The sequence below is a fragment of the Tachysurus vachellii genome, chromosome 5 (genome assembly GCF_030014155.1).
Source record: "Tachysurus vachellii isolate PV-2020 chromosome 5, HZAU_Pvac_v1, whole genome shotgun sequence".
In the NCBI taxonomy this organism is placed as follows: Eukaryota; Metazoa; Chordata; class Actinopteri; order Siluriformes; family Bagridae; genus Tachysurus; species Tachysurus vachellii.
The window spans coordinates 18424358-18712715 of record NC_083464.1 but is presented as its reverse complement, the minus strand read 5'-3'; the positions used below and the strand labels follow the sequence as shown (position 1 = coordinate 18712715).

At 38.6% G+C, this 288358-nt stretch overlaps 5 protein-coding genes and 1 long non-coding RNA gene across 10 annotated transcripts in view; 3 read left to right on the top strand and 3 right to left on the bottom strand.

The window, feature by feature from the left end:
• Nucleotides 1–34616: 34616 nt before the first annotated feature.
• ptbp2a (polypyrimidine tract binding protein 2a) lies at nucleotides 34617–48367 on the top strand. The gene is made up of 14 exons (XM_060870160.1): nucleotides 34617–34730; nucleotides 35935–35962; nucleotides 39478–39547; nucleotides 39648–39832; nucleotides 39914–40051; nucleotides 40178–40294; nucleotides 40545–40655; nucleotides 40758–40968; nucleotides 43131–43243; nucleotides 44703–44736; nucleotides 45168–45260; nucleotides 46460–46676; nucleotides 46762–46839; nucleotides 47057–48367. Exons 1-14 carry the CDS (start codon nucleotides 34723–34725, stop codon nucleotides 47184–47186), a joined length of 1533 nt encoding a protein of 510 aa, XP_060726143.1. The 5' UTR covers nucleotides 34617–34722; the 3' UTR covers nucleotides 47187–48367.
• Nucleotides 48368–64623: 16256 nt separating this feature from the next.
• Nucleotides 64624–192487, bottom strand: dpyda.1 (dihydropyrimidine dehydrogenase a, tandem duplicate 1). The gene is made up of 23 exons (XM_060870159.1): nucleotides 192132–192487; nucleotides 177636–177746; nucleotides 169311–169393; nucleotides 155435–155522; nucleotides 153930–154091; nucleotides 149664–149860; nucleotides 149062–149143; nucleotides 148225–148312; nucleotides 141241–141348; nucleotides 140158–140327; nucleotides 138528–138738; nucleotides 133994–134178; nucleotides 130414–130629; nucleotides 118620–118784; nucleotides 113230–113298; nucleotides 108891–108974; nucleotides 95477–95597; nucleotides 95115–95234; nucleotides 80826–80968; nucleotides 76332–76511; nucleotides 67187–67333; nucleotides 66911–67051; nucleotides 64624–65874 (listed from the first exon to the last, which is right to left on the bottom strand). Exons 1-23 carry the CDS (start codon nucleotides 192168–192170, stop codon nucleotides 65704–65706), a joined length of 3081 nt encoding a protein of 1026 aa, XP_060726142.1. The 5' UTR covers nucleotides 192171–192487; the 3' UTR covers nucleotides 64624–65703.
• Nucleotides 192488–206309: 13822 nt separating this feature from the next.
• LOC132845304 (uncharacterized) lies at nucleotides 206310–211426 on the bottom strand. The gene is made up of 3 exons (XR_009648410.1): nucleotides 211087–211426; nucleotides 208757–208864; nucleotides 206310–208559 (listed from the first exon to the last, which is right to left on the bottom strand). It is a non-coding gene; the product is annotated as an uncharacterized LOC132845304 (long non-coding RNA).
• Nucleotides 211427–235620: 24194 nt separating this feature from the next.
• Nucleotides 235621–250640, top strand: snx7 (sorting nexin 7). Of its 2 annotated transcripts, XM_060870157.1 has the most exons (10): nucleotides 235621–235912; nucleotides 237357–237548; nucleotides 237662–237772; nucleotides 237878–238042; nucleotides 239376–239574; nucleotides 239670–239869; nucleotides 241297–241383; nucleotides 242910–243011; nucleotides 245804–245956; nucleotides 249638–250640. In XM_060870157.1, exons 1-10 carry the CDS (start codon nucleotides 235814–235816, stop codon nucleotides 249710–249712), a joined length of 1383 nt encoding a protein of 460 aa, XP_060726140.1. In that variant the 5' UTR covers nucleotides 235621–235813; the 3' UTR covers nucleotides 249713–250640. The 2 variants fall into 2 exon arrangements, with proteins under 2 accessions (XP_060726140.1, XP_060726141.1); XM_060870158.1 differs by lacking the exon at nucleotides 242910–243011 and having other exon boundaries at nucleotides 235622–235912.
• Nucleotides 250641–252795: 2155 nt separating this feature from the next.
• On the top strand, nucleotides 252796–259958 carry LOC132845837 (uncharacterized). Its single transcript, XM_060870151.1, has 4 exons — nucleotides 252796–252910; nucleotides 254511–254575; nucleotides 256454–257292; nucleotides 259185–259958. The coding sequence occupies exons 1-4, from the start codon at nucleotides 252876–252878 to the stop codon at nucleotides 259347–259349; spliced, it is 1104 nt and encodes a 367-aa protein (XP_060726134.1). The 5' UTR covers nucleotides 252796–252875; the 3' UTR covers nucleotides 259350–259958.
• A 268-nt stretch (nucleotides 259959–260226) lies between these two features.
• plppr5b (phospholipid phosphatase related 5b) overlaps nucleotides 260227–288358 on the bottom strand; it is a 48369-nt gene continuing 20237 nt past the window's right edge. For 2 of the 4 annotated variants that reach the window (XM_060870156.1, XM_060870154.1), the window contains 6 exons: nucleotides 282515–282647; nucleotides 274094–274344; nucleotides 269609–269785; nucleotides 264703–264822; nucleotides 262353–262401; nucleotides 260227–261996 (listed from right to left, as the gene is read on the bottom strand). In XM_060870156.1, coding sequence (XP_060726139.1) covers nucleotides 262354–262401; nucleotides 264703–264822; nucleotides 269609–269785; nucleotides 274094–274344; nucleotides 282515–282647 — 729 coding nt within the window. In that variant the 3' untranslated portion in view covers nucleotides 260227–261996; nucleotide 262353. Of the gene's footprint in view, nucleotides 261997–262352; nucleotides 262402–264354; nucleotides 264489–264702; nucleotides 264823–269608; nucleotides 269786–274093; nucleotides 274345–282514; nucleotides 282648–288358 lie in introns of all 4 variants that reach the window. The other 2 variants (XM_060870153.1, XM_060870155.1) reach the window with 2 other exon arrangements.

Genomic DNA, 288358 nt, shown 5'->3' with positions numbered 1-288358 from the left:
CTTGCAATCTGCAAAATGCATGCTTTAGCTTCATTGAAGACTTTTCTTTGAGCCAACCAGTCAGTTAGCTCAGAGGAAAGTAAGAAAAGTACTGATTTTGTATGTTTCTGCTGAAGTTCTGATCCCAGACCTTCCAGACCTCTTCAACTTTTGGGCCTCTCAAAAAATGTGGCAAAATATATAAATTCTTAAAAGAAACTGCACTTTTCCCTTCCCATTGTGAATTAAAATGCTACACATCAAATATATACTGTATAATATATAAGTTGAGTATGTCACTGATCTTCCTGTCTCCAAAGATTTCAGAGCAATTTTCAACAAACTAAACAGTGAACATATTTAAAGCTTACCAAATAAATTCCGCCATTGTGTCTGACCTCTGTTTGTCCAATGAATACAGAAAGACTGAAACAAGAACTGGGGGCACGGTGGCTTAGTGGTTAGCACGTTCGCCTCACACCTCCAGGGTCGGGGTTCGATTCCCGCCTCTGCCTTGTGTGTGTGGAGTTTGCATGTTCTCCTCGTGCCTCGGGGGTTTCCTCCGGGTACTCTGGTTTCCTCCCCTGGTCCAAAGACATGCATGGTAGGTTGATTGGCATCTCTGGAAAATTGTCCGTAGTGTGTGATTGTGTGAGTGAATGAGAGTGTGTGTGTGTGCCCTGTGATGGGTTGGCACCCCGTCCAGGGTGTATCCTGCCTTGATGCCCGATGACGCCTGAGATAGGCACAGGCTCCCTGTGACCCGAGATAGTTCGGATAAGCGGTAGAAGATGAATGAATGAATGAATGAAACAAGAACTGCCATCCAAACTAACATGATTGAATCTGAGACATTCCATGGGTTGAATATGCTCTGGTTTTAAATAATTGTTTTGGAGGGAAGCAAAAATTGGCAATACACAATCCTCCCTCACATGCATATGTTTAACGTGTGATTTCTGTGCTGTAATGTTCTTGGTGCTTAAAGTGAGTGTTTCTCCTCATATGCCACATTTGTAAATAACAGTAGTTTTCCATATAGAACACAGCCTAGAAACAGGTTCAAACAGCTAAATTAATCTAGCATAGTGTTTGATTATAAATAATCAGTACTATTTTTGCCCAAAATGATGCTAGGTCTGAGGAGAACTTTTAAGTCAGCCTGGTATTTCCTTCAAGTTAAACAATTCTTTGGGGGAAAAAAGATTCAAAATGATTGAATAATAGCAAATAAATTCTCGTTTTGGTGTATTTTCATAGCTAAGAATTTGTGCTTTGCTAATTTATATTTACTTATATATTTAATATATACAGTTTTTTTATTGGACAACCAATCACAGTCTTTAAAAGAATACCTAGCAACAGGGTCAGCCCTGCCCCCTCTGTAAGATAAAAGTTTTTGTATTGTCCTTGCTCAGAGTTGCTCTAAGCTTGGACCTGAATCAAACTTAAGCTAAGATTCCTTGTTAGAAAACTTTAAGCTGTTTACAGTCTTTGGTAATCGTGAGAAATTGAAAGTATGAGATTGTATGTGCTATGACCAGTATTGAATAGTGAATAAAAAAATTAATAAAAATCAACCTATATTACCAGTCAAACTGTACTAATTTACACCTTCTAATTTAGAGTTGTTTAAATTGAACAGAATGTTATCAGCAAAACTTTCAATTTCTTCCACTTTTTTGTGTTGATTTGCCACTTTGTTCTATCCTCCCACCGGTATGTGTTACAAGGAAAGAGTACTTTGCATCCTTCGATGTGCACTGTGCATAAAATGTATTTTTAAGCTTGTGTGCCAGTTTGTCATTTACAGCATTTGGCAGACACCCTTTTACCCAGAGCAACTAATTTTTCATCTCATTTTATACAATTGAGGGTTAAGGGCCTTGCTCAGGGACCCAACAGTGGCAGCTTGGTGGACCTGGGATCAAACTAACAACCTTCCGATTGGTAGCCCAACACCTTAACCACTAGGCTACCACACGACCAGGTAACATGATGTGAGCAGGCTCGGGCATGGCAGGCATGACCTGAGCAGGCTTTTCTTCCTCTGCAACAACAACAGTAAAAGTAAAGCCACTCAACAACAAGGCAAAATATATGTAAAGTTCTAGTGACCAGTGGGGAGTATGTGGTGTCATTAGTTGTGAAATTTTATTTGATAAGCCATAGCAAAAAATGTCCTTGAGAGCCGAGTCATTAAAATCTACCTTGGAACAGAGTTCACAAAACTTAACAAAATCCTCATTGGCCGATTCCCCTGGCGAAGGCATGAAATCTTCTCTGTTGGATTCATAGTTTGATTGGTTGTTCTGTCATGTGTGTAAAACGAAGAGGCAGAGGATCCAAATGCAAGTGAAGATTTTAATAAACAAACACAAATTTATCTTGCGCGAGGCGAAATGAGACGAGATGAGGCAATGTCGCGCAACAACCATAAATGGACAACAACCGACAAAGAACATAGCAAACAAACAGGGTTAAATACATGTGGGGAACCAATGACAAACTAGAACAAGAACACATGACTAAGAACAACTAATGAACACATGACACATAAACAAGGCAGGAGGACATGGGAGCTAGGGAAGCATTTTTTTTGGACATTGGGAAGACAACAGAAAACCCACAGGATACTCATAAAGGGCATGCCCCTTGCACCTGAGCAAACATTCAGGATCAAACCTAGTACCCTGGAGCTTTGAGGCAGCAACATACAACTGCTCTGCCCTTGGACCAAAGTTGAGCAACAAAATATGAGAAATGTTTAATGATTGTGCAAAATAATGGGAAAATGGGCCTGTTGAATGACTCATGGAGAGCGAAGGACAGCACTAATAGCAATGCCTTCTACCATCACAGACACTCAATACCCTTGAAATAGTACCTCCAAATTGAATTATATTGATACAATAATATAAAAGAAGACAAAGAACTCTTTTGGATTCATATGCTCAGTATATCTTCTTATTGGTTTCAAAGATTTGATTAATGGTTTGAGTACTTATGTAAGAGCCTGTGAGTGTGATGTTGAAAATATACTAAATTACAGGCTAAAATGCAGAACTTCAGCAGGGTTTCGTGTGAGAGATCTGTTGTGTACATACACACAGAAATGGTTTTTGAAGAACTGGGTTATCTGAATAATGGCACAGAAGAATAGCATAGATTAAGCAAAATTTCAGTAGTTATATGTATCGTTTTGTTTGTGAATGAATTCAGTATTTCAAGCTGTTTAGTGGTCCATGCAATTTTGTTGTTCCTGCTGGGTGCCTATTAAGTGTCAGTGAACAATTACCGGTATGTATGAGATCAATGCCCTGCACGAGGTAGAAAGCTTTCTTTACATATCAAATAGATCTAAACACTTACATATCAAATAGAACTGTACATTTCTGTTGGTAATGGCTTGATCATTCCACTGGCTTCTGTGTCACATCAGTAGTTTTTGTAAATTATATTTATATATTAAATTATATTACACAGGAGCTTTTTATGATTCCACCATGCCAAAAAAAACAAGACTGAAAGTCAACACCCATGAAAACTCACTAACGAAAGTGTGCTTTATGCTGAAGCTTGGAGGTCGGTATAGTGAGAAACAAGAAAGAATAGAGGAGATAGAAGATTACATGGTTTTCTTAAGGGTTTACTACAATATTACTTTTCTCATCTTGCTTAATTGGTTCTATTTGGAACCTTTTTTGATTAAGGAGTCATTAAGGGTTCACCCAGACAAACAGTTGCTATTAGTTTAGAGGGAAGGATCCTGATCAAGGAGTCAAACAGCCTCAAATAAAATATTAGTCACTCTAGGTGACCATGTCATCAGTCGTGATAGTACTAAAGATATATAGGATTTTGGAGAAATTGTTAGAAAACATTGTAAGTGATGCTTACAGTTCTCTTACTAATATAAATAAGATAATTGATCATGCAGTGTTCTTTTCTTTTTATAAATGGACCTATTTTTACTTTTGCTGTTCAATAATTGAATGAACATCCATCCCTCCATCCACCTATTCATTCATTCATTCATTCATTCATTCATTCATTCATTCATTTATTCATTCATTCAATATTTTTCACATTTACTTTACTTTACTTTACTTTGCTTTCCAATTGTTTACAATGATATAAACTAAAAAAATTAATAAAATTATTTTATATACATCATCATTTTTAGATTAAAAATGTCCTTTATGGCCATTAAAGAGATCAGGCACTAATGTTGATCAGCATTTCTGTTCATCCCAAGTGTTCAGTGGGGTTTAGGTCAGGTCTCTGTGCAGTATTGTCCAGTTCTTGCACACCAACCTTGGCAGTGTGCTATAGGACCTTGCTTTGTGCATAGGGAAAATGTCATGCTGGACCCATAGTTCCAGTGAAGGGAAACCTGTGTGCTACAGTATTCAAAGATCACATACATTTGGCCATATAGTATATGTACCTATATAAATTTACATATATACATTTCTTTGTTTCTAGTTTATAGTACACCAGTAACTCCCACATACACATTGTGAATGCTGTCTTCTCAATCAGTACAATGTGAGAAACCTGGATTGTTTGTAGAAATTTGTAGAAATCCATCAGTTAATTGATTACTCTATATGGCCAAGTGTATGTCGACACCTGACCAACAAACCCATATGTGCCCATTACAAAACTATTGCCATTGACACAGAATTGTTCTCTTTGAAGTTATTACATCCTCCACTGACCTGGGATAGAGTTCCACTAGAATGCGATTGTGCATATTTGGCCACAAGGGTATTAGTAAGATCAGGTACTGATGTCAAGTAAGGAGGCCTGGACTACAGCTGGCACTCCAGTTCATTTCAAAGATGTTCAGTGGGGTTGAAGTCAGGGCTCTGTGCAAGTGACTCAAGTTCTATAACATCATTTCTGGCAGGGAACTCTTAACATTTCAGCATGCAAAACATTATATGTATCTCTGTGCTGTTTTTTTCCCATTTCATACTCAAAATACAGCAGAGTTTTCCACATGAATGTCAAAATATGAATTATGTGTTAGAGCATTTAAGACCCTGAAACACTGCTAAAACATTTGCTGGCTAAGCCACTCAAAAAAAAAACCAAAAGATAAATGGCCTACAATGTCTAATATGTTACACATACACTTAAAGATGTATTTATATTAATACACTCAGGAGACATGCCCTTATTGTGCCATCAGTACAATCTGGGAAACAAGCACCAGCATTTTGAGTATGGGCATCTAATCCATAGTGGATATCCTTGAATTTGAATAAAATCTGTCCCTTTTTAAACAGTTATTCTGGGGTTTCAAATATTTATCAAAAGACAGCTATGAGAGTTCAATTGTGATTCATAACTTGCCCTATAAAGCTGAAGCTCACAATCCATGCCCACTCTATTGATTTTGCTTCAGTAAGAAGATAACACTCCTGACAGGAGACACTATTGGAAAAAATGGACACTACCATCACAAAGACTAGGGTTTGTTCTCAAGTCACTTTAGCGTTCCTGTGGACAGATGCACATTATCAAATCATTTCACCGTGTCTATGTAAAATATAAGCTAATTTATATGACTTCACCAGTCTTTTAAAACACTTAAAAGCAGAGAGAAGCTTAAATACAGTGACAGTATATGAATACTAATTCCCTACTCTTGTCATGTTATAGATGTTATATATGTATATAGATGTATATATGTTATATATGTATATAGATGTATATATGTATGTTTCACAAACATACTGCAATTTACATTACCTGCTTGTCATACCTGACTGCACACTTTATCGAGGACCCTCGCTTGGAGTCGACAAATTACATATTCACATTTTCATTTGAATTAAAAATAAAAGTTATCTCATGCTAGGGATTAATGAACAAAGATAAAAGAATGCAGAGCTGGTTGACACTAACAGCCTGGAAATTAAAAATATTCCATCTATAATTAATATTATTAAATTAAGCAGCCATCATACATTTCAATTATTTTCCACCTATGTCAGAAGTGAATTATTTACTTTAGTCTTCTCATTCCTTCTGAAAATTATAACAATTATGTGTTGCAATTTATTGTTCAAACTGATCATATTTTTTCTCTTTTATTATCACCTGCATGGTTTTCAACTTGGATCTATCACCCCACTAGATAAATTACACTTCTGGGTAATCTTCAAATTAAATGAAGGGTTTAAAAGGCCAATGAGGCTGGCTCGGTTGTTTTTTTTTTTTGGCTTGGCTTATCCGAATCACAGGTTTAAGTCCTTGGGGAGAGGGGAAGGAAGAATCATTGTATTCTCTCAGTTCACACTTGTTAATTTCTTTGTCGAGAGGCACAAATCTGGTCATTAGCACAGTAATGCAGTCTCTTCTTGACCCAGCTGGCCTGCTATTAACATGTCCACACCTGAGACCACCTCTAAATACCCACTACAATTCATAGTTACAATTTCTCTTTATTCAGCAGAAGCAGAAATTTCTAGTTAGTGGTACTTGTTGTTTCTTCTCTTCCACATATATATATATATATATATATACATAGTTAAAATATGCTTGTTAGCTGGGGTAGAAGAAGGGATGAGGCAGGATCCAGGAGGCTGGTGGCTCTCAGCAGACTTCATCAGTACATCATCTTCTGTATCATCAAGAAACTCTGTGAAGAAAAAGAAGTAGAACTGCACATTAGTTCACGTACAACCAAGCCACTATCTCCCGCAGGAGTGCTAAGCCACACTCTTCTCCTCTCTCTTCTCGGGGAGGGTGAAGAGGTTGTAGTGCCACTCCTATTGGCTGCCATGTTCTTGCCGCAGTTTGCCGCCCTGCCCCACAGCCATGTGCTTTGCGGTTGTCTACAACATAGGGAGTGCTGAAGTAATTCTATCCATTCAGTACTTGTGCTGTAGTGAAGAGCGGGAGGTGCAGGCCTCACAATCTTAATGCTCCCCTTAGCTTCGAGCCTAAGCATAACTCAGCTGGGCTAATCTTCCTGCTGATGTAGAGGACCGGGTGCTTCTCCTCTTCAAAGACCTGTTTCTTATGCGTTTTTTGTGTACTATGAATGGGAGGTCAAAGTCTGGATCCTTTAACTGTTGGAAAGCCTGGTCCATTGCACCTGGTTCAGGTGGCCCTTCTTGCTCAGGTTTGAAGGGGAGGGACTCCACCAGCCCTAGAAAGGCACATACCTGTTTCTTAGTGTTAGGACAGGTGTATTCTTGCATGGTCTGCCAATGCTGTACCCCAATGCTGTACCCCAGGTATGCACCTCGGTCAGGCCCAGATTTCACTTCTTCTGGTTATTTGTTAGTCTGGCTGTTCAGAGAGATCCCAGAACCTCCCTCAGGGGCACAGGTAGTCTGACCAGGTGGGGGAGTGGATGATAACATCATCCAAGTAGGCTGCCATGTAGAGATGGTGAGTGTGCAGTACAATGTTCATTAGCCTCTGGAAGCTCACAGATTTCCTGTGCAACCCAAATGAAGAACCTGATATTGCCTGTGCTTTCTGGCGGGGCTGAACACCATCTTCTCTTTTGCATCTGGGGCCAAGGTGACCTGCCAATATCCTTCAGTTAGATCTAGGGTTGACACAAATTGGGCTCATCTCAGACTCTCCACCAGTCATCCACTTTGGGGAGGGGTAGCTGTCAAATACCAAAATTAGGTTGAGCCGCTGGAAGTAGTTGCAAAACTAAAAGCTCCTGACGGGCTTTGGTACATGATGGGGCTGGACCAGGGTCTGGCAGACTCCTTGATAATACCGTCCCTCAACATTTGACCTGTATCTTCTCCTTTATGGCACAATGTCAGGCTTTGGGGAACCTGTATGGCTGATGTCTTACCACCATTCCCGAAAGGTTTTGATCTCATATTGGTCCACCACTTTCATCAGATCCTGCTGCTGGGATGAATGAGATCAAGCCCCTTCTGTACCAAGGTATGCTTCATGGGATCTGTAGGGGCGTAAACAAAAGCAGACACAACAGGAACTGCTTTTGCCCATTTTTTAAGCAATTTTATACAATACAGTAGGGTGTCTGCATGCTTAACCGGCTGCTGCGGGCAGTAGTGGACAGGTCCCACCCTCTTGAGGACTGTGTACAGGCCCTGCCACAGTACCAGAAATGTACAGGCCACATTGGGGTTGAGCAGGAGTACTGTCTCTCTGGGTTGAAACTCACATTGTTGCAGTGGGTGATTGTAAAGGTTTTGCTGTTATCCTTCTAAGTGTTCCTTTACTTTCTTTAACAGTGCCTCCAGCAGGGTGGGTATCCTGTGGCCCCCTGTTTACACAGAGGTTCATCAGAAGGCTGGTGAACATGAAGGCCCTGGAAAAAAATTCCTTCGCTTTCCCCTGCCAATCGCCAGAGTCATCGGAACACATTTGAAAAATTTCCTGTGGTGAGCTTGCCCCTTTCAGGTCTAAGGCCTTCAGTCACTCAGGTGGCAGGGAGCAGAGGAACCAGTCCATTTCTATCCATTGGTTTCCAGGAGGAGCTTAATAATCTGCTCCATAGTTGTTGGGGTATGCGGTGTAGGGGGTGCTGTGTTCAAGCCCGCATTCTTCACCAGTTGTCACACTCAACTGTGAGAGGCTGAACACAAACACACCAGAGATCAGCAGAGGTTGACTGAAGTGCAGGCTTACTGAAGTGCAAAAAAGATGAATGGTGTAATCTTTAGGCAGAAGTGTATCTAAAGGTGCTCTTTAGCGGTTAGCTTGCATGCTCAATATGGTGTGGCTTCTGCAGGGAAGAACAGATGTGGCAGGACCCAGAAGGCTGGTGGCACTCAGCAGTTTTAGGGTGTGTTGTCCTCTATATCATCAGGGAGCTTTGAGACCAAACCAGTTGTCAGTATAAAAATTTACACAGGAAATACAAAAATCATACCAAAAAATTAACAGACAGTAATAAATATGCTAGATGTAATAGACAATTTCCAGCAAAAATATGTTCTTTCAGTTCACATTCAAGTCAATAATTTGTGAATAAGATGAGACTGATTTCAGAAACATCTGTCATAATAACAACAGGTGAGGCTACTGCTGCAAGCAGTAATATGCACCTGTTCTTTTACTCTAACATTAAACTCACAGTGAAAGGTAACTCCCTCTCCTGTCTGGAAAAAAAAACTATATGAAAGATCTATATGTTGAGTATGAGGTGAGGAAGGCAGCTGTGCACTCTGAGGAGCAGGCTCATTAGAGAGGGTGGGAGAATGTGCCTGCACTGATTAACGCTTCACTCTCATACAGCTTTAATCTGCCAGCTCTCTGCCTCCAAGCCTGGGCCTGTTCACACACCGTCACCTGAAAGCCAGTCTTCTGCGCTTTCACACACATGGGTAATTAGACTGAAAGAGAGGACAGTAATGCGCTGCAAGAAAAATGGGCTTGACAGAGATGCAAGTCTTTACTCATTACCTCAAATTTCCTCTTGTGCTACAAGAAAACAAAAAAAGATTAGGTGAGATAGAGAATAATTTTGTAGATGTAGAATCGTATGTAGATAAACTGTAATATACAGTATTAGACTGGAGATTCAACATACCATATGTTGTATGCCTTAAGATATTTGTGATGTCTCATCATATTGTCCATCCTTCCTTACATTAATTGTAAAGGACTCTCATTCCTCTCATATTTCTTTTTTTAAGTACATGCCTTAGTTCTAATGCTGTTTAGTTTATTGCAGTGGTGTCGAATCTTATCCGGAAAAGGTATGGGCGTGGCACCGCCCAAATGGAATCAATAAAACACATGAATAAGAGAAGACCTGCAAGCCCGCCCTCTAATGGTCTGGCCAGGGACTTGCAGATCTCCTGACATAACCCCTTCTTAAAGGGCGAGACTCCAGAATCGCCCTGAAGTTAACAATACCAAAAAAAAGTCAAACAAATAAATGGGGGAACATGAACCTTCCATAATTGATAATGTTCATACCTGGGCAATAACCATAACAAAGTCCTTAACAGACTAAAGGTCCAGTAGCAAGGGTACATCCACAGGGGCAAGGGGAGGGGAGGGAAGAGTCCTCCACTGGACCATCGTGTTTAGCAGCGCCCTCAGCGGGCAAAGTAAGGTGGGATCACAATAGAAAGGGCAATGCTCTCCACCAACATAATGCCGTACGGAGTCCTCCACTAGACCATCATGTGTAGCGGTGTCCTCTACTGGACCAGGGGTGGAGGCATCCCTGAGGAACAAGGAGTCGACATCCTCCACCTGATCAAAAAGCAGAGCGGTGCAGACATGCCTCAAACAGATGAACAAATATATTTATTTACAAATTGGTTATATTAAGGTATGGGGTAGTTTGGGGGTTTTGCATTAGATATGATATTAATCAGGTGCATTAATGTATATGTTGAAGGAAGATCCTCACTAGGAAGTGTGTGTGTGTGTGTGTGTGTGTGTGTGTGTGTGTGTGTGTGTGTGTGTGTGTGTGTGTGTGTGCATTTTTGAGACTGAGATTTTTTACAAGAACAAACACTTAGACCTCTCCATAAGACCACTGTTCCTTTGGGAATATGATTCAATGGGTTACTTCTTATAGACATGACTGGCTTTCTGTGCTTCAGGCAATGGTGTGAATGATGAGATGGAATAACTCTGAATAAGCAAGAGGGTACAATGTTTCAACATGGCCTTTCCACGCCCCTCTCCCTGCTCTTTAATGGCACATCCTGCTTAAACAACCATCACCAGCCTCTCTCACTAGAAGATATTTGTAATTTTGTTGACTGACAGGATAATATTTGTTTATTTTCTTGTCTGGCACCCACCTGTGAGTGCTGTGGTGGGTGTAGCTATGTGCTATTGACAGTATGAATTTTTGCTTGTGAACGCATGTATGAATTTTATCGTATACTCAGGCTGACAGGCTAAAAAACAGTAAACAAAAGCTGTCAGCAAATAAAACGCAGAAGAAACTGGTTTGAATCCAGTTAGACTTCCTAGAAGGTTAATCACCGTTTAAGTGCAACAGATATTTTAGTTGTTTAAATAACTTTCACTAAGCTTTGCTCAAAACACACTCAAAAGTATGTGGACACCTGACTGTCTCACCAGTATGTGCTTTTTGAACATCCCATTATTAACATTATTAAGTGTAAACTATATTAACACTTGCATTAATACTTCATTAATAAATAGTTAAAAATAAAAAAATGTAACAAATGTTTATAAGTTAAACATGCATTGTGTGTATACACCATTAACTAACCATTTAAAAGTGATTATCATAAATGACACTTGTACATTTCTACTTCTCTTTTCCAGGTGTGCCATGACCCCCCAGTGCAAACATGAAAATTATGCTGTATGTACAGTATAGCTCCAGTGAGTGCGTGAATAAGTGCACAGTTAAACTGTTTTTCTGTATTCTTAAAGGTGTTCCTGCAAGGTTCACTGGGATAACAAAGTGAATTTTGGAAGGATTCCTGCCTCATAGAAGATTATCAATCCTTATTACAAGCTCAGTTAATTATGAGAGCACGAGCTGCTAACTTGGCCAATGTGCTATCCAGTATCACTGGCCAGTAAAGGTGTGAGAGGACAGAAACTGGTAAGAGCTCAGACTCTGCAAGTCTGACACCAGTACGTTTCTGCTTATATTATCACAGTGTTGAACTGTAGTGAACTGTAGTGAACAAAATGGGAGCATCAATCTTTTTAATTCAGATAGCTTGTAAATAGCCTGTGATGTATGCAGCACATATAAACGGTACATTGTCTTAAGTTTGTCTGCACTAGTTTTCAATTATGATAAATTAAAACTGGAGTGTAATCAATAACAATATAAAACAAGGACATGTTTTTTGCTACTTTGTTATCTGGTCAGTGATTTATTTTTATTCTTCAATTGGTTTGAGCCACTTGGACACAACAGAGCTATGTCTTATCAAGCCTGCATAATGAACCAAGTAGCTCATTCAAGAATTATTCACAATATAAGGCAAGCTTGAAAAATAATCCAACAATCTTTCTCTCAATCAGAAAAGCAATTCTGATTAAATTTAGACAAGGTATAACTAGAGTGACAAATTTAAATTCATTATATTGAGACCTCTAGTGGACTCTAGGAATATTGTGTTTATGTGAGTGCAAGAGGCTTGGGGCGCATCTAAAGGCCATGGAGTATGAAGTTGGGTTGACTGCCATAATTTGTGTTGTAATAGGTGATTAGTGTTCATGTGCCACAAACATATGCAATATCAGTTCTCATGTTTATGATCATATAGACTATGTTTTTGTGTTTTATGGGTAATCTCTTATTTGTGCACAGATTGCAATTAAAATGAAATTCCATACATGGAAAAAGCTGTGTTTTACATTTAAGGAGCACAGCATAAGTGAAAACAACAAAGCATTGTTTTAAGTTTTACTAAAGGAACCAAATTAATGTTAATTTTGTTGTCTTATACAGTATTTGTTACTGTTCAAACGAATCAATCGTTTTTTTTAATTCTACAGATATAAACTAATGCGGTGTACCAAAATGGCCCTGCTGTGATCAAAGAGGCTGATATTTGGATGGAGTGTTTGTTAGCCCACATCCTAATTAGCGCTATTCAAACCACATGAAATAATGAAGTAATGAGCGGCTGTTGGTGTGTGCTCTCCGAGAAAGTGGCATTCCTTTCCACATCGCTCCCTCTAATTCCTCCATCTTTGCTTCTGGGGATTTCTATTGGTGTGGGTGCTGAGAGAGTCTGTGAGAGAGAAATAGATGAGTGGGGAGGGGTGTGATCAGGACGCCATTGAATGAAGATTTTTTGCACCTGGATCTGAAGAGAGAATGTGTCCTTGATAAAGCCTTTGTGCCTCACAAGGTCAATTATCATACAAATCTTGACTTCAGTTGAGTGGCAACCTCACTGATGCACATGTAGCTCTTGGCACACATTCCTATCTGTTCTTCTTTGGAAACAGAAATAATGGTTGTTCTGTGGGTTTAGCTACTTTGTAAACCCTGTGCTGCAGTGCAATCTTGCCACACAAAAGGGAATCAGTCACATAGGTTATTATTGACTGCTATACACTATTTTATCTGCCTCAAACAGCCAGTATTGGACAAAGAGGAAAAAAGACTGTGCATCGTGAAAGCAGTGTCTAAGGTTGTCTTTTTAGTACTTTTTGCTGTGCTTCTCTGCTTCTTTATTGTCTGAGGTTTGTGGGTCAACTGGCTGTTTCAACTGCAAGTCAATCTTTAATAAGTCTTTAATTGTCAGTTGTAAAGGTCAGATTTACAACTCTTACTGATATGTGTCATGTGAACCAGCTGAGTAGAAATGATTAATAGCACACCTGGATATGTAGCTGGACCATTTCACCATCCATAAACTAGAATAGTCTACCATGTCATTAACTGGACTCAGATGGGCAATGTCTTAATAAAATAAATTGGTTCTGTACACTCAGTCCTGACTGGTAGAGCCCATTGTCTCTATAAACCATTGGAGGACAGGCAATGGCCTTTGATAGCAGTAGCATTTGTAGAGATAATATTATTCTGCAATTTCCTTTAACAAATGATGCCTTCATAATGATGGATTGGTGCTTGGCCAGTATGCATTGGGTGTCTATGGAAAATCAGGTGTCGATTCAGTATGGAGTGTATATTGATTAGGATGGAGCTTCATAGACACAGCTTCATGGACAAATGTTTCTGAAGTAGACAACTTAGACAACATACATCTGTGATGTTTGCATCATATCTGTGACTAACAGATTTCACTGATGAAATAATTTGGAACCAAATTCTTGCCAGAAAAAAATGGAGCAGTGCATCCATTTGACATGATGTAATCTACTTTGTGATCAGCCATAATGGATTTGGTTCTGCATTGCAGGAACAACTATATACCCAAATAATAAATCTCCTGCTAACAAACAAATCAATGTATTAAATCTTTACCGGTAGAAAATTAAATACTGGAGCGGATACATGTGAATGTGCAATATGTTGTAGCCTCAGCTTTCTTGTGGTCAGTACACACGTTGACTTTGACTTTCGGTACTACACAATATTATTAAATGCCATTCATCATTGCTGTTCACACATGTTTTAGTGAAAACAATACAGTTAAACAAAGTTATATGTCAATTGAAATTGAGCTGTGAATAATTAAACAGTTTCCATTTGTTCCCATTTATGCATGCATGCCTTAGCCCTGAGAAAAAAACATGCAGTGCATGTTTAAAATCTAGTGTCGATTGCAACAAAATGGTATCAGTGGGATCCATTAAAATACACCAGTCTGGAATGCATGACTGTCTTTGATGGCTAGCTGAAATTCACAGTATTGTGGAGCTGAGCTCACATGTCACCAAGAGTTATTTCCCTGTCTGTCACTCTCCAGTGTGTATTCAAGGCAGTGATTTATGTTCCGCTGTGTTACACTTTAATGAAAATTCATGTACCCCCTGTCTGTCAGCAGGAGGATGGCTGAAAAAAGGCAGAAATATGTACCAGTCCTGCTATTATTCCATGGATCATTATTATTTTCCTTGTGAATGACTTTTGATTTATGATTTTTTTTTTAAATGATCACACTGAAATTTTAGTATCTATGAAATTTTGTCTAAAGCTAGAGCAGCACTAAACTTCAGGCCACTGATGAGGTTTGATCAGTGAAAAAATCTACTGTGCCCCAATACTGTGCTCTTTACACTTAGTCTGTTTAAGCTGAGGTTTTAAGCTGAGGTTTTTAGCATGAATTTGGATTTTGTTGTTCTTGCTGAAGCCTCCTTAGACAGTTGGAGATTGGTGAGTGAATAATTAAAAAATTATGTGTGTGTGTGAGATGGTTAGAGAGAGAGGTGAAGAGGTATCCATTTAGCGTTGGTGCTACCAAAGTCATTTGTGGCGCCTTGCCTCTTGCCTCTCTCTTGACAAGAACACCCCCCACCCCCACCACAACCCTTTCTCCACACACACACCTTTTTTGTAATCTTTTCCGTATGTATGAATGACTGTTTGTGTATTACGGTGTGTGTGCTCAGGGCTGCACTGCTCAGGGCAAGTAAATCTCCATTAGTTTAATGTCTCTGTGCCTTTTTGGCTTTATGAGGGCTGAGCGTTTGGGATGAGTAATTGTGAGCTGCTTCATCTCCTCCTGGCGCCATCGCTATTTACTCCCTGGCACCTGCTCCTTTTTAATTAGCGCCCCAGCCCTGATCATCTCTTAATCGACTTGGAACATTAAAAAACAAAAGCTGGTCTCTGAGGGAGCCACAGTATGGGGGCCCCTCGTCCTGGCAGGGGAGCAGGGCCACCCCCTAATGAGCCAGGCCATCTCTCTGTCACACTCAGCATAGCTCTTCATCTACTGCCAAAGAATCATCTTCACAAGATGCTTCAAAACTTTGATTTGCCTTCATTGTCCCATCAGCACGCACAGCACTTTAGTCAGTGGGACAGATGGGTGGGAATTCTTCACTGAGCTTCTCTTTTGTTCATCACCACATAGCAGATAGGTTATGTGTAGAACTGTCAAACCAGCTTGAGGTTGTACTAAATATTGGTATTAGAAACACGCAAATGATATTTTTGCATTTTTAGAAGTATTAAAATGGGAATATGGATATGATCAATAGAACAATCATATTGTTTTTAAATCAGTGTTGTTTCTTTAATCTCTTTTAAGACATCTTTGATTAACCTATCACATCTGATGTATGTACTCAAGACATCAGAGGTTTAAAGTGGGCTATTAAGCAGAGGAGCTGTCTACAGAGCATAGGGTGCTGAACCTGGACAGATCAGAAAAGCCAGACACTGGGTGTGTTTGTGTGTGTGTGTGTGTGTGTGTGTGTGTGTGTGTGTGTGTGTGTGTGTGTGTGTGTGTGTGTGTGTACAGATGTATTCAAAAGCTGCAATTATTTCAAATATTCATATAACCAGGACAAGAACATTTGCAAAAGAGAACAAAAAATCTCCTTGTGGTGATTAGTTTTCGGTTCCTTGGTAAACAGAGACATCTATAATACAAAAAATGGTTCTTCAAACATTTTTAAAAATTAATTTTAATAATCAAGCTTCCTAATTCTGACAAGTAAACATTTTGTTATAGGGTTCTGTTGTATGCACCCTTTCTGTGTACTGTACAGCTGTTTATTGCTTTATATACTCGCCTAAGGATTCCCCCAAAGACACAGTTAAAGAACCCCTAATAGATTTTTCAAGATTTTCTGAGAGTGTTATTAGCCCAACTTGAAATCAAACATGAGCTATTGAAAGAATACATATCAAACAAGGTAGCCAGTCATTGTGTCAGGTGTCCCATTGGTAAACACATCCAGTAGCCAAGGTCCACTCAACCATTCCTCTATATTCCCCACTTTGCAGAGGGTTTTATAACCTCCCTTTTAAACTGGGGCCTGAATTTTTATGTTTGAAATAGGTATCACGGATGTAGATTCATGTCTATCCACTGCATAATGTCCTGGAAAAACAAATCAGCTCTGTCATAGAGAACATCCATGAAGCTAGAGAAAAGGGACTGGGTGGAGGAGGTGGGTGTAGAAGAAATGAAAGAGAAGAGTGCTTGGACTTTCTTCGCCTTCATCTTTCATACTAATCAGTAAATCCAACTGATTAAAGCGCATTGACAGTCTATTTGCTCTAATATAAGACACAATTTACAAACAAGCAAAAAAAAAAAAAAAAACATAGGTGATATAACACAATGTGATCCTATCCAATATATAAGCAAAACACACATTCTGTTGAGTTGCTATAGAGATAGCCCTTGTGTTATCTGTTCCTTTCCAAGACTGGGCCTCTCCAATTCTTTAGTGAAAAACCACAAAGCACAAAGAAGAATAGGACCCAGAATGGTGTCATAATGGTGTAATGACACTATGACAAGCAACACAGTCATTTACAAGCCCGACGAGACCCTAAATCGTCTGACCCATCACGAGGAAGCTGGGACTCATTTTTCTGCCAGCCATAAATGGACGGTCAATTCAACAGCCTACTGGTCAGTGCCTCATCTATTTCACCTCCCACTGTCATAAATTCTACTCCTTTAGTTTCATATGAGAGCACATACACATATACACCACAGATGTGCTTATTTTTTGGTCTCCAGCCATAATTACATTTCATTGCTTTCAGCTTTCATTCACTTGGTTATGCTTGAAAGATCCATTGCATTTTCCATTTTGGAGTGTGTGTGCGCCTGCACAAAAACGCCAGAGAAAATGTACCTCTTAGAGAAAAGAAGTCAGTGGCTTGTAACCTGGGGGCCATTTGTAATCAACACAACTCGCTGCCATTATTTTGCCAAACATCTGTTTACATGTGGCATGCAAGAGATATGACTGAAATGACACATTTCAGAATGACACTGAGCACTTTGCTTAGACACATTTTCCATAAAACTGGTCATAGGGAAACCTGTCCAATACATTTTAGACTTTTCCTTGTTCTACCACATCTGCGTTGAGTCAGCAAGGAGCATTTAATTAACGGATTAGGTTTGTAAGAGCTGTTAAAAAACAAAGCAAACGTTTTCCAAGCTAAAGCTTGGGAACTACTGGTTTACATTAATCTGAAATTCTCAGATGAGTGACAGACAGAAGAAATCATTTCCAATACAGAGTCCTAAATAAAGCTTGCATTCCTACTCTGTAAATTTATAAATTTAACAAGCATACAAAAAAGATAAATATGCTCCTACATTTGAAACCAACACTACATTAGCTTCTGTCAATAACTTTCTGCATGCTTTATTGAAAACATATAACTTTAGTATTTTTATTAAGCAGGCAATGCATTCATAAAAGGTAATTAATTCTAATGAATAAATAATAAGGAATAATAGCATACTTTCAAAGAAACATCATCAGTCATTACAATTACTGATTAATATGTTTGTTTAAAATATAATTAGGCCTCATTTCTTAATGTTATTCCTCAGTGTGATTCGTGCCGGGTGTGTATCTGATCATATGGTTAGACATACGGACAAGTCACACGCAGAGCTGATCGAATGCTTTACTATGGGATTAAAATAATGTACTGCAGAGTGATCAGAGCAAAGCCATATGGATTGAGGTTTATTAGATTATCTTTAATTAACAGTGCTGTCATCTGTCAGTGATTAGTGGCCAGCTGCTGCAGGAGGCCTGAGGGCACAGTGATGTTATTGTAGCAGGAGACTCGGGTACACACTGGCTTCACACTGGCATTTTAGACGAGTTGTACAGAGATTGCTAATGCCTTTTTTTTTTTATCTTTTCACAGCTGATAGACATGGACACGTCTGACATGTATGAATGTTTCCCTCCACAAGAGGGAGCTGTGGTTGTTTGTCCACAGATAGAACCACTTTTGTATTCGTGAATGTGAGCTTGTGTGTGTGTGTGTGTGTGTGTGTGTGTGTGTGTGTGTGTGTGTGTGTGTGTGTGTGTGTGTGTGTGTGTGTCCATATGTTTTAAAGGGGGTAGGGGTTCGTTTGTTTGGAAAAGGGCCAGCACTTCAGACTGATTCTACAAATAACTTTTTCTTGTCACATTCTTTTGTGTGTGTGTGTGTGTGTGTGTGTGTTTCTTCTGCCATCAACTCAGTTTCCATGACGATGATAGGCATGAGTGTGTTTCTATTTCTGTACATTTTGCGATAAGCGTGTAGATGAAGTCTCAGTTTGTTTTATGGTGCATGTCTACTGTCCTCACCCTAGCATACTGCCATTTTCTTGATTTCTCTTGCTGATCAAAACCCAGCATCTGGCTGATAACATCAGGATTTCACTTCTGTGATTTCAAAACATACACTGCACAAAATCATACATGATTTACTTCCACTTGTGCCACAACAAGATTGCCCAAGGTGGCTTTATAAACTGTGGTTTGTGTTTAAGCTGTGGAATATGAAACACTGAAACAGTGAAGAAACCAGGGACAAAAAGGAATTTTTCTAAATTTTTTTCTTCTGTAGAAAAACGTCAAATGGACTTGTCTCCTTAACAGTACAGAATGTTAGCGAGAGCTCTGTGTGTGTGTGTGTGTGTGTGTGTGTGTGTGTGTGTGTGTGTGTGTGTGTGGCACTCTTCAGTGACACACACTTGGCCGTGATCCAGCCGAGCGGGAAGCAGACAGTGACCCAGGTAATGAAGCAGCCAGAGGAGCAGAGCAAATCACTTCCACAAACTCACAGGCTCTGTCTGTCTGACTAACAAACACAGGCTCTCTGTGTGCTGTACGGCTGATTGAGGCACCATATGCTGGCTGATATATTTGTAGCAAAAGGAGAGAAATGTAGAAAGAGAGGGAAAGAGAGAGAAATGGCCAAACTTCTTCAGCAGACGCAGCAGGCAGGAACATCACAGGGTCAGCAGCACACATCCACATGGATTATCGCGCTGTCACACTCTGCCTCACGCCAACGGATAACAAGCCAGTCTGATGCTGAGGGAAGGAGGGGTACACAGAAAGAAGAACTTAGATGAAAACACACATACACAAGCATGCATTTTTACTTTGACATAAGGTTAATGACTTATACACTCATATTCAGTCACTTAAACATTCCATACTTGCACACACACACACACACACACACACTGCTGTCTCACTGCCTACATGTTAATTAAAATGTGCATGTGTATGTTTGATAATGTGCGTGTGTGTGTGTGTGCGTGTGTGTGTGTGTGTGTGTGTGTGTGCGTAAGAGAGGTTTGTTTATGCGTTTGCTTAATCTTTCATAAATACTGTATGAGTTATTAGAACAGATAATGAACATTTTTCTTAAATGTTGCTGATGTTTTCAGTTTTAAAAACCAGTCAGTCAGATAAATGCTAAACAGATAAACTGCTCTGAAAGTCTTTCCTATTAAATGACGCAAATTTATTTTCTCACAGCAAATAAACTATAATTTTATTGACTTAATGCAGCATCTGTGGTGACCTTTAAACTTTTCATTATTGTGAAATCAAATATCCATTTGCTCTGTGTGGTCATTCATCTCTTACTCTAATGTAAAGACTAGCCTAAAGCTCTTCTCCCAGTGTAGAAATGGTGCTTGGTCTTGCAGTTAGCAGAACAGATGGTGTGAATATGCAGGCCAGTAATTTTCAAATCAATAGCGCAACACATGGGACCAACTGTATGTTCGGCAGGAGAGATGCCATGACAGGCCCAAAGGAGATCTACTCAAGGCACACTGAAGAGACACACGCTATAGAGCTTTTTCATTTCTGTATCATTCTCTCTCTCTTTCTCTCTCTCACTCTCTCTGAACAAACAGGGTTTGTTTCCTAAAAATAAATTAGCAGCTCTTTATAATACACTTCCTGTCTTGTAGGAAGAGCTCTCTTTTCTGGTACTTAACATCATAACTGCTCTTAGATGATTATAATACGCGATACTACATTTTGTATTCCAAAGTGCAGAACAATTCTTTCGGGGTGCTAAGGGAGGGAGTGGTACATAGCCTGTTGAAGTTATTAGCCATCTTTCTGGGTTATGCTGATTGACAATCTGTAGAGTAGATCTGTGTGTGGTGCTCTGCTGGAGTCATACTGGGATGCAGACCCCCCCATTAGAATGTACACACACTGTCACAGCAGTTCTGAGTATGTGAGAGAGCCTTACACGATAATAAGCCCATTAGTTATACTAGCTGTTTCCAAAGCTTTCATCTTGAGCACCACATTCAATGATGCATCACAGGGGATGTACTAATTTCTGGAAAATTTGCTTGCTGTTGTAAACAATCAGCAGAATCATTCAGGGCAATGGAGGAAATGCGCTGATGTGATTCAAGGAAAGTGTGACGGAACATAATGCTATCAAATTAGGAGGGAAGGAAGGAAGCGAAAGAAAGAAAGAAAGAGCGAAAGAAAGAAAGAGCGAAAGAAAGAAAGAAAGAAAGAAAGAAAGAAAGAAAGAAAGAAAGAAAGAAAGAAAGAAAGAAAGAAAGAAAGACTAAATTCTCTCTAGGAGTGAAACAAGTAGGGAAAAAGAGATAGGAACCTACAGCCCTGGAGCTTATTTTCCTAGACAAGCTGTTGTTTAATATGACTGCAGCACAGGCACAGTAGTCCTCTTGAGTCTGCAGCAAAAAAAATCTGGAGCTCCTTTCTATGGCCATTGCACACCATAAGTCTCCAGAGAGCAGACATGACAGCCTGTTTATTCCACTATTTATAGATCATTAAATATTTGCAGTGCAGTGTATTCTCGTTGTTATTTACTGTTGTTAATGACAAATGAAACATCATGCCCCACACCCCCGTGGTTGACTCTTGTTTCCGGCTGTTCAAATAACAGTTTTTCAAAAGCAGATGCTGTTATGTTAGTGTATTAAATCATGTGGAGAGGATTATATCGCTATGGGAACAGTAGCCCTCTATTGGGTGAGTTTTGTTTGTCAGAGAAGCTGACAGGAAAAGTGCAGACAGATTTGTCATTACGTTACATTGTGAAGCTTATATCCAATCTGTGGCCTGTTAATTCAACAAAACTTCTAAATGTCGGTGCAATATAATGTGCTACAATGAGAGAGAGTCTGAATATCCAGTTCTTGCTAGCATGAGTTAAATTTAGTATTCAGTACAGAGAACTACTGTAGAATAAAACATGGAGAAAGAACCATAAAAGCCAGATTTAAGCACAGGAGGGTCAGTAAAGTCAATGGCAAGTGCACTTTGGGCCAAAACCTACAGTATTTACTTACCTAGCAGCAGCCACATTTTTTCACTACATTTGGAATCTAGGCCAAATATGGACCAAATGTGACTAAATATATGCAATGATTATGTGGTATTTATTGCGTAAATTGTGTGTTCTGGTCCATCCCATGTCTAAGATTCATATTCTCATCAGTGTTGTGCTGTAGCAAGATTTCCATGAGTTCATCGGCTTTATTCCATAGCAGTATGTGGCCAGATGTAAGTGTTACGTCTGAGCTGGCACTGGCTCATCATTCATCTGTGAAAAAAAATGTCACATCAATTGAGAAAGCTGGATCTACAGAAGACAGATAATAGCAGTTAGCAAGTACAGAAATGGTTGAACACACTACTCATACTTAAGCAACTTTTATTTTTTCAAGTACTGAAATCAGTGCTGTAATTTTCCCTAATTCCTCCTACTTGCACTGCTGATGAAGGTCTTTGTGTAAAACATCCCATATGTTGCAATCTTCAAGGCATTTTGAATTTCAGTCTTGTAACTCTTGTCATTATCGCTTTGTGAGAAGAGACAACTGACATGTCACAGATGATGACTGTAGTCATGGCTTAAATCTTCAGTATGTCAGATTTTCGAATTGTATCTTCTGTGGTAGAAACATTCTATTGCAAGTTAGTTGCAGAGTGCTGGGCTGTTCTACACTATGCAGATAAATCTCATGGCTCTAAGTCTTAAGTCAATGCACATTCATAGAGAATTCAAAGCTGCATCCAAAACTGCATAATGTACAGTACAGTAAGTAGTACATCTACAAAGCCTTAATCTTGTACTAGGTGTTACAGAAGTGTTGAATGAAATAACCTAATTTTGGACATCTTATCAGGTTAAAGAAGACCAGGTTATGGCTTTTAGTTACCATCAGCAAGTTAGCTCTTACTAACAATTCATTGATTAAGTATTTTTTTATATAGCATTTTAACAAGAGAAATTTCTGCAAAGCGGCATTACAAAAATCTTGATTTCAGTGTGGATTTATACAGATCAGCCAAAACATTAGAATCGCCTGTCTAATATTGTGTAGGTCTTCCTTTTGCTCTCAAAACAGCTCTGACTCCTGGACGTCACAAGATCTCTGAAGGTGTGCTGTGGTATCTGGTGGCGGTACATTAGCAACAGAGGTCCTGTAAGTTGTGAAATGGCACCTCCATAGATCAGACTTGTTTATCCAGCACATCCCACAGATGCTTGATTATACTGAGATTTGGGCAATTTGGAGGCCAAGACTACACCTTGAACTTATGACTCATATCATGAGTTTAAACCAGTCCTGAAGAATTTCTGCAATGTGGCATGGTGCATTATCTTGCTGAAGGAGTACACTGCTATTACGGAATAGTGTTGTCATGAAGCAGTGTATTTTGTCTGCAACAATGTTTAGGTAGGTGGTATGTGTCAAAACATCATCCACATGAATGCAAGGACCCAAGGTTTCTTAGTAGGTAATAAACACACACTTGGCTGTTCACATGATGTAAAGTAAAGCGTGATTTATCAGACCAGGCCTCCTTCTTCCATTGCTTCTGATGCTCACTTACCCATTGTAGGTATTGTCAACGGTGGCCAAGGGTCACCATGGGCACCCTGACTGGACTGTGGCTATGCAGCCGCATACACAGTAAGCTGCAATCCACTGTTTGCTCTGACACATTTCTATTATAGTCAGCATTAACTTTTTCAGTGATTTGTGATACAGTAGCTCTAATGTTGGATCAGACCAGATGGGCTGGTATTTTTTTTTCATGCACGACAATAAGTCTTGGCCACCCATAATTATATGTCAATGTAATAATATTAATTCCTTCTCTGTCAATGAATAACACAACTCACCTTTGTGTTTGTGTGCATGCCTGTGTGTGTCAGTGTGTGTGTGTGTGTGTGTATCAGTCAATTAAGTAGTGCGCATCACAGGAGACAGTGGCAGTGAGAACGGAGTTACATTCATCACAGGCTCGAGCAGCTGATTCAACCCACACAATAGACCAGGAACAGCATGGCTCTTCCCCTCCCTCCCTCACTGCTCATGGTGATTGGTGTCCTCAGCCATCATACTGATCCATTCTGATGTCAAATGTAGCACCTACTGATGCTTATTTTTAAATGTGCTGCAGACTAAAGCTGTGTGCAGGACAAGAGAGTCAGATGACTGATCAGAGCTTTAGGGAGTGAAGTGTGAAACAGAGGGTCTTAATGGCTGCTTAAGCACTGTGTAGATGTGCACTTTCACCAGGAGTCAATTAAAAAAAGTGAGCTGGAATCAAAAATATGTGTATTTTCTGGTAAAATAATTAGTTATTTTGGTGAACGCTGCATGGTTTAAAGCTCTGCAACATTTTAAGCAATTTTGGTCACATAATCTAAAATATATTAATATACTCCTGGCTGATATACAAACACATTTTTTCATCTGAAAAATCAGATTGATTCTTAAGAACTTTGCCCTGTAGTGAGAGAACCTTAGCTGCTCTTAGAATAATTAAAGCCTTGGATTCCTCTGTTGAGATTTTTTGCACTGACAAAACAGATCCCTCTCAAGTACTGTACATCTTAAGCCCTGCAGCCAACCCTCCCCTAGCTAGGTGGACAATTTGAGAATTTTTTTCATTCCTTCCATTTTTGTAACATGTGCTGTGTTCTGATACTTCATCTATTTCTTTTACAGTGAAAAATTGTGCTGTAAAACTGTGATGGCAGACTGCAGCGTGCCTCTACTACTCCCTGGAGCAATTCCCACAGCTTCTCAAACAAAGAGCGGCATTTCATGAAGAGAAGGCAAGTTTGTTGTTGCCAATGGTGCTTGTGTGTGTGTATGTGTGTGTGTGTGTGTGTATGTGTGTGTGTGTGTGTGTGTGTGTGTGTGTGTGTGTGTGTGTGTGTGTGTGTGTGTGAAAGAGAGAGAGAGAGAGAGAGAGAGAGAGAGAGAGAGAGAGAGACTTTCTTCTCTTTGATAACAGGTCAATTAACTCAGTCAGCACAATTAATAGCCTGAGAAATTCAAAAAAAGAATGCTCAGAGAGACCAAGAAAGATAGCTTTAATGAATTTGAATTTTCAAGAATAAAAATTTTCTTTTTATTTTTTATTTCACACACTAAACACAAGATTCACACACTGTTCCCTAGATTATGATATGATGATAAGTTTATTGTAGCTATTCTTATTTGGTACAGCAATGAGCAAGGAAAATATTGTCAGTTGCAAACTGCAGCCCCAGATAACACAGAGAAGAGGACTTCTAATGTAATGATCAGTTTCAGTGTTCAGCATGTGCTCTCTGTAAGAAATGGTTTATTACTACAGGCCATATCCATGCTGAGAGTGAGAATGAGTGATTGCCCTCTGCTGAATCAATGGGCAGCAAATGAGATGAACAATACCCATTTCCTTTTCCTCTGGCCCACACTCGTTTTAATCATGTAGCTGTCATTTTAAAAATATACTTTAAATGCACCTTTCGGTTTTACTATACTGACAACAGAGATATTCACAGATTTATTTGTAGAGACAACGCTGTATTTCTTTGAACTATAAAAGCATATTTCATTTTTTGAAGCCTATGGTCATGAACAATAGGAAATAATTCATCATCTTAAATGTGTCAGTCTTCTGTAACAGAGAAATGTTTTCATGTGCAGACAGCTTGTTCTTTAATCTTATAGAGTTTGGAAAAGAGGGGGACGATATCTTACCACCACAAACATAACACCATCAAAGCATTATTAGGATTCGCCAATCCCGTCTGCAGCATGATCTCCAGGAGTCGAGCATCTTTTAATGGCTGCAAAGCAGCTGGGAAAGAAAGAGGAACCCATATACATTTATGGGAGGCATAATCTAAATATGCAACAGAAGGGCTGGGGTTCAATCTGAGGGCTACAGAGACACCATAATCCATTTTATAGGCTGCCAGCCGATTTCTGTAATATGAGAAACTTTGAGTGATACCATTTCCAGTTTAATTTGGGGCCACGAAAGCAAAGCCATCCGTCATTGCGCTTTTAAAAGTCAACATGTGAGAAATGACAGGGTGCTTGAGAAGCATTGCTGGGAGCAGAAAGGCCACCGCATAACAGGGCTGTAAAAGACAACACTTCCCTATGAAACTGCGAAATCATTAAATTGAGATGTGTCTCTTTAAAAGGCCATACAGCTTACCTAACTCTTTGCTTATTTAGCTGCTTATATTGAAGCGGCTTATATTTTTTTAAACTCACAGTTAAATCTTCTTACATTTCCACACTAAACCGTACATTTACTACAGGAGCCAGAATAGTCATTGTAGTTATCGCTGTAATGATTATCACAAAGACATTGTTTTCACAGGAGTTTAAATCCAAGGTTTTTTATTTTATATAGGATTTATTTTGTGAACTTGTCGCTTTTGTGAGTAATGCTTTTACAGACATTTAAAAATGCCGTTCACATTCAGCTATAAAGATTACAAAAGAAAAGAAAAGAAAAAAATGCAGCTTTTCTTTCTTACAGCACATAACTTTGAACTTCAAGGTTTCCACTAAAAAGTGCTTCATTCATTTCATTATGTATTCTATTTCATCAAACCAGACATTATGTTTTAGTACTATTAGGGTTAATACAGCAGCAGACATCCAACAAACTTACAAAAAGGAAATATTAAAAAAAGTAATCATGTTATGGGTCTATGTGATCATAATAATATCATCAAAGCCACACGAATGGAAATAGTCAGGTGGAGGCCAAGTATAAAAAATGCTTCCACAATCTGTCCTGTTGACATATCTTGATAGTTTGTTTTGTAATTTATTGACAGATGCTTGGGATAAATAATAGATGGGTGAATGATTGACTTCATATATCACATTTTATTCAGTTGGACGAAAAGATCTGGCTGATATGTCAATACATGGTCAAGATTGTGTTGTTAACTGGTCATGTTACAATCAGATCAGGGATCATGTTGTTTTGGTTTTTTTTTTTTTACTTTTCATAATCTAGTTGGATCCAAATGGAGTGTAAACCTAATACTCAAAACGTTCTGTGGTTGGTCTTGCTGAAGAGAGAGTATAGTAGGATATGAAAAAATATCACAGGATATTCTGAAAATATTATATTGCCACTGCTGTTGTGGCACAAGCTTTTATTTTAAATGTCTACATAAACAGAAGACAAACTGAATAGCTGCCTCTTTCTGGGCTTTTTCTTTGTTTCCTCTGCAAGCTATTACATGAAATATACAACAGCAACAAAGTGCCAAAAGGCAAGCAGAAGAATCAAATGAAATTTGTAACAAGATGGACACCATTACTCTATTTTAATACCAGCTGAAAAACCATTAAGAGTCACTCCAAAGTTGGATTCTCCACAGACGATTTAAGTGATTCGTAAACCATTACAATAAAACGAAGAGGATAGAGAAGGCGCAAATGTCTCATTGATCAATGGACTGAAATGCATAAATATAGCAAAGAGCTGAGTATCTCCCACGGGGTGTGTTACACAGTTAATTATTCAATGACACAAAACCCTAAAACAAGATAAAGCAGCAAAGGCATGACACTGGTATATTTAAGGTCATAAGAAACTTTTGTTTTAAATTATTACAACTTCAGCAAAAAGTATGTTCTCTACTATAGCCTCAGTAATGTGACAATAAATTTAACACAGAAAAATAGTTGCACAGTACTAGTGTTTTGTTTGTTTCCTGTGTGTGGGGCTAAAAGCAGGAGTTGATGCTTACTGTTTCTCTTTTTTTCCAGTTCAACAGAAATGGATTAATCGCTCATCGTTTCCACCCGACAATGTATTCATTCCACACGCTTGTGTGCTTAAACATTAATAATTTGACTCTGATATGCTGAGACAGCTCCTCCAGTCACTTATGTATTGGCACCACGTGGCCAGGCAACACACTAAGAGCAACACAATGCATTTTCACTTTTCTGCCTCTTTTTTGCTCCACTTCTAATCACAAAGCAATAAAGTCACCCACTTGTAAGTTTACCAACAGTAAACATCTAATTAAATATATACCTCAATGTCTCAATTACTCAACCTCAGTCAGTGTGGAACAGAGGTCCTGGCTGTAATTTCCTGCCTTTACTAAACATGCGCCTTCCCAAACAATAGCATCATTGTGGTTTGATCTAATTAAAACTGATTAATTAATTACTTTGCTCAAATGTGGTGTTGTTTGTAATTAATGAGGCTTGACACTCAGATGGTTTTAATCAGAAGTGTCTCACTCTTAGTTGAATAGTGTTTCAAATTCAAATCTAATACAGTGTAAATCTTTTGCGATTAAATTAAAAGTATTTTCTGATTCAGTATAAAAATTGTCTCTATTTTTTGGAGGTCAAGCTTTCCAGAAGGTGGGTTGCCTATGCTAAATTGCCCCAGCCGTGAATAAGCTGTGTGCATGGTTCCCTGTGACAGCCTGACATCCCATCCAAGGGTGTATTCTCATCCAGCGTTCCCAGAATAGGCTGTGTATCCACTGTGGCCCTGAACAGGATAAGGTATTTAAATTTTAATGAATTCATTTTTTTTTTGTGGAAAGTACATATAATAATATGAATAGTGAAGATATTTTATTAAGCAAATGGATAATAAATTTCCATCTTAGGGAATTTTGTCATTAGCAGATCCAAAATAAAAGGAGCTCATCACGTAATACAACATGGCCATGAAGGCCCCATGGTCTCCTTGTCTTCTTTATTCAGGGAAAACAGCAACTTTACGCATTGTAAATTACCCAGATCAACTTTCATTCCGTGTTTTAGTAACAGATTGAACATTATGGGATTAAATTTACCAATTACTGGCAATTAGCAGGAGCGTTAATGATTTCTCTATTGGCATTCTGATATGCACCTGCATTTTAAATTGATGGAAATTGAAATGCCCCTGATTATTATTATTAATGAAATACTTGTGTTTCATGCAGGTGGCCTCACTGGCCCTGCACTATATATCCCCAAAGAAGTTAAGAATTCTTCTAACCTGATTATAAACTGCAGGCCTTGTTCTCTTTGTGGACTGCGCGTCAGCAGGGGGACAAATTAAGATTATTTTTACACTTTTGTGCCATTCATTCTTCACCTACAAAGAACCTTAGCAATTTTCTCCATTCCCTTTATAATGAGCAATAACAATCACTGTATTCTCTGTATTTTCCATTTGTCCATGGTACTTATTCTAGATATGATCTGTAGAGCCATGTTGTTCACCACTCTGCCTTAAACAGTACAACATAAACAATTTGATGAAATTTTAGGGTATTACATTTTGCCATCCATGCAATAAACGGTATATTACATTTCTATGCAATTTACGTGGGAAATATGGATTGTTTCTATAAAAATAGTATATACAAATGATAGAAATTTTCAAAGCTGATCGGTTCACAATTTGTAGGAATTGAAAACCCCCCTTAGCCACAGGAAGAGTTATTGTAACCCAGGCTGTGCTCTTATTGCTCTGTTTAGTGTGGCTTTAAGAGGTCACTGCCCCCATCTTCTCTACCTCAGTCTGTAATAGCCACACTTTGGGCCTGCTCACTCGCAGCCACACTTCACTCACAGTTCTGAACACATCCAATTTTCTCATTGGGTTGTGCCTGTCACACATTCACAGTGCAGCAATCCACTGTGCTGTCTCCATTCTGTCTTTGGGTTGCATTAGATTACTGCATGAATCCACTTTTTAACCTTCTGAACTCTACCAGGGCCTATTGTCACTGTGTCCAGGATAACTTCACAATGTCTGTGTTCCGCATTTACCTGCCCCTGCTGAGGGCAGGTTCAATACCCTAGCAACCAGAGTAACATATTTGAAAATTCCTGAAGGATACACACATTTTACATTCACCAGATTTTGCTAGATTTGTCACCATGAGTTATGATGCCAATAAGAAGCAGCATTGGATTCAGGTACTGTAACAGATATCTTTGGAGGACAACGATAGTATAATTTATCAGGCTGGATTTAGTACTCCGTATTGGTCGCTGTGTCTCTGCGATGTAGGTGATGAGCCACATTAGACTAGAGACAGCTTAAAGCTCTCTGTTTTCATCTCATTTTCATAATCATAAGGCTGTCTGAAGGTGCAGCTGTGCCAACATTATGTGGGCTACTTTGGAAGAAACATGATTATATTACTCCATAAGTGTTCAGGCCCCAAAGAGGGGTATTGAAGAATTGTAGATATTGGATCAAATTTAGAAAAATGGACCCATTCCATTTTCCCCTTCCTGCCCTAACAATCACCAGTCAAGGTTTTATAGATAAAAAGAAAGCTTCAAGGGAAAGACTTTCACTATCTCAAGTGAAAATATACATTAATAGTGTTAAATGTAAGTTAATATATGCAAATATATTGCCAAACTATTCCCAAGATAACCTAGGCACTGCATTGATATTTGTAATGGTTCCCAGCCAGATGAATTCCTCATGTGTGGACAGACACCCATGAGGTTGTCCTTCAGCTCAGTACACTCTCTAGTGCGACACCAGCATATGAATATTTGATCATAACCTTGCAATGATGCCCAATATGTCAGTATTCATAAACCTCAATTGATGCAAAACTCTATCATACAAAATAATCTAACAAACTCACCAACCGAGCAAACTGCAATAAAAGCAAATCTAAATTTCTGCCATCTGGGAGGATGCGTTATCCTTCTTTTATTTCACATTTCCTCTGTCTAGCTTTATTTTCAGTTCATCTTTACACTGGAGTATACAGTAATTTCTGCTCTGAATGTTCAGTGGGCCTACAGAGTGTTTTATTGAAGATTAGCAGAGTATCGTGTTATTAATGAGTTATAATCATATTTATGTTCATTATACAACACTACAACACTGTGTTAAGGACACAGTAAAACTCAAAATTGTTTAATATGATTAACATTAATTAATACAACTAAAAAAATTATATACTAATAAGAGTCTGATACAAGCAGTAACAGAAAGTCTTTTGAAATTATGTATAAATACATAAATTTCATGGAGCAATATACTGTACAATAAGTGAAAAAGCATTTGTTTTATGGGATATGTTGTGATTGTTTCTATCATAGAGTAAAGGAAAACATCTGCACAATATGATGAAATGCTCTGCATCTGCACAGGCAGGGTTTTGTTGTCACAAATTTGTACTCACCAGAAAGCAGCAGCAAGATAAATGTATTCAATCGAGCACTAAATTGGAACTATAGTGGGTAGCGTAACCATCAACACATCAATTCAGCTCTGTTGGGCAGTAATGGCAGGCCAGTGTTCTCAATGGCCCCTGGGATGCAGCAATATATATGCAGAAAATTGGAAATCAATGCAGGTTTATAATCATAGTAAAAGCAATACTGTTTAAGCAATTAAAGAACACAGCAGTCGTCATTTTATTAAAGGTGGAGTTGTTCAAGTGAGTGAGAAACAATGAAAGGGCGATACTCGTTGCATAATACAAGTGGGTCTGCATCGTATTGATGAGTTTTTGTCAGCGATTTTATACAAATACTGCCTGTTTTATGTCAGGTGCTGTAGGTTTATTTAAAACTGTTCCTAATCAGAAAAAAAAATTTGAGCCCAGCATTCATGTGATCTGTGTCATTACTGTGATACAGCAGATCACAGTACTTGTTGCATATTCAGTCTCGCACTGTATTTAAATGGCTTTTCTAGAAGGTGGTTGATTGAATGTAGTGAGTTCTCTATCAAATATTCTGGTAATGCATGCATTATTTTATAGAATGGCAGCATTTTAGCAAGAAATCGTTCCAATTGATGCCAGGAAAGTATAAGAACTAATGAGATTACATTCATTCAACATCTATGTACAGTACATCTAATCTGGTGGTGTCATTGACAGCATGGCAAAATCTGGCTGCTGTGGGTCACATTACAGTGACATCCCTTGTGACATTTCAGAATTAGTCAGAACATCTTTGCAATGCCTGCAAATTGACATCACTCATAAGACCTGGCAGTATAGTGTCTGCACTCGTACACCACATTCTTATCCACATAAAACCACATGCAATGGTACAAATGGTATTTTGGCTGTTTGATGGTAGAGAAATTCTGACTGGAATTTTGAAGGGTTTAATAATTAGTTGATGAGTAGAATGAACAGGGAAATAATGCAATGGAGTGTAGTGCAGCCTCCCCCAGGGCTCAGCCTGAAAACTACAGTTGTAGGCAGTGAGGGAGATCCCCTGTTGGTTATTTGTTTATTCTGGTTTGGATGAACATTTGCTAAATTGACAAGCGCTCAGGGGACCAGAACTAGGAAAGAAACTGTTACTTTAGTGCTGGTCAATAAGAATGCATTGTTTGGTAATTACTTCACCTGTTTTTTTGTATTTGTTTTGTTTTTTTTATTCATAAGTGAATTCTTCCTACACTGCCTTTAACTTTTAAAGCTTAAAGCTGTCTAAAAATAGAGTTGAGCTGTGGTATAAGGTCATATAAAGACATCATTTAATACTGTTTATCGTCCACTGGGGTAAGTGTTTTTGTCAAAAACAGACATGAAGGAATCACAATTCGGCTGATACTAGTAATTAAGTCAGCTTAGATGTGAGCTTACTCTTGTTTCCTCAGACAGGACAAGATCTGGCTCCTGCATGGCAGGCCATAAATGGTTTAAAATTGGTGAGCAGCTGACAGTTTTCTTATTTCCTATTTGCACAAAGGGATCTCGTAAGCTAATTCAGACACAGTTGTCTGGAAAGCTACATCTCTGTGTTTGGGGAAATGTCATTTTTAATTAAAATCCCAGGCCCTTAAAGATAAGCAGACATTAATTTCACCTGAGGCTTGTAGTTGCACCAAACCACAGTAACATGACAATAATATGAACTAATGACGTATATTGTAGCATGCCTCCTTTTTTTTTCGTGCTGCTGAAATAAAACTGCCATTGATCCAAAAAATATTAGTGATAGCATACTACTGCAATATTAAAGTTAATGTGTAGTTATTATTTTAATTGTTAATAAATAAAATGAAATTGCTACTAATAGGTGCCATGTGTAGCCAGCTTGTTTTATATTGTGTATGTGTCTATGTACAAAAAGAATACATCTGCTTTACTATTCAACCTCATTTAACCTCAGAAACCAATCACAGTTGCAGTGGATATGTGGCATCTGTGGAAATTCTGCAGAATTCAAGCATTGCTTAATACCAAACCTTGCAGCTGTGAGTCACCAACATGATCTAAAATGATCACAGAAGACCCCTGCGCTCGCCACTACAAAAGGGCAATATTAACCTTATATAACCTGATGAAAGTGCACTGTGACAATAGGTATAATCAGCACAGAATCCCTGCAGTGGTACACTTCTAAATAATACCAAAGAGGATGAGACACTTCATAAAGATGCCCTGGGTGTCCAACCTATCTGTAGGCCATGGTAATGATGTCCACCATGTCGGCCAGCCTCACCTAAGGCCAGTGTCTGGTCTAAATTATACCATAAACTGTTAATTCTAGGTGCAGTAAGAAACTCTCTGCAGGTGGCTAGCATTTGCTATGAATTTAGCCTCATATCTGCTGCAATGTGAGGGAAATGTTTTCTGGATAAACATATACAATATAAAAGTTTGATATATACCTAATAGATATCCATAGAGATTTCAATACAGCCTCCAGGTAATCTGGTAATAACAGGCCCATAACAAAATCTCTTGTAATATAACTATCTAATATTGTGCTGGTGCATTATCCTGTTGAAAGAGGTGAGTACTTGGTCTGCAACAATGTTTAGACTGGTGGTATGTGTCAATATAACACCCACTTGAATTCTAGGACCCAAGGTTTATCAGTAGAACATTGATCAGAGCCTCACACTGCCTCTGCTGGCTTGCCTTCTTCTTATAGTGCATTTTGGTGCCCTCGATTCCCCAAGTAAGGTACACACACTCAGCTGACCATGTGATGTTAAAAAAAAAGTATTACAGATCCTTCCATGATTCAAGTTCTTCCATGGTTCATTTCAGATGCCCACATGCCCATTATAAGCACTTTCGACAGTGGACACGGTTAGCATGGGCACTCTAACCAGTCCATGGTCCTTGTCAAAGCCGCTTTGAGAACTGACTGTTCACGTCCTGCCTCCCTTGACAGTTGCCACTGTAATGAGATAATCACTGTTATTCATTTCACCTGTCTGTGGTTTTAATGTTATGGCTGATTGGTGTAACTTCAAACAATGAAGGACATCTAAAACACACGCTGATTGTTCTCCAGTCAGTAAGATGTGTAAACAGCAAAGAAATAGAAATACAGGGCATTGTCAAATGTGTATGCATTTGTGTGTTTGGTAGTACGGTATATCACCTAAACAATCATGCCAAATACAATGCACAGTCTGAATCATATTGTAGTGCACATATTGGCCATGACAAGGTTCATTTTGCAGTGTTCTATAGGTACTAAAACCTTTCATCCATTTTAGACACATCTGCTTGAGTAGGAAGCAAGGTGTTCTGACCATCATAGATCATAATGGGTCAATTTTCTATCAGTGGAAAGGTCCAGATGCGCCTTGGCAACCCTTTCCCCAATACAGGACATTAGTCTGCAAAAGTCCTTTCATTCCATCCAGGCAGGAGTCAGATCTAATTCCACTTGTATAATCAGTGTTAAATTGTTCCCCATTCAACTATAAGGCATAACTACTAATTGGCTGGAATGAAAACCTGCCGCCACACTAGACTTTGGCAGTAAGATGAACCCCTATCCAGAACTGCAACAAGAAATAAGATCTATTCCACAATAAACGCACGAAAGTTAATTATAGCCAGGATGGGAATTCTAGATTTAATTATTAAGATTTATTTTAAATAAATTAAGAAATGTATGTATTTGCCACCTTAGTGTTTCAGTATTTACTCCATTTAAAAATAAATAAATAAATAAATAAATAAATAATCTCCTTCCTTCGTGGATTTCCGGGGTTTCCGGAAACTATTTCCGCCTCCATTTTGTTGCCTTGTATGCAGTTAGAAGAATTGTTGCTGTTGTTGTCTGGGGTGCGGAGAGAGAGTTTTCAGCGATGGACGGGTAAACTGATTAATGTCGTTCTTGTTTTTAACCGTATATTATTTTGTAAATTTGACCCGTTGGTAATTTTGTATATTACTGTAGATACGCCGCCTGCTAACACGCTAGTAAGCTAACTGAATGAATCGCTACAAAATGAGACAGAGCGTGGCGTGGAGTTAGCATCATTGTGTGTGTGTGTGTGTGTGTGTGTGTGTGCGCGCGCGCGCCCCTTCACAGATTACATAAGAACAGTATAAACGTCGGTGCGTCCGTCAGTGTATTTATCAGTAAATTAAATTAAATAACATTAAATGTAAAGAAGGCTAACTTGATTTAAATATGTTAAGCTTGAATTGGCTGTAGCTGGGATCTGTGTGTTTACTAGTTAGCTAGCACTCTGGACTAGCATTGTGGCTAAGCGTGTTTTTTTGTTTTTTTAATTTGTTGGAAAAGATTATAGTTACGTTTTTTTTTTTTAGCAGTAACGGTGGAACTCACGTGTTATACGTGTAAATATAAACAGTTACAAACCAGTGTTTGGTGCATTTATTTTCACACCATTTGAGTTTTACAGGCTGATGCTAACTAGCTAGCTAGCAATCGACACAACTAGCTAAATGTGCTAGCATGCTATCTCCCGGTTCCCGCTGCTTTATGCTACAAAGCTAATATGAGCGTTTAGGAAACGCGTGGTTAAAGCTTAAACGAACGGTAGAAAGACACACGTAGGTAGACACAATGCGACCGAATTTGTAGTAACCAGGACATACAACAACATTTAGTGGTTGAAGTAAGGTTTTAAAGGCCGCGGCATTATAATGTAGCTATTTTATATTGTTAACTTGCTAGGCCAAGTGACTGGGCCAGAGAGTGATGCGCCAACACCACTGTAGTGTTTATAACTTAAGTATCTAAGCGCTCATTATAGAGAGCATCAAACACTTATGTTACAGATATAAGTTATTTATTTATTTTGATTTTTTTAAGACCTGTGAGTTAAGCATCTGAAAGATTTTTGTTTTTATTATCCATCAAAGACAACACTGTAAAATAAAAATGTACAGAAAACAATTAACGGCTTTATTAATCCATACAAAACATCTGAAATCTGCAGCTCATTTAGTTATGATCACAGAGCTTGATTGCCACTGAAGCTCAGTTTAGATAGAATTATCCATCTATTAAAATACTCTTGTCTGATTATTTATTGTTTGGTTTTCAGCATCAGTGATGTTGCAGTTGGTGTGAAGGTAAGATTTGTCTTTATTCTCTTTTCTAAGACATTATTAACTGCATTTGTGGCATTTCTCTTTTCTAAGACATTATTTACATTTGTGGCATTTAGCAGACACCCTTATCCAGAGTGGCTTACATCTGAGCAACTGAGGTTTAAGGGCCTTGCTCAGGGGCCCAGCAGTGGCAGCTTGGTGGACCTGGGGTTCGAACCCATGAACCTTCCGATCAGTAGCCCAACACCTTAACCACTGAGCTACCACATCCACCTGTGGGGATGTGCCATTTGTTGTGGGGATGTACTATTTTAATCGGAGGGCTGTATTTTTGTTTGCTGATTATTTAAACAAATTTTACGGTGGTTAAGAGCAGTTGAGTTGCTTGTGAGCATGATTCCCAATGTCCAACAATTGTAGGTTAAAAATGTGAACATGGATTCATGTACCCAAGAAAAACATCTGAAGTGCCTGTATTTCTTGGGTACATGAATCCATGTACATATGTACATATGTTTTCACTGACTTCATGTGAAAACATGAAAAAGAGAAGCCATGTCTAGTAGTATTTTGATGCAGAAAACCCCCACTTTCATGGTGTGCACCAGGACTAAATGGCTTTTATTCTCATGTGAGAGGGAGCAGGTGGTCAAACACCAAACTCATGGTTCAAAGAGAGATAATGCACAATATGTTTCCAATAAATTTGGGACAACTCCATTAAAACTACAATAGGCACAAATTGGGTACCACTGGTTTGTAGATTAAGTGACACTGTATGTGCAGGTCACGTCTGTGCTGCATCGGTTTTCATTTTTCACCTGGTCCTGCCATTTTTCACCAGTTGTGTGTGTTTTTTTTGTTTGTTTTTTTTACCAGTTTAAGAAAAAATAATGTACATATTTCTGTATGGACTTTTAGATTATTATAAAGGTACAACACAAGTTTTTACTGTCATATTAGACAATTCTTTTTCACTCCTACGCTCTGACAATAGGAATGTTCATACAGGCTGGAATATTAATCTGGCACTCTGTAATGTTTGTTACATATTTTTGTGTATTATGTCAATCAAAAGCAGGTTCTTTGTTTAATTGCAGTGTGAAAATACTTGAATACGCAGCAATGACGTGCATTACAATTAACCACAAATAATACCAAGGTTATAGGTGAGGTTTTTTTTTGTTTGCCTGTTTTCTTTGGATCAAAAGAAGAGAGCCTAATGGCTTGGACAAACAATCTGCTCGGGTTACTGGATGGTCTGCCTCTATTTAACTGGGTGGTGTGTGCATACTTTTCAACAGTAAAAGTATGATATAAACTTGATATAGTATAACGTTTGCATACTTGCTATCATCTGTACTTAAAATTAATATGGAATTGTGAACTATATGCAATGTTGGCAGTGAAATCACTTAATTTAAATGCATCTTGATGCTTCCTTTAATGTGTCCATGCATTTAGTTTATGCCAGTCAGGGTGTTGGTTGAAATGCTCCATGTTGCTGTTACTTCACAGGTTTTAGGTCTTGGAGGCCCCCTGGGATCTCAGTTTGACACTGTGCAGTCAAATTATTATTTGCTAGCCTGATTGTACTGCTAAACCAAGAGTATACAAATGTTATTGGCCTGCATTCAACTAAATTTTTAGAGTTAGCAGGGCAGATAAATCTTGGATGTAAGTACTTGAAGTTCTTATGAGTGTCAAAGAAACTCTTCAAAATTGGAGTGTCTCACAGTTGTCCGCTGTCCCCTTTTACTGAGCCCACAGTATGCTTAATGTAGCATCAGGATCCTTTATTTAGCCGACAGGATTGGATCTGTGGTCTGTTGTCGTAGCCCAGCCATCTCAAGGTTTAACCTGTTGTTCATTCTGAGATTACTTTCTGCTCACTGTGGTTGTTGAATAGATATTCCAGTGACTGTAGTCTTCTTGTCAGCTAAAGCCAATCTGGTCATTCTTCTCTGAGCTGTCTTAATGAAGAAATACTAGAGGCAACACACAAGGCATTTTTGTAAACAAGAGGAGTTTTGCATGGAAGTGCTTGACCTGTAGCTACGTGACCAGGTAATTGTCTAAATAAGGTACAGGGAACCGTGGCTGGTAGCTATATGTATATTGTTGAAATAAATACTTTGTTTTATATAAATGTCATTACTGACATTGATTTTGCATAGGGTTGTGGCATCACTTCAGGAGTGTTGGTCACTATATAATCTGACCACAAAAATAAAAGTTATGATATAATTATTTTCACATTGTAGAATTGGAAAAACATGAAACTTTCAATACTTTATGCAATAATTCCCAATGGCATCTAAAAAGCTCTTGTGGCAATTTGTGCTTCATCTAAGAACGCTATTTGTAAGACAGCTTGCATACCCTTCTGTCAAGTGGATAATGAAATGCACAATTTTACCTGATAATGACAGAATTTACCTTTGTTTAAGAAAAGACTAAAGTTAATTTCAGACCCAGCTCTTTAAGTTCTAGCCTGACATATCTTAATATGCCTTTGTCTGGAACATTTATGTTTACAAAATTGCATTTCACTTTAATGTTTAAGGATGTATAATGTCATTGAAAACAAAGACAAATAAATCACGGGTAACTTGAGCATGGTTTTTTGGCATGAAAAAGAAAATGCCAAGGCCATTAAAATGTGTTATTTGATATTCTGTGGCTATTTGTCATTGAAGAAATAGAGAAGATTTAGAACTGTCCCCTGGATATTAGATTTAAGCCTACTTCAAGTTTCCATCTCCGGCTTTCATAATATTAGACTGGCAGTAATTGAATGGGGCCTGTTTATGTCTAAGATGGTTAGGAAAATTGTGATATTCTCCAAAATGCCTTCTGCTAGCAGATCTCTTAACTTGGTTTGTGTTCCACCAACAAAATTTTCCTCCCCAGAGAATGATATTAACCTGTTTGTGTGGAAGTAGTTATGGGAAAAACATTGATTTTAGTAGCATTTATGGCTTTGAATTTATCGCTTATTATTCCCATTTAATTATGATGGAAACTTGATTATATTCACTTAAGGCACATTTTAACATGATTTGTTCAACTAAAAAAAATTAAAATAAACAATTATTTGATAACCCTGCTTTTTAAAAGGTAAAAGGGCCATGAATTATTTTGAGCAGCACAAATAAGAAAACTCACAACTTTATTATTGTTTTCCTCATTCTCCTCCTTCTCTTCTCTATTTTAATTACAAATGCCTACCTAGAAAAATTTTGGAATTGTTTGTTGTGAGCAGCTTTGTCTAGTATCTCACTTTGAGCTACTTACCGGCTATTGCTATAAACATTTTGGGGCTTTACGGGATCTAATTGAGCTTAGGATGAGATGACTGTGTCTGACATCCCAGACAATACGAGATTAAAAAGACACCTTAGGAAAAATAAGAGCTGGTGTTTTATGTGTCCTGAATTTAAACAGTTTTCAGAGTTGTTTCATGTTCTTAACAGTAGCAAAAGGTGTCACTGGAGGACACTTGTTTATTTCACTTGCTGTTTTTCTTTATTCAGAGGGGGTCAGATGAGCTGCTGTCCAGCAGCATGTACAACAGTCCCAACTCTGGGATGAGCAGTATCAGTGGTAAGGAAGGCACCGCATTCGTTGATTCTGTCTACTGAACAAAGCAGAGTTATTACAAATCGTGTGACAAATGTGTATTTCTTCTGCATTGACTTGTTAGATGGCACATCCAATGGAAGTGACAGCAAAAAATTGAGAGTTGAAGAAAGGGTTGGAGAGGCTCCTCCATCACGCGTTCTCCATATCAGGAAACTACCCAGTGAGGTTTCAGAAACGGAGATCATCGCCTTAGGATTGCCTTTTGGAAAGGTCACTAATATCCTTACCTTGAAAGGCAAAAACCAGGTGAGTTTTTGAGCACCATTTGTAATTAATTAATAAGTGTAATAAAGGATTAAATAGGTCTTTCATTTTTGCTTTGCCCAGGCATTCCTTGAGCTTAGCACGGAAGAAGCAGCTATAACCATGGTGAACTACTATTCAGCTGTTACACCCCACATTCGAAATGTCCCAGTCTTCATTCAGTATTCAAATCACAAAGAGCTCAAGACTGAGACAAACCAGGTAACCAACCTTTTTCACAAACCCTATGAAGTATGTCAGTGCTATTATGGGATGTTAGATAAACAATGCTGGTGCCACTTAGTCTTTCATGCTGGAGTTTTGATGTCTGCTATTTTTGCTGCTTAGTCTGGAACACCCACATCAGGCTCCGGTGATGGAACGCTCTCAACACCCAGCAGTCCAGTTTTGAGGATTATCATAGACAACATGTTCTACCCTGTCACTCTAGATGTGTTGCAGCAGGTTGGCATTCTATAAATGGCAATCTCATCATATTTTTTCTTCCTCTGAATTAAAATTGTAAATCTTTTAAGCAGAGCCCTGATTTTATTTAGTTGTTTATTTTAAATTTTTGTGACAAATGACGTCTTATTTATTTATTTTTTAATTAATTTACATTATCATGTTGTCTTTGTATAATTGTTTTTTTTTGTATGCTTTCTCCCTTTTTTGTTGATAGATCTTCTCAATTCTCTCCTTTCTCTGTCAATAGATCTTCTCAAAGTTTGGCACAGTTATGAAAATCATCACATTCACAAAGAACAATCAGTTTCAGGCCTTGCTACAATACAATGATGCAACGAGTGCACAGCAAGCTAAAGTGGTGGGTGTTGGATCTGTTTGTCAAATCTCCCCTCAGTGCTCAGGTTTGTACAGTGCTGTACAACAGATTTCATATGTGAGTAATTCTTGTTCTCTTTCTTAGGCACTCGATGGTCAAAACATATACAATGCTTGCTGTACACTTCGTATAGACTACTCCAAGCTTGTCAACCTGAATGTGAAGTACAACAATGATAAGAGCAGGGATTACACTAGACCAGAGCTGCCGGCGGGTGATGGGCAGCCTGCTGTGGACCCCTCAGTGGCAGTGGCCTTTGGCAAGGACTCGAACTCACTGCTCGGTAAGATCCCAGGTATCTCCCTCTTTTTTTTTTCCTTCTCTTGATCGGCAAGACGCATAATAAAACTCGGCTACTTGCACGTTTAGGTCCCACGTGTTTATTAAATGTGGTGTAAGCCCTCAACCCTGCATTGTACAAGGAATGTAATTATAATGGAAGTAATCTTTGACCGAGAGTTTACCATTTTTTTCATCATTGAGAAAGAATAGAAATTGTGATTTTTATTTATTTTTTTTAAAGTCAGTGGGCACACATAAAAAGGTTGAGTTCAGTTTGTACGTTTCAGTTGCCATTTAGTGGAAGTTGATGAATCTGAAATATGAACTTGATTTTTGCCTTGTGCGATGATTGCTAGCAGTGAGAACGTTTACATAAATCATTTGTTCACCCCAGAGGTCCTCTGTGTTATCAGCAAAGGACCAGCATGTCTGCAGGTTTGCATTCTACCCCAACAGGAGTCACACATGATTCTAGTCTTCAAATGACTTGGGGTTGTCTCATATTTTGCTGGAACAAAGGCATGCAGCCATGTTGCCCTTTTGCAGGTAACATGGAAGAACTCTGGTTTACCTTGTAACCTGGGCTTCTGCCTTATTCAATGGATGATTGTGATGAAGTAAGGACAATAAAGGGCATACCTGGTGGTAGAGATAGCAGAGATCTGTTATTCAGTAGCAACCCTGAGGCTATATCAGCAGAAAAGCCTGGATCAGGAAAAAAAATCAGATCGGATCCTTTAATCCTCAAGTACCAGAGAATTGCTTATAGCATAACACAAAATGATATTTTGTTAACTTGACTGCAAATTATATGACTGAAAAGGTTTTAAAGGCAATTTAAATATATATTATTTATTATAAAATATAAATTGTCATTAGCAATGTAGATAAATTGTCTTCTTGGACATTATTGTGTATTTTCTAGAGGGAATGTTTGAATTATGCACAAGACAAGGTTTTTGTTTAAGAATGTAAGTACAATTGATATGATGGGGTGAATTTTATGGAACCTGCAGACAATCATTTATAACACTAAACAAAGTAATATCCTGTTGCTGCCATGTTACATTTCAAACATAATGTGACCTGAGCTGGTATTTTCTATAAATGTCTGGTCACCTGAATGCAGCAGATAGAGCATGGAACGATGGCTTGGCATCGTGTGTGGACAAAGACTAATTGATGATGGATGGAGCCATACACTTTAATTATTGTGTAGCTCAAGCGTTTCACTCTTGCCTATACTTCTCATTAGTGCTCTGTTAAGCACTATGTACAATTGTTGTGGGAAGAAAAGCATCTCAAAATGCACAGCACATTGAACCAGATAAGACTTCAACACCTTTGTGATGTGGTAGAACAAGAGATTTGCAGCATGAAAGTGCACCTGAAATATCTGTAGTGTAAATATGATGCAGTCATGCCAACATGGACTAGAATCTCACAGGAATATTTCCAATGTTCGGTGGCAGTCATGACATGAATTGAGGCTGTGTTAATAGCATGGTGTCCCTACCCAGTATCAGTAGTGTTCTTACTAAAATATTTCGTGAATTCATGTGATTTGGAAGCTTTCCGTTTTTGACCATTCAAATGACCTGCATTAGCGTGGTACACGATCAAACGAAGCTTGCCAGTAAAATGAAATTTGGCTTGGTGTGTGTATAGCTGCATTCTGCCCACTGGGTTTAAAATTATCACTTGTTATATAATGCATAATAAATAATTATTTATTGTACTGCTTCAATTGACTTACCTTTTCAACTTTCCATCATCTTGCATTTTAGCGCATGAGGAGTGAAAAATGAGAGGTGGCACGACAAGAAAAAAAGGAATGCGGGCAGCCTAACTTGGGTGTTACAATAAGTGGAATTAATAACTAAAACCCAGTAAACTTATTTCATTTCATGCTTTGCCATAAAATTTTATGATTAGGTGTTCTGCTAATTTTTGGTATTAGCAGAAGAATGGTAAAATAATACTAACACCATAAGTGTGTGTGTGTGGGTTATATATTTGTTTTCTTTATTAATATATAGTTTTCATATAGTTATTGAATCATGGTGCAAACAACATGCCATCTTTATTGTTTAATTCTTTTTGTATATTGAGCAGCTGTAATGTGGTTTTGTTGCTGTTGGCAGTTCCCCCTCTGAGCTCTTTGTGTAACTGCAGGTGCGTTGAGTCCCCTGAGTGCGGCGGCGGCAGCGGCGGCGGCAGCAGGACGAGTTGCTCTGTCTGGGCACTCGGGTACCGGAGTGCTCCTGGTTAGCAATCTCAATGACGAGGTCAGTCTTGTTTGGGTTTTTTTTTTTTTGAAGCTTCTCATTTCAAGTAGCCTCCATTACCTTTCAGTCTACATAACTGTGTTGCTTTTTAGTCATGCCATTGTTCTGTGTTCATGTATGATCAGTATAATGCACAAAGGATGAAGCAAATGCAGTAAGGCTGGTTGGAATTGCATCCGTTTGGTTGGATTTTTCATGGGACATTAGCCTTTATGCTTATTTAGTTACAATTAATAAACTTTAGCTCTAGTTTTATTATAAGATTCAAATAACCAAATCATTGTGCCTAAGACCTTTTGATTGACCCAATTGGAAATACATCAAGAACTTAAACTGCTCATTATGTGATGATAGTTCAAACACTTTCTCAAGCATTTGAGCGAACACATTTAGCTCGCATGTCTGCCTGTGACTTGTCTTTTCTGAAAGTTACTTTTCTCCCTGAAATTCTTCATGGCCCTGCCTAATCCTTAAATTTGTGCTGTTTCTCAAAATGAGTCATTTGTCTCTAACTCTGTCTATTTCTCTCTCTTTCTCTCTGTCTGCTTTATGAAACTGGTTAAATGTTTTTCATTATCTGTCTAAGTTTGTTTCACTTCTGGCTCTTTCTCATCTTGGAAACTGAAAACTTATAGAAAATATAAAAGTGGTAACTAACCTGTCTTCTCAAACATCTCCGAAATTTAATGTGGTACTTTTTCCTTTTTCCTTTTTTTTTTTTTTTAGTAATGAAAGTGTCAAGTGTGTTTGCCAGCTCAGGCTTTCTCTGTTTGTGCCATAACTCAATGGTGGTTTTCTACTCTTCAGTAGCATGGCAGTTACAGGGAATTTGGCCATATTCTAGTGCACGAAAAAAAAACTTAAACAATTTACTTGCATTCCAAATCTATCATTCTAAAGCCTCTCTTATATTTAAGTCTGTTGCATGCTTTTTTCCCTCCATGATATTATTTGTTGCCTTTTTTTAAGTAACGTATCCAACCCTAATGCAGGGTTTCTACATTGGCACAATTATTTGCTTTTGTAATCTGTAATTGCATAGAGCAACCATTTTCTGACCAAACTCCTGCATTTCCTGTGTACTGACCTGTATTGTATATTTTTTGTCCCCACTTTTTTTTTTATTCTGCATTTGTCTCCCTTTTCCCCCTCCCCAATCATTCCACATTTTCTCCTCTCTCCCCCCTCTATCTCTTTAAATCCCTCCCTCCTCATTCCTATCTGCCTCTCCCAATTCTGCCCCACCCTGGCCACACCTCACTGTTCATGCACTGTGCTTGAACAAATATGTTCCTCGGATGAACTTGCCCCCAAATTAACTGCCTTGACCCATGATCCATGACCACCTCACCATTCTGCGGGAAACCACCCTCCGTTATGGATGATCTGTTCATCTTCGCTCTTCCTCGACTCTTCTCTCTACCTGTCTCACGCTGCTTGCTCTTCTCTCCTTCTAAAGATGGTTACGCCCCAAAGTCTGTTTACCCTCTTCGGTATGTTCTTGTTAGCACTATTTTTGTTTTTTGTTGTTGTTGTTTTTTATTTATTATTCCCCCATATTTTATTTAGTCTTTTAAGTTTCTTTAATAACTTTTGTTGCTTTTTGCTGTTAGTTTTGAGTTCTTTTTTTTTCCCTCTCTGTCCCTTGGAAGTGCTTTTTGATTTTTCTTTAAAGCATGCATGTTTCTGCATGTACTATCATCTCAGAGCTTATATTTAAATGTATTTTTATTTGAGGGACCCTCTGAATCTCTTGCTTCTGTTTAAACTGTGATTAGTTTTCTTCATTAGGAAAATGTTCTGACTCTCTGTATGATGATTCTAGCTCTCCACTCTAAGTTTCACCCTGTTAAAGGCTAACTGTTCCTCCCTTTCCATCCTACTCCTCCTCCTGCTTCTCTTGCTGCTTCTTGCTATAATACAGGAGTGTATGGTGATGTGCAGCGTGTGAAGATCCTCTACAACAAAAAAGATAGTGCACTGATACAGATGGCAGATATGAATCAGGCCCAACTTGGTAAGATTAATTCCTTGATTTTGTCTAAGAACAAGACGGTTAGGAAAAGGAATCATTTCTAAAAATCTGATCACAGATTTTTCTTATTTTATTAAACTTCTCTATAGGCTTAAATCTACTGACATGTACGGAAATAGTTTAGAGTTGACTGCAGTTCTTAAAGGAGTTGCTTATTAAAGTTTAACTTGGGGTAGAATGCCATCATTATTGTTTAAAGTCTTTTCACAAGGAAAGGGAACAACTTAAACTTTTGGTCAATTGCTTGACTTGAAACGTGCAGGTTTATGTGCACTATATTTTTGAGGCCCTTGTAAATATCTAAAATTACAGTAGTAGAAGTAACACAATGCGCAATTGCTACTAGAGTGTTAATAATTTAAATGTGTACGCTATGCTTGTACAGTCTGGAAAGATAATACCTTTTAACCTTGTGTTGTCTAGCATCAGTATGGACAGAAAAGTTTTGTGTAAAGTTGCCTGAAGCCCTTAAAAGAGGGTTGCACAATCTGCTGGCACTTGTTTAAATTAGACTGTATAGGACTGTGACTCAAATTAAAACACATTTCTACGGTATGATGATGGATGTGCCCTTTTCCTAATTATCATATTCAGGTATTAAGAGTTGAACAGATATTGGGTTAACTGTTGAGAGGAGGAAAAACCTCTTTAATGTGATACAATTTCCCAATACAGCTTTCTTCCTGTCAGTGGCAGTGCTCTGTTTCAGACTGATGCAGTGCACTCTGGTATTAGTTAAAATGCAAACATTGTTCAGCTGCCACTGGGTATAAGAGTGCAAATCCCATTACCACTGTGATAGTTTGTTAATGCACGTTAATGTTGCTATATATAAGTGTAGATATTGGCACAATGTAGCTTATTTACTAAAGCAGAGCATGAATCATATATGAATGCTTCACAAGAGTAGCACCTGGTAAAAATGAAAAGCGCTGCCTACTTGTAAATGCTCAGATTACATTTGCTGAGAACCATGCATTAGAAATTAGTGAACATCTGCCAAACATATTGGTTGAAATCAGTATAGCAGATAATGACCATGTGGCATTAACATCTGTATAATTTATTTGGTGTTGGTAGAGGTTATGTAAAAGTGGTACAAAATGTCTAAATGGGACATGATTTTTCTTCACCCCAATTGTGGCATCTCATTATCTCATGGTTGTCCTGTACACCTCTAGCAATGAGTCATCTCAATGGTCAGAAGATGTATTCAAAAATCATCCGGGTGACACTGTCCAAGCATCAGACTGTGCAGTTACCAAGAGATGGCTTGGATGATCAAGGCCTTACCAAGGATTTCACCAATTCTCCTCTTCATCGTTTCAAAAAACCTGGCTCCAAAAACTTCCAGAACATCTTTCCTCCCTCTGCCACCCTTCATTTGTCAAACATCCCGTGAGTGCTTCTTTCTCACTTAGCTACGGTTAGTCTTTATTTATGATTTCAGAAATATTTACCCGTTATCTTGTCTATTGTACAGGCAAGACATAACTGAAGATGACCTCAGAGTACTGTTCAATAACTCCGGAGGCACTGTGAAAGCTTTCAAATTTTTCCAGTAAGTTCTGTTTGGGATTATTAATATATATATATATATATATATATATATATATATATATATATATATAATATATATATATATATATATATATATATATATATATATAATTATTTTTTTAGTAAAAAGGAGCTGTTTATCTAATGTAATGTCTAATGTTAACTGTGAAAGTTTTGGCTCTTATTTTTAACCATGTACTGTTTATTTTTTTGCACAGAGATCGCAAAATGGCTCTAATTCAATTATCTACAGTTGAAGAGTCCATTCAGTGCTTGATTGACCTACACAACTACAACATGGGCAACAATCACCATCTGAGGGTTTCATTCTCCAAATCAACAATTTAAAAGAAGCTGAGACAGGTTTAATGTTTTCTAATGTTACCTGTTGACTGTTTTGGTACACTGGGGACCACATTTTGACACTTTTTTTTTTTTTTTTGTGTTCTTTTACCAGTCATTCCCAATGAAAATGAGTGAAAAAAGAAACCAGATTTGTCTTGGGGAAAGAAAAGAATGCTTTACCCTATTAGCAGTCCTCCCTGTATTACCTCCCCCCAGTTCTTCATTACAGGAGGTTGAGTCTTCGTAATCCTGATTAGTTGACAAAGAATGTGCCTTACTCAACAAACTGTCATAAAGATTTTCACTTCCATAAATTGTCATAAATGCAAGACCTCCACCGCATAGCAACACAGGCTTATTTGTTGTGAATGTGTTAATGGTTTTGAAAAGTCAGTCAATTGTTTTGTTTTTCTTTCCCTTGTGTGAACTGTGTACAGTGTGTGAAATCTTGCCGCTCCAAGCTCAAGTCCATGTATTTGCTTTTTTGACCATTTTTTTTTGTTTTGTTGTTGTTCAGCTTGGATTGTGGATCTTATGGAATAATAAAAAAATAAAAAAGATCCAGTGGCGTGTATATACCAGACTATCCTAATGCTTAATGGTCACTGCAGATTTCTGTTAGCTTGTATCCACGTCATTTTCAGATGCTTATAATTTAGTATGCCAAATTTAAGTTTTTCATAGTAGGCACTGAACATGTTTAGTTTTTGGGGGTTTTTTTGTTTTGTTTTTGGACATACACCCGTTTTCTCTGCATGCCTAGATAAGTTCTGAGAATCTTTGTTTAGAGAACAGCTGTTGCATGAATTAAAAGATAAACATGAGCCTGAAGTTTGACATGAACAGTATGTAGAATAAGGACAACCTGGTGGGACCAAAGTTTGTGCCTTTAGTCTTAATTTCCTGAGCATTCAGATTTTTAGAAAGTTCCCTGTTTTGTACTTCCCAGAAGCAAATCCTATAAGCAAACTGATATTTATCCGGTTTGGAAAAATGTAACCATTACCAAGAGATATAAACCCATTTGCCACCAACGCTCCATGGTTGTATTTCACATGACTGGACTGTACATTTTTAAGACGGTGGTTAAATTCTGTATAGTTTTTTTTTTTTAATATACATGTTTAGAAACATAAAATTGCAGTTTGGATGTGGCACAATTAAAAAGATTGTTTTTTTTCTAACACTGTTGAGAAGGATTGTCTTGGTTGTGTTTGTGGTTGGTTTTTTGCTCCTCTATCCCTCTTGTACTCTGCTTTTACCGCTGTAGCATGCTCAATAAATACTTCTGTAGCTCTGTATTCACTCACTCTCTCTCACTCTCTCCTGTCTTTCTGTCTCTGCTCTGCCTTTACTGTTCTCTCCTCAGTGAAGAATAGGATACACATTACTACTTGGGGTTATGAGCACAATTATTGTTGAATTTTTAACTAGTCATAAGCAGGGTTGTAAATAATGGCCAGTGCTCTGTTAAAATCATTAGTGCACTCATGAGAAATTCTGTTTTCCTGATCCATTCAGACTGTGTTTATATGGTAACGCACCACCTATGTAGAACAGCTCTTCTTCCATACTGTGTTCATTCTGACAGACTGAATCATAACCACTACCATGCACCCTTTGCATCTCTTAAAGGGCCAGGTGCTTGATTGACATGTAGTCTTATATAATCATTATGTATGTGTCGCCAAACCTCCCCTTTTCTTTTTGTCCTGGGTGCCATGACATCTAATTCAGCTCAGACTTCCTGATAATGGCACTATTGATTTGGACTGTGTTCCTTTCAGAGCAGCCATCCTCATGTCTCTTTATGCTGAGGCTGATTCACACTGAGGTCGTCCTTCACTTGGCCCAGCGTGGCAGTGTGTTTTGGTATTGTCATGGTGATTGCTGTCACCACAGTGGTGGGATGGGGGCTGAGAAATCCGAGCATGTGACTGGCTTCTGCTCGCCTTCCCGCTTGCCCTGGAGCAAGGCTTGTGAAGTCAGTGGGAATTGGAGGGTTGCAGATGAGATTACGCAGGCAAAGCGAGCTTTCCAGAAATGCTTTCCTTGCTACATTGATCGAGCAAAGTATTAACGCGCAGTGTGAGACCATCTCTCTTATGAAGAGAACGGCCTGGGTTTCCATGCTTTTACACAACGTAATGACTTCATGCATGATAAGACGCATCAAGCTTATTGAATACTTCTCAGTTTGCCTGGTCATTTATGCTGCTTTTTCATTTTAACTTTCATTTAGGACTCTTAGTGCAAGGCATGACAGAAAAGAGTTGCTTGGCTAAATATGCATGAAGGCCTATTGTAGAACACAATGGTACAGGTTTGCAATAAATACACACTATGTCCAGAATGTTATTACAGGACCATTTGATGTCTAGAAAACTATTTAATATACAGTTGTTATAATGACGATCAATGTAACACAAGCATTTGCCTGCTATTTTTTTATAAGCACCATCATGAACATCCATCATGATCATTGTGACTGTGATTAACTCTGTACTGAATGGCTTGAATCTCACACCCACATGTATTAAACCTCCAATCAGATAGAAGTCTTCCATTTGTCCTCCTTCTGAGCAGGTAGAATCGGACTGAATAATCAGGCAGCTTCTTTCTCTCAGTGAGGTCCTTGAAGTTCTCACCACTCCACGCCACGTAGGATGAGTGTGAGGTTGCGCATGCTAATACTGACAGCAGGCCTCAGCAACTGGGAACAGCAAGTTCATCCTTTTCTCCCTTTCCCTTCTCCATCAGACTATCCCTTCTGTCTCTCCACCCGTGAGCGGATGGCAGTCTTTCTGTGGTCAGGGAAGCAGCTCTGGTTCTGGGCAGAGAGGTCAGAGCACTAATGAGATGCCTAGGGAGAGAATGACAGAAGTGTGCATGCGTAAATAATCTATTAATTACAGGGGAGGTGCAGCATGAATCGAAAACCTTTCTCTGTGATATCTTCATCCCTTCCCTGAATACCATCCACTCCCCCCGACCCCTTCACCACCCATCACACACACACACACAGTGACTCACCTCCCCAGCACACCCTTCTGCAGGTTCAAGAAGAACCACGATGACACGTTTATTCAGAGATTAAAGCCAGATCTTCTAGATTGCCACCTAAAAAGGTAATTTACAATATTAAACTGACTTATCTATATGCAAATGACTCTCTTCCTACGCTTATTTAAATAATTTATGTGAAGGTACAAAAGTGAGAAGGGGGTTATACTTACAGTAAGAGTTAACCTGGTTAGGCTGTGGTGAAAACTATTATTTTTTTTCCCCCCCATGCTGAGTTTATTTATTTCAATTATACCAATAGTTCCCTCATGGGCTGAGCTATGGGACGCAACATGAGGCTTATTGCACTGCTTCACAGTGAATATTTTGCCTCAGGGCTTTCCCTGAATAATGTCAATATCAGGGCTTGTGTTCATTCCTCAAGTTCCCCTCTAGCCGCTTGTCACATATTGTGATGCCTCTGACATGGATAATTTCATCTTGTGTTGAGGTGTTAGTGTGGGAACATGGACTTTTAGCAGATGTGACGTTCTGTCTCTAATGCTGCCCAAGGCATCACTTTCCAGTGATTTGGGACAGCAAGAGTAGGATGAGGAAATGCGGCGTATAAAGTTAGCCTCTAATAGACGCTAATTGATTGCAGCAGCAGAGTGAAAATTAAGAGAAAATAAGCTAGAATTGTCGACCTCACAAGGAGACACGAGTTGGAGAAAACTGCAGTATGTTCCAGAAAGTAAGTTTAAGTGTACACAAGTTGTTTTATTGATATTTTAAAGTATGTTAGGTACTTTTGTAAGATTACACAAATGGGATAGTGATTATAAAAACTTACAGAAAATAGAGAAGCTTAATGTCTGCTTAGTTGTACTGCTGCTTTCGGATGCTCCCAAAACAAAACTAATTCTTAATCTTAAAAACCCTTCTTCTCTGTAGTTTTCCTTTTACTATCGTCTGCAGGAGCTGGGATTAGTTGACTCAACGAGAGCAAGAGTAAAGTAGAACCCCACTGCATGTTATTACTTGTGAGAAATGATGGAGAGCTCACATTACCCAACACTCAGACACCTCTACAGTACCGTAACCAACGCTGCAGTGACCTTCTCAGAGTTGTAGCTTTACATCTCCGTTTTTGTTTCACTTCAGAGACAGGCATTTCCAGAATGTTCAAGTGTTGTTCTCTGCAGGTGAAAATGAGCCCTCGTACATGACATAGTTTTATATAGCCCTTGTGCTCTGGTGAGACCACATAAATGAGGATTTTAGCACATCGTTGTCTCTGCTGTTCTTATATCTTGTGCACCAAACCATAGTGCGTACTTGCCATCTGTCAGTGTTTACTTGAGAGGCTGGCATTTTTTTTATTCCACCAGAGTCTCCACTGTAATCTGAAACATTTACATGTTTTGCATCATTTGGGGGTGTACATTATTCCTTCTTTTTTACTGTTGGAAATGATCTGTTTCCCTCATTTTCTTTTTTCGGTGTGTGACACTATATATTTCCTTAATAAATGCCATTGTTATCTTGATCACGAAATCTAGATGCAGTGATATCAAAAGGTTAGAAGGCGGCACATCTCCAGCACTGGATAATTGGTGATTATGTTCATGATTTTAACAAACTGATTGATTTAATGAGCAGATTATTGGCACAATGAGATACGACCGATGGCCTATCTTTTCTCTGAGGACCATGCTGTCGTTGTGAATGACATCAGTGCGTGAGGTGAACTCACCATTAGTGATCTAATCTCCCCCAAGGACACATTACAGAGCAAAAACCGGCTTCATCTCCCTCCCCCAGCACAGAGCGTCCTGATATGGTGACGACAAAAAGCTTTAGACTGAAATGGATTTGCAGATTTGATCAAATCTTGCAAAACATTAACTTTTTTTCAGCTAATGATTTCATAAAGTCTCTTTTTGGGCAGAATTATGTAAAAATGAAATTCACAAAGACCAATGTTACAGTAAGTTGCAGAAATACTGTAAACAAGGGATTGAGATATTTTGTTCCGGTTCCATGTTGGCAGTTATTTACCTCCTATTCTTTGCATTTTGCGCTAACTTCCCTTTTCAATTCTTTTGCATTACTGTTCTCCATTACTACTTCTCAATTTTTTTTTTATAAAATAGAGAGACGTGACCCGAGAGAACAAAGCAAACCAAACCCACCCCATTGCCTTGCAAGTCGTTTGCATGTTGTTGTTCTGCTTGGTTAATATGCACAATTTACTGACAGTCACTCATTGTCACTATTAAAGTCTCAAATATGACTCATCATATGACTCACTGGCACAATATATTATCATGCTTAATATTTGTTTATTTATTTTTATATATATATATATCTAAGAAGAAAACTAATGTCCAAATGAAAACCATATAGAGACAATTTATTTGTATAGCATTTTTAACAATGGACATTGTCTCAAAGCAGCTTTACAGAAGCATAGAATAGAATAAAAATTGTAAAGTTTATTTGGGATGTGGTAGCTCAGTGGTTAAGGTGTTCGACTACTGATCGGAAGGTCATTGGTTCGAATCCCAGATCCACCAAGCTGCCACTGCTGGGCCCTTGAGCAAGGGCCTTAACCATCAATTGCTCAGATGTATAAACCGAAATAAAAAAATGTAAGTCACTCTGGATAAGAGTGTCTGCTAAATGCTGTAAATGTAAAATTATATTACTATTTATGCCTAGCATCTATCCCTAACGAGCAAACCTGAGGCAACGGTGACAAGGAAAACCTCCCTGAGATGATCTGAGGAAACCTTCAGAGGAACCAGACTCAGAAGGGAGATACCATCAGAGGAACCAACCTCCTTTGGGAAACACTGGACAGTAAATAATGTAAATGTAAATAACACTAGTTTTCTACACCAGGTTGTAGTCGAGTGTAACTAAAAACACATGGGAATAAAAGGGACCGTGGGACCTAACCTTTTCCTCCATGTGTATCTGCAAATGTGATACACAATCATGCTATATTTATAGACTCCAATAAAAAAAGATTGCTGCATATAGAAAGCATGATTGTGTGATTTTTACCCTTCGTTTATACATGCAAGTGAAATGTTTTCCAAATTGGTCCAGTGTAAATTGGCCTTAATAATTCTCACAGTCTACAGTCTAGAGTGCTTTTAGCATCACACAGAGGTTCCATCACCGAGTACTACTGATTGCATCAACTCACTTAATATGAACAAAGGGACCTTTCAGTCAGTGCATTTTATCTAGATTAAATATCTAAAGTAAATATTCAATGCAAAAATATAGGAAAGTTTCAGAGAAATTTCAAAAACAAAACAAAAAACATTCTAAAGGATACGGACCAAAATAAAGTCAGGACATTTATAATTGGTATTCTTTAATTAGCTGATTAATTTAACTGACTCACAGGTCTGTTAAAATTAGTGGATATTTAGTGATGGCACATCTGAGGTAAGCTTAGGTCTCTGGGGTGCTTGTCTGTGGAAATAAATACACCAGAGAAGAGTGGCATGGTAACTGAGGGAAATGTCAAGCCTGTTAAAGCACACATCAGTGAGAATTTGTAGAGCAGACTACAACTGATATTTGTGCTGTATCAAATATCTAAGACGAGATACACAGAAGCGTGCAAAATCAGTAAAATATATCTGTAAAACAAGGAGGCTTTCAAAAATAAAAACACTATAAATTAGAGTAAACAGTACCAGTCAAAAGCAATATTCAGTGTGACCAGATATTACCTTTAAAATGGCATCAGTTCTCATAGTTACGTTGTTGTGTTATTTTATAAGGAAATCAGCAGGTAGGATGTTTCAAGCAGTTTGGTGCATCTGAAATGTTCAAACAGAAAGATTTGTGACATTCAGGTTACATACTAATAATAAAAAAAGGACTAAACATTTAACTCAGATATTTAATGCAAAAACCTTGCACAGTAATTCCATCCATTCATTTTCTGTAGCACTTATCCTACACATGGTCATGGGGTCACGGGGCCAGGAGCCAAAGGTGCCAACACATCCCAGGGTACAATCGCACAAACACCACTTACACACCTATGCACACACTCCGTGCAATGTAGAGATGCCAATCAGCCTACACGGCATGTCTTCGGATTCGTGGAGGAAACCCCTGAAGCACAGGGAGAACTGATAAGTTCTTTAAAAAAAAATTCAGTGTTTTATTTGTGAGCTGCTGCAGTCTTCTGTGCCACTGCATTGTCTACTAACATTTTAATCACAACATGGTGTATATTTACTAGACATTAATCTATGAAACCTTGAGTCACAGTGTTTCTTCACTGAGAGTGATGTAAGAGTGAGTGAATAAGTGACAGAGAGAGAAGAAGAGAGAGACACAGAGTAGTTTGTAATGGGCTCTGAGGAGATCTGTGGTACTCCTGCACCCCGGGATCTCTCAGCTAAGTGACTTTGGGCTCAGAGGCTGTTTGAGTATCGGGCAGGGAGGATAATCCCTGGGGAATTTTTCATCCCCTACAGAGTGAAGATACATTTCTCAGCATGAAGAACTTCTTCCTCTCACTCAGTACACAGTAATGTAGCTGGGATGGAAAAGCAGAACTCTTGCTTCTTCCTCCTGGTTCCTCTTTCTCAGGGTCATTGAATGCACAGTGGAAGCTTTCTCGGGTTGCCTGTACATCATTCCACACAACATTACGTCTCTTCTCTTGGCAAGCATGGTTGGGGTCTGTGATGACACACAGCTTCTCATACAGCTTTTATAGGGAATTGTGGCTTATGTTTCTTTTTGCGGTGTAGAGAAACCATTTCCTGTGTAAGAGTGTCAAAATATGGTTCTGTGTATAAAAATCCCACTTTCCAGCCACCATGTAATTGATTTTCTGATCATGAAGCTTGTACTTATTGTATTTTCCAAGTCCTGCTAAATCTAACATCACTTTACAGTCCTTAGAGAGGAGGATGCAACATCAATTATGTATTTGCTAAATTAGCCATAACCATGATTCTACATTCTGTATTAGTAAAACTAGAGATGCTGTATAATGCAAAGTTAGCATAAACATTTTTTTTCTGCATCTCATTTTATTTGTAACAACAATAAAAAGAATAAAAGTCTTGTATGGAATAAACCCTCCTTTTCCCATTATAATATAATATTCAGTTGTTAGTTACCTTAATTTCCCCCTCTCTCCTCACATTTAATGGGAATCTCTGCCTCTCCAACCTTGAAGCCTTACACTTAAATTTAAGCCCTTGCTGTTTTTGAGTGAGTGTTTAGAGAGCTGTTTGCCAACTGCACCTGAGGTGAACAACAGGGTACAATTCTGGTCTCCCCCACCATCCCTATTGCCGCCCCCGTGGGCTTGTGCCTGGCCCTGCCAATTCTCTGTGGCAGAGAGGTCCATTTGCTTTCTGAGGTAATCACTTCCATTAGCATTTATCACTGTGTCAGTCCAGGGACCACTTTAGGAACATCTGCTTTCTGCTGCACTCTAAAAGGCAGAGCTTTCCACCCCGCAGGCCTGCGCTGCCTTGCTAGAGCAGACAGAAGTGAGCTTTAGACAACCATTTATTGATAGCTTTTAGGACAAACTGAAGCATTAGTGGCTAAAACACCTACCGACCATCTCCTGAAAACAATTCAGGGCTATTTATTTATTTATTTACTTACTTATTTTTGCTGTTTTATCCTCACTCAGTTCATTTGAAGGGTTTCCCTGAGGTTTGGCAGGAGATATATGTAGCATGGCTCTCTACCACACTCTCTATACATACCCATATAACCTCTCATGGCTGTCATTTTCTCGAATCTTGGCTAAACTAGGGAAAATTCCAGAAGGTTTTAATGATGCATGATGCTGCAGCCCTGCCAAATGTTTGACAGGGAAGTCTGATGCCAGTTCTTATGAGGCCTGGTGGCACTGGGCAGGATTCTGAACAGGGCCCAGTGGCAGACTGGTAGAATTAAGCAGCTGAACATGTGGCTGTCACAGAAATCCTCTTTCCGCTCAGCTTTTTCTGGCAACCGAGCAAAGAGAAAGTGAAATTTAAATGAAAGCAGTGGCAAAAATTTTGTAGTCAAATAATATTTAAAATTAATAAAATAATCACCTGCCAATATACAGTATCAGTGATTACAATAAAAAGTTTTATATTCTGGTCTTTATATCTTAAACCTCTTCTATCTGTGGATGCACTTGCACAAAATAATAAATAAATAAATAAATAAATAAATAAATAAATAAATAAATGGGTTTCCTGAAAAACACTGAAATAAGATGGATCAATACTCGTATACAGCAGCACATGCTTCTGTTGCCTCTGGCTGCCCAGTCCACACAATTGTGCTGTGACACAACACAACATTAATGAAAGTAAAAAAAAAATTATCCATTACTGGAAAATTATCAAGATTTGTTTCCACTATATACCCTGTGTGTGTGTGTGTGTCTGTGTCTGTGTGTGTCTGTGTGTGTGTGTGTGTGTGTGTGTGTGTGTGTGTGTGTCTGTGTCTGTGTGTGTGTGTGTGTGTGTGTGTGTGTGTGTCTGTGTGTGTGTGTGTGTGTGTGTGTGTGTGTGTGTCTGTGTCTGTGTGTGTGTGTGTGTGTGTGTGTGTGTGTGTAATAATTTCTAAATACACAAATCTGTATTTCACTTATATTTTTATCCATTAATACATAAACTGGAGGGTGTAAGCTGGAATCTACATGTAGCCAACACACAGTGTGAACCAGATACTTTAAGGGGGATTAACACAGTGGCAAAGTTAACAAAAAACACTGAACTGAACACACACAGACAGATAAAAGCAAAAAAAGAAGATCATTTACAACCATTTCACATTTTAGCCATAACAGTCTTCATGTCTCCAGCAAAGTTGCAGAAGACTTTTCATGGCTTTAAAAGAGATATTGGACCAAAGACCAGTTTTGATCAAAACGTTTCAGCTCAAGAATAACGAACACACACATACACACACTGTGTGGAGGTAATTCCCAGCTGCACTATTTCTTCAAAGAGACAAGCCTTGGTCGGAAGGATGTTGGAGTTGGAGTCTTTGTGAGATAACAGAAGGGACCAACCTTTTTCTGGGCTGAAAATAACTTCCAGCGCTCAAGACAATTACACAGATGGACAGAGTGGTGCCACCCCCTAACCTCCACCTTTAGTCCTCTCATGTGAGAAGCAGAGGAACAGCGACGACAAAAAAAGAAAAAAAATTTCATAGTGGAGAATAGCTGCAAAACCACTTACAGTACATGCATAATAATCAACGTTATCTTATCAAAAATCTCCTTGGCTCCTCCACAAGCCCTTCATAACAAACTGACGTAAAGTTCTCACTCACTCTCACTCACTCATTTTCCACCGCTTATCCGAACTACCTCGGGTCACGGGGAGCCTGTGCCTATCTCAGGCGTCATCGGGCATCAAGGCAGGATACACCCTGGATGGAGTGCCAACCCATCGCAGGGCACACACACACACACACACACACACACACACTCTCATTCACTCACGCAATCACACACTATGGACAATTTTTCCAGAGATGCCAATCAACCTACCATGCATGTCTTTGGACCGGGGGAGGAAACCTGAGTACCCAGAGGAAACCCCAGAGGCACGGAGAGAACATGCAAACTCCACACACACAAGGAGGGGGCGGGAATCGAACCCCCAACCCTGGAGGTGTTGAGGTTGAGGTGAACCCCCCCCATCTAAAACCATCTAAAAATGCTTATTGCTGTGGGCCTCAGCTGACATCTGTCTTTCTTAATGGTGACATAATATCACTGTCAAGTGTCAAATGTTTGTTAACCTAAAATATAATAGATGTTTTATGATTGAGCTGCGTGGACTGAAGCACATTGAATAACTTTGAATAACCTTGTGACTTTGTAGCTCCTTGTATGTGAAGAATGTAACAGTGTTCATTGAAATAACTGAACAAATGTGATCAGTTTCAACAGTGGAGGCTCTGAGGTGTCTCCGTACCTCAGTGAAGATTTTACCTTGGCACTTCGACATTTTAATCAATATTTATGAAAACCTCTTTATGAATTTCCATGGCGTCTATCTTAATGAATTACAATTTTTCTGAGACTAAATTATGACCATGCTATTGCTATTGACCTACTCTACTAGATGTACACCGAGCAACAAGGTCAATTTCCATGACACGTATGTATCATATGTTGGCTTGGAAAATATTATAAATGTTATCCTTTTGAAAAACGTGTCGCTTGTCCTTAATGTCAGCTTGACATCAAAAGCAGTCTTTATGATAACTGAAAACTAATAGAATAAGCCTATAAAATGTATGTAGGTTTATGTCTCTTTACCATTAAGGGTTTATTCAGGTGCACTGCAGCTCAAGAAATTTTGCTAAAATTTTGAAATCATGTAGGTACATTCTAGTATTCAAAAATAAAATATTCCTTATAATTCTAATATCAAAACTAAACTAATAATAATATATGAATATAAAATAACACATTTCAGATGTCTATACTCTTTAATCAACACACTACACTTTTTTTCAGACTGACTGTGTGATATAAAGAATATTGGGTGTAATCAGTACACAGTATAGCGAGGTACCATAAATAAACTTCAAATATACAATGGACACATGAGCTGGTGAGATTTGATTGCACAGGGATTGCCATCCCTTCAGGACATGTGATGTGGCACGATTGAAATTCCTGCCACAGACTCAGAATGCAAATACGTACAGTAATGTAATAGATAGCATCACACATCGTTGACTGGTGGAGCAGAGAACAAGGGAAAATATAAATTATTCTGGCCCAACTTGTGTTGCTGCACTAGAATTTGCATGTTATCAGAGACAGAATATCTCAATCAAAATGTCACCCACTGCCTGCAGTCCATATACAGGCTTTGATAGCTCAAAGGGCATTTTCTACAGAATAGGCCTTCGATGCAAGGGTTTTGTCTCTCAGAATTCACTAATCAGAGGAAGCATAAAAAAAGAAAAGCAGAGGGAACAAGAGAGATGTGTTATTCTGAGCTCGGGATTTAAAGCAGTGCCACTATCTTTTCTCCAAATATCCATATCTGTGTATGTGTTTGGACTTAATACCCTAATATCATCTCAGGGAGGTTTTCCTTGCTACTGTTGCCTCTGGCTTGCTCATTAGAGCTAAATATAGATTTAAAATATTATAATTTATATACTGAATTTTTATAGTCATGTAAAGCTGCTTTTGCAAAAATGTATAAAAGTAAAAGAACTATACAAATGAAATTGAATTGAACTGAATTAAATTAAATTAAAGAATGGGAGAGGGGTAAATCTCAGGGGTTTTCCTTGTTGGTATAAATGTTTTAAGTTAATCAGTAAAAATGGCAGCACTACACACGTGCTCTAATTCATAATCTGTTCTAAGTAAGGATGTGTGCAAGACAGGTTAGAATCTCATTTATGACATTTTTTATTTATTATAATTTATTTCCCAAAATGTAAAGAATAGTGGACCAAACCACCAGTCTAAACCACTGTGATCCCAGTGCTGATGCACAGCTCTCAATTAAAAAACGAAAATATAATTTTCATTGCAAGTAATTCCAGGTATCTAAATTCAGTTCCATCCCTGTTCTCTATTCTGCACTGTCCGAAACATCTGCTCTTGTGTGTTCTTGACATGACGCACATCTGCCTAATCTCATAAACCATAAGCCAGTTTTTTCAAGCAGAAACACAGAATATCTTTTTTTAGCCTTTTTTTAAAAAATTATCTGAACGCTTTGAGCGATTAATCACAAGAGTTACACCTTACTATCTTTTTAGTAAAGAATAAACCAACAAAATATTTCACATTTCACACATGCAGCTCATAGTTAACACCCTGCTCACACAGCTTCAGCCTCTTTCACTACCACACAGTGGGAAAACCTTTGTGCTAGAATGAAGTTAGACATCTGATGTATGGATGATGTTCTCTTGCTGGGCTTTAATAGTAGTGTGGTGTCCATCAGACGCACTAATTGTTTGAATACGATTAAGGGGAAGGTTTGTTTTCTGACACTCTCTCTGAGTGGATAAATGCAGCGCCCTCTGTTGGAGAAGTGCAGCATGATATTTACAGGGGTGAATGTGACAGACACTCGGGCTGATTAGAGAGCAGCAGCAGCTCAGTTCTTAATCAGCAGGACCAAATACCAACCTGTCCTGGCATCTTAGGCTCTGCCTGCTGGTGTGTCCGCTTGCTTTAAATGACCTTTACCTAGTATGCACTGGTACATGGAAACACATAAGCACAAAACCCTTTACAAATGCATGTTACTGTTGCAAATCTAATACTTACGTACATGCATACATACATACTCACTCTATCTATCTATCTATCTATCTATCTATCTATCTATCTATCTATCTATCTATCTATCTATCTATCTATCTATCCAAACACACATGTTTACAAATATATGTATATGTAACACATATACACATAGATCATATATCTTATACTGTATATATGATCAACATTTTTCAACATCTACAATAAAAATAAAAAATAAAATAGAAAATACTGGTATAAAATAAAAATGATGTATTGTTCTTCTTGAAAATAGGCTAGATATTTTCATTATTAATATTAAAATTGTCTTGTTTTAATTACAAACAAAATTTGTTCCATTTAAAAGGCTACTGTCCTTTTTTTAAGCTGCATGGCAGAATGCCGGTGTGTCTAATAACATTCATGAATAATTTAATTCTACACAGTTGGCTAAAATCCAACTTCCTAATTTACTAATTGTAATTAGGGACGATCAGGGAGTGTTTCTGTGGCATGTCCCAGGAGGCTAGATAGTCGCTTTCACTTCTCTGCTTGCACATCTTATCACCTATATTAACCAACTGCCTTAAATTGGGCTTATTGCTGTTTGAGTCTGAATCGTTTTGAATGTGGCTTCAATCTCGTAAACCTACATCATGTAGTAAAGCATAAAAATAGCACATACATGAAAGAAAATAATTTGAATCCCAGTTTTCTTTGTGTGAATTGGAGCAGGAACTAGGAAGTAACCTTGAACTAGAGAACTAGAATAAAAAGGCTTGAACAATGCAGGCAGCTCAACTTTTAAATTCCTGTCTGCTTTGGCCACACTTGCTCTCTCGCTCTCTCTCTCTCTCGACAGGGAAAAGAGATGACTTCTGTTCACATTGGCAAAAGAAATCAAATTGATTATTACATAGATGAGTGGGTCTTCTATTTCTAAACATTTCAGGCAGGGTGTCTTTTTGAAACATCACTAAAATTGCATTCTCTCGCTGGTATGTCGGCCTTCGTTTTCACTTGAAAGGCAAGGCAAAGCACCACAAAGCAGGTTCACAATGCATGTCAACTCCCATTTTGAATGTGCAATACAAACATTGCATAGCAGCAACCTGGCTCTGTAAAACAAGCTGTTATGCTAAACTTTACTATCAAGTGGCAGGCAGCAGTAGGAAAAATAATCTTTCAGAATCTGAGCACTTACATCTGCCCTCTCTCATTCCAGACCAGATTGCTGGGTAGTCCTTATAATCAGCTAACACACAGTAACAAGAACCTGCTTTGAAAACGAGACAATGCGAAGGAGGTAAAAAAAAAAAAAAAGGAACAGAAATAGACTGCAGCCTTTTGACTCAGCCCATTAATGTCAAGGTGTTGAAGATAGTGTCTCACTCATCCGTCACTCCAGGCCAGAAGTTCCAAATGTCAGACACAACAATTCTTCAGCAGCTTCGCCTCCTGCTCCACACAGACAGAGGCCAGATATTGTATCGAACGGGGGTGGCTGGTGGCTGAGAACAAATACCAAGCATTGAGCTAATGCTTCTGTTCATTACAGCTGTCCTGATGAATGGCTCTATGGTACTTGTTCCCAAAGTTTCAACAGTTCACCTGGGAAACTGAAGAAGCTTTCAGTCCAGCAAAAGCAATAGATAGATAGATAGATAGATAGATATAGAGAGAGAGAGAGAGAGAGAGAGAGAGAGAGAGAGAGAGAGAGAGGATTTAAACTGTAAAGGGTTTGTTGCTATGGTGACTGAGCAGCAGTAATAAGATGAAGGTCTAAAATGAAATTCAATAAGAGTGAGTTTAAAAGCACAACATATTTAGTTGCGTTTGACTGCATGGTTCTGTATTACTCACATCTCTTTCACTGAACTAATGCATACGGACCATCGAGTGACTGAAACAATGCACAGCAGAAATTTTGCATGCGTCAAGAAATTTAGCATGTGCACATTGTGTACAAAAAATACAGTTAAAAAGTAGAAGCATTTCATTTGCCTCTCATTTTCATTTCTGAGAGTAGAGCAGCTTGTGAGGCAAGCAATCATTTAAATTCAGCTTGCTTTGAATCTTGGCAGAATTCCAGGATCTGGATAATGGATCCAGACTAAAGGCAGCAGCTAATGAGAAATGTACATGACAAAAACCTTATGGTTCCTCATGTTTAAGTGGCGCCCCTCATGCACCACCAAATGGGCACATCTGTAACTTAAGTGACCTTGATCGAGAGTATCATGTTAGTACACAAAAAAGCAAGTGTAGATGGACTTGCAATGCGAGGGCTTTAACACTCATACTGTATTCATATTGGCCTTTAACAATGGAAATAAACTTTTTTTTGTATGGTGAAGCAGTTCTTTCTAATACAGATATAACTAGCAGTCATAAGTTCTCGATAAGCTTCTGTCAGTAACTCAAGAGATGCTTTGATTTACTCTGTCCTCTTCATTAGGGGTGAGTGTAATTGTGTGTATTCTAACAAGCGCAAGATGTGACCTACACAGAAGCGCTTGGCTGGCAGGGAGAGCTGTCCTGAGGTCAGAGCTCCACACATTATCAGAGAGGGTCTGCTACAACACACCCCCACAGCACCACTGCCACTTAACGCACCAGTGATGATCAGTTACTCTGGCCTCAAGTTCACACCGCTGGCCTGAGATTGATGCCATGTTGATTTTTAATGATGTGCCACAGGATGCAGGCAGAGGCGGAGTGTGGCTGCAGATCCTACACCGCTTCTGTGCTAAATGTCATCCTAATTATCTCACCGGCCAGCCAATGAGGAAGTAAACATTTACACTAACCCGTGGCCCCCAAAGCGAACACCAAGCCTTAGACGTCTCCTCTAGTCCCACAGCCACAGTGTTCACGTGCCTCATCTTGTGCCTCTGATCCTCTTTGCACCCAAACAAACCAGGCTGGAGTGAGAACATGCACCTCATGTGTACACTGCCTTTTTCCCAGCAGGAAGCTATGAAGTATGTGCAAAAGCAACAGGAATTCTTACAGTTGTACACATACAATGATTAGCAAATAAGAGCATACAATTAAAAAAATCAGTTGTTCAGTAAATAAGAATTATTATTATTATTATTTTTATATAAAAAACTAAACTACTAAAAGGAATTAAAAGCTTACTTTTCCTTACATACTGCACTGAATTAATTCATGTAAATATGTGGCCAAATCCCAGTGTACAGTTTACTTATTTTACTCTGTTAGAATGACTATTATTTTGTGCTCATAAAACTAGAAAAAAAAGAAAGTAATGTATAGCTGTAGATAGTAACTGATTACACATTTATGTGGGATGTGGCCTTTGAACTCAATTAATATATGCAAATATCAGGAATTCATATCTGATTGAGTTTTGAGCATTTTTTATATTTTTTGGTTTGTGTTGGCTTCAAGGTCTACAATTATTGTATTATGAAATCTTTTGGAATTATTTCGGTAACGTTTACCGTTCTCCCTCATTTTATTTCTCAGTTAGAATGTTTTCTTAGAGCCAAGAAGCCGCCAGTTGGTTGCTGTGTTCTGATAGTTAAGTTGTTATAAAGGCTGATGTAAGGGCCATTAACCCCTTCGGAGTTGAGCTTTGGGTTCACAGCACTTAAGAATTCATTGTGATGAATGATTTGTAAAATTGATTGACCTGTTTAATTGGTACAAATGTTAACCATTGAATTCAATTGTGAGTAAAATATATTATAAACAAACAAAAAAAAAAATTGGAGTGAATTTGACTTAGGAATGTATTATAAAGAAACACAACTAGTTTAATTTTCTTACATTTTTAATGAGAATAATCCTTGAAAACATACCTAAAATGTGCTTAGTTCAATTTACTATGTCTTTAGATGTGGAAATTGTTCGAAAATCGACACATCGAAACTTATTCCTAAGTCAATTTTACTCCAATTTTTTACGTGTTCTTATAACAAATCCAAGGTTTATTCTCTCGAGAGTTCTTTGATTGCTCTGTATTTGATGCAGATTAGCTGGATATAATCGTTAACCTTCATTAATCTCTGTTAAACACGGTGCTGGTGGTGATTTCCTAAATCAAAAATAATCCAAAAGAAATAAATATGAAAGCACAAAAACATCCATCCAGAAACATCAGCATCATGTATGTGATTTTTTTTTATTAGTGCTAAATACAGATAAACATGGGATGACAAATTTTATTTAATTAGTAGTCAAATTTCATTCATCACATTCCATTTACCCTCTTCTGGAATACAGAGATCATGTAAAATACTTTGTCACTGCGTGCAACAGGATAAATAAATGAAATAACTTTCACAGCCATTCCTTGTGACAGCTCAGTGACACATCCTGTTCCTGTGCAGTAACATTTTGTATTGCTGACATGGAGCAGTTGCATGAAGGCACACAACCCGGAGCAGTGTGGATTTATTGAGATAGAAGTGGTCAGAGCTGACCTTTAGGGTCTAGAATGAATCACAGCTAGTCTTCATATCTAATGATCTGGAACCAGTCAACGGTGACCTTTCTACACGGCGTTCGCAGTATAACACGAGCAGGCTGGTTCTCAGAATAACCACTTACTAATCAAAGCTTCAAAAGGAGCTGCGCTTGTTTGAACATACGTACATGGAGGTGAAAAACTGTAAACATGAGGATAACCAAACATGTTATATATGTTAGAAATGTTTACAAATCATATTAATCAATATTTCTCAGTCGTTATGACAACCACCTGTATATCTGATTATTTCCTGTTTTAAATAATAGCTTACAGGATGCACTATCACTATGTCTTGCTGGAGGACACAGCATGCAGTGGTGGCATGGGCTCCCTGCATCATCATGAACATCTATTATTTGAATCCTCCTTCTTCATTCTCATTAGCACAGCCCTGACAAAGAGGAGCGAATGAACTCCACGACAACACGTTGCCCCGCTATTGTTTTGAAATAACGCAAGTATTTTTTAGCTGTGCGATTATTTCTGGATAATTGGCTTCAGAATATAAAGCAATTATTTCTCAAGACTAATTATTTGCTCCCCCCTCCTTTACAACAAAGGTCATTTTTCACCCTGCAATTATGTACTGAAATCAATGCTCTGATGTAGACATTTGGTGATTTTTTTCATTATTCATTCTCAATCTCTCTCTCTCTCTCTCTCTCTCTCTCTCTCTCTCTCTCTCTCATTCCTGTCTCCTTCTCTTCTTTCATTCAGCATACAGGCATGATGGCTTGAGGGAGGCCTCTCTTTGGCACATAGGGCGTTGTCCTGGTAACCATTTGGATGCAGTCGATGATGGGACAGACGCTGAAGCAGAGAGTGCAGCCGGTGCAGCTGTCCTGAACTACAGGCAAATGGGTCTCAGGGTCAAATGTAATGGCCTGCCAGAGATAAAGGGGAGGACACACACGATTAGATTAGAATCATTATACCCCCAGCATGGGGTGCAGTGGAGTAACCAATGGACATTTAGCAACACATGCACTTCCATATGTTCAACACAGCCGGACAGAACTATTACCCTTCATATCCTTGATGTATTGTGTCACATTACGGGATCTTCATGAAATCTAGTACACATGATTTCTAAAACATTGTATGGAATGACTTTTCAATGATTAAGGTATTTTCTGTAGAAAACAGTCATTGGTTAAGTGTGATATTTTTGCACTTAATGCTGGGCCACCTATTTGATCATGGCACATTGTGCTGATAAACGCCCCTCTTTATTAGAAACCATTAATAACATGTAATCCCTCTCAGAGATCCATTCACCGACAATGAGTGTCACGATGAACAATTACTGCATTGATAAAACTGGCTCACTACTTCATCAATACCCTTATGATAAATTGTAGGAGACATTTATTTAGCAACAGAAAGAAGGAGAAAGCGGAGACAAATACTTTAATAAAACTGTCACAGCTGTCCCATCCGATGATCCTCTATGAGTCAAGGCAGAGATGCTCATATGCATCAGTGGCTTTGCTTAGAAAACAAGGCTAGATAATGAGGTGCTTTTAGGCTCTGGTGAGTGGGCCTGAGAAACTCATCACCCACTTTTTAATTGTTTGTTTCAGCATCAAGCTGAATGTAAAATGCAAAATTTTGAGCTGGCCAGAATCATCTCCATACCGGCTGCTGAAATGCAGGAGCAGAAGCAGGGTAATGATCTCTCTGTCTGCAGCTAGCGGCTATGTAGCGGTGGTGGGGGGAAAAACAACAACAAAAAAAACCTGAAAGCTCAAGCCAGGGTGAGAAGGGAAAAGGTTATGGCCAGATGCTCTGGGCTGTGGGTTTGTGTTGGTACAGTCATTCAGGCGGTGTGTGTTTTTGTGAGAGTGAGTACAAGTGTGTGTGTGTGTCTGTGTGTGTGTGTGTGTGTGTGTGTGTGTGTGTGTAGATGGATGCAAGCACCTGGTATCCAGAGTCATTGCAGGCCATGTAACACTTTCCACAGTTGATGCACATCTCTTCATCTATAAGAGCCTGCACTTGCTCCTGGTTGTTCAGCTCCTGGTATGCTCCAATATACTTCAGAGCTCGGGCTATCACATCCTGACCACAGAGGACAAATAAGTGCAATCCAATACATAAGCCCAAAATAAAACCTTCAGATTTACACAGTAATGCCTTGTCATTCAACAGCAATACCAAGAGATCATGCCTTGAGAGGTGTAAATAAACTCTTACTTGAACAGTTGGCACAGGTGTCTTAGGGGCGTTAATTCTTGAGCCACCGGAAGGAGGTGTGCTGTCTTTAAGATCGGTAAGCTTCTTTTTGTAGTCTGCTATGACCAGCTTCTTTTCCTCAAGATATGGACCAAAATTTGGCAATTTCTGGGAAGGCAAAATATATTTTAAAACCCAGGATCCATAAATCCATAAAAACAATCCAATTTTATTTAGTGTTCTTTGTTGGCAAACTCCTCATCACAGTACTTTTTAGTTTCTGCTCTACATTTGGTATCTTATTTAAATATCTCTCTTACTTTAATAAAGGGTGTCTGTAAAGTCATTGGGCTTTAGATATCAAATGAACGAACGCATCAATGTCGCTTCCCTCATTAGTGCATCAGAGAAAAATAAACACTGGATAGAAGCAAATAAAAGCTCAAAGCCGACTGTCCTGAATACATTAAAGCCCTGGCACCCCTTTTTTCTGAGGAGCGTCTACAGATTTTCATCACTAAAAATCAAAAAGATCCTATGGTCAATATAATCATTTAAAGACCTAGCAACCTGAGGCATTACTCATTTCTGCATGTAGTGATGAGTCAAAAAAAGGCTTGTATACTTTTACACAAAGAATACATTTAAATGCTGAATAAAACCTAAAATGTTACATCAAATATTATCTCTGTTATCAAACCGGTTGTGCATAAAAAGGGAAATTAATATTCTTAGTGGTCATGCCAGGTAATTTCCTCAGTTTAGTGCGTTTCTATCTTTGGGAAGCCCTGTACTGTAAAATCATGCAATATATTTGCAAAAATATTCATTTGCCATTCAAAGTAAAGACATTTCCGACCTGAGAAGAGAAGGGATTCCCTGCCCATGCTAAGTGGTGTCTGCAGGCTATTGCACTCCATGTTATTCCAAAGAGGTGATCTGATAAACACTGCAACTATATGCACTTATCATACTCTCCTTATACAGGTGTTCATTATCATGCAGAGCTGCAGAAAAGAATCATTTTCACCTGAGAGCCAGTACTGCACAAAGTACATACAGCAAAACTGTCTTTTTGTTCAAGTACTAGGTGTCTAATAGTCATGGGAGCCTCTATCCTCAGACAAAATAACACATTTATTTGTGAGAAGAGAGAAAGCAGAAGAGTGAGATTCAGTTTTATCCTACATCAGTGTATGCTCAATGCCATGCCACTCCCCACAACCTACAAGACTGATCACAGCACTGCTGCCTCATGCCTAATAAGATCAACAGTAATGGAATCCATGCAAATGTGAAATTAATGCCTTCTCTTTCAATCTGGCTTTTCCCTCATCCAATTCTCTCCTCCCTAACTCCCTCTATAGCCCCTCTTCCCGATCCACTCTCTATCTTGTGCGATTCATGGTGAGGTAATTTGACGTGAGTTTCACCCAGTCACCCCATTATCGTCACACACAGCTGCTCATCGGCAGGAACCCAGCGCTGAAGAGCAGCCGACAGATTTCACTGCAGCACTGCATCTTTCAGTGCGTGCTTACGTGCAGATATACCTGCTCTTCGCAATTCCCCCAGATTACCATATATTCATGACTGTTTCCACATGCTGCTGCCCAGGACAGAGGCAAGAGAAATTACGGGTCGACTGGCTGGCAGTTTGTCTTCAGCCTGCTGAGGAGGGGGTTGGTCTAAGCTTCCTGAAAGTAGTGGGTGTAAGGCGCAAGCAGCCGTGGCAGCAGGAACGTGGTGCTGTGCTTGTGTAAAAAACGCAATCACGCACCAGGCCGAGCACTTCTATTTCATTTCATCCTGCCTGGTGGGAGGGCACAGCAGGACAGGCCAACTAGTTGAAACACATGTGGTTATGAATGCTGGTTGTTTTTTCTGCATTTGCAGATGCTTCTTTGTTGTAAAATCCTCTAAAACTGCGATCCAGAAAGCCACCACTAGATCAGCAATAAAGCAAACGAGTCATCATAAGCCTGGACAAATACAGAGTTGGCACAGTGAGTTACTACAGCTCCTAATGAGAGCATTAACTGAAGCCACACAGCTGAAATGGCCCTTTTCTACTTGCAAAAAAACAACAACAAAGGCTGTTTCAATGTCAGTATTATTTAAATATTTAATTGGCAGAAATCCTGAATGCATTGTTAGATTAGTCATGCTCTTTAAATGTTTTAGATTTAAGCTCCTTTTAGTATAGAGAAGCATGGGAACATTTCAGCAGGCATGAAAGAGGCTACATAATGAAATAAAATCTCAGTTTAGAGTCAGAGACCCTTTAGCTTTACACTGTCAAAAGGAACATTACTGAACACCAGATGTTAGATTTCAATGCAATAATTTCTTACCAAATATCTCTTGGTGTTTTGGTAGAACAACAAATCACATTACATCCATTTTAGAATGAAAAAAATCCTAATCCATTGTGACATTTTCCTATGCACTAGTACGTCACACCGAATTACACACTGTACATGCCTTTATCCTTGTGAGGTTGCTGTGATAGAAGTTGCAAAACTGTACATTAAATATCCAGTCATAAGTATAAGAAAGAGAATTCTGAACAACCCTAATCATGTCCGAGTATAACAACAATTAATGATGAAACTAGGATATAGATTTCTGTCGTTGTTAATTCAACCAAACAACACAAATTCCACATTTACCCACAATACAGTTCCTTCTCCTTCACCTTTCTGCTGCCTGCAACCATTACAGGACATGAAAAAGTATATAAAGGTGAAAGGCCTAGAGACAGAGAGAGAGAGAGAGAGAGAGAGAGAGAGAGAGAGAGAGAGAGAGAGAGAGAGAGGAATTCCCAGTGAGACATCAGACTAGTCAAACTCAGTAGTAGGCATGGCACAAAGTAGGAAGACACTTACTTTGGCTCATTAAGACACAGCAGCTTCTCCCTGCTTTCCTCATGTTCTGCATGATAGCCCCTATTTGTTGTGTAATAATTCAGCAGCCTCTGTTTAAAAGTTGCCTGAGCCGGTGAGCTGTGTCTGCTTTAATGAAAGGTACTGGGTGGTGTGGAATACCCTGTCTGCCAAGCCCATGCTTTCAGCTAGCACGCAGACTCTCCTAATTGGATGCCATGTTTTCCCAACATGCACATGCACAGACACTCACACTGTCATCAGTTTGAATTGTCTTTGTGTTTTTTCTTTGCACTTCTCTCCTCCCAAACAAACTTGCAAATCTAGGGTGTGAGGTAGTGAAGACAACAAATAACCCATTGGGTGCATCTGTGATAATAAATGAGAGAGGTTTGCTGCTTGACATGAATAACTGTCAGTGCAAAGTGCCATTTAGCGGACAGGAAATTAGTACTGGAGGAGAAGTGGGGCAACCTGTTTCACCTCTCAAATCCACTGCATTATACAAACCCACTATTAAGTTACAATTCAATTCAGCTGTGACTTAATAATCTCCCTTAAACTGTTCTAATAGTCATCATTTGTAGCCCTACAATCCAGCAAAACACACGTTGGCCTTATGAATGAGGCCAAATGAATGGAAGGAAAATAAACAGTCAGCTTTAAGTTATAATCAAGGTTATAATCAAAATTTTATTTTAGTTTTTGTAATATAGCATGCAGTGCACCATTAGCTATTCTCTATACAGGTTGATACGCTTACACTAGTCTGTTCTTATCCAGCTCAGCACCAACTGCCTTGTCTCTGGGGCCTGATATGTGCAGGCAAATCCCATCCAGCAGGTTCACACTGATGACAATAACTGTATATCTTCACTGTGGCCAGGCTAATAGGACAGAGGCTTGCTGACTCTTCTCCCATCTCATTTGCACTAAAGCAATTTTCTAAACAGTTTTCCTTTCCTCCCTTGCCTACTCACAGCTTCACATGCTAATGATTCCATACATCACATAAAATAATCTTAATTGGGCTTTTGGATTAAAAGATGGGACGTGGGATTATGGGTTTGAAAGCTGTGTCTCTGCTTTATGGCCCATAATGATATAACAAATGTGGGTCCTTAGATGAAAAGAGATGTTGCTGTTAATGCAATACAGGATAAAAAAGCCATATATTCTTCTGACAATATTTATGATAAATTCATTCAAATAGTAAATACTCTTTGGATGTATTCAATATTCAAAAGTTATGCCTATATTTATGCAAGGAAAGCGTTACAGATTCAGAACCATGCTATATACAGTAGATGCTCAAACTGAATTTCTAAACAGCCAAGGATGCTGAAATGACCTGTGCGCAGTTCATGCCTTTATGCTCGCACATTGGTTTCTTGTTTTTTTATAAACTGTGGGAAGAGTGTCACCATATTTGTGCTCCTCTCTAAAGAAATGCTAACTTATTTGCTATGGTTACAGCTCCCTTAATAAGCGTAGTTCATAATTTTATTGTAATAATTAATGTGCCATAAAAAAATCTTTTCTAGAGAGGTATTCTCACCTCTGAGCTTCTGTGAGCACACAGATAAAATACAGATATTACTGTGTGCTCCCAGAGGCTTCAAAGGTTAATTATTTCGTTACATTATATTTACATGTTTTATATTGCCCTCTAAAAGTATATTTCAGCTGTATTTGCTGCCCAAAGCCTTACCATTACTGAGATACTGTGGTTATATCAGTGGCACTTGACTTACTGCTCTTCATGCAGGAAGATAATGTGCGAGAAAAACGTATTTATACTGTGAAGTATAAATACTGTTGGAACCAAATTCTTATTCTACCATCTGTGTGTCTCAACAGCAATCAAGATTCGTCAAACCTAGCTAAGTCTTTCCAGTCGACTGTCCAGAGATGTTTTGGTGTATGTTTTCTATTAGACAAATATTCGTATTTATCCAGTTTGTTACATTTTCCAAAAGGTACAACAGAAGTAGAACTCTATGCTGACTTTTTCTGTTGTAGCTCATCCAACTCAAGGTTTAACATGCTGCGCATTCTGAGATGCTTTTCTGCACAACACAATGGTAAAGAGTGATTATCTGAGTTACTGTAGCCTTTCAGTCAGCTGGCCAGTCTCTATTGATCGCTCTCATCAGCAAGGTGTTTCCATCTGCAGAACTACCACTCACTGGATGTTCTTTCTTTATTGTCTCTTTTTACTCTAGAGAGTGTTGTGTGTAAAAATCCCAGGAGATCAGCAGTTATAGAAATACTCAAACCAGCCTGTCTGGCATCAACAATCATCCCCCGGTCAAAATCACTGAGATAATTTTTTCCCCCTATCCTGATGGTTGATATAAACATAACCCAAAGTTGCTGGCCTGTATCTGCATGATTTTATGCATTGCATTGCTGCCTCATGATTGCCTGATCAGATAATTGCATGAATAAATACAGCAGGTGTGCGAGTGTTCCTAATAAAGTGTTTGGTGAGTGTAGATTGTGCTCCTTTGTCACAAGTCTGTAGAAAAAATAATACTTAAATTTTGGACATAAAAAGTTAATATGACGTATAGAATTGATATTTTACATACATGCACTTATTATTCTTTATCACTTATTAAACAAAATGAGTATTTGAACTGAGGAAATGTTAGGAGGCTGAAATAAACCTCAATGAGACGTTTCTTGTGGCCATCTACCAGTTTCTGACATCAACTTAAAGAAAGTTTCCTCCACTCCTCAATGCAAAATTCTTACAGCTATGTGATATTTGAGGGGTTTCTTGCATGCACAGTCAGTTTCACATCACCCACAGGATCTCAATAGGATTTAGATCTAGGCTTTGACTTGACCATTTCAGAATTCTCCATTTGTTACTTTTCTAATACAACCTTCTGAAACAATGTAGAATTCATAGTGGATTGATGGTGGTGCTGGACAGATCCCCAAACTATAACACTTCCACCTCCATGTTTCACAGTTGGTATGAGGTTCTCTTACTACAATGCTGTATTTGGTTTACATCAAACATTCCCTTTGTTATGGTGTCCAAATAATTACATTTAAGACTCATCTGTCCAAAGCACATTATCTTGGCCTTTGTCTCTGTGGCCTTTTACAAACTTCAGTCTTGCCCTCATGTTTTTCTTAGACAGTATCCTGTTTCCATGTTTCCTCCTTTCACACCGCCCATGATAATTAAAGTTGTCAATGTCTCTTTCTCACTGTAGATTCATGCACTTTGACATCAACTGTAGCAAGAGCTTGCAGTAGGTCACGTGATGATATTTTAGGTTAACAATGTTCTAATAATGTGATTACACCTGTAGGTAATTTTATACATTTCAAGTACAAATAAATGTGGTGGTTTCCTTTTACCCCTTATATTTTTTTAAATTAAGTGAATCTTCCAATATTGTTAAAATGAAGATCATGGGGTGTCCTAAATTATATAACATAACTATATATATATTTTATATATATATAAAATGTACATAAACACAGTAACCAGCTTCTTTTATTTGAGTCTCACATTTACACATATTACTAAATATACATAACTTTGGACACACAATCACAATCTCACACACACACACACACACACACACACACACACACACACACACACACCATCTGCTCCAGCTACTCCATTCCTAACAAAGCATGAGGGCCAAGCTGTGGCTGCTGACTGAGGCAGGGAAAGCAGCCTGGCTGAAGGCTTCATTACCACCACATGCCTGCCAGGCAGCATGGCACCTCACAGCCAGCCAAACTGCTATTAAAGAGCCTCCATGCCCCCACCTGCTGGCTGCCTCTCAGCACGCCCATTCTCCCATCCTGTATTTGGAGCGTTTGGAACCCTGGGGTTGGGTATAGTTGCAGGCAGGACTTTGGGGTAATGTCGGTTCCTCCATGTTCTCATACACTTGTGAGCTGTGGTGCTCCTTTAAAGCCAGTGAAATCCTACCTTCCTGGCCTCCCAGTCTTTAGGAGATGGCAGTACTCGAGCAACGGCCACGTGCCTCATGTCGGAACAAGAATGTAGCCTGCAGTTCATACTGCATGAACCCTTTTGCTACACATAGAATACAGTGAGCTCAAATCTGCTGCTTTTTATTGGACATGCTGCATTACTGCTGGCCCACTGTGTGTGAAAACCCCAAATGGAATAGCTTACTTATACATCAAAGATATTCTGCTCATCCCTTGAGCTAGCAGCAGCGTTCACCACAGAGTCTGCCCGCTTGAGACAGCACTCTGACTGCCTACATTAAACAAAGAGAGAGAAAATATGTCTTTAGCTGAGCTCTGCTTTAGGCTCCCCTTTATCAACTGCCATTCCTGTGAATTGCCATGACAGTGACATGCACTCAGCCTCTCGTTCTCTCGTTTCATAGTTTGAGTTATAGAGCTATCAGACTGCCTTTTCCTGCTAGCCTGCCTCATATTCTCTCGCCGGCTCACTTATTCTCCAGCTCCTTTCCTCCACCATGTGCACTTAAAGTGGAAATGTCCTTCCCGCCCTCTCAACTTCTAGCTTTTGTTTGACACAGTCAATTTTTTTTGTCTTTCCTGTCTGGTGCTGTAGATGAAGTATGTCTGTGCAGATACTTTCCTCTCTCACTCCGTGCAAACTTTCACACAGGTGAGCTGTCAATCACAGCCACATTCAGGGCTTCAACAGTAGCTGATAGAGGACAGGAGCCGACAGGCAATATCTCAAGCCCCTCAGCCTATTTCACAACATCTGCTCTATATAATCTGGACTTAAAGACAACCTCATGTATGTGTCCGTTTTTTATCCCAAACAAAAAAGAAGCAACTGGAATAATGAAAAATGGCGTCTTAAAGGCCAATGACATGTCCCAGGTGGCAGTTCTCTTGCTATAGTTTATAATAGCAGAGGAATATTGCGGTGCTATAGGGACTTACTGGCATACCAAGCAAAGATCACACATAAAGTATGCCTATGGCCTGACTCTGTGAGGGTCTGAGTGGCTTTTCCCTCCTGTGTACAGCTGTTCTCCAAGGCATATGAGTGGATTCAGTCATCTGCTGCCTGAAGCTGTGTTTGTGCTGATGTTTCTACAAGCTGCCACAATCTGAAACGCCACTCCCTCTGCACACACAGTACCACATCACTATTGTTGTCAGTGTGCCAACAACTCTGGCAAAAATGCCCCATTTGGCATGAAAATGACTTAGACTTATCACTCCTCTGATGTTGCCTGCTTCCTGCTCATTTATTTCCTCATTCTCTGCCACTCGTCTGGCATTAGCATTTAAACTATTGCATGTCGCCTTGGTGAGATGTCCTGCCGTCAGAGACTGTGAAGGCGCTACTGGTGCATTTGAAAGCATGCAGGCTTCAAAGCTGTCCCTGTGCTGGTATATTAGCAGGAATGCTGTGATCTGATAAAGGCCCCTAATGTGCTGTTTTCAAAAGAGTTTACTGAAGTTTTCCTCATTTCCATTTTGCCTAGTATTTCTTGGTCGGCAAATAATAAGGCAGATTACCCAAGGTAGAATGAACATGCAAAATACAAACCAATGGATGTGCAGAAAAGGTGCTTTTGTCCAATCTCATTTTCAGATACTCATTTATTGTGATGCTATTGTTATGTAAATGTTGAGTTAAAAGGGAAAAAAGTAGAGGGGGCACTTGCATCCTTAAAAGTAAACCAATTATTTTTCCTGCAACTCAAAGAAAACTCTTTTTCGTATTTCAGATTTTAGATTAGATCTCATAGCAAACTGTGCCCCTTCCCAATAGCTCTTGACATTTGTGGTTCTTCACTGCTATTATTGCTTTTATTAGCTGACAAGCTGTGACCTGCGCTTCATTAGTTTAAGATTATGGTAATTTTCCCTGAAAGGCTTCCTTCTTTTTTTTCCCTCAGATGTACTGTAATACAGCACCATAAAAACTGACCTCTGCTCTCCATCAATTCCCTAACTCCTCTGCTGCTAAATAAAATATCTTTACCATGGAAGTGGCCACTTTGTGCTTTGGACAGCACTGCAATTATGCGAATTTCTGCCCTGTAATAACAAAGTAACATAAATGGATAGATGCAAGTCCAAAGCTATAATGCCAATGCTGCATTAATGAGTACCTAGACTGTCTGCTCTGGAATTACTGGTGTTACTACTAATGGCCAGTCAAAGGCCTATAATAAAAAAGAATAATGCAGAGAGAATGGTAAAACAGGTGTAAAGGCTAGAGTGGGGATAATGGGCTGGATCAGAGGGTTTTAAAATGGCCATTAGTCACTTACCTTACCCAGCAGCTCTTGCATAGTGGGCACAGGTTTCCCTTTCTGGTGGCAGACAGTGGGGGGAGACTGACCATCCCAGTCCCTCAGCTCCTCAATGCTCTTCAGATAGAGCAGAGCTTTCAGTCCAACACAGTAGTCCTCTATCACTGTGAAATCCTGATTCTGTACAGCACTGCAGACCTACACACACACACAGACACACACATACACACACCTTACTATTCTTACTACTTATTCCATTGACATAATTATAAATGCACTCAAACAAACAAAGATTTTCAAGTGGGATCAAGGTAATAAACTGTCAGATATTTCAATCCCCTGTGTTGATATATGCTCTCAATCAAGATATGAAAACACACAGACTCACATGAACACATGCAGTCACACAGACACATAAGTTAAGACTGATGAAATATAAATAACGAAAAAGAAATCGGAAAAATCCTGAGATTCTACAGATTAGCATTAGAGAAACCTATTAAACGCTTCCCTTATACTTGTGTGAAAAGGTAAGTCTGATAAAACTCAGCTTAAGAAACTAATCAGGTATACGATTGCTCATTTTCAGCCACTTTCAATTGGCTCTTATATTCTGGGCTTAGTGAAATTAATTTGCATGAAGGAGTAGGACCTGGGCCTTTGTGTACATGTCTGTGCCACTTCAGATGGCAGCCACAGGAAGTGGTAAAGCAACAGATAACACATGCTTATCTCCCTGAATCATCACCGATCTGACATCGGCTTGTGAAGGCTAAGCGCTACCTTTCACAGGATTAACTCACAGCTACACAAAAAATCTTCACAACTGACTCCTGACTTATACACCTCTCTGACTCCTCCCTCCTATTTCTTATCTGAGATTTCCCAAATCCTCCCAGATTCTTTGGAATGTAACCATGGTGGTGCAGGGTGAACAGTGTATTTAAAAATTAAATCTCAGTCAGAATAGCACATGCTGAGATAATGGAGCCATTTATTCCAGCTGCCCATGTATGGCTTGAGGATACAAGATTTTTGTGTTAGGATTCTGATTTGCATAAAACTCTGGTCTGCTACATCAACTGTGTTTTTCACAACACATCACAAAACAACCAACAGAGCACAGCACAACACACACAACACAATACAACACAAAGCAACACACACCAACACAGCACTACACACCAACAGAGCACAGCACAAACACAGCACAACACACACAACACAGCACAACACACACCAACATAGCACACAAAAACCCAACAGAAAACAGCAAAAAAAGAAGAACACAGCACAAGACAAGCCTACATAGAACAGCAAAACAAAGCACAACACACAACACAAGAGAGCACAGCACAACACAGCATAGTACAACACAACCCTACACAGCACAGCACAACATAACACAAGAGAGCAGAACACACTGAAAGAAAATTCTAATAAAACACCCATAAACAATGAAATCTGATAGCATTTCACTGCCATTTAATGCAAACAAATACAATATCAAATATATAATTTCACCATGCCTATACTGTAATTACAACAGAAATGAACGAGTCACACTCTTCAAAGGTGCAGCTGGCAAAAGAGGGGTTTCCAACACTGCAAATGACTTTTGACTGATTACAATAGCTTGAATGTGATAATATTTCCAAAAGATATTTTTGGTAAAAGTTTTAATATTTAAAACACAACTATAGCACAAAAATAGTCTGTTAAAAGCACTGCAACCTCATTGAAAGAACTGTGCATAAAAATGCACGAATTAGTGCAAACGAATTTAATTATGACAAACAGCACAGTTTGTGATCTTCCCAAGGCTAGACCTGAAAACTCTGAGCCTTGTTCAACTGAGTGCAAAAATATGTCCATTAGTGCTCCTCATTTGGTTGAGAACATCAAAGATCTGATGCCCTGCTACAGAGCATTTAATCCTAATGCAGCTGACTCCTGAAATAAATCAAAGTGAGAATTTCTAAGAGGTTTCCAAGCAAGTGAGGCAGCAGGTCCTTTTTATCCACTCTGAAAACTATGGCTGGGCATTGATTTCAACTCCTTCTGAGATCTCAGATGCTTTTAGATCCCGCCACATGCTCTCTCTTTGTCAGCTCTTTTATTTCCAGTGATAAAATTCTGGCATTTAGCAGAACACCGTCTTCCCAAAAGAGACAGAGATTAATTCAGTTTGGCATCCAAATGTTAAAATGACTACGCATGAAGCTCTTGTCCTTTTGATTAGACCATTATGTCCAATATGCCAGAGGATATTAGCCACTGTTATTTTATATTGCTTCACAGGTAAAAGATGCTGGCTGTGTGGTGACACAATTGGACATCAGAAGTGAACAGATATGAATACATTTGAAATGTTAGCGAAGGCAGAACTTTCTTTACTTTCTTTTGTCACTAAAATCTAGTAAGACCCCCCACCCCCACCGACATTACCTAGATTTTGTGAATTGAAGGGAGAGCGTAACCTTTTCCCTTTGTTTTCCTCTACAGAAACACTGCTTGTAGTGCTTCTTCAATCAATATCTTAACCGTGGAACATGCTGCTTGTTAAAAGCTTGCTTTGTCCTCTCTGATCTTTTCTTCTCTAGAGACACTTAGCCATTTCAAACTGAATTAAAAAATGAATGTTTTCTGGGCCACAAGTCATTTTTGCTACCTGATGATGGCTCCTTTTATTGCAACTCACAGCTGTTTACATGCACTGAAATGGTGAGATATTGCAGTGTGGATCATTAAGATTAAACTGATTCAGTCATTAGTGAAACACTGCTCCACTGGCCCAAAAGGCTTGCCAGCAACTACGCTGACATTTTTCTCTCACTGCTGCCTTCAATCTCATTAAGACAGGAGAACATATCAAAATGGACCGCTATTATTAAAGAAGAATATAAGAATAGCCTTTACAATAGTTTTGCGACATCCGGTACTTGCTTCTTCATTGCAAAAAAAAAAAAAAAAATGAATATATAATAGAAAGACAGCACAAAAACAGACACTTTATGTCAAAATTCCTCTATAGAATTCAATACAGGCTAATGGCAGTGTTTTAGATAAAGAATCAAGTAAAGATTATTGATTGAAAGGTGCCTAACATTTGTTCTTCCTGCATGCAGGAGTCGCTAAAACATCTTGTGTGCAATGGAAGAGAAGGATGATCAGAGTCTTGGTGAACAGCTGGCTCAGATGTATGACCAGAGAGCTGGTCTTCAATAAACAGTGCGGGGGAAAAAACCCTTTTTTTGATCTTGGGAGAAATCAATACAGGATATGAATTGACTTCATTATATTGTTTGTTCTAAGAAGAATAAGCTTGATGCAGCGTAGTGTCAATCATTACTTACAGACAAGAGCAGAGTGTCTCTAAAGATTGCCTCTAACATTGAAACAGACAGTAAACAGTGAGTATTTACTGTACAAAAAACAAAAAAAACAAACACTGATTCTCCCATTCAAGCCTCCTATGTTCCTTCAATACAGATTACAAGACTTCCTGATTGTATCATATACAATTACACTGTATTCATGTACTGCTATTTTTCAATAAATGTCTTACTTACTATTTATATAATATTCCAGAGGCATGTGGAGGAAATAATATCATTTTCTGAAAGATTCCTCTAAGATAAAACACTGCAGTGAACCAAGAAAGTATGCTATTTTACCATCAAAAGTAATGCTTTAGTCTTTGGCTATGATAAAAGGCTACTGCTGTCTGTGTTGGTTATTTTGCAGTAGCAATTTCACAAAGCCGTGGGCCTTTGAGGCATCGCTGAATGAGTGCCACATCTTCTAAACAAACTGCAGACTTCCAAGTTACATCCTAATCCAACCCAGAATTCACATCACTAATCCCCAGTCTAAAAACTTAAGCAAGAATATATTTGCTTTCATCACTGACAAACAAAAATCGGTCAAAAAAGGAAGAAAGCTATATTTTGCAAGATGAAATACAAATTAAAGCTTTTCATGGCAGTGAATTTGCAACTGAAGGCATTATGATTCGATCAAGAGCCCGTTTTTTTATTCTTTAATTAAATTTTCTTATTAATTCAAAAGACGAGTCTCTGGATGAATTGCAAAAAAGCCTCTCAGATCCCAAGTGTTGAGACTTAACAGGTTGGTGACAGAGAAGCATTACTAAAACATTAAATCATATTTTAAAAATAGTGCATGCATTTATTCACATTGATTCAATTTGCATGCAGATTCTCTAATTGATTACTCCCTAGACACAACCCACCGAGGATAAGGAGAGTTTGAAAACACTTTCCAATCTCCTTTTGACATTTAATGTTAAAAGATAGTCATTTAACTCCAAATTTTCCAATGAAATCTTTGTTTGCATAAAAGAAATACATTTCCAAAATATTCTTAGCTAGATAATAATAAAACAGCAGTGTAGTCCTTAATTAACATGTAAATTGTATTTAAAATCCTTGTGTTTTTTTAACTGGATTTGAACAAATTTTTTTTGAAAAATATGGAAAGCAAGATTACCTGCAGTACTGAGGCGCCTGCTTGGAGGAACTGTAGGCCAGACTCAGCAGAGTCAATGCCCCCAGTGGCCAAGATGGGAAAACCAGGGAGTGCCCGGGCTATAGCCGATACCGCACGCAGGACAATCGGACGAATGGCATTGCCTAAATGCATTTGAATGAAAAAAATAAAAAAATAAAAAAAAGAAAGAAAAAAAGACAACATATAAACAAATTCATATTTCATTCAGAAAACTGAATTATCTGATTAAGCGTCTAACTTGGATGAAATGGTCATGCAGTAGCATACCTCATCTAGGAACAAAATGATCTTTCTGATTAACATTAATCATAATCAAGTCTGTCACCCTCTCCTTTTTTTCTCTTTCACAAACCCCTACACGGATATTTCATATCAGTGTAAAAGCTCTGGGGAGTGCTGCACCGTCTAATGTTACAACCTTTATTTATTTACTTGGGTCTCGGTGTCCTGAATGAATTAAAACTGGTGACAGATGGAGTCGTTTATCACATTAGATTTAACCACAGTTAGCTGGCAGGCCTTTCCTTCATTGATCAGTGGGAGACATTGTCTCCCCTCATTTAGCTCCAGTGTCACTAAAGTCTAGTGTGAAGGCACACATGCAAAGCCCAGCTTTCTCCTTCATGTTAAATGACCCTTACTAAATCACACTGAGAACATAATATGATCCTCAGCAGTATAGATAACGTATTTATTACAAGAAGAAGGTAGAAAATCACAAGCTACCAAAAAAATATTGGTTCAGTAGTTTTGGCTTCAGTTGATCTCCTTATTTCAGGTGAGTAGTGTAATCTTTAAAAGATACTTAATGCTCAACATGCTTTGTAAAGAAATCATCACTCACACTGCAGAAATAAAAAGAAGTTAAAAAAAAACTGGCCAATACTCAGCAATGAGACGCACAAGCGCTATCGATTGCCATGACAGACACCTGCCTGGTTTCAGAGCTGAGGCATCCTCTCACCTTCATTGAGTGATGAGTTTATCTCCTCCAACACCATTCTGCACACTCGTCCAATGAAACATGCAATCGTTGACACCTAGGGCCATGTAATCTACTGACATGAATTACAGTCAACTTAGTCAGGGGACACTTAACAATTCCGGTAGCTGACACTCAAACGTAAGCCTAGGGATTTGAGTGCGAGTGTCGGTCACATTCACTGCCCCCCCGAAGCACTGCAGAGAAACTACTGAGGCTTCTAATTGCATTAGGAACGGATGAGCAATGCTCGATGACACCAGCTCCTCCCGTAGTGCATCCCATACACTATTTCTGTGTGAATAATCAGTTCAAAAGCTGAAAAGCCCTGAGACCATGCTTGACAGAGTAGTATTAGTAGTAATAATAACAACAATAATAATAATAATAGTTTTATATTCTCAACACCTACAGACAAAGCAATAGGACTGCCAGGCTGTGACTCTGTCCTGATCTCAGGTCAGTAGTTGGGGTCTGTTTCTAGTTGGGCTGTTACTAAGTCTAGTTCTGTTCTGCGTCATGAAGATTTCGTACGGTGACCTACGGTGAAAAGAGGCCAACCCTATGAGGATCCTGAGGCATTAAGAGATATACCAGCTACAGTTGGTTTCTGCTTCATGAATTCATGAAGCTTCATTATTCGGGCATTCAAAGAGAAGATGCCAACTACATGTGGTCTTAGAGGACAACAACCTACTAATCAGTACCCAACTGTCTGACTGTATATGACTATAGAAAGGACATTATTCATAATAACATACTCTGGTGTTTATAAAAATGTATAATCACACCCTCCAGTGTCACCCAAATGAGGATGGGTTCCCCTTTTAGTCTGGTTCCTCTCAAGCTTTCATCCTCTTCCATCTAGTTTCAGTCATTTCAGTCTTCCTCATTATTGATAAACATAAAAACATTTAAATATAAGTCTTATATCAATCATGAACTTATTGTTAACTTTTTACATTATATTTCTTATAATCTGTAAAGCTGCCTTAAGGCAATGTCCATTGTTAAGAGTGCTATACAAATAAAATTGAATAGAATTATATTGAAGTCAGCTGTTAGGTTATGACTACATCTGATCTCAGATCACTTGTTTGGCTGTGGCTGTTTTTTAATAGCAAGTCAGTAGCTGAGTTGTGGCTGGTCCCTAATCAGTAGTAATAGGGGTTGATCTGCTACTGTTTCTGCATCTCAGCACAGCAGCTGTCTGTTTTTATTTCACATCGCTGCAGTCTGTCAGTTATTTGGCTGCGACATCAAGTAGTTAGCTGTGTCATGTTACCTGACCATTTATAGAGAACTCTGTCTGTTGATCATTAAGCAGGTACTGTGCCATGATTTAATCAGTGGTAAATTCAGTTCACTAGTTAGCTACAACAGTATCTTTGGCTTAGTACAGACAGTTGGTTCCGTTGGTATGAGACACTAATGTAAGACATGCACGTAGCACATGCTTTTTGATGAATAATTCTGAGCACAGTGAGATGTACACAGAAATCAAATAGGACATGGTGAGTTTGGAAAAATCAGATAAACATGAGAAACAGAGAAAGCATGTACAAAGAAAGACAATTAGGAAAATCCACCTAGACATGACCTGTAGGATCATAATGAACATCCCTACCCACTGTATGCTGCCTGTTACTGAATAGAAACAGCAGTGAGTCAAGAAACATGTTGATATGGATACATGACAATAGACAAAACAAGCTAGAAGAAGAAGAAGAAGACGAAGAAGAAGAAGAATCATTTTGATCAGCTGTGAATGCATTTGGGTTTACATTTGGAAAATGCCATCAGTTTATCTTTTAAATTTGATGATGTAATTTCTTTAAACTGGACAAATCAATGTAATCTTCAGTTATTAAAACCATAAAAGACTAGATATAATTATATTTTTTCCGCTATAAAAAACAGGTCTTTTACTGATATGCTATCTACCATTCAATTTATAAGGAGAGTTGCTAATCCAGGGCTCTCAAGTGTCACTTATTTCGGTCTTTTGTCACGCTCTCCCGCCACACATTGCATTTTTCACGCAGAAAAATGTACTATTTATCATATACTTAATATGCCGCAACGCCCAAAATGTATCAGTCCGCACCGCTGTCTCTATGGAACCGGGCAGGAATCAAGCGCGTCTCCCCTGGAGTTCTTAGTCGAGCCTGCCACTTATCAGCCAATCAAAAAAAGAGGCTGCACAATAGCCAATCAGAAAATAGCACTATTGGATCTGGGTAAGATTTAACTCAACAACCAATGAAAAAAAAGCATATCCTGGAATTGTTCACATCTTGTTTGCATGTAGCCTAGTGGTTAAGGTGTTGGTCTACCAATCGGAAGGTTGTGAGTTCAATCCCAGGTCCACCAAGCTGCCAATGTTGGGCCTCTGAGCAAGGCCTTTAACCCTCAATTGTATAAAAATGCGATAATGTAAGTCACTCTGGATAACAGTGTCGGCTAAATACTGTAAATGTAAATGTTTGACACAAACAATGACATTTTGACTGCTGTTAGAGATGTTTCCCAGATAATCAACATCAGTTTTTCATGAGTGTCTGTAACTTAGCCAACAGTTTTACAGCCTGTTCACTGGCAACACCTGCCCAGAACAAGTAGTCTAGGCCAGTGGTTATTGTCTAGGCCAATATTAACATATTTAAAATATGTCACTCTTGCCTGTCTTCAAAACCTCTGATTCAAATCTTGTGATTCAGAAGTAACTGTCCTTTTCACTGGGGCTCTCTCAAGAATGTGGTCTTTTCTCTTTAGTGGGCAAACAAAGCTTCACTCTCTGTTATAAACAATCTGGTGGACTGGGAAAGATGCATAATGCAGCATGCTAGCTATTCAAAATCTGCAAAGGCCATGTTGCTCTGTGTGTACTTAGCACATAGTGACTGTGAACATCTCTGTAGTCAACTCCTCTCTGTTAACCCTGTTTTTATTCCCTGTACACAAATAGCAGCTCCAGACTCTTCCATTTGCATGTAATATACAAAAACAGGTCACACTTTTGGGAATTGGGAAGATGAAGATGTATAACTACAGTAAGAAATTGCACTGGACTATATAATGTCCAGTTATAGAAATTTATAATCACACTCTCTGATGTCAAGCAGATGAGGATTTTCCCTTTTGAGTCTGATTCTTCTCAATATTTCTTCCTATTATTATCTTAGCAAGTTTTTCCTTCAATTGCTAATTAGGGATCAACACAAATGTAGATTTTTAGACTTTTTATATTTCTGTAAAGCTGCTTTGTGACAGTGTTCATTGTTAAAAGCACTATACTGTACAAATAACATTGAACTGAATTGTCTATGGGTATCAAAGTCTGAGAGGAACAATTTAAACTGGCACCATGAATAACAAAATTTAAGCAAAATAATAGCCGTTGTTGGAAGAAAGTGAGAAAACTATGCTTTAAGCATTAAAATCCTCTTATAGAAAATGGCCAAGTTGATTTCTTAGCCTTTCACCACAGGCTCACAAAGGGCCTTCAATTTCCCCCTGCCTGCGTGCTATACAGAAAAAATGTGGGGGCACATGAAGATGCTGCAAGGCTGTATTGCATCAATAAATTATGGCTCATGTGCTTACATTGGTGTGCAGTGCATTGTAAAAGAAATGTTATAGTAGAATAAGCATGAAATATAAAATATGGGTTAGCTGTGATGGCAATGAATTTTTTTAGATATCCGAGTGGGCCCTGACCCACACACTGCCTTTAGCTCTCAATGCTTGTTTGCCAATGACATTGATTTTTAGATTGTTTTTATATTTATCTTTTCTGTGATTTGTGGAGAATGAAATCAGACAAACTAGCTGTATGACTGAGGTGAGGTAAAAAGCAAAAAAGCTACGTACAATACATGGCCAAAAGCATTTGGAAACCTGAATATCACATCAATATGGTTGTTTTCCCAAAACTATTTCCACAAAGTTGAAAGCACATAAGTGTATAAGATGTCTTCTGTAGCATTGCAATTTACATACACTGGAATTAAGGTGCTCAAACATGTTCTAGATTCACAATGCTGCTGTGCACAAAGCAAGCTTTATGAAGACATGGTGTGCCAATATTAGAGTGGAAATCGATACCTGACTTAAACCCCAAATCCCCACAGCCACACTCCAAAATCTACTGGAAAGCCTTCCCATAATTATAACAGCAAAGACAAACTAAATCTGGAAAAGGGATGTTCAAAAAGCACCTGTGATTATTATGATACTGTGTCCACAAAATTTTGACCTTACTGTGCATTTTATTCTGACAGGTAATTGCTTTAAAAGGTCTTGCATTGTGACCTTTAATGACTAGTTTATGACTATTACAAAACAGACACAGAGAAAAACCAGGTTAATAAATCCAATTCCAATGATGCCAATTTTTCTTTTATTTATATGTAATATGATTATAATGCAGATTATAATGCAGCTCTCTGTTATTAATGTTCATGTGTCAACTGACAAATGTCCACATTTAAATGATATTCATTAAAGCACCAAGAGCAGTATGGACAGTAATGCTGAAATACAATTTATTTCATTAACAGTTCAACAAAATTAATAATTTATTAATTTCTCTTCAGTAATCACTTTATCCTGGTCAGGATCACAGCAGATTTCTAACATATCTTAGGAATACAGCATAGACAGGACTCTATTCCACCACAAGGGAAAAGAAAAAGCCTTTGTCACATGTACAATACAGCATGGAGAAATTCCTTTATTTGTATATATTAGAGATAGTTAGGAATTTCAATTCAGAGAGCAGGGTCAGCCATGATAGGGCACCAGTGAAGCAGAGAGGGTTAAGGACCTTGCTCAAAGGCCAAACAGTGGCAGCTGGGGTTGAACCCCTGACCTAGTGATCAGTAGCCCAGAAGTTGACAAGTAGAAGCAACAACCCTGCCCATATTAAGTATGTCTTACAGACTAACTGCCACTCCAGCCATGTCTGTGTGGCATTTTTGGATAATTTATTCATGCAAGCTCTAGGAAAAGGTTTAGAAGATTAAGTGTTTGGTTCATTTCCTTGGTAACAAAAACTAACTGGTCTAGACTTAAGCACACCTTATGACTGTATAGTTAAAAAACCTAACAATGGTCTATAAGAAAACTTAATAGAGAAAAGATAATAAAACACTGATTGCAAGAGAGGTGTTAAGGTTTAATTCTTCTGTTAAATATTTGTAGCACTCCCCTTCCGACACTGTTAAGCATTGGCTAAGGTGCATTGGGAGCTGTCCTGTCCCAACAGCAGAACTGCAGCGAAGATTTTCCCTTGTGGATTTATGTCAAGGAAGCTGACATCAATGTAGGGAAACTATGAAGTTGGGAAGAAAGAGAAGCTACTCTAGCCCTGGAGGAAGGAAGCCTTTTGTTGTTTGTATACAGTATATCATATACATCTAAAATAATAAGAAATGCCCAGAGCATAAGTTCTGCCCAAGTCAAGAGGACAAAATTCATTGCTTGGTTCATCTTTTCAATTTTGTACAAACCAAAATTGAAGAATTCCCAGACAGCATAGTCTCCAAAGCTATATGAATCACCACACCCACCTTCTTTCTCACTCTATTCTTCTGGGAACTGGAAATACAGAAAGCCACCTCCAAAATCCCAGGGACATTAACCTCTGCCTTCCCAGAAGACAACTTACTGTACTTTTTCAAACACAGACTCAATTTTCCTCCTGAGTATTATATTTCACCATCCTTTCATGATTTACTTTCAGGAGAGTAGAAGTTGGTCCAGTGTATGAAAACAGAATGCCTCACCAAGTTATTATGTACTCATAGCTAGATTTCTTACTGTGTACATTAATCTAATCTTTACATTAGTCTCTGTGAATTATGCTGAAAATTTTCAAAGCCTATTTTATATCCTTATTAGTCTTTTATATCATATATTTAGCCTAAACTCTACTGTTGTTCTACTGTTAGGAAAAATATATCAGGTGATAATAGAAAAGATCACAGGCTAATGTTAAAGTTTATGGTGTACATATGGTGTTTTTAATCCCCAGTGTGAAATTACATGATACATGAAATGATACATGAATTATTCTTAACTGTTTCTTTTTCATGCATTCAGTACTGATTTCAGAACAAAATAAAGCATTAGAACAGAAGAAAGAAGAGATGATGAATTATCAGCTTCATGAATTAGAAAAGATGTTCATACTAATATTAGCTTCATGGATAAAATCTTGGATGGCAAAGGGCTTCTGCTTGACTAATAATGAACAAGGATGAAAGTTCATGTTATACTGTACTGTAATTCAGTTTTTTTTATCAATATGCATGTCTCAAAATCAATGGTCAGATATTATTTGCATTTTTTTACAGTAATAAAATAAACTGATCCCGTTATAAGGATATTACTAATAATAATAAGGGTTCCGAACCAAAAGTGTTTCTTCTTATTCTGATTCTTTGCTTCACACTGATCAGGTGCAGAGGAGCAAATCATTGAGACATGAAAACCTGATCAAACCTGGGTTTCTTTCTCCTAGTACTGAGTAAAGTGAGACTGTGAGACTGGTCTAATGGTAGCATGAGCATGCAGTGTAAATTATTTTGGCCCATATATTTGCACATATATAAGTTCTACAGACAGTTTTTTTCCCCCTCTGATTCCTTGGATAATTGCAAACCAATTTGCAAGTTGGAGCTTTTTGTTCTACTCTGAGATTTTATGCAATATGTAAAACCTTCTTTTGCAAACTAATCCTAGGTTTTTACGTCTATCTATCCTTAGGTCTAAGACAAATTTGGTCTAAACACACTCAGTGGAGGCTAAAACTGGGTAAAACAAACATGTTGATATGTTTTGATAAATCAATCCTAGCACAGTGTATTCTGGTCGACTCAAACAGCTATCAGCCAATCAGCCTTCAGCAAGTACAGTATATGAAAGTGTTAACAATAAGCTTCCATCATTTAAAAAATATTTTAATATTAACAGTATTGAAAAATATTATTAATATACTGATTATAGAATGTATGTCATGCCATACGAGATAAACTGAAGTCTGAATGACTTAAACATAATATGTATAATATGCAAAATGTACAATCAGTGATTTTTGGCATATCTTTATAAAATTAAAAATGTGCCATTAAATTAAGGTCATAAAACACTCCACAAACTGGTAAGCAGTGTTCAGTAACATTTTCTGCTGCCTAAAATCGTGTGCCCATAAAAGTCTGTGAAAACAGCACAGGCTTAATTGTCTCAAATTATAATCTTGTTTCATTCTAATTTACTGTGTTTCATCCAACACCCATTATGGCATACAGACAAACTGTGTCTTACCCATAAAGCTGGAAAAACTAAACGTAACACTTTTACAGCAAATGGTATAGAGATAATTAAAAGAACAGGTTACTGTACATGGACTATGTGCCAAAGGTTATATTTGCCTACATGAATGAATTATTTATCTTGACTGATCTGAAGAATGCTAGAGAATTTGTTGTGATCCCTTCAACAAACACAGAAAACCCAGCAAGTCCTACTGTAGACTTCATGTTTGTTTCATTTGATCTGGCTGATCTCTTGGCAAAAATAATGAATGCAGTCATGAAACCTGGAATGAAATGATGTCCAAGATGTCACATTGATGTCACCAGTAACCCTGCAAAGGGTATCTTGAGAAGACACCAACATTCTTGACACATAGGTTTGTCACCATTAAAGATCACCATATATTAAACCAAACAAACTAAATATTTTGGTGAGAGGAATTTGCCAAGAGCAAAACTCTATATCTATTTGTTTGTATTTGTGTAACGTCATTTATACGTTTTTGTATAACTTCATTTTCTTTTTATAATGATGCCAGCCCAGGCAAAATGTCTGGTCCCAAGCTGCTTGTCAACAATCTCCAAAATGTGATTTTATTCCTAATTTAGCAATGTTGCTATACTTGCCTGTATATCCACTATATAGTGCAGAGGTATGTGGACACCTGATCATCACACATATATGAAAACGAAGTTGGAAGCACACAATTTTCTAGGATGTCTTTGTCTTTAAAGCATGACAATACCTCTTTGAACAAAGTAAGCTCCTTGAAGACATAATTGGCCAATGCTGGAGTGGACAATCTGCACAGAACCCTGATCACAACCCCATTAAACACCTATGGGATAAACTGGAAAGATGACTGGGGCAGATCTAGTTTTCCTTAAACACTGGAAACTCGTGAATGTTCAGATGCATTCACACAAAACTATGAAGCAATACTTGGGATGATATTTTGAGGTGAGCTCAACAATCAATGGGTCACAAACATTATAACTTTGAGCAGGGCTTACTGAACATGGCAAGACATTCTAATACTTTTTGTGGAAAAACTTTATAGCGTCGGATTGCAACTTGAAGAGCAAATAAAGGAACAGACAGACACAGAGAAAGAGTGAGAGATAAAAAGACATACAAAGATGAAGGGAAAAAAAATGCAACAATATTATTCTTTTTTCTGATTTATCTTTCAGTGTTTTGTCTCATCTGCCTTGTCCCTGGAGAGTGCAGTGATTGATAGCCTAATCCTATGGCTGTGCTTCAAGAACCTCATCTCATTCTGTGTTCTTATCATTAGAAGTTAGCCTGTGCTTATGTTCACAGCTCACTGCCTGCTATTGGCCCATGAGATTTAAGGGTCTGGCCTTTAGAATATATTTAACACAAAATTGAAATCTTGACAGTGCTTAGAAGTCTGTCCTCAGTGATGCAGCTTTAATTAATCATTTAATTAAAATAAAAGGCCTACTGTACCATGGTCTGTCTAACACACAGACCGCTGTGCTGATTATTCAAACATGCAGCTCTAATTTATACAGCCATAGTCTCTTGCATCACAGACTCCAGATAAACATCTACAAATTTTTCCAACAGCCATCAGAGATTCAAATAACAAGAGGGGAAGAGGCTGCCCTAGGTTAGAAATGTAATGCTAAGACGAAAGAAAAACTTGCTTTCTTTTTATTTTTGACAGGAGAATGCTGTCAACAAAGAGCATGATGATTTCAAGACTTGTATCCTGCCAGACCAGCATCTCAGCACTTCTTTCTTCTATGAATGTAGAAGTGTATCATGCTCATGCAGTCTGGATACATGTTGAATACATCTGGAGAGGTTTTGGCAAAAGAGGCAGAAAGCTGCATGAGCATTCAGATGATGCTGAAGCTTTTCTTTACTTTTCCCTTTGTTATAGAGCTGATCCTAAAACAGCAGGACAACAAACACTGGCTCATATGCACATATCATCCCATTATCAAATTAAAGGAGAAAAAATAACATCAGCCCTGAAGTCCCTGTACTTTGCTCTGTGTTTGCCGAAATAGAGACAGTAGAAGAAGATAGATAGATGATTATTCTGATCAGTGAATAAAAAAGTCACACAAAAATTAGGCACACAATAAAATGATTCATTTTCTCAAATGATTAAACAGCAACATACATGAAAACATCCTGTATCTTAGGCCTATGACTTACAAGTGGGATATATATATATATATATCCCACTTGTAAGTCATAGGGCTAAGATAAAGGATGTTACTTACTTTCCGCTTGTATATTCCAGTCTCTTTATATATATATATATATATATATATATATATATATATATATATATATAGATATAGATATAGATATAGATATAGATATAGACTGGAATATACAAGCGGAAAGTAAGAGTCTGCTTAATAAAGAAGCATTTTTCCTTTAATACAGCATTTCCAGTTTTACATAATACTATTTTCAGGTTTTTCCATCAACATTTCGATCTCACTTTAGCTCTTAGGATTAAACAGGATGGTTTGTTATTGTTTGTTTTGTTAAGACTCATCTGAAAAAGTGGAATAGATAATGCACTTTGGCATGTTCTAAAGTCATAGTTATTATTAGTTTGTTGTTATTTAATTGTAATTTTGACAAATGAGTAGGTTTGCTAATCTAATTAAATGTAGCTAACCATGCTCACAAAGTAGACGAACTAGCCTAAAGTAAGTTTATAATACACAGCACATAGCCAGCTTTCACCTGTGATAAGTCAGTTCAACTTGAAATATACAGTAATCGTACTTACAGTGTTCATTTATGCACAATTTAACTGACAGAGACACAACACTCACTCAAAATAGCTTCTACAATGGGTAGCCATGTATTTTTTGCATTTCCTCATTTGCCTAATTTTCAATATTATATGTCACTCCCAGTCCAGTGATTGGTTATGCAGAATTGCACTAATCAAGGTAATTTCAATGGTTAGGCTGAGCTCATGCTGGCAGTCACAGGAATATCTTGGCCTTACACAAGACCCCCATCAGCAGTTTTTAACATGACTGGTTGTTTCCACTTTCCTTCCTTAATTGTTTTTATCACATAAGATTTCATATTTACAGTTAGATATTTGTCCTGTTCACTACAACTTGCCTAAGGAATGATAATATTGGTAAATACAAGCAGTATTTTTATCAATGTGCTTAAAACGCAGACACGTCTTTATTTCCCACAAATCCTTAAATCCTTTGAAGCTTTGTTTGTTTCTATGTGTATAGGTACACATATTTGTTTTTATATAGTAAACTGAACTCTTTTTATTTATAAAAAAGTCAGAACCACTTTGATGTTTTTGTGAGAATCCAAACTACATTTCATCTTTATTGCTTTTATAGTTCGCATCAAATATTTCAGACAACAAATGTATGTATATTCCTGCATTCTGTTTCATAAAAGGAGGCCTGACACCCTGGTTCTTGACACTGTAGTGTGGAGATGCAGCAAACTTGAGATTTGAGTGTATGAGCTAGAGCATGCTGAAGAAGCCTGGCAGAGGAGACCTTGCCCAGCTTTGATCTAAGAGACATACAAAATGTATCAGCTATGAAAAACACACACACATATGTGCACACACGCCGAGGTGGAGGGGCTTGAGGCGGTCTTTTAGTAGCCAACAGACAGGAGGAGAATATTTTCTCTAACAGGAGGCTGTATGTGTTTTCCACTGACCTGTTACACATAGGAATTGAATAACCACAGTGCAGTGAACTTAGGTGAAGATAAGAAATCCTTCATCATTTCTGAAATGATGTGCAAGTAGTAGCGCTTTACCCTACAGCCAGAGTTAAGAAAAAAACAAACTCTTACTGCCCTATTACCCTGTTCTCTCTATTTTCTGCATAGCTGCTATGGATATGATGAAAGTAAGCAAGGCATATTTCAGGTTACTTACGTGTGGATGAAATTATATGCGGATTTGTGAAGATTCAAAGCAAAATAAAGCCGTAAACAGACACAGATTTTGCAGAATGCCATTAAAAATTGAGCTCACAAGCATGTGATAAGCTGGAAATCATAGCTTTATCATTTAATCAAATCTCATACATCATGGCTATGGTGAATTATGTCCCCTGGAAGAGTGGCACAGGTTTGTAGGATGGAGGATGAATGCCAGACAGCAGTGCAGCAACTCCTGATACAGTAGGCTCAACTCCTGTGGGATATCAGAGCCCAGCAGGCAAATCTTAAATAGGGAAAAGATGACACTAAGTAGTTTTGCTTACATGAAATACTGCCACAATAGTCTATCCATTAATTTTTAATGCCTCATTTTTTGTTGTGCCAGGTGCTGGGCTGCCTTCTGTCTTTACCTCCTTTCTCCAATCCTAGACATTCTGGACCAGCAGAGGGTAAAGGAGAGGGCACCTGATAGCAGAGGAATGGGCCTGCAAATGTATGCCATTCATATGCCATGCCAACAGTCAAACTATCCACCAACATGGACATGGACTAAAATACACAATAAAAAGAAGTCCTGATTCACAAATAGCAGTAACTATGCAGAGAGCAGCCATCCAGCCACGATCGAGAGCAGAAGGAGGGGGAGCAACAGCATGCACATAAATTATTGAGCAAAAGGCTGGAGCACACCACTGACTGGACAGCAGCTCATGCTGCCCTCTGATGAAGCGCAATGGCTCCAACACAGAGAAGGTGAGAGCAGACAATCAGACTTCTTACACTCCAGCAAACAGATTTTAGAAAAAGAAAGAAAAAAAAACCCACTATCCATACCAGAATAACTCACAGTGAACAGGTGATCTAACAACAGCTTCTTCAGTAGTAGTGTCTTTACTGTAATCTAACACATTTCAAATAAGGAAGCCATAGAAGCATATGAAATACACATAAAACACATAAGCTGCACTCCCTGCAGTGCAGCAAAGGGAAAACTACACTCTTTTGAAAATACGTCAGTCTAATGTCTTCATGAACTGCTATGCTGCCGCAGACAATGTTAACATCCCATAGCAACCAGAGTACCTTTGTTTTACAGCCTGCCATTGAAGCACAGCGCTGTGGCTGGAAATGGCACTATTTTCTCTTCAAAAGCCCTTACTGCACACTTACAGGAGACAATATTCAAATGACACACTTGAGAAGATGATACTATCCGTGAATATTTTCAAGAACTACAATACCTGAGAAATTAGATACTTGCAGTATTGTTTCCTTCTGAATGTACTTTTAAATTGCCAAGTGGCCAATGCTGGACGAATACTGTAGCTTAAGCAATTACAGCTAAATTTGGAAGAAAAGTCAACATTTACATCTCAAGGAAAATATATGTGATGTCTGGTTCCTAATTACAGAGGTAAATGCTTCCCTTTAAAACAAAAGTCTTCCAAAATGTATGGTGTTTTATTTGAGAGAAACTGTCTGAAAGTGTTTCTCAGCATAACCATAATTCAATACGCTATATAATAATTGCTGTACCAGATGTGTTGCTGTGTGAGCTTGTTGTGAGAGCACGAGCTCTCTATAAAAATGGATTTTACACCATTAAAATTACATCCTTCAAATCATTCTGGCATTATTTGTTTTCTAAATGGTTTGTATTCTTAATTAATTAATGTGCATTTAGCCAAACTTTCAGCCTCGCTTGACTCCATCTGTCACTACTACAGGCACTGACCAGCAGTCATGCACAGCAATACACACTCACACGCACACACTTACACACATTACAGCAGAGACATTGCATTTATCCCAAAGCAAGCTCCGTTCTAACACAGCAGTGACACAAACATGATTTCCAATTGAGCAGAGAACAAACAAGTGTTTCCACAAAACAACACAAGCCCACAACACTCCTGCATGCACAGAGAGGCAAATAAAAGAGTAACACACAATTGCACTCACCAGCGATCTGGCGGTGCTGTCCCTAAGGAAAAGGGAATGGATCCAGTGAGCTGGGTGACACTTACCAGACACGCCACCATATGTGGTGCGCTTGTCTCGGCCGATGCCAGGCCAGGGAGAGCCGTCTGCCTTCAGTCCCATCAGGCCTGAGACTGTGTTGGTGGCAGTGACGCCATCTGCACCACCTACACCCACGGGGTTCAGAAATTAGCCACGTAGAGGGAGGAGGAGAAAGAGGTGAAATCTATTTTATAAAAAATCTGCATGCCGTTTAATAATATAAGGTTTGTACTGATCTCCATGCTGCCAAGTCATAATAACAAACAACTGATATCTGATCACTACTAATCAACATGCTAATGTGAAATCTGTTACATTTATTGATCAGTGCTCTGGTTGACAAAATGGGGATGGAAAAACAGGCTACCTGCTTGTGCAGCCGTGGCAATATCCACAATGTTGGTGACATTAGGGGTCAGCTTGGCAAAGACGGGGATCGTGACAGCTTGTCGTACCCAGCGGCAGATGTTCCGCACCAGCTCTGGATCCTTTTCAAATTTAGTTGGGGAAACAAACAAACAACAACAACAAGAGATTCACACAGCTGAACTAAATGTGCAAAACACAAAAACAGGGCAACTTAATGTTGGCAGTCTGTTATGGGGGTGTGTATGTGAGACAGAATGAGAGACAGGGAGTGAGAAATCCTCAGCACAGCCATAGAGGGATTATATAAGTATGAACTGCTGCTCCAGGAGGATTCATGCTTTATTAGACATCTCCTGGCCTGTCAGTCTGGCTGTTTAGAGAAAGGAGAGGCTTCTCAGCGCCTGACGTGTTCAAGCTCAGCGCAGTTCTGCAGCCTGCTCAAGCATAAGACCACGTCTAAATCAACGACATCCAAACCCCCAAACCAACAGCAACACAGGCATTGCTGCTACGCAATCAATCACTCAAACATATCTGTGCATCTCTCCCAACACAGGATCAACAGCATTTCTCTTGAACACGAAATAAGCTATTATCAGTTTTAGGAAAGAACTGCATATTCAAATAGTTTTTTGATGCAGAAATAAATTTAAACATTGGTCAAATTTCAGTAAGAATTAATTTAAGACAATGCAAAATATAATGCTGGGGTTCTTAATAATCAAACATCACTGATGGGTTGAGAAACAGTCCATCAAAAAAAAAATCCAAACAACTGATAATTATGAATCTATAGATGATTGTTAATATAATGTTAATAGTAATCTTGGACACCTACTAAGTGCATTTAGTGTAAAAAAAAATACAAAGAGAAAAGTCCCACCCCATTAACAATATCTGTCACTGGTACCTCTATGGTGGTCCCTTGGCATTAATGAACATAATAAAGGAAAACGATGCATATCTACTAATAGGCAAATCTCAGTAATTATATAACTACATGGTGAAGCACCTTATAAAATCTTCTGATGTTTAATTTTTAATTTGATGTTACACCAGATAGCAGACATTATGGTTACTCATGATGGAAATCAAGCTACTGTATAAAGGATATTCTGGGACAATATGTAAAAATGTTATACACCATTTCACAGATCAGTATATACAGTATGTTAAACTGTAAAAGTCTTTGTATAGAAGCATCAGAATTCGAATATGGTTATAACCGTACCTAGAACCAACAACCACCTCAACAGAAACACCTGTACACCAGCCAATCATGTGGCCACAGCACAATGTAAACAATCAGACAGTATTATGTATTATATATTAGATATGTTACAGAGACCTTACTGGATACTTATTTTACACCAAGGCTTAGGCTTAAACATGACTAAATATCCTCTCAGACTGAAAGAAACAATTTATCAGATGTTAATACACTTCAGCAGAATTTTGCCATATTGACTACATTATAGTCGTACCAGGCGCACTAGTCCCACATCCCCATGGTGCTTAGGTTTTAAAGCAAGAAACCTTTCCCATAAATACAATACATCCTCCATTATAGAAGACTTTCTTTTGTCTTACATGATCAGACTGACCTGAAGCATTTTGGTCTTGCACACAATTTTCCATATAAGTTATTATAAAGAGTACTACCTTTTTTATGTAAAAAGAAACATTGCTTCAGGGTCTAGTTATGAAATCTGTCAACTGTATAATGAGTGAGGTACAGTGACGTAACTGAGATGCGTCATTTGTTAATATGTAAAAAAAAGGAGTAAGAACACAAATCTTTAGCATTTTTCTTCGAAATAACCTGTACTATGTCTGTAGTGATAAAAGTTCTGTTCATGCTGAGATTTTTTTGCATAACTTTCTTCAAAATGTCACTTGATATCCTAGAGTTTGTGCTGACCTTTTCCTTTCATTATCTTAAACTTATATAATACAGACTTCGCTGTTTTCTTTCTATCTTTATTTCTCTACATAGAACACACACACACTTCAAGCAGAACTCTCATTCACAATGCAAAACTCTCTCTCTATCATTCTCTCTCTCTGGTATGTCCTTCAGCAAGCTCTATTATTTGTGCATGTAAAGAAAAAAGCCTTCTTCTTTTTTGCCAAGTCCAACAGTTAACACATCTCCTTAAGCAATGGGTTCTGTCTTTTTGTACAGTTTACCAGGTCTATGCACAAAATGAACGCTTAGGTCAGTTTCCGGCAGAGAGGAAAGGTTAATGTTTGAATTTTAAAAGCATTACCCAGGACTGATTTTGAGAACGGGGTACCTAATAAAACCTACATGTCCCTGAGACTATTTCATTTCTATTTCCATGACATGTTAGGTAATTCGGTGCCATTTCCTCCTGAGAGATTCAGAATTTGTGTGTTTGTGGTTGAGCGTTCTCCTTCAGAGAAATGGACAGAGGGATGGTATTTGCACCTGAAGATATGCCATACACATTCTAAAGGCTCTAGATGGAGGACAGGAAAGGTTACTCTCTTGTAGATAAAAATTCATATATGTTTTTTTTTTTTCAGAAGATATTGGATTTATGCACTTGTGTCTCTAGCAAGTGTCATCCATAGCAATTTGTCTTGATTTATTCAAGACTTAAACAGGGTATAAACAAGGTTGGAGTGCTGAATTCAACTAGTCTGCTCCGAGCCATCTGCCAGTGAAGGAGCTGTAATATCTGGTCTCCTGAGAGATGGTTAATCGCACTACTTGCATCTTGGGGAGATTCATTGGTTGATGCATCAGATCTTGAACTCTGGGCAACAAAACCAGATGTTACTACAGTGTTATAGGAAAGTGTGCCTTCTGTTTAATGACAAACCCGTAGATATGTTAGCCTTTATAAATAAAACTCTAGAAACAAACCTAATATCAGTGTAGAAGCAAAGACTGCATGAAAAAAAATTATATCAGTTTAGACTTTGTTACACTTCAATAACACTTCATAAGAAGGCTGGACCAAAAAAAAAATCAGTTTAGTAGATCTGCAAAAATGAAATGAACATACTGTGTATCATACACAAATACTGCAATACATTATATAAATCAAAATTAAGTTTGTATATGTATAATTATCTAAACATATACATAACTATACAATAGTGTTCTACGTGTTCTATTAATATATAGAAGTATTCAGCCACAGGAACATTCAACCTTTTGCAGTGTTATAACCTGAAACTAAAAAGAGCTTAATCAGGAATGCATATAAAAATAAATTGCATAAATATTCAATCCCATTGCTGTGCACGCTCTAAATTAGTTTTTTTGGAAAAAGAAATTTAGCTTGCTAGTAAATAATTACCTTTACTGTAGCTACGTGCATTTTTCTTTTTTTCTTTCCAGCAGATTAACAAAAATGCTCTCCCTTTGGATTCCGTTCTGCTCCAAAGGATATATCTTTGACACCCCTGGTCAAAATACACTGAGGTGTTTCTACATTTTACGTGGCTATAGCTGTGTGGCAAGGTTTGTGGCAAGCACATGTCTGGTGCTGGTGCGCTCTAGTATAGCATCCTGAGGGCATGACTTTTTATGAGCAGAATGGTGTTAGTCTTTAAGAAGGACAACACGAACACAGCCGCACCGAAAGCATAGCTGGCCTTCCTCCCAGAGGGGTCATGGGGAAATTGCATTAGGCCTGTTCCAGCAAGAGAGACAGGGTCGTGGCCTGCAGCCAGGCACCAGCCACCAAACAGATGCTGCTTGTAAGAACTGTGCTCTCACAGTGGGCATGTGCTCCCTCTGAAGCCTGTCTGTGACAGCTTATTACAGGCCAGATGGGGGTGAGAGTACGAGTCTGTAGGCCAGGATGTGTCCCTGTCCTCCATGCAGTCCTCTACACAGTGTTACATGCATGGCTGGACTGCCCCAACACCTGTGCGTCAGACTTGCTTTTTTGGCAGAGTGACTGGGGAAAATTCAGCAGAGCCTGCTACTAATGGACTGGGAGAGATGCACACCTGCGGCAGGAGAAAACACAAAATCAGGAACATGGTCAAAAGCCGGAGTGCCTTGTGGGCACATGATCAGACATGGAGACCTTACAGTCGGACTCAAGAGCATTCAGCAAAGGAAATCGACTGGTGGGCAGCAATAAGGGCTGAGTGAATTGCATACTTACACCGGCAGCACTGTTCAGGAGGAATGGCTGCGTGGAGGAGGGGAGGTCTAGTATGAAATTAAAGGAGGGGCATGGCGTCTCCATGGAGAATTCTTTATTTATTTTCTCTCTCCCCCGTGCTGTCACCGCAGGGCAGGTGGAGCCCGGCGTGGGATTCATTTCAGCACAACGGGGGGTGAGAGTAGCGAGGGAACAAGGAGAGTAAAGAGAGAGAGAGAGAGAGAGAGAGCATAGAGAGGGTCTTTAGCACCCTCAGGCAAAAAGACAGGAGGGGCTGAGGTTTGAACAGAGATGGGTGGAAAAGGGATAGTGGCTTTGCACCTGAAATTTTAATTTTGCCATGCAAGGTCACGGCAGGTGGGTGCTCTCGTTAAGAGCCAGTAGCCAGCAAGTCTCGTAGGAGGGATGATAGAAGTGGTATGCCACTAAGACCTGTTTGGTTGGCTGAAAATAGTTGTGGGAGCCTGTGCCGCTTTTAATTTGTGAATTCGAGGAGCTGCATTGAAGGCTGGGAAAAATATGAGCTCCCAATGGACGCTGAGTCAAACCTGAGCAAGAGCAAAGAAAAAGACTCCTTATACCTGGAAGACCTTAATCTGTCACAAATACTGAGGTGTCTTACATGCCCCCTCAACCTGCTATTTTAATATCTGTGCTTATGTCAAATGAGTGGGCCAGGAACTGCAGAAAGAAAAACCACATGGTCATACTAAGTAGTATACAAGAAAAATAGTGATAATGCACACGGCTACATTCTAACAGGAAGCCTCGTCGAGGTGATGCTCAAAAGATTCTGTTGCTTCTACACAAAACAGGAAGTGTAATGGTTCCTGAGTGAAGTGTTGAAACAGCAATCAGTAAACAAGTTAATGATATCAGTTCATGTATTTATGCTTATCATAAGTAAACAAAAATCATCTCTAATGGTGGCTAGATTTTAAACAGCTTCGAGAGAAGAATGAACATTATACTGTGAAAGCTAACCACAGTCACTGGGGGGAAATTGCATATTAATATCCCATTAAAATCAAATTCTGCCTCTCTTTTGATGTAGTCAGAAATAATGTTTTTCCCCAGCTAGTAGAGGAAGTGCCAAACGGTGTGATTAAATGATATTGCCTCTCTTTAGTTCACATGGAGGTTACCTGCCTGCGGCCCGGCAGCTTTGATTAGCTTTTTGTCTTAGAGCAGAAAATCTACAGCAAACGGATATAACTCTTCAAATTTACGAGCGCTGCAGTGGAAAATAGCTCCATCTCTGTTAGGATAGGAAACCTGTTTTATTTCCTGTAGTATAACACATAATCAGAGAAGCAAGAAAAAAAAAACTACACGTGTTTCAATCATCAGCCTTTGCTGAATCAGGACTTAAAGGAATTGTAATATTAAATGAGGTATGCTTGTCTTTTAGATGCTATCATTACTTACACCAAAGGTTTATTTTAATCATCAGGGTTAAAGAACCCTATTGGCTATCAGAGCAGATCTGTTAAGCCGCAGTTAAACTGCGTATATATGCAGTGTATCCACATTAAGTGCATTTTGTTTTTAATGTAGAGAACTGTCCATACATAAAACAACATAAATTGAAGACACTGTCCTAAGGTGGTGCAGCTATAATTACAAATGTAACACACACATGTAACAAAGGTCGCCTAAAAATGTCATTAAACAGTGCAACAGTGACTAAAAGATTTGTTCATTTGACTCTTGCTAAAAAAAGAGAGATGTGTATATATATATATATATATATATATATATATATATATATATATATATATATATATATATCGCTCTAGCTCTCTCTTTCTCTCTATCTCACTCTCTCTCTCTGACTGTATTTTATATATATATATATATATATATATATATATATATATATATATATATATATATATATATATATATATATATATATATATATATATATATATATATACACACATATATATATATATATATATATGTGTATATATATATATATATATATATATACTGATGGACACCCTTATGCTTGAACATGGTGTTCGTTATGGACAAACTATGACTAGCACAGAAGTCCAATAACAGAACACCACTCGAGTTCAGGTCGGGGGGGCCGTTCCTCCCAATCACGCCCCTCCAGGTGTCACTGTCCCCCAGTAGAACGACTGAGTCCCCCGTCGGAGCACTTTCCAGCACCCCTCCCAGAGACGCCAAGAAGGTCGGGTACTCTACACTGTCATTTGGCCCGTAAGCACAAATAACAGTGAGAGACCTCTCCCCAAACCGAAGGCGCAGGGAAACGACCCTCTCGTTCACCGGGGTAAACTCCAACACATGGCTGCTGAGCTGGGGGGCTACGAGCCCACACCAGCCCGCCGCCTCTCACCGTGGGCAACTCCAGAGTAGTAGAGAGCCCAGCCTCTCTCTCGAGGAGTTGGGTTCCAGAGCCCAAGCCGTGCGTGGAGGCGAGCCCAACTATATCTAGTCGGTATCTCTCAACCTCCCGCACCAGCTCAGGCTCCTTCCCCCCAGCGAGGTGACATTCCATGTCCCTAGAGCCAGATTCCGTGTCCAGGGATTGGGTCGCCTAGGCTCCCGCCTTCGACTGCCACCCAATCCACATTGCACCAGCCCCTTACGGTTTCTCCTGCAGGTGGTGGGCCCACAGGAGATCGGCCCCACGTCGCTCCTTCGGGCTGAGCCCAGCCGGGCCCCGTGGGGTAAGACCCGGCCACCAGGCGCTCGCATGCGAGCCCCAACCCCGGGCCTGGCTCCAGGGTGAGGCCCCGGTTGCGCCATACCGGGCGACGTCACGGACCTTGCTGTATTTTTCTTCATAAGGGGTAATAAACCGCTCTTTGTCTGGCCTGTCACCCAGGACCTGTTTGCCTTGGGAGACCCTACCAGGGGCAGAAAGCCCCAGACAACATAGCTCCTAGGATCATTCAGGCATGCAAACCCCTCCACCACAATAAGGTGGCGGTTCAAGGAGGGGTAGACCCAAACGTACTGTGAGGGTCCGCTGGGAACGTTTGGCAGAGTCTCCGGTCAGAGAGATCTTCAACTCCCACCTCCGGCAGAGCTTCAACCAGATCCCGAGGGAGGTTGGAGACATTGAGTCCGAGTGGACCATGTTCTCCACCTCTATTGTCGACGCGGCTGCGCGGAGCTGTGGCCGTAAGGTCTCCGGTGCCTGTCGCGGCGGCAATCCCCGAACCCGGTGGTGGACCCCGGAAGTAAGGGATGCCGTCAAGCTGAAGAAGGAGTCCTATCGAGCCTGTTTGGCTTGGGGGACTCCGGAGGCAGCTGATAGGTACCGGAGGGCCAAGCGAGCTTCAGCCCGGGTGGTTGCAGAGGCAAAAACTCGGGTCTGGGAGGAGTTCGGTGAGGCCATGGAGAAGGACTATCGGTTGGCCTCGAAGAAATTCTGGCAAACCGTCCGGCGCCTCAGGAGGGGGAAGCAGTGCCCTGCTCACACTGTTTACAGTGGGAGTGGGAATCTGCTGACTTCGACTGGGGACATTCTTGGACGGTGGAAGGAGTACTTTGAGGATCTCCTCAACCCCACCGACATGTCTTCCACTGAGGAAGCAGAGGCAGATGGCTCGGTTGAGGACTCGTCGATCCCCCAAGCTGAGGTCACTGAGGTGGTTGAGAAGCTCCTCAGTGGCAAGGCACCGGGGGTGGATGAGATCCGCCCTGAGTACCTCAAGTCTCTGGATGTTGTGGGGCTGTCTTGGTTGACACGCCTCTGCAACATCGCGTGGCGGTTGGGGACAGTGCCTCTGGACTGGCAGACTGGGGTGGTGGTCCCTCTGTTTAAGAAGGGGGACCGGAGGGTGTGTTCCAACTACAGGGGGATCACACTCCTCAGCCTCCCCGGAAAAGTCTATGCCAGGGTACTGGAGAGGAGAATTCGGCCGATAGTCGAACCTCGGATTCAGGAGGAACAATGCGGGTTCGTGGAACACTGGACCATCTCTATACCCTCACCAGGTTGCTGGAGGGTTCATGGGAGTTTGCCCAACCAGTCCACATGTGCTTTGTGGATCTGGAGAAGGCATTCGACTGTGTCCCTCGTGGTGATCTGTGGGGGGTGCTCTGGGAGTATGGGGTCCGGGGCCCTCTGCTAAGGGCTGTCCGGTCCCTATATGACCGGAGCAGGAGTTTGGTTCGCATTGCCGGCAGTAAGTCAGACTTGTTCCCGGTGCATGTTGGACTCCGGCAGGGCTGCCCTTTGTCACCGGTCCTGTTCATTATTTATATGGACAGGATTTCTAGGCGCAGTCGGGGGCCGGAGGGAGTCCAGTTTGGGGACCACGGGATTTCGTCTCTGCTTTTTGCAGATGATGTTGTCCTGTTGGCTTCTTCAAATCAGGACCTTCAGCGTGCACTGGGACAGTTTGCAGCCGAGTGTGAAGCGGCGGGGATGAGAATCAGCACCTCCAAGTCCGAGGCCATGGTTCTCAGCCGGAAAAGGGTGGCTTGCCCCCTTCAGGTTGGTGGAAAGCTCCTGCCTCAAGTGGAGGAGTTTAAGTATCTTGGGGTCTTGTTCACGAGTGAGGGAAGGATGGAGCGGGAGATTGACAGGCGGATCGGTGTATCTTCTGCAGTGATGCGGTCGATATACCGGTCTGTTGTGGTAAAGAAAGAGCTGAGCCGCAAGGCGAAGCTCTCTATTTACCAGTCGATCTACGTTCCTACCCTCTCGGCTGGCCTGGGAACGCCTCGGTACTCCCCCGGAGGAGCTGGAGGAAGTGTCTGGGGAGAGGGAAGTCTGGGTGTCCCTGCTCAGACTGCTGCCCCCGCGACCCGGCCCCGGATAAGCGGTAGAAGATGGATATATATATATATATATATACTGTATATCATGTGAAAAAAAAAGGACACCCATGAAAGCCCGTGTAAAATTCAAGTAACATAACTAAACAAATACAACCATTTTTCCTCAGTTCAAATACTCATTTTGTTGATATCTTTTGTTTAATAAGTGGACTTTTTTTTTTCAAGCAATTACATAACATTCATCTACAGGTAGAAAGTATATATATATATATATATATATATATATATATATATATATATATATATATATATATATATATATATATAAAATACAGTCAGAGACAGAGAGAGAGAGAGAGAGAGAGAGAGAGAGAGAGAGATGCTTTTTTATGGACTGTAGTTATTCAACAGGATGTGAACAGCAGATTTGTGGTATTTGTCTGACACAGATTCTAGAAAGGAAATATGCAAACAGTGAGAAAACTCTGGCTGTGTGATGGAAGCTTCTCATGATGGAAAGGCCAACTCTGGTGCATCAAACAGCCCTTTTATCCTTTTTTCATCCTTTTTCTGCTTTGCATTTAATGATTTTGTTTTGTTTCAGCTTTCTGACATCTCTGTTGATGCCAGGATGGGGTTTCATGTCATTTCCTTGACCACTACCGACTTGGTGACAAGCTGTGTCAAAAGCGGCAAGAAGCAGAAAGCACAATTTTCTATGCTTAAACAACCCAATAACCAAACACTCATATTTATTGTTTTATAACTGTGCAGAAGCAATCCAAAAATGGCATGTGATATTCCATCTTCATACAAATTCATAAGAACAAACAAATTGTACTACACCAACCACTAAAATTTTATATATATATATATATATATATATATATATATATATATATATATATATATATATATATATATATATACGAATGTCTGACAAGTACTGATTACGTTCTGCTTTTGACAACAATCTCTCATATTCTTCACCTAAACCATATAGGAAAAATGTGTTACGGTCTATATCCATCTATATCTATAACTCCAAAAGGTATGTACGAATAATATAAAGAACATTATAATTCTATTATTCCTAAAAAAAATGTTAAGTGCTAAAAAAGCCCATTACCAAAAGAACAACAGAAGTGCAGCATGGTGGTGGCAGCATCGTGCTTTAGGGCTGCAAGAAAAGGAGCATTTATCAAGGTAGAAAGAATGACTATGTACCACAGGCAGCGCCAGAGAGAGGGTAAGCAGACGCTTCAGCATCCCCAAGAAAGAACAAAGCTCCCCACAGCACCCCCAAACATTAATTTTTCTTAAAGCAATAATATAACAACAGTGTTCTAATTAATAATTTAGAACAAAATGAAATAAAGTAAAAACATTTACTTATTAGGCATGAATAACGTAACATCATGAAACATGAGTTGCAACTACGTTGGCATAGGCATAATATCATTACATTTTATTTTAAAAATGGAGCGGATTCTTGTACCAAATAAGTGAACTGGTAATTCTAATTCAGATTTTGCTTCTAGAGAAAATGACAACATAAACATACCTCAGCTTGAGGTACAGAATGGCTCAGATGTTGATTGCTCAGCTTGTTGGATTGTTGCGCGAAACTGCGAGTTAGATATGGATGCTGAATGCATCATTGATAAATTTGCTGTCAATCACATGTCCTTATTTGAGACTTCAAATGGTAAGTGGTGTTATTTGGTAACTACCTGGTGCTATAGGTGTTTTAATGTATATAAGCAAAATTGTTAAAAAGATTGTTTAATTTTGTTATTTGAGTACCTCTTCAATTTTATAAAATGATGAAAAAATTTAAGCTGCACTTTCCTGGTGGTTCGAGACCCAAATCGTAACTGGTAACTATTATTAATTAGTATCTGGTAAATATAACCTCAGTGCTATAGGTGTTTATTGTATTGCCATTGCCTGAAATTCTGAAGTGTTCACTTTAATGTCTATGTAAAATCATTTCATTTTGTAATCTGAGTGCTTCTTTAATTTCATAAAATAAAAAAAAATAAAATAAAAAATACATTAAAAAAAAGCCCAAGTCCTATTTTGCAAATATTATTTATAATGGCTCAGCTCCCTCTGTAAATAAAATGGTGTGCCTTCAGCACCTGCGTTTAAAATTCTCTGGCGCTGCCCCTGATAATAGCTACCGATACCATAGGTGTTTAGTAATTATATATACAATTCAACAAATGAATGCCTTAATCAAAAGAAGAGTGTTTATGTAGAGCAAGACCTGAGTTCAATAAAAAAATTAAAAAATGCAGGCTGTGCCCTTGTAATCTGAAGGACTGAGAATGTTTTAGTATTGCCAAGTAAAAAGGACCCATGCTGATAGACTCCCCCAAAAAGACTGAGTGATGGAATAAACTCGAAAGCTGCTTTAATTAGGTATTAGTTTTGGGTTATGCGCATTTATAGTGGATGTAAAAAGTCTACACAACCCTGTTAAAATGGCAGTTTTGTGTTGTGTAAAAAATGAAACAAAGATAAATCATGTCAGAGCCTTTTCCAAACTTTACGTGAAATTGTAACCAATAAATTAAAGTGTTAAACAATAAGAATCATTTTAGGTGGAAATGAACAATAAAAAATGTACAGTAACCTGGTTGCATAAGTGTACACACCATTGTATAATTAGAAATCTGGCAGTATTCAAAATCAATATTCAACATTGAAACTCGTGTTAAATAATAATTAGTATATAGTCAGTTAAATTGACTCAATTGAATCAGTTAATAAACTCAAATAATGTACAGCTGTTCCTATAGAACATTTCTGACATCTTTTTGGTAACATCCGACTGAAAAGGCCACAAAGAGCTTAAAATGCAGGCATGGGATCTCATTGTTGAAAAATATCAATTAGGAGAGCATTACAAAAAACATACCACTCATTGAATATAACAAGGAAAGTGTAAAGACAATAATCAATGGAGAAATGGAGAAAATACGGCACAACAGTGACATCGCTAAGAATGGGTCATCCCCCTAAACCTGATGAGAAGACCAGAAGAACACTGGTCAGGGAGGCTGCCAAGGGGACTACAGCAACAGAAAAAGAATTGCAATAATTTCTAGCGAGTACTGGTTGCTCTCTGTGACATGTATTCTTTATATGTCTGGGCTACATTCAAGGATGGCAATGCCAAAGCCATTTTAAACCAAAAAACCCACCCAAGCCTGGCTAAAGTTAGCAAAATAAAAGATTTCCAATCTCCCAAAACCATGTGGAATAATGTGTTGTGGTCTGATGAAACCAAGTTAAACGTTTTGCAATTGAAAACACAGCACATCATTAAAAGAACACCATCCCCACATTGAACCATGGAGGTGGCAGCATCATGCTTTAAGGCTGCCCAAAAATTTTTTATGCTGTGCTAAAATCTAAAGGTGCATCAACTAAGTACTAGTTTTTCTGGTGTGTGCATTATGCAACCAGCTGATCTTTTTATCTTTTTTCCCCCTAAAATGATTCTTATTGTTTTTCAGTTCTAAAAATGGAAAAGGATTCGAACATGATTTATCTTGATCTAATTCCATTTCCATATAGATAAATAGATAAATATACAGATAAATAATTACATACAAAAAAAGACAAACATAAAATACAGCTAAGGCTGTAATTGATTTTATAAACAGTGGTGTTTTGGTGCTTTGTAATATTCATAATGTCACTGCAAAAAAAAAGATGTTCTCAATCTTCTAAGAATAAACGCTACATTAATCCTAGTGCATGGAAATTTGAGTCTGAAGGAAAAACTATTTACAAACAGCTAAAGGAATCATTTATGGATTATTAATTTCTGTTAATGCTTCAATTGAATGCAATGTTATAGAAAAGGTACATCATTAAGACCTTCATGCAAAACCCTTCTCAGAAGTGAAGACCCATTAGTAGGTGTTTGTGGTTGCTCTATTTATCATACTTGTCTTCATACATTCCCAACACAATAAAGTTTGATTTCATGAAGTGGAGTGCCCAGAGAGAATCATTTACCTCAGGCATGACTACACCTCCTCCGTGACTGCATTACTAAACGAGTGACAATGATTATTACACTGATATTCAGAATTTTTACAAGATCCTTGAGGATCGACATATTCCCGTTTCCATCAATAAGAAATACTTTTTTCTATATTTAATGAAATATGGTAATTCTCTAGAAGAGGAAAGTAGTTGGCCAGGGCAGGTATGGTAATCACTAATTCACCATGTAATAATGTAGAGACATCCACCTCATTCAATCATGCTGTACATATGTTTTTTCAGCAGCTAAGCTAAGCTTTTTTATCGTTAAGCCTAAATATTCAAGCGTAGTGTATACACAAGTAGCTTAGTAGTCTCTCAGCACACACATTAACTGACAAGTCATGTTCTTAGTCAGAGAGCGTTAGCTCCTTCAGCTTGAGTCTCAGTATGTATGAGGTGCAAAGTGAGGAGTGTTGGTCGTACCTGCCCGCAGGCGAGTCCCATACCCCTCTCTCCCATTCCATGAGGGCAGGATAAATTCAGCTCCAGGGCATCAGCTCCAGAAGCCTGTTCAAGGGTCATATTTATGCAAACGTTACTGCAATATAGTCAATGAATTCATGTTTTTCCATATGCAAGTCTCACCAGTGTAATATGAATCATGCAAACCACTAAAAAAACAACACTGTAGTGATTCAGTTTATTAATCATGTCCAAAAAAGCTTCTTCTTCAGAGGAGGTGTATTCCAATGAGAGATACAAAACAACAGTGACTGAAGCATTAGGACTAAAATAGATCAGACAAGTGATAACTGTTCCACAAGGATGTGCAGGGGATGCTGTTCTCTATGTAGACTAGTGGAGTGGGGCATAGAAAGTGGCTGAGCAGGAAAGGCGTTTGACAGGCAATTACATATCCGTAGGGGCTTTAAACCACATCACATGCGGGATTTAAACAATTACAAAAGCTCCACAAACCTGCCAGAGTGATTCCGGCTGTAGATTTATGATTTTCCGCAGACTGACAGCCATTAGAGGGAGAAAAGAAGAATAAGTATTTTAGCCTTATAAAGTGCAGAGGAGCAAGTGGCAGGATGAAGCCATTTATCATAGTCAGTTGGAGAGAGGAGGAAGCATGGCAGCCCTGGATTAGGCTCCAGATTTCATGGTCAATTAGGGCCAAATGCAGGTACAAAATGGACACAATGCACCGTGATCCCAAAGCCAATTATCAATAATGTTTAATTTCACCCAGCTTCCTTTAAGCCCTTTATAGACAGGGAAAGCGACAGGAGGTGGCTGCCTCCCATTCCCGTTTTCTAACACAACAAAAGGCCAATATACACAATGAATTAAGCACACTATCATCGCTGATCACAATAAGCAGCTTTAATAGGGAAGAGCGTAGGAAAACTGTTTGTCATTGCCAGTTTAAAAGAAAATGACAGTGGAAAGGTGTTCAAAATGAAGCTAAACAATACAGAGAGTCTGAGCTGAGCTGGCAAGTTTGGGGAGTTTCTGTCCTTTATATACTTCATTCTCATAAACATTCCTTAGGGAGAACAAAACAGGAAAGATAGAAACACAGAAATAGACAATGATAGAGACAGAAAGGAGATGAAGGGGCATACAAAGAGTATGAAAAGATCAAGAGGCTTAGTGCCATAGCTCCACACCTCTTATCCTAATCCCAAACAGACACAGAATTACACACACACACACACACACACACACACACACACACACTCCACTGTCACCCACATTTTAGCACAAACATCCTCTATGATTATGATCTATACCATCTTCCTGCTGACTATAAGTTCATACAACATACATACAAAAGCAGCTTTTTTTTTCTCTGCATGAATAGAACAAGAAAAATGAAAGACAGGTTGAAAGAATAGATGCATTTAAACCATGCACATGATATAAATACCCTGTAATGATCATTTTAAAATCCAGGATGCAAGCACTAAATGAAAAACTCATACAGTACATACATGTAGACTATTCTTTCAAAACTGGTATTCGACACATTAATCTGGGATGTATTTCAAATCATATTGTGTTTTTTCCAGAATGAGTGAACATGACACTTAAGAGGGAACTTCATGCAGGTCCTAATATTGTAAAACCTCTCAAACAGCAGTGACATGTCTGGTGCAAAAGACCATCAGTTGTTTATTCTCTTGTTCACAGTCATTTTAAACAAGAGAGCAATCCAAAGTATACACTCCACAGAAGAGCTATGGGTTCACAGCAGTTACTTATCTGCACTGACACTGCTTTTGACTTGCGCTCTCAGCTCCCAACTTGATAAGACAGGATCACCTATCCCTGTCATACACTTTAGATCATGATGGTTGGTTTGATCTGGGATATCAGGGGTACAACAGCAAAAGGGAATGGGCATACACACACTTACTCCAACATGGAGAAGTTATGTCATACGAGATACTAGATATGTTCGAACAACAGCAGAAAAGTCAGCTATGACTGAAAGACAGTCTCGATCAAAGTCAAGCCTGTAGCGTAAGATTTTGAGTGACAGCATTTCAACTATTCTGAACTCACCTTTTCACCATGTTCTGGCTTTTCACACACATTCTCTACTCAGTAGGTTGTAACCTGGCAGAGTATTTCAGGAAAAAAAGACCTGTTCATATTTACTAGATTTCTATCTATGAATTAGCCTCTTTTCTGCTGTGGTTGATCACATGCATTTATGTAAAGCATCTGAAGGCAGCTCATCAGTGTAGAGTCTGATGTGTAGAGTCTGGTGTGTAGAGTCTGATGTGTAGAGTCTGGTGTGTAGAGTTTGATGTGTAGAGTCTGATGTATAGAGTCTGGTGTGTAGAGTCTGGTGTGTAGAGTTTGATGTGTAGAGTCTGATGTATAGAGTCTGATGTATAGAGTCTGGTGTGTAGAGTTTGGTGTGTAGAGTCTGATGTGTAGAGTCTGGCATGTAGATTCCAGCAATGTTGTTAAAATAGTAACCCAAAGCACCAGCAGTAAGGCAAAAAAGAAAATACAACCACATCAAACTGTAGGGTTTACAGCCCTGCACTAAATATTAATGATTTAAGAATTAAAAGGTAATGCTGTTTGCTATACAGTCATGTTGGGTCCTTATCAACAACACTGTAATCAGGGAATTTTATGCAACTGGACTGTTCCAAGTTTTAGTTGAATACATCTGCACTAGTTGATTATCAGCATTACTGTTTGACACACACCCCAGATGAAATGTCATATTCCTATTTTGGTTCACAACTTTAAAATAAAAATAAAGTACGAACAGGTTATGGAGAGACTGTGACATCTAGGAATTACAGCTTCTAGCTCATGGTTATGATGCAATATTTCTCTATCAGGCAGAAATTTGTGTGGAGGGAGCAGTAATGGGGGGCAGTTGAAAGTAGAAAATGATTTACTTTACTCTGACACGTTGGTGAAGGGAAAGAAAGGGGAAAAGGAGAACAAAAAACTTTTAAGTAGTATCCTTGGGCAAGCCACAGTATTAAGTGTTCCCTTCCAGAATTTTCAAAGTGAAAATTAATGGTTGAATCTCCTTGAGAATGGCGTTACCATGGAAACCGGGCTTTTATTTCATATTTGCCGGCAGAGGTAACTAAACAGTCTGCTATAGATGTGATGAAAACAATGAATTCAGTTCAGAAGACACACTACAAGCAACAAAAAAGAAAGCACCAAAGACATATTCCGTTCTTTTTTCCTCACGTCCCCTATTTTATAAAGTGGCACTGCCAACCTGCTTTTCCACTTAGCTATATTCCAGAGTGGTAGAAAGACGGTCTCTAGGACACGTGGAGCTAGGTTGGGATTAGGGCTAGGATTAAGTTAAGGAATAGGAAGCTTGGCTACTCTAAACTAATACAATGAACTCGGACAAGCTTAGATCAGTGGACTGCCAGGTTTATGAATGTCCGATATGCAAAAGGTACCTGACAGCAATGCGGAGAGGAGTAGAGGAGGAGGGAGACAGCACTAACCAGATGTCCATCTTTCCTGACTGGAAGGGGGGGTGGGGGTGGGGGGATGGGGGTGGGGGGTTGGATGAGCTTGACAGGTCTGGTTTAATGAGGTCCAACAGAGAGCGAGAGCGTCAATGAAATCAATACCAAAATTAACACATTGACATGTGGGCCTGTTTACTTTCTGACATTTTCTGTGCACAATTAAGCACCAAAGATATGTAAGTCAACACTGATTAATTCGAGGGGCCACTGGACTGCCTCTATCTATTTCCATTCAAAATATCAGCTACAGGTTTACTTGTGAGTTTCAATGTGTGTGTCTGTGTGTGCTCCGTTGTGCATGTGTGTGTGTGTGTGTGTGTGTGTCTGCTGAGGGTTCCCTTTGACTGACACCAGGAAAGGACACAGGCTAAAAAGCTCCTGCTCACAGATGGAAGAGCCGGAAAAGCCTGGCCTGAAGATGCCCTGCTTTCCTGCCCAGCTTTCTTCCTCTCTCTCCTCCTTCAGCACCTCCTCTTTCTCTGGCATCTGTCTCAGCCTCTTGGCAGAGACAAACCAGTTGGGTCTTATAAACATTTGCCTAAATGTAGCATGCTTCAGATCCAAGATTAATTGCCAGTGATTCAATATTTGGGGTGTTTATGCAATAACCGTGAATGTTGCTTTTGCAGTTTGGAAAGGTGTGGTACATCACACTTTTCTCCTCTCTTCCCAAGCAATAGTTATGCAGTGGCAGTGTTATCAAAAGAGGCAAATTATCAGCAGGGAAGGGGGTATAATTTCACAACTGTGTGCATTGGTAAATTATCATAACAAAGACTCACCTCTGCCATTTTGGCAAGCTCAGTCCAATCATCTTTGTTGTAGCTGCACATTATGCTGGAAATGATAATCTATGGCAGAGAGAGAGAAAGAGAGAGAGAGAGAGAGAGAGAGAGAGAGATTAGAGTGACATACAGTCTTACAATTTGCAGCTCCATTTTATTGTTGCTGACTGGCTCCATTGTTATGTGTATACACGTTTATTCTTCTCGGTTTGTTTCAACACATTTTAAACTGCGGCTGAAACACGCCACTCGATCGTCCTTTTTTCCCTACAAAGTCTCAAAATCAATATTTATAATTTACAATATTTGTTATCAGAACAAATCGACAGGCATGCTGGCATTATTAAAACAATAAAAACATCATAGAGAGGGTATTAACTAAGAGCCTCTATGCTACGGCTGGATTAGCCTGTGCCATTTTCATTTCTCTTTCCCCTGACACACTATAAGCCAAACATAAAAACATGTAGTGGGGGACCAGCTTCTTAATATTGCTTCCCGGGTTTAAGTAATCACAGCTGGAAAAAAAGCTTTCACTTAATTTACAAACACTCACATAACACACAATTCATGCTGTATGTCTCGTCCACAGGACACCATTCTCTCGGCAAAAAGAAGACACTGTGCGACAGTGTTAAATAATATATAGCTGTGTTTCAGTATCTATGTAAATCTGCTGGAAGTCTTGTACGATATTATTTAATTAGATCTTAAATCCATTCTCATCAACTGACCATGACTTAGCAGTGATGAGGAGAAGATGCCAAAAGGACAAAAAGTGTGGCACTAACAAAAGATATATCCATGGATACCAAGAGAGAGAAAACAGATTTCAAAGGAGGATATTAAACTCTGAGGATTTGCTCTCCCCTAGGACAAATTTCCGCTAGATATAAATCTCTGGGGCATTAGGCGCCCCCAAAAGCACTGCACAGTTAGGAACTAAGTATAGCCCACCTACACGAGCAGAAAATATTGGCAAGTTTTCGAGGGCAAATAAAGTTAAGCAGCCTGACATTTACTGCTCAGATTTACCAAACAACCTTGACATATAAGCGATATTTGATACACCCTCAAATATTCTTTGGTAATATTAATGTAAAGCCCAGGAAAGCAGGGAGATACAGAAGTGTTGCTGGAGATGATGGAGATTACGAGTGAGTTTCATTTTGGGTGCCATGCAGGCAACACTGTATTCTGTTTTGATTTAAGCCTGACCTTTGACCACTTTAACTTCACATTATGGGAAAGAGGTCCTTGAAATGGCAGCGAGGCATCCTTTTTTCCGGTTTATTAAAGACAATCGGGGCTAAAAGTGCCGTCAGACAGGCAGAGCGAGTTAAAGGCAGCAGGAAGTGTGGAGGCTGTGAGAGGAGCAGGATTACCTTGTTATCAGCTCAATAACCCTGTGCCTAGCTCTTGCCTCAGAACGCACGGCACACTGTAACAAAGCGTCTCCATGGAGATCAGTCACCTCAAGCCTGTCACTCGGCCAGCACATAAGAACGTTTCAGAGCATTTTTGCCCCTCCTTCACACCATGCAGCAGCCATTCCCCTCGTAATGGGTGGAAAATTTGAAGCATTGATGATGACAATCACAGCAATTTGTCCATAAGCTCTGACCTGCAAGGGCTGAAGCTGCAGTTTAGACAAGGTTTGAAGGCAGGCTGTGGAATGAAAAAAGCCTTGGTTATGTTTGTGAGTGTTGTGAGCATGTGTGTGTGGGTGCGTGTGCGTGTGTGTTTGCGCACAGAAGCTCCAGGGGCAGGGCAGCCTGAATAACCTTTTCTGCTCGCAAATGGAAATCATCCAAATATGATTTTCTTTCAAATACATGTGTTTCACCATGTTCCCATAAACAAATCTCATTCAGCCATCCATTCACACACACATTCACACTCTTTTGTAGCAAATATGATTCTATTCATGCTGCAGGAAAGATGTACAGTATTGTGGATCCTTGTAACAAAGAGCTGAGGAGAGCTACTGTCTGTTCTCTCCTTACACACATTTCAGATTTTTATTTCATCTTCCTCACAAAAGCTGCAGGACTGAATGCCGGACCTTACTTCTGATAGTACTCGCTCTGATTGCAGCCAGAAAGTCTCCAGCAAATCAATTAATCCTTTGATATTTCTTGAGAAGAGGAAAATAAAACCGGGTTTAGAAATGAACAATTGAGTTGTCATTTTTGTAATTTCAGCCAACATATGCTGCTCCGTCTGTACAAATATGAAATGGAGGCGAAAAGCTGAGATATGGACTCGCTCCACACCATAAACATTTGTGTTTCATTAACAAACATGAGCATTCCGTTGCTGTGAATAATAAAAGTGACGATGAGGAATTAATACGGAAATAATATTCAAATAGTATGATTTAAAATGAACTAAATCACAGACTGAACACAATCACAATCAGTCTCTCATGTGAGAACATCAGGAAACGAAGAACAACATAAAGAATAGCTCAGGTTTGGAAAAGGTTAGGACAGTTTCATATCTACTGTATTTTACACTGCCTGGCCATAAAAAATCTCACTGTTTGGATTTAAATAAGCAAACACTTATGGAGTCAGTGACTGAATCATTACTACAGTGATTAATATGTTTGATCTCCAGCAATTCTTTTAAACCTACTGATGCAGTGTGTAGCTTCTCATTTCTTAACCCTCTTTTACACTGAATTTGCACTGTACAAGCAGTGTTCTGATGTTGGGTTGCTTCAGTTTGTCAGGTTGAGGCTCAGCAACATTATGTGGCAATAAAAAAAAAGTCAGCTGAGAGCCTGAATGCACCGAATGACCCGGCTTTTCCATGAATGCTCTTTTCTTCACAGATGGCACAGGCATGAATAAGGGCGTCTAGCAAATGACATATTAAAAGATGACAATGCCAGGATTCATAAAGAGTGTTTCTTGGTGCATAAGACATCATCTTCACACATAGGTTAGAGTCCAGACTTTAACCCCATTGAAAGTCTTAGGGATGTGTTTGAGAAGACATTACAGTTTATTTTGACTCACCCATTCTCAAACTCTGACGTAAATAAACATCATGATGTTGCGTAAGGTTGTCAAACGAGGCCACGACAAATGTGTGCTGTAATCAAAGTTAAAGGTGGTGTAATACCAAACGAGAATGTGCAAATTATTTATTTATTGTTTTTAGGGCAAGGCAGTGTATTTACACTAACAGCACTTATAAACCTCACTTCCTTTCAAGAGCGGTTTACCTAACCAACAAGAAAAGCACGTTATAATGTGATCAGGCCTGAACAGAACGTCATACGATTGTAAAGCTGTTAGAGGCAGCAGAAGAGCTGTGTGGATTTTCAGATGATCTAATACTGTTAGAAATTAAAAAAAAAAAACAGGCTAATTTTATTCACATCATATATGCTTCTTGCTCCGATAACAATAATCTGAACAGAGTTGTCAGACAAAATGTGGAAAAAAAAAGTTCAATAAAATTTTTTGCCAAGTTCATGTAAAAAATGAATGTGAACTGCTAAAGAAATCTCTCTCTCACACACACACACACACACACACACACACACACACACACACACACACATCACAGACAGAACTTTGAAAGACAGAAGAAAAGAGATGAGTCAAAAAAGAGAAATCCTTAAAACACTGACAGTTTCACTCAGAAAAGTAAAACATTTTTGAGAGTGCTATTGTAATAGTAAAATGTGCAGCAATTTCATATTTTAATAAGGTTAATTAAGTTTACTTGATTAATTTCACCATGTTACAATTAATGATAAATGCAAATGTATTATTGTAATTATTATAAGAAACCGTTAAGTTGCTCACCAAATTTCTGTTTTATATTACTGATAAAAATGTCAAATGATATTATTAATAACTATTCTAATAAAATTATGATAACTCTTCTAATTGATAAGCCTCGTTTAAGCAGATGAACCCTTTTTACCAGTAAGTAATAGACTTATCAGTAATTTTCAATCAGTAAAAACAAATGAATTATTTTACTGTACACTGTTGGCTTTCAGTGTTAGTGTTAAAAAAAAAAGAACTAACCCTAGTAGGCTATTTAAAACCAACAAACACTATGAAGTGAAAAGAAAATCCGTGCTGAACATGGACATGAGGAAACTGAATTAATCAATTAAATTTCAATTCACTTGGATAACTGTCGGTTTTTCACAGTACTGAGCAAGTTACTCTGGCATTTGGAGAATCTTTCCCGAAGTAAGTCAAATGCTCCAGCTATAGCTGAAGGTGTTGTTTTAGAGGCACATCATCAGGGAGTTTAAAGACAAGAACAACGATATGATCAAAAGCCACAACCATTAAATTATGTAAAATCATAGCAAGTTCCAGGCTGGCTATTTCAGCAGCTCCCTCCTGGGGGGTTACAAGCAGCACTCAAATGTTAGTGCGACAGTTTAAACGGATAATGCATAAATCTAAATGGTTCAGTTCTTTAGTTGACCTTTGAAAGCTGTGGGCACCAGGGAAGTTCGAAAGGTTGAACAGAGTTCTATGCTAATGGAAAGGTAAAAATTGAGAGAGATATTTGAGAGAAGATGCCTACAGGAAAGCTTCCCTGTTCTGGTTTTAACGCAGGTGCCTCGCAGCACATGGGGTGCAGAACTCGATGGAATAAAAAAAAGCTGAAATATCAGCACCAAAGATCCTGCCAAGATGATCGTTTGAACTCACTAATGATCCAAGCTGTAATTTCCATGAGAATGAATACAGAGAGATAACAGGAGCAATAGTGCTAATAACAGCATTCACTAAGCCGTATAAATCATCCGACCAAAAACAAGCAATTCCTTTATCGGTCTCAGTGAACCTGGGAAAAAATGATGCCAGAAAATAAGAACTGTGATAAATCAATAAATAAATAAAATACACAGGAGTTAAATGTGCTAATGTTTCATTATTCCAGTCTGCTCTATGATTTCTTCAAGCTTCACCACGGACTCTGGAGAAAACAAAAATACCAGATGTAGAAGCATAAAAAATGTGTCAACCATTGTTTGTTTTGTTTTTTTTTACCATTTTTGCTTCCTGGCTTCTTAGAAGTTGTGAATTTCTACAGGACTTGAAGAAAAATGCTGTTCATAACTGTTAGACTGTTTATATCTTACAACTTCCTAACTGTCTTCCATTTATTAACACTAGATTTGAAATGAAATTGATCCAGCCATAATTGTTTTCCTGTTGTCAGAATAGCACCTAAAATCCCGTGTTGAATAAACACAGTGCAACAGTGCTCCTGTCCATCCAACTTGATACAAATGAAAGCTGCAAGAATTCCACTTGGGTATATGTGACATCGTGGCTTATCTGTGTCTGCAGTAGCGTCTGTTTCATTAGATTTCCTGTAGTGAAAGGGTTGCTTACGTTGTGAGGGAAGTCTGCCTTAAGCTCGGACACACTCTGGCACCAGTAGGCTGCAGTTTTCTCGCTGATTAACTCGATGTTGAGGAAGGAACCCTGGCCTGGGCCAAATATCGGACCCGATGTGGTTCCGCGCACGATTCGTGGAGACACGTTGGTCACCAGGTCCTGAACAGAGCACAAAGAGCAGAGCACTGAGACATTTCAGAAACAACAGATTTAAGACTTTGTGATCTAATCTTTAAAAACATGAAATCTTCCACCTCATTACTGCACTATGATCCTGAATACAGGAAGCTCCATCTCCTGCGAGAAATTTATTTACCCTATATAAATAGATATTTAACAATAGATTGTATATTACTGTGATTTTTTATTATTATTCATTTATTTATTTATTTTGTTATTTTTTTGTAGATTTTTCATTGGATTTGTTTTTTAAAAAAATATTTGAATTGTTATTTTTTAATTGTTTTAATTGTCTTTTGCAGCCTTCTCGGTCTGGTCACTCTTGTAAAAGTAACGTAATCTCAATGAGTTTGTTTTTTACTTTGGTTAAATAAAGTTTAGCCATGTACAGAAGCAAAATCAAATGAAAAAGTCCAGAAATAATAAAAAAAAAATAAACTAGCAAGGAAGGAAAAGCAGGAGCACTGAATCATAGCACATCAGCTGGTTTGAGAGATGATTACAATCTATTTACCGGACTCTCCGCTGACGTAATTGATTACAGCACAAACGCAACAACATGTCTAAAAAAAACAACATAAGCCTTCAGAATGTTCAACTTTTATGTGGTGGAAAAGCTTGTGTGCAGTCTTCTCCGGTAGATGGACCATAATCAGTCCACTTAGGGCTTTAGAGCTGAGTGAAAGCAGTTTCAACCTGCTAATGGCTTGAACAGATCACAAAATGGCACCGTCCACCTCTCTAACTGAAAGGTCACAATGTAAAGCCAACAGGACTGTCAATAGAGCTATAAAATGGATTGGATTTAGGTTTTTACAATGACAGTGACTTCAGCATACTGAAGAAATTGTATGGTAGAAATCTGGATGTCCACCACATGCAAAACTGACACATAAAAGGATACTGTGTCCTAAAAGACAGAAATGATCTTGCTTTCAGTTTCCTCCAGTATTCTGTAATATGAATCGATAAAGCAAGACTACCTGTAGTAGAAGTGACAGCTTAATTCTCCCACCTCGGATAAGCTGTCCATCACAATTTAGTAGTGTAAGAGAACAATTTTGCATAGATCAGTTAGAGCTTACCCTTACAGACAATTAAGATAATTGTGCGCTAACTTAATTTAACGACATTTAGACTGATTTCCAGCTACACTGACAAGAAAATGTAATTGCTGCTAATTAGATCAAATTAGCATAAGTTTGATTAAATGCAGTAGAACTGGTTTCTCTTTTTTTTTTTTTTTTTTTATCAGATGAAAGGATTTTTTTTTTCCTTGAATAGATACCACGTACGTATGTACTGATGTAAGTTTATAATTCTGGGTATTTTCTCAAACTCTCACCACCAACTCTTTATAAGAAATCCAAGTTTGTTTTTCAGTCTGATATGAAGGCGTGCATGAGACTGGGACACGTTTACAGAGGCAGGTACGAACAACAAGTGCCACAATAACACTAAATTCAGGGAGGACCTGTTTTGTGTAAAAATGAACCAAAACCATATTCTTTGCTTACAGAGACATCTCACTGTGAATATTCAATCAAGAGATACAATTACAAGGGCACTTCTTTTAGAAACTGGAAATGAAGTGCTGTTTTTGGTGTAAAATTGATGGGGGATGAGTAACAGTTTGGGATGTGGCCCATGGTTGTGAATGAAGACATAACCCAATTTTAATGAAAGTATGATGTGTGTCTACTGAAGGCACTATGGAAATTGAGACAGTCATCCCAAGGTTCCTGGAAAAAAAATCTGTATTTAATGAAGCTGTGACCAGGGAACATTTGGCTCCCGGCACTTCGTACTATCAGGCCAAGGTGGAACAAGAGTTTTAATATTAAGCAAGTGAAAACCATGAAAATTGCCCAAAGGGAGAAAACTGGCACACTGTAGAAGGAAGGCACCACACTGTGTAAGATAAGGGGCACACACACACACACACACACACACACACACACACAGACACACACACACACACACATACTGTACAGCCACCATAGTGTCTAGAAAAAATCTGAATTCTCAAAGATAGCTTTGGTTAGATGTGACACACAATTCAAAGCACACCTCTGTGTGCTCCTGTGTATCTGCCAACAGTGACTTACACACCAACAAGAAACATAGGCACGATGTGTTTCTTTACAGTTTCTTCGACTGTAACAATACACTGCATGAGTGTATTGTTTCAATGCCTGCCTTTAGCATGCTGTGACCCATGTGGAAGATGATGTGTACTTTCTGCCTTGCTCCCCACGCTGCGTCTTGTTAATGACCAAGGCTGTGTTTTGGAGCTAACCAGGTTTTTATCACAGCAGAACAGACCCCTAATCCATACACAGCAAACAGCCTTTCAGACTCAAACACATACAAGAAGTACTAATCAAACACAATGGACCACACATCACTGTGCACACACGTGTATACACACACACACACAAATCTCATTAATTTTACAGTTTATGAAATTGGTCAAAACATATGGGAGGTGCATATGTACATATGTGGGGATATATTGTGTACTATATAGATATAAAACATAAAGACCTCTGACAGGTAAACTGAAATCATTGATTATTTTATTCCTGTCAATGGGTGGGTTGTATTAGGCACGTCACTTCTTGAAGTTGTTGTTTGATGTGTTGGATGCAATAAAAATGGGCAAGTATAAAGCTTTGACAAGGGCCAAATTGTGAGAACTAGGTCTGAAACCATTCTATCAATTCCTTGAAGAGTCGAAGCAGGATTGGTGGCTTATGAGAGATCTACACAATATTAGACAGGTGATTATAAAGTTCTGGCTAATTAGTACAGAGTTGGACTCTTGGCCTTGGCATAGAAATTACAAATCTCTGCAAAAGCACATGATATATGACCAAAACAATTTCAAATTTGAAAATCTGGACTGAGAAAGCCATATCATACGACATACATTATGTTCATAGTCCGTGAGCCTCTGAGGATGAGGTCATTGTCATCCCGAAAGCCACCACTCCCATCACAATAGAAATGTTTCCTCATAGAATAAAGGTGATCATTCATATCTATATCCTTGAGGGACTATACAACTGATGATAATCTCACACATTAAACCACATGCTAGAACTAATAGTATATGAAATAATTTCCTATACCGAGGCTGAATGTTACATTTCCCCCTAACAATGTAGTTTCAGGGGATTCAATTCTGAATTCTGCATAAAATGTAAGCAGTTTTGCTTTTCATCTATTTGAATGATAATAATAAAGGAGAAATATACACTAGCACAATGTTCAAACTGAATATTCGCTCAGGAGCTGCATGCCCAAACCATGACCAATTCTGTTCTGAGAGACAGAATTGGCTGAAGATGGAGCTGCATTACACAAATATGTATCATTAAAACACTTGAGAGAAATTAAAAGCCTATACTGCATTCCACAATAGTGCAGGTCTATAATAACAATTACTCATTTCTATCTTTTATGCTATTCAATTATTTTTATTCCAAATTAAAGGGAAATTATGCATATTAAAGTAATATACATGCATGGCAGGATGAAACTTTTTATAACCTGCAGTCATCTGACAAATTGCTTTCCTTTCAGGGCTGCCATTCACAATGAACATGGACAATTAAAACAATAACTTCTTCAAGATACATTTCAAATACAAAAAAGATAAATCACTATTTATCCATCTGACAAAATAAAAATTCTGTCAGGTTATGAAGCTCTGTGCATTCCAGCTGTGAGCATGCAGATGTACAGATGTCCTGCCATTACACTATGTGTGTGTGTGTGTGTGTATATATATTTTGCTGGATGTCTGTAGCTCCACAGCTGAAATAACATACATTTCGATATTTATTATTACATTACATAATTTTTAGATATTATAATATTATGTAAATTAATCCGGGAAAGTGGAAACTGTGTTTAGGAACTCTGTTCAAGAGCCAAAATGAAGACTTATGGCAATATCTGAGAATTCTGTTGTGATGGGCAGAAAGCAGACATGTTAAAAAAAAAAACATAATAATCTGGAAAGGCCATAATTACATAGAGTGGCCCCAAGTGCAGGCATTAATCATTATAAGCAGTTGTGACAGAAAAATCAAAGCATAGCTGGTACGGTTCTCACCAGCACTCTGGCCAGTCACCACAATCTGGGACTTCATAAAGCAGAGACAGGAGAGAAGAGCGAGAGAAGAGAAGGAGCAAAAGAGGTTGAAGAAAAGATCAAGAGAAACATGAGTGGTGTTACTATGCTTCTGAACATCATAACACCTCCTGCAGTTTTTCTGTGCTCATTTCTCAGGGAGTGTTGAGATGACATTCTTCAACTCCTGCATGGATTAATACTGTCTGACTCTAGGAAGCTTGCTTAATAACCTTGACCTGCTACCCAGCCGCTGAGACAAAGCAACAAGCACAAAAACACACAAAAAACCAAATGTGACTGAATCTATCCGTGTTGTCCTCTCTTATTCTCCATGCTCAACAGATGGTAGCTGAAGACATTGTGATTTCAAGGCTAATTTTCCACTGCACAGAAATCATTCAGTGTTGTGTTATACGAGCACAACACAGCATGTTCGAGGCTATTTGTGTGTGTATACAGGTGAGCAAATGTCACTTACCCATGTCTCTTGAGATTGATCTTGAGATTGTAAGAAAGATCATCACTGCAGTCCTAATCCCCTCTCTTTGCTTGTCACGTATAAATCTAAGCAACCTTGGATGTGTGATAGCATCTCAGCTACACATCTGCACCCTTGGAAACTTGATAAAACACATAATGACTTTCTATCTAACAGTGAAATGATTTTGACAGACCGAATATATCGCTTTCCACTAACCTGTGACGAGAAAGAGTATTTTATGATTCCCTGAGCAGAATTGTGTCTAAAAAGTCTTTAACCGTCTTTAGTCTTTAGGCACAAAAACAAGGACGAGTACCATAACCAGCATGTCAATAAGCTGTTTTCTAAAGAATGAAGGTTGGCATCCATAAACAATTTTATCACTAGGCCCAGATTATTTAACACACACTTAATAGCCAGAGGTTTTGATTTAACACCAACGTTCCGAGTAAGGTTCTGACTGATTACGTTCAGTACAATCAACAGGAAGCATCAAAGCATGGACAGTAACCATCTCACAAAAGGGTGAGTCTATGTGTACCATGTGTACGTGTGTATGTGTGCGAGTGTGTGTGGGGGTGCTCCTGAAACGTGATGGCAATTCTGAACAAGATCAGCCTGCCTGTGAGGGACTTAATAAATTAATGTCAAAGCAAAGGATATTAACCCTGTGTGATAAATGAAGAGGGATATTGTCTGTCAGCTTGGTCATTAGTCCTTTTCACCATTTACTTCACTAGGAAAAAGGGAATTGGAAAGAAGCATCCTTCTTTTATAAACAACAAGGGATAAAAACAGACCATGCCAGCATCTGGTATCCACTGTGCAAAACTCACATGCAACAACATTATTTGTATGCTGCTTATCACATGGTGTTATTGTCCACCTTTAGTTTATGATGATGATGATGATGATGATGATGATGATGATGAAGAAGATGCTGATGAACTATGCAACAAATCTATACAGATCCCCAGAAAGAGTAATCAAGTAATCTTTAAAATACAACTAAATAAATCCTATTTCACTGGAGCCAAAATACCATTTGTGTGTTAAATCCAGTACATAAACACAACTTTGTTATAACATCTTTAAAGAACAGGGTCATGTGTTGAAGAGTTATTAATCCCATCTACTGACCAATCCTTCAGTAATGTCTGTGCCATGAGAATGAAATGATCAGGCTAAACATGTGCACTGGCACCATTACAGCAAGTGAGCGTGATGTAAGTAGATGTCTACAGAAATATCACAATAATAATCACAATAATACAGATGTAAATTATTAATTATTGTAACAATAATACTGTAATATAATATAATATAATATAATATAATAATAATTCTGACATGATGCTAGAAGCAACTTCTTAGATGTTTAATTTGTTGACTATACAGGCAACTGCAGACAAATATTTATGAAATCTTTAACATTAAGCATTTTTTTTTTAAAATCATCAAACGTACTTGTTAAAAAACATTTAATAATACCCCTAGTTGTTTAGTTTATATAGATCTACATTGTACAGCTTTATTATAAAGCATGGTAGCTTTCTTCAAATTTTGAAAATGTATGAAAGATACAGACGAACAGAACATAGCTTTTTCTTTTAAAGCCTCAACACTGAGCTGTTCTATATAGATCTTTAAGCTAATTAGCTTTCATTCTGATTCAGATGTGAGGCATAAGGAGATGCGATGTAATATTCATCTACATCAATGTAATGTATAACGGGAGTAAAGCAACTTAATGTGGGCTGATTCTGGACAAATCAGGGGACTAAAGAAGCATAGCTTATCTGCCCTTTCAGCCATAAAAGAGGTAGTCACTACCGCCTTGATCTCCCAATTAAATGGGTATATTTATAAATGGTAAACATGTAGCTGAAGCTAATGAGCCTGAGCTGTTTGATTCTTTTTTTTTTCAGGCCTGGATCTGCTTCACTAGTGCTAATTTGCTTGTTAAATAAATACAAAGCACTGAACTGTGACTGGTGCTCTATGTGCCAAATCTGTTGTGCTACTGTCCTTTTTTTTGTCTTGGACTTGCAGAGCAAGTGGTAAATAAACAAGGTCTGTTAAAATGAAGAACACACGACGCAACCCGAATTCTGAGACTAAAATATGTCCCACTTATCAAATAGATAAACTATTCTCATCTATATCGCAGCGCTTCACTGTTTAAGGTTCCCAAGACGTTTTATTTCTATCACAGTAAAAACCTACACATCAACTGAAATGTCTCTCACCTAGGAAACCGAGGAAATGTTATTCTTTGTCCATTAGCTGCAGGGCTAATGGGATGGCAGAGGTGTTAAAGAACTCCCAGTATAGTCTTTTTCTAAAGGTTCAGAATTCACCTTTGACATTTTCTGCATTGATCTGATGGGAGTCTTTCTTTCTCGCCTGGCTTGAAGAGCAGCGTGGTGATGATTGAGCAGTGGCTATATCCCTATCTGCCTCTGTATTGATTGGGTGACAAGACAGATTGAGAGAACTGCCTTGTCGTGTGTCATGTCTCTACATTTCTGGCACCTCTTATCAGTAACTCACACAAAATGCCAGCAACAATCCAGCCCAGTTTACATTCTATCAGATATCTGATCAGTATTATTTCGTACTCTGCGTGAAAACACTTTTCCTTCGGAAGCAGGCGGAAAACCGTAGACTTAACATGTCACTTGTGCTTTATCTTTTTGATGTGGCACTCTTTCTTTGTTACTCGTGTAACTGCTGGACATCAAATCACAAACAAGTGGTGTGTTCCAAGAAGAAAAAAAGTGCTACAGTATCATACAGACTCTGTGGCTGGCACATATTCAATGCAAAGGTGACACCAAGAGAGGGTTTGTGACTGCGGGGTTAGTTGTGTGCACAGCTGTCATGGCACGGTGAGTACGAGAGGGCCAAAGCCATCACATGAGACATGCACCGCTGTTTGCTGCACATCCTGATTCTGTCAGTCTCTGCTTCTGCCACCTCCCTGTGTCATGTTAAGCACCAGTCACTGCCACCGTGCCAATTACACAGCCTGCTGCCTGGGCACATGGCACAGCCTCTCTCTAGAAAAAAAAAAAAAAAAAAAAAAGAAAAAAAAGAGAGAGACTTCCACAAGACTGCTGTGCAAGCTTACCCTAATTAACCATCAGCTTAATTAGACAATTTACTGTGTAATTAGAAAGCAATTAGTCAACACCTCTCAGATCGTACTGACTGCTTTGACAGGCCTGTTTTCCTATGCTGATCCCAGAGTCTAAATTCACCTAGGGTGTTTATTTTCTCCTCCCCTCCGTTCCGATGTCCCTAATGTGCCACAACTACATCTAAGCACGGAGTAATCACTGCTGATGGGGCAGCTTTGGAGGAGGATGCATGTGAGTTAAATAGGAGGTGTGAGCTGGGGGCAGCATGTCCCTTGATGTGAGAGACAGACGCTCTTGCTTTAGCAGCCTCCAGCTCTGATGCGGTCCCTGCGGAGAGAGCCAGCGGAAAATCGCCTCGCTGAACAATGATCAAGAAGTAGGCGTATGGACTTTAATGACACATTTTACAAGCCAATTATGAAATTCTGCAAGGAAAAAAATAAATAAAACCTTTCTACAAACAGTTTTACAGCAACTTCTTTAACAGGAACTCTTACAGTTACTGAGAGGCAGAGGTGGGAAACTTAAAGCCTCAATAAAAGCCAGAGTGGATTTGCTAATACAGATTATAAAAAAATTATGAACTGAGCACTGAGGAAAGGAGCAGGCGTGTACTTCTTTTCTCCTTCTTAGAGCCTGTCCATCTCCTTTCCTGTCACATAGTCAGGTAGTCTTTCCTATAACGCACGTCTGACAGTGTGAAATGGAAATAAATAAACCCCCAAGAGTGTCAAGAACTACTGCAAACCAAAAAGTTCCTACTTAGCTTTTACAACTGTCTGCTGTAACACAATCAGAAATGCATACATATCTGACAGAAAATATAAAAAGCTATTGAACCAGAGCAGAGAAGGAGCTGATGGTGGCTGTGCTCATTACAGACATGCAGGAGCTGGAGCCTTTAGCACATGAATACAGAACTCATTTACAGACCACTGCTATCTATTATTGGCTCAGACCATCAGAGACAAAGAGACGGTGTGGGTAAGATGTTTGTGCAGCACTGGAGGTATATGACCTCTAACCTTTTGGTTCCTTATAAAAAGGCTGATTAATCCTGGTTGGGAATTAGAGAAAAGGGAGATACAGCTAACATCAGGATGTACTGAGGGAGAAACAATGGTGTGCAGGAGTTGGGCAAGGAGATGTGTGACATATCATCTGTGTTACCATGGTGCTTCACATTTCTCATTAAATCTCCTTCATCTAAAGCATACATTGTGTGTCTGTGTGTGTGTGTGTGTGTGTGTGTGTGTGTGTGTGTGTGTGTGTGTGTGTATGTGTGTATGTCTGGGCTGCCTCCTCTGCATGATTGTTGTAATTGCGGTGGAAAAGTTGAGGTACAGCAATGTTTTAGAAATCTTCCAGTTACTGCATTAGTTATTGTCTGAAGATTCATTTAAATTTGCCCACTAAATCCTCCCACACAAAGACAAGAAGGCAAGTGCACAGATAGACTGATTTGCTTTAAAAGTTTCAGGGAAAACAGAAGTGTGAAATCCATGCAGAATTTGTGCGGCCCAAAAAGATTCCTCCTGAAGTACTAAAAGGTCACGTTTATATATAGTCTTTATACGTTTACACCTGCCGTCGCAGGGTGAATCAGCTGACCTCAGGCCACAATGCACTGGTCTAAATCTTTGAAGGAAAAAACATATGGCTAAACTATATGAAAAGCAGACCTTTTATAAGGCCAAGACAGATACAAAGTTCTATTCAGTGGTTAATCAGCTTAACACCAATTACAGGTGTGATTTAGCTTGGTCTGACCAGTCACCGGGTTAATTGGACCCAGTGTTCTCACACTGTACCACACATGCGCTCATTCTTTAATTAGCTAGAAACATACCAAAAGAACCAATCACGGCTCCAGCGGCAACAGCTCTGACGCAGGATTAAATGTCCACGTTTCTTGAAGGGGAAAATAAAAATCCGACAGGAGACGGACTCGGCTCGCCCCTCCCCCCAGCCACATCTAACTGTTCACCAAAGAAGAGAAGAAAATGACACATTTTTATATTCAATACAGTTCATTAATTCTAATTAACGGTCACGCAGCTCGCCCACCCTAGCTTTGTTAGCTGCCTCTCTACTGGCCCTGCGAGTTAATTAGCAATTCCGAGCACGCCCGCTCTTAGACAAGACCCACAAGCGTGAAGCCTCTCATATCCACAGACAATCCACTGAGCATCTCCAATACTATCAATACCACGGCAGGCTAATGTTGATCGGAGCGGCCTAACCAAAAGCACAGGATATTAAAAAAAGAAATCCCCAGTGTTTAAGTAGAACGATAGCAGAGTGCCGACTGCTCATTCACACTGACATTAAGAACTTCTTTATCTCTTTTCCCCAAAGGAAAAAAACTTACAATCTCTCCCACTGGGCACACAATAAAGAATAATACGATTTCTGTTTACCCAGATATCAGCTGGTATTTCAGCATACACTGACAGCCAATAGCTGCAACAGTATATTAGAGTCCAATCTGGCATCTACAAATGTCATGGGAATAGGAGTGTAGTAGGAAGAATCAGGAGCAGTCTGCAATGCTCACGTGTGAAATTCCACTAAAGATGCTAAACTTCACCTAAAAATATTAGGCGTGGGATTCGCACAATATGAAGCTGTCAATCTTTAAGCAGCAGATGAGAAGGAGGATCTCTGAACAGCATGTTTAATACAATCTTAAAAACATGTCCAGACTCTCTGCATATAAACCCGTGGCACAAACTGCTTGCCGCAAACTCTCCCATTCATGTTCATTTATTTATATATGTTCCTCTCTCTAGTAAAGAAAAAAAATACATCTCTATTAAATGCATCCAGAAAGTCTATGAACTAATTGCAGACAGCTTGAAAGCAGGCACAATGCCATCACTCATGCACACACACAAAACCAACCCACACACACACACACACACACACACACACACACTAGACCTGCAAAAATAGTATTATCACTCTAGGCATGGCTCTCTCGGTGGTTAGAAATTAACTGCATGGAGAGGACAGCAGGTCAGGATAAACAAATGATTTCACTACATTTCTCGTACTTTTCCCCTGTTAGCAGCATATGTACGTCCTCAGAGTTGCTATAGAGATGTCTGTCACAAGACGCTCGCATCGCCATCCGTCTGCTTCTTTCTTTTTTTTATCGTTCATTTAATTTCTATCGCTAAAATCACTAACTGCTAATAAAATGATAGCACTTACTGTAGCACAGAACAAACACATGTCACTGATTAACATCCACAGCACCAGTCATAGGGCATGATATGGGGTTATGAGGAAGATATGTAACATATAATAAAGCAGTTTTATTATAAATCTTTAATAAATCTTTTTATTTATACCTTTTGAGTGTTTTACTGAAATATACTGGTTAATGTGTGATGTACAATTCCTGTGTAATTAGCATTATAAGATATTTTAGAACAAAAGATCCATCATTTCTGAAGTGCACTTTTATTCAAGCTTTATAAGGCAAAGTTAGATACAATTAGAGTTTATAAAAAAAGTTTAATGGGAATCATTATTTCTCCCTTTTACTTGTTTGTTTGTTTTTTTAATTTAATAATGATTTATGAATAAGCAGTGTATTTAAACATTTATTTTGTGCATTTATGTGAGGACTGTTGGCTGATGATTATACTGATTTTTGCAGGATGATAGTAAAACTGACAAATGTAAAACTACTCATTATAGAATATTATGAATATTCATAACATCATCTGGATGCAATTAAACTCAAGCCTAAATGCGTTCTGAATCTGAAACTGTCTTTTGTTCTTTTCCAAACAGAATCAAGGTTTAAATTTCGGGCACTAAGATGTTTACCTTGTCAAGAGAGAAGGTCTTGGTGAGGGCAAATCCCCAGCCTTGCTCAAAGGCTCTGCGTATCATCGGTGTGCTGGTGGTGGGTGGAGCACTGGCCAGACCAAATGGGTTTGGAAATTTGATCCCACACATTTCCACGCTGATGTCCACAGTGTCGATGGGTGAGTAGAAGAGAGGCAGTTGTGGCTCACTGCTAACCGTCTGCCCGTGAATGGCCTACAAAGACAAACATCCATGTTTTAGGGTTTGCATCTATTCAGTTTCTCTTCAATGTAGACTTGATTTTCACTCATTTTTTCTTGTGAATAAAGCTTGAAATCCCACAAGGATGCGCACTATCTGTGCGGATGCAGATTGCTGAAGGTTAATGTACTTTACATTCTAGCGCACAGTCAAACATACGCATGTAGAGCAACAATAGGCCAGCAGATCGGGTGGAGGAGATTGCAGGCCGCTTTGGGGTGCATTGTTTATCGAGGCCCTCTGTGGCATAAAGGAAGCAAACCACAGTTAGACATCAGATCTTGCTTTAATTAGCCTCGCGTTTATCAAGCACTTTAACGTTGCTTTTGTAATGCTGTCGTGGTTGTATAATGAACAAGGGGGTGTCATGCGGAAAGAGAAGGAGCATGCAAACATGACAGCACTCCATACTCCACCGAGGCCACATCAAACACGCAACAAATACGGAACGGATGAGTCTAGTCTCCATAGTTCCCCTAACACATCAAGAGGGGAAAAAAAACACAAAAACTGACAAGTGACTGCAGATGTCAAGCAGTGGTGTAGATAACTTTTATGTTCTGAATAGATCTTTGGCAGAAAATCACTCTAATTGCTAAGATTTGTTTTTTTTAAAGATATCACAATAATTAGTTGTTAATATTAATGTGAAAAAGCTTTAATTAAATAAATATACAATATATCGATAAAAAATACATCATTTATTCAAACAATTACCTAATGAATGTAATTAAAATAACTATAGTTCATATATTTAATTAAAATGAATAGAATTCATAACAAATACATAACGAGTTAATATTTTGCTGCCAGTTTAAAAAAAAAAAAAAAAAAAAAAAACATATAAAAGTTTCCTCTTTTAGACTTATTTGTTGGTTTGTTTATTAATAAACGAAAACTCCGAAGCAGCCGACCTCAGCCCAAGTTTTCGGGAGCCATTGCAGTACACATTTTGCTGCCCTCTGCTCTCAAGCTCTCCCCAAAATCTTGATAATGAGCTGAAGAGCCCTTTGTGAGCTGGATCAGGTGTGATTGGAGCAAAGGAAAACTTGTATTTTTGCAAGGTAGTGAATCCCTTGGACTGGAGTCGATCATCTCTGTCAGCCTTTCAGATATTTCTTTTCAATCCGCTACACAGTTACTGTACTTACTAATGCCTGCTAACATGTTATCAACAAATTAAAAGCAATCTTATGTTATTAGACTGTATAGTACTTGCCTATAAATAGTAGCAAACCTTAAATGAAGGTGTTACTGAACATCTTATATAGGATGAATGGGGAAAAAAAGGCTTGTCTCGGCACTGTTTTTACTCTGGGTTGCTGCTAAGAGAGTACATATATCACTGCTCACTGACAGTAGAAATTCCTGTTAAAAAAAAAAGCAGCAGTTCAGAGAGTTCAGCTGATCTGAGAGTATTTCTAACATTAATCTGTGCACCTTCCCACAAAGTGCTCAGTTCATTTCTTCTACCTCTAGTCCATTACTATAAAAAAAAATAAAAAGGAAAAAAGGGGGAGGGGGGGCAATCTTGCTGTCTTTCCCTTCCTGCTACAAGTGGTAATTTCATCCACAAATAAACAGTTATCTCTGCCTTGCTCTGACCAAAGCAGCATTCGGACAATTAACCCCTGAATGAACCGTGCTAATGGGGCGAGAGGTGCACTTCAGTTTTGCCAAATGGAGGCATGAGGAGAGGTTCAGAGACCTGCAGGAGACAAACCTGCCGACTGGCCATCCAACCCCCACATCTAAGAGGTTACAGGGGACATTAGGTTGTGTTTCCCAGTTTTATCCATGGATGAGATCTGTGCTAGGAGAGAAGCAGATAAGTGCAGGCTATTTGCATTTAGCATGCTGCACTTTACCGCTTGCGACTTGAGAGTTGCAAAGTCTTTTTTTAGTTAGAAGATTATTTATATTTACATATATTCACTGAGCACCGTGACAAAAACACCTGCATGCCTGCTCGGCCATGCAATTAACCAATTCTTCAGCAGCAGTATTATGCATAAAGTCATGCAGATACAGGTCAAGAGCTCTAGTTAATACTCACATCAAATATCAGAACAGGGAAAAATGTGTAATCGCAATTACTTTGACCGAGGCGTAGCTGTTTGTGCCAGATTTGAGTATTTCAGAAGAATGCAAATCTCCAGTGATTTTACACACATCAGTCTGAAGAGTTTTGAATATTGTGGGGGGAAAACATCCAGTTAGAGGCAGTTCTATGGATAAAGGTCTGAGGTCCGGCCAGAGTGATTTTTTTTACAACCGTGGTGAGCAGAAAAGCATCTCAAAATGCACAGCTCAATGAACAGTGAGGCAGACGAGCTACAACAGCAGAAGATCACATCAGACCTTTAGTGACCACATTGCATTTATAGTCTATAAATTATAGTGGGGACAAATTCAACAAAAACTGGACATCTGATGACTAGAAAACCCTTGCCTGTTATATATCAGTATACTAGCTGTATGTATAAAATGTCCAATTCTCTATATAGCAGTATAGCAACATATTACTGATTAGTAAAATCCTGTCTTTGTGCTTTAATTTAAGACTTTGATTCTTTGTGAGGGTGAGAGCTGAGTTAGAGTGTATTGATGCTTTGCGGGGGGGTTTCACGCTTTTCAGTATTTGGATGTGAGCCAGAAAATAGTGGCTAGAGGGGGCATACGGGCTCCAGTAAGACTCTCTGAAGGGCCTAGCCTTAGACGACACAGCTAAGACAAAGCTAAGTGCTCTCTCACCCTCTCTCTCTCTGCTTGCTATTAATCCAAATATGCTTCTAATGCCAAAGCCTCAAAGGTGTGGTTTAAGAAAATAATAATGCATGGATCGGTAATTCCCATGTCGAGAAAAGCACATTGAGTTAAGCTACAGAAATACCATTGTGCTGCCTTTCACAATAGTGAAAATGAATGTTTCAGTACAATACATCTATTATGTCTGATTAGTCATAAAAATAATCATGTTGAGAGACTCATGTAGTATTCAGAAGCACCGCAGCTCCCGCACAGAGCACGCAGAAATCCCTCGTCTTCATAATTAATCAGCTCTCCAAATCCTTCTTCTTCTTTGGCTTTTGATTTCAACTGGATGTTAATAAGGAGAACATCTGCTTGGGTCTTATCACAAGTGTTAGGATGGGTGTGTATGGTTACGTGTGTGTTTTGTAGTAATGAATATATGCCTGTATCTGCATGCCTGTACTATAGTAACAGTAGCACGAGATATGAATGTGAGTGTGTGTGTGTGTGTGTGTGTGTGTGTGTGTGTGTGTGTGTGTGCGGGCGTGCGTGTGCGTGTGCGTGTGTGTGTGGTGCAGGGCACCTGTAAGTATTTGTGGATGTGCCAGGAGGCCTGCTTGCCATCGTTGACTGACTCCACAGAGGTGTTGGCGAGGCCGGCTACATCGCCCCCAGCAAACACCCATGGCTCACTGCACTGCATGCTCTCCAGGCTCAGCTCAGGAAGCCCCCATCTGTTTAACCTGATGGGAGCCATGGCCTCTTTCACTGGAAAGAAAGGAACGATACCAAAGTAATGCACATTCATGAGAGGAAAACCAGGTGGAGTGAAACAATGAAAAAGAAAAAAGAAAATGAAAAACAGAGAATAGGAGAGGTAGAGGCCCAGCAGAAGCAGAGCTTGATAGACTGGAAACCACAGTGAGACTAATATGAAGTCTCTGACAAGACAAATGACAAGCAGGGTTCGTTTTTTTCATCTGCTGCGCACCTTTCTTTTGGCTAGGTTAATGTAACATCTCCTGATGCATTTCATTCACCGCTAGCAACATTCACAAGGAGATACTCTGTCAAACTGCTCTACATTATAAAATGACCCCCGCTCTTGCAACACATACCTACACAATTCATCTTGTGGAGTCAATGCTTTTCAGCATAGATGATAGTCCGCATACATCAGTGAGGACACTTTTAAATATAGATCTATGCATTGAACAAGATTTATTGCACATGATTATTTCAAATATTTAAAAAAAATCGCAATTAACAGACAGTTAAAAAGTGTGTCCTTACATCCACAAAGAAGCCTGGCACTAAATAGACCATTTTAACCAAAGACTTGATTGATACTTCAGCTGGACCAGTCAGGACAAACACTTCACCTTTAAAGGGTGAAATAATGCCCCTAATCCTGAAGCTACCTATTTTTCTCCATTTATTTCTTTATCTGAAGATTATCTAGACACACAAACACAGTAGCTTGTATACAAACACACACACACACACACATTCTAGTGTTTTAAATGAAAGCTCCAAAAAGCAACTTTCTTCATAGCAAATAATGCAAATAAATGTCCCCACAAGGACAAAACTGTCAGATATTCCTTGTGGGGACATTTTGTTCCACCCCACCCCACCATACACACACAGACATACACAGACACACACACACCACAGGGAGTTTGTTTTTCTTTCTCTCTTATCCTCAGTGGTCTGTTCTGAGGGAGAGGAGTGGTGTGTCAGGCGTCTCATACTATTAAAAGGGGCTTAAGTAAGGTGGTTTTATCTCTCTCGCTCTCTCTCTCTTCCAGACACACAGACCCACACATACATACTGTATGAGCACACACACACACACACACACACACACACACACACACACGCACCCCATGGACATACTCCTCAGTGGCAGATGCAGACTGCCAGGCCCCATTAACCAGAATGATCAATGCTGGATGGAATAGAAGGAGATGCTGGGTAAACAGCTCTAAATAGGAGGACAAAGCAACCTAGAAGGGATAAACCTATATGTTCTCCAAGTCAGAGCTAAAACCATTCAACTTTTTTCTGGACATTCTGTAATGGGAACTTTGTCCAAAATGCAAATACAGCCTACAGTACCATGTACATACAGTGGACTTGCCAAACAAAGCACTGTCAGACCCTAACTACACAGGAAGCAGGGTGATGAGAAAGCAGGAACAGGGTCTGCTCTTAAAGTGTGGTGATTAATGGAAAGCCTGTATGCAGATACTTTCTGGGCTGTCTGTGTGGAGGTGGTGCCTTAGCTGGAGTGACATATCCCTGGTAAGAGTTACTCCATCATAATCCAACCCCCATTCTTTCCTCCGGAAAAAAGTTAAATGTGGCCAGGGATCTAATCATCTGCTCACCCCAGTGGGCCAACCCAGCAGATTACAAGCTAGTTTTTCCAGCCGTGTCAGCTATTCCGGCAGCGACTCTCTGCCGTGCCTCCCATACCCATCCGACGAGATACTTGAGTGGGTAAGTAATTCATATTTTTTAAAGGAAAGAACACAGACTGCTGAGAGAGAAAAAAGATAACCTCTCAGCATTTTTGGGCAGCTCGACCTGGCAGATAAGGCCAGGCGATGGAACTCAGGGTATATTTGGTGTAATACTCTGTATGGACTAAACACAAAATGGAATGGATGCAATTTCAACACATATTACCTCATAAATGACTCCTGTTTAAAAAAAAATACCCTGTTTATAAATTTCTATCTCCTTCTCTAGGGATATGCACTGGTCTGATTTGTTATAAAGAGTTTGCATTAGTCAAAAACTCAAAAGAAACATATTGAAAATGCGGAAAAATTACATCATAGTTTGTTAGCAGTGAAATACCAGGGGCCAAAAATAACAGGGTATTCTGGGGAACAATTGGCTGTTAAAATAAATCACACAATAAAAATGTCTGTGAATGTATATCTTCTGAGAATCACACTGTAGGCTTTACTTGCTGTAGAAAAAAAAAAAACTTGCAATAGTCTGGACAAATGTTTAAGGAAGAAAGAAGCAAGAATTAAATTTTGCCAGCCATGTGGCTGACTAGTCATGGAGAAAAGAGCAGAAGGAGTATACACTGCTCTATAGACCTTTTTCATTGGTACCCATTGCTATTCATTACTTTATGATGATCTGGCTGAATAAATATGTATTTCTCAGCCATGGCTAATTATAAAATCATGTAAAGCATGCACAGTTTATGCTTACTTAAGTAGCAGAGATATGCATAAGCATATTTGTGCTGCTTTAGAAAGCGAGGTAATGGCTTTGCTGGCTAACCGGTTGTGTAAAGCCTGGGCTTCTCTGTGTAGGATGAATCTCATTACTGAGACATGTCATCTCCGGTCAGCTCTGGACAGCGCTATCCCCCTGTGGCATTACTCCCTGTTTATTTTGTGTGACCCTAATTGAAAATCATAGCAGGTGTGCCCTTTATCGGTGTAATCTCATTAGCAAACTTCACAAATGTGTCAGGAAGGAAGTTCTGCACGGTCGGTGGTGGAGAACATGTTGTACACAACAGCACACAGATGATCATAAAAGTTGCTGCTTACTGAAGTGGGAACTCATCAAATGATAATGTTAATAAAAATTCTCCCTGGTTATGATGAAGGTGCATTTGTGTTACAGAACATTTCATTATCACTGGGATTTTGATAGAAAAGACAGGATGACGGTGAAATATTGCAAAGACCTGGTTAAGCTGATATGCTTATTCATAGAATTAATAAATAATACTAACTGCAACATTGGTACACAGGTTAAAGCTGTGTTCTATAGCATAAAAGAAAGCTCTGTTAAAACCTGGTAAAACGACATAATGAAGACACACACCAGTGTTCTCTTATACTGATGGAAATGTCGTTGCCTGTCTGTGTGATCACGTTAGTGAGGTCCTCCATGAATAATTCCAGGTGTAAATGCCCTATAATGGCTTGTGTTTGCTCCTGGAGGGCTGTCTGCATGTGCATCAATGCTAATCCCTTCTTCACACTGTGTTTTAAGCAGTTCTCCATTTACCAGCATATAAAACTCATTCAGGGCCATCCATCACTACACTGCCATCAGCAAAGCAAGAAGAAAAGTCTGAAAACTTGTGCCAAATAAACGTAGAATGTCCTGGGCACTGTCTAGTTGTAACTTTAGTAAAATCTTGAAACATAAAACACCAAAGAAAAAAAAAAAAATAATAACTACAATATAAAAAAGCAAGGGAAAAGCTGGCATTCTGGCACCTCGATTTCAGTTTAAACTCCTGAGTCCTGCTTTTTAGCTTCGCTAATTTCCATGAGCACAAACATGTTATTGGTGACAGTGGGACACCTGTTTATATGTACGCTTGCCCATTCCATCATTTAATCAGAGAACACAGGCACAGCCAAACTCATTGAGTCTAATTCAGATGAATAGAGCAGTAAAACAACATTGGCAATGTTGTCTCCATTTAAAAATAGCAGACACTTATGAAGCTGATGGGTTTATTTCAGTTCTAACGAGGCCCCTAAAGGCATCATGGAATATACAAATGACCACAAAGTAAGAACTCTGAAGGTGTCAGAGTTACACTTATCATGTTAACAAAACAGTTGCTGCTTTCTGATTGGCTGGAAGGTGTGCAATAATTCTTTACATTGACACTGTCTGAAGTAGATCGAGAGAAAACTGCAACCACAATTAATCATACCAGAGTGGATATACAAAGTTTGCACACCCCTGTTAAAATTGCAGGTTTTTTGTAGTATCAAAATAAAACCAAGATTAAATGAGATAATATTTCTACCTTTAATTTGACATTGCAGCAAAACAAAGTGAAACAAAAGAAAGGAAAAGAAATGATGTGTATCGATGTGCATTGCTATCTCTCATGACTTGGGTGTTTATTGGAAAAAATTTGATGAAGTGCTGTTTTTCCAGTACAATATATGCAAAACCAAGCATGTACAGTATGGAATAGAAAGCTGCAACGTGCTGCTCCAGTAACACAACCAGCCATATTATGTGTGTAATGTGCCAGGAGGATAGTATGTGCCTACTCACATATGACAGTAATCTTATCGATTGGATAATACTGTAACAAGGCATCCTACCTTTAGAGTCATTCAGCACTGAGCCGAAAGCACTGATGATGAAGTCTGCTTTGAGGCGTATGATCTGCTCGTGGTCCTCAACCCATTCGCCTGTCTCGGTTTGCTCTGTGCGGCAGAACTCCATGGCGTGCACAAGACCCTTCTTCAGTATAACCTCCCTTGGTGACAGGAAAGGCAGGAACTCGCATTTCTCTTCCTTAGCCAGTTCCATCTGCATACACAGCAGAGCAGACTCAGCACTTAACGACTGCACCGTGCTACCTTTAATGTATTGTACTAAAGACAACGTTAATTTTGGACATTGGGAAAAGAGATGCAAATGTGGCGATACAGAGAACAGCTTGGGAATCGTGTGTGCCTGTGGCCCAGTTGGCAAATTCGTTCTAACTAAACCCTTTTTTATGCCAGAGAAATATCTGATTATTCTGTTCATGAGAAAATAAAGAGGATTTCTATAAACAAGGCATAAAATGTAGGAAAACAAAATAAATTATTGACTTTAACAGCCTGAGATTTGGGTTTATATTTATGGAAACCAACTAACAAAAAGGGTCTCTGGAATTAGAGTTGCACCTAATTTGAGTCTAAAAAGAAGTAGGCATGCAGAGATGTCTGTCTTTTCCATTCAACAATATTTATTTTTTGCATAAATTACCTTACCTCACATCAACACATAATTGACATAACTCCAAGTGGTTTTTTTCTTTCTTTTCACTTACACCTACAAGCCAATATACCCTATAAACAAGCTTAATTAGTTCAGGGTGATGGAAGCAGCATAGCTGAGCATAGCTGCAGCTGGCTGAAAACAGATGTGAATAATTACCTTACATTTTTTTCTGTCTTCACGCTATTTCTATCAGTTTCATGGCAGCATGAGGTAGGCGGTGAGAATGCAACACAACGCGTGACAAAAGTAAACTCCGGAGAGTTAAGAATAGACATCTTCAATTAACATATTACCTTTATCATTACCGCTACATCATCTTCTATTGGCTTGTACTTTTCTAACTTTGCCACGTACTTGCAAAGATGAAATATTAGAATTCAGTGACACGAAAATAACTTTTCATTTAATGCTGTCTGTCAAAGTACTGAGAACTAAGTTCATTGTTTCTAATAGAGAAAAGAAGTGTCATAGTGCACCTTCACTTCTACTCCATAAGCAAAGCAAATTATAATTGTAAAAAAAAAAACTGGTATGCTTTTCACTTTTTTCCTCTGCGACACTTCTCTCAAAGCCGACCCTAAATAAAGATGGTAATGCCGTCCATTAGCAACTGACAGCATTTCCAAAGGAAGCAGTATAGAGCAAAATCTGCCTCATTCAGTGCAAAGGAAGATTCTGACACTAATCTCCATGTAAAATCAAACAGGAGTATCTGCAATAAATGAGGAAAGAGAGACATAAGAGAGGTGTAAGTGGGCCAGACAGAAGGGGTGAGGACATTCTCACGAATGTCTTAATAAACCCCCTGTGTGAGGCTCCTTTCACAAGACCAAATATTAATAAGCTCCTGCCTGCTGTTGACTTTTCCTCATTTTTTCTACCAGTCTTTCTGCATCCTGCCATCTCTCCCTCTCCCACTCTCTCTCTCTCTCTCTCTCTTTCGTCTACTTATCTCCTCACCTCTTCCGGGACTGCGCGGATATTGGTGAAGCCACGTCTGAACACCACATAGACCCTGCGTGCGCCGCAGCGCAGGGCAGAAGTAGCACAGTCAAAGGCAGTGTCTCCAGCGCCCAGGACAATCACAGAGCCATGGACCTGAGGCAGCGCTGAACGGCAGCTGCACATCCCTAAACCCCAGAAAGGACAAGAAAATGAGAGGAAACAAGCTGAGGAGTGAGTAAAGGGAGAAAACGTGATTTCTGTCTCTGAACCGTTCCCACTTAACTGTTCAAAATTGCATCTTGAAGTCCTCAGACACAGTATGTCCCTATCAAATTATTCTGCTGCAATGACAGGCAGGTCTCTTTTCCTGGAAATGTCCTTATATCTGTAATTTTATAGCCAGCACTTTTTTCCCGCCTATCTTTGATAGAGATGACTAGCCATTCTTCTGAATGCAGCTGATTTCAACATGTGATAATGCACACTATTGAAACAGTGATCTGTTCAGGTCTTTCCGCATTCGCAAAAAAAGATGTAAAAGGATCCTGAAAGCACTGGCTAGGAATGTATCACTTAGTCAATCATATAAATGCATGCAATATCTTTTTCTTTTTTAGGCTGCTGGTGCATATACAGTACATACAGTATATCATTACGTCTCTATTCCCAGAACATACACGTATAGTTTTATCAGTCCATCATGTACAGGCGAATATTTATGTTGAACATCACTTGAAATATGCCTTTTATTTGAACAAGCATGTCTTAGAATGATTACATATTTATAAACAGAAATGTCAGTGAGGCTGTCCATGGCCATGGCAATTCACTCAGAGTAAGCATGAATAGTCTTGTATAGCAGCTCATGGTTGGCATTTTTTTACTCTGTATCTTGGACCTTTTCAAGAACGCTTTATACGACACGTTTTCACTGATCCAGGCATTATATCATGGTACAGAATTTATAAAGGTTTTTCGAAAAATTTCAAGGACATGCAGCACAGAAGAAGAAAAAAAAAAAAAACACAGAACAACAGAAAGAAAAACAGAATTTTGGAGGTAATAGGTAAAAGTTTTGAGCAAACCATTTTTCTGTACCTGGTTTGCTGGCCTTGGCAACTAGTGGGAGAAAATCCTTGGAGGTATAAAATCCCTGCTCCATAGAGAGGCCTTCAAAGATTTTGTGCCTGTTAGCTTGCGGTAGACCTGTTATTTAATGAAAACAAGCAGAATAAAATGATTCACTTATTAAATGATTCAACTGTCCACACTACAAAAATAACATTCTATACTAAAAAACATATACTGTACGTGTATACAGAGTAATGTAAAAGGCCAGGCAGAGGTTGCTGTAGAGAATGTATGCTCCTCGTTTTTCACTCATGAAAACACCCTTCATTTTCTAACTTTACACGTTTTCTCACTATACACCTCCCCTATATTCCAGCCCCTGGATCTGTGCACTCTCCACTGTTCACAGAGAAAGCAGGTTGCCTTCCTCTTCGCCACTCTGTCACTCAGAAAATCCCACTGTGTATCAGAAATCCCTGTGCCACACTTTCTACTCTGCCCTGTATTCTGTCATTAACCTCACCACACTACCTTATCATTATCCTTGTGGTCTAGGAGTAAGCAATATTTAAATACAAGCTTCCGAAATGTCTAACAAAGCTTCTGATTTGTCAAAACCTGTCATTATCACTTCCATTCAAAAGAACCAGATGTTAATAAGGCGCACTGAAGATTTATTTAAGAGGTGTTTAAAAGCACCAAATACACATTATTACGTAATACAAATTCATTGCAAATGCGATTACAAAGGCTTTTGAAAGGAATCAAAATTTTCTAGCGTAGAAAGATGAGAACGGCACAAGATGCATTTTTGTCTGGAGAAAAAGCAGGAGCTCGACACGTTGAGCTGTTAAGTGATTGAGAGAGGGAAGAGTGAAATGTCTCCTGTCAAAAGCAATTAGCTTTATTTTCTGCATACACAGTGTTAATGTGATCTCAAGAAAAAGCCCTGGCAAAGTTCTGCATTACAACATGCTTTAATGGATTTTATTGTCTCAAATTCTCCACTCAGACACTTTTTGCCCAATTTGTGCACGTCATGGACACACATTGCACGTTAGCATGATGAATCCTCCCTCACGCTGATCTTGTTAGGTTCACGTTCCTAATTTAGCCGTTTTTTTTTTTTTTTTTGGCTTGAAGAACATGGCCATGATGTTTTTTTTGAGATTAATGCATACCCCATGATTAAGAAAGTTACACTCATTATGCATGAAACTAGTCATTAAATCATACAGTAATTAGGTAGCTACATTTCATCAAGACAAAATCACACCTTTGCCATCATCAATAACACAGTAATTAGCAAGTGTTTCGAAGTTAGTCAAACCAAAAAAAACCTGCATTCCTGTTCCCGAGGAGTATCACTTATCAACCACCTAATCAGCCTGCCAACCCTGTTAGAGGTGATGTATACTGGACAACTTCCATATTAAATATCTAAGCGAGAATCTACACCATGCTGGGGAAATAAACTGTGGATATAAAAAAAATGCTACATTGAGCTATAAACTAATGACCTGCTAATAAGCCAGAAACGTACACCTCCGTTCAAAAGTTTGTCAAATGTCCTTGATTTCCAGTTGTGCATCTTACTTCTTTTTCTGTTCTGGTTAGATCCAGTTTGAGCTGCTCTATTACGGGAGTTGTTCGCAGTATGGTTAGATAAGTACTTGCCATGTAAAGAAAGAAAATTTCAGCTGTGTGAGCACAATTGCAAAAAGGCTTTCTAATAATCAATAAGCCTTATAAAATGATGATTAGCAAACATAAGATGAGATTGAAACAGAGGACTGATGGATGCTGATAATGGGCCTCTGGGCGACTCTGAAATTCGTCTGATTAATTTTAATTTGAAATGGATTTTCAAGTAAATTTCCAAGTGATCCCACACTTTTGAACGGTAGTATGTACGAATATGGAAAAACACTAAGTTAGAATAATTGTAAAATTATTTATGTTATTTATAATCTCACTATCCAGTGTCACCCTGATGAGGATGGGTTCCCTTTAGAGTCTGGCTCCTCTTTAGGTTTCTTCCTAAACTCATCCCAGGAGGTTTTACCTCACCACCGTTGTCTCTGATTTGCTCATTAGAGATAAACATATCTTTGTATATATTTCTGTAAAGCTGCTTTGTGACAATGGCCATTGTTAAAAGCACTACACGTATAAAACTGAACTGAAATGAATCGAACACACTACAGGACATAACCGTCGTAGCTTAAACGGTTTATTTGTTGAGGGTAAGTAAATTTCTAACAGTTAGGATGAACAAAGAATGCTGTTAAATTAGACTAATGAAACAAATGTATTAAAACGCAAATCTCACACACCTGTCAGTGATTTAGAACAGTTCTAACTATAAAGCCATATTGATAGCACTCTAAAGAGAAGCATGCTTATAGACAATAATCCTTCAGGTGTGCAAAATTCTCCCTTTACACGTTGTGCTTACTTGATAGCACACATCCACTGAAAGAAGCTGTGAAGCAAACTTCTAATACATTCTCATACATATAAAATGGCCAGCGGCGCATGAGTAACATGAACAAACAAAAGCATCTGCAACTTCATCATGGCTGACTTCCTCTGAGCGTACGCTTTATGTTAGTGTGAAAGAATCCAGATGTTATGGCACATTAACCTTTCCAGTCATTTCATCCTGTGCTGACAGGAAGGATACTGCATACTGCTATCCATTAGCGTTCCCTTCCAGGTACAGAAAAAAAAAAAAAGACATATTCAAGGGACAAAATAAATAAATAAATAACAACAGAGGGAACCTAGGCAGCAGCCTTGACAAAGCAGATTTGAACAAAAGTGTGCCAGTGTCTGACAGCTCTTTTTGAACGTATTGTGTCTCCATTTGTCCTGAGCCGCATGGTGTTCCGCTGTGTGCCGAGCTCCTGCACGGTGCCACGCTGCAGCAGCCATGCGCCACGGCCTCTTTCTTTATAAAAAATCAAAAACAATAAATCCTCTGTTGAGAATGCTTCACTACTGTGCAGGCCCTCTCTCGTTAATCATGCATTATCAGTGAGCATCAGCGAGAGGGAGATGGAGCAGGTTGATCTCAGCTACCTTCATCCGCTGAGCAGTCCCTGACCCCTCTCACCCTTATGAATTGCACAGAGACGAACAAGCGAGCAAGGCCACTGTGTCAAATAATGCAAAGTCACACTAAGTGCATTAAGATTGAACATAAATAAAGACCTCACAGGCAATAAATGCCCTCTTTCTGACGTATTCATTAACCTTGTCTTTGGTAAAGAAGGGCATTCCCAAAGAGTGTCCAAAAATGTCCTTTTCCTCGCTTTTGTACAGAAGTTAATCAATGTCACACGATTTGTGCTTTTTGATAAACACAGAAATGACTGTAGCTCTCGACTCTCTCCTTTGACAAAAGATTTCAAAGACTTTCAAGTTTGAGGCAAAAACGGCAAAGCCTTGTGAAATGTGTGTAACGTGTTTAATATAATATCTATTGACTAATTTTAAAGAGTTGGTAATAACCATGGAAAGCACTAAGCAACTATTGATTGTCTTGCTTTTTAAGTAACCAAGCTTTCATGACTATAATACCTGAACATCTGAAACCCTGACATACTCAATATAACCTTGTTTTTCATGTGTCTTTGTGTATCGATCGACTCATCTCCCTGTTGCGCTTTCCACTCCACAATGGTTTTCAAATTTTGGCTTTACTTCTCATATTTCATTTATATATTATATTTCATTCACTGTATAAATAAAATAGCACATATTCTCCATGAGCATGTGCACAATCCCTGCTAGGTTTTATTATGCATGCAAATGCCAGAAATATTGTATATGCTAGTAACCCTGTGCTCCTGATTTTCTCTTCCACAGCTCTTCCCACAACCGCACCAAACTGCCCCATGTAACAGGCTGCTTATAGATCTATATCCTACTTAAACAAAAGAATAAATACATATTGGCACAATTTTATATTGGCACTAGTTCATTTTGTATGTGTTAAAAATGACATGTATTGTCCCGAGAATACAAATAAAGGACAGGGTTAAAAAAAAGCAAATTCAGTCCTTTTAAATGGCATCTTTGGCAACTCATTTTACTTTCTTCATGTCCTGCCAAGAAAATTCACTTTAGAACTGGTTGCTTCAAGTCCAGTAAGTTGGGCACAGACCATTATGTTCAAATCCACACATATAAAACTTCATTACAGTTTACAGTGCAGAACAGAGGCTAATTCCATCTTTTAAGCGACTCAACCTCTGATTCAGCCTCTTAAGCCTATAGCCCAGAAACAATTCTCTTATCGGTGTCCCTCAAACCACCTCCCAGTTTAGACTACTGCCAGGAAGAAATTTGCATGGCAGCCATGTATGAGAATAACATTTATAAAGCCTGTAAAAAAACGCTATGAATTCGCACAAATTAATTGCAAACACCCTGCACTTTTATTTTCTCTACCAATTCAAGTTCTTTGCATTCTTTTAAACTAAATAAAAATTAATTAATTAATTAAAAATAATCCAAATATGGTTGACATGAATATCCCTATATCCCTATATTTAGGATATCAGTATTGAAGTTGCTGAAGGAATTTTCAGAATTTTTGTTGAGAATTAAAGATAATTTCTAGATAAAAATTCAAACAGAGAATTAAAGAGTAATGACGCCTGGCATCATTACACCTCACACTAACCTTGACTTGAATTAGTTCTTTTTAACACTACTTGTCAAAAGAAAGTTTAAATTATGTATGTTATGTCTTAACATATATTTAAATATATAATATAGATTTTTGAGGGGGCACGGTGGCTTAGTGTTTAGCACGTTCGCCTCACACCTCCAGGGTCGGGGTTCGATTCCCGCCTCTACCTTGTGTGTGTGGAGTTTGCATGTTCTCCCCGTGCCTCTTGGGTTTCCTCCGGGTGCTCCGGTTTCCTCCCCCGGTCCAAAGACATGCATGGTAGGTTGATTGGCATGTCTGGAAAATTGTCCCTAGTGTGTGAGTGCGTGAGCGAATGAGATTGTGTGTGTGTGTGTGCCCTGCGATGGGTTGGCACTCTGTCCAGGGTGTATCCTGCCTTGATGCCCAATGAGATAGGCACAGGCTCCCCGTGACCCGAGGTAGTTCGGATAAGCGGTAGAAAATGAATGAATGAATGAATGAATATAGATTTTTGCTCTATATGTGTTGCACCTAAAGCAAAAAAAAAAAGACAAATTAAGGTTAGGATTAATGTTAAAGTGAATGCTGTGAAACTGCTGAGGATCTATGGTGAAATGTAGTAGCTGTCGAAATATGACATTTATTCCATGAGCATTCACACTTTCAGAATACAGCTGCTTTTAAAAACTGATGCCGTGGGCATTTTATAAGTCACCGACCCACAGTGAAGTAAACATGCGCCGCATCACCAAAGTTGAAGACCACCTGTCTACATTTATTACTTTAAAAATGTATTTAGTTTAAATGTTAGAATTTGAAATGCATAAAGAACTTCACATTTATGTAATTGAAAAAGATGTAGACCCTATACAAGAGACTCCAGTAGAAAAACAAAATTGATTCAGTAGAAAAGATATAAACTAAACTCTGGACTTGTATGGTAATCAGAAATTGATTCAGAATGCCAGAGGTTATATATTATGTAACGTGCTATTTTGAGGTCAGAACAAATCATAAGAGATACAGAGATATACTCTTATTACAAATTACAAACCTGAAATATTGAGTGTACTGCAAAGACTCTATTTTATTTCTTTATCAAAAAAAAATACAATTTCACAACCTCACCACAGTGACTCTTACAGAGTAAGCAGCAAAGTAGGGTTTTGTTGCAATATTGTTTTTTCCCATACAAATCAACATCATTACTAGGTTTAGAAACAGCAAGCCAACTAAAAATGTGCTTATCCAAGTAATGTGTCCAGTAAAAACACACTACGCCACTGCAGAGTCAGAGTGTCGGCTGTGGTGGGAATGGTTCTGTCAGACGGCAGAGACAGATGCAGTTGCAGGTGTTTGCTTTATGTTAAACACGGAGAGACAAATCCAAAACATAATACACAAACATGGTAAAAGCCAGGTGCAAGGTCAGGCGATCAGCAAACGAACTTAATGGGGCATAAACCAGAATCACAAAAGCAAAGGACAGAAAGGAGATCATGATCCAGAGAAATGTGACTGATAAAAAAGGCTTAGTATGTCAGGCAAGTAAACACTGGACAATGCTTCAGGGTGACTGCACATTCTGAAAGTCCTTTAATTGTGTGTGTGTGTGTGTGTGTGTGTCTGTGTGAGGCAGAGATGAATCCATGTATGAGGAATCAGTAATTGTATAAGCTCAAGCGTGACAGGGAGTATGTGGTCTGGGTGTTGTAGTTCTCTGCAGCCATATCTGTAGGCCGCAATGTTCTCTGGGAAGGTGAGTCTGACTCTAATTCCAGCATTGACATGACAGATTTACATTAGTCTGAGGTGGTCATTAAGCAGTTCATGGATATATAGAATACAATTAGGTAAGCACGTATTAATTTCCTCGTTTACAGACAATAGTTTACACTAAAAGATCAAAAGATGTTCAGCTGTTGGCCTGCTGTATCTTCGCTCCTTCCTGTATGTGCAGACAGTGCAGTGAAGATTGTTATTACTGAGCTCTGTTAATGAAGCCTGATGCCTTATGTCTTTGGGACAACAAGGGAGAGCAGTGAATAGCTCAGTGGGGGGCAGACAAGAGGGACCTGACAGGCGAGCGAAAAGCAGTGGGTGAACCCAGTATGTGCTGTTAGGTTAGCCCGGCTGGACAATGAGGAGTGAATGGAGTTCCCAGCAGAGTCGAAGCTCTGAGGGGGAGCCATTGGGAGCAAATCATCTGCAGGCATTCGCACAAGAATGAGCCACCTGGTCTGTAAACTGCTTTCAGCACACTCATTTATTCTCACTTTGTGTGTATGTGTGTGTGGGCAGACAGAAATTCAAGAAGAGAAGTAGTGCAAAAAATGTGATAAACTGACCAATTCCAATGAAGACAGCTTTATATCCCTGCTCTTTCAGTGACTGGAGTGTCATTCCTTGTTGGCCTAGTCCTTTCTCGCAGACGATCTGACGGAGAAAGGAGTCAGTGAACAGCAAATATTGAGAATAAAAATTGGGTCTTTTTAGGTTAGACAGAGGCTAATAATGCTAGTAATATATTTGGTCACTTCTGTCTGTCTGGAATGAGAGGGTGTCAGTATGACTATGAGACAAGCCTGAAGCACAGACGCTCTGTTTCTCCCTCCCCTTGACTTTTTACTGGAACGGCAAGCATGCAAATTTGTTATCTGGCTGCCCTGTCCCGGCTCGCCTGCCTTTGAGCAACTCGGAGAAAAACGTTTCCTGTGCGAGATGAATGCTGAGCAGGTGTGCAGGAGGAAGAGGACTATCGATTGCCCTTTCTCACCACAGTGGCATTCAGGGAACAGACAGACAAGCAACCCAGCGCCCAGACCTGCACACACTGCCGCCTGCCTTCCTAATGCAGCTTTTAATTGTTCTTTATTAATGCGGCTGACATTTGGGCTGCTGATCCTCCCTGAGACCTGTCACCTTCCGTAGCCTCTGATGTGAGCAGGAGAGAGGGGAGGAAGGGAGAGAAGAAAGAGAAGATAGAGAAAGTGGTGAAGAGAGAGAAAGAAAGGAAATGGGAGGAAAGAAGGACACGAAAGTGTGTGTTAAAGTGTAAGAGAGAGAACGAGTGTGTGTGTGTGTGTGTGTATGTGTGTGTGTGTGTGTGAATGAGAGAGAGAAAAAGGGAAAAGAGAGAGACAAGATATTCAAAGGTGTGTAAGAGGTGAGATGCCGCTCATTACCTTCACTCCCAGGTCTTTCATCAGGTCCAGCTCAAACTGCACCACCTCATAGGGCAGGCGGAACTGAGGGATTTCTGAAGAGCTGGAGAAAAATGAGAAAGCCAAAAAAAAAAATAAGATGGGAAAGGAAACGGAGAATGAAAAAGGGGAGTAGCAAAAGGAAATCTCGAGAGAAAAAGAATGTTAGTGGTAGAAGATTAAAAAATAGAGAGCGCACACACAAAAAAAAAAAGAAATCCCTTTCAGCACACAGGACATTTTCCTCTGTTATTCCATTTGATGTTTCAGAGCTCTGGAATCTCATATTGCTGTCAAACTTCAGACCCTCATTGTAATTCCCAGCAGCTACTGAACCTCTAAATCTGAGACAGACATTCGCAGGACTCCCACTAACTATCAACAGGATGGTTGGGGTAAGAACATGAGAGTAATTGATAATCCTGTTCCTTCTCAGCATTTAAAAGATGAATATTCCCAATTACGAAGGTGGCTCGTTATTTATTCTGACCTTATGCACATTCTCCATATCGATCACGGTGAGTCTGTGCCACATCAGTAACAGACTACAAATGCGGAATTTCACTTCAGAGTTTTTTACCCACCTCAGTCCACCGACATACTTCTCCTTCTCAAAAATGGTGATGTCGCTGTATCCAAGACGGGCGAGGAACGTGGCGCAGCTGATGCTGGCAGGGCCGCAGCCGATCAGTGCGATCTTCGAGTGGTAGCTCTCAGGCATTTGCTCAGGAGGAGGAAGGTCAGGCTTCCTCACCTGAGGAATCCCCATCTTACTGAACACCTGCAAACATAAGCACAAAGCCACAAAAGTTTGGACACCCCGCTTCGATTTTTCCTATTGTCTACTATTTTAGAATAAAAACGAAGACGTTAAGAAACAGAATTACTCAGTGACCAAGAAACGTGTTAAATCAATAAGATTTCATTTTTTAAATTCTTGAGTATTAATGATTAAGCTTTGCACACACATCGACTTAACCAGCTTCACGAGAGAGGCTTTTTAATAATGAATCCATCTAGATTCAGAAATAAATTTATACATGGCCATTAACTCCCATATTTATATTGGCCTTAGCAACAAATTCCAACTATAATCCTTTATCAAAATGTCAATAAGACGACTAAAAAAATACATTTCATTTCTAGAGTACATTCTCCCATATTTTACCATAGCATATACAACCTAATATATAATAACACCGTTATTCTGGTTTGTTTTGTTTTTCTTTTCTAATTATGCATAAAATAGGATTCAGGAAACAGCATGACTGAGGCATCCAGGAAACAAAAGCGTGATGATGTCTGAACGTTTGCCTGTGTGGTGTTTTGCTCTCAAAAGAAAAGTACTTAGAGTCAGCATGACATTCATGCATTTCACTTTGCTGCTGTCTCACTATATGAGCAGAACTATAGAGGAAAAAAAAAAAAACTCGTTTATTCCACGAGTAACCATATGAAGACATCAAATGATGATAGCTAAGGAGATACAGAAAGAATATGGCAAGTTATCCAAACAGGCCTTAATGAGAAGCCTGTAGCGCTATACCCATTAACAATTGTAAAATGAGAAGGCTAGCACTTTGTCTTCTTAATAAGATTATCAAGATCCATACATAGAGGCTTGCATTGTTAATACAATATTATGCCTGAGCTGGCAGCATTATAGGTGATATTAATTTAGTTATTCATGAATCTCATGAACTGTGAAGCCCCAAATTGCTGCATGACAATGCATTTCTAATAATCCCTGAGAGCGGTTTAGAGGCCCTTCCTGTTATTGCTGCTGCTATGAAACCAACAATACATCAATTCGAAACACAATCTCAGTTTTATAATTCTTCTCATCATCTAATTGAAACAATGGACTGCAAACAGCACCTGACAAGCCGTGTGGAATAGGCTCAAGGGCTCTGAGTACAAGCAGAGCTGATAGTAATGACTTCCTCAGATCTATGTACTTCACTAAGTATGTTTCCTCAGTAAGAAATAGGAGGAATATCCTCATCCTCAGCTTCATCTCTTCAAGTTCAGGCACACCCAGCTCTTACTACACACCTACAGGAGTACTGACAAACACTGACAGATGAGAGGGATTTCTGGACAGACAGACAGAGAGAATCTGACCACAACAGACACTCCAAGATAGACAAACAACCAGGCCGGCAGACAGACCGAGACAGACAGAGAGACGGGCAGACAAAAACCACACACACCATATCAGACCAAGACAGACCAAGACAGATACACCCAGGCAGACAACCAGACAGGCAGGTGGGCAGAGACAGACAGAAAAGAGAGACAAGAGATAGCTCAAGAGAGACAGACAGGGACAGAGACAAAACAGACACAGACAAAATAGACACAGACAAAACGGTCACCGACAGACAGAGAGAACACAACATATGGACCAGGACAGACAGATAGAGACAGACAAGGATAGACAGACAGACCAAGACAGAGAGGGGCAGATAGCAACAGGCAGACAGAAACAGACCAATACATAAAAAAGACAGACAGACACAACCTGACTAAAATAGACAAACAGATCAGAAGAGCGAAGCAGAATAAGACATACAAAGAAAGACAAAAACAAATAGGCAAACAGACCAGGACAGACATGCAAACAGCCAGAGACATACCAGGAGTGACAGACAGACCAAGACAGATCGAGATGGATAGACAAAAACATACACCATGATAGACAGAAACAGATAAACCCAAACCAAACAGAAAGGTAGACAGACCTTTCCTAAAACTCACATTTTGCACTAAAATGTCAAACATTTCCTGACATTGTATTTTTGTCTGAATTTATGGAGGCCAATCTGATGTTAAAAACCAGTAGAAACCTGTGTTAAGAGCTTCTGTGAACAGTCGTGACTACATCATTCAAGACACAGAAGAGAGATGAAGAGAGGACGCCTCAAAGCCATCTATTGCCCTCGGCCACTTGCACGCAGAAAAGTTGTATACTGCCCACAACTGAAAGGATGCACTGACTTTATCTTTGACTGCAGTCATGCTAGAGGAACTACAGTTGAATAGAGCTGGGCAGTGATAGCCTCTCTTCCTGGCGTTATCTAATTATCAGCTTGATAACCAGTCTGACCTCTCACATTTAAGGAGAGAGGAGCTGCCACCTAGAAAGAGATGTCTAATAAGTCATGGCAGGGGTGGGTGGCAGGAGAGAGGCCGTTTTAGTAATTGTGCCTTTTAATCTTTAGGTAGTAATAAAACTGTACAGGCGAAAGTCTCTTTTTATAATCAGCTCAAACGGTGCCTGAAAGGTGGGAGTGTGAGTTCATGAAGGTTGGGGCATGCCGAACTGCCAGACTAACTAATCAACTTATTAAACGTTTGTTATAAGTGTGAACAACTGTCTACTAAACTGTAGCTCTACATAAAAAGAGTTTAGTCCGTTCATATATTTTCTATATTTTCTCTTTGCTAGTGTGCAAGTAATTATATTTCTATGTTTTTTTTTTTTTTATTGTAACCAATTATTGTAACCACAAAATTATTCTAGGTTTATGACAAGGACAATTAAAAAGCATGCATTTTACTGCATGTTGTACTGTGTATGGATACTCTGCTTACTTTGAAGACCAAGCGTTCAAATGGGGAAACAGTGTGAATGAGTCCTACAATTACACAACAAGATGAAAAAGAAAAAGCAGACAAAGTACATTTTAGATTTCTCCAACAGGTAAAAAAAAATACACTGTAGATTTCATGCCTTAATGTATATAATTCATAATCAAATCATTTTCACAAACATAATGATCATGCCAAATTGTCGGTCTTACTGAAGTCTTTTGAGTTGGTCAACTACTTCTATAGAAAAGAGGGCATTCGTTAGGAGCAGGTAAAGCCTCCTTAGCAGCAACCCTACAGGATGGTGGGTCAAAGACAGCAATTCAAACCCACACACAGTATCGCTGACATTTTCATTTAATTAGCAGTTACCATGGAACTAAATAAAGCCCACTATGACAATGACAAGAACAGATACCCTGATTATCTCAGAGCTGCATCATGGTAGAGGACACCTGTAGTTCCAATCGTTATTCCGTGGGAGAAAACAAGGCGACAGATGATCAAACAAATTCTACATACAGCAGTTTAAAAACCTCAAGGTTTACAATAAAAGCTGTCATTGCTGATAACAGTCACGGCACACAAGGAACAGCCAATGACAGTAAGCAAATCTCTGTGGAAATCTATTTACGGCAGACCAAAGCATCTCAGCTGTGCTGCTTTAAAGTGATGCCCCCCTCCCGTCCCTTCCCGTCCCCTCCCCTCCTTGATGTTTATCACAGAAGAGGACTCAGCTGCTAAGGAAAGGCACAGGAAAAATTATGACTGTTATGGTAGATGGTGACAGTCACCGTGCACCCGAGCTTCTGTTGCGGCCATAACAAAGGGCTGAGAGGCCCCATTAATACAGCATGCGTAGATCATGCTGTCACTCCATCATGGCTTATGTGAGCTAAACAGAGCGTGGAGAACTTACTGCTTGTCCAACACTGAGCTACTGCAAAAGCCAGCTGTAAAATACACTCTAAAACAGAAAACAGGAACATAACTGATATCCATACACAGAAGAATCCGTACACAGAAATATCATTCTTGTGCTGCTGCTTAGGCTCTTAGCGTACACGAAAATATCGTTTCTCATAATGGAAAAAAATAAATAAATATCATGTTCAGTTAGTTAAAATGCCAAGCTCTGGCCTGTGTATAGGGAACTGTGAGCAGTTAGGAATATGAAATGCACTTCATTGATTTTCGAAGGTATTACGTGTATAGTTAGAATTTTTTCATGCTGCTTAAAGATTTTTTTGCCATACCTCAACAGCAAACTGCTGCAGTCCTCCGATGTTGATAGGCCCTTCCTCGGAGGCATAGAGGTTGCAGCCACCCACACACAGGTCTGAGGTGGGACACACCATCCCACATGTCAGGCCCAGCGGGTTGTCCGACAGGATCGTCCTCGCTGCCCCGTAATAGTTCTATAGAATGACAGATGAACACTCAAACACAACGACCCAAGTCTTTGAAACAGTGCCTCATGCAAAGCGTGCTATAAAAAACATCAATAATGCTGCATTGTCAGTAGGTCCTTCTCTTCTCTTTACTTATGCGTTTTTGCTAAGAGGCTGTGAGCGCGGAACAGCAACAAAAGTTTTCTCTGATAGTCAAACATATTAAAAAGTAGCAGAACGGAGAAATAGCACTGCTTTTAGATAACCTTGAATCGAAGCTGCCAAAAAATGTTTTTTGTAAATTTGATAAAATGCATTGAATGGCACAAGCCTTGACTGTATAACGGTGGGTTCCAGGTGGCATTTAGAGAGAACATTTTTCAAAAAGCTGTTTCATGTTCATTATATAAGTTGGTCTTAAGCTTTAATGGTTGACTGATGGCTAAATGTGCAGTGTGAAGCCAGTGAAAGTCCTGAAACACTACAGCTCTGAAAAGATTTTGAAGGTCAAGTGTGCAAATGACAACCTATTTTGTTCAAAGCATCTCAAAGAAAAAAAAAAAAAAAACTTTATTGAAACCTACTGCTGAACATCAGGGATTGTCTGCTTTCTGTCAATATTCTAAATGTCAAATTTCACTCTTTGACAGAACAAAAATATTTATCAATCTAATAATAAAAGAGCTCAACAAAGAAAAAGAGAGTGTCCATGTATTTCTATACCATTGAAATCATCAAGGTTAGATGAAAAAATAGGATCAAATATCTTCATACCTTTCAGTTTCTTTTAAATAATGAAATAAAAGACATGAAAAAAAAAAAAATAGAAAAGGCAGACTTTATTCTTTTTTTGGTATTCAACATAAATTCTCTGAGATATTTGAGATTTAATATGACGGTTAAAATAAAAAGTAGAAACACTTCATTGATGTTATGTTAAATTAGTAGATTTCACGGTTTTGTAAAACTTTTTGTCGATTTCAGGAAACTCTTCTGACACTTGAAAAGTGAAGTGAGACAGAGGTGTGTGTAAGATATATGTGTAAGATAGAGAGAGAGAGAGAGAGAGAGAGAGAGAGAGAGACAGAGAGAGAAAGAGAGAGAGAGAGAGAGAGAGATTTTATTCCAATCGCACGAACTACCAGAGTTATTTTATTTTTGTTTCTACCCACTCATAACATTTCCCAAAATATATACAAATCAGGATAAAGCTGTCAGTGATGATGAATGAATAAACAGTGTAAGCGAGCTGCTACATCCAGTACACAGCCATGCAAATAAATGTGGCCTCAGTTCCGCTGAGGAGTGATGTGGAGAAACAGCAGGTAATTAGTTATTAGTAGAATATAAAATATAAAAACAGTGATTACCTTGTTACAGATGCTGGTGATAAAAGCCTTTATGTCGAGATTAGTGGGGCAGCTCTTCTGACAAGGTGCATCTGCACACTTTAGGCATCTGTTAGCACACAGAAAACAGAAAGCATATATGGTGTGACTATTCTGTGTGCTATTCATTAAAATAGCTCTATTTAGTGTAAAAAAAAATAAAAATGCTGGTCCACTTGGACTACAGATAGGTCACTAGGTTAGCACCGTGAGGTGATACTGGCAAGTTGGAGCCTCTTAATGTTTCCGGCTGGCCGTTACTTTAATTTACAACCACACTGCTTGTGAAAAGAAAATGTCCAGCTCCACCTCCTGGGGAATGATCCTCCAGCGAATGTACTGCAGCTCAACATCGCCATATTGGTGACAATGACAAACAGGTTTGCGATGATAAATACAATAATTTGGAGAGGGATAATTAAATATTCATGGCCAATCAGAATGGATGTTTTGCTTGTGGTGGTGAGTGTGTGTGACAGGAGGCGTGTGGCAGGGAGGGCCCCGTTCCTGCTGCTGGCATGCACTCATTAGTTTACACATTTAAAAACACACACAGCTGTTTAACTCACCACACTAATGATTTCAGATGATGTAGCACCAGTTTGGAACAGAGCGTTCTCCTTTAAGGGAGAGACAGGAGAGAAAGAGAAAGAGAAAGAGAGAGAGAGAGAGAGAGAGAGAGAGAGAGAGAGAGAGAGAGAGAGAGAGAGAGAGAGAAAGAAGACATCATGAAGAAATGACTTACAGGCTGTTACAGTGTTAGAGATAGAGAGAGAGAGAGAGAGAGAGAGAGAGAGAGAGAGTGAGGCTGGCAGGGGGTCAGCATAAAGCATAAGGAGAAAGCATATAGCATATGCATAAAAAGAGGAGGAGCAAAACCTGTTCCATCAGATTGTGGACCCCATACACACATGCACACACACACACACAGCAACACAAAAGCATACACTACAGCTGGCTGGGTGTAATAATCTCCCAATGCTGGGAGCTCAGTGCGGGTTAAAGTGCACAAGGCTGCCATTAATACCACTTATCACAGTGACAGCAGGGTAATTACCACAGTGCTGTGGCCAGGTAGAGAGAAGTGGAGACAGGAGACGCCGGCACACAGCATCGCGCACCACCATCGCTATGTTTTATTAAACCTGGGTGGTTGATCATCAAGTGACATTAGTGTTGATCCATTTTCCTTATTTGACAATAAATTATCCTTGGCCTCTGGCATAATGGATATTGCAGCAGTGTTTGCCTGAGAGAAAGCACGAGCCACGCTGAGTCTCTGCCGAGGAGCACACATGCTGTTAAAGTAAGAAAGCTAGGCTCGGAGGACGCTGGCTAGTGTCAGGCCTCTTATCTCCTCCAGCATGATTAATACGGAGAGTACACACCGAGAAGCTTGGGGAAGATATAGAGCCATAACTGCATAAATATTTCTCTCCCTCTCTCTCTCTCTCTCTCTCTCTCTCCCCCGCCTCTCTCCCTCCCTCCCTCCCTCCAACAGTCAGTTATAAGGTTGTCTCATGTTGAACAAGTGCATTATTCAAAGTTTGCTAGAACTGGACTACTGTAGTATATCATGAATAATATTGATGACCTTAAAATGAAATTTTGTTTCATTCAGACCCGGAGTGTGTGAAGCCATTCTCAAGCAGGTCAATGGTACAAAAACATTCATAAAGATGAGATCTCAGAGATTGAAGTAAAAATAAGTGTGAGGGCACCTTCAGTTGATTTGTGAGCTTTTTTGCTCTTTTCTTTAAAAAATGAAAAAATAAATAAATAAGTAAATAAATAAATAAATAAAAAAATAAAAAAAAAAGCCTGGAATAAACAAAGAAAAAAAAAAAGGCAAGAGACAACAAAATATTCCACACTGTTCAGAGTAGACTTCCATTCCTACTGGTTCTCTTATTCGTTTTCTCAAGGTAACATTCAAGACACTGGGTACAGACACATTTCAGGTCCTTACCTATCTCCCATGGCCAGTAGCCCAAGTGCTTAGCAAAATGTCAACAGAAAATAATGCGCACACAAAGGCAATCTTATTTGTTCAAGAATTGCTCTAGGTCACAGCAATTGAAGCTGGCACGACAAGCCGCACTCCAGAAAAGAGTGGCTCGCTGCGGAGTGCATTAGCTAGAGCACCAGTGCTTTGTGCTGCAAAATGCAATCAAATAGCTCGATGTACACATGCTTTTTCAATGTATCCAAACAATCGTGCAATAAGCATTGCTGAATATGAAGGAGCTGTTGATTAGCGGAGCACTACAAACTGATTTGTTCCGCTGCCCTTCTTTCCGTCTCTCTTCTCCCTCTTTTCATATTTTGGATTGACTAATAATCAAAGCCTTTGATTGCTTTGTGTGATGAGTGGAGGTAGTACAGGCGCTCAGTGTGTGCAGGTAGCTAATTTGTGATTCACTAATTCTATTAAGTCAAAGGTGTTTGCAATTGAAAGCAGAATCAACAAAATCCGGCCGAAGAGACGCTGCAATTGTAATGATTGCTCTTTTTTTTAAAAAAATCTTCTGTCTCAAAAAGCAGTCGGAAATATAGTCTTCTGTCGAGAAGCGAATTATTTGATTCATAATCTTTGGAAAATGGCCTTATACGTCAAAGAAATTCAGTTTCTACAGGATGAAAAAAGGAGTGTCCTATCTAGAAGCATGCTTTAAGGAACAATCACACATATTGTAATTATGTAATGATTAATAATGCTGCTTGAAAGAAACTTAAATAATTCTTGCCCTTGTTATACCATCACTGACTTGATAACACTGACTAGAATTCGGTCAATGTGGAATAAAATCTAGTTACAGTAAATATACATTATAACATTCCGACTGAAACAACTGTATAATACAAGTTTCTTTTACTAATGATATTTTGTGTCACTAAAATGTAATCGAATATTGATTAAAATGTTAAGGTCACATAAGGGTTTCTTTTTTTTAGATGCTAAAATGCTTTAAGAACTATATATATATATATATATATATATATATATATATATATATATATATATATATATATATATATAAGGCTTATAAATGCTATTTGAATATCACACTATTACCATAATAACCAATTTTCTGTATTTTTCTTTACTGCATTACAAATACTGCAAATAAATTATTTAAAGCGTCTGCACACTTTGCTACACCCACACATTTTTTTCTTCCTGATTCTTATACTAAATGGCTGTTGCAAACCACCCTGATGAGTACTTTATTTAGTTGGGTGGGAAATGTTTCGATCTTTTTAACCTCATAAGTTTTGAAAGATTTTCTCCAATTTCCAAAAACCCCTAGGAAATAAAATGAGCTAATATAGGATGTACATAATTATGAGCTGCAGTTTGTTTTTTCCAGAAGTGGGGATATAAGGGTTGAATTAGGTTTAAGGTTTAGCTAGCTAGCTAGACACTTTATTGATAACAATGGAAACTGCAGCATTACAGTAGTGGCAAAAGACAACATTCACAGGTAAACATAAATACAATAAAATAATACAATGAGAAAAAAACAGAAGTCTATTAAGGAGGGGAGGGACATTAAGGCACATTATACATTAGGGCACCTACATATTGTACAACTGTGCAAGAACGTGAGAAGGAAGCAGTTATAATGTGCCATGAGGTAGTTCTACTAATACTATTACTACTAATAATAATCATAACAATAGCAAACAGCAGTGATACAGGTTCAGATAATATTGCTAACATAATATATAATGTTATAATATATATATATATAATGCTAACATAAAATAATAATGATGCAAATATGCTCTAGCCCTTGCGGTTTGAGGGTTAAAGAGGTAAAGTAAAATAATTAAATATGAATGCTTAATAAATAGTCAGCATAGACACAAACCATTCTGCTGACTCCTGATCCAATCTACCTGCCTGTTAACAACTGACTGATGAGGATTAGTGTATAATCCATACACACTGTACAGACATGTTCTTTTTTTCTTTCAGCTTATTTTTTTGGTTTTGGTTGCTGATGTTTATTAGATAATCTGTATATCATCAACTTCACCCTTTTGCTTTATTTGGATTGTCTAGTCTGTAACATGTGATGTAGATCACACGTAGATCGCAGAGTCTGATGAGAGTTCTATCGCAGATTTAGTTGCATGGTTTAGTTGCATGGCAAAAAGTAAAACATATTTTGGCATGTTGTTCAGAATGAGTTGACTTTCTTCTTCATGATTGTGTATAGAGTGTCTACAACAGACTGTACAAATAAAGTATTACTTAACTAATCTTAGCTAAAGGATGTTATCATGGAGAAAACTGTGATAAAGTTAGCTCTTCTAGGCAAAATATTTAACAGAATATGGTTCCCAGTAAAATCAGTACATTTCCTGATTACTCGCCTCTAGTCAGGCATAATTATTTTAATTTGTATCTTTTAGCCCCACCCTTAAACAAAACATACGAATCATCATAATTTACAATGTGATTGTTACTTTTATATATTTTCTTGAATCTTGTCTGAGCTCATTTATAATCTAAGCCTGACTAAAATTATTAGATGAATTCACACAATAGCAAATGAGTTCATTACAAAAGAAATGAGACTATTTCACGTGCTATTTATTTATATAAATAAAACAATGACATCTGCATTATAACATCATTGCATCTTACATTATAACATCATTGCATTGTACTTCACACAGATGCCACATATACTGTAGTGTATAGTGCTTCTAGTGCCGGTGGTAGACGCAGCTGTGGGCCCGTGTGTAATGATGTGAGTGCAGCTCAGGGGAAGACGGCCAAGGTGAGATTACAGCATGCTCTTGGGGTTAGAACAGCACCCGTCACAGCTGTCACTGTCTTACTGACCCTCATTGACCATATGACAGAACCAACAGCTGCACACACCAAAGAGAAAGATACTGATAGAGACCTGTAGAGTGTTTAAGAAGTGTGTGTGTGTATGCATTCATTCGGCCAGAATGAATATGTGTGTACTATACAAATTATACATCAGCCAGTCTATATTAATAGTTCAATAAGTAATACAGACCAACATTTTATCTAATGGGAAGAAAAACAACTAGAAACAAATACCGAGCAGCACTGCACCAGGATTTGTTACCACTATCAAATCAAACAATAATACAAACTAATCTGAACTAATCCATACGAAATAAAACTACTGTTAATGCTCACTATGATCAGTTACTACTACGAAGTAAAATTGTAAGAAACGTTGTAAGAGTAATAAATTGTTGTTAGCATGTGGGAGAAAAGCACAGCCGAGACTTATGGTGGAAACACACGTGCACATATGTGGTGCAAATATGTTGGGAAATATAATTATATCGATAAGTCATCCACAGACATGGTGTTGAGTGAAGTTGTTTCATAGAAAAATTTTCTACATTTGTAATTTTCTACAATCAAGTAAAAATACTAAAAAACGCAGCCTTATCTTGAATATTCTACTTGTCGCCTTCTCTAAATTCCAGTTCTTTTCCAAAAATTACGAAGTGGTGTCAAATCAATATAGCCACTCACACCATGAACTGTGTAAAGTCCCTATTCTCTATTTTTGGCTTTAGTTCGGTTAATATACCCACACAGTACTTGTTTAAATCTATAAAACTGATCATACGAATCTCTGTTCTGAGAAGGTAATCATCAAGATTAGAGTCATCACTAACATTATAGGCCTAGCTTGTCACTAGGCTACTCACTATTGTCCACTGGCTAGTTTGTTGCTAGGCTACTTGCTCTTGTCCAGTGTTGTTGCTGTGCTGTAATTTCAGTCCAAAAATGTTGCATGAAGGCTTGAAGTTTGGTATAGTGCAGTACCAACATTCTCTCAGACCTGTAACTATAAAAGTGTGGTTAAAGAAACATTTATGAGCTTTATGTGTGGGAAGAGGTGGTAGAGTGGAAAGGCTAGTTGTAAACATGACTAGCTGAGTTACTGGAATGATGCTCTAGCACAGTCTCTAGATATTAACTCAAACAAAAACAAATCCTCATAAACCATTAAATTATGCTTATTTGTACTTTTTGGTTATTTGTGAAAGTTTTGTTCACTGTTCTAACACAAAGTTGACTGTGAAGATGTGTGACATGCATTCAGCACACGACTGTGGTAACTTTCATTGAGCTTGATAGGGACACTATAACATTTATTTAACTGGAGCTCTGAAACAGTGAATCCAATCACGTTGAATTTTCTATGCTACTTTCACATAGTATTTTGTAATGGATTTGCTTGGATTTTTAAGTAATTAGGTAAAATACAGCAGAAATATGACAGGATTCGCTGGTCAGTTGCCTTGAAACTCAAATTAAATTTAAATGATCATTACCATCGTTCCACCTATCCTCAAGTGTCCTATACAACATAACATGATTTGGGTGCTGCACCGGAACGGAAAAAAAAAAATGTACAGATTACATATTTCTCAACAAAACATGATTTCAATGCTTATATAAACTTTATTTAATAAACAGGTTTCTAATTACTAGAACGAACGATGTAGAGCGTGTGAGTGTGATCGATTCACATAGCATTAACGTAAACCAATTACATTGTGACAGCTAACGAGGCTGTTGGAACTGATGGAAACTATAGTATTATAGTATTATTCAGTAAAGTAATACAACATTCATAGTAGAATAGCACAGTGATAATGTGTCTGCTGCTCCAAACCAGCATTGTGGGTTCGATTCTCAGCTCAGGCATAAAGCTCAGTGTTTGGTTTTATTCAGGGCTTTTAAAAAAACTGTGATCAAATCATGTTGGATGTACAAAAACGTTAACTCAATAAAATGTTACTCATTTCAAACATTTAAATTAAGAAATGTTTTTTAGTGACGCCAAATACTAAGCCTAACAAAGGTTATCAAATGCATTTTCCATATCTATTACTTATTGTCAGTCAGACTAGGTCTTTACAAAGGAGCTGGGACTTTTACTTCACCATAAACAAATCCATGTAAATGTCTTAAAATAGCATCCAGCAGCAGTGAGCAGACAGAGAGCAGCATGTGCCGAGCGGACTTATGGCATGAGCAAAGATTCAGGAAAGCTTTGCCCTCGGCAATATAGTTCAGTTTCAGCCGAGCAATCAGGGGACAATTTGGGGATTTTACTGCAGCACCACTGCTTTTGTCAGCTTTTATGCTTTGAAAAAGAGAATATAAGATTAATGGAATTTAACTGAGTTAAATAAAGATTGACTGATCATTTTATCGGGGCTGAAATGAATAAGCGTGAAGATGAAGCCCCCTTAAATGGAATAGTCTTATGATATTAAGCATTTACACCGTTCATGCTGACATTAACCTAGTCAAGGATATCACTTCAAATTCACTCCTTCTGCCAAAACTCAGAGGCTCACAGCTGCAATATTGTAATAAAAAATAACCTTTGCAAAAATCCTAATTTACATCCAGAATTCCATTTAATACTATTTCCCACATATTGAGCACACATCTTCACCCGATAGTTTAGGATAGAACTTTATATAATCATGAACATTACACAATCTATGTGTTAAAAACTCTGTCACATCCAAAACAGAAAGCACAAGACTCTATTCTTTACAAACTTTTTGTAATTGAGTGTATATACTTTCCAAAATATAATTCTTATCTCAATGTAGATGTTATGATTTCTGATTTAGACTCTAAAACTCTAAAAAGTGCAATGGCCCAAAATTTCCAGTTCCATCCAGAGGAGAATTTAATTTGGTAAGCCTCTGCTGAGTGAAAATGTAATTAAATTTGAGTGTGTGTGTGTGTGTGTGTGTGTGTGTGTGGTAGAATACGAGCAAAATTGTTTGGTAAATGCTTAATCAGTACATTTTGTGGGTTGCACATTAAAGACCAAATGTCACTTCCTTAAAGCTGGAATTGCCTACACCGATAATCCTGAAAATATCCTTCTTCTACCACCTTTAAAGACCTAATTATAACAAATAAAATGGCCTGCTAAAGAGGAAATAATAAAGATCTTGAGAACACATTCAATGAGTTTTTCAAGCCTGAAAAGTTAAATGAAATTAAATACAATGCTGCCATGGTAACATGTGGAGAAGGCTTTAGGACATGTCAAATTCGACAGGTGAGGTTAAAGGAACATACCCACCTCACAGGTTCACCTGTCATTTTAATTGCTTCACCAGTCATGCTTTTAACCAATTAAAGTCAATTCCTAAGACTTCCCACAGCACCAAGGGAAAACAGACATTTTTTTTTACCAGCAGTTCTCAAATGTCATTTATTTGCCCTGTAAATACAGCAGACTTGTTGAGCTTATCTCATGCCAGAGATTGCATGTTCTGCAAAACTTAATCCTACGAGATAAAAAGATACTTAAATCTGCAAAACATCTAACAAATATGTTACAAATCTCAAATGCAGTGATTAAACAAGTTAAACCCAGCTAGTGATCATTTCAAGTAAAAAAGAAAGCACTATTAAGAACGGCCTATTAATAGCTTCTTTATTGTAACTGCCTATTGATGAGCTTTTTATGGCAACTGAGCGAACAGTGTCCGGTGCAGTGATTGTAATCATGTCTTAACTGCAGAGGACAGCAGAGAGCAGTATGTGAGCTCACAAGCCTCATCAGCGGTAATCTGGCCCAATCTGGCCATTAGTGGCTCTGGTCTGACCTGAGATCAGTACTGGCACACAGATAATGAGGGGAGGCAAATACCGAGGTGAGCGTCTTGACCCGGACACACAGCAGTGAGAGCTTGAGGACTTCACACCTTCTCCCACCCTGCATGCCAGACCATGGCCACCTTCTACACACACACACCCAACCCACACACACACACACAGATACACACACACCCTAAAACGCTAATTATTAGTTGTGAAATACTAAGCAGACGAGCAAATAGAGAACAGAGAATGCCTCCTACTGTGGATAAGCTCAATAAGCAAATAGAGAATAACATCCGCCTTTCAAACAATCAAATAGGTACCAACATTACAATACTATAGAAACACGCATTTCATTCACGAGTACCATATCAAATGGCATTGGATATTATAATACTCTCTGCTGAGGCTAGAATACTGAACAGAAACCTGGACCACAAAAATAAATAGCATCATCCTTGGGCCTTTTATATGAATAAAAAAATAAAAAATGACATGACTAATATGCGTACAACTTTATAAGTAATATTAAAAAGAGCGAGAGATAGAAAGAGAGAGAGAGAGAGAGAGAGAGAGAGAGAGAGAATCTCAAATGATTTTGAATGCAAGGTTTTAGCCTTGATTTCTGTGTAGGGGTTGAGAATAAATATGACTGATCACCAACAATGGTACACAGACAAAGGTCACAAAAATTGCCCTAAAGGTCCTGGCTTTTTTGAAATTCAATTGAAATTTTTTGATGTCTGTTGAATGTGGTGTGGGGAGGCTTTAAGGGCACAGTATTCCCCTGGTGAGTCCATCGCACACCGAGCTGTGGCACCGAGGTTAACGATGGCCGCCACCCGGCCCATTGTACAATCAGAGTGAATCAAAGCACAGACACATGACGGTGGCTACACACGTACGTGCATCATGAGCTTTCATTTAGGGAGAGCTGACCAACCTTCAGTGACAAATTGTAACTGCAGCCAATGCAACGCTCAGAGAGAAAGCGAGAGTACTGTATGCAACACTGCAGGGTTCAGAGCAGAGGAACATGGCATAGAATCTATTACACTGCAAAAACACTTAGTAAGTAAAAATACCTTGAATTTAGTCCAATTCATCAGATTACACTTAACCAAATATATGATTATTAGCCCTTTTTTATTTTTCAATTGTCTTCATCTTTAGACAAATAAACAATAGCTTATAGAACAAAACTCTTTTAATTTTGCTTGAAATTAAGTTCTAGATTAAAGATGTATAGAACTACGTTTTAGTAATGCTATATTTAGTGATTTTAATAGATAAGGCTTGGTGCATTTGTCTATGAGAAATTATCTGTTGTTTTTGTTTGTTTGTTTTTTTGTTTGTTTGTTTGTCTGCGGTGTTGCCCCATCCCTAAAATCATTTTATAGTTCATTTTATTTTCCTGAATGATTCTTAACAACAACAAAAAATGCCTATCTAGTAAAACCCGAATGGCAAATAGTATAAGAATGAAAAAATAAGAAAAGAAGAAACACAAAGTCTTGTCCTTGGATTTCAATAAAGAAAAAATTTCAAATTCAGAGCTGTGTCCACTGACTGATGGACTCACAAACGCTGCGAGTTTGATGTGACGCGGGATAGAATATTGGAAAGAAATTCAGTAATATATAAGAGAAGAATAGAAGATGAGTGTGTGTCATGTTAAACCCCGAGGCATATAGACTGTAGACTGGCATGTCACTGCCAAAGCTTCTTTCAGGGAACCCCTTTGTTTCTGTGACGCTTTCTGTGTCCTAGCACTGATGCAGGAAAGACACGGCTTTACTTCACACGGTCTGGTGGTCTTCAAGCAGACCCCTGTGAGCAGCACCATCTCTTCCTAATTCCTTAATAATGCTATGGATCCTCTGTGTTTTTAAACTTGGTGATGCAGGGGAGCGTCCGTTCAACCTTCTGCTAAACCTCCTGTTATTCTGCTTTTATTCTGAAAATACTCTAAATTCTCAAATACACAGACTTGCAGTGGAAACATATTCTACAAAATCTACATATCCCAGTTTATGATTTGAAAATGACCATGTGGTGAGATTTGTAAACAATGCAACTGAAAGGAATTCCTGCCTGGGTCTGAATCATTGTTTTTACATATTACTACTACTACCAATAATAATAATAATAATAATAATAATAATAATAATAATAATAATAATAATAATAATAATTTGTAATAAGTTTTTGTTAGTATTATTTAATAGTTATTGAAATAGTGCATTTCTTTGTATTCTCAGGGAAACACCAATGACACGAGAGAAACAGAGAGAGAAGCAACACTGTTTTTTTCCTCTGTAATCAGCAGATAATTAAAGCAATTGGCCACATTTATTCTCCACCATGTGCCTTTGGGTGAAAGTTTACGGATATTCATTCTGAATGTGCAGGATATGAGTGTAGTATGAAATTGGCGAAGTGTAGCTAACCTTGTTAACTCTGGCAATTAAAGTCATGTCACAGACTCATATCCGCACAGTTACAGGCGGAACAACCTGAAACAAATACAAATGAGTAGACTAACCTTCTCCATCTCTGCCAATCTCCTCTACCTCCCAGTCTGAACAGGACACACAGCCCTGCCATAACAACAGCACATTACATGCTTCATCACAGGCTAGTTGCCACCACACATACTCTCTTTCTTGTCTCTTTCTGTGTTAATCACCACACATTAACTGGAACATACAAATCATGGATATAAATAAATCGTTAGACCTCCTGCTGAGCAGAAGTGTGAACAAGATGACTGGTGTTCAAAACATTGCATTCCACATAGTGCAACTCTCAATATTCTCAGTTGTGTATTTCAGACTGAATGACATAAATAAGGCTGCGCGCTGAACCTGCAGTGTTGTATCACTGTATATACAGTATATAGATAGATAGATAGATAGATAGATAGATAGATAGATAGATAGATAGATAGATAGATAGATAGATAGAGAGGGAACGAGATAGATAGATAGAGAGAGAGAGAGAGAGAGAGAGAGAGAGAGAGAGAGAGAGAGAGAGAGGGAACGATATAGATAGCTAGATAGATAGATAGATAGATAGATAGATAGATAGATAGATAGATAGATAGAGATAGACAGAGAGAGAGAGAGATAGTTATGAAAAAAAATGCTCAACAAATGAACATCTATTAAATAGAAGATACATATATTTCTATGTACATATTTTATATACATATACATTTCTAAATTCATTATGTATTACTTTAGTATTATATTAGAATTATTCTACTGGTATTTATTGGTAAGTACTTTTGTTTATATATATTTTTATCTGACTATGTTTTTCTTTGCCACTATTTTTGATAAACAGGAGGCTGTTACAGATCACAGTGATTCTTAATCATGGTGGTTCATCAATATAAGACTCCTGGCTGAAATGCTTGATTTTCATCTCGTTGGTGTTAAAACATTGGCTGACAGATGAGACTGAGACCGGGCACTTTATGCTAGTACACGTTGTTAAAGGATAACATATTTTATGTGGAAAATATAAATATAAATATTTAAAAAGGTTTGACAAGGTTGATATTTGGGTTGCAGTACTTGTTAAAAAAAGGAAAATCACAAAATAATGCTAAATTTATTTCTATGGAATCTATGTACAGTTGCTGTGGCACTACAACTATTACATCAAGCAATAAGCTTTCAAATGTGTTCTCTGGGATATGAATATGAGCGTAACCTTTTTAACAGCAGTTAAAAATGCAGGCACAGCTGTAACACATTAACAACACTGATAAAGAGAAAATATGCTGATACAAGCTACAATACAGCTCCACAAAAAGGGCTGCTCAATCAATTCTTTACAAAACTCATCACACTTCGCCGAAAAGATATCAAAGATTTCCTATGTACACATGAATATCACTCAAAAACATCTGAAATAAGAATGTTTCAGGTGGGGTTTTGTTGAACAAGTTTCAATCAAATGTCAGGTTTATTACATTTATTTCTATTATAACGTTTCATTTTTAAGAAGTTACTTTACATTTAAACCCCCCCCCCCACACACACACACACAGACACACACAAATGACATATGTACAGTCAATACCACCTTGGTCCACTGGGGGGACAAGAGCCAGAGGTCAAAATTCCCATATTTTATATATATATAAATTTATACCATATAAATACATAAACGAATACATTATTTTTACTGTCGTATTTTTGTGTATTTTTTTGTTTTGTTTGCATTGTAAAAAACAAATATCAAAGTATCTTTTTGAACAATGGCAACAAAAATGTTTTCCTTTTTGTGAACTGCATTTAAATTTAGGGTTAGTATAAATTTAGTCAATTATCTCAGACTAGCCTGTTCTTCCTAAACACACATCTTCATGAAAAAAATTCAATTAGTTGATATTTTGAAGCTGTTTGTGCCTCCCTGATGATGTATTTATCTCTGAGCTGTTTAAATTTCACTAGGAATTATGCTCATTTACATGCAGTTCTCTGTAATCCTCCTCTATCTTTTCTTAATGAAGTTAAGGAGATTAAAGCAGATTTTGCGACAGCCACCGCACACTAAGGATTCTTGGTCATCTTCCCTAACGCACTCCATAATTCCATTTGTGATGCAGATCAATGAGATGAAAGCAGATGAAAATTCACATTTAACACACTACTTGGTTTGAAAAGATGCAATACTAATAGTTTCTCTATTAACAACAAGCTTGACAAAGCATGGGAAACCTTCAAAACAAGGAAATTTGTAAGAAATTTATAAGATTTCCCTTCATTGCATGAGGTTAGGGACAAAGTTTTACTACTTAAAGCTCCAAGCGCAAACAAATCCTCTTGTATGTTAGAACTGCTCTGTGCAATAGTACCAAGATGGTTATCAAGCAAAACGTAACAAAATGTACAGGGCGACCGAAATGTGCACCGCAGTGTGATAACTGGTCCGTGAGTATATAAGGCCCATTTGAAGTGATTACTTAGTGGTAGAATGCAACTCACCACAGGTAGCCATGACGCTGACACACAGCCCTAAGGGAAGACTCCTCCCCTCAAGTATAAATATCTTAAAAATGGCGGCCAAATGGCAGCAATAAACTCATTTGTTCCTGCAGTAATGAAGAATGACTAGCCTCCGCACCGTACACACTCATGCTCTTCCTCTTTGCCACATCTGTGATTGTTTCCATGGCGACCTGTGTCTTACCTCATGGCTTCCCAAAGTGCTCCGCGCTCGCTCAGTGTCGTGTGTTTGATGTCATCAAAATTGTTCTCCAGCTTCAGGCAGCTCTGAGTGTGAGAGAGGGGGTGAGAGAGATGGACAGGAAGAACGAGAGAGAGAGAAAGAAACAAGGATGATATTATGAGTAGAGGAAGTAGTGCTGCTTGTTTGGTTGTTTGTGTCTGATGCGTTTCATTGATCGGGGCTATTACACACGCGCTGAACATAATCCACTCCAGTATTGCGACCAAGATTCCTTTTCCCCTGACAATCCCTTTAAACCATATGCAAATCAGGGCATTACTTCCACAGGCTGGCCTTCACATTTCATTAAATGTGACACTATCAACTTGTGCCACAGTCAAAAATGTCGCGGTTTGAGGGGCTGGCATGCTGTTGTCATGGCGATCGGCCTCTCCAGCCCCTGACCCTGAAGGTAAGTGCAGGGCTGGAACGAGGCCTGCTGGGATTGACATGCGAGTGATTAGTGAGAGGAGGCTTTTACCTCTCAGCTCCACTGATAAACACTGTGTCCCTCTCTCACAGAGAACACACACTCCCACATGCACACACCCTGATCCCCCTCTCACACTCAAGAGCAGGAGTCATTATCTCTGATAACCCTCACTGACAAACAGTCAACAGCTCCTATTGCACTCTCTTGCTCACTAAGCACACAACTGCACTGCACAGTGGTAAAGCGCTGACCAAAAGACGCACTACAGCATCCGGTAATACTTGTATGGATTTGAATTTACAGGTTCTTTGGGAAATGTATTGCTGTGAAACTGTGCATTTTGTACAGTACAGCAGCCTTGGTTGTGGCTCAAGTCACTTTAAATTTTGCTTTATGACCGCATCAACCATGACAAATTCAGAGCTTTATATTGATATATGAAAGCCACGGCTTGACAGAGTGACTTAATACGAATATAAATTTCGGCCGAGCAATGTTGCTGACTACATTGAATGTGTAGTGTTAATTCAGGAGAAAGCTAACTCAGTTTTCTCCACTCCAAAAAAGGCCAATGGCAGGTTGCATTTATACAACACATTTATACATTTATATTCCAACAACAGAATGCTCAGCATTTCATATTGATATCTAATCTGCATGATTCCAAGCACTCTGCGAGTAAGTGATTCTCCCCCAGCATCCTCCTCCAATGTCTTTATCTAATCGAGTGGAATTAACAAATGTATTTGCTTCTAGTTGTTCAAATATTAAAAACACAATGATGGGGAAAAAGATAATTATTGCACTGTTAAGCCTCGTGGGTGACATAATAATACTGCATCCAGAAGCTGAGAGCTATACTTTCTATACGGAATATGTTGTGTGGGCGGTTCACAATCAGATGCTCTTTGAAAACTACAATTGATTGCAATTCTTCCAAAAATATTATTTATACATTCTTGACGCGCGACGTGGAAAATAAAACCTTTAGATTCACTGTGTATGTCATGTGGAGCATAAATCAAAAAAGTCAACTGTAACAAAATATTTTGTAAATAGAAAAGAAATGACCTGCAGTTATCTTTATAGCAAATAAATAGAAGCAAACAGACAAGAAGGTACAGCACATTATTTCTAGTCAAAGTCACGGCTAAGTGAAGACAGATCGGACCGTCTGAAGACAAACGCTCCTTTTAAAATTCAGGTTCGGCTTAAATTGCACTAATTAAGAGAACCATGTGACGCATGCGATGTGCCTTTTTAAAAGAGGATTTCCGTCATCATGTTGTATTTTTCCCCCTGACTTTTATGCAGCAAATAACAAAAGTGCATTCAATTCACCATGGCTTCTATATCTGTGACTTGAGGAAATGTCTTTAATGAAAGCTCATGACAGAATCAAATCAGCCATTATGAGTAAAAGCCACTCAGATTATTTTTCGCCTACCAGTACTTTGCACAGCCAGCTGAGCGAGGCACAAAAAACCCTTTGTGTATTCCTCTGTACATTAAGAAGCATGGAAATGTGCTGAGAGGAAAAAAAGACTTATTAGGGGTTTCTATTAACATCAAACCTCAACATTATTCATGTAATCTCCCTCCCCTCTACCAGGATGGCTTACACAGGGAAGCATTGCTAGTCTAATCCTTCGAGCTGTTGCTAAATCCTATGAGAGGGGAGTAGAGAGAGGAAAGCTCTGGGATTATGAGTGAGGGGTGAGGGCTATCTGTGTGTTCCAGCTGATAAAACCCATCGATCACTAGCCCAACAACACCTCCTTATTACATCCCCTGCCAAGCTGAACACCCTCTTTCCTCCTCTGCATCCTGTGCAGGAGCAGCAGGCTGGCATTGGATCAGGCAAAAGCAATCAATGGCCAGGTTGATCAAGTGGCATGTAATGGTGCCAGGGTGTTAGAGATAAGTAACAGCCACTGCACTTACACTGTCTTTCACTTACTAATTTAACTCTGCTACGACGAAAAGCTATTTGCTGCCGTGAGCGTCGCCCCCTGTTGGCCACAGCGTAAGGGAGAGAGGCTAAGAGCAGGGGTAGCTGGTGCATGTCTTAATGTGATGTCACTATAAAATCATTACACTGATTTGACAAGCACTCTTACAGTTGTCATAATGAATAAAGTGAGACAAAGTTCTTTTGGACGCCTTAATATATTCCAAAGAAGAGAAAAAAATTCATCACCTCCTTTTTATAACATTCAGATGGTTTAATGAGCAATCTGTCTTCCTGGACTATTAGCGGCATGATCCATTTACTTTTATCTGAGAGTGATGGAGTGGTGCATTTATTCTTCATTTTACTCAATATATTTCCCTTCAACAGTGGCACATAAACCTGGCAACGGTGCTGATGCAGCCTCATTCATAATGCTCTACGCGAGAAGAAATGATTCCGCATGCAGAGATTAGAGTGCAGCGACTGGATCTATTGCTGTGCATCTCTTCCCTTCAAATAAAAGCAACAAAGGAAACATTGCAGCGTTCAGGCACAGACTACTGAAAAGCTGTGCTAAAACTGTATCGAGATCAAAATGTACAAAAGTATTAGATGAGATTTTATACTTCTCTTATGCAATATAATAACTGTTAAATCTAGATGAAAACACATGACTGCCATGCGAAGTTGATTATTTTTCCAATACCAGCATGTCCTGAAGTGTTTGAGTGTTTGAGTTCTCTTACAGTGCAAAATATGACAACTCAGCAAGTTAAAATATCCCAAATGTAGTCAGATTGATCTAGAATTTCCCAATGAAAAGAATTACGGTAAATAAGAACCGGTACTCGGTTCCCAACCCTACTGATACTTGAGCACCGATACTGGAGACTCCTTCCAAAAATGATTTAATAAGCATCCTCTAACAAAAGGTGTCCTATAAACCTTATCAACAATTACACTTAAAAAAAGAAACTGTTTACAAGGCCCCGGGGTTGATTAAACCTGATTAATGAAATGAATTAACACCTTCTGACCAAACAGAAAGAGTGTTTTAAACTTTAGACTGTTATCCTCTGTCTTTCTGTCTGTATAGTTATAGTTATGTGTTCTTGCCTGCTGTAGCTATGAGAACACACAGTAAAACAGAGATTATTGCTGGTGGAGTGTTATATTTCATGCTATACATTTCTCAGTGTCGATTGCCCAATCCACCCAGTAAGTCCTTTATCAGAATGCTGACTCTATGGAGCCGGTGACGATAATACAGTTTTCCAGTATTGATTGAGGTGAAGCAGATTTATCCTCTTCGTAAAGAAAAAGCAATGACTGTTTTATTGATCCTTAAAATAAGTTTTGTTGGGCCCAGAAGCGTCGTCATAATTGTTCCGTGGAATCTCCCGAATGCTGGAGGGGCTGTAAACTTTATTTTATAGGGAATCTATGAACAGTGACTGTCCATAGATTCCAAATGTGTTTGGGAGAAATATGGTGGCTATAGCCAGCTGTTATCTTCGTCTGTCAGGACTCAGGTGCTTAGGATTTTTCACTCCCCTCCTCTGGGCTTGGGGGCATGTCGTCAGCAAGGTAATTTTGAAACATTTCCCCACAGGCATCATCCCTTACAGAGCCCACTTTGAGTTGAAGCTATTAGCTGACCAGAGGCTTCTCAATATTTGTCTTTCTGCTCCAATAGCACAGGTTGGAGTCAGAGATAATCTACCAAACACAAACAGGTACAAGTTCTGCAGCAGGTGCTGAGATGGGGGATGCAGACACACTTGATGTGCCTTTGTTTTTGAATATATTACGGCACTGTTTACTGACGGGATGGTTTTATTAATCTGCCTGTATGGTCTAATCCAATTTAACGAGGCTCCAGATTGCATTATGAGAGGCTTACCCTGAGCACAGAGTGAAGGGAAGGTATGTTTGTGAGATGCAGGAGCTGGTGTTTTTTTCTTCCTGCTCATGGACAAAAAGAGGAAGGCGAGGAAGAAATGAGTATGGCTTCTCTGTCTTTAACAGTACACTCTTAAATCTCTCCCAGAAACATCCCTCAGCGTGCTAGTGTTAGATACCTCCTGATAGAAAAGCCATCTATACAGGCCAGAGGATAAGTGTGTCACTTCCACAGCCACAGTGAGTTACTGTCTCTCTCTTTCTGTGTGTGTGTGTGTGTGCGCACTCTTCATGCCCTTCCTCCTAATAGTCATCGCTGTTTTCTGTCCGGTGCCGAGGTTCTGCTACTAGAAGCTGCTTTTGGGAGTATTTCATCCAAATACCTAATTCTGTTCATCAACTTAGGACCGAAAGATAGGCAAAGTCTATTGATAAATATACTAAATATATATATATATATATATATATATACATATGTATATATATATATACATATGTATATATATATATATATATATATATATACTAAAAAAATTAACTTCAGAAAAAAAACCTTCAGTAGAATTTACAGCACACATCATTCTCCTCTAATTAAATCAATTTATCAGTCATGTTTATTATTTATTAAGTGAATACGGCCAAATCAGAATAAATCGGGTGCAATTTATTTTATTTGAGTACGTCTCTATCTGATGAGTGCCGAACAAAGCTAATTCCTTGCATTTCAGGAACGATGATCTATTGTAAATTCATTTATAAAACAACACTGTTGAATTCTCAAATCTGATCATACGGTGGTCAGAATGTGGTGATGCATTTTTTTCATAACTGTAGATTTGACAGTAGAGTCAACTTTAATTCATAGCACAGGTTTATATTCATGCCTTCATGCTACGACTTTTATAGTAACTCCAGTTTCCTCCCCCGGTCCAAAGACATGCATGGTAGGTTGATTGGCATCTCTGGAAAATTGTCCCTAGTGTGTGATTGCGTGAGTGAATGAGAGTGTGTGTGTGTGTGTGTGTGTGTGTGTGTGTGTGTGTGTGTGTGTGCCCTGCGATGGGTTGGCACTCCGTCCAGGGTGTATCCTGCCTTGATGCCCGATGACGCCTGAGATAGGCACAGGCTCCCCGTGACCCGAGGTAGTTCGGATAAGCGGTAGAAAATGAATGAATGAATGAATGAATGAATATTTATTTTTTATTTAAATATAAGAAGCTGGATTCTTAGATTTCTCAGACAGCTTTCTGCCTTCATGACATAAATGTTCACATTTCTTGGTTTCTCAGTAAGCTGTTTTAATTTCTTTTTTTTTGTTTTGTTTGAATGTCTTTAAGAGTTAAAAAGAAGTTGATCTCGCTGAAGGAATGACTGCTTGTAGCTGCTACAACATAAGTGATAACAGGACTGTCTGTAAAGGCTCACCATGTGTTGGAATTAAAATGAATTGAAGCGTTTTATTGCTAATTGTTTTGGTACACACTGAAGAACATGACATCTTAGCACGTGAAACTATATTAAATCTAGTCAGATTTATCAACAATTTCTCATTATAAGATTGCAACGAACCAAATATATGATTACTAATGCTATTTTGAGCCATATTTACTAGGTTTAATCTATTCTAGGATTTGCTTGTAATGTTTTACTGTTTTACTGTGTGTTCTCATTGCTACAGCAGGCAAGAACACATAACTATAACTATACAGACAGAAAGACAGAGGATAACAGTCTAAAGTTTAAAACACTCTTTCTGTTTGGTCAGAAGGTGTTAATTCATTTCATTAATCAGGTTTAATCAACCCCGGGGCCTTGTAAACAGTTTCTTTTTTTAAGTGTAATTGTTGATAAGGTTTATAGGACACCTTTTGTTAGAGGATGCTTATTAAATCATTTTTGGAAGGAGTCTCCAGTATCGGTGCTCAAGTATCAGTAGGGTTGGGAACCGAGTACCGGTTCTTATTCAGAACCGCTTCTGTTTTTTAACAGGAACCGGAACCGCGTGAAATTTTTTAGTTTCGGTTCCAAACGCGGTTCCGATGAGATGACGGGCGTCTGTGAGCGGTCACTTTAAATAGCCATGTCTTACCTCATGAATATTAATTGTTTTACAGTCACGCAACCAAATTAACGCAGCTTACCACAGAAATCAGTCACTCGCGCTGCTGTGCTGAGGTACGCTTTGTGTTAAACATGTCTAAAAAAAGTCTAAAGTGTGGATTAATTTCCAAAGCTACGACAAGGAAGCAAATCTACCCCATCATAAAAAAAAAAAAAAATTAAAAAAAACACACATTTTCCAAAAATAAATGTTGTAGTACAGCTATCAGAACATCAGTGATGTGTGATCTGAATTTGGTGACAGTACAGTGTATTACAGTAAAGCTATTGATTTTTTTATATTATGAAAAATCATAAAAAATAAACAAAAACACATTTCCTGAAAATAAATGTTGTAGTACATCTATCAGGACATCAGAGATGTGTGTTCTGAGTTTGGTGACAGTACAGTGTATTACAGTAAAGTTATTGACTGTTTTTTGTATTCGCTTTTCGGGTTTTGCACTTTGCTGACGGTCCCTTGGAATCTGTCTCTTAGGTGTTCACACATAGAGACTTATGTATTTTGTCCAACGCAGAGGAAAGCTGATATTGAGGAAACTTGGGTTGTAGCTGCCTCTCTACATTACTATAAAAAAGAGGCGTTATTTGTGTAATAAGAGTGTTTAGGTCAGGAGCTATTGACTCGGGAAATTCGAATCTGTGAATATGGAGCCAACGTTACTTAAGTCCCTCTGAGAGGGTTTTCTCCACAGCTGGAGATACAATAAGCCAGGAAAGGTCTCGTCTTCTCCCAGAGAAAGCAGACATGTTAATTTTTCTTCAGGAAAATTGCTAACTGTTTTGCTAAGTTGTAATTCTGAATGTTAGATTTGATGTTGGATTTATTTAAATTGATATGAATTGAAATGCTCTGTTTAAAATATTTAAAGAGTGATTAATAAACACAAATGGAATTGTTTAAGTATTGTGCATTATTTTTCACATTTCTTTTATTATGGAATCGGAATCAGAACCGGGAATCGTAAGGCAGAAATGGAACTGGAATCGGAACCGGAAAATTCCTTTTGATACCCAACCCTAAGTATCAGTGATTTCATCTACCCGTATATTCCTATAACAAGACGTCTGCTGTTTTATTCCTCACACACCGCAGACGATTATAAAAGTGCAGGAGCTCAGTCTCAGAATACGTGCACGGACACTAGTTTAGCATTTCAATATATAGGTACATAATGAATGATATCAAATTTTGATCTATTCCCATCTGATTATAATGATAAATGAGAAAGTTTTACTTAGCAACAGTAGAGGGTGTAGGTAGATAATCTCTCAAACAAAATAACTCCATCTTGTTTTGTGTCTACATTAAACAAGCTGAAGTCTCAGTTGTCTTGAAAGACAGACGAGCACCATGGCCACCTGCCAAAAACCCAAACACTGGTCTTGAGAGATATTCCTGAGACTTTGACAGCATGTGCCTGGAATTCTAAGATAATTTTGTTTGACAGACCTTTTTTTGTGAGTGTGTGTGAGTGAGTGTGTGTGTGTGTGTGTGTGTGTGTGAACCGTGTTCTTATTATTCCCTTTTTCCCTTTTAATCGCTGCTGTTAACAAGGACATGCGTTTAAATCGTTCATCTATGGTTCTGACTATAAATTTTAAACATACAAATTTGTGTGTGTGTAATTTCTGTTTATTGACGTGGTCATGTAGAACACAGCAGAGGTCCTTGCTAGGACCTGGTTTTGAATGCGTCACATCACATAACCCTCACCAGACGAGGTCATTTTCCTAGAAGACGGACTGTCTGAATATAGATGCGGTCCAAAGTGTGTACAACTTCGGGCTGGTTGGTAAATGTTTGCGCAGTGGTTGCAACATCAGTGGTTTCAGCAGAGAGTCAAAGGTTAAAGGTAAAAAGTGAGACACTTACATCACAGCTTTTCTCTGTATTCCTCTTCCAGTGCTTTTTCTCAGCTTTCTTGGCTGCAGTGGAGTGGAGCACAGCATGGCTCTTCACCCTCGGATTGAGGGCAAGGATATTCTACACACACAAAGAGACGGGGGAGGCTGTTAGGGAAGGTTTGCAACATAGCAACCATTTTACATCTCTGGCATTTATGCAAAAGTGGATTAAATGAATAGTGGCATTAACTTGCAAATAAATATTTTTTTATGGCTAAAGCTAAATTCTACACTCAGAGCTTTACATGTACAGGAGTCACACAGGTCAAGGCCGTACAGTGCTGTAAAGCTAAATCCAAATGTTTCGTTCAAAAACTCATTTCACTCCAGGCAGAAGTGAAAGAATTGACCTTCACAATGACCTTCACATATTCACAGATCCAAAATATTACACAAAATATGGCCCGCAGGTGCTCCAGCTTCATTAATCACAGTCCTTTCCCTCATAATGCACTAAGCAATTTCCTATCCTTTTACGCATACAGTCACCATCCACTTTATTAAAATCACCTGTACATCTTTACATTTGTGCAATTATGCAATAAGCAGCACAGTGCACAAAACAAAAAAGTTTCTGTAAGAGGCAACAGGAAAAGTTTTGGTGATGGAGCAGGAGAACAAACAGAACCATTAGTTGTGACATGAAGGCTACTGTAACTCTAATACATCTACAGCATTTGGCACATTTAATCTCACTGTAAACAACTGAGCTGAGGGTTAAGAGCCTTGCTCAAGGGCCCAGCAGTGGACACTTGCAGTTGAACTCACAACCTTCCAATCTTTGGTCCATCACCTTAACCACCACGCTACCACATCCACACTTTAATAATTACTCTGTATAACTGTGGTGAGTAGAACAGCATCTCAGAGGAACCCCACACATCAGACCTTAAGGTGGACATCGTACAACAGCAAAAGACCACATCGGGTTCCACTCTTAGACAAGAACATGAATAAACTTCCACCTGGTTACTTTTCCATTCTTGCTCAGCCCGGTTTCAGTGAGTCTATTATTATAATAACTAAATTCTAGCGTTTCTATTTTAACAGATGCTTTTGTTTCTTTTTCACTTTTTCAACAAAAGACAAATCCTTCACTAAGACACAATATTACGTTCTAATGGTGTTCCAAATCCTTGACACTACATGTAATGAGTGAAAGCAATGCATTATTTAGCAGGAGGGAAATATTCAGTTGACTGAGTGCTTATTGTAAATCCCTCTATCAGCCCTCAGGTTCTAATGAACCTCTTTACTTGGTTGGAGTGTACCTCCTGCAACCCCCCTACCAAACTACCAGACCTGTCTCCGGCCCATGCCCAATGAGACACCCTGTTATCATCATGCACGTTCCATCGCCTTCACAGCAAACAGCCCAGACACGTACCCCTCCATTACAATCAGCCGTGCCCCCCACTCACAGTCCAGACCAAGTGCTCATAGACATGAATCTATAATCATGTCACTTGGAACTGTACTGTATTAACTGCACACAAATACAAATTGCAGTACAAAGACAGGCAATCACACAGGAGAGCAGATAAGAACACAAAACAGATAAAAGAGATGCTTTACACAGCAGCATACATGTCCACTGAGAACATTTGTTTTGTAAGTGCAAGTATATACATGGGACATGTGCCTACAGCTTACAGATGCTGTGGATTTTCTAAAATACTATTTAGGCAGGTTTAAATATATTAGGCACCAGAAACTGCCGAGGCAATTGAGATTTTTTTTGCAGTTCTGCAATTCCGACATAGCGCTCTACCTATTCAGGAGTTTAACCTGCATATTCCTACTGATGTTCACTGTATCGAAATAAATCCACTGTTCCCCCTGAGCACCCAGCAAAGCTATACATTATCTTTTAGATTCGGTTTTTCCATCTTTTCGTTCGATTTTACCCCCTGCCTAAGCCGGCCACCAGCAATCCACCTCAATTAGTGTCCCGCAGGCAATGTGACAACACATAAACCTTTGTCTTTTCATATTTTCACAGTAGGCTGGATGAAAGCCCATTTCGAATGGAGGTATGAGGCGTTGAAAAGGGCAGGTAGATGTTCTATAACCTGCCTCTCTCCAGCAGAGCACCGGCCACCTACATCTCATGCTAAATGAAATGTCCCGCTTTACGCAATGGCAGACATCATCCTATTAATTCTTTAATTTCACACCTAATAAAATGTAGTTAAGGCGCTGCATGAACTACATATTGAAACAATAAAAATACAGGCTTTATTGCGTGTTATGGACTACATTACCTATCCATTTTCATATAATGCAGTGTGGATAAGCCAATATATTCTTTGGGCAGATCCTTTAGATAAACTGGAGGAGGTAATGGCATGGTTGCATAGAAAAGTGGAATAAGACACTCTTGGGTTCCGCTGACTATAATCAGTCTACAGCTGCAGGAGACCACATAAAAAATAAAAACACATAAAATAGACAATATTATATAAACTAGCTCATACACCTGCTTTTATCAAAGTTGAAAGATGATTTAACTCACCAGTGTTGTTAAATTAAATAGTTCATGATAGTAGTATTAGGACTGGCAACACAAACTGTTCTGAAAATATTCTTCTAGTTTATTTTTGTAAAAACTCAATAATGAGTAAAAAAAAGAGAGCTTTATTTACATGGCACTGCTTTGCCCACATACTGTCTCTCTTCCAGTTTTCGGTAACAAACTAATAAATAAGCTAAATATCATTATACATATTTTGTAGGTTGCAAATATCTTTAACTATCTATACTTACAGGTCTGGTCACTCATTATAGCATTTGTTGTGCGGTGAAAGGTCATGTCTATTTAGTGTGTACCAGTTCTTACTGTCGGAAATTCATGTTACAGTACACTCTCACTAGATGAGTTTTGAGAGAGAAATTGACCAAATATAGATTTTAACTGGCTAGCTGTGAGGTCCAGTATACAAGACCTCATAATCCTGATCACCAGCTAATGGATTTCTATTGATCACATAAAACATATAGTCTGAGAACAAAAGAAAATGTTTTCTGTTACAAAAACACCCCACTCGCTTTCATTTAGACAGAAGCTACTTATTTCCCTCGTCCTCAAAATGGAAACTTCAACAGATGGAATTATTGGTCCTAACAACCTTACTCTAAAAATCCAAAACCTGATCCAATGTATGGGTGTGCAAAGTCTTCATTTAACGATACATTTAATCACCTTCAGGAGCTGTTTTGTGCTGGTCTGGGTCATGCTTGCTCCAGAAACTATACCAGGAACATTATCCTTGATGAAGGCCTTATTTCTTTGTCACATATATATATAATATTTCAGCACATTGAAATGATTTTCATTACATATCCCAGCTTGTTAAGCAGTTGTGGTCAGAGTGAAGTGTTAGCCTTGATATAACAGAGACAGTTACAAGCCTTGCTCAAGGGCCCAATAGCTTGGCAGTGCTTAGTGAGCCTTGGCCTTCCTATAAACAACCCAGAGCCTTAACATTTTGAGCCGCCGCTGCCAACGATGCTGAAACACCCTGGATCTGACACCATGTATGTGCTCGTTCACACCTAAAGACAACTTAGTAACGCCAGTACACCTACTGAGAAGTGGGACAAACCTACTGTTTGTCAAAAGTGGAGAATCCTAAGGAAACCAACACGGACACAGAGAAGCAGAGAACATGCAAAACTCCAGGAGCATGTAGCTGTGAGGCATCAAGGATACCTGCTGTGCCACCATGCTGCACTGTCTATTTATTCACATTGTACTTCCCTTTGGAAAATTGTACCATTCCATTTTGGTATTTAATCATGATATGACTTTTAATTGAAAAAAATAATAAATCTATGCACACTGCAGTCACACTAATCAAAAGTCCTGCAATGTCTTTCAGGCCAAAACTGTACACTACATGTACATTAGCCAGTGCAGAATCATCCTTCAACACAAAATGTAGATAAGTATTACTTTTCTCATCATTTATGAGGCCTTTATTACTAATTCATACTCTGCTTCATGTTTGTTTTCAGCTGTGTGACTTACACACGGAATAGTGCAAAACAACTCCACTTTAATATTCTGTTCACATTGCAAACAAAAAGCCAACAGATGCTGACCTGGCTGCTACGAGATATTAAGCATGTGTTTCTCTAAATGTTTTCTGTAAATCCTGTGCACTGCAGAGGATTTAATGTGAAAACATTTTTGCGGAAGGACCTTTGTTTTTCTGGCTCCACGAGAGCCTTGTATTCAGCCCGATATTGACCCACTCTCCTCAAGTGGAAAATGTACAAGAGAAACAGATTCATGTTGCAGCCAGGTTAAAGGAAGCACTAATGATGTTTGACAGAGCTTAATCTGTCTCTGCTACAGCATGGTTTAAATCAACAGAAGAATAAGACACCCTAATGTCACACTTCTTCAAATAGTCCTTTAGAAAAGGTGCTAAATAGAAGAGTTAGGTAAATCTAAGTGTGCCGAGATCTTGAGAATGTGATGAATACGATAATCTAGTTTAAAATGTGCTACTAAGAATATGAAGGTATACGGCTTATTTAACGAGCATGTTGTGCTTTCGAGCGTTATGCACGATCAGCGATGAGATCAATATGTCACACAAGACAGGGCGTATATCCATGCGCTTTAATCAATACTGCATGTACTGCAGGGTGTTAGTGTTATTTCACTGACTGTGCACCTGAACAGGAAACAACGCTAGTAGTAAAAAATCGTAAGGCACACGCTCGTTGCACTCGCTGCTCTCTGTGTTGGCCTTTCTCTTACACAAACATGCAGACTTTCCTTTCCCCAGGTGCTCTCTGCTGCATGGCAGTTAATAAATGTCAGAAACATGCACTATCTAAAAACAAGCATAGATTTTTTTTTTCCCTCCAGTTATTGAGAAGTCTTCGACGATTCCTAGCGGAGGCCGTGTGTGTGATCAAACATTATTTAAAACACAAAACAGCCCGATCTCCCTGCTGTTTGTGTGACCTTTTCTGGTCGGACTAGGCCTCAGCAGCTCTTGGGGATGCGGGTGCTTTGCACAGGGCCCATCTGTGTGTGCTGGATGGTTCCATGGGGAGCGGAAGGGTCTTGCTCTATCACTCTTCGGTGATCATCCAGGCCTGAGCAGATGGGAGATCAATAAGCGCCCAGGCCCTAGCCAAGGCATGCAAACCCCAGCCCCTTTGAGGAAAGCAGATAGGGAGGAAGTGTGTGATGGACAGAAGGAAATGGCAAATCAAATTTAACTGTGAGCGGTAATTGATGGCTGGACGAAAGCGAGGGCAGGGTCCTGATGCATGAATCACCGAGCTACATTGTTTAAAATGGTCAGTATTGTTTGAGTTTGCACTCACGCATTATCGGTGTAATCTCTGTAGATAAAGCTGTAACGCACATAACAAACCAATCAAGCAACATGCAGATAACTCTAATATCAAGTTAATATCAACAATCCGGTGCTGACACTGAATGAAACATCCTCTCTATATTCTAGCCAGTATTTGAGATAAGAACACAATCCTGAAACTTTCAAATGGCTATTAGCAAAGCAGTTGGGCTTGCCCTTTCTCTGTCTAATCAATAGCAGCACCATATTGTGCAATAAATTACCTTGACCTTCGTCATCCCTTCAACCAGACAGACCCTCCACAACTTGGTATGCACAAGACATCCCTGCACTTAGCATGCAGAAGGAGTGCAAAGCTAAAACTTAACTCCTTCCTGCGTTAATCCCCTGCTTAAAAAGGAAATTATTTACGGCTCAGAGGTGAGGAATAGTTAAACGTGTGCTGGCAATCCGTGCGCTCCATCTTCTGCAGGGATCAATAGAGGAATTTCCACATATTGATCGTCTGTTAGTGAAATAAAGTGCTGGCTCGCAGGTCAGCGATATTAAATATAGGCCCTGAATATCAGTCAGTCGCTTTATGATTAGAAACTCAAACTCACGATACACGACACACACGTAACTATTAGGCTCCTGATAGAATATAATCTGACCGTATATCACATCAGAGCTCTACATGCTATATGGCTAAAGCTTTGTATGATATTACCACATGCTTGTCGGTATTAAAGTTCAGCTCAAGGTAAACTTAAACTTCTCAACAAAACAACAACGCAACAGCAAAAGCATAAACACCACAACACACTTGCCAAAGCAAAAGCAGACTCTGCATCACATCACTATTAACTCAGTCTTATGCTCGCCGCCGACTGACTACAGAGTGCATCAGTCTGTGAGAGACAGCAAAGCTGGAGGAGGTTTACATTAAGAGAAAATATGGGCCTAAAGGCATCTACTGAGGCTTTTATTCATGCTTAGTATTATTAAGGGCATTCATAGGATGTTATCTGCAATATCAGCTTTGCATGGCATTACTAGGAGATGCTGAAAACTCACCTGGTTACTCAGAACAAAGAACTACGAGTCACTAATGACGTCATTTTGATTTAACTCTTTTTCTTTTCGTTTTTTTGCTAAATAGTTACCAAACTGAGAAAGTGAACGTGATGTTCGGTAAGGATTATTGAGTTTCTGACTTTTTTTTGCTTAGTGTATTTGTACTTACAGCCCACAATATCTTACAGAACATGTCTTGGGTTACTCGTTTGAGTCTAAAGAAATATTCTTTACACACACAGTACAATGTCTAAACTAAAGAACTGAACAGTACTCAGATTTATTTTTTCAGATGATACGTCTACAACACAATAAATGAGCAAAAACACAATATCAATATTGTGAAGAGGTTCACACCTCGGGCTGTTGAGCTCAGTCACTTGCTGTCATATCATTCACTTGGGTTGGTTCACTACTAATCATTAGCACTATCAAAAATAAACAAGAAAAACATGTACACTTCAAGAATCTCAAAACAATGTGATGTGCAGTTTGTAGTCATGCTCACACTCTGGCACTAGACAAAAATTACAAAAATCTCAATAAAGTAAAAACAATTTGAAGACAGTCAAATTCTCGTCATAGGATTAAAATAAAAGCATTAATAATCAATAAGACATTAATCAACTTTTACTAAAAAAACTGTCTTTCAAACATTCATTATATTCATTATTGCTTCTTCCAAACACTTCCAACACTTAAGCAAAACTTTGGTATCTGCCAATATTTCCTTCTTGACATTTCCATCATGAAATTATTATTTTTAATTCGACTCTCAATGATCTTATATTTGATTAGGCGTAATCTCGTAATAAGAACTATTTAATCTTTTCAGCTCCATTCAAGATACTGATATAATCTTGTGTATCCTTTCATGATTTATTCAATGCTATGTCAATACTAGATGTAGAGATACACATCGTATCAGTATTATACAGGAAGCAGTGCATAAACTGGTCACAATTTCCATGCCGCTAAATCGATCTAATTAAGTACTAATTAAGTACTTGTAGTTCTTCTGATTCGTAATGTTAACGATCGCATATGAGGATACACAGGATCACAGGAGAAGCATATCACTGCTTTCATTAAAATGTTGAGTTTTCAAACTAATCTATACATAAAGGTAACATGTATTATTTAAAAGGTCCTAAAATAAACAGCTCTCATATAATGTCCATTTTTATATCCGCTATATGCCCTGAACTACACGACCACTTAACGCTCACACATAAAATGGTACACATGACTAAGCATACATTCTCTAAACCTTCTGATTTCCTCATAAACCACAAGTTCTATTAATCAGTAAACTAATCCTGACCTTGCGCCATCCATGTGCAGGAAGACTACAGACTACATTTTCCCTTTTAATCAGTTCAGTTAACATATAAGATAACTAAAGTCATATAAATGACATATGGCACAATATGAGATAGACGGACAATAATTAACGTGGGTGTTTCTACTAAAACCCGGAAATATCCGCATAATGTGTGAAAATCAATTTCTTATGGCAAAATCGTCAGTGTTGTCTCTAGTGGTACCATAAAATGAAGTGTTAACATGAAAGGGTTAACAAAAAAAAAACCCTCAAACCATCTGCTGTTCCTCCTTAGAGCTATGTAGAGGGAGTTGAGAAAACCTAGTTGCATCATATGCATCAGTTGCAATCCATTTCCTGCTATCAGTGAGCTCAAGAGACAGTATTTTGACTAGAATTCCAGTCTGTAAGACTGTGACCCCTCCCCTCTGCCAGCAGCCACTCACGGACGAGCGCCGAGACAAATCAGACATTCTGTAAGCCAGTTTGATTTGGTCCTGGCCAATGTGCCGAAGCCTCATTATTTGGCCTTTGAAATGGTCCCTGGCCATGTTGAGCCTTGAAAAACAATTAGCACAGAAGCAGAAGGTAAATGAACTGTAAAGAAAGCATGGCTTGATGACCAAGGCTTTATTTGCTCTCCATGGAGCAGAGGGAGAGAGAGAGCGAGAGAGTGAGAGAGACAGAGAGAGAGAGAGGGAGAGAGAAAGAGAGAGAGAGAAAGAGAGAGAAACACAAACAGGCTCAATTTGCAAGACATGCCATGGGTGTGTAACCAAGCAGACTGAAGTGAAGTTCCCTAGGCTATGAAATCCATTGACTGAGTTTGCCAATAGAGTCTGCCGAAAGCAAAGGAGTCGTGTGATCAGTTGAGTGTACGCTAGTTCCTGTGAGATTGGATGATGACTAGGCAATACACTGTGCAGTAGACTAGTAACCAGTGAGTCTGCAATGGATCCATGACCCTGTCTCCTCTCATGCTTTTGTTTATCAGCAAACACGACTCGGTGACAGGCCACAGGCTCATCTCAGCAGCTCTGAATGATTAAAAGAGTAATCTGACTCAACTCAGCAAGGGGTGCAATTACTCTTCTACCACCCTTTTGTGTCATGTCATGTGCTGCTCTGTACACCAGTAGCAGGGTGGGACAGTCTAGCACCGTGTCCAGTTCCGTGTCAGATAGACTTAGTGAACATCATCCGAAACTCATCAGGACATGCGTTAATTACGTACTTTATATCAAATCCAGTCTATCCTAAAACTTTTTTTATACTGTGTAATCACAACAGTCTTTTAAGAATGTGCGGTAATGTTTGTGTCAGATAATATGATAAAGATCCTCTAATAGTGGACCTGCAGTTAAAGAAGACGGCTACGTTCTACAGGCATCATCATTTAGTATGTTCTGTGCAGAAATCATTGCCTCATAAACAAAAACATCCATATCCGTTTTTAAAAAAAGGGAAGGAAGAAGAGTCATTCCAAAAATGACTGCGTAAAAGAGAACAGCATGAAAAACATCATTCTTCAAAGTGAGCTAATCATCATGTTTTTCTATCCTCTGCCACGGATTAACATAGTACATTGATGTCTGCGTATGTCATTATATAAAGCAGTAACTGGTGAAAATACACATACTGTATGTAGCACTTTGTATAGAATTTTAGTCAGCGGGCGTTAATTTATATGTGCTTTATAAATAAAAACTGACTTACATACAATACAGCCTTTAATATTTGTTAATTAATTAAAACTTATGACTCAACATCAACACTACTGTATTTACAGGTCCCTGTGAGTTTCATATCATCCTACTCCAACGTCCTATTGGCATGTAACAGCAGAGGATTGTAGTATAAGCATTCAGACAGTGGCAAAACTTTGAAGACAACTCTAGCAATGTCAATAAATGGCACATTACACTCTCTAAGAAAGCTAATCTCAATTCATGAATATTGTCAATGTCAAGTGTCAATAAAACTGGGCCAAAAAACAGTTGAACTCTAAAGCTACATGGATATGATGATAGAACTGCAGTTTGCGAACCCTGTGTGAGAGATAAACAACATTACAGGTATACTTGGTGAGTACCGATCACATACTGAGTGCATAAACATTTTCACAATATTTCATTCAATCTTATTCCAAAGCAAACTGCTGTCACTGTTCTAGACATCTTCTGTGAAAGCAGTGTGGAGTGTGGCACCGAGGTCTGCCAGAAGAGTCATATCTCTTTGTTTAAATGCTGTATTGCTGTGGGTTTTTTAATGAACTATAATGGCGATCCAGGAGGATTTTAATTAATCTACACGCACACATGCAAACACACACACACACACACAAAAGGGCCCCACATTTAGCGCTTTCAGGAGAGCGGGTGGATATTAAAATAAGACATCTGACAGGACTGTAGAAAAATGGAGGCTTTAATTGCTCCAGAGATGGCAATTATTATGAGATTTAGAAAGCCATTTTCAACAGCAGACAGGAGTCATTTAGTCCCGGTCTTAAGTGCAGTGGGGAGCCGAAGGTCACGTCACTATTGTCATTACTCCCTGAATAAAGATGCTAATGAAAGGCTTGACTTACTTCCCTCTGCTCTCTATAAAGGTTGCATTAGAGCCCCCCAGCACGAAGCTGGGGCCATCTTTACTCATATTAACCTGCAGAAAGACTTGTGATGCAGGGAAGTGATAAACATCTCCCACTTTCTGCAGTGTAACCAACACCATTACACTTCCTAATGAACCTAACTGTAAAGGTGAAAGACCATGTGCAAATGGTTTAAATGGCACACATATAATTGCATTTATAAGGGCAGAGTTTCTCTGTAAGCTGTTTAAGAAGGTGCTACGGCTCCTTTTTACAGCTTAGAAAATTGTAGGGGTTTTGAAATGAAAAGCAATGTTAAATACTTACATTCATTTATTTCCAACAATAATGCCTAAAGAAGATTCTGAAATAAATGTAATATTAAGCATAATGATTTCTGCCTTTAGGTTGGCAGAGCACACTCCTGTCTTTATCATAATGCATTCTTTCTGGGTCTTATCTGCCATGATAATTCACAGAAAGAAAAACATCTATAGATCCATATGACCAAGTGCTATATTTACAGCCTTACTCGTATGAAAGTATGAAAGGTTATGAAAAGCCAGTGATGCCCGGCCTACTATTACTGACCTGAGCGACAGAAAGCAGCATAATTAGCACCAGTTTTGTGCAGCTTCACACATTTAAAACAATATATCAATTGTTTCAAATATCCCAGATAAGACAAGATTCTTGCTATTATACAATAATTACATGTACTCTGTAGTCTAATTAATGTAGTTATATGTAGAATCCATTGTTTCTCTTAGCCCTAAAACAACACACTATTAAAAGCATCACCAAATATTGTTCAATAATTTTAAATGATGTACTTACTTCAAAATAAACAATAAAAATACAATAGTAATATCGCTAAAATCCATATTCCCTCCTGAACAAATACATTTTAAAAGGAAATAAAAGGAAAAAGAGGTGTCTGCTAGGCATATTTCTGGAAGATCATTTCAGACATATGGCGTAGCAACACAGAACATGACCTCAAAGTACATAATTTAGACCTGGGAACATGAAATTAAGACACACCACCAGATTTAAGACTATGGCTAGTGGTCAATGTATATAAAGCCCTGCAGTTAAGTGCTTCATCATCAATACACTTAAACGTCAAAAGAAGAATTTTAAAATCAATTCAATGGCTAGAATAATAGGCCAATAATGACCTCATACAAGTGGTGTGACCTTGCGTTCTTGCTTCTTTCAAAATTGCAGGGGTATTTTCTAAGTGCAGTTTCTAAATATTGCTGGCATAAATCCCCAACAATAGCCTCATAGATTAAAATACAGGTCTATGCCCTAAAATGGAAAAATGAGATTACTTCTTGTTCTTGAGCCCAGCAATATTTAACTGACGATGTTCTGTTTAGTCACAGAAAAAAAAAATATATTGTGTGTATATATATATATATATATATATATATATATATATATAGATAGATAGATAGATAGATAGATAGATAGATAGATAGATAGATAGATAGATAGATTATTATTATTATTTTATTTATTTATTTATTGGGGGGTGTAAAATTTAAATCATTTTTCTCTTCCTGTCTGTTAAGCGATGTTTGACTATCTTTGTCGACCTTTTCCTGGTCCCTAAGGGAGCTTCTATTTCCACGTTGCATGCTGTCCAAACACTAGACCAGTGGCTACATTCTGCTAACATGCGTTTTATTCATTTTATTTATATATTTTTTCATTTTATTTAGAATTTTTAAAAATCTCCTTGAACACTCCTCCAGTATCCACTACATAAAGTTTTGTCTTCTGAGTGACTAATGAGCCATGATGCAGAATTCACAAAGTCCAAGCCCCCTGAAAGCCAAAGACACACACTAGCTATGTATTCACGGCATTGACCATCTTAAAAACCTTTGCTGCCAGACACATATAAATCAACCCTGGGAAACATGCTGTGTGTTCCAGGGTCATTCTTTGGGCTTGCAGCCAAAGAAACCCTGGTGAGTAGAGTGCAGGTTTCAGAAACTAGAAACCAGCACAATCAAATGCACCAGCTATGTAATAGCCTTCTGTCTAGCTTGTGCAAGCTCTAAATGGACACAATCATGCTCTCAGGTCACAAGGTTAACTCATGGGTCATGATCCACCCACCCCATCACCACAACTTCTACTTCTACTACTAAAAAGTCCTATAGAGCTGTATGAAGTAAAGTACAGCTTGTTGGCAGGTTATTTTAGAGCCAAAAACAAAGGACAGTGCCTAAATAAACCCAATATTGCCCAAATAAGCAGCCACATGTCAGTGGAACTATATGATGCACATTTTTAAACCCCCATTAAAAAGGGCCCCAGAACACAGATGTAGGTTTTGATACACATTCTACTTTCCAATCATTCCCTACTGCTTCTCTCTTTCAACATGAATGTGTATCAGATGCAAGCATGATGGCCAGAGGCATAAAGACCCTGCTGCTGCACTCACTATGTGTAGGACCACCTATTGCGAAATATTCCAAGAGTGTTAACTGTTGATGCAGCATCAGTCTCTGTAGCCTGTTGCAATTAAGACCCTGAATAAGATAAACAGAGAAGCAATCTACACTTCAGTGAGAGCAGCACAAGCGCTAACTCATTGTAGGCATCAGGCTGAGGAGTGTGAAGGCAAAGGTCACCGAATACATGAGCACACACACAAAATAAGTTATCCAGGTAATTGTCACTACCCCTAGTGGGGTTCTCAGGTGTTCACAGAAGGACAGTTAGGACTGGCACATTCAATTTATTATTATTATTATTATTCAATTTATTATTATAATAACACATTATATAATCTATATATAATATATGTGGATATATTATATATAGATTATATAATGTGTTATTATAATAATAATAATAACACATTATATATAGGTTATATAATGTGTTATTATTATTATAATAACACATTATATAACCTATATATAATATATCCACATATATATTCATATATTATTATTTTATGTTGATGGATAAAACAAATCTAAAAACTGTTTTCTTACACACACACGCACACACACGCACACACACACGCACACACATGCACACACACGCACACACACGCACACACACATATACATATATATACACCAGTATCCTTTTTTTAACACCGGACAAGTTGATAAAAAAAATTCACTCAAGGTCCACTACCACTGTCTGGTAAATATGATGCAAAACCTTCAGTGCTTCTTCATTAAAAAATTATTTTCATAAAACATGACAGGCCATCCAAAAAGAAAAAAAACGGCCACAGAACCATTCACTTATCGCTCGGAAGTCCTACCTTGGTCTCATTAGTTAATCATAAACTTCTCAGCAACAGTTGCTGCCACAGACCTTACAGTGACATGCATTGCACTATTGGCTTGAATTCAGTCCAAGTTATACTCATCAAATCACATTTTGATGCCAAAGTATTGCTGTGAAGCAGAATGGTGTGTGTGCTGAGTTACAATGATAGGCTGCATCTTTCAACACTTACTCCTGAAGGTCTCTGTGGACAAAGCAAGGAGCACGTGACTCACATGAATGGAGAAAAGTAAACAGTAAACACAGTAAACAAAGCACTTTAGGAAACTGGAACAACTCGCAATACTATTAATTTCTTTATATTTTTAATAGCTTTTGTTGTTGTTGTTTTTTTTTTTTTTAGAAAATGAATGGTTCAGAGCTTCATGAAAAATATGAGTAAGCCACTTAAAAATGAGCAAAAATATATGTCTTCATTAAAAGATGAGTAAACTGTCTGAGAAAAGCCAAAGTAAGGAATAATTACAGTGGTGTTATTATGGGTTTTATAGTAAACAAAGCTGTTGCTTCACATCTCTCCTTGTCTACAGAAACACATGCATGACTCTGAGAAGGGAAGAAATACAGATCATGTGAGACAGGTCATTATTCTGTGCTAAGCAACTTTTAGCAAACTTCATTTGACTTTTAAACGCTAAATATAAGGCATGAAAGCATTAGATATGAAACCATTAAGACAGAGCTGCAGGCTTTAGAACATATAGAAATATCCCGCTAACTAAAGCAGCGTGTTTATATATTTTCTATCAGCTGTGCAGAAAATAAACAAACATGGCGATGCGTAAACAAGCAGACAGCAGTGCAGTGTGTCTACAGTACCTCGATATCCGGCAGGTCCTTGCTCAGCATTCTAGCCATATTTGTTTCGAGGAATCAAAACCGCTCAGAAAATATCAAAAATTAAAAAACGAAGGGTTTTAAAAAGGCAGTGTTGAAATCCAGCGAGCTCTGTGGCGCGGTTAAAGCTGGAGTATGGAGCAGACTCCAGTACACACACACACACAGCGTCTTTTCTTCTTATTTCAGGAAGCCGTCCTTTCGTAGATCGGAGAGTCTGGAAATGAGCCAAAACTTGCACGACTTTACTGTTAAAGCCTTCAACTATCGGTTATAAGAAGCAAGAGTGGGGGAAAGGTCTAGTAATCTCAAGTGGGACTAGAGAAAGTTCAGGAGTAAACTTTGGACTGTTGATACACAGGGCGGTGGTTTGTTTGTGTGTGTGTGCGCGCGTGAGTGTGAGTACTGACAGCGCCAGAGGCTCAACATGACAATGACCATCATTGTGAGGATCATTTACAGAGAGGAAAGAAAAAAAAAACCACACAAAACCATAGTGAAATAGTGCACCAAAGTGTACACTGTACCAGATACACAGACTGTTCACACTACCTGTTAACCCCTCTAACCTGTTTAAACCCTCTAACCTGTTAACCCCTCTAACCTGTTTAAACCCTCTAACCTGTTTAAACCCTCTAACCTGTTAATCCCTCTAACCTGTTTAAACCTTCTAACCTATTAACCTCTCTAACCTGTTTAAACCTTCTAACCTGCTAACCCCTCTAACCTGTTAACCCCTCTAACCTGTTTAAACCCTCTAACCTGTTTAAACCCTCTAAACTGTTAAACCCTCTAACCTGTTTAAACCCTCTAAACTGTTAACCCCTCTAACCTGTTTAAACCCTCTAAACTGTTAAACCCTCTAACCTGTTAATCCCTCTAACCTGTTTAAACCTTCTAACCTGTTAAAACCTCAAAAATATTTCAATATTAGGTTTGAAGTATAATTGAATTTCCTCCGGGATCAAAAAGCATGTATGTATGTATATATGTATGTATGTATGTATGTATGTATGTATGTATGTATGTATGTATGTATGCATCTGTCTGTCTGTCTGTCTATCTATCTATCTATCTATCTATCTATCTATCTATCTATCTGTCTGTCTGTCTGTCTGTCTGTCTGTCTGTCTGTCTGTCTGTCTGTCTATCTGTCTGTCTGTCTGTCTGTCTGTCTGTCTGTCTGTCTGTCTGTCTAATTGAATACAAAGAGCCTTGGCGGTTACCTGTGACTATAGATCTTCAGCCAGTGTCAGTTCTGTGAATTCATTTAACTTATTTTCCAGTTCACTTCAGTTTTACAGGGCAAGGAGGCTTAGTGGTTAACCTCACATCTCCAGGGTTGGAGAATCTATTACTGTTCTACATGCACAGAGTTTACATGTTCTCCCCAAGCTTATGTGGGGTCCTTTGGGTATTTCAGTTTGTTCCTCAAGACATGAGTTGCAGGCTGATTAGCTTGTCTAAATTGTCTGTTGTGTGTGTGTGTGTGTGTGTGTGTGTGTGTGATTGTCCCCTTCAATGGATTGACACCCATGTCGCCTGGTATAGGCTCCAGGTTCCCTGCGACCCTGTGTAATATAAGTAGTACAGAAGATGGAGGGAATTTATATTTATTTTTATAGAGGTGTATTTACACAATGACAACAGCAGTGTATATTTATACAATAGTAACAATATATTAACACAGAGGTGATAATGACAATTTGATCTAAGATGATATAAGGAAGAAACCCTGAGAGAGGAACCCATTCCATTCTAGATGAAACCAGATTATGGGATTATAAATCATCACACTATTCTTCCACAGTAGTACATGGATATATTATATATTACTTACTATTATTATTACTAATAACTACTAAAAACAAAAACACAGCTTTTATTATATTTTCATTTACACAAAAATCGCATACATGAATTTAATAAAATAGAATAAAGTACACCTTTTAATTATCTAGTACTGAGTGTTCAGTGTGATCATCATGCCCTTTATTCCATTACAAATTTAAATGTACAAGTCTACAGTGACAGTAACATTTCCAGTTTAGGCGAAATGATAAATAGTTTAACTAATAAGGATGACTTCACTCATACTTTACTTAGCAAGGGGCAGCATGGTGACACAACAGATATTATTGCAGTCTCCTGGGTCTCTAATTCAATCCCAAGCTCAGGTTGCTCTCTGCAGCGTGGAGTGTCTGTGCATGTTCTCCCTGTGTTTGTGTGGGTTTCCTCTCACCTCCAAAAGGACATGCTATTGCATTGTCTATGATCTACCGTACTAGGTATGAATGATGCACTGGTGTCCCCTCCGTTGTGAGTTCCCACTTCACACTCCTGTGTTCCTGGGATAGAAGCCTGATCATTCTACTGAAGATGAAATATATAAAGTTCAGCCAAAAATATTCAATGCAGGCTGCAGATGTTAACAGCTACCCATAATCTAAAATTGGATGTACAGAGATAACAGATGCGACTCATATTCGGAATTCATAAAAGTTTGCAAATGATTCATTCACTGAACAAAATCAGAGATGAGATTCAGGTAGATTTCCTTACAGTTATAGCTCACACATTCCCATATGCCCATAATTCACCCGTCGTGAGCGTTGGTCTAGGATTTCACAATTAAGCTGCATCGGCCCTTGAGATAACAGAAGCTGTGTGACTGTTTGAGCAGCCAGACCCAGTTAGCTGTTAAATTCTCATGCTCTGTCTAACGTTTCTATCTTGTAAGATGCCACTGCTATTCACCTGCTATTTCAGATTCTTGCCAAGTCTTTTTTCTTCTTTATCTCCGTTTTTTTTCTGTTTTTTTTTTTTTTTTTTTTTTTTTTTTTTGGAAGGTTAATTTGGAAGTATTACTGAAGAACTTACTGTCAACTACCCAGATATGTACACTTTACAGTAGTTCTATTGATTCAACATAAAGGTAGCCCATGAGGTATGTAAATAGGCGTGTGGCCTAGAGGTGTGAACTGCGTGCCATTATGAGCCATGATGCTTACTGCCTGATATCACTCGTGATACATTTGTTGTTCAGAAAATTTCCCTAATAAATCTAGGTCACGTTTCCAACCACTACACAAAGTTAGCAATGGCCTCAGTCAATATTCTGTTATCTCCTTTTTTATATATAAAATATTATAAATCTAATAAATATGTAGCCTGTATTTCTGACCTCAGAAACATGACTGCTAGCGTAATCACCCTGCTTATAATATTCAACAGGCTCTTAAAAATGCCACTGAATCCTTTTAGGAGCGTTTTACTGTGCAGTATTAAAATTTTTGCCATTTACACGTGTGAGACTCTGTGGTTTTTTTTTGTAGCTGCATGCAATACATCTTTGCTAATTTACTGGATACATTATAAATTCATAACAAAATCTGTTTGTGATTCTATTTGTAGCTAGAAATTTTAAACATATGAATAACACAAGAGTCCATACAGTGTAACATTTACTGATATAGGTAGCACTGTTATCAGCAATGATCATGATTTCTTTATGGTAGTAAATAAACTCCTGTAAATGATAGAAACATATAAATAGAGGTGGGTAGAGTAGCCAAAAATTGTACTCAAGTAAAAGTACTGTTACTTCAGAATAATATGACTCAAGTAAAAGTAAAAAGTAGACATCCAAATAATTACTTGAATAAGAGTAAAAAAGTACTTGGTGAAAAAACTACTCAAGTACTGAGTAACTGTTGAGTAACGTCTGATTTATTTTTTTAACACAACAACAATCAGACAGACAAAAATACAAAATAATCTTTAGGCAAATTATGGCTCATCCAATCAATAAAATAAATGTAAATTATCTAATTACAAAATAGCTTAAATTAAAATCATTCAGGTAAATTCAAGTACTTAATAAATAAAATAATAATAAATAAAAAATAAATATGCACAAGTAACACAAATTTCCAAACCTTTATACTTTTTTACCAGGCAGAACTAGAAATCCCATAGCCGGAAATAGCTATCCCATAGCTAGAAATTTTTAGTCCATAAATTCTCATAAACTGTGTGTGTCTCCAGTGACAGAACAACAGAAGGAAACACACACACACACACACACTTCATTTCTTTTGTGTTGTGATTGTTGCACATTCGATACCTTGATGAAAGGGCAATAATAATGAAATACATCTCTACTCCTTTAATTAATTTCAGGAAGCCTCTAGTACTTTCCTTAGTTTCAGGTAAGCTAAAGCTTCTGGTTGCAAAGCTGTTTTTGTTTCTCAAAATATCTTCCTTCATGTTCATCAGAACAAAGAAATTTATACAGGTTTGTAACAACATGAGAGTGAGTAAATGATGACAGAATTTTCATTTTGAGTGAACTATCCCTTTAAATATGTGTGTTCGGCGCTGCAAGAAACGACACGTCTGACGTCATCTGTTTGTCGGTTCTTGCGGCGCTGAGTAAAGTTGAGCGCATAAAAAAACTCGAAACAGCTGAACGCGACAAAACTGCTGTGTTACTAACTAACGCGTCCCGCCGCTGAGATTGAGTATGTTAACGTGACGAGACTGTACAACTACGTTTGATTGGTGAAACACAGTCACGTGGTAGAGCCTTAGTGGAAGTTTCTCTATCTGTCAAAATAAAACATTAAAATTGATGCGTAGAATACCAAAGAGGTAACAAGAAAAGTAACGAGATCATTGTAGCCTAATGTAGCGGAGTAAGAGTACAGTTTCTTCTTCACAAATCTACTCAAGTAAAAGTAAAAAGTATAGTGATTTAAAACTACTCCTAGTAGTACAATTTTTTCAAAAACTTACTCAAGTAAATGTAACGGAGTAAATGTAACGCGTTACTACCCACCTCTGCATATAAACATTAGAAAATAATTTGTTTGATTTGTTATGCTTTATTGCAGTATACAAATGTCAGGATTAGTGTCTGAAATCATGTGATGGTACAATATTGCATTTAAAACAATTAATTGTAAAGATACATTATACCTGATCAGATCCCATTCCTCACGAACCTTTTCCCATGTTCAGAGCATTCTCCAGCTTAATGTGATCATTCCCTCTTTAAGATTGCACTTCACTGAGTCAGTGAAGTTGTCTGCATATTTTTAAATAATTTCTCATTATTTCTTGGAAATGGGAACATTTATAATCAGGTCATACAAATTTTATTACATTGCACATTTCATGACTTCATCAAACTAATTGAGTCCTTTAATTCCTTTTCTAATAATCATGCATGATAAAACCTGCCCCTGATTTTGGCCTGTACAGGAAGTACCCATCTATCTTCTTTCGAGCAGAATCTTCACCCGGTTGAAAATGAAGACTGTACCATTAGATTTAAACTTCTGGAGTAGAAAAATAAATTAGGAAGAATTGGCAATTTTTTTTCTCCCCATCATCTGACTTTTAAATTCAGCAGTATTTCAGCATTGAGAAATCCATCTCAGCCCTCAGCTAACTGCTTATTCTGAGTGATTGCTGGGTGTTTATGGGACCATTTAAACACTGTTAACTATCATTAGTTTAGCTCAGAAAACAGGCACAAATAATGTTTGAACAGTTTGCTGTTAGATTTTTTGTTGTATATTTTTATTTACCTTATACAGTTTTTTAAAACTGTAAAATGAACAAAATTGTTATAAATTGGACGGCCTGATGACAACCAAAGAGTAGGATATAAACAACATTTAGACTTTACAATTTAATGAATCCCTCTGCTCGATATTGATATTTATCTAATATTTTTTGATGAGCGAGTTTTCAGCTATGATTGGATGTAGTTACACACTGCTGTGAACAATGGTGTCGATGCAGTGCTGTGTCTCTAAACCACAAAATAATGAGCAGAACCAGCACAGACTCTGCTGCATACAACCTCGAACACTGACTTCTTTACAGAGACCACTGACTAAAGATGAACTCTTTTTCCGTGTAGTTCTACAGCTACTTCATATGCCTGGTCTCTATTTCATAATGTACAAATGCTGAACTAACTAATTTAAAATTAAGCTGTGCTCTAGAAAGGCTGTGTCATCTTTTATGTGTGAAGATTCCTCCCAGATGTGTCCATTTTAAAACTAATAAGCCTGAACATTTTTCCTATCAATAATGGATGACATTTACGGGTAGGCTTTGGGCGGAAAATCGCCCTGGGACGTGGCTGCTTCCCCTCACTTTATTTGGCTGTGTGACAGGATCCATAACCCACCCTGAGTCCCATCAAATGATGGCGGATGAAGTGTCATCTTCCCTCTCGATGCCTTTGAGAAGTTTCACCTCTGCAGGGAACTGTCATCAACCTCCCCTCCTTCTCTCCTTCTCTCTCTCTCTCTCTCTCTCTCTCTCTCTCTCTCTCTCTCTCTCTCTCTCTCTCTCTCTCTCCTTCACTAACTCCCACCATCAAGTTACTGATACAATCACAGGCTGGTTGAGCTGGCATATCATCAGCAGGTGAGCTGGTTCCCTTTGTGTCCCTGTACATTTAAGTCCTCTATGTCCTGCTCACCTGGGCAGCATCTTCTCTGTGTTTTCTTCTGAGTGTGGGTGTAAGCACGTTCCGTTTATTTGTTGCTTTTCCCCCGCAAAAACAGTGCAATTTGTTTCACAAAGAATATGACATTTGAAATAATGTATTTAAAAATAAATATAAATTAGTGTAATAAAGAAATAACCTTTCAGCATTATTACATTCTCATCTGAGCCTGTCTAGGGCAGAAATTCCATTCTGTCTTAATCTGGATGAACTATGGAGAGCTTTAATGGCACTGACAACAATTAGGATATTTAATATAGAAAATCATTGAAATCAATTTAGGTGTTATATATTTGTGCGCTGTGTTTATTTATACCAGAGTAAAAATATGTATACACAATAATAATTTATGATGATGTCCTTTACATTTATTAGTCATGACCTAAGTGACATGTCATACAACATCCAACACTTACATGCAAAGCTTAAAATATATTAACACTTATTTGTAAAGCAATTATTATTTTGTCCTTTGTTATCAATTCCACTTTCTGTGATAATTGAGCTGTAATCTAATTGGTCCAGTGACCCTTTACATAATTAAATGTTATCAAAGTGATCTGTCTGCGAGCGGCAGCAAACAGATGTTGTGTTTCAGCAGAGTAATCAGTCATCGATTGCTGGCTTTCGGTCCATCACAATTACCTTGATTTGCGCAGTTCAGAGTGTGTGTCCCATCGTCCTGAGTGAGTCTGTGGCCCCCACCGATCAATACTCACCTCCAGCAGCCCTCTGCTCTCTTCTGACTCATCTGTGTATTATCTCAGATGCTCTGGGAGAGCATTTGCTCAGGTACACAGGCTGTTCAGTGCCCACAGGCCACAAAACACATCTTTAGGGTTCGTCTTGCTCATGAGAAAGATGCATGGGCGAACCCAGAGGTGTATTTCTATTACTGTTGTTCTGTAGAAGCCTTTCTTTCTTCATGAGTGTCTCGCAAATCCCTTGACTGTCATAAATGCTTTATCCTTCAAGTTCAATGGCTTTCCATTTTGCGCTCTGGACAATAGACGCTCACTGCTAAAGAAATCAATAAGAGACAATGAAGAATTCATGCTAGCTGATATGATGTAATCTCTCATTGTTACCTGGATAATATCTAAAGGCTACGTGACTTCATCGCCCAGTACTTCTTTTTACTGTCTTTCTGTCTGGCAGTTTCTGTCTGTCAGCGAGTCAGCAAGGCTGTATGGTGAGACAGAACACGGTTCATCTGCTCTTTCTCATTGGTTTCGTCAGCGGAGCCTTGCAAGTGAAATAATTAGATCAAACAATAGGATTAGAGCTTATTGCAATATAAGAGGCTCCTGCAGCTGTGTCTGAGTTGCGCTACTGAGGAGTTGATCTCTCCGGATGACAGAATGGCACTTCATCAGTAATTTTGGTCAGAGCTCTATCTGCCCTCAGCAGGACGCGCAAGGAACAAAAGGTGCAGGCGGGCTCAAATCTTTGTGATGAAAGTATGCGTGTATCTGCTGTAATAACTGAGCATGCCAGATAATAACAGAATTGGTTTGAACTGATTATAGTATTGAATTTTTCAAACATAACAAGAAGACTAATAAGGATAAAGTAAGCAATATTTTAACGTTAACAGAGATTTTTTTTTTTTTTTTTTACACAAAAACAAGAAGCATCTCCATGGCCTTGTGGCTGCAATACACACCAATAAGGTCAGACAGGATTTAACTGTTGGCTTAAATGTTTTATTTATAGACTCAAATATCATTACAGCAGTCCATCAGGGAGCCCACAGGCTGCTGGCAATAAAAATGGCATCTAATTAACAAAGAGCACAGTAATGGAAGCCTGTATTCAACACTCACAGCACATTTATATTTCACAAATTCACTCCAGGCTATTTACTTTTCTTGCACTTTTCCAGAATTCATGAATTTCTTATCATTGAACAGCAACAAAATGGTCATTGTTAACTTTAGGACAATCAGCTTCTTTGTGTGTTTCTGTTCAACATATAGTAATACAACAGATACATACAAGACTTACTGTAGGATTGTGACACCAACGTGTCTAAATATCTCAATCAGTCGATTTTAAATAATTATTTATAATTTGTTTTGCAATAGGCATAATATCGCTTGTTAGTAAGATTTTTAAACAAATACAGTACCTTAAATAAGTTCCACACAAACTGACACAAAGTGATTTTCTCTCTTTAACACACACACACACACGCACACACTGTTCAATTCCAGTACACAGCAGCTTAAAAACTCCAGTGTTTGGAGTTGCAGGACATTCCTGCCAAGCAACCAGCGCTCTGGTGCAGAACAACAGATTAGCAGAGAGTAGAGAATCCTGGCTGCAACCATGATGAAACTTCATGGAAATAACCCGCAACATTTGCACTTTGGGTGGAGAAAATGCTTGCCCTTCCCTTCATCTAGCCACCTCTTCAGCTCTCTTACTGCATTGTTGGATAAAGAAAACAGAGAGCATTTTCACCCAATCCTCCAGTCACACTGTGTCCTCATACGAACCCCACACACTGTGTATAAGAAATATTTTAGCTATTGCCAATATTTCTGGGAACAGCATCCCTCTGTCCATTCTTAGCTTCCTCGGATTTCCACCTTATTCTTACTATACCACAGAGACTGAATAAACATTAATTATAAATTAGCCAGCTTGGGCTGTTGCCAATAAGATGGACAGCTCTTGCAAATACTCCAAAATGAAGTGTTATTCTTAACTGCAGGTCAGTGTGAAACTCATGTGTCAGCTGCCATAACTGCTAATTAATTCTGCACACAAACTAAGCTGTCGACAGTCTCCATCTGCCAGTGTTTAACCTGGGAAAGAGCGATGGGTCATTTTGTCATGCTCTCATTATGACAAAGTGCTCACCTGTAATTACGACTTTAAAACAGAACAAGCGAAGACAAAGTAATTTTTTTATACCTCTGTGTTTAGTTCCTTTTTTATTCCTTTTGAATTTGATTAAGAAAGGCAAAGGGCTCGATTTTGGCGTTCGAATAGTTTCGACAGTGATGTATTGAATAATATAATGCATGCACAAATCAGAACTAGCGAGTAATTCAACAATTATTGAAAAGAAATTTGTATCAGTGATCCGTTTTTGTTTGCTTGTTTTCCAGAGGTTTTTATTTTATCTTGATCATGTTCAACAGCAAAAGCGTCAATGTGTGAAGGCTGGCCCAGTAACTCATTCACACCCAGTGAGTGAAGATGATGATGATGATGATGATGATGATGATGATGATGATGATGATGGTGATGGTGATCGTGGTGATGGTGATGGTGTTGGTGTTGGAGATGTTGGTATCAGCACCCAACATCAAGATTAACCACTGTAACATCTTGGCCTGAGAGAACATCATACTCATGTATCATCCATAATGCAATACTAAATAAGCGAGTTCCAAATGGCTGCCTTCTGTCTATGGACTGGATCAAGGCCGGCTGCATACTGGATGGATAGAGAGAGAGAGAGAGAGAGAGAGAGAGAGAGAGAGAGAGAGAGAGAGAGAGAGTCCCCTTGGAGTATTGTCATTGTACCACTCTCCATTCAGGAAGCTGACTGAGGAGCTCCACTTCCTCTCTACAGTATGCCACATCACTACATAGACACGAATAGCTAGCTGAAAAAAGTGGCTACACTTGTTTAATATCAAATGCGCATAGTTAGACAAAATATGTACCTGAGTTGTCGATGAAAATTTAATAGAGGTTGAAACCATATCTAGAAATTCTAACCCCCCTCAAGCTCATATTGCATTTCATTTACATTAAATATATTCTGAAATTCTTCTGGATTTTTCAGGAGGTCCCTATATTTCCTGGCATTCCTGCTTATGATCTATAATAATGCAACAATAACTATATTATCAGTGTTCATATTTGAGAAATAGGTAGGATCGCATGCAGAATTATATTGTTGAGGCAACTAAAGATCATGCTAGCTGTCTGCACACCAGCATGTCTCTAATGTAATATTAGAATTTGAATATACAATCGCCTTTTCTTTCTCACCGGCGCTTTCTTTTACCCTCAAAGGAGTCCTCATGGTGCTACAATGGCAAGCAAATTCTTCTGTTGCTCTTTGCACATGGTAAAGCTATTCACACATCAGCAAGCTTCTCCTCAGTGTCTTGAGACTCAGTAGATAACAGGAGACTGGGGCAAGCGTGTGGATGGCCCTGCTTTGCATTTGAATGACACACCAGAAAACATCGCTGTATTTTCACTGTAGCCAACAAAGTGGAACAACCAGGAGACCGTACACAACAATCTTACTCTAATGTGATAAACAAATCCATTTCCAACTACTCTGAGTGAGAGTGCTTTCTAGAGATTAAGATGAATTAGAAATTTTTCTTAAACGCAATCAAGTATAATTAACTGTGTTTGCTGCTTAATATTTTCTTATTTAAGAGCAAAATGTCCCATTCATTGTTGTGCGGTTAGATTTTAACACTTTGTACTGAATAAAATGACAAATGACATATATTAGGAATAAAAAGCACATAACGTTTTTACCATAATGACTAATTTAAGCTATTATAGAAGTGTGGGTAGTATATTTTATCTCACTATATCGTATAAAATATTATGCATGAGAGCAACAAAGTTTTCCCAACTAATGAACATTTCTGCATTAAAATGCGATCAAGGACATACATCCTATTTCATCACAACGAGCCTCATTTAGGGATGAAGTGAATTGGCAATAAAAGTGACCTGACTGTGCAATAAGATCTCTCTAAGCCCAGAGGCAGACCTGGAACGATCTTATGCTGGTACTGATTATTCCCGATCAGTAATGCTGAGACAGAGAGCGCGAGGAGGGGGTCTTGTAGCTTCCACTTGTCCTGCAAATGTACATTTATTTCTTGTCCCCCATCTTGACAATGATGCTCTGCAATAAGATTGAGTATGAGCGTTTATGAGAGAGATATACTTAAGAGCCTCAGTCTGAAGTGTGAGGGAGGGGCCCTAGGGGGCATCGAGCATTAAGGTGATCTGATTAATCATCCTGATTAATCTCTCTCTCTTTCTCTCTCTTGCGCTCTCTCTCTCTTGCGCTCTCTCTCTCTCTTGCTCTCTCTCTCTCTCTCTCTCTCTCTCTCTCTCTTTAGGAGGTGTTAGCTCAGGAGGCCAGGCCCTCATTAAGAGCATGCATCCTTGGAGAGACCATGGTTTACACAGCAGTGTGAGCAGAGCAGATGAATGAAGAGCCTCATTCATGAATTATCACCTTCATTCACCTCAAACTAGTCTTCAATGCTGCACACACTCTCACACATGAACTCACAGTTTCAAGCATGTCCATAAAAGTGCATCTCCTGTTAGAGCTAACGGTGTAGAAATTGCGAAAACAAATACACGTGTCTGATGGAATGACTTTGCTTTTTTTTGGGTTGTGTATTTTATTTATTTAATTATTTATTACAGTAAAAAGTTTCAGTTCAGCATTAAGCATCCTTCAACTCATTCCAGTCACTTCTCTCGAGACTGCTGGGGATTTTCCAAGCTGAAATGGTTTTTACTCAAACTCCTGGTGGAGAAATATTAGTCACAAGAGTTTGTGAAGTGGGGTGAGATAAAAGAGTGAAGAGAGAAAGAGAGAGAGAGAGAGAGAGAGAGAGAGAGAGCAATCGCACCAGAATGAGATGAGTGGTGTCCATGGAGAGTTTAGAAGCAGTGGATCTGACTCCTCCATTCAATCTGTGCAATCTCCAATCCTAGGTAAATAAATTGCTTTTTAAATATATTGCTTTGGTACTATCTCTGAAGCACTGATGTGGATACATTTCATACACTGCTATTTAAATGAACCTTAGCTCCAGCAGGCGGAACGCTCTTAGTAAAAACACCTCTGGGTTGGACCGGCCAAACTAACATGAAATAAATCGATAAAGTACACAAGGTCCTCTTATATAAACCTGGTTAAACACATGCAAGCACATAAGCTAAAAATAGGTAGCATGCACATAATTAATGTAATGGACTTTAATGTGTGGTATCAGCTTTTAGAATCAGTATAATGATGATGTGCGCCCGTTCTAAGAGTCAATAAGCCCGAGGATATGAACTTAATGTCTGCCTGTGCCTTTGTGTTCTGCTGAGGGGAGGCAGCCGTCGGAAATGCAGCTCGCTAATGCAGCACATTTCCAATTGATTAATGCTGCAGATCTTATTTGCAGAAACCACATTATGTTCCTGAAGGAAGTCGAGGGAAGATAGGGAATCATTAGAGCTGTACACATGGCTATATACTAGAACTCCCATAATATAATGTACTTAAAGGTGTTTAGGTTCTCCCCTTGTATGAGCTGAAAACATAATGATCGAGCTGAAGAGTCCTCAAATGGATTCTTATTAGTAAACACTGTGACTGGATGATTCATGCTGTATGTAGGTGAAAAATAAAAATAAAAAATGAGGACATATGAATAGGTAGGAGGTGATATGAAGCATTCAGGAAGCTCCAGAGGATATGGGGATAGTGGTGTGGAGGGTAAGCAGAGGAGAGGACAATTCATGAAGATGCACGCTACTGTCCCATAATCATTTCCTCTGATTGATCTGTTGTGTGTGCTCTAAAACCCCATTAGTCTAATAGCATCTTAAATAATTAAGGATGCATAGTTTAATTTACAAAAGGTTCTGGAAAAAAAATGACTTTATGACCTAATAACCTAATTTCGCACTGTTATAGTAGTGTTTAGAAATTTTACGGCCTTTCATGAATTGTCTAAAATCTTCAGAATATCCACTTGATCCATCCCAAGGAAAAACAAAACATTTTTAAGCTCTGCACTAGACTAATTTTTTGGCGTATTTATTTACATTTTTTTAAAAATAAAATAGCTCATATAATTATATGGAATAATTTGACATTTTTTAAATTATATTCATTTCAAATCAGGATTGAATAGCAGACAGTTTTAAACATCATTCCTTGTTGATTTTGGCAAATGAACCTGGCTCTTAAACTGACTGACCAGTCTTAGCTTATGTGTGAAAGATGAGCACAGATAGGGTTTGACAGAGAATATATATTCATGTAAATGTGCTTCTCCTAGCATGTGTTAGGCCAGAGCAGGCAAGCTAGAGTAGGTGTTGGCTAGTGAGCTACGCTCTGGAGTGTAAATGGATTAGTGCAGATGAAGCAGGCAGAAGAGCTTAGGCCACAGTTAGAATAAACAGGATAAACAGTGATAATCTGCCCAACTGTGATAAGAACATCGAAATCGTTATGTACGTATAATCATAAAATTTATCTAAAAAAATCTCACCGGATTCAAAAACATAAAGAGCCGATTTGCGTTTTGGGAAAAATTAGCCGTTAATGTTTTATTTGTTAGAAATGTATTTATTAGGAATTTGCTTCTCAGGTAATTTATAACATATTTTTAAATTATATTTAATTTGTGAACATAAAATTAAAAATTTAGAAATTAATAGAATAAAATACTAAAACTAATGTATTTATTATTATTATTATTATTATTATTATTATTATTATTATTATTATTATTATTATTATTATTATTATTATCACTAATACTACTACAGCAAGTCTCTGATTCTTTAAATTAAAAAACAGCGTCCTTCACATGAGACAAAATATCCAAATGCATAAATTTCACTTGAATACAGCTTTATTTATAACAGGAGGAAAATAGAAACATGTAAATATAAAAGGCATTAAAGTACATTGTGTTCGAGGTTCCTTGCGGTATATAAACACAGTATTCTCCAAAGTGCAATCAGACAGAGGTCATTTGAATTATGCCAACAGAAGAGGCCAAGTGATATCGTTCCACTCATTGAGGTTATTTATCAACAGTATTAAATCAAATCTGAATTCATAACAAGAAAAAACTGTCCTATTAAAACATTTTAATCAATGTAAATGACATCATCGTTGTAGGATGTATTTTTTTTTTACTAGAATATGTTTCAGTGGAGAACATTGTGATGAATGTAATGAATATGACATAATGGCCAAATTATAAAGCATATAATCAGTAGCAGGGATAATCAATAAAAAACAGATATCTTGGTGTTTTAGGGGGATGGGAATCTCAGCTCAGTGATTTTTTTTTGTCTGTGATTGCAGCATGCATGCTGTTTTATCTTTTTTAATTTGGATGATTTAGAATATTGAGAATTATTTTCTAGTGTTATGTATTAAACTCTGCATGCCCAGGGTATTTATAGTGTGGTTCAAAAGAGCTAGGATACATCAATGTGTTATTTCCTTTTGCTGCTACGATCACAGTGATTATTAAATATATGTCTGATCAATTTCACCTTGAATTACTTATATAAATAAGTAGGAGTAATAAAAATAAGCACATAATGAAACATTGTGGTGCTTTTTTTTTTTTTTAAATCTCTTGTTTAGTTAAATAAGTCTTTTTACAATTAATTAAAATGGTTCTCTTAAAGCAAACCTATACTTATGCCAGGAAGCAGAAAATATAGTGAATCAGACATATAATTTTTCAGTTGTGTGGGTACCCTAGTGGTAAAAGGCCATAACATGTACTTACAAGCTTCTTCCACTCTGTTCATTAAAGCACAGCCAAAAGAATGATAATTACAGGGTGATCAAGAGGAGAGCCACTGAATTGTTTTCTTTAGTCTGTCTGAAATGCTAATGTGTCATTTCAATGTGCTTAATGATAATTAACAGTAAATTGGACTGTTTGCTGATTTTTATAAAAAAAAAATCCTCCCTGTTAATATATCCACATTTTATTCCTCTTGGAATAACATTGTTTCTTTATTCTTATGTGGGATTTAAAAATAAGAAAAAATACGTTCCTGCCAAAAAAAAACCCCTCATGTATATTTATAAGATTTAGCATGTCAAGTAGATCAAGTAGATCCTATTATGCTGCTTAAATGGATTTTCATGGGTGTTAGACTTTAGAATGCACCATCATATGCGCTGACTGATACATATTCATGATATGTGTGCGGCTACATAGAAAGCAGAGCTGTAGTCAATCTAAGGCTGTGGTAATTGTTTATCTGCTGTGTGTTCTCTTCCACTAACTCTTCTTTCGAGCGCATAAATTGAGCTGTCGTTGGCTTGGTGGACATTTTTTTGTCAGCCCTCGTGGTGCGGTAGGCTTGCATGTGGGAACCCCACACGATAAATGTCATTTCTAAATCAATTTGCATGAAAAAAGCTGGAGTGGGAAGTGAACAGTGTGTGGTCCTAAGGACAGATAATAAATGCCGTAGAATATGGGCAACGCTATCCCTTTTACCAATACACACAAGGATAAGAACCTAAAATTGAAACAAAAAAAAATAATGTAGTCTATGAGCTTATGTACTGATAGAAATGCTGGGCAGAATAATCACGGGTGCAGATGGTGATTGAAAATCATTTTAGTTTTTTTTTTTTTTTACATCAAACAGATTTTCATTTTGTCGAGGTATAAGGCTACATGGTGAACAAGCCCTGTCTGGAGATACTCAACAACACATATATCACTCACAGAAACATAAGATCTGTCTGCTTGCTTAAATGACCTGAGTGTGAGCTTTGGTAGTGTGTATGTGTGTGGTTGTGGGTGTGTGTGTGGGTGGGTGTGTGTGGTGGGCAGGTGGGCTCTCTGGCCTCTGTGCTCTCTCTAGTCTCCTGCCGTCACCGCCGACATGACTCTCCTCGACTACGCGTATTCTTAAGCAATAACAACGTGATCCGTATTATCCACCCAAGAATACCCGTCACCGAAGAGAGTCTTTCTAAGGAGAAAGCAATAGCGGAATCGCAAGCATTGTCCTCAGCCGTTTGGCAAACGCCAAGGCCTTTCAAAACAACTGATTGAAGATGATTTGCGGCACAAGGCAAGGCCCCATCAATGGTCTTTCTGCAAACAGAAATCGACAAGTGCATTTTTCAATCCATGCTTGAGAGTACATGTGTGGCAATAGCTTTGTCTTACAACAGTGCGTGCCTGTCAGATGAAGAGTGTGTATTATATAGCAGCATTAGAGTCGGGGGGGGCGGTGTGTTGGGGAGGTGATGGATTGCGCCGCCCCTCACCTATCTCTGTACAGCACTTACCTGGACCGCAGAGGATTTAAGCACCCGGCTCATGCTGTGTTCTTTCAGCACCAATACATGAGCTGCTCTCCAGCTCTATGCCATACGCAAAATCCCACTGAATCCGTCCTGCTGGAAAATAGACAGAAGGAGGTTAGGGTTCAGTGGAGAGATTGTGACCTTTCAAGCCTCCCTACACATTACTGTGTCCAGCCCTTTACACATGTGCCATCTATCTAAAACTCCGAGAGACAAAAGCCAAAGACAAAATGTTCAATGAGACCATGAGAAGAATTCTATATGGTAAAAGGTATTGTAATGAAGCTCTCTCTCTCTCTCTCTCTCTCTCTCTCTCTCTCTCTCTCTCTCTCTCTCCTCTCTCTTTTTCACACACACACACACACACACACACACACACACACACACACACACACACACACACACACACACACAAAGTATATTTTTGTGAAATTTCGTTCTATTTTTCATTTTATTAAACAAATGACTTTATAAAATAAAATAATTTAGGCTTTAGGCTACAGATAAAGCAAGACAAAGATAATGTGTATAGTGGTGTAAACAGCATGTGTGGGCTTTAACAAATACTTAAAAAAAATACTTTGGACATTTTTGTGTAAATTGTAGTGTTAATTTGGTTCAAGTGAAATTCTCCCATGTTAACTGTAATAGTTTAAAACTTAAAGTTCAAAGACAAACATGATTAATAATGTCCAGTATTTAAAGCTGTGAATGAAAAAAAATTTTTTCCACATGAATATAAATGACTTAATCTATTGAACTGATCTACGGTTTTAATTGATATTACTGATTAAGTATTCAGGCAATGCTGCCTACATTTCAATCATTATTCTTTTTGTTTATTTGCTGACAGCTACTGAAAGCAGGATTCGATTTATTTTCAGCATCAAATAAATATGAAAATGTTCTTTAAATATTTGGACTCAACAGAAAAAAAAAGAGAAAATGGCAGATTCCGTGTAAATTTAAATTTTACATGTAAAATGATTTTTTAAACAATAAATAAATAAGGGTGCATTTTTAAGTTTAAAATAATTAATTTAAATATCAAATTCTGACCACATTAAAAAAATTGCAATGAAATTATATATTCTACCACCTTATTCTTCCAAAAGGAATAATGTTCACAATATTGATACAATCAATAAAATATTATTACAGCATTTTAACTGACGAAAGCTAACACCAAATGCAGAAACCCAACAAGACAGCGGTAAGACAGCAAACTTACCCTTACTACATACCAGTAAAGGAAGATAAAAGAAAGGTTGAGGAGATGGATGGCGAAGGAGAGAGAGAGAGAGAGAGAGAGAGAGAGAGAGAGAGAGAGAGAGAGAGAGAGAGAGAGAGATGAACTGAAACACTGAACAAAACAAAAGCAGCTCTAGAGCATCACGGATGCTGTAGCAGGCTTCTGCTCTCTTATCCCAGTCTCAAAGACCCCCAGCCCGCTAAACAACGGACGGACCTCTCAAACACACACACACACATATACACAAACACAAATATAAAGCTGCCCTGATGCAGGGTAACGCTCACCCAGCATTCCAGCCCCAGGGCTCTCTCTCTCTCTTGTCCTCTCCATCTCTGAGACATCACACACTCTCTAACTCAACACAGCAGTCAGGGATTCTCCTCCCATCACCAACTGTGAGAATTAATCAATGCCCCTCCATGCAGATCTATTTCTGTTTATCTTCAAAGTTCCTCTGGGTGCACGCAAATCTTTCCTCCCAACCAATGCTTTCTTTTTTTCTCCTCCATTATTTTGTTGAATCCTTACCCTCCTCTCTATGTAACTACAACTCTGTATGTTTATAATGGAACTACACAGTAGCCTGACTGCAGGGGGAAAAAAAAGAAAAAAGAGAGATATTTTTCAGTCTAGCATTGAACATCGCTGAATGAATCTGTATTCTCTGCCTCACCTCCACTTCACTGCCTCTCTCCATGAGAGCTCCGTGGTGCCCTATTCCACCCCACATAAAAAAAAAAAACACTTCTGGCTGGACCCTTTACTGATTGCGATTTAATTGCAAAGAGCCCATGAATATGGTAATATGGCACAATACTCTTGACAGGAGCGCTCTAGATGGGGCATTGCACAAATAAGGATCACGACTACACACAAAATAAAAGACACAAAACAAAAATAGGAGGTGAAATCAATGGAAATAAAAAGAATCCTTTTTTTGTGCCAAAGCTGCAAACACAAATATTAAAAGCTAGAAATTTCAGGATGCTTTTTTTTTTTTTTTTTTGGACCTAAAAGTGATGCGATGGAGATGTCCACATGTGTGGAAGTCACTTACCCTCCCAGCCCTCAGGTCCAGTGTCTGTTTCCTGCAGAGCGTCTGCTGCGTGAGATTTCTGCCTGTGATATGGTCAGTATAGCAGAGCACCAGCTCTCCGCAGTGCCTCCGATACAGTTAGAGAGCCACAGCGAGAGAGAGAGAGGCGATGAGGCAGCAAGGCAGTCCCAGGGTGTACAGGTGGATGCGGATGCTGCATCCTCACCGGGATGCTCGATAAAGAGGATCAAAAGCCCACTTCTCACTCCTGAGCCAGTTGTTGCTTGACACAGCGAATGAACTTACACGCACAGAAGAGAGCAAGGTAGAGAGGGAGCGCAAGAAAGAGAGAGAGAGAGAGAGTGAGAGACCATGACAGAGAAAGGAGAGTGTGTGCGTGTTTGTCGTGTGTGAGAGAGGGAGATAGAGAGGGGAGTGAGGGAGACAGAAAAGGGGGGGAGAGACAGAGAGTGAAAGAGAGAGAGAGAGAGCGAGAGAGAGAGGAGGGTCTGAGTGAGTGACTGATGGGAGGAGAGGGAACGAGAGAAAAAAATCCATCCAGTGTCGGTCCACAGCCTTGTAGCTTTTTTTTTTTTTAAATACTGCCATTTCTCTCTCTCTCTCTCTCTCTCTCTCTCTCTCTCTCTCTCTCTCTCTCACCCCTCCTACCTCAGAGGAAAGGAGAAAATAATTAGATTTGAGCCACACACGCTTCCCAAGCTCACTGACTTGTGGATTCGAGACTTCTAATGGTGGATTAATTGAGGGAGATCTGGCATGCTACATGCTCCACAGGCTCCCTGTCCTGACTTCCCAAACGGAGCATGACCCCAGCCCCACTCCACAGCATCACTGTTAATACACAATCAAAAACAACAACAACAAAAAACCACCATTGGGAAAATGACTGCACTCACACACTCCTCCCACACTTCTCCCAGCTGCATGTGTTAAGTGACACTGCATAGCTGGTCATGAAAAAGGGAAATGTAACACATTATGCAGTCTGATCCTGTCTTCTTATAGGAAAAATAACACTCATGCTCATGTCAACAGCAGGCATATGGAGTGGCTGTAAGTCTTTCAGACTGACAGCATTAAAAGACTAAAATGGAAAGAAATCCTTTGTGAAAAGGGAGAAAAGGAAGAACGAGAGACTTTCCCTGAACTGAAGAAAAAGGAAAACCCCATTCAAATGCACCTAATTTCATTCAGAATGATGTAAGGTTGCCTTAATGCCAACAAGCCTTTTAACTTCCCACAATGGGACTGACTTTTGAAGCTGACATTTCCGATTACGGAAGCCTAAAATGATTTGAAAGGGAGCTGTTTTCTCTCTCTCTCTTCCTCTCTCTTCCATGTAAGTAACAGAGTATTGTGAAAATGTTAACACCACACACACACATACACACACAGCAGGTCTCTTTTCCCCCTTGTGCAGCACAATGTCTTCTGCGTTTGACACTACACAGATTAATCTCTATTAAAATGCTATCAAACAGGTACATGGTTGAAATGCTGCAGAGCCTGGATGAAGAACAGCAAGTGGTGTGTTCAGCCACAAAAATGAATACAACTCTCCATCGTTTAAAAAAAAAGAAATAAATCTGATAGCCCCAATGTGCACTCATTTATTTGTAAATGCAATTTTTCCCCCAATGGTGAATACATACAAATCATATCTATATTCAGGATAAATGAAAAGAAAACTGCTCTAACTGGTTATTGGATTATAATACAAAGCAGACAAAGAAATCAGACATAGTGAATTTCATGCCAAAGACAGCCATCTACTGCCCCCTGTTGACCAGTTGATTGACTGAGCAGCAGGGCCTTTATTGTTCCAGGCAACCAATCCTTATTGAGAAGGCGCACGCAGCAATTACAGGGGAACAGCCCATAATTCTTTATCAAGAGCTAATCATGCCAAGTGACAAACAGCAAAGCCGAAGACTTAAAATGAAGTGAAGCAAAAGCAAGGCAGGGAGCTCTCTGCAGGCTGCTCTAACAATGAAGAGAAATGCAGGTGTGATAGGGAGAGAGGCAGAGAGAAGACGAAGAACAGACAGAAGACAAGTGTTTATGTTGTTGCACTCTCTCTCTCTCTCTCTCTCTCTCTCTCTCTCGAAGGAGAAGTGAAGTTCTCTCACAAACGCCCAACTGCTTTGGTTGTCATTCCTCCAAGGCCATCACTCAGCAAGCCACAAAGGCTTACACATAATCAAAAGTACGCTTACCTTCCTCTCATTTCTCGTCTTTTCTCGTCCTCTCGACTATCAGTTTTGTCTCTTTTCTTTATCTTTTTTATTTTGGGACACAAAGTAGCAATTAAGGTTAGAGTGTGTGACTGTGCTAGGGCAGAGAAGGAGATAGTCCTGACTCATCCCTTTGTTAGCTCATACCAAATGAATTGAAATTGACTTTCAGAAAAGGGAAGAATGCATTAATTGGTCAATGATGAAAGTCCAGCGTGTCTTCTCTTTTCTTTTTGTATTTCTTTCTTTCTTTTTTTAGAACAGGAACCTCAGGTATGTTTGCAGTCTTTCAATTGCTTTTGGAGGGACCCAGGCCTATTTCAATCAATAGTATGTAATAAAAGCCCTGTTCCAGGTTCAGAAAGCTAAACAAAAATAAAGGAAGCAAGGAAATGAGATGAAAGAAATGAATACCTGCTTCACATGGCACTGTTTTTCACTACCAAAGCGGCACATGAGCGCTGCTGATCAGACACCAAGGCACCAGCTCTACATCACCTCTAACACATATGTGAGTGGATTATAATGATCTGCCATTAGTGCTGGTATATTTATGTTGCTCATCGTGCTAGCTCAAACGCATTACTTCATTAGCAGCTGCTTGCTGCTGTAACTATTCCCTCTTTGTGCATGGGGGCATTTTCACTCTATAGAGAGAGATGGTTTATTCAAATTTGATGCACTCAATTTATTCACCTCGTGGCACATGGTAGTTGCAAAAAAGAATGTTCACCTACTCGTGCAACACTGCTGTGCCAAAAGGCTGGGCAATATTCCAGTTCAATACACACACACAGACACACACACACACATAAACACACACACAAGATGCTTCACTTGCATAGACTTAACAAACACAAACTAGACCAGACACACACACACAAACACACGCACACACACACACACACACACACGTCCAGTAAATACAATTTCTTCAAATAAACGTGGGCTGAAACACACTCTGGGGATAGAGAGGATATGGGTAGGCAGTAAAGGCCATACTCAGTGATGCCTGTAACCAAATGGTATTCTCTCTCAATGTGGGCATTGTAAGAATGCATTATTAAAGAATGCATCGCCCTAGGCTAGAGCTGAGGAACAGGCCAACAATAAACAGAAAAAGGGTAATATTTTACTGAAAGACATAAGTGGGCTCCGTGTAATTTTTGCCTATCTTCTCAAAGTGGTTATGCATGTGTTCTCAATGTTTCCTCATTTCATTTCCTCTCCATGTGCATGTGTGTGTGTATATATGTGTGTTTGTGTGGCTTTACTGTATATGTAGTGTTGATAGAGGGAACGTGCACATACAGTACATAGCACTTAATTCATAGTGTGTATAATAATGAAATATATACAGCCAGTCAAAATTTATTGAACACCTGGAGCTTCTTCTGTTTTTATTACAGTTTAATCACTATTATAGCCACACAACAAACAAAATAATGTACAACAGCAATTCAATGAAAAAACCTAAATCTTTGTCTCTAGTTATTAACTGCTTGTTCTCCATTCCTAATGGGACTCTAAATGAGTGCTTTATTAAAGACAGGCGCCCTTGGACCTGTTAAGTCTATAGATAAAAAGACGGCGCTAGAATAAACTGTAAAATGATATGAATATGTGCTGTGCTACATGTGCCTCATTAAAGAGATAAAGATTTTGGCCTTTTCCAATAATATAAAATCTTTTCTAATATATCTCAATTCTCTAAATGTTTAATCATTATTACAGATTTATAGTATTAAGAATGCAAATACAAAATACTAGCAAATTTGTTGTTTAAAAAACTGTGATTTGCAGAGTTTATATATAACCCAGAAGGTGTGTGATCTGATCTGAAGCTCTGTGCTGACTGTGCTGTAGTGCTGCTCTGGTAATACCACCCTGAGTCCACCCTGCTGTACCTGGATTATCAGACAGAGCACTGGAGACCCCTGGCTGCCGAATGATACTGTGCACCACCACAAGACAGGTGCTGTACAAAGTGACCACTGGCACGCTGGAGGCCAAGCAAGACTGTTTACACACACACACACTCACATCCAAGCTGGTGATACAGAGACATACGTAGCATGCAGTGTGTGAGTTTTGGTCAGTGCAGAGTCAGTAAACTGATGAGATGCTGACAGGAGAAAGAATGAGAAAGAGAGAACAGCTCAATCATGGGAGATTCCAACTAGTTCACTATAAAAAAATAGTAATAGACAAAAATTGTAGACTCTGTTTCTGTGTAGATTGATCAGTGGAATATAAAATGATGATGGAAGAAATTTGTAATTTTTACTTATTTAAACAAAGCAAAGTTTTTTTCATTAAATTATTATTATTGTTGTTTACACTTAGAGCATTTGGCAGATGCCTTTATCCACAGACACTTACATTTATCTCAGTCATACAGCTAAACAATTGTGGGTTAATGGCCTTGCTCAGGAGCCCAGGAGTGACAGCTTGGTGGCCCAGGGATTCAAACTCACAACTTTCCAATCAGTAGTCCAACACCTTAACCACAGATGTTGTTGTTGTTGGTGGTAAATAATAATAATAATAATAATAATAATAATAATAATAATAATAATAATAATAATAATAATAATAATATTATTCTTATTATTCTTATTATTCTTATTATTATTATTACATGTCTAGAAACACTGGTGAAAACTGTGTATTTCAATTAATATCTTTAAGCACTCAGAAAGAAAAAATCTTAACATTAATAAAAGTTATAACAAAGCCAACATATGGGAGCAGCATATGGCACTCTAGCAGGCCGGATACTGAGAATAAACTCCACACACGTACTGAATCTGTGCTACTGAACTTTTGCTCTAGGATAATCCACGTTGCCCCTTCAAAAAAGCAGACTTTTACATCCTAATCACCAGTTTTCTTAATATTCAGACTATTTTAGATGATTAACAAGTAGAAATAATGAGCTATGTTGGTCTGGCTGTGAATTATTAAGAGTATGCGGCACTGTGCCCCTGCAGTCTCCGACACAATTACTAACTTTCTTATTCCATAATTAAAAACAACGGATTGAATCAATTTGATGTATATTATATTTTCAATCTGTACACGTTTAGTTAAAACTTTGTATTTTGCTATTTTAACGTACAGTACCTCAATTTAAACACTATACATTTTTCAGGAATAGATATGTAACTTAAGAACTAAATGTAACTTTTCGAACTAAATCTAATTATTTGAATAATCTATAATAAAATGTATTTGAATAATCTTAGAAATGTATTTTAGTGCGTCCATTTAGACAGTTGTAGCACACCACATATTCAGATTGTACAGTTTAATACTAGCACGGTTTATGAGTCTTTTATCTGTAAATTTACCCAATTTATTCTCCAAATGCACCTGACTTTAATAAGGCACTTATTTTGAGCTCCATTAGAGTCTGAGAGCGAGCAGTTAATAACGTACACGATGATTTAGGTTTCTTTATTTAATTGCTATTCTGTAGCATTTTTGTTTGTTCTGTGGCTCTAATAGTGATTAAACAGTAATAAACCATAAGAAATAACAGGTGTAAATATAACCTGTGACTGTGTATATATCCACATTCATACTGTCATATGCGTCTACAAATATCTAGCAAATTATACAGCACTGTAAACTGTGCACATTGCAAATGTCATTGTTGTTTAAAATGTAATGGTATCTGATTGAGGAACATGTCATGAAAAATGGTAGTGTATCTATATTTAGTTGAGGTACTGTGTAAGTTGCAAATACATATAGTTAGGGGCGGGACTGTATATACAGAAATGTATTTATACACTATAAAAATATAAACATGCACATTTGAGCGTGCATGTATATATACAGTACTTGTGTTTAAGAATTCAGTGCATACTACAGCTAGGTATGCAAATTTCATTCTCTCTCATGCAAATTATTTGCTAGTTATTAAAATAGGAGAGCTTGTTTGGAAAAGCTGCCACCCCAGTGGGTTTTAGTGTTTCAATGGACACTGAACACAAGTGCCTCTAATGCACCCTACGCACATGGAACAAAAAGCTGATTAAAAGTTTTTTAGAGCAACTTATTTGAGTCAGGGGGGAAAAAATAAGCCCAAAAAGCATGACGTGTGGCAGCGCATATAAAAAGCCTGGCTATATTAAGCTCCAGATCTCAGTGGACACATGAGATATATCTTTCTCCCCTGGAAAGCTCTCTGTGTTGCTGTCACCTATCAATTGTGGCTGGCTGGCTGTCGTCCAGAGACTCGTCGAGGGCCAATCTCATCCTGCCATCCGTCTGTCAATACCGACAAAGCAAAATTATTGCACGCCACCAGATATTTATGAGCAGTGAGCTTAAACCTGACAGGATAGTTCCATACTATTTGAGTGCTGAGCCCATAAATTGGCCCAGAGATTGACCTCTGCTGCAAGTCATGACTCAGGGGAGTGCTATGAAATCATAGTCCTAAAACATGGGGCACACTCTGGCTCCCAATGTGCCCTGCTCTGCCCCCAGAACAGCCTCATTATCCAATTAACACCACTCTCAGAGGGGATGTATGTGTGTCTCTGTGTCTATGTGTGTGTATCTTGCAAGCACTCCGTCAGCACTTGGATCTGCTCCACAGGAGAAAAGCCTGCTCGACTGTCAGCACTCAGCGTGAGCCATGTAGAGAGGCTTTGTGTAAACATAGCTGGGTTGTTGTTTGCATGCGTGTGTGTGTGAGCCTGTGTGTGCATGGTGCTAAATTATACCGCAATGTGTGTTTTTGTATATGTGTGGGCGAGTGTGGGCGAGTAGAAGTTTCAAACGTGACAAAATCCTAAATGCCACAATCTCAAGAGCTGAACTAGTTTTCGAAATTAGATACCACCACCACCACCACAACAAAAATATCATGCACAATGGTGAATAATGAAAATCGTCGGCTTTTGAATCCCCACAGAGTATTGGACCGTTTTTGCCCTCTCCTTGTGTTGTGATTTGATAATTTCATAAGACATGGCACATCAAAACATGAGCGAGAACAAGGTTGGACAAATAGGCAGCTCTTAAAGTGAACTCTCCCCTGCGCTGCTTCCACTGTGCAACCTGGACCACCGCAGAACAGATTTGCATGAATACAAATGCGCACAAGTTCCAAGAAGTCATCTGCGGAAAAAGGTGCTGCATAATGTTAACATATTTGGCTTGAAACCCTTCCGGAAAAGAAGTTCATTACCAGCCAGTTTGCTTGTCTGTTTATATTTTCAGGATGTTTACTTCGTTCTTTCTGCATCACTTGCTTGCATGTGATTATTTTTGGCACATTTACTCAAGTTTACCCTTGAATGATCAGATATTTGTGAGGTTCAGGGAGACTGAGTTGAAGCGTAGCCAGTTCAATGACACATGAAGTGTTCTGCTGGTTTCCGTGACACATGACACTGGACAAGTGGGCTGAGAGTGACAGAATCACACTCATACAGACTTCTGCAAGACTGCCATCTGCTTTCAGCACTGCACTACAATCACACAAACACACACATCCCCAGGATTATACTGTAGTTCAATTACATAGTCACATATCGATATTTGACACATGCCTTCCATCCTTGAAGTGGAAAAATGATCAATTCATTAGTGAACGTACTGTGCAAGAAAATCCAATGGGCTAGTCCCATGCTTTGATTTGCAGTAAAGCAAAATGACGAGATAGCTACCGTAATGCAATTATGCATATTGAGCTAGTTAAATGCATTAATATAGACTAAAAAAAAAAAAAAAAAGCAAACCTGTTTTTTTCTCATTTCAAAACATCATATTTGCATCCTGAGAAAGCAATCAGCCAGCCACCGGCTAACGTTTTTTGCTGTGCGCTATGATCCATTGAGAGAACATCTGTCCTCTTATCCAGCATATAAAAGTTATTATCTTTGCATGATAAGCATCTTTATTCTCACTTGATTTTTTAACTATGTGTTGTAAACAGGAATGTTATATTACAGTTTCGTTAACAATTCCACACACCTGTGATTGATTAAAGATCTTCTGTCACCTGTACATGCTAATTAGTCCATGCGTCAGCCGGATTGTGTCGTTGTGTGGATTGCAGCAGGCAGTGGGATTCAGAATGATTATAGTGTGCTATAGTTAGAGGTGTTGCATCTCGAAACATAGCTACATAATGATTGAACATTTCTGTCTGTAAGTCAACAAGCAAGTGTTTTTTTTTTCTGGTTGTTGAATCTACCTTTTTTTTTCAAACAGCCAACAACAATTAAGAAATGGTACTCTGCTTGATCCACACATTGGGCTGATGATTTGTCCATTAGCTTATGTGTAGGTTTTGACTTGGGGTTAAAAATTTTCTTATCTGCTACACTGGCCTCACTTACTGTTGTAGTGATGTTTGTGCTGTGGTTTTTCCAGGGTTACAGGAGGGTGATTAGGGTTTATGTGTAGGAAGTTAATTGATGCTGAGAAGCAGTGTGGTGAGAGCTGTATGACGGCTCTTACCAGAAGCCAGCCGTGAATCACTCAGGCGAGTGGTGGCAGAAACATGGCACTCAGGAGATTTACACACAGATCACCATCACTTACAGGAGCCTCAGTGACGAACCACGCTGATCTGTCTGCTATCTCTCCCACTCTTTCTCCATGTCTCACTCTTCCTCTCATTGCAATTACTCATGATTCCTCTATCTAGGTGTACAGTATCTTTGTTTAATACACTTTTAAGCCATTTGAAAGCTAAGGCAATGTTCAACACATTAAAGGAGTGCAATGACTTCACTGACTCGGTTCTTTAACAGATTTTCTCCTTGAGCAGACTGCTTATGGAACTTCTGCTTATTTTCGTTGCTCAGCTAGGAGTGATTCAGATGTTTCTGAATAGATTGGATTTCCTTGTTCTTTTTGCAGGGCCTGAACGACTAGTTCATGCACCCAACGGATTCAGCTTTTCACCACAGCCCATTGAACAGCGATGGACACAGGGCAACTGCAGGGCTAAGGGTGGTAACCCTTTCGACTGTGGGGGAAATAGACTTGTTCAGGTTGAGGATTACAACATCATTTTTTGCACAGCTTCAGGGTGAGTTTCATACGGAGCTAGTTGGCCAGTCACAAAAGCGTTTTTATGATTTCTTCCTTACTCTTAAAGAGATGGGTGTTTCTGTGGTGGGTTTTTATTGTACTCTTCTTAAAGACCATTCACCATTACCTTACTTTACTATCTCTTATTATTGAATTTGGAGGTGTCTCACTTGCTTAAAGTGTGAGATTGATAATAATCTTTTTCCGCTGTTTCTAATGTTTCAAGTCTTCAAGGCTTTGCAATTCCACAGTTCTATTTTTAATTTTCTACAGTTTCTATTTTTAAATTTAATGATGTAGGTATATTTACAAGGCAATTAATACATGGGTTTATTTTTCTAAAATCAAAATACACTTTATGTTGACAATTGTATCTGCTTTTACATTATTTAAGTTCAAAACCATATTTAGCTCATACATTTAGCCCGGACTAGACAATCACCACTGTTTAAAACTAAAAAACTAAAAAGTTTGATCATGCAATATTGTTAACTTAGTCAGTAATCTCAGATATTAGCAACAGGCATCTATTCTTGCTGTGATTATATTTTGGACAAAATAGTTAGGCATTTCTCTCTCTCTCTCTCTCTCTCTCTCTCTCTCTCTCTCTCTCTCTCTTTCTCTCTCTCTCTCTTTCTCTCTCCCTCTCATTCTTACACCCATAAGCTGTTACAGGAGCTGCCACACCATAGAACGGATTGCACTGAAAATGTTTTTCAAAACCACAGTGCACAACAGCATGCTGTGCAAGCCAGCGCTTGCTGATTTTACTCTTGACTTTATCACCCATTTGGTTGTACTTGCCACATAGAGTGCAGAAAGCCCACTCCTAATAATTATTATGTATTCTGTCTATCTTCATAAGAGCTTTTCAGTAAACATCTCAAAGCTGGACATTCCTGTCCTCTCTTCTATTGCACAGCATATGGCACTATTTCTAGGGACCAGCCCAACTGCCGCTGATGGAGTCGACTGCAGATCTTCACTTGCAGGCCCTGATCACTGCCAGTGATTGATCCCCTTGTTTTTATCAGCTCTAATTAAACATTTAGAGCCACAGGCTCCCTGTTGCTCAATGTAATTTCCTCTGAATTCAAAAGTCTTGCAGCCCGAGAAATCTTTATTATTGGCAATGAACCCAGAGCGATAATGAGCAAATAGGATGAAACACCCGGTTTAGCAGCCCCCTGTCTCCATTTTTGGAGAGGAGGGGGAAATGTGGAGAAAGAGCAGGAGGAGTTGGGGGAAGGCGGGGACACATCAACGGCAGTAGCTCATTACCCAAAGATAAGGACATGTCCACAATCATGCCTGCATTCAAAGGGAATGGGGCAATTTACACCCAGCAGTACAAATGAGAGAGAAGAATAGTATTTTGCTGATTAGAAACTGGACAACACAGTGACACACATAGACACTAAATCTTTTAAAGATAAAATTTTACATGCCTGCATCTGTAACTGATAAGTAAAGTGGATAATATATATATGTCTTATGAAAGCTATAATTTATGATGTTATTATATCAATATACTACAGAGATACAGATACAGATAAGTGACTACTGAAAACAGCAATGTTAATTGACTTAATAAGGTGTTGGGACAATGACTAGATTTTAGTCTAGTCTAATCTGCAGGGAAAAGCACCTTTCTGTCAAAAAAATATTTCCTCCATCACTAGGATTGGGTAAAAATTGTCCAAAATCTGGTGACTGTGAAGGCCATAGGACATGATTTACATATTGCATTCATGCCCTGTGGATGGGGACATCATTATAACAGAAGAGGCTACTTACATTACTGCTGAGTCATCAGGATTTCATTTTAGGGCTAGGTGATCAGGAGATCAGTCAGAATAACTTTCTATTGATTTGCATTGACCTTTACCTTTAACACAGATTTAGCAATGACCATCCAGGTTGTCGTTATAAAACACCCATGCAGAATTGAATTACTTTTCTTGCCTAGGGACCACGTGAACCAATTCAGGACATACAGGTAAAGCTAAAAATAGTGTTATATGCTGTTTTTAAACAGCAATTTAATGTCAGATGAAAAAAAGTATCTCTGGTAAAATTTTCTTGTCACTATTTCATTAAAAGTTCACCATGTTCTTGCTAGGACAAATCCTACAGGGCCTCCTATTCAATGGGTATACTTGTATGCAGCCTAGTAGTAGAAGAAATAGTAAAAATGGCAGAAATGTAAAACATTTTTTTTTTCTTTTTTAAATCTCTCCTCTGTGTACATTTGTTAAAAAACATGGCTCATCCACTCTTGAGTAGATATTTCTAAAGAAATTCAGGTAAGTAAAAAAAGCACATTTTAACCAAAATGTGTGTGTGTGTTTTTTGTTTTTTTTTGTTTGTTTGTTTGTTTGTTTTTCATAATTTTTTTAACAAGTTTTATGGGCCCCCGTGACCCGAGGTAGTTCGGATAAGCGGTAGAAAATTAATAAATGAATGAATGAAGTTTTATGGGCAAAACCTGAAATTTGGGACATTGTGTATACTACGTGTCGACATCGTGAAGAACTTGTGCATGCACCTTTCTTTTTGTGGAAATAACTGCAACCTGCTGTATGATTGTAATTTCAGTATAATATTTATCTTAGTATGCTTTGGGCAATATCCTGGCACTTCAGCAGTTGCTGATTCTCTACTCTAGTCTCAAGAGCAAGTAGTACTACAGCAGCAGCAGCCTCCCCCAGGTCCTAGCACCCTACATACTGAAATTATACATTTGGAGATATGATGGCATGGATGAATAAGAAGAATGAATGAGCTAAAGCTATTGACGATTTAATCTAATAAAGTATATTTAAGGGGTGGGGCTTGAGGTGGCCTAGAAACAACCCATATATATTAATATCCACAAATCATAGGTGAACCTGCCATGTCCCCTTCATACTTATGTATTAACAACATTAAAACCAATCTGATGTTTCAGTGCATTGAAAGCATTACTCTTTTAAGAAGCACATGGCACTATCTGTCTCTATCTCACTCAGTGTGGGGCCTAATGGCTCTGATTGTTCTCCAAATTGAATTTAGACAGGATATTACCGTTACATGAGCTCTCCTTAACAATGCCATTTCCCTTGCTTACACAGAACATTACCCAGCAAGGCTTGGTTGTTCAATGCTAAAACCAAAAAAATGTCTCTGCAATCTTACAGCTCCGTGAACAATGGTGACATGATTGGTGATTTCAAACTGTATTTAACAGACTTAATTGAAATCCTTCTGCAGAGCATGCTGGATGTATTTGGCTATAAGCTGCCCCACTTTCAGTGTAGCACACGGAATGAAATCAATCAGGGAAACAATTGCATCGCACGATTGGTGATGATCATCTCACACATGGACTCTCACACACACACACTCACTCCCACACACTCTCACACACACACACACACACACACACACACACACACACACACACACTCATAAACACAAACAGCTCTGCACCAATCATATCAGCATGTTCTTTCCTGTCACCATTAAGATGTAAACCCATAGGTAAATATTGTCATCTCTCGAGTCAAATGAATATAACGGTTAATGAACAGAGATGATATTTGTCAGCAGTCTTGTTCCCTGTGATGTTGTGTGAATAAGCTTTCTCATAATGGTCACAGTGCATTGTGTGGTCCAGGCTGGGGAAGTTTCATAGGCCAGTCCGGCTGATTATTTTAACAAATAGCATTGCTATTCAAGTCAACAGAAAGGTTTCCAGTGACAGCTCACATGACAAAAGGTCAGAGGCAGGCTGCTTGGCGTTAATTAAGTAAAATTGGTGAATGTCAGAACTACAAAGGTCAGTGCTAATCCCCTGATATTGTCTGGTCTCCACCACTTCCATGCCAAGAGAGAGTGTGAGGTGAGGTGGGGTGGGGTGTTGTGGGGTGTGGGGGCTTTGCTGAAAAGATTATGCAGCCTATAGTCATTCAGCACTATTTCAAGATTAATGCAGCAACATGCTGCCAACTGTACCACCAGAAACATGCACAGTGGAGACACCTATAAATATAATGAAAAAAATGAAATGCACCTTATACGTTTTTTTAAGTTTGAATAAGACATTTCCACAGCAGACATAATTTCCACAGCAGATGATACTGGTACTAAACCATCGTTTAGAATATAGAGATTGAACACCTCTGTGAATGCATTCTCTAGCATTCTACAGCAAATGTCCCAATTAGTAACACAGAGAGAAGTTTGCTGTGTGGTTTGGACGCACATCCGCTCCTTCTTTGATTATTGGCAATCTCTAGGGAGGCTGTGACACAAAACAGCCCTGACTCATTTATAATGAGCAATATCTCAACTCTCCTATGTGTCCTGCATTGATTATTGTTACCCTTTTGCACTCACCATAATGCCTTATATAATTGCTCTACCCACATGCTGGTATTCAGTACAATAAGTAATCTTAAGTAGTAGGTAAGACAGCAGTGTAGGGCAACACTGAATTAATCACTGCAATACAGCCCTGTAACAACAGGGGTAATTAATCAGGTACTGAGTAAAAAGATGCTTGTACTTGGCCCAGAGTCCAATATGTTTGCAGTCACAAGGAAAGGGACAGAAACAGAGAGACAGGCAGACAGACAGACAGAGATTGTGTCAGTGTCAAAAGTAGTGGAGTAGTGTCAGAATGCTTAGTTGCACTCTATCAGTTTGTATGGCTGTATTGGGGCTCTGAAGGCATTGTTGGCTGCTGCAGCTCATCACAGGCTCCCGCTCAGAAGAGACCGCGCATTAACTCGTCAGGAGATCTGACAGTAGCACAATGCCACCGTACCAGCTCCTCGTGTGCACAAATCTCATTTCCATTACAATTAAAGCCTTGCCAATGGATTCAGAATGATGTTTTCTCTGCAGGGGACTAATATGCCTTTCCTAACAGTCTGATATTGTAGTGATCCAGGTGGCTACATTTTCCCCCACCTACCCATCCTCCTACACACACACACACACACACACACACATACACACACACACACTTCTGTGCCAGAACGTATCTCACCAAATGCTTTAACTTTTCCAGAAGGTCTGTATGTGTATGTTTTCCCTGAGGTCAACCTGTGGAAATTAAGCTTGGGAACTACTGTACTAGCTTAGAGATCATGCATTGTATAACTGATTTTCCCGCTCAAGCATGTCTTATCTCATTCTACATCACTCTACATATCCATACTCAGAATAAAACCCATCTACAGATTTGATTTGAACCTTATTTTATTCAACAAGTCTTAACCACATAGAGTTCCAGTAATCTGCTGAAGGTAGGCGCAGATACAATTTCCAGCTTTAGTGTATGATATTTATTCCCTGAGACCATTAGAAAAAATATTTGTATAGATCTGACCTCAAGATGGAAGTATTAGTAGAGCAAAATAAGAAGAATCCGTGAGTGTAGAAAATCATGCATAGAGGAGAGAGCTTAAGAGTTTTTTCTAATCCTAATGCTCGTTTTACACAATGCAGAGTTAAACTTGATGATTCCACATTGCCATTGTTGCTGCATATGTGAGGCTGGTGATGAGGACTGATTTAGACTTTGTTTGTGGTGGAGATGGAAGAGGACAACAGGAAAGACACAGCAGGAGTGCAGTTATTTGCAATTACACCAGGGACTCTGCAGAGCGCGAAGAGAATGCACTCTGCACAAAACAGGACATCCCAGTAATTTTGAAAAATATTTTTTCCCTCTTCCCCTCATACTCAACATTCGGCCTGAATTATTTATGCAGGTGCCTCAATGTATTTTTAATCATGAGACAAATTGAACAGTGAACAGCACTGCCGTCATTATTATCTGTCGGCCATGAGAGTATATCCTTTACTCCAGCGTGCATTTTAACCCAAACCGTAATTGCTCATTTTTCAGGAAATGATTAGCATAAAAGGGTTGCATTACAGCAGGAATGTGAAAAGAAAATAATTAGTGTTCCAGTGCAAATCTAATTTGGAGGAACATGGTAGCCTTTTAGCGAGAGAGCGCCTGCATTGATGATTAGGCTGGATGACATGTGAGGTGACGAGGCCTCTGCTCTAGAACGTTATGAATCTCTAGGTCCTTGGAAGAAAGGGCTTATTCCCAGGACCGCTTTCATCCTACCCCCCAGGTGTTAGGTTATCTACTGTAAGCCTCTCTTAAAGGTGTGGAATCATTACTGCTTTTTATATGCTCCAGTGATTTGTCTAAGCCAGGAATACAGATATGTGTAAGAGAAGAGATGAAGACATTTCATGGAAGGAGAGAGTGCAAGAGTGAGAAACTACATAAAAAAAAAAATCCAACTTCAAGTCTTTGAATTTCTGTTCTTGCATTTCATTTTTCTTTTTTTTTTTAGAACGCAAGTATAGCTGGGAATCAGACATAGTGTTACTGGACCAACATCCCCAGAGACAGAAGGGTCCTATCACAGACAGTAGCTAATAGAAAAGTGATGAGACTGATGATATAGAAGGAAATGTCTGCAGTTACAAAGATGGGCTATAAATGGTTTAGTCAGAGTAGATAAAAAGCAAGAGAGGAGATATTAGACTGCCATGGACCTTATGGTTTGTCTTTTATGGACAGATTTTTTACTTTCTTTCTTTTTTTTTTTTTTTGCCCAAATGATGCAACCTTTTTGTCTTCTAAAAAGAATCAGGAATGTACAGATTTAGTTTCTGATGATGTTTTATCTGGGCTATAAAGCAGTTTGTTAGACTCTAGTTAGTTGAAATGAAATGATATATCACAGCCGAGATGACATCTTTTTACGCCCCACTGACCTGAAAATGATTCAATACACTATGATCTCAAGCCTTAAGAGACACAGTGACCCAAGCATTACCTCACATGGCATGGTACGACAACTCACCGGGTTCATTACACCTCATCAGTGCATTATGAGGCAAGTAAATGTGAGCAGAGACATATTGAGCTTTTATATGGCGCATACAATAAACTAATACATGGGCCAACATGACCTAATGATCTCATATTCCTGTGAATGTAGTGGCGATTCCTTGGGTTACCGATATACTGTAGTGAAATGGAGCAAGGCGAGTTTTTTTTATACTGTGGTCAGGAGCATTTAGAAGTCCAAGGGGAGATGTCAGGAGAAAAGTGTTCACGTTGGATGGCGTGGTTAGGCGATGCTCTCAAAGGACCTGCTGAACAGTCTTCTACATCCTCCTCCTCACAGCTCCCCAACACTGCCTCATACATAATGCACACAGGGCTCAACTCATTTCCACACAAGACAGCACCAGTGTTATGAAATGCAAGTTAATGGGTAAACTAATTGCAATAAACAGGAGTGGTGTTTAGTGTGTACAAGCTCTTTAATAAGGAAAACAGACCTAATTAGGGAGTGGTGGTGATGTGACAGCGGGTGCAGAGCAGACTTTTCCATTCATCACTGGGGGAGGGGGGTCATGCCAGTGCTCTGATCATCATCAGTATGACTGGACCTGCGAGTGCTTCTTAAAGCGAGCCGCTTCTGCTATTGATCTACTGCACTATGTGCCACCAGCAGCCTGAACGAGACCTTCCAGTCCTTGTCATCAAAGCACGGTTGATGTTTTATCACCTTCAAACACACACACACACACACACACACACACACACACACACACACACACACATGCATATACATACATACACAGACGTGAGGACACAAACATATGTACAAACTCATGGATCTAGAGCTACTCAATCGCAGTCTGCACTTGATCACACACATTCACTCAAAACCTCACACTCTGAACCAGCCGAGGCACACACACACACACGTATTTGTGCACAAACAAATGCCCAATAATGATGTTGGATCCACTCTCATTGCTTTTTGATGAGAGGGAATTGAAAGAGCAGGCTGCTATGATGTGGTCTAACAATGCTGGCCCTTATTTGCATTAAGAGCAACCAGGTAGTCTGGGTAATGGCTTTGTGGCTTTGCAACGGATGTCTTTGAAGCTGCTGAATCAATGTGCCACTTCAAAACTTCATATCCTTCCACATAACACTCCTCAGGCTACTCAGACACTACCAAGAGACCAAAGCAAAACAGGAAGAGCCGAAATGGCCTCGGGCATTTTACCTTTTCTCCCAATTCCAGTATAACAAATATCCCCTGGTGGGTGTCAGACCCAGTAGATATCCAAGAGTATGAAAGTGAATAGGTGTGGACATATCATCTTCTGGTCACTCATCCCTATTTATTTTATCTATGTCTATGTATTTTTTTGCAATAGCTTTAGATTAGGAATATCTTTACAAACATAGACCTTAAAGTTTAAGCACATGATGAAATAAAAAAATTATTGTTATTATTATTATTATTATTATTATTATTATTATTATTATTATTATTATTATTATTATTACATACTTATATATGTATGTATGTATGTATGTATGTATGTATGTATGTATGTATGTATGTATGTATGTATGTATGTATGCATGTATGTATGCATGTATGTATGTATTTTTTCAACCCCATACAATATATTAAATGTAATAAAGGAGTGATAAAAGTGTAATAAGCCATGTTCATACATATACAAGGTTTTTTACATTCCACTGTAGATCAATTGTATTAGGAATGTGTTAAGAGAAAGGAAGAGCCAGTACCACTATTGGATGTGACTGTGGAGATAATGTGAAGAATGGAAGGTGATGGTTAGTCATTACAGCCATCAATGTGGGTCCTAGAAAATGAAGCCTGACAGGCCCAGCTTCTTCCTAGAGACATCCTGTCACCCAGCACCAAAGCAAAGGGTAAGCTGATTAAATGGGACCTTTTCCAGTATGCTTGTTTATTTAGCTCCCATAAAAACAGCTCTCCCCCATTATGAGATAGTGACTGAGGAGCAGAACAGCAGGCAAGCAGCTCAAACGGATAGTGTAATTGGGAAGCAGATAGTATCCTTAGCAATGGATGACCTGTATGGAGGTCCCAATGGATGCGTCAGGATCATACTATCCACGCAGATTAACATAACTAAAATGACATGCCAACTTTGGTATGTTCCAAGGGACACTAATTACGGAGCCAGAGTTTAAATCAATACCTCAGAGGAAACACAGATACCAAGAAAAGAGAGGAAAGGAAAATCCAAATTACAATTGGCTATTTTTTTCTACAAACACCTCATTAGAGAGAGACAGTGTTATCATTGTACTGCTGAAGCTTCTGTCTCTGTGTCTAATGCCAGCCAATTTGCTCTGTTTGCTCAAAAGGCTCCGCTGTGGTTAGTGCCTATGCATCGCTTTAAATTTTAATGTTTCAAGTTCACACTAGAGGCTTCTGGGGGCCCATCAAGGCAGGGACAGGAGCCAGTTGTCCATCTCTCCTCTAGAAGGATGTGGAAGTATTACATTAGATGGTAAATCAACACCAGGCTTGTTAATTATTTAGCAAAACAAAGTGCTGCAGTCATAGATACTCTGCTGTGTGCCTGTGCAATGTTTAATCTATATAATGTATCTGGAGGCAGAGAGTTGATGAAAGAAATGGGAGGGTAGACACTGGAGAGGGTGAGAGGTGTGAAGTATTGAGGCAGACAGAGAAAAGCACACATAAGGAAAGATTGAAGGACAGGGGTGAGACATTGAGTGATATTGAAATAGACAATAAACATATGCAAGATAAATTGTCATAAAAGTAAGTAAAAGTAAAAAAAAAAAAAGCCCACAGTTGAAACATTTGTAAAAGTAATAAATTATTAGCAAGATGTGTTTTTTGTTGTTTTGCTTCTCTAAACCTTGAATTCATGTCACTCTTACCTATAACTCTATCTTCATTTAGTTTAATGAACACAGGCAATTATGAATGCAAGTAAAAGCACACTGACAAATGAGTTCCTTCTTTTTAAAACACCAGCATATAGCAAATAATTCCAGTACACACAATTATAGTGATGGTCCTGACATTCCAAGAAGCACCACTGCTGTTATTAATAAAACATACTGAGCTGAAATAGAGTGAGAGATGAGTCGTTAGAGGAGGAGGTGCCGGCATAAGGTCTCGGAATTGATGCTGTAGCAGCCACAAGCCTAATTATTGAAACGAGCCAGCTGTGCTTTGTGTCTGGGCTACATTCATCCGGCACTGTCCTCCTTCTGTTGCCCACCAGCCTGTCCCACTCTCTTCCTGAACCCAGCCTTCTGTCAGCCATGCAAGTTTGGAGAGTAAACTAGAGAACTCAGCAGCCTAATGAGTGAGCTCTATATTCTCTGTGAAAAAAATCTAGGGTTGTTTTGTATGGATTTGTGTGCTTATTCTTAATTTGAATGACTTATAAAGAAAACATCAGGAAATGACTTAGATCCATGTATAGATTTTTAGTAAGCCTCATTCCCACAGAATAATTGTTTGTAGAACAGGGAAGAGATGGACAGTTAAAGGGGTGATGGGTAGAACTGATGTGCCAGTGGTCAGAAAGTAAATTTCAATAACATTTGCACAGTTTTTACCTTTAATTCATTTCCCAACTTGTCGATCTTATCTAATACATGCAAACATTCACACAACTCCAGTTTGTGAAATCTTTAAAGAATATATGGGCAAAACACAAAAAACACAATACATCCCAAAGGTGTTGTTGTATATGTAAGCTAACTTATCTAGCAAGATACTAGGTACAGTACAGTATATTCAGCCTTTTTTTTTCCTTCTTGCCACTTGCTTTATTTACGTTGCTGCCTCAAGGTCTCCAAAGTTAGACTGCTGTAGTATGTAGTTATTATCAGGTGGACACCTGGAAATAAATGTGAACACCCCTTTAACTGTCCAAGTTGTAAAGGCATTACATTTTAATTGTAACACTTATTTCCATTAGTGTAGTCCAAAAGAAGCTCCAATATTTACCATCATTTCTTTTCTCCTAGTGTTATTATGGATAATTGTCGATAGTAAGTGATGCCGGTGTCAAGCGCTGAATTCGACCATGATATTTCTGCATAAAGACTACTGATTGTATGCCTATAACAAGACGTGGAGAACCATGGTGTCTAGCATGAACCTCCATTTTCCCTTGTGATACACTCAGTCACTTAACTTAACTCACACATACTGTACTGCCAAAACCAAGAAGCCAACTAAAAATATTGAAATATTAGAAAATGTGGGAAATAGATAATAGGAATTACACTTTAGATTTTCTGAAAAATTGACAACTAGCAACACTCTAGCAGGAGGACAAGAGGGTCAGTAATTTGTGTGTGGCATGTAGAACTTGTATGTATGTGATAATGACTTTCTATTGAAAATTCTAGTCGTACAGTGAAAATAAATTAAAAAAGTGATAAATAACAATAAGCAAACAAACAAATTAGTAATGAACAATGAATTCAAATAGCCATGGCCACACCCGATGCTAAGCATGCATGCAACACGGTGATTTGGAATTCCACTAAACGCACTTGCACATGTTCTCCCCTTTCCTTATCTCCCCAGCTCAGCCTACAATCACTCGCGTCTCTATTCCAATTTATCTTATTTCTGGGTGATTGATTAGTAATGCTTTTTTATTTGTTTGTGGAGGAGACTTAATTAGATTTCACAGGTTAGAGGTCTACATACTGAAAGTTCAAGATAATCACTATTATTCTAATTAGAGGATGCCATTAAAGCCGGTTGTTGTGGGACATTTGGGAGCAGAGGAGGGCAGCCGTGTGTGGCACTGAATTCAGCATCATTATGTCTTGTTGTAGACTCTAGAGACAAGTGTGCATTGAGACAATATGATTCTTCTGAGAAGCATGAAATATTCAATCCACAATAAGCTGAAGTCATATTTGTCTTAAAGAGAAGGATATATTCTTGAAAAAAGCAGTGCAGACAAATGTCAACATCATTTAAGATATATCTCATTAATAGCTACATTTCAGTCAACATGCCTTTTACTGTAGAGAACCAAAGATTCGTTTGGTGACTAAAAAAATTGCAATGAAGTTCTCAGAAGCCCATTAGACATTTTGACCTTTTTAGCATCATGCAGGAGAATAAGAGCAGATCTTTCATTACTATTTCAGTCCCATCTTTGCACATCAGTGGCAATGAGCAGATGACTTGATAAGAGTCTAGGTTATTAGTAAATGTTCAGAGGCCACTGTAAAGTAATGGCAGAAGTAGCCTAAGTGGTGGGAGCTGCTAAGATTTTGTAAGGGATATTATAAAATATTTTGGATATAAATGACCATTCAGCAGAAGCAGGCATTGCCGGAATAAAAGGGGGGGAGAGAAAAGCAGAAAGCAGCAGAAGTGATTCTTAATTTGACATGTGCATGTCTCTAATGAGAGTGATAATCAAGCCACAGTTGTTATATTGGACACCTGGTAGGAATTCAGTATCAGTCACATTTAAAATTCATTTAGGTGCATGATTACATCCGTAGAAAATCCTATATAATGTTCCCATCTGAAATCTCTACATCTCAAGAAGCAAGAATAATGAAAAATCATTAAAATAAAGGCAATAACTGGAACACATGTCTGGGGGAAGAAGATAAATAAATGTGCACTTTGCAACTGTGGATCCGCCAGTGTTGAGAGGAGATTGTCTGCATGTGGTTTTAATTAGAAAGCAAAGCTTTTTTGACAGCAAATTGATTTTTAATTGTTCACTCCTGCTCTCACTCCAGGTGGCTCCAAATCTTCTTCATTTGCTGTTTTATGTGCTTTATGTGCAGGGTACAAAATCCCACTGCATTACAAGATGCCGTAGATCTGCCAGCAAATTTGCCAAATAACACAGACTCCACATTTCAGAGATATTTGGGCATGCTTAGATATAATTGTCTGTAAAGCATCCTGCTCTATCCAAGTGTCTGCACTCCGAAAGAGCAACAATAAGGGATTTTCTGAAGATGGTCTGGTCTGCCTCTCTAATGGCTCAGACAGGAAGCAAATGTAATTTGAAAGCGGCAGATCTATGTATGCCATTGTTGTAGCATATTGCTGATCTAATTATTAACTATCACTGATGGAAGGACAGCACTGTGTGGTTTTTTTTTTCAGTGGAGATTTGGGATGATGCCATGGATCACTTCCTGGTGCCAGGCTACACTGGACCTCCTACTCAGCAGAGAGTGGTCCAAGAGTATGCACCTGTCTCTCTGCCCCTCCCTCATAAAACACACACTGAATATAATATTTAGCAAGTATTGAAACCTAATTGAGATGTGCTTTTTATATTATCATGGATTTCCTACACACAGAAAAACACAGCTTTCATTTTCTGCTCTGTGAACACATGAAATCCAATCCTGAAATCAAAGCACAGCATTCTTTGCACATGCAGAATGGCCCAGTGGGCAATGGTGGGGCAAAAATGACCTAGGATAGGGATGAGGCAGTGAAGTGAATCGGAATATTGCCTGAGTTAGAACCTGCACTATGTGAATTTGTGTGCATTTTCTGATTTGTTGTTTAGAATGATTTATTATTTGACAACATATTTTACTCTTACTTCATTAATTGTGCTGAGTGAAATTTCTTGATTTGAATAAGGAACTGAGTAATCAGTTCACAACCTTGTTGGAGAAACAGACATTTCTTTCAACGAGGTGCCGTTTATCAATCACATTTGGTACAATTAAGGGACAGTTAATGCCCTGAATTAAACAGCACTTGCTCATGGTGGTACTCCATAAAAGCTCAGCACTCTAAGCTCTTGCTTATCAAGAACATATATCTGGAGAGCAGTAACATATCTGGAATGTTTAGCTGTTATATATATATATAAAATAAAATAAAATAAAATAAAAAAAACAATCTAATATGATTGTGGTCCATGACCTTTTCTGCATTCGCTGCTCTACCAGTTTCAGGTGAATGCAGTAAAGGACTGACCTTTGTAGAATTATTCTAATACTGCCTAATCTGAACAGTTGAATGATATGGTCCTAAAGCTGTGTGCAAAAGGTTATTCAATCCATGTGCTAGTGGCAACCTGCCCAGAAACGCATTATATACCAAGATACCGCAGGTCTGCTGTACAGTATATCCTCATTAATATCCCCTTGATTATTTTCTTTTTATATTCATTACATTGAAATCAAAAGTTACAGAATGCAATAGCAGCTCATACAACAACTCGTATAATACAGTGTTGTGACAGTGTCACTTTCTACTGTATTCTATAACATCAGATGGTGATTCTGATTGAATTTGTGTGAAGAGCTCAGATTACTGATAATAAAAGTTTCGTTATAAAGCACTTTACATTAATGTGGAGTAGCATCACTCTTTAATATATTGTATTTCATGACGAATAAAATAGCCTCCGTTCTCCTTGACTTTTGCTAGCAAGCAGTTTACGCTTCTATATACAGACATAAAGAAAATGTGCTATTTGAATAGTGCTATTTGAAAAAAGGATATATTTATATTCAGAAAAACACTTCAGTATATTCTTTGAATTGTTTCTCTCAATGAGCTTTGAAAAGTTTTATGGAGATTTAAAACAGATGGTTTACCTTCTATAGCTTCTAAGCTATAACCATGTCTACAAAAGAAATCTTTTTCTTCTGGGAGTGTATACATGAAGGTGGATATTGATTATTGGCCCTGTTTGGCCTTTGACTGTGCTACAGTGACATCTTTTGGTGGTGTGGATTATCTACAAGCTATCACTATACACTGGGACAAAACAAGTCAAGTAACCAGGCAGAATAAAGCATGCAGAAGTTGTTAGATCTGCAATAAAAACATGTTTAAAAATGTCACCACACACACACACACACACACACAGCACCTGCAGTAAGAAAGCCTCACTCACTCCTAAGACCTTCCTACAATAAAAATAAAAGGCATTAAAAATCAAGTCAAACTTTAAACCTGATCTCCAAAGAGATCTTGTGCTTTTTAAAACTAAATATATTTTTGCATATGTTGAAATCTATGTGTTGTTAGAGTAAGCTGTGTATTTTTTTTTTTATGGTCCATATTCAGATGCATCCATTAATCAGTTTGGTCTGTTGTTCCAGTCATTTTCACACAAGGTGGATAAGAAACAGGTGATTTGAGACAATACATTTGGACAAAAGGTTTCTGAGAAGCTTGGAGAAGTCATGTGTAAAAAGTGTTGTCTCTCAGCTCAGATCATCTGTACATATCTTCACATCATGTAGTCTAATGATCACGTGCTCAAACAGCACACTAGCCTACTTAATAGTACTTTGTGCAGACTTTAGTGCGCACTACTTCACATACTATTTAGTAAGCTAGTGTACTGAGTACAACAACAAACCCTGCTCTTCTTTCCTGATCACAGGGTTTCCGTTTCCGCACAGAGAAAAGCGTTTCTGATTTTGTCAGCGACTTTCACCTCTGTCCTTTTTCTTTCCTTTTCACGCCAAACTGAAACTCATGACATTCAGTTTGAGAGAAAGAAAGTGAGCAGTGATTTGAGCGAGTATGAGCGACACTGGTGTCGAAACTGGTTCGATACCGGAAGAAAACTCAGGCCAAATGTTGGAGCTGGACGAGGACGAAGACTTGGAAGTTTTCAGTAAGGTAAATAAAAAAGTAAATAAATAAAACCAGTGAAAAGATGAAGTTGAATAGAGGACGACGGTTTATCTCTGTGAGCTGAGAGCGAATGAGTGAAGTGTCGGTTGGTTTTGGTGAGTCGGTTCGTTTTGGTGTGTCAGTGACACGTTAGCGAATCTGTAGCAACTTTTATTCTGTGTTGAGATTTCATTCAACGACATGCTACATATAAATGATTTAAAACTTGAAAAATTATGCAAAGAAAGAAAGAAAAAGGTGTAAGGAAGTGTAAGGGGAAAAAAATGTATTATTATTTTTTTGCCTGAACTTTTTGTTGTCATTTTTTTTTCCTCTCAGAGTTTCAGAGGTCAAATATAAAATAGTTCAGGTCATGAAGATGACAAATGTAGAGTCATTTTTTTGCTGAGCAATTTGTCTCCTTTCCTTGTGAAAGCCTGTACAGCACAGTAACGTTTTAAAACGACAGAAATGTTTTAGTAACGTGGGTTGTTTTGTAGCACGATGTGAGATTTGTGCTGACTACAGTGCAGTTTGCTGGCACTGGTTTGCTCCATAGAGGTTCAGTCCTCTCATTAATCAGCTCTCAGGCTTCTGGGAAAAGCTGAAATATTCGTCTGTCACTAAATAAATCATGTTGTAGTGAATGTATACACTTTTCTGAAGAAAAAAGAGAGAAATTTCAGCCAGCTCATTTGAATAGAATACACAGGCAAAAGACAGAAGTGTTGAAAACAGACCAGCATAACTGGTTACAGGTATAACCAGCATAATGGCTATGCATTTGTACACCAGCATAAACATTACTGTGATGTACACAGCAACGTCAGGCTCGGATATACAGATCGTTACGGACTTCTTCGTAGGTTTATTATGGTGTCAAAAACACTTTAACCCTCCAGGACAGATTAACACCACTGACTCTGACACCTCCTGCCTTGGGCTGATACTTGTATCGAATAGTTCATAAGTCAGTGATTCAGTGAAAAATTGACATTGTGACAAAGCACTTTAAAAGAAATTGAAACGCATGTATAAATTTTAGATTTAGGTATAAAAGTATCCATTTGTCTCTAATGAGCAAGCTAAATATGATGGTGACAAGTAAAAATTCCCTGAGATGATATACGGAAGAAAACTTGAAAGGAAACACTCAAAAATATGATTAAAAGTAGTTTCCCTTTTATTACTGTGTGCGATTATGTATCCAGGAAATAACATGAAATCTATTTTGTTACCTTATCTGTTCTCTGAGTGCAGAACTGTTGCAAATGCAGTCCTAAGCCATGTTCATGGACTCTAAGCGGTACCATGCACGGTAATCTCACGGTCATCTTCACCAACAGCAAGTGCTTTCCAAGTGGATCGTTTTAGTTGAGCTGTTTTATTAAGATTTGGGTAACACTTAAGTAAAAAGTAGACATTTTTAATGCTTGTTCTTTTTTTTCAGGATGCAACCTTTACAGATGGAAGCTCCTTCAGTGTCTCTATGCAGACGTCCCCTGGATCTATGGTCAATCAGTACAGATTTGAGGACGATGAAGCGGTACCTGGCACTAAGGACATATTCATCACAGTTGACAATCCTGAGAGTCATGTGACAGCCATTGAGACATTTATTACATACAGGGTTTTGACCAAGGTATGGCCAGAACCACAGGTTTATGATTATGAAAAGGATTTGTGAGCTAAATATTACCTTACCGTCTTTTTAATGATTATTTTCCTTATTCTTCGCTATCTTTCTGATGTCAGACGACACGTAGTGAGTTTGACTCAAGCGAGTATGAAGTCCGCAGGCGCTACCAGGACTTCTTTTGGTTAAAAAGCAAACTGGAGGAGGCTCATCCAACTCTTATTGTCCATGTAGGTGAACTGAAATAGTTAAATGAGTGAAATTATGCTCAGTTATTATATGGTGTTTTATTAAATCTAGTTTTACACTGTTTTACCTTGACTGTTTTGCTATAGCCCCTACCAGAAAAATTTGTTATGAAGGGGATGGTGGAAAGGTTCACTAATGACTTCATTGAGACCCGGAAAAAAGCATTACACCGGTTTCTCAACAGAATAGCTGACCATCCCATTCTCTCCAGCAGTGAGGATTTTAAGATCTTCATTACAGCACCAGCCTGGGTAAGACACACAGAGTTAGAGTTACAAACTGTGGCTACATGATATTAATTTAAATAAGAGTCATGATTTTTGGGCATAAAAAAAGAATCTGGCTGTGGTTTAAAAAAAAAATGCCACAGAGGACTGAATTGAAAATTTTATTGAAGTAACAAATACATATAAACAAGCTGAATTTGGTGTTATATTAAAGTCGTTTTATTTCTAACAATATTTTCTTGATGAATGAATATTTTCATCCATTAAATGTTATATGCATTTTAAAATTTTACCTGCATGTTTGGACTTCCACATCTTGAGCAGCACAATGAGTCCTCCCAAAGTTTAAAGGAAGCCTGTGCCAATCAATCCTGGCAGCATTAATGACTAGTTAAATAATTTTTTAAATAATTATTTAAATAATTAAATAATTTGTCAGGGCAGGGATTGTGGTCTTCTGCTGACAGACATTCATTAGCCACTTGTTGATAAAAATGTTTTTCTTTTTTTTAGGTCTAAAGCTCAATGCTTCATTAACATGTTAGGAGCGAGACCATGAGTTCGGCCATGACTCACTCGCCCGGCACATACACTTAATCATTGTTTAGTAATTGGGAATTTATTATTTAGTACACCATATTAAATATTTGTTTAACTGGACTGGACAAGTTTGGTTCTTTTCACTGCAAGAAGGTACTTGGTTTGTTTTTAATCAATTCACATATTATCTGTCCAACGTTGTTTTCTCCCTTTCCTTCTGTAGACTTCTAGCTCACTTGCAGGAAAAAAGGGGAAAATGGTGGAGCTTCAAATGCTGCAGAATTAACGTTTAACTGGAATCGATTTGCAATGTAAAAGCAAACATCTCTCTGAAGTGTAGCCAAAAATGTCAGGAACAAACATGAAGATGGCTGGAATTTTTAGTTTTAGGATGATACGGAACAAAATGTCTGAGTCATTCTAATCTGAATATTCATTCATTCATTCATTCATTCATCTTCTACCGCTTATCCGAACTACCTCGGGTCACGGGGAGCCTGTGCCTTAATCTGAATATTAATGGCCCAAATATTTGTATTCTCCTATGTACTGTCTATTTTAAATAGGATGTAGGGAATACCTGAGGGCTCTGTTGGGATTAGGTTATCATAAAATGCAAAGCGTGTATCCTGGTAGACTACTGTTAGCAGTACAGTAGTACAAAGGCTAAGGTAATTGTTGAGTCTCTGGTCTAAGAATATTATTGAAATTTCTGGTCATAAAATGTTATTGGGCTTCTGAGGTTGCATTTAAAGATGTAGGTGTAGTTTTTAAAGCCACAGTATTTGTGCTATCAATGTTAACTCTGCATGTACAGGAGCTAGCGTCTCATAAGAAGCAAGGTCCAGGATTCTTAAGCAGGATGGGTGAGACGGTGCGAGCCGTGGCTGCTACGGTCCGTAGGGTCAAAAATCGGCCAGAGGAGTTCAGTGCCATTCAGGACTATGTGGACAACTTCAGTCTGAAGCTGACCTCGCTGGACAAAGTCACCCAGCGGATCATCAAAGAAAAACAAGGTACTGCCTTCAGACTCCAAAACTACCAACCACAGGCCACTCGCTTGTGCTGCGTTGTTGGTTGTGTCACACAAAATAAACTGCTGCTGTTCCAGAGTACCTGGATGACGTAAAGGAGTATGGCCCAGCTTACACCCTGTGGTCTGGCTCAGAAGAGGAACTGGTGGAGCCTTTGAAGCTCATGGCGAGCTGCTTGGACAGGTGCTCCAAGGAGACCGAGGAGCAGCTTGAGCACCTCAATAACAGCCTCCTCCCAACACTGCACGAGTATGTGCTCTGTGCAGACAACCTCAAGGTACTTTATTCTAATATGAATTATAATTTCCTTGTGCACAACATGTATGCTACCAAGATGTTGTTGGATGGCATAAAGGATGGAAAAGTAATTTCACATATATTCCAGTTCAGCAGGAGTTAAGTAACAAACACATGCACATATGACTTGTGTGTGACTGTTGTACTGTGGCTTTCATGAGGACAATGAGGACTCGAGAGGCAGGCATGACCGAGAGCACAGGACTGTTTATTTAGGGTTTTTACTTTCCGTGCAGCCTTGTACACTAAAGAACATTACTTGTAATCTAAAGCAAAACTTCCACTGCACACACACAACCTTGACAAGACTCTGCCAGATCAGGTCGCTCTGCTTGGCAGCAACAGCTCTCTCTACTTTTTTCTCTACAAAACACCCAGTGTATAAAAAGAGTATTGTTAATCACACACAGATGTACATTGATTCATGACATTGACTGCTTCTCCATTATTCATCCTTCCATTCACAAGCAGCACTTAATCACGGCCCTGTTGCCACAGTGACTTCGATATCTTACTAGACATTTAGCTAATTTGTTAGTCAGTGAAGAAAATATTATTACGCTACAGTGAAACTATATCCATCTGTCAATTAGTGTTGCCTTTTAAATTCATTACGTAGTATTAATGTTTGTTGCATAACATGCCTCTTCACAGAAGAGCTACTTATGTATTTTATTTTTCAGTATTGTACAGATATTCAGAAATAATGTAAAAAGCAGCAGTAGCTTGTAGATCAATGCTATTGTGCGAGTACGTTACATTTCAGACGATGGACAAACGTGACAAAAGTATGCGCAAAATATCGTAGCAATAATCACCCAGTGCTACGCTGCCAAAACCTCTTGACATTCTGTTAGTTTGTATGTCGGCAAGTTTGTACAGTTGTTCATTTTGATTCATCCCAGTGACTCGAATCATTCTAATGAACAGAATCAAAATAATCATGTCGGTGGAATCTAACCCATTTGAGATGAAAATTATTACATGATTTAACATTAAATGTGACAAAAGGGTCACTGAACGAATTGTTGAACAAAAAAATGAGTCAGTAAATGGAAGTGAGCAAGAACAATTCATTCACTTAAATGACCTGTGTGCTGCAGTTCAAGGAAGCACATAAATGCCTTCTTGCATTTCGTTTGCTGACTGTTTGACCTTGAATTGAAACAAGAAAGAGTCGTTAGGCTTTATAGTGTTACCTCTGAAACTACCATTTAAAACAGTGTACTATTCTAGTTTTATCAGTGCTTGTGTGCCATCATATTTGTGCTGCAACCTGATTTGTATGACTTGGTTTAGTTATCTGATCGATATATGGAGCGTTATGTTTTACCGAGGCTTATCAGGTGTTTCATCTAGTTGCACGTTTAATCAAGATGTATTGATCATGGTATTTGTTATACACAGGCAGTACTGCGGAGGCGAGACAACATCCAAGCAGAGTTTGAGGCTAAGAATGAAGCTCTTGCCGCTAAGAGGACGGAAAGGGAAACAGTGAGTGCAATCTGACTCTTTCTTTTTTTTTCTGACATTTAATTCACCCCATGCTCTCTTGCAATTTCCCAGAGATTATTAGTAATAAAGCCTTGCCTCAGCAGCGGTGTCTGCTTTCATATGAAAGCGATCCATTTTAAGCCTAAAGAGAAATGTGGTGAGATTATATAAATATGTAAGTTCCTCTGAGCCTGAATGCGCTTCAGTTAGAACACAGTAAATATGGTTTAATAAAGCCTCTGCTAATCATGTCATACTTTAGTCTCTTGGGCTTTTGACTTTCTACATCAATTCCATCAAATGTCATGGGTGTGAGAAAGATCCTTCTGTGGAGAAGGGAAAGACTTTATATAAGGTTGTGTTCTTTTGCAGAAGTGTTTGAAGGTTGGAGACGCCCCTTTCTCAGCTTAGCAATAACCTTTCTCCAGTGAATTTAATTACAGCCAGTGAGCACAGTTCCACTTGGCGTTCACTATGCTGCATGGGTCTCATCATAGGATTCTTTTTTACAATGCAGTGCTCCATGCATTCTGTCTATAAACAAACCATTTGGAACAATTAGTATTTCAAAGCTATTAATTCTCACAGTAATTAAGATGCTGCCCTCTAAAATGATTTCCAACCTTCGCAAACATGGTTATGTAAAATAAACATCACAATCATCTTAATTCAACTTTTCCCCTTCCAACAGTATAAAAAGGTGAAAGGTGCGTGTGTGTGTGTGTGTGTATATATATATATATATATATATATATATATATAAAAATAAAAAAGTAATACATACATACATACGTACATAAAAAATTATACTTCTTTATATAATAGACTTTCTCTCAGGAATACAAGTAAGAATGTAAGTCGGAGACCAGCATTTTGTTTTCAGTCAGATGGCCACTCAGTACTTACTGTTAAATATTTGATGGTGAACAGTAACGATGGGAAAATGTACAGTACATTAATTCCGTTTACAGCCACACAGCCATATAGTACTCACGCAGGTCGATATTACAAATGAAATATTTACGGATTTCAGACTGATTTAACTGTTGATGTCTTTGGTATGATTTTTATGATCGTTGTTAATTCCTGTTATTGTTTATCAATTAACTGAATGTTTGCAGTCAGAAAAACAGTGACCAAATTGGACACAAATAATGAATAGAATTTTTTAATTTTTGCATTGTTACTATTAACTATGATTTATAGAATATATTATATATAAATATTTTTTTTTATATAGAAACGTTTGGGCATTTTTTGAAGAAGGGTGCCAATAATTTTAAAGGCCACCGGACAAGTGGTGATCATGATGTATCTACAGAATTTGAATGCAACCCTATGCAAATATTGTTATCTATGCTGAATATAACCACACCATAGTGTGTAACTATAAAAAGGGAAGTAACTGAAATCTCGGCTTCGATCTCATATTCAAGCCAACATTTTGTGATAGCACAGAAAACATTAGTACACCATGCTTTTTTTTCCATCTGATGTGTGCCCCTGTATTGATTGTGTCTATGAAGGACTCTAAGGTGCTGAGTTTAGCATGGGACAGCCTGGTGGGCAAAGACCCAGAGGAGGTCAAACAGCAGAAACAGCAGAAGCTTAAAGGCGAGATTAAAGAGGTACTGGTTTTCTAACAGCAGTGGGGAATCCTTTCCTAATGTCTTTGTCTGCTTCTGCATCATTGGTTTGAGCTGGTAACATTTTAAACACTGGAATTTCAAGTGATTACACCCTGATGTATGTGGGTGCTACTAAATGTGTACTGATATGTTACCGACTCATCAGTGAGCATGGTTTCAGCTTAGGCATGTTCTGACATCTTCAGCCCTGCTTTAGCTGTGTGTTACTTGAAACTTTAACTGTGGCTTGGCAAATGTGTTCTAACTAACTACTACTGTCAGTTAGTACCTTTCCTTTCACTGTGTGTGTGTGTCTATGTGTGTTGGAAGTGGTGGTTCTAAATTTTGCCTCAAACTATATATATGTGCTCTTCCAGCCTGGGTTCAGGCCATTCCACAGCACCAAAACTGCTCTTGTTAATGAACGATCACCTTCGGGCTGCAGATTCAGGGGCTGTTAGTACTGTTTTGCTTCCTAATTGGAGCGCTGCTTTTGATACACGACACACTTCTTGCACACCTTTCATCTGTTGACGTTGCTGGTACAACTCTTTCTGGGTTTAATTCATATTCCACAAATAAAAAACATTTTATTATAGCTGGGAATTACGAGTTGTCTGCTGGTGTTTTTCAAGGTGTCTCTAAAGGCTCTGCTGTTGGTCCACTCCTTTTTCTAAGATGAGATAAACGTTATTGATCCCGCAGTGGGGAAATTCACTCATCACAGCAGCTTCCGCTCAGTCATCTTATTCAGCGTCATAGCGTTAGCCTTCCCTGACAGACAGATGACGCAGCTTTCTATTACCCCCACTGTATGTTCAACCTTTCCTCTACCTTCCTCCACATCAAGGAGCAGATGCATAGTAATTACCTCAAACTCAACAAACAGTCCTTCTATTTGCTCCTAATGGTTTAGTCGCCACACACTCAAATCTATTCTTTATCATTCACTCACTGATTTAACTCCCTGTTTGTTAATAAGTAGATTTATAATTCAAACTTATTCAAAGGGGATGAATAAGTAGATTGATCCCCTTTATTTAACACTTTCCAACCTTTCTGTAATTTTTTTTTTTTTTCCTGATTAGTTAAAATTTTATTTGCATTACTTAAGATTTATGTACGGGGGCACGGTGGCTTAGTGGTTAGCACGTTCGCCTCATACCTCCAGGGTCGGGGTTCGATTGCCGCCTCCGCCTTGTGTGTGTGGAGTTTGCATGTTCTCCCCGTGCCTCGGGGGTTTCCTCCGGGTACTCTGGTTTCCTCCCCCGGTCCAAAGATATGCATGGTAAATTGATTGGCATCTCTGGAAAAATTGTCCCTAGTGTGTGATTGCGTGAGTGAATGAGAGTGTGTGTGTGCCCTGCGATGGGTTGGCACTCCGTCCAGGGTGTAACCTGCCTTGATGCCCAATGACGCCTGAGATAGGCACAGGCTCCCCGTGACCCGAGGTAGTTCGGATAAGTGGTAGAAAATGAATGAATGAAAGATTTATGTACAGTAACTATGGAAGTAAAACTTATTTTATCTTAAAATATGATATGCAATGTCAAATAAAATGAGTTTAACAACATTGTTATTTGCAAGTACATTTAATTGATTTCTCAGTGGCCTTTTGAGCTCAGTGTGATATAACTTACTTTCCTGTAGATGGCAGTAAAGGTAAATGGGTAAATGGAAAAAATATGGAAACCCTTCATTACATTCACACATGATTTACTTTTAAGTTTCAATTAATTAAAGACTGTTTTATTATATCAAATTCTACTTTCTATTTATATCTAGCTTTGCATCCTCATATGTGTGTGTGTGTGTGGTGCATTAATTATTATTAAGGTGCTTGTTCCTTTTGTACTGACAGTGAAGGCAGATCAGCGTGACTAATGATTTGTCCTGCACGTCACAGGGGAGACGCAGCACCAGACACTTACTTACTGATTATGCCAGCTCTTTCTCCCTCCCTCTGTGTAACAACCCCATTCACCTAAAGCATCTCCTGTTCCATTGCCTAACCTAATCAGAGCGTGTACTAACACACCACCCAGAAGGGACCTGGGCAGAAGCAACGGCAAACACACAATGTTTGACCTTCATCAGCTCAGCTGTCAATAAGTGTCTGATTTTTCTAAAGCTTTACACTGCATCACAGCTTGCTAATTTGACACACAGTCATCCCCAAGGGCCTTAAGCAGCCCAGCCGTCGATTAATGTGTTTACCAATCTTTCTCTTTGTGCTCCAGTAATACTTCTTATGTGGTATTGGAAGCCAATTGGACCCATGAGAGCATTAGCTAAGATTCCAAGCTGTTAGGAACTACTCTGACAAAGTGGTCTGATCAATGTAATGCAGCAATAATAGGACCATTGTACTATTGTCTACCGAAGGGTGGGTTGTTGATTGTAATAAGAACACTTAAGAACTCTACACAGGTAGAGATGTAGTCCATTGTGCAGTGGGCCGTAGTGCTTCATGGCATGGAAAGAGTTTGAAAGCTTGAAAAACTTGAAGCCTGGATTTGTCATTGGAAGAGTGACAGAACCTGCCTTATATGTGCCAAAAAAATAATGATCATAATTACAGTGCGATATTATGTGTTGGCCATGTTTATCGTTGCAAATGAGTATCGATCAAAATGCACACTCAGTAATGAAAGCCAGAACATTTCTACATTTTCAGTGCCACATGAACACATGAATGTGGATGAACAAGTCTTCTGAAGTTTTGTGAAGCTATTTACTAGGAATTGTGGGTGCGTGCTGCTATCTGATGGTGTTTTTGTGTTCATGTGCAGATAAAAGAGGACATCGATAAGCTAGAAGACAAACTGGAATATGCCAATAACGCGCTGAAAGGAGACTGGAGCCGCTGGCAGAAGAGCATGAGGTCTGACCTGAGAGCCGTCTTTACACAAACAGCAGAGAAGAATGTGGAATACTATGAAAAGGTGAGCAATGACCCGTCCCAAAGGTGCTCTTTGAAAGAGCTTGTGTCCAAGACAGTCATGAAGACGGAGGAGGAAGTAGGCTATTAAACCATAGGTTTACAGATTTACAGTCCCTTTATGGGGAAGAGAGGCAGCAATTTTTAGAACGCTCTATTGTAAAGTCATTTGGAATGTATCCATATGTACAATATTTGTAAAGCTTTATTTTATCCAAATTATCCTTTTTTTTTTTTTTTCTTTAACCAGACTAAAGATTTAAATTTATAACTAAGAGTATTTGATGGATATGTGTGGCTGTAAGCCTGGAGTCATTTGCATCCCTGCTTTGGGCATTTGCCAGTAGAGGGTAGTAGCATTTCATTTTTATACCACTCACTCTGCTTGCTATAAGTAATGAGCCTCCAAGGCCATAAAGAAAGGCTAATATTTCCAGCCAAAAAGCTTTAGAGAGTTGAGATATTGTGACGGATGTTATCAGACGTGTACTCTTCCTTTTTATTTGCGTCCCACAGCACCACACTTGACTTTGTCAGAAATCAAATCAGAAATTGGGACCCAAACATTGATGTATTGATGGGAACATTTGGTGAGATTTGGGGACTTTGTGAGCAAGTCTGTGGTAATAGATAATAATGTGATAATAGATTTTTATTTTCAATTATTTTTGTTGAATCTTTTTATTGGTAGACAGCAATGTGCTATAGGCTGCCAAATTGTGCACAGCAAGGAAGTGCACAAATTGTGCAAGGTCTTTTGACTCAACGAAAGGCCATATCAGTTTGTGCTGATAAAATAAGACTTCAGAGTTGGTATGCAGGGGATGAGGGGGATAGTTGGAAGCATGTGGCATTCCTGAACTCTTTGAATCATTAATGTGCACTAGAATGGCCTCAATAAGCTGAGGCAAGAGGATGAAACTCGGTAGAATAGGAGATGAGCGTGTGGGTACTAATTGTGTCCACAACATGCCCTTATGGAAAGGAATTTTACCCTGCCTCAGTAACAGTATGTAGGAAAGGATATTACCAGATAATAGCATATGTACAAAAAGTAAAGCAGGTCTTGGAGATTTAGGAAACAGGAGATGAAAGTGAACAGGGTGTGTGATGGAAAATTTGCAGGCAAGAAGATGAAAAGAGTCAGGAGGAAGTAATGCACGAGAAGAAGCGTTAAGTTGAGTAGCAACTAAATGGGAAGAGAGGTGGAAAATGGAAAAGCGTTGTCCATTTAAATTAATTATTAGTATAAAAAGATCAATCGTTTTCATTTTAAAATCTTAATTTTACAATATTATATTTTGGCTCTATGAACAACATGAGAGGAAGATGGTTGGAGAAGGAGATGGTTTCGTCACTTAGATTTGACATGTATGTCTATACAATATGAAACAAGAACTCCAGGAAATTCTCCACATAACACTTGAAACTGATTCTTATACCATTATAATGATTATAGAATATGAATCTGAGAAAAATATAATTAAACTTGTCTTACTATGTGGGTTGATATCGTACATTTTAGAGCAATTTGCATTGTAGCCTGTGCAACACTGTGGGCACAGCAACCGCACACTATAAGATGGCAAGTTCATAGGATTGCCATGGAGACACCATAGCAACAAGGATGTTGCTCAGAGATGGGGAAGACAAAGATCCTGTCATTAAGTGTTCGACTTAATTTTAAACAGTACAGGGTATTTTTGAGGGTTTTAAACACTGCATCTTGTGGGACATGGGGCACAGAAGGGTTTGCTCTTAAGCCTTTTAATTATTCATTGTATTCGGGATTTATGCTAGACATCTAAAATCAACACTCCGTGTTTTTCAGTAGCAGTGTGTAGAGGTTATTCTGTCTCCTGTTTATGCAGTCTGAACTTTAGCGTCACGTGAATTGTGTGTGAGGCATGCAACTGCATATGTATTCGTGTTTATGTACAGGACTGGCTGATCAATTCTCTCTTCACTGCCTGTATTTTTCCACGATTAATTCTGTTTACCTGCGCTTTCCCTAGCAGCTGTGGATGAAGCAGGTCAGAGGCCTTGGGCTGCTTTATGAGTCTCTATACTCAGCTAAGACTCCACATACACCATACTGTGTGTCTGATACAGATTCTACATCAGAGCGCATGAACATTTTCCGTCATTGGAAATGAGCTGCGACCAATTTCACCGCTGCAGATACATGCATACAAAAACATGCCATTTGTCCTAGCATCTGAGCACTAAGCACAAGTACTTATTCTTGTTTTAGGGTTAGGGTTAATTGCAGACCCTTTGCACAAACATTTAAAAGCTGATGTGATCAAGATATTCCAGGTTATTTTTCTTTTCATTTCATTTTCAGTGCTTCTAGAATTCACTCTTTTGCCTCTATCTGATTTTTTTTTTTTCTTCAGTCCAGCTTCTTTTTTTTCCCTCCCCAGTTCCCCTCATGAGATCTTAGTAAAGTTTTTCTTTTTGATGTGTGCCCATGTCACACAGCAAAGCATAACAATGCTCAGCTCCACTTGGCAGCTCATCATCTCCATCAGCTGTCAGTTTGATCATCTCCAGCCTTGAGGATGTCCGTGACCTATTGCCCAAAGTAAGACTCAGAAGTGAGTCAAAGCAGCCACTTCTCAGCTCCAGTGTATGTATTTGCCCTTAAGATGGTGAATCACACTTTGACCAGAGTCTTCTCAGTCTTTTTATGTGTACAGTGTGAATTTTGGTTCTGACAAGCAAAATCTTCCTTGGTTGAAGTAACTGAAGTAATTTTTTTGATTTTGTTTTAATTTTCCCATTTTTCACAGTTAGATGATAGAAGGCAAAAATCAGGCACTGATTGGCAGCTCTCACATGTATTGCGTTTCTATTACATCTTATAAAGATCAGAAACCTTGTTGACTTGCGCATTCACTGTGTGAAGTTTGATGTGGAATGGTAGTGAGTGAATTGGAGCAGTCAACCAACATGCTGGCTTTATGCTGTCATTTTTCTCAGGACAGATGAACATTTATTGTCATACATCTCTCACGCACACATACATGGAAAAGAGCAAAGAAAAGCTTGTTGTTATTCTACTTTCCCACACACTCTTTGCCATTCGCTCGTTGTCGCTGGTTTGTCACATTATTTAACACTAACACTTTGGTTTTCACTATTTGTTAAAATTTATTGGCTTTTATTGTTGAGACAGGCATAAAAGGATTGGTCTTGTATTTAATTGAATTTATATGCATGTCAAATTGAAAACATAAGTCCCCTCATTTCGCAGTTTTTTGGCCACTGCTTTTAATCTCTCATCTGAAGTGCTTTAAAAAGGTCAGAGCTCATCTGCCTCCTTTGGTACGGTGCAACCCTGATTAAGTGTTTTGACAGGCAGGCAGTCACAATGGACGGTTATTCTGAATCGGCAGGAAAGTTTGTGGGCTCTGGGGAAGGAGAGAGGGTTTGTGATGTCGGAAGGACATTAATCTCAAGCCTGGACAGTGACACATAAATGACGCAGAGGGCTGCAGCCGGCCACGGCCTGGGAATGAATTCGGGTGCTAAATTGGAAGTCGCCGTGTGTCAGCCCTTGTGACAGCCTTCAAATAGCTTCTCATTACTCTGCAGTTGCAGGGCTACCCAGACAAAAAAACAGTGGCATAGGTGCACAGGCTCGATGCTAATGCCATTATAAATGTGTGTTCTGTTGCAGTGTCTGGCAGTGTGGGAGACATTCCTGCTGTCTCAGAGACCTGAGGCCAAGGAAGTGGGCAGAGATGACTCCTAATCCCCGGAAGCTTTTATCTAAACAGTGAAGACCAAAGACAAGTTTTTTACCTTACAATCCTAGTGCTTGAATTGTACAGCAAAATACCATTGCTGCAGATGTCTCACTATAAACATAACCGTGCCTTATACCAGCCAAGCCAAGGACAGGGGGATCTGAAGTGCACTCATTATTTCCTTCAAGAGATGACAAGGCTGTCTCAAAGATGTGTGTAGGATAGGACAAATACTTTCACCATTTTTGCCAACAGTCTTGTGAAAAAAGAAAGAGATAATAAAGGAATTTAATTAAATTCAGTAGCAATGGTTTATGGCTTTATTATATTTGGATGCCATTAGTCACTGAATTTAGTTCTGTAATTATTTGGTACATTTGCCTTTATCCAAATCATTGTGTAGGCATCTTTGAAAGAAGCCATCTTTAATCACCTGCTCACAACCAATGAGAAATTCAATTGTTTAGCCCTAAACAAGCTTTTCTGGCATAACCTTGCACCATGGATTTTTTTTTTTTAAATGATTTTAATACTTTTTCATCTTTCATTTTTATTATGTTTACAACACACTAATTTTTGTTTTTTTGCAACTGTGGAACCATCTGAAGTTCTTTTATATACATGAAAATGTGTAAATAATTTCTAAGCAATTTCTTTATACTATGCATCAGTTATCAAGTGCACATATTTGCATATTGTGTAAATTGTGACATAAGGCATGTCTGATTTTAGGTCCATGGTGATAAACTGTAATGGAAGAAAATCATTTATTGCGGCTAAATACGGCCTGTTGTTTTCTTTGTCATCTGATTTTTTTGTTGTTGGTTTTTATCTACTTCTGAATGAACAGACCTTCAGTGCTCTGTGATCCTAAAGTAGGTTAATCGCTTGGTCTAATCACATATTAAACATATAACTTCTCTCTTCAAATAACACTGTGCCCTAAAATCATTGCCTTGATCAGCAATTTAACTTGTACATGTATAGGAGAGTGACTGCGTCTCTCTATGGTTTGAGGCAGGCAGGATTATGCCCCATGCTGTCTAAACACTCATTTTAATTTATAAGGTAAGGCACCAGGCACAGACAGTCTAGACTAGAAGACTAGAACATTAATGGTACATGGAATATTAATAGAACATTAATATGCTGTCATTGTATACTCCAGAGAAACCAGAATTTTGTTCACTGAACTGCTTTGTCATGTAAAAAAAATGTCCTGTCACTTCAATTTCTGTTCTTGAATAGGTGAATGGCTTCTACAGCAACAGCGGTGCACGGAAAACCAGACGGAGAACAGCTTTTACTGCATGTCTGTGCCATGTGAGGATGAACTGAGCAAAAATGTGCACTGCGTCTGATGACCGCTTTAAGAAACCACTGTTCCACTGAACTTCATTATGAACTTCATAATTCAAAACCATTTCACTCCTCAGCACACTATAAAATACTTAAGAAAATTGTTCAAATCGGGGGATGTCTTTTGAGACCAAACGTGCAAAACTCTGCTACTGGCAGCCCAATTTACCTTCATAAACTATGCCTAGAATCAAACACTGCATGTTTGTGCATTGCAGTTCTCCTCACTGTGAGACTTTTAGCTCAGATTGGGAAACAGATTCATCACCAGTCACAGTATGAGATGATATCAGAAAGAGTAATACAGAAGAAAATCAAATAAAGATGGCATAGGGTATTACTAACAGGGTGTATGGAAGCTTTTAATGGAAAACACTATTGGTTGTGCTGACAGTGAAAAGTTATGATGTATGGATTCCCACCTTTATCTGATAATTCTATAGCCATGAGCCTCAGAGGAAGTGTTTATCCAGTAGAAAACCTTTCAAAAAAAATAACTCACTGATATAAATTAGAGTTTTAAAACTTTCTCAACTAGATTTAAATGCCACTTTTGAATAATTCCTCTTGCATTACAGAGAATGAATGTTCAGTAGAGGTTTTTTTTTTTTTTTTTAACCTTTTCAATTACAGAACCAATGTATTGGACTTTATGCTACATAATTACACGTATGCTGACCTTTTGCTCTCTATAACTCTACTGTTAGGGAGATAATTACAGTTCTGCACAACACTTTCCTGTGCTTAATCACTGTTCAATAAAAGTCCACTAGAAAGTGCATGAGATGAATTAGAGGAGGAATGCGGTCATCCACATTCAATCCTACTTTGGTTAAATACAGTTTTTGCAATTTTGCATTGTACACACTGTAGTATTTGCTGACTCAATGTGGAATAAGTCACAGGAAAGGAAACAGGACGCAAAGTTCATTTGCATGCTGTCATTAACACCGTCTGCTTCTAGGCTAAAGAACTGGAGCTTACTGCTGAGGAGGTATTAAGTAAAATACACATTTCAGGTAAAAGCTTTTACCCTTACAAGCAAACTTTCATTCTGATGCTGGGAGCTTGACGATGATATCTCTGAATTGCTCATGCAATGTTCTTGTTCTTGGTACAGCTTTATACTGTATCAAGCTGTACGAAAATAGAGAGATGGATGTGAATACTAGGATTTGTTTATCAAGCTAAATCCATTTAGCTTGATAAACAAATCTACAAATTATAATTTACAAATTATATTTGTAAATTGTTTGCACAAGAAATGCGGTATCTGTTAAAACTGGATAAATTCAAGAGCTCCTGAGTTTCTGTATAACTTCATATAAGACGACTCACTAATGTAAAGATTTCACTTACAGTTACTGTAATGTTTTCATTCTGACTCCACCGAAAAGTTTAATTTACTTCGTTTTTCAAATCTAAGAAAAAAAATGTATACAAGTAATTTTTTTTAGTTTGCTTTGCTTTTTTTTTTTTTTTTTTTTAAAGAGAGAGGCATAGACAGACACATTGCAGGCGTATTTTAAAACCATCGTATGAGCTTATAAAAATATTAAAGCTTTGCATGACTCAGACATCAAGGTTTAAATAAAGCTTTAAACTACAGCACAAAAACACACCTTTGTAGTTTCTGTTTACAAGCAGAACCTGTTTCTCAGACTTCTTGCTGCTCTCCTCATGCATTTAATGAAGTGTTACCAATTACCTTCTTCCTGTTGTATGTCTTAGTATTCTGTGCATTTGGAAGTCAATGTGCTCTCATGTCAAGTTCTCCAAGTATTATAAATCCTCGACGTGGGACTAAATATGATTTCTGCTGAAAGTAAATCAAGAAAGAAAAGGTATGTTGCTTGTTATGTTTGATCAGCAGTATGATTTTTGGCTATATATATATATATATATATATATATATATATATATATATATATATATATATATATATATATATATATAAATCAAACAGAGCCAAGATGACACCAGTGATTTAGTAGTTTCTGTATATTACACTGCATATTTCTGTTTGTTGCATAATTCCTTCACTGGACTGTAAAAACAGCATCATGAGGACAAATAGCTATCAAAAGAAGTCTATCAAATTAAGTTTTGGAAAAATAGCAATAAATGTAATATAAAATCATTAGTAAAATATGGAAAGAATGTGGCACATACATACTTAGAGGAGGCCATTAATTAAAATAAAAATGTTATATATACATAATGTATGTATGTATGTATATGTATGTATATGCGCTTCACAATGGGGCTGGTGGTCTCACAGTTACAATGAGTTTCTACTGAGTTTTGTGCCAAAAATGAAGCTTTTATACTCAATCTGAATCTTATCAGTAATTTTATATCAAATATCTAAAATAGCATTCACAATGTTTGGCAGTTTTGTTTTTTGGTATATTTTGTTGCATGTTTAATTCCTCCACTTGACTGTAAAGACGTTGATTCTTAGCTCAGCTTATAAGAAGGAATTAAAAGGCAGCGTCTCAGGCAGGCTGGAGGCTGATCTCTGACCTGAGAAAATAAAGGGTAATGAATAGGTCTCATCATGCAGCAGTATATCTTTTTTCTCTCTTCTCTCTGAGCTCTCGGATGCTCTGAAAAGCCATCCATGAGTTCACTGAGTGTCTGCCTTCATTTTCTCTCAGTGGTTCTACCTCAAAGCTATCAGAGAATAAAGGACTGCAAAAACCCCACTGGGACAAGCCGTGATGACAGAATTTCAGTAATACAGAGAAACCAAAGTAGAGTTGAGAAGGAATAATCAGAATGCTTGAGGACAGGTTTGTTAGTGTAGCAAATAAAGCAATTTCGTGTAATTCTGCTACATGTGAACATGGACCTGTGTACAAGAATAATCTGATTAGTGGAAAAGGGTTGTTTTCCACCAGAATGATTACGGCGATTTCAGGACTCAGTGGCCAGGCTGCAGCGTGAGAGGTTTCATGAGCTGGACAACAAATGGACATTGATTTGCTCATAGAAATCTGTGTTTGGTTCATTTCACAGCTTACCAGCATGGTTCCTGGTCTGTTATGCCATTGTGTGGTTAAATGCCTTTCTTTTTTGTGGCTGTTACCAAAACAACTTTATCCATCAGACACTCCGCTGAATAGAATGGAGTTGGTTAAGCCCCTTTTCTCAAAGATGGCACAATACATCATTTGTATTTACTGTTAATGAACAAATCGCACCCCCAGACATGTCTCAATGAAGTCATATTTTTCTCACTTTGAAAGTGGATAATATGCAACTAATGAAACTTAGTAAGTCTTAGAGCTTTTTTTTACTGCACAAGATATTACCTTACAGTCTGAGATTTGTTTTTGATGTAAAGTCTTACACAGCACTTTGAAAAGGCTTGAAGCACCCTAATGAATGCATTCACAACATGTCTTTCACTTGACGTGGTTGCTGCTGATGTGTCAACAGGAAAGATGAAAAGAGAGAGCTGTACAGCGGCTGGGAGAGCTCTGATGCAGACAATGCACTGAATGGTAAGCAATCAAACCCATTCAGTCAGACCGATTCAACACATGTAACAGTTAATGTGCTAAAAGCAAAATACCACAAAATAATGAGCATCTAAAGGGAATAATACAGAAGCAAAGTTAAATCAATGTGCTCACAAATACATAAACCCTAATGCTTGCTCAAAGTCGTAAATAAGTCTATGAGTGTAGAAGACTGAGTACTTCCTCCATTCTTCTCTTAAATATGATTTAACAGGATGTGTAACACAGGTCCTGAATTATTGGCACCTTTGTAAAGATAGGTTAGATAATGTAATGATGTACACTCATGTATATCATGATGCATAATGATATGTAATGAAGGATTCACCCCCTTGAATTTTTTCAAACCGGAAGTGTTACAAACCGGAAGATAAATGGACCTAATTTGTATTATATATCATGAATCTACACAAAATGTAGGAAAAAAAAAATGTTTGCATAAGTATTCACCCTACTGCTGATGCTGAATTAGTTCTGATGCAGCCAGTTGCTATCAGAAGTCACGTAATTTGTTGAATGGATTACATGTGTAGTAAGGGTTACATGAGCTCTGCATAGCTGTTCCTGGAAGGCCCCAGAGTTGGTTAGAGTGTATTGCTACACAAACAGCATCATTTTGACAAAGAGCTATCAAAGCAAGCCTAGGAATCCTGGAAACATAGAAAATATCCCAAAACTTTGAAAATCATTATTGAATCATTAGTAAAATATGGGAAGAATATGGCACATCCATGACCATTCATTAAAATGTTTATAAAAGGATAAGGAGGGCATTAGCCTTCACAATACTTTTTTTTTTTTTTTTACTTTTTTTCAGCTAGCATGACATTTTCTCTTCAGACACATGCATTACATGACATACAGCCTGAATTAAGTCTGAATTATTCATTCATTCATTCATTCATTCATTCGCCTTCTACCGCTTATCCGAACTGCCTCGGGTCACGGGGAGCCTGTGCCTATCTCAGGCGCCATCGGGCATCAAGGCAGGATACACCCTGGACGGAGTGCCAACCCATCGCAGGGCACACACACACTCTCTCATTCACTCACGCAATCACACACTACGGACAATTTTCCAGAGATGCCAATCAACCTACCATGCATGTCTTTGGACCGGGGGAGGAAACCGGAGTACCCGGAGGAAACCCCCGAGGCACGGGGAGAACATGCAAACTCCACACACACAAGGTGGAGGCGGGAATCGAACCCCGACCCTGGAGGTGTGAGACGAACGTGCTAACCACTAAGCCACCGTGCCCCCCCTAGTCTGAATTATCATAAAGCAAAATTTTGCCCCATCTCCCTGTGGTTAAGTGACATTTGGGAGTAACAAGTGGTGTCCTGTCCCTCTGTGTCACACAAGGCTAACACTGCAGAAGAGAGCCAGAGAATAAGTCATCGATCAGAGCCGGTCCACGGCAGCTTTATCTCTGACATTTATAGTGGGAGCTTGTGATTAATCATCAGCTTAACAAGGCCAGGGACTCTCAGCATCCCTAATGTAGTTGCTTGAACACACTCACACCACACACAAACAAGCTGGCCATGAGGGAAATAGAGAGAGGGCAGTGTGACAATTTTTTTTTCCCCCAAATGCAGATTTTTTGGTTTTTCAAATTAGATACACAAGAGCAGCATAGCTGATTAGGATGAGTTTAGACAAACTGCAAAACTTTTAATTGTTGACAACAAGCATCACTGCCTACTTGCTGATCACATAATTATTCACTGAATGCCTTAAGTGTCAATAGTCATGCTTGGGATTCAATTCAGGTGTAAACCTGCCACTGGGGACAGACAAAAGATTTCTTAATTCCTTCTGCGCTCAGTTAACATGAGCAAATTCTCTCATTGCAGACGATAATGCAATTCATGTCTGGCAGAAGTCAAAACAGCAAGAGAAATGCAGATATTTGGATGAAAGGAACATTGTATTATCTTTAACTGTTACATCCTGGTTCTCTGGCTCAGAGGGGAATGATGTGGCAGAAACATTATTCCCAAGATGTGACACATCTCAAGATAATGCTCCCTCTACTAAATCTCCTGTAGCACTCCAAGCTCGGCCCAACAATTTGAGCCAAAGCACTTCAGACATGGACTCTTTCCAGATAAACTCCATGTCTACTCATTCAATGACCCATAAACAAAATATCATTCATAGCCCCAGTCCAAGCATCTCGGAGCTAAAGCAGAATCAGACGTTAATACTAGGGGCTTCTGCCACTCATGAGCAGACATCTGAGGAATCACTGACCTGGCGATGTAAAGGATTTGCTCCAATGAATCGTGAAGCAAAACCAGCTGAACCTCTGCCTCTCTGCAAATGGCCAGATGCCAAGAGACTGGAATGGTGCCAGAAGAGCTTGGCTGGACTGGCACATCTGGGGGTGCATTCACCCAAAAATCTGCTGCCTGCTTGCAGACACAGGCCAGTGATACAGAGGCCAGTTGTGGGTCATACAGAAGAGCAGGTGCATAACCGACATGTGCAGAAAAGCTTCTTCTGGACAGCAGCATCCAAAAGCCTGCTGAATGAAGATGGCACAAGGCCAGCTACACTAGTAGACCCATGTAACCAAGACGTGTATAGCTATTTGTGGAGTGCAGTGCAAGCAGAAACAGAAGGCTGTGGCAAGAAACTGGAACAAGACAGTGGACACAAGTTACACAGAAACAGTGTGAGCTGCTTGTCGGTAAGAAACTACTTTCTCCTTTTATCCTCCCTCCTTTATCACACCAAAAAATAGCATGGCTCTTGCCACTGTATTAGTCAGATGTTTTGCTTTTTTTTTCTCAGTACAAGCATCAGTTCTAAACACCTTAGTGAGGGGAAAAAAACGTGTCAAACATTGGCTTTGTAATAGGGTTCGGCAATATGGCTAAATTCATCACAGAAATAGAAGCTTTTCACGATGCCCAAACACCACATGCATCACAATATTTAGATGTGCTAACAAAGTGTCAGCAAAACAGTAACACCACACTTTAAAAAAATCTCTGGGCTTACAGCTCTAAAAATAAATTAATATGGAGATAAATATAATAGACATTAAATAGATCTTAGTGACGCACTCAGTCACTAATGTGCTGACCATACACGCAATCCCTCAAAAATCTACCGGGTCATTGAGTGTGATCATGAATATCATTATTGGATAATACAGAAATACATGTACTGGCTACAAAGGGTGTATGTAGCCTTTTGCTCCAAAGAAAAAGGGAGCCATGTGTTACAGTATGTATTATTCATGTTTCCTATTTTTAGACTTTCTGGAGATAATGGTTAATGAACAATTAGCACCAATGGCAACTGTGTGTGTGTCACAGTAGGAAACAATGCTATTGTTGCGAAGTGCACCTCAGAATAAGGAAACACAATGACCTAAGCTTCAGATTCTGTTTAACGTATGTGAGTAGCTTCAAGAAGACAATGGTCCTTATACAGTTGCGTAGAAACAAGATTTGCACTGGAATAACATACAAACAAATCTGCACCTGTTTCATTTCAGGGAAGAGTGTCTCAGGTGCTTTTGTCTGTGGTTGCCGTAAATAAAGATATGTGTGGGGATGTGTGAGATTTTATTCTAAAACCATTTAAAACCATATCTAGCTAGAAACCTGAATCATTTCTAATCTCAGCAATAGATAGCTATGAAAAGTTTTTTTAATGGCTGGGCTTTTATTCATTTTAGAAATAAGTAGGTCAGCTGTGTGTGGCTGTGTGTGTGTTTATTAATGAATAGATAAAATAAGGCTTAATTATAGACGTTATTCAAGATTCAGGTTTCCTTCTTAAATAAACACGCGAGTCGTTATTTCTAATCAACAAAACGTTGACAGAAATGAATTAAGCTCTGAAATGACTATCAAAATGAATAAATTCTTACCATGCATGTATTGATATTACAAAAACTCAACTGCAGGACTAATGAGCTAATAAAGTTACAAGTCTGTACGTGTGTAAAGGTCCTAAATTAGCAAAATGACACTCAACACAACATTTTAGGTATGAAGTTCTCATGAATACAGTTGAGATTCTTCGATAATATTTTGATATTTTTATTTATATTACTCCAATGACTATAGACCAAGTGCTTTATTTATTAATGATACTGATATTAATTGAATTGCAGTGCAAATAATTTTACACATCTTCAGCCAGACATGAATCTGATTGTATAAATAGACATATATACTGTATGTGTACTATATTATATGGTATAGGTGATATATATTACGAATATAATATGTTTAACAGCATGAGAACTACATGTGCTGTGAGCTTTTCACTGCTACATACACTTCCATACTTGCTTTATATTATGACAGTGGCTCCTGACAAACCTTGTTTAGTCAGACAGACTTGAGTGACAGGCGACAACTTCTTCTGTTTCTGAGAGGTATGCGGTTATTCTGATAGAGTAGGAGGAGATCTCACTGTTCTGTCTGAAAACAACATAAGAGAAATGAGTGCATGTGGAACAGAAGCATTGTGGTGAAGGGCAAGAGATGAGATAAAGGTTACTGAATGACAGATATAAACACGAGGCTACTGATGCACTTCATCTCTGTGTTTGCATTTCAGGACATGCTGTGCCCGTCAGGATGCCATGGGAACGGCACGTCCTCCACCATTTCACATGATATCACTTTATTCCACATTCTCCAAGTACTACAGAGCAAACCAGCACATTTCCCCCAGGTCAGAGGACAGAGACGCCTCGAGACACTTCCTACTCTGAATGCCTGAATGCATCCTTGAGAACAATGTAATATTTTTCCACATTCTCAACATGTCACTCTGGCAAACAGCAGCCAAACAAGGTCAGAATATATTTTATTCAAAGACATTTCCTCTACAGTGTAAAAGGTCATGGTTTGATGAGACACAATATTTTTAATGAAGCTGTGAGCTGGAACTGATTAAAATTCAGAAGATGCCGACCTGCAACATTCATACAAAAACCAACAGCTACACAAATGGGAAAGTCACAGGTGAACGGCGAAAGAAACGAATCATTAAAAAAGTCCAGAAGGTTGTAAGCACGCACTTTTACAACCAAAGATTCTGTAGAAACTTGTAAAGAAATAGAAAATCGCAGTCATGATTATAATATGCAAAATAGAAATGTTATAAACAAATCAGGGATTTAAATGAGAAATTAATTCCAGTCATTGGAACAGTAATTCAACAAGTTATATCACCAATTCTCAGGACTTTTTTCTGTTTTTTTTTGATGAATCACACATGGAACAATAAATACTTTTTGTTATTTTATAAGACACATAACATGTACTGTACAAACTTGAGAAAATAAACAGTAAGAAAAATCTGAGAAACTATACTGTATGTGCATTTTCACTCTTCAGGTCTTATTTATTCATTCGACTTTAATACTGTCTACAAGCACTGCAGTAACTTTAGACCACATTCATTAGTTTAGTAGATCGTGATTAACACTATAAGTGCTTATGTAAATATTTTATATCATTAAATATTTTAAATCATCTTCTAGTTTTCAGGTGACATTTCTGTAGTTTTAAAGTGCTGGAATTCTGATAGAAAAATAGACCATCATTTAGAGAAACTGCCAAAAGGATCCATGAAAGTGGGAAAGCTTGAAATGTTATTGCTCTTCCATGAACTGGTCACATGAGCAAGCAGCGGGCGACTGGAACTGGCAACGCAACTGGATGCTAATCTTCCAGTGGCTACTGTAGTGGTGTCACTATTTGACAGCTCAGATATTCTACTGCAATTCAATTCTGCTGCTTCCACTTTGTATTTTAGATTAGATTGATAAAGATTTAAACATCTGGTCATTTAATTAATTGCATCTGAGGTATCTCGGTTTGATTTTCATGTTACAGGTGTCATCTATGGCATCTCTCCAGACGTAACTGAACTATTACATGCCAATTACTGAAATTAGAAAAAAAAAAAGAAAACAAGAAACAAAAATAAGAGTTTAAAAATAACACAGGCCTGAGAGAAAGAGAATCAGCTTTCAGCATAATGGTCTTACCTAAACGACTGGTTCAAGTATTGTTATGTGTTAAGTGACGAACACTCATCGGCCACTTTAATAGTAGCAACTATACACCTGCTCTTTCATTCAATTATCCAGTCTGCCATCATTAGAATGGGGGAAATGTGATCCAGGTTACCTGATCTTGGGATTTTCACACAAGAGAATATAAAATATCATTCAGTTCTGGAGTTGGAAACTTGCTGATGAAAGAGGACCAGTTCATGGTTTGATGTATGGTGTTTTCTGAAATGCTTTTCTTCTCAGCTTTGTTGTAAAGAGTGCTTATTTCAGTTACCAGAGCCTTCCTGTCAGCTCAAACCAGTCTGTCTATTCTTCTCTCAACTGCTTTTATTTTCCTCATTTTTTATTTTATTTTATTTATTTATTTATTTTTGCTTTTTTCAATCATTCTTTGCAACTATTGAAACTGTTGTGCGTGGATATCCCAGGGTCAGGATCCTAGATCACCCTGCCACTGTGATGTCTGAACTGAATCAACTGTTTCTAAAATTCTCAAACATGCCCCTCTGGCACAAACACTGAGATTACGTTTTCCCCAATCTGATGTTTAATGTGAACATTGACTCAAGCTCTGCACTTATGTAAAACTTTGATTTAGTAAATTTTCCAGGAAGGCTTCTAAAAGAGCAGTGGTGATTGTCTACACAACTGATCCATTCTTCACACAGCAGAATGAAGGACAGGAGGATGCACATCAGCCCAGGAGCTCGTACCAGGCTCCATAAGACTTCAACACGGACTTATGTTGCGACTGTATCAGCAGAATCTGAGGTTCATAACCTCTGTTTTGGTGCCATGTCATGAGATTCCTTGAATTTACTAATTAAAGTGCACTTCTTAAACAGATTTAGGCATGGGCAACTTTTAACTGAAAGAATTAAATGTTATGTCACATATATATTGACAAACATTATAGCACAATGTATTATACATATGATACAGTGTGAAAAATAAGAAGAAAATATACACATCAACAGCAATAAGTTCATATCTTCTTAAATCTCATAAGTAGCAAATTCTGGTTGTCTTACACAGGTGCAGTCTCTCCAGCTACACACAGTGACTCCTGGGTTGAACCGAGTTCCAGTTGTCATGGCTCACTATCAAACAACACGAACCAGAAGGGGAATGGGTGTGGTAGTAAGGGGGTACCTTGTGCAAACAGCAGTACATATATATAAGTTGTTGGGGAGTGTGATCCAAAACACCACCACTGAGGATATGACTTGCGCGGGTAGTGTGCACCATGACTATGACGACTGCACGGTAAAGAGTGTGGATGTCCAATGCGTCTGCCACACTGCTGACTCAAGGTCATGTGACTTCATCGAAGGCGATGTGATTCTGTGAGAGACAGACGAGATAGCACTTTAGAATACGTTTGGCATCCATGTAGAATGAATGACTGCTAGTGTTTCTTTAGTGTCTTGATCCAGAAATAACTAGAATTATCCCTCATGCACATACAGACAGTGTAATATGTTAGAATCAAAACTTCTTGCAGTCTGGGATGTGATTAGTCTTTGATCTTCAGGCAGCTGTGTGGAGCTGGTTTGCTGGTAAATAGAGGAGAGTGGGATTTGTTTTGAGCAGCCATTCTAGATTTGTGCCACTTAGAAACTGATGCGGTGTTAAGGAGAAGCACACCATAAAGCCAGGGATGCAGCCATGCAGTGCAGCCACTAGTGGCCTTGTGCTACCTTAATAATGTTGTTCAGCTGCCATATAACCCCTGTCTGCAGGCCAAATCTGAAAGCAAATGAGTCTGTATGAGAGGAACAAATTTTGTTGTGAAGGAGAACTGTCAGCCATCAGGATAAACAAATTTCAATAAGGAAGCACAGCTTTTTTGTATTCTGCACTTACATGTACTATACAGAATTAGACCACGGCTCTAAAAGTCCTAATCATACGTAGACACACGAGAATAGGCATTTCTACTGGATGTTGATATATCCTACACATTCTGAACTGTTCTGCCTGTGCAAAGCACACTCTTCTGCATGAAGAAATGCCCCAAATCTACATATATGGTAAACAACTTCCCTATAAAAAGCCAAGTCAGTCAATTTCATTTGAGCTGTGCAGTATTAGTTGATCAGACACTCAACACTCAGTCTTCAACACCCTCTGCAAAGCTGTGTGTGCTGAAACATTGACGCAACGTATGAACTTTTTGACTTTCATCTTTGTCACCTGTCTGCAGTAATTGCTCAACTATGCTCATATGACAATATTTCCATGCTATTACACTTTCTATGCATAGATATAAAAACATATCTGCCTATAGTTCAGATTTCTATGGACAGAACTTTGCACATCCATGGTCACATGTGACCTCTGGACTTGGTGGACAGTTGAATGTTATCACAATCAAACTTGACACACAATCACAAAAAAAAAGTTAGTTACAGTTATTTCACTGTTTTTCATTTGAAAAATGTCTAACACAATGTAATTATAATTCACTCCCAGAGGTGCAGATACTTATCCTATAGAGTGGACAAATCTAATCTGGTCATCAGTGATATTTGTTTGGAGTCAAAATGCTTCTGCAAACCAGAGCAATACAACAGCATGCTACATTCAGTCTGCTAACTCTCCTTTATGAGAAAACATTTCATCTCTGTTATTGGTTGTGACAGCAGCCTTAGCTAAGGGATGTTTTCGTCAACAGCCGAGCGGAATAGGGTATGTCGCCGTCCTCTCTAATATGCTATTCATCTATATGTGCTTTGTCACCAAAGACAAATATCACTGATAAGCGTCTCTTGAGCCTGAAAAGAACCTTGGGGAAAAAAAAAGCCATGGGATTTTTTTTGGCCTCTGTATCACTCATTTTACACAATCCACCCCATGCATCTCAACAACAAAACAAAGCTACAAATTATACATGTTATTAAAAAAAATTCTAATTAAAAAAAAAAACAAAAAAAAAAACAGCAATCTGGGATTAAAACAGCGAGTTGTTGGCTTGCACATGTTCTTCCTGTAACTATTGTAAATTTTGTTTAAAGGTCCACACTTATGCTGTAATTAGCCTGTAACTGGGACTTCAGTAGTAACACTGCAGAATGTGGTTTAATTGATGGTTAAACACTTGGGCTAAATCAGTACATAGATCAGCAGTGGAGGACAGCTGTGCCTGGGGAGTTAAATTCAGACTAAGCTATATGGAGAACTGGGATATTTTGAAATGTATTATATCAACTTCTGCTTGGCCCTGGCAGGGTGAATCATAGGGTCTAATAAAGTTTCACTGGAAACAAAGAATTATTACCAGCTCTGCCCATTAAGAGATGATAAATTCTTTTGCTCGCATGGCAAAAAAAATCTTTTGGTCAATCAACATCTATTAGCTGATTCTGACTCAAATGATGCTCTCAAAAGTATTGGACCAATTGATTCAGCTTTGTAGCTACACTCATGTGAATGAACAGCGATGTTCTAATCCAAGGTCAAGGCAGACAATAAAATGCCAATCTGTCTGCATCAACTTAAAGGAGTTACAGTGAAAAACACTCTATATAGGAAAGGATGAATCAGCTAGCCGGGCCAAACGCTCTGGATACAGGCTGAGTATAAACAGATCATTGTTTTTTTTCCATGCTTAATGCATGTGGTCAGGTTTAAACAAGGATTTTATAATAATGAGCTGTATTCCAGAGGCTTGGCATGCGGCACTCACACAGGTGTTCCTACGTTTATTATTGCCTTGTGCTCTGCAGGTGGTTGAAGTGGTTTCTTTTGCCTGCGATCCATTCAAAGAAGCTTAGGAGGCGTGTTTTCAGAGAGCGGGGTGTCAGCGCCTCCTCTTCCGCTCTTAGCTCAGCCATCTGAGGGACGGCCGTGTGCGCAACACACACAAACACATACACACAGAGACGACCAGCGCACAAGGCGGATATTGAGATTATCTTAAATATCTTGATTGTCCGATGTTTCATATTCAACAGTGTGACACCGTGACTATATTTTGAGGGCCAAACATTCATGTCAGCATAAATGAGAGCACTTGTGTGATTGAATGTAAATGCAGCCGTGTTGTACCTGCGAGGCGATGTATTTTTCAAGGGGACTCTCCACCCTGGGCGAGCCCATCATGTCCTCCTGCTGGGGGTCTTCACTTAACATCTGGCTTCCTTTGAAATTATGGACCACACACACAACCTGAAACAGTGTAAACCAGCCATGTGTCACTTGTCGTATTTTTTTTCTAAAATACCTATATTTGGTAAGGAAGTGGCAGCATATAATTTAGAACTAAAGGAAGTAGGGAGGGCGCAGCCTTCCATGGAAGAACAAGTGAACATTCTCTTAAAGTGAATCGGTGCAAAGCAAAGGCTGTACCTCTTACCAGATAGAAGATGAGACAGAGGCAGTGCACACACACTGTGAATCTAAATTCATACAAATCATAGACAGACAGAATTTCTGGTGATGTCGCTCTAAAAATAAGGCTGAAATTTGGGCCATTTTTAGCTGCCTTGTCAAATCCATACATTCCAGTGGTTCTGTATAGACGTACCCCAAGCACGCAACAGCCTAACACAAATTATTTCTAATTGGGAATGCTGGAATGTGAAGCACTATTCAATCAGCACGATGTGGAATTGCCGTTATACATTTAGTCTTTGCCTTTATGAGAGCGCTGTCTCAAATTGACATTATGAGCAAGTTAATAAAATGGAGCTTATCTGTGTTTCGTAAGAGATGCTTTACCATTCCTCTATTCATTTTGCTAACAGACAGCTGCCCAGCAGTCCTAAAAGAAATTCATGAATATGCACTGTATTAGTTCACCCGCCTATGTCTCACTCACTCTCACTCACTCACTCACTCACTCACTCACTCACTCACTCACAGCTTGTGCATTATAACAAAGCAAAGTGGGTCACGTTTATGGTTATTGGCTTACTCAGCCATATTTATACATCACCGATGCAAATTCCTGTAGCAGATTACACATTAATCCAGAACAGATCTACAGTTACTACAACAGTGTGTCTTCATGTGTAAATGAGAACATAATGAATAGACCTGCAGCTGGTGCAGTGAAATTAAAAGTATAGCAGAGGTGCCAACATTACTAACATACAGTAGAAATCCAGAAGGAAATAATAAAAAAAAAAAAATTTTTTTTTACCACTAAATTTTACCACAAAAACACTAGCATACATCGGTAAACATGATGACTTTATGCTACCACCAACTTTGATAAAACATGTATTAGCTGAATTGATGTTTGTATATTGGTAAATATATTTACAAAGAAAGATAAGGACGTCCATATAAAACTATTAGTTCAATGGCAATACACGGTACACTGAATAGCTTGACTGTTAATGCAGAAATGCACAAAATACAATACACACAGTCCACCCTTTGAAAAATTCGTTACTACAATTCAATCAAATGTTTTTGTTGCTGTTGCTTTGCACACAACAACAGCATGCTTATTTTGCAGAGAATGCAGGAGTCATGCTAGCTAGTTAATTAAACAGAAAGTAAAGGCCAAGGCTCATGCATTCACAGGTCAGAATTTGCATAGATAAAGTCAGAGAGAAGTGAAAGGTACCAGAAACAAATGCATGTCTTTCACGTCTCAGCTGGGTGGATTTTAATCATGTTTGATCTGAACTATGCTTTAGCTGTGTTCCTTATTGCCATAGCAAAGTGGTCAAAAATCATAAAGGTATACCGCAGAGCTAACCCAGATTCACAATGCATTTTAGGGACAACTGTAATAATGTATAACATTATAACCTCTATAACATTAATGATCAGAGGTTACTGAAGATCCATCAAGTAGCATCTAATTTTTGCAGACTAATTGATGATGCCTTAGAATAAGAGATCTTTATTTTTATAGAGTTTATGTAACCGTCACTGAGATGCCACTAAAAGAAAAGCACTCCTACTCTCTGATCAGTTCTGACACAATCTGACCTCTGATAAACTAATTACTGTCAATCAAATGAATAGAGGATTTCTGAGTTTGGCAAGCCTTTAAAATACACACAGGCTTTGGACAATTTCACAGATTCCATCTCTTATGAAAATCGGTGAAAATCACTAGCACAATGAAAGGCATGTGCGAACGATTTATATAATCTCCGCTCCAAATGATACCATCTTGAGTTCTTGAGTTCCCTAAAGGCCCTGCAATAAATTGATGGGTGCCAGGGTGACTAAGCAGCTCCTCCACACTGTCACTGTGTATCTCTATGATCTCTTGGCTCTCTTACTTCTTTACAGTCTGTTCAGTTAAGCTCGGTTTTTCACTGGTGCAAGTCTCTTCATCCCTCAACATGCAGATTTACTCGCACAAACCTGTGCAGGTTAATCAATCATATACAGTTTGCAGTATATCAGCACACACTGATGTGCAACTCTGATGGAGCAAAACATGACATTAGAAGAAGGTGATGAGACAGAAGCAGTACAAAGACACCTGGAAATGATTTCTGACATGATATTGAGCACAATATATAGGATCACTAACAAACTACCAGCAAAACATTAGTGTTTGATATAAAAAAAAAAATGATGTTTAACATGATCATTTTATTTAATTTCTAAAATAAATCAAATTTATATTTTACAATTTTAAAGACTCAAAGCATACTAAATCAGCTATGTTCAGTGTTCAAGTTAATTAAGAATTAAGTTTTAAAGTGGCATGATATTGATATTATATTGTGACACTGCCCAGCCTGACATGTCATTATCCCATTATCTTAGATTAGTGCCTTCACATGAAACATAAAAAAAAGTTTGGATAAATCTGCATGCCTGAGGTAACGAGGCCAAAATATTAAGTGTGAATATGTTATGAATCTCTGAAATGGAGAAGCTGACTGCTTCTAGAACAGTGATAATCTGCCCAAATCACTGTCTTATATAAATTATCCTGTTCTCCAGCACATGTAGAACCTACAGCCAGAGTGTCCAGTCTTATCTGGGAAGGATTTATGTGGTTGCAGGTTTTTATTCCAACCATACAGAAGCCAAACCTCAATGTCTGTTGAAAGACCAAATCAGCTGATTAGAATGAAAATCTGCATCCACACCAGCCCTCCTCCTGGATATTACCAGACAAGACTGGACACCACTCACCCACAGCAACAGCCTCATGAACGGAATTCATATACATCCCACACAGTGGTGTATGAGGCTCATAAAGACGTTCTGAAATCCTGTAGGCGCTACGTAGGCTAAATGTGGATTGGTCATCGCCTCACATTTGCATCTATGCTCCAAAGTCGTCATATACTGACTGGTCCTATAGTGAAGATTAAATGCAACATTCATCCTGGCCAAACATACATCTATTTATTAAGGCTGACAATGAAATATCTATATACAGACAGATGAATATACTAAACAGGCTAAAGGTTTAACCAGAGTGCATGTTATAAGCGTGTACATACATGTACCAGGCACAGGCTTGGAAAAGTCTTCAGTTCAGTCATAAATAGTAAGTAGAGGATACAGTGTTCACAGCGAGGGTTAACTTAGTTCCCTGCTGCTCAGAGCACAAGTGACATACACAGAGAGAACACAGTAGAAGCTGTTCTTGCATTCATCTCCCACAGTAACACGCTATGAGAGCTTGGAAAGAGCTCTAACAAGCTGGATTTCAACTCAACAATAACACATCTACAGTACATCCTGATGCTGGAAGTTGAGAAAAATAATCCATCTTCCTGTGTCTGCTACATCCAAAATTCATTCAATTCAATTTTATTTGTATAGGATTTTTAACCATGGACATTTGTCCCACTGCAGCTGTAAAGAAATATATATATATTCAGGGCATACATTTTAAATGTGTAAACAGGAGTGTGGATTGTTTGACTAGAGAGAGCTGCTTGGACACAGGAACAGTGGATGAAACAGCTTGACTTTCTATTAGCCAGAATGACACATTCGTCCAGTGTGTTTACTGAGTGTGCTGCATTTGTTGTGTGTGAATGTTCCTACATACTATATATAACAAAGTATAAAAATTATAGTATTACTGTACTGGACATCCACTGGCACATACTGCAATAGAAATGGAGAAAATACCACTGAGGATTTCACACACTGCAGTCCAAAGATGTTCAGTTTTGTCAGCAATTTTGTCAGTTCACCTACATGTATATTTTTAAATAGTGGGAGAAAACTGGACAACCCTGAGGAAACCCAGACAAACAGAGGGAGAATGTGCAGAAGTCCACTTTTTCCCCAAGCTTAGGATTAATCTGGGGCTCCTGGAGCTGTAAGGTGGTAACGTTAGCAGCTGCACTGTTTTTACTTTAAAATATTTTGGATACATATTTAGATTATTTCAATTTCGATCGTCGAGTAATGTCCCTGGTTGTCGCTCCCCACTAACATGTTGGACCTGCTCATTGATTGGTAGTGCTATTCTTACACAAACTTTCTTTTGAATGAATGAATTTCAAGGTGAGATGTTTAGCAGAACAGAGAGACAGTGATGAAATAACAGCAGATTCTATTTTGAGCTATTTGGCTGATTTATTTTTAAACAGCTGGCATATCATTTCTCTTCAAGCACAGAATTAGCTCATCAGTGCACAGATCTAATCCACCACTACTGACAGATTTAAAAAGTGACATTAAGAAAGAAAAAATTATAGTGATTTTAAAACCTTTTAAATAGGCCATTTTAAAACAAATACAAAATAAAAATGAACTATAAAAGTATTACTGTGAAACTAAAATCATGGAGTCATATTTCATAATAATGAGATGAAGTAATCATTGATTTCCTGCATTTATTTATGTTAGTATTTAGGATGATTATTTATTCATAACAGTTATTTGGAATTTCACGAAAGTCAGTCGGGTGACTGACACTTTCCTAATGACTTTCCACTTACCATCAAGCTCACTAGGATGGCGTACAGCACAAAAATCATGAGACAAATGTAGCACAGCTCTTTACCAGAAAGGTGGCAATGGCCACTCCGATGATAAAGCCAGCGATTACATCAGACCAGTGGTTGCGGTATTCTGCCACCCTGTTGATCCCGGTCAGGAAGGCCAGACACATCAGCCCCAGAGACATAACTGGCTTAGCCAACCTAGTCCCATTGGCTTTCACTGAGCAAGTGATGTACATCTGCAAAGAGAGGAAAGGAGAATCCAGGTTCACATCAGCTCAACTCTTCATCTCAAGTGGATTATCAATTGTTGTGTATAGCATTTAAACATGGATTAGTTCAGCTTTAGTACCTTGACAGAGGAAACACTGTGTTGTATCGGTCAGAGGAAAAATATCACGACTGAGAGCTACAAACCTACAAGCCGTGTTTTGCTCTGACTGCTGACAACACGCATTAGAAAATCTGTAATCCTGCCAGGCCTGTAAATGCCAGACGGTCTATGTGAAATATTATGAAAGTGTTGTGGTTGTGTATGTATGTTAAGAAATACAAAATAAGAGTGATTTTTGTTCATGTAAAAGATAAAGATTCAGGAGTGTGTGCACATGTACACACATGACCTGAATTATGTGCAAGCAGTGTGCAGCTGCTGAATATTCTGAGCTAAATCAGGCTGACTGAGTGAGAGAGGAGAGCCAGACACAGAGCCCGAGGCATGACTGTCTGCCGGCCAGCTGATACACTGCACAAAGATAGCACTTAAATAAAAAATTATCTTTATACATTGTCCAATTCTAGAGGAATCACTGTACTGAAGCTGTCTTCATACTTCACTCATTCTTATGGAATCAGCAAGTGTAATCCCTTAAATACGTTCATAGCAAGTATAATTTACTGCATCGCAAAAAAAGAAAAATATATATATATATATACAATAAACAAACGTGTTTAACAGGCACTGCCAAATGTTTACACATGCATGGAGTGGATTGTGTACTGCATGTATGCTAATCTGCCTGACCCACTTTATAAACTCTCTCTAGTGTCAGTTCTGATGCAGCATCATGTCTCTTGTTTTACTGGTTGTGACACAAATGTTATGCTGCTATGACAGAGATGTATCCTAGCACCAAGAGAGAACTCTATTTTATGTTATACAGCAGCTTTTCCATATAGTGCTCTTTAGAATTATTGGCACCCCTCAGAAAATGAGTAAACCCCCCCCCCCCCCCCAATAATAATATATTTTTATCTTAAACATACAGATGCTGTATAGCTGTAAACACTTTGTATATATATTTCAACACGAAATATAATGTATATTCTTTATACACCCACTGGATACTTTAATTGAAACATCTATAAGCCAGCACATTCATGGTATTATCCAAATCAGCAGCATAATGTATAAAATCATGCACATACAGGAAAAGAGCTTCAGTTATTATTCACATCACACACCTGTATTGGAAAAAGTGTCTCAGTGACTTTGACCTTGGTGGAAAAACAGCACTTTTTCCGATCTCCATCTGTTTTTGGGTGACAGGAGTGGAACCTGATGAGCTCGTATGCTGCTGTATCTAATCGACATCAAGTATTGCTGTGTTGTGGTTTCTGAGATGCTCACCATGGATATAAAGAGTGCTTGAATGACTCACCACAGCGGTTCTGTTGTCTTAAACTGATCTGGAGATTTTCCTCTGACTTCTTTCATAAAAAAGACATTTCCTCCCTCAGTACTGTAGCCCACTGGATTTTTTTCCCCCACACTATAGAGAATGTTACTGATAACTGATGTGCACATTTATATAACTCTCCTGTATCTGATTGGTTGTATGCACTGTATCACTGCTAGATGATTCATTGATTGGATAATTACATGAAAGTGTGTTTATCTGGTATTAATCAGTATTTATAATATCACCTGCCTTCATAACAACTTCTGAACCGCCAACATCAAAACAACCCCAGAGTGGTAATGACTATGCAGTCCATAGGGGGGGCGTTTCCTTGTATGCAGTCCCCCTTTTCCTATACATCTCTAGTATTGCCATAAAAAAGTGTAAAAAGTTTGATTTTGGTCTGATTTGGCCATAGCACATAGTACCAGATGTAGTCCCAGTGACAGTTGGTAAAGTGTTACGTTACTGGTTTCTCTTACAAAGAGCTTGTTTTTTGGAATGCTTTCAAAATGCTTGTTGTTATGTAGGTGGTGTTTAACACTGTTTAAACAACCTCAAAAATTCTCTAGGTTTATTGTGTATAATCTTTATTTTATCCAGTTTTTCTTTTGCTCATGTTACATGTTAATAAAAAGAGGGACAGTAAATATGTGTGTTTGTACGTGTGTGTGTGTGTGTGTGTGTGTGTGTGTGTGTTGATAGAGAAAAGGTCTGAGATTTTGTTTTTTCTATGTCTGTTCCCTGATAAAATAAGAAATTATTTTGACCTACAAAAATGACGAAAAAGGTCTAAAAGAACATGCTAATACAAAGGTTGCGTCTAATTTGAATCACAAAATTAGGTATAACCTTTGCACAAGTTGCCCTCAGAGGGATAAATAGACACACACACTTTTCTTCCCTTTGTAAACATCCTGTACTACACTTCAAACTTTAACCCACAAACTGGCTGCTGCCTGGAACTGCCGGAAAGGTCCCGGTATATTAAATGAACACAGTTTTCCTTGTTTTCCTCTGGATATATATATATATCCCTGTGACTGTGCAGCACTAATACTATCAGATCAAGGCCAGTGCTTTTGGCCCAACTGGAGGCTTAAATATTTAAGTTGTCAAAGTTACGATACACCAGCTCTTCCTCCTATATTCATGACCTTCCTGACTAGAGAATTAGCCTGTCATTGTCAGCATTACATCACATAATGACATAAAATAGTGTTTATTTCATTTAACCATGTTTTAAGTTTTTATCTGGACCTGTGATCATTTACACTCTCACTTCATCAGCATTTCAATGGCTTGGGATTTTATTATGTTTTTTTTTTAATTCTTGTAAACATTTGTCATTGCTTTGAAACGTTGTTTTTTTTTTCAACACCCTTCAGCTGTGAATATACATTTTACATTTCATTTCTAATGCTGTTGTTCTTTTGCCCTACAACGAGGATTGAAATCGATCAAATATCCCCTTGTATACAAGTCATGCATGTTTTATGCCTAATTTGTGGTGACAGTGTGGCCAGAACATGCAGGACTATCCTCCTACACAACAGGGTGCACTTGTACTTGGTCCAACTATCTGCTTCATAATCACAGTATCTAAAACAGTAGATTTTCTGCAGAACCAGAAACTTTACCCTACCTGGCTTACACTGTACCCAATATGATATAATATGATGAGATGTAATGGCCCATGCAAATAGGCCAAATAAAGCTTACAATTTCCCCTCTTTTGCCTCCCACACTAACCTCCTAGGATATTAGCATTTTTCTGAAGGCAAGCCATCAGCCCTCATCCCCCAGCTCTGGTCTAGAGTACAAGCAAAGAATGAAAAGCCCTCTCCCTGTGGAGATGAAGATGTGGGCCCACACAAGCACACACCTGGAGCTGCGGGAGAAATGAGATGGGACCCAAATGAAACAGATGCTCATTAACTAAGCATTTTGAATCCTCTCTCTCCTTCGCTTTTCATTTATGAGTGCAGGGTGTCTCTAATCATGGCTTTTCATTACAGAGTTGGAGTGTAAATCAAGAAATGAATTGGCACTATAAGAGTGGACGCATTTTTAAACCACAGGCAAAGTGAGAGAGATGGAAACAAATGAAGCATGATAAGGCCATAGCTCCTCCAATAGAAATGAATATGAGTGGCACTTGCCAAAAGATAATACCTTTGTTAATACACTTTAAATGTCTTTTTTTTTAAAAAAAAAACAAAAAAAACAAAAAACGCTATAGTCTTCAGTAATCATTTGGAGGAAATTATGTATATTTCTAATATCTATCTACATCTTATTTTACATTAGCAATGCATCATAAAAGAAAGGAGAGATGGCAAACTCAGAGTTCCCTCTTCTATCAAACATCACAGCTGTCATCACGGCATATTATATACCACCTTCCATCATAATATTTCTCATACTGATGAACAGAATGCAAGTCTGTCGCTTGGAAATCCACATCTGCATTTCAAAAGCAGCCAGCAGTAGTGTTGTCTGCACTGCTTCAAGATACATTAGAGCCCTGCATGAAGATTGGACTGACACCGAGAGATACACTTTAACGCTTTTGTCCACAACAAAACACAGCAGCAATATAGCTACAACTGAAAAATAACACCCTTCTACCAAAATGTGTGCTGCCTGAAGCATGAATGAACATGTGTGTTGTGTGTGTGTGTCTACACTTCACACAGAAGTCAGATCCTTCCTAAAAGCATGAACAGTAGTTATAAAGAACACTGTTTTTTGAGACATTATGATCAAGACTAATTACTCTGTCCAAGATGCACAACTGACCTTCGGGGATCAGTGGAGAAAAAAACAAAAGGAACCATTTGTGGAAGTTAAGATGATACTCACAGCCAGATAAAGTGCGGCGTAAATGCTGAGTGCTGCCTCTTTGGAGGGAAAGGTTTTGCGGGCATGCAGGATGTCCTCCCCGTTGCCGGTGCAGGCCTCCTGGTGGCTGATGTAGCGTAAGGCCTGCTGGCAGCCCAGTGCTGTGTAGTTGGGTTTACACACAGTCAGGAAGTGAGGGGCCAGGTTTCCTGTCACCACCTGACCCGCGTTCACAAAGATGTCGGTAGCGAAGAGGCCAAACATGTATACACCTGCAGGGAAAACAGGGGAAAACAGAACAAATGTGATGGATTATTGTATTGTTGAATGTACATGAAAGTATAGCATAAATCATTTATATTATAAGGTACTGTAACCTCAGCTTTATGAAATATGAAATATATATTGTCAAATCTATGAAGATGTAAGGAATTTGATTTTAAACCTTGTAAATTACTAAAACCAAATAAAGGTGGATATAAAGATAACTGCAGTTTTATTATAATAGCAGCAATATTTAATATTTTTATATTTTATATATTGCGTGGGGGGCACGGTGGCTTAGTGGTTAGCACTTTCGCCTCACACCTCCAGGGTCGGGGTTCGATTCCCGCCTCCGCCTTGTGTGTGTGGAGTTTGCATGTTCTCCCCGTGCCTCGGGGGTTTCCTCCGGGTACTCCGGTTTCCTCCCCCGGTCCAAAGACATGCATGATAGGTTGACTGGCATCTCTGGAAAATTGTCCGTAGTATAAGAGTGTGTGTGTGTGTGTGTGTGTGTGTGTGCCCTGCGATGGGTTGGCACTCCGTCCAGGGTGTATCCTGCCTTGATGCCCTATGATGCCTGAGATAGGCACAGGCTCCCCGTGACCCGAGGTAGTTCGGATAAGTGGTAGAAGATGAATATATTGTGTGATATATTAAATGCCTCTTAATTTCATTGAACGCAGTATTCATTAAAAGCAGTATTCTTTCTTTTAGGAGGTAACCGTATTTGAAAATGCTAGACCTTTATTGTGATTGAGACCTTTATTGTGATTTGTACAGTACGTGCAACACTCTATATTTCTGTACTAGAAACACTGGAAACTCTTGGAATTACTGTGACATCACCTCTTTTACAGTAAATCCATTTATAAGAGCGAAAAGAGCTCAGAGAAAGTTATGATTACAAACAAAGAGCACAAAGCTGGACAGAGGCTCCATACAGACTTCCTGCCTGTCATCAGCTTTTGTCTCTGCATCCTAACAAAGCTTTTTTCTGATGTGAAAAGCATTCTGAAAAGAATTCCGCTGTCAGACCATTAACTAAATGAAGCCTTTATCTTCGTCACTGGAGGATGCCTTGTTTCTTTCTTCTGCTCTGAAATGCCACATACTTGTTGCCAGGTCTCCACTTCTCTACATCAAACGTACTCAAAAAGCCAAAATCACACAGCCAGTATTACATCAAAGATGTTATTCTATCCTCCAGATGTAACGTCTCCTTTCAAGAGCACATACTGTATGTAAACGACGTTATTAAACCCCTAATTAACACACTACTGAAAAGAATTACCAAAAATAAATAAAATAAAATAAAAAATACAGCATATAATCCAAAGGTCAATTTGCATAACTTTGGGAAAAATAAAAAAGCCAGAAGTAAAATTATAAAAAATATTGTAAAATCCATCCAATCAGCAAATGCAGTTAATAATAACCACAGCACTGGGCAAAATGAAATATTCACACTTCAAATATATATTTTAGTTTGCCTCATTATTTCTCCCAGTAAAACCAATTGTATATAAAATGTCAAAGTATATGAGAACAATCCTGGATTTAAAGAATAATACATATAAGGTCAGAATTAATATATCACCTAAATCACTTCAAATGTACAGTTTTACTTCCAATCCACATGTAAACCAAGCTATGTGTGGAATGGGATTCCAGCTTCAGAGTGGCTTCCAATACTGTCATTAGCTGGACAGTTGAAGATAAGAAAAATTATATATATATATATATATATATATATATATATATATATATATATATATATATATATATATATATATATATATTTTTTTTTTTTTTTTTTTTTTAGAATTTAGCTGTCCAGTTTGGGTGAGTCTGTGTTCTTGATAGCCTCAGATTCCTGTTCTTGGCTAACTGAAGTGAAACCTGTTGTCCTTTGCTGATTGAGGTGCTATGCATTCTGAGATGCTCTTTTGCTTACCACGGTTATAAAGAGTGATTATCTGAGTTTGTTCATTCTCCTCTGACGTTTCTGACCAAAAAAGATGTTTCAGCCTCGAGATCTTCCATAATCAGAATGTGATTTCTCTGCGTAAACTCTGAGACTGTTGTGTGTGAAATTTCCAGTAGTAGTTTCTGAAACACTCAAATCAAACCATGTGGCACCAACAACCTTGCCATGATAAAAGTCACAAAGATCACACTTTTCCCCCATTCTGATATTTGATCTGAACATTAACCGAATCTCTTGACAGACATCTGCATTATTTTATACACCGTGCTGCTGCAACATGACTGGCTGACTAGATAACTCCATAGATGAGCAGGTCTTTATGTGATCTTAATAAAGTGACTGGTGTATGTACAGTATATGAATTCCTATTCAGATTTCTGAAAAAGCTGCCTGTAGGTGAAGTCCATCACAGGGCACCTCTCAGACCCACCCGGACACCAAGGGGCCATTTGCAATGTTCCAGACAGACAGTAACTCAAGCTCAGGAGGAAACTTTGGACCATGGCACTATGAGGCAGTAACTCTGTCCACTCTGCTACAGTAGCACACTTATTAAAATATACTTTTGCTGACCAGCCAAATGCAACAACTGGGAAGTTAAAACTTTGTAGTCAGCATCACATTGATCTTTTGGCTATAACGTAGGCAGTGCTGTTAAAAGCTGGGCAGTCTTGATAGCTTTGATGCTGACTGGGCTTCACTGCAGCACTGAGTGCACACTGCACATCAAAGATGCAGGTGCTAAACACAACTAACTAAGAAAGAGCCATAAGCCGAATATTTATACACATTCTCACTCTGTCAAATAGATTTAAAATAAAGCATTGAAGATTTGATTGAAATGTAGAATTTCAGCTTTAATTCATGGGTTTAAACAAAAATATATATCACTTTGGGATGCATCAAAGGTTTTGCTAGGGGAAGAGGATTTTAATTGACTCTATTTCAGTTTTTTTGCATATGCATGTGTGTGCCTCTGAGAAAAAAGTCCCTGTCATCTGTCTCCAACAGATTACAGAATAATTAGATTATAATTAGAGAATAAATCATTTTGTACATGAATAAGATTTCCAAAATTAACTCAAGACACTATAGGCGGAAAGGACAATTTTGATCACATCAATCAATTTTTCAGATTTTTAGATAAACTGCATATCTCTTAAACTGTAGTAAATTATCAAAACGCAACAAAAAGGGTTTAGGATTCCAGTTTTGTCTGTTTAAGGCTACCACAGTATCTGAGACTCCGTCTTTCGGCTTTAAAGAATGCTTAAGCTCCACCCATTTGGCAGAATCACATATCAGTATCTCCCTGAAAAGCTTCATTCTAATAAAAGATTGTGTGTCATGACACACAATTACAAGCTACTTACAAGCTCATTAACTTCATAGGACTTACTGTATAAAACGCACTAACCGAAGTAGAAATGCAAATAATACCGTTGTATTTTAACATTCTTTCTATATACAGCACCAGAAAATCTGTTTATAACAATCATGTTCATTCGTGTGCTTCATTAGAAGAATATGAATGTACATTTTTTTATACATAAAATGGTATCATATATAACAATGCATGATGTTTTCTCAATAAGTATAAACTCAGTGATATTCCAACAACAAGACTTTTCTGCAAGTCTTTCTCTTGAATTGTCTTCACAATACTCAACAATGACAAAAGACGTTGCTATTGTTTATTATGTAAATTATGTTTTTGGTTTAATCAAGTGTGGTAATTTATGCCTATTTTATGGAAACCCTCATATGCATAACATGTCCCAAACAAAAAAAAACTTGTGGACTGACTGTGATCTAAATTTTTCTAGTCACATGTAGTCTTAATTTAAAAAAAAAAACAACACTAAAGAATATAAAAATTAATGTTTATATATTAACTATGTGCAGGGCTTCTTAAGTCTTCCCTGTAGTATAGGGTTTGAGGAATAAGAAAAAGTCTGAATAATGCATTGGCTCACAAACCTTCTTTGAAGCATTTGTCAAATGCTCATTCTTTCCTTCGTTCTCTTTTTTCTCTCCTGAATATAAACTTACAAGGAACCTCTCCCTGTCAGACTTGACAGGAGAACGGAGGAGGATAAACAGTGAAGGTACAGGCAGAGTTGGCTATGAACATGTCATGACCTAGAGCCATTTTCTAAATTTAATTTATTCTTGAAAACAGGAGCATGTGAGTCATTATGCAAATATGATGTGTGACTTTAGGTCATACATCATCTTAAAAGAGCTGAAATTGCCACTGCCACAATTCACCATAGATTTACCACCTGCACCGAGGTATAATTAAATCCAAATATATCAACACATAAAATATTAAAGCACAAAGTATAAAAGAAAAAAAAACAAACTTCTCTATAGAGGAACAGTAGACAAATAGTTACCATTGATAAAATCTTGCCGAAAGCAAGCAGGCATTAAACTAAGGAATCTAACAGGATACTCCGTATACTCTAAAGCAGGCTTAGACAAACTCACTTTATCAGATGCAAGTCAGATAAAGCCTTCAGACCCTCTTATCTACTGTCAGATTTTGACTACCCTTCCTGATTTTTTTTCTTTTGCATTTTTGTCACACTTATCACACAAATATTAGTCAAAGATAACACGAGTAAACACAACGTTCAGTTTTTAAATTAAGGTTTTTATTATTAAAGGAAAACAAAATCCAAACCTACATAGTTCTGTGTGAAAAAGTGCTTGCCCTACATGGGTCTGTGTGAAAAATTCCTTGCAATGAGGAATTTTGGTCCACTCATCTTTGCAGAATTGTTGTAATTCAGCCACACTGGAGGGTTTTCGGGCATGAACCGTCTTTTTAAGGTCATTCCACAGCACCTCAATAGGATTAAGGTCAGGCCACTCCAAAGTCTTCATTTTGTTTTTCTTCAGCCATTCAGAGGTGGACTTGCTGGTGTGTTTTGGATCATTGTCCTGCTGCACAACCCAAGTTTGCTTCACCTTGAGGTCACAAACAGATGGCCGCACATTGTCCTTCAGGATTTTTTGGTAGACAGCAGAATTCATGGTTCCATTTATCACAGCCAGTCTTCCAGGTCCTGAAGCAGCAAAACAGCCCCAGAACATCACACTACCACCACCATATTTTACTGTTGGTATGATGTTCTTTTTCTGAAATGCAGTGTTACTTTTACACCAGATGTAAAGGGACACACACCTTCCAAAAAGTTCAACTTTTGTCTCATCAGTCCACAGAGTATTTTCCCAAAAGTCTTGGGGATAATCAAGATTCATTTCGGTTTCCATCTTAAAACTCTGCCATGCAGGCCATTTTTGCCCAGTCTCTTTCTTATGGTGGAGTCATGAACACTGACCTGAAGGCAAGTGAGGCCTGCAGATCTTTGGATGTTGTTGTAGGGTCTTTTGTGGCATCTTGGATGAGTTGTCGCTGTGTTCTTGGGGTAAAATTAACCCTCCAATGTGGCTGACTTACAACAATTCTGCAATTCTTTGAGTGGACCAAAATTCCTCATTGCAAGTTATCGGGCAAACACTTTTTCACACAGAGCCATGTGGGTTTGGATTTTGTTTTCCCTTCATAAAAACCTTCATTTAAAAACTGAACGTTGTGTTTACTCGTGTTATCTTTGACTAATATTTAAATGTGTTTGATGATCCGAAACATTAAAGTGTGACAAACATGCAAAAGAAAAAGAAAAATCAGGAAGGGGGCCAAGACTTTTTCACACCACTGTAGATGCCACCACAGAAAGCACACCGTGTACAGGTTGGACTTAAGAGTTTAACAGTGCAGGTGGCTTGTTTTCAGAATTCAGTTTTGATCATTTAGTTAGACTTTACAGCCAAAATGACACATTACTATTCAGCCCTGAGACCTAACTCCAAACTTAATTTTATTCAGAAGTTATGTTAGAGTGGCACAGACATGGCAAAGTTTTACTAAAACAGAGACAAGTTTCACTTCTGTCCTGTTTTGCCTTGAGTATGAGCCTTGAACATTTTTCAGCTGAAACAAGGAGTAGTATCAAATACACCACTACTGTTGGAAATGTAACCACAATGTTGTACTGAAATTCGCTGAAATTGAGTTCTTGGTGGAAATACACTTAAAAGAACTATGGAATGCCATTCATGCCTCAACATTACATATTAGTGATGCGCGGATCGTGGTTATATCCGTGGGTGCTGCGGATAATCCGTGGGTCGGGTGGGTCGAGTAATAAAAACTGTAATTTTGATTCATTTCAGGTGGGTTGTGGGTGGATGAGATAGGCACAAGTCATTAATGATGCAAATATTAACTACATACTCTAAATACCAGATGAAAATTTGCTTTCATTCTGGCAGAAACAAGATCGATTCTTATGGCTGCAGCGGCTTGTTAGAGAATTTTGTGCATTCCTGCACCAAGCGCTGCAAGCGAACGATCTTTTAGTGCAACAGACCGTGTTTTAGAGACACAGCTTAATCGTCTCAATGCAGGTGTTCCAGATGTTGATGCTATTCTGTTTTTCAAATAAAATAAGGCTATTAACATAGTTGCAGTTTAGGCTAAATTAAAAAAACATTTTTGTTGTAGGGCTATAAATATATGGTGTGTTCTGTAGCCTATAAGCAACGAGTTATTGGGGGGGGGGGGGGATATTTTTTAGTTATTTTTTTTTTTAATTGTTACTTTATGTATTTTGGAAATTTGCAGTACAACTTTCTGAATTGTATTTTGAAAAAATGGGGCTAATAGCAGATATCCAGTCATTGCTCAGGCTGAGCGAATTTTATTTGTGTTCGTATATGTGCGTTCGCCTGTTGGGGAAGGGAGTAAAGCCTGTGTTTATGCTATTAATAAAATGTAGCTTAATCTGGCTAAAAAAAGAACATTTTGTTTCATAAATAAATAAATAAATAAATAAATAAATAAATAAATGTTTATTTAAAAGCAGCATCCGTCTAGCATATTAGGTTATTATGTTATATTATCGGGTGCAGATATATTAATCATATAAAAGTATGGTGCGGTGGGTGGCGGGTGGATGATTCAGGTGAGGTTTGATCTGATCCGCACATCTCTATTACATTCATAAATATGACAGTGTTACTTAAATAATATCATCTTTTTAAAGTCAACAGAACTTCTTTTGCACACCAAAGGATATAGAATACCACAGTATTACAACAGGAAAATTGGGAACAATTGAGAAACATGTTCACATTCACAAATAATGTTATTATTTTATTGTTTAATATTTCAAACAACTCAAAATAGCTGATTATAAGTATAATAAATGTTTTCAAAAAGATTTAAATGCAAAGATGTAAATTCATAACCTTGCATCCCATGAGGTTTTGCCCATAAGTAACCAATAAAAAAATAAGTCAATTAAAATAATGGATCAAGTGCTATTTTATAAGCTGGAAGCCATATTATTAAATGAAACTTAAGAATAATGTAATGATTCAAACTAGGACAATTCATGTAGCATTTATACTGGCAACATATTTGTCTTATTAGACTTATTTTATTTTAGACTTAACGCTCACCAATCAGCATTAGTCATTTATTTTTCACTCTGAAAATTTCTCTTGCGTTTATGTTACATCGTATTGCATGTTACAGCAAAGAAAAAAAACACAATTTCCTTCTTCAGACTGCATTTTCTATCCCTGCTTTATTTTGGCTTACAGACAAATGCTTGTGTTTAAAGGCAGTGGTCTGGATTCTTTTGGGGAAAAACTTCATCTCTGATGCTTTGACTCAAGAAAGCTCTGGCAAACCAAGACATGCAAATGATCTGCATTTTTTGAATGATCAGAAAATGAACTAAAGTATTTGTGTAATCATACTCTGAATATCTGCAGATTTTCTAAGATTAATACTGATGCAAAATTTGCTGACTTAATCCACCAACTCCGAATTACGACTCTGTAATTCAGATCATTAAGATTTCTATAAATGCTTCTATGAACAAAATCCAAATTGTTTCACAAGCAATTCAGTGGTGGATGTGAAGTTATTTGGAAAGTAACATGGATGAGTGCAGATGGGAGCCTGTTTGTGTAATGAAACATTTTGAAGCAGAACAAGTCCTTCCTTTCACTACTTTAATCCTTTTCATTTAAACGTGAATAATAAGATAAAAGCATGAAAGAGAGTAATACTGTATGTGTCCTGCACGTTCTCTGGTTAACTCACATACCCAAAAAGCGACAAGTCCTGCGCACCAGTGGGTTGAGGTAACAGCAGTCCCCAGTTGCAATGGTCTTCTTTCGACTATCCAGATCTTTTGATGTATATTGCATCAGGAACAGCACAGCTTCTGTCACTGTTATCTGAAACAGCATGACATCACAGAGAGAGGACAAAAAACAAGGGAGTGGGAGATTAAAAAAAAGGAAGATTAACAACACATTCATTGCTAATGACTATAAAATGAAGCTAAAGTTTCACAGTCTAAAGTCGGCATACGCAGCTCCTGTCTCACAGCATCATAATTCATCAGGAAGTAAAGCCCAGCCACCTAAACAAGCTCCATCTGCAAGCCACCTGCTGAATACAGCGATCATATTGAGAGAGATGATCTCATCTTATGCAGTCAGTTTACATCACTGAGAAATTAGGAGAAAACACAAATATGTCCACTTCTGGCAGATGAGAGGCCAGTGTTTATTTTGCTCATGCAGTCAGTTGTCTGGAGGGCTTCCAGAGCACAAGCAGCTGGGGTGTACAATGTTAAATACAGTGGTCACCAGTGTGTGAAATGCTATAATTCACTAAAAGTGTTTGCAGTTGCTAGTGGAAACCAGGAATGAAAAAAAGAACAGAATACAGTTTCAAACAGACCATGTGATGAAGATTTCATAGATGGCTCCAATTTAAAGCTGAACCGTGTTTGCAGTCGGGCATAGAAACATCCACTACTGGACTTCTGCAAATTATACAAATGCCATTATGCCATTGCCCATAAAAGTATTTGTACGACATAAAATGTTATTGTTTGCTTAGCCCACAATTTGTTTTGTATCATTAGTAAAAGGCCACTGAAGTCTAATGGGCATCTAAAGCATACTTTCCCCAGAATGAGACATAAAGTTGAAATATGGTATAAGCTTGAAGGTGCCATTATTGATCACAGGTACGTGATGTCATCTACGCCCCAACTAGAATCAATATCATTGGGCTTGTCCTAAGAGTAGCAATCCATGGTCTAATGAACCGAAGCTCTGCATAATAAATTCAGTCATTTGTCTTGAATAACAGCTTTATCATGGTCAGGGTTGTAGTAAATCTAAAAGCTATCATAGGAATAATAGGCACGAGGCAGGAATGCACTCACCACACAAACATCAGAGTAGCCACTATGCCTCCTGACCGGGTTTTGGGAGGAAACCAAAGAACCATAAGGAAACTGAAACAAACAAGACATTTGAAACTCAGGAGCGAACCAGGGACCCTGAAGCTTTGAAGCAGCAATGCTACCCACCACCAAATTCACATCAAATCTGACAAATATGACATTTATTAATTCTAATCAACTATGAATCATTTAGGAATGGTGACTTTAGGCTTATATAGCTGATAAAATATATTTATACAAAAAATATATTCATGTCAGGAGACAGATTACAGGACCATGAAAAGAAATGTCACTGTTTGTTAACATCTCAGTCTTACAGGCCACAGAGCAAAGCAATGCTCATGACACACTGGACTTCACAGGAGCAGCTCTGGTGGTTTCCAGCACCGTCAGGGTGATTTATAAGATCATGTGGCTCAGATATACACTGTTCACCTCCAATAAGCTCTAAAAGACTTCAGGTGCAAGTCAGAAACTGTTCTTCCCAAACCAGAAATCTCCTCACTAAGCAAAGACAGAGATATACACAGACAAGGATGAGTACAGTTGCTCTGACCAACATACTGCAAATAACATCCACATTGAATGACAGCAGTGTCTTTAAGTTAGATAATACCGTGACCAGTACTAAAATGCAGGACCTTTAACTGACCGTAAGAACCTACAGTTCCAGGAACCCACGTTCATGCAGGATGAGAAGTAAGCAGCAAACAGTATTTGTAGGCTGTTAATTATAAGCAATAGTACCAGACATCATCCATAGTGTCTCATCAAAATGCCTCATACTGTATGTCCTATTTTATTGAGCAAAATACACTTCCGTTGTTCTCTTCGTTTTCTGCTATTTTTGACAAGGTGAAGAGTTCAGCTACAGCAGACAGTCCACAGGGATGAGCATACCTCCAGTATAATTCCTCTTTCATCACAGAGCTGAACCCACTGAGCCCTTTCTTCAAACATTATAACCAACCAAGCTATTGCTCTGCACTCAAGAGCACAGAATAATGGGTGTGACACCTACTTTCAGCAACCAGCACTATAAGCCTAGGTTAACAAGAATTTTTTTTTTTCCTTGGCAGAAAAATGTTATTCTGGGTGTGAAGCGACAACCATGATTAGGTTCTCTTTCTTTATCTTCCTCAATGTCTGTGTGAACGAATGAAGCCTTGCTCAGATTTCTCAGGAGTATACAGGAATACACACCACCAAAGGAATTTGGGAAACACTTTCAATAGACAATAGACTTAAATTTGAATCTATTGATTTTAATCTATTGATTAATATTGGATGAAATTTTAAACTATCTGCACACATTGGTGCATGTTGTCTAGGAAATTAACAATAACATGTTTCAAATGGATACTAAAAGGTCTTTATGATAGACAGTACATCAATAGGCAAGGTAGACTCCCTGCATTATTATAAGAGACTTAAGTTTTCTGTTTGAATTGGCTTTTGGTTAAATAATACAGAGGCTGCTTCACAATATGAATGCAGAGATAGTGGCATAGAAAACAAAACCAGAGTCAAAATTTAGAAAATGTTTTGTCTCATCTGTAGGAAGTATCCAGAAACTGCTTACAAAATGGTGCTTTGTGTCAGATACAACCAATTATAATACTGAAAGGATTAAAAAGAACAAAGAACAGACGACTGTTAGATTTTCCATGAATTTGAATGCAAGGTCTTTGGGTGGCTCGCCAACGTACTAGAATGCTTCTCATACGTAAAAGAAAAGTAAGCTAAAGTAAGCAATAAAAAGTGTTTATTGAAGATGTTCATGTACAGTAGCATAGCAGTCTTCTGGAACTTAACACAAAGGTACTGTCTTTGTGACCAGACTTTATACCTGGTAACAAATGGCCTTCAAACAAAAGAAAGATACAGTTAGGACCTCCTACTGGAGAACTTACAATGGACAGGACAGAAGGGCCATCCTGTGTAATGATCAGGTGATTGCTTTACAAACAGGCCATTGTGTTTACAGGTGAGTCACAGGAACAATGTAATCAGCCATTTGTTTCCACCTTTACAGTTACAGTAATACCTCGAGATACGAGTTTAATTCGTTCTGTGACCTTGCTCGTATCTCAAATTGCTCGTATCTCAAAGCAATTTTCCCCATTTAAATGAATTGAAATCCCATTAATCCGTTCCAGCTCGCAAAATTCCACTCCAGTTGTTTTGTTTTTGTGTTTTGAATATGAAAAATGTACAGTACCTGTATTTATAGATGACAAATATTGTATAAAAACATACAGTAATAAAAGGGAATGTTAAAAAAATAAACTGCTTTTACTATAAAGTGTATTATTTACCTTGGAGATCAGACGACGAGCTTACGGAAGATGCGCACGGAGGTTGAGGGAGGAGTAAACAGGTGGAGGAGTTAGGAGGAATTACACTTTCACTTTCGTTCACTTACTCGCTACTGTACACTCTTAATGCTACTTTACACTTAAATGGATCTTAACTAAACTTCAACAAAACTAACGAACTTAACTGAAATTCTCTTAACTGAACTTAATTGCTACAATTTCTGTTTTCTTTACATTAATTTTGCTTAATTTTCTTCATCGCTTTTCTCTTCACTTCTCTTTGCCTTTTTTGTCACTCTATCCTCACTAACATCTGCCGGTCGTTTTAATAAAAACTTATTTAATAAAGACCTGTCCATGGAGGTTTGTTTCTTCCTCCCTTTTAAAAAGTTTCGGAAATGTGTAAGGCAAGTGTCATTAAACAACGCTGATGCACGCAGCCCCTTTGCGACTCTCCATAGGAAATGAATGACTTCCGGTTTATCGGCTGTCGTTTGTCATGTGCAGTGGAAAGGCGGCTTTAACCGAGTGAGACGCGGGAAGCTGAGGCGGGGGAAACAGAGCACACGTGGTTGTTGGGATCTTTGTTTCGGCGGCGGCGGCTCGGATGCTCGTATCTCAAAAATTTGCTTGTATCTCAAGCCAAATATATGGTCGAATCACAGCTGGTATGTCAAAAAATTCGTATGTCAAAGCACTCGTATCTCGAGGTATCACTGTATATGTAAATTACGGGTGGGACACCAGAACAGCAGACATTGTTTACATACACAAAATTCTTCAATCAACCCTTTGATCACTTTTGTTGTCCATGGCATTAATTTTGCCACCCAAATCAATGTTGATTAATAAAACTGCTTGCATGAGGAGTAATGCCTTTCTTTTGTCTTGGAATATGGTCCTGTGGTAGTGTTGATTTTGCAGATGAGTGTTTTCTGATCCTTCCAGCAGTTGTTAACTTGATGATATGCAGAATAGCGTAGGTCCTCTGGAGCACTGAAAAACACACAGGAAAGAAAGGGAAAGGTATCTTGCCATAGATTCCATCTCAGGTTTAAGCATTTGTTTCCTTTTACCGTTATTACTGTCGCTTTATATTTTGGCAGGACGCTACAGTGTTTATCAGTGATGGCGTAATCTTCATCCTTAGGCAACAAGCTAAAGCCTAAAAACTTTAGTCCCGCCATATCTGGACTCTGACAAACACTACTGCCGCCTATCCCTCGTCTGTAGGTAGATTTGCAACATCTCACATGAATCCACTTGTCCTTTCCATATACTTTAACTGCTGCATTAGTGACTAAAAGAACTTGAAATGGACCTTCCTACCTGGCCTCCAATGGCAATTGCTGAGGTTTATGAACCATTACCCATTGTCCAAGGACTATACTGTGTCCCCCATTCTGGGGGTGGCTCCCATGAATCATGAACTTGCTTCTCCGCACTCTGTACTGCAAGGCTAGTCTTTCACGGTATTGGACAAGGCTGTAAGGCGTCAAGTGCACGTCAGCTTTTCTTAAACCGATGGTGCCTCAAATGGGCTTAGTCCAGTTTCCTTGTTTTGGGTTGCTCGTATGCTGCAGAGTACAGTAGGTAGGGCCTCAAGCCAGGACATTCCTTTCTGGTGAAGTTTTGATAAGCGTTCTTTTAAGATCCTCTTTGTCCTCTCTGTTTGTCCTGATGCTTGTGGTCATGGAATTATGTCCTTCACCGGGATTTTGGCAGTGTGTGTTGCTGTGCCATGTTTTGTTGGGAATGCTTCCACTTCAGTGGTCTCCAGTGAATTCTTGAGTGACCGGCCCCTCTGGCTCTGCTGGCTGCTCCTCACACTCTGCTGGCTCGAATGCCCCTTTTCCACCGAGGCAGTTTGAGTGCTGGTTCGGAGCCAGAGCCTAATTTAGAACCAGTTCTTTCTTTTTCGACAGCCTAAGCACCGGCTCTGAACCAGGAAAAGTGGTTCTTAAGTAGCACAAAAATGTTGATGGTCTAGACTTAAGAAGCGCTTGTGTCAGGGGCTGTGGGCGGGGCTACTGTTAGCGCATTTGATAATGTACCTTAAGTATACTAATGTTTAATACACTTTTACTTTACCGCAATATGATCAATTATCAGCACACATGATAGTAGGTAGCTACATGCTAAGGCTACCTTTTTTCTGTGTTAATGATAAAATAATGTTATGTACTTTCTCGATTACAACATTCGTTTATACAAATTACATGGAGCTGCACGTACACGTTGGATTCGCCGCGTTTGCATGCCAATGTAGGTTCACAAAGCCATGCACATTAACAGTAAAGCAACATCCGCCATTGTTGATGTTGGGTTTGTGTTTGCCGATGCTGCGCTAAAGTTGCTGGGAAACGTG

Bases quoted from the DNA above. Each gene is read 5' to 3' on its own strand.
- LOC132845837 (XM_060870151.1), top strand. From the start codon at position 252,876: ATGATTTCTGCTGAAAGTAAATCAAGAAAGAAAAG. The intron at 252,911-254,510 runs GTATGTTGCTTG...ATGTGTCAACAG, and splicing joins AGTAAATCAAGAAAGAAAAG to GAAAGATGAAAAGAGAGAGC. The intron at 257,293-259,184 runs GTAAGAAACTAC...TTTGCATTTCAG, and splicing joins ACAGTGTGAGCTGCTTGTCG to GACATGCTGTGCCCGTCAGG.
- ptbp2a (XM_060870160.1), top strand. The intron at 39,833-39,913 runs GTGAGTTTTTGA...TGCTTTGCCCAG, and splicing joins CCTTGAAAGGCAAAAACCAG to GCATTCCTTGAGCTTAGCAC. The intron at 46,840-47,056 runs GTAAGTTCTGTT...TTTTTTGCACAG, and splicing joins AAAGCTTTCAAATTTTTCCA to AGATCGCAAAATGGCTCTAA.
- snx7 (XM_060870157.1), top strand. From the start codon at position 235,814: ATGAGCGACACTGGTGTCGAAACTGGTTCGATACCGGAAGAAAACTCA. The intron at 237,549-237,661 runs GTATGGCCAGAA...TTCTGATGTCAG, and splicing joins CATACAGGGTTTTGACCAAG to ACGACACGTAGTGAGTTTGA. The intron at 239,870-241,296 runs GTACTTTATTCT...TGTTATACACAG, and splicing joins TCTGTGCAGACAACCTCAAG to GCAGTACTGCGGAGGCGAGA.
- dpyda.1 (XM_060870159.1), bottom strand. From the start codon at position 192,170: ATGGCTAGAATGCTGAGCAAGGACCTGCCGGATATCGAG. The intron at 177,747-192,131 runs GTACTGTAGACA...TTGTGTGTGTAG, and splicing joins AGGACCTGCCGGATATCGAG to AATATCCTTGCCCTCAATCC. The intron at 149,144-149,663 runs GTGGGTAAAAAA...ATTTTTCTCCAG, and splicing joins AAGTATGTCGGTGGACTGAG to CTCTTCAGAAATCCCTCAGT.